Source organism: Salvelinus sp. IW2-2015, linkage group LG19, assembly GCF_002910315.2.
Source record: "Salvelinus sp. IW2-2015 linkage group LG19, ASM291031v2, whole genome shotgun sequence".
Classification (NCBI taxonomy): Eukaryota; Metazoa; Chordata; class Actinopteri; order Salmoniformes; family Salmonidae; genus Salvelinus; species Salvelinus sp. IW2-2015.
In genome coordinates this window covers 20,260,080-20,514,199 of record NC_036859.1, presented here as the reverse complement: position 1 = coordinate 20,514,199, position 254,120 = coordinate 20,260,080, and the positions used below count along the sequence as shown (strand labels likewise).

At 42.0% G+C, this 254,120-nt stretch overlaps 5 protein-coding genes across 10 annotated transcripts in view; 3 read left to right on the top strand and 2 right to left on the bottom strand.

The window, feature by feature from the left end:
- The first annotated feature begins 31,631 nt into the window (after nt 1–31,631).
- On the top strand, nt 31,632–64,679 carry LOC111978941 (cadherin-12). Its single transcript, XM_024009188.2, has 12 exons — nt 31,632–31,999; nt 38,194–38,461; nt 47,410–47,704; nt 49,008–49,127; nt 50,848–51,015; nt 51,387–51,574; nt 55,974–56,227; nt 58,810–58,946; nt 60,822–60,943; nt 61,090–61,204; nt 62,901–63,152; nt 63,921–64,679. The coding sequence occupies exons 2-12, from the start codon at nt 38,219–38,221 to the stop codon at nt 64,451–64,453; spliced, it is 2,427 nt and encodes an 808-aa protein (XP_023864956.1). The 5' UTR covers nt 31,632–31,999; nt 38,194–38,218; the 3' UTR covers nt 64,454–64,679.
- Nucleotides 64,680–70,457: 5,778 nt separating this feature from the next.
- Nucleotides 70,458–155,860, top strand: LOC111979790 (cadherin-18-like). Its single transcript, XM_024010495.2, has 12 exons — nt 70,458–70,769; nt 114,682–115,209; nt 129,164–129,458; nt 129,916–130,035; nt 137,637–137,804; nt 138,295–138,482; nt 139,005–139,258; nt 140,008–140,144; nt 146,591–146,712; nt 151,264–151,378; nt 153,178–153,441; nt 153,840–155,860. Exons 2-12 carry the CDS (start codon nt 114,976–114,978, stop codon nt 154,364–154,366), a joined length of 2,424 nt encoding a protein of 807 aa, XP_023866263.1. The 5' UTR covers nt 70,458–70,769; nt 114,682–114,975; the 3' UTR covers nt 154,367–155,860.
- Nucleotides 155,861–231,591: 75,731 nt separating this feature from the next.
- LOC139029321 (carbonic anhydrase-like) lies at nt 231,592–239,271 on the bottom strand. The gene is made up of 5 exons (XM_070449030.1): nt 239,119–239,271; nt 238,916–239,008; nt 238,731–238,793; nt 238,463–238,618; nt 231,592–235,021 (listed from the first exon to the last, which is right to left on the bottom strand). The coding sequence occupies exons 1-5, from the start codon at nt 239,269–239,271 to the stop codon at nt 234,902–234,904; spliced, it is 585 nt and encodes a 194-aa protein (XP_070305131.1). The 3' UTR covers nt 231,592–234,901.
- Nucleotides 239,272–240,258: 987 nt separating this feature from the next.
- On the bottom strand, nt 240,259–243,189 carry LOC111979343 (carbonic anhydrase-like). Of its 3 annotated transcripts, XM_024009814.2 has the most exons (7): nt 242,935–243,189; nt 242,613–242,627; nt 242,430–242,489; nt 240,942–241,060; nt 240,739–240,831; nt 240,554–240,616; nt 240,259–240,441 (listed from the first exon to the last, which is right to left on the bottom strand). In XM_024009814.2, exons 1-7 carry the CDS (start codon nt 242,966–242,968, stop codon nt 240,277–240,279), a joined length of 549 nt encoding a protein of 182 aa, XP_023865582.2. In that variant the 5' UTR covers nt 242,969–243,189; the 3' UTR covers nt 240,259–240,276. The 3 variants fall into 3 exon arrangements, with proteins under 3 accessions (XP_023865582.2, XP_023865583.2, XP_023865581.2); XM_024009815.2 differs by lacking the exon at nt 242,613–242,627 and having other exon boundaries at nt 240,260–240,441; XM_024009813.2 differs by having other exon boundaries at nt 240,261–240,441; nt 242,430–242,627; nt 242,935–243,141.
- LOC111979342 (disks large-associated protein 1-like) overlaps nt 243,188–254,120 on the top strand; it is a 141,320-nt gene continuing 130,387 nt past the window's right edge. For 3 of the 4 annotated variants that reach the window (XM_024009809.1, XM_070448870.1, XM_024009811.2), the window contains exon 1: nt 248,668–248,796. The gene's annotated coding sequence lies outside the window, so the exon portion shown is untranslated. Of the gene's footprint in view, nt 243,288–248,667; nt 248,797–254,120 lie in introns of those variants that run through there. The other variant, XM_024009810.2, reaches the window with a different exon arrangement.

Genomic DNA, 254,120 nt, shown 5'->3' with positions numbered 1-254,120 from the left:
CCATGAGAGAATAGTAAACTCACTTTACTAACAGCCATGAGAGAATAGTAAACTCACTTTACTAACAGCCATGAGAGAATAGTAAACTCACTTTACTAACAGCCATGAGGAACATTTTTGTTTAATAATAAAGACACTTTCCTAACATCAATGAGAGGAGAGTACTCACATTCTTTGTGTTTGTGAATGGAAGCACAACATCAACAGTCACAAGACTATTTCACATTGAAGATAATCAATAACGCAGAAGCTTCCATCAGACCAGTCTGCTGTAGCAGAAATGTTTCATTGCACTTTCAGACAGTATAAATTCCATATCGGCCTCACAATGAATCGCGCAACGATTCTTGTTTAAACGTGATTTATATGGGATTTCACAGGCTATCATTCATATATGGTATTTTAACCATGTTATAAAACAGGGAATAATCACAAGTAGAAACAGCAGTAAATTGAACTGTCAAAACAAAATATGGGAGGTAGTTTATCAGAGAGTACAATGTGACTATCAATGTTCCCTACTTGTCTGGACTTTGAATTTAGCTTTCCATTGAGCAGCAGGCTGTCGAGTGGCCAGGGCCTGATTGGTCTATTTTGATGGGAATGGTGTACCAGCAGGATTTTGATGGCACCAGGGCTTTCACCGACCACTTACTGCATGATTTCAATCAATCAGTGTTGCCAGTGCGCTACCCAGGTTGCTAGGATTTTACTCTGACTGCATGAGATCATTATGATTATGATAATCTTTGGGGAATGTCATGCTTGGAAATGTCAATTTTGAATGGTGTTTTTTTTATACCCTTTGTGGCCTTCATCTTCTCATATGTTCAAAATGTGGCAATTATTGCCTGCAACCGCAATTTGTGATAATTAGAGCCCGACCGATAAATCGGTTGACCGATATTGTCAGCCAATAGTAGCCTTTCACAGAAATATTTGTATCGGTCTTTATTCCACAGATAAAGCTCCAATATTATATACAGTGGGGAGAACAAGTATTTGATACACTGCTGATTTTGAAGGTTTTCCTACTTACAAAGCATGTAGAGGTCTGTAATTTTTAGTCATAGGTACACTTCAAACTGTGAGGAGACGGAATCTAAAACAAAAATCCAGAAAATCAAGCATTGTATTGATTTTAATAATAATTTGCATTTTTATTGCATGACAAAGTATCTTATAAATCAGAAAAGCAGAAACTTAATATTTGGTTACAGAAACCTGTTTTCATTTACAAAAGATCATACGTTTCCTGCTATTATGACCAGGTTTCACACACTTGCAGCAGGATTTTGCCCACTCCTCCATACATACCTTCTCCAGATCCTTCAGTTTCGTGGGCTGTCGCTGGGCAATACGACTTTCAGCTCCCTCCAAAGATTTTCTATTGGGTTCAGGTTGGAGACTGGCTAGGCCACTCCAGGACCTTGAGATGCTTCTTACGGAGCCACTCCTTAGTTGCCCTGGCTGTGTGTTTCGGGTCGTTGTCATGCTGGAAGATCCAGCCACGACCCATCTTCAATGCTCTTACTGAGGGAAGGAGGTTTTTGGCCAAGATCTCGCGATACATGGCCCCATCCATCCTCCCCTCAATACGGTGCAGTCGTCCTGTCCCCTTTGCGAAAAAGCATCCCCAAAGAATTATGTTTCCACCTCCATGCTTCACGGTTGGGAGGGTGTTCTTGGGGTTGTACTCAACCTTCTTCTTCCTCCAAACACGGCGAGTGGAGTTTAGACCAAAAAGCTCTATTTTTGTCTCATCAGACCACATGACCTTCTCCCATTCCTCCTCTGGATCATCCAGAATGTCAATTGGCAAACTTCAGACGGGCCTGGACATGCGCTGGCTTGAGCAGGGGGACCTTGCGTGCGCTGCAGGATTTCAATCCATGACAGCGTAGTGTGTTACTAATGGTTTTCTTTGAGACTGTGGTCCCAGCTCTCTTCAKGTCATTGACCAGGTCCTGCCGTGTAGTTCTGGGCTGATCCCTCACCTTCCTTATGATCATTGATGCCCCACGAGGTGAGATCTTGCATGGAGCCCCAGACCGAGGATGATTGACCGTCATCTTGAACATCTTCCATTTTCTAATAATTGCGCCAACAGTTGTTGCCTTCTCACCAAGCTGCTTGCCTATTGTCCTGTAGCCCATCCCAGCCTTGTGCAGGTCTACAATTTTATCCCTGATGTCCTTACACAGCTCTCTGGTCTTGGCCATTGTGGAGAGATTGGAGTCTGTTTGATTGAGTGTGTGTACAGGTGTCTTTTATACAGGTAACAAGTTCAAACAGGTGCAGTTAATACAGGTAATGAGTGGAGAACAGGAGGGCTTCTAAAAGAAAAACGAACAGGTCTGTGAGAGCCGGAATTCTTACTGGTTGGTAGGTGATCAAATACTTATGTCACGCAATAAAATGCAATTTAATTACTTAAAAATCATACAATGTGATTTTCTGGATTTTTGTTTTGGATTCCGTCTCTCACAGTTGAAGTGTACCTATGATAAAAATTACAGACCTCTACATGCTTTGTAAGTAGGAAAACCTTCAAAATCGGCAGTGTATCAAATACTTGTTCTCCCCACTGTACTTAGAATAAACAAATATGTATGCTCAATTGCAGTAATTTTTTTWAAATTGTCAATGGTTGCCTGAAGAGGGCGCTCTCCTGTTGCTCATTGAACATCATTCAGCCCGAGCTCAGAATGTGAGAGAGAGTAGGAATGGTGGTTTACATGAGTATCTTGCCACAGCCAGCTTATTTGAATAATGAAATAATCAAAAAAGCACTTCACCAAGAAAGCAGCCCTGTCCTCATCACATTCTCACGTACAGTGCCTTCAGAAAGGCATGACTTTTTCCACATTTTATTGTTTTACAGCCTGAATTTAAAATTGTGTCACTGATCTACACACAATACCCCATAATGTCAAAGTGGAATTATGTTTTTGGAAATCTTTATAAATTAATAGAAAATGTAAGCTGAAATGTTTTCAACCTTTTTTTTATGGCAAGCCTAAATAAGTTCAGGAGTAAATAATAATAATAATAAACATAAAAATGCATGGACTCACTCTGTGTGCAATAATAGTGTTCAAGCTATATATATATATTTCTTTTTTTTAAAGTATGCTTTTCACCTCTAAAAAACAATGTACCGGCAGATATATCAGTAACCGATTACTTTTGCCTCCCTAAAATTGGTATGGTATCGGACTCTCGTGATTATGAGGCTATAACGTATGACAAGATTACGTGTAGTTGTTACTTGTGCAACACATGGACACAATGAAATATGTGCACATTGTCGCATGGGCTTTTATGATGAGGGTTTTGTGAGCATACCAGACAATGTGTCCCTGCCAATCTCAGCCACACACACACACACCAGCGGAGTGTGGCTCCCTCCCTCACCTCTCCACATTGACAAAGCCGCCCACGTCCTGTAGAGTTCCTGCACAGCTCAGCTTGATGTTTCATCATGTGCCTTTTCCTTATGTGACATGTAGCATGGGAAGTCTGAGAAAGTAGAGGCAGGCTGACAGCGTGAATAAGGAGGGGGTGTGGTCCACACAATAATGTGGTGTTCCAAACAGAAAAACCTTTTATATTGTCATCGGTGATATGGTGGAGCATGTGAATTAACTGTTGAGCATGGGCACCATGGCTCAGCTGAATCTACCATACCAGAATATTATTAAAGCGGTCTATTTGTGAAACAAGAATTGAGAAATAAATTACTGCTACCATCACTGATACAAGGAGTAATAATCAAAAATAAATGTGTTTTCCAATAAAAACGTATTTTAGTTCCAATACTTTTTACTCATTTCAGAAAACATCATATTTGAGATGAGTGCACAATCTCCAAGAATACATGTTTTAGTCTTTGGAGTCTACTACATCCAGCCTTGCTACAGCAAATGAACACAGGCATTGTACTTGATGTACTCACTTTGAGCTGGCCAAACCCAGATCCAGAGTGAGAGATTGGAAAGCATTAACATTTAATTTGTGTTCCATCTGTTTCCTTGTCTCTGCTCCTGTACCGTTCATTCCCAGTGGGTCTGCCTCACTATAAAATTGTGCCAATTATGAGAGACCATGTAAGAACAACATTGGTGCATCCAGGAAAACATTAGGGAACAGGAAGAAAGAGAGGAAACTTCCATCAGAGCTTGACCAAGCTGAAACGCTAGACAAATGTCCTGAAGGGGTATTTTTCATTGGGATTGTTGGAGCTCAGCTCAGACAAACCGTACCATTCAGAATTCATGCTTTTGGGATGTTGATATACTTGGCTCCCAGTCCAATTATTTCTGCCTGACAATTGTGGCACCATTACCAAAGTCATCAGAAATAAAATGCCTAAAAGCAAAGCATAACAGTTTGTAATCATTGCCAAGATTATAGGCTTGTGCAAAAACAAGTGTTTGTCTTTTGACAGGGACATACAGGAAGGTGCCCATGTCCATTCATCTTTCATCTGCACTTTCAAACATAATGCTGTAGCTTCACAAAATGGTGGTACTGTGCATTCTGGTAACAATGACTGTGGCAACCTCTCAGAATGAAAAAAGCAATACATGTATTATTGTGGGTTGGCTACACATCACAACAAACCTACATACTGTCTGTTATCAAAATCATCTCTGGTTGTTGTATTGACAAGTAACACATAAATCATACACCACTGCATTTTTGAAAAATGAAAAGCATGTGAATGAGTGATGTAGGAGTGATGTAGACCACCACCATTCATCTTGCTAATTTAAAACATAATGAAAGCCAACAACTGTGTCTAGAAACTCATCCCAGCACTGCTGGCCACAGACAGAGGTATTGATCTACTCTTTGATCCAGCTCATATACTACATCAAAGTGCAGCTCAAAATGAAAAGAGAAAGAAATCATATTTGCCACCCCTTTCTCTACCTACGAAGCACAGAGCACTAGCAGACTCTGGTTATGCACCACACCATCACCTGACTATGCACCACACAGTCACCTGGTTATGCACCACATCGTCACCTGGCTATGCACCACACCGTCACCTGGTTATCCAGCCCAATAGAACAGAGAGCTACTGTAACACGTACACGACCATTACAATTACAGTTCTTTACTCATCCTACACAGACAGATGGTTTTAAATGAAAACAGTAACATTTTAGGGAATTATGTATGACCATACAGGCTATTTCTAACTACCATTTCCAGGAAATACTTTTGAAATCCAAGGCAGGTGTGTCGAAAGAAACAGGAGGTGAGAGGTAGGACTGTAGAATGCAGATGAGGAACGAGTCTTTAAAACAATTCACCTCCCGTGGTGATTGGCTGTGGGAAAATGATTACAGAAGTTGTCACAAAACTTTATTGACTCAGATTATGAACTTCATGACAAAATTTAATTATTTGATCAGATAGACTCTGGCAGTATATGTTATACTTGAATCGACAGCTGTGTTTTTGTTCTCTACGCTATAGTAGCTTCCCAGGAACAATATAGTAAATATACAGTGATAAGAAAATTCAAGTCTTTTTTGCATCCTAGTATTGCAGAAAATGTCATGGTGCTGGAGAGAGAGAGACAGAGAGACAGAGACAGAGATAAAGAGACACAGCAGAACAGAGGAGACAGAGACAGAGATAAAGCGAGACACAGAGAGACAGAGAGACAACAGAGATAAAGAGACACAGAGAGACGAGAGAGACAGAGACAGAAGATAAAGAGAGACGACAGAGAGAGACAGAGAGACAGAGAGAGACAGAGATAAAGAGACACAGAGAGACAGAGAGACAGAACAGAGATAAAGAGACACAGAGAACCGCAGAGACAGAGACAGAGATAAAGAGACACAGAGAGACGGAGAGACAGAGACAGAGATAAAGAGACACAGAGAGACGGAGAGACAGAGACAGAGATAAAGAGACACAGAGAGACAGAGAGACAGAGACAGAGATAAAGAGACACAGAGAGACGGAGAGACAGAGACAGAGATAAAGAGACACAGAGAGACGGAGAGACGGAGATTCACACTTCCAAAATAACTTCCAAGATGTCTCATGTCTGACAAACTTTTTTCATTTTTCATCCCGTTCATTGATCTCTGGTAATCAGGATATCAGGCAGGGAGGATCAAATCAAATCAAATTGTATACACATGGTTAGCAGATGTTATCGCGAGTGTAGCGAAATGCTTGTGCTTCTAGTTCCGACAGTGCAGCAATATCTAACAAGTAATCTAACAATTCCACAACAACTACATAATACACACAAATCTAAGTAAAGGAATGGAATAAGAATATGTACATATAAATATATGGATGAGCAATGACCGAGCGGCATAGGCAAGATGCAATAGATGGTATAAATACAGTATATGCATATGAGATGAGTAATGCAAGATATGTAACCATTATTAAAGTGATTTTATTATAGTGACTAGAGATCCATTTATTAAAATGGCCAATGATTTCAAGTCTGTATGTAGGCAGCAGCCACTGTCTTAGTGATGGCTGTTTAACAGTCTGATGGCCTTGAGATAGAAGCTGTTTTTCAGTCTCGCGTTCCCAGCTTTGATAAACCTATACTTGTCACGTTTGCTCCCGCTCTTCCCTCCCCCTGGCGCTTGAGGGCGCCAGGTTTCCCTGCATCACGCACTCCTACCATCCATCACGCACACTTGTCTTCCCTCGTCACGCGCATCAGCGTTATTGGACTCACCTGGACTCACTTATCACCTGTTAATTTCCTCCCCTATATTTGTCAGTTCCCCAGCTCTGTTCCCCGCTGCTGTATTGTATTGTTTTTGTCTTTAGTATTAGTTTGCTGACGCTGTTTCTGTCTCGTTCTATGTCCGTTATTAATTAAATGTTTCACTCCCCGTACCTGCTTCGTCTCCCTAGCGTCATCACGTGACAGAATGCAGCAGCCAACAAACGAAGCATCGAAGAGTACTTGCGTTCCGGTTGGTATGGTGGCATCGGCTCTGGGTCGCCACTGATGGAACCGGGGGTGCCTACTCAGCTCGTCGGGCTTCCACGCCCTAGCTGGCTCGAGAGGTTTCCTTGCTTCAGTTGGCTCAATTAGCGCCCATCCCACGTCGGGCCTCAGCCGGATCGTCAGTTCTTGTTCGCCCAGCCGTTCCAGGAGTTTTTTCGCCGATGGAACTGGGGGTGCCTAAGCCAGCCCGTTGGGCTATCACGCCCTGGCTGGTTTGAGAGGTTTCCTTGGCTCGGCGGCTTCCCATCCCACGTCACTCTCCACCGGATCATCGGGCTCCCTCTCTGCAGCGGGATCGACAGGTGTCTTGCCTCAGCCGGATCGTCAGGCTCCCATGCCTCAGCCGGCTCGCCAGGCTCTCACGCTCCTGCCGGTTCGTCGTGCTTCCACACCCAAACCGGCTTGCCCAGCGCCCATGTCTTGGCCGGTTCGCCCAGGTGTGACGCCGGGTGGCGCCCCAAGGGCGGTCTCTTATGGGGGGGTTGCTGTCGTGTCTGCTCCCGCTCTTCCCCCTGTGCCATCCATCACGCACACCTGCCTTCCCTCGTCACGCGCATCAGCGTTATTGGACTCACTTATCACCTGTTCATTTCCTCCCCTATATGTGTCAGTTCCCCAGCTCTGTTCCTCGCTGCTGCATTGTAATGTTTTTGTCTTTAGTATTAGTTTGCTGACGCTGTTCCTGTCTCGTTCTATGTCTGTTATTTATTAAATGTTTCACTCCCCATACCTGCTTCGTCTCTCGAGCGTCATCACATGTGACAATACTGACCTCGCCTCCTGGATGGTAGCGGTGTGAACAGGCAGTGGCTTGGGTGGTTGTTGTCCTTGATGATCTTTTTGGTCTTCCTGTGACATCGGGTGCTTACTGTAGGTGTCCTGGAGGGCAGGTAGTTTGGCACCAGTGATGCGTCGTGCAGACCGCTATCAAGATGTGCGTACTGGTAGCGAAGTCAGGTGCAGGAGAGCAGAGTTGTGAACAGGCGCACACTTTATTTAGGCAGGAGCAAACAGCAGACGAACGCAGCTGCGTAAAACCTCCAGCACAAACAGGCTAAAGCGCAAAACAGTCACAAATGCTAAATGTTTACAAAGAAACATACTACGTGGAATAGCCACGGTACAATGCAAACCAGCCTGGCGCGTCACATAAAACACGTAACACAAAACAATTTCACACAGACATGGAGGGGAACAGAGGAATAAATACATGCAGTGTGATTAGGGAATGAAAACCAGCTGTGCAGGGAACAAGACAAAACAAATGGAACAATGGAAAATGTAGCGGCGATGGCTAGAAAGCCGGTGACGTCGAACGCTGCCCGAACAAGGTGAGGAGCCAACTTCCACGGAAGTCGTGATAACCGCACCACCCTATGGAGAGCCCTGTGGTTATGGACGGTGCAGTTTCCGTATCAGGCGGTGATGCAGCCCGACAGGATATTCTCAATTGTGCATCTGTAAAATGTTTAAGGTGACAAGCAACATTTCTTCAGCCTCCTGAGGTTGAAGAGGTGCAGTTGCGCCTTCTTCACCACACTGTCTGTGTGGGTGGACCATTTCAGTTTGTCCGTGTTTGGCCGTCTGCTGTTTCCTGAAGTCCACAATCATCTCCTTTGTTTTGTTGATGTTGAGTGAGAGGTTGTCTTCCTGACACCACACTCCGAGAGCTCTCACCTCTTCTCTATAGGCTGTCTCGTCGATGTTGGTAATCAAGCCTACTGCTGTTGTGTCGTCTGCAAACTTGATGATTGAGTTGGAGGCGTGCATGGCCACACAGTCATGGATGAACAGGGAGTACAAGAGGTGGCTGAGCACTAACGCTTGTGGGGCCCCTGTGTTGAGGATCAGTGAAGTGGAGATGCTATTTCCTACCTTCACCACCTGGGGGCGGCCYGTCAGGAAGTCCAGGACCCAATTGCACAGGGCAGGGTTGTGACCCAGGGCCTCAAGCTTAATGATGAGCTTGGAGCGTACTATGGTGTTGAATGCTGAGCTGTAGTCAATGAACAGCATTCTTACTTAGGTATTTCTCTTGTCCAGGTGGGATAGGGTAGTGTGCAGTGTGATGGCGATTGCATTGTCTGTGGACCTATTGAGGCGGAATGCCATTTTAAGTGGGTCTAGGGTGACAGGTAAGTTGGAGGTGATTTGATCCTTGACTAGTCTCTCAAAACACTTCATGATGACAGAAGTGAGTGCTACGGGGCGATTTATTCAGTCATTTATTGCAGTTACTTTTGCCTTCTTGGGTACAGGAACAATGGTGACCACCTTGAAGCGTGTGGGGACATCAGACTTGGATAGGGAGAGATTGAATATGTCCGTAAACACACCAGCCAGCTGTGTGAGACACTTCAATGGGTCAGTCACTGCCTTTGTGTTAGAGATGTCAGGCTTACTCAGGGCTTTTACTGAGAACAGACCTAAATTTGCATCCCAAATGACACCCTATTCACTGCATAGTGCACTACTTCTGACCAGGGCCCATATAGGGAATAGGGTGCCATTTTGGACACAAGCCTAAGCTGAGCCACATTTATAATTAGTTGTGAGCATTGTAAATGTGCAGAGCTCTACGGACGATCCTAAGCTTCTCTCTGGGCCATGTGCCAGTGGATGGGAGGGGAGGGAGGAAGTAGCTGGTTATCAAAATCTTTACTGTGGGATAATGGCATCCACAAGACAATTAAAATATTATGTTTTTCGATCACATGGTTTGACTTAATACAATACAACAAAGCTAATTAGGAGTGACATACTGTTAAGTACTAGTAATTCTACGAGTACGATCATCATGAGTAATGCTATGAGTCTTTCTGAACTTTCACTGACAGCCTACTGTAGCCCAATCCTCCTTACTGTAAACTACAGTATACAGCCATAATTCACATGAGTACTATTCAGACGAGCAATCTCATATTTGTCATTATAGTTTTACAGACATCCATGCAGACAGACAGAAACAGACACACACACCCTCTCAGTGCTATTGTCACGTGTATTGACAACACAGATACAGTAAATCATGTCTGTAGTTGGCTATGAGTCACACTTTGACTCATGACAGAAGAGATCATCAGCAAAACAATTTGCTTTATAATGAGACAGCCGTCTTTGTCTATCATTATTCCTTGTTTTTAGGGGGGGGGTTAATGGGAAATGAATGTGTAGGTCACAAAGCTTTCTAAGTGAAACACAGCATCAACATCCATATCAAACACATTAGATTGTAGTATTGATGGAGCAGAGACAATCAACATCTATTTACGTCTAACATGTAAAACAAATGTTCGATACACCATGGCCGGCATGCACTTTGTGCCTTCCCTACAATGTCCATGGCATATTATCTACCAATCGTAATATGAATTGAAAGCCATCTACTTTATTTCCTATCTTCAGCTTCACAAATGACCTATGGACATTCTGAAGTGTGAGTGTTGGTATCCACCTGCCAATTGCTTACATTTTCTCTGATGACTAAGGCATTTATCTGATGCTAAATGTAATAAATTAAGGGAGTTGTTATATTTAAAGACACAGTGCAGTCAAAAACGTGTTTTCCTGTGTTTTATATACAGTATAATTCCACACCAAGAGCTTGGAATAATACTGTGAAATTGTGAAAATTATAATAATGCCCTGTTAGTGTAAGATCTGTTTGAAAAGACTGCCTGAAATGTCAGCCTGTTTTGGTGAGATGGAGTTTTGGCCTGCCTGGTGACATCACAAGGTAAAAATAGAGTTCCAAACATCTCTGCCAACAACAGCTAGTTTTCAGTTTTCCCCTCCCCACTCAGACTACTCCCAGACAGTACTACACTCTTAGAAAAAAGGGGTTCCCAAAGGGTTCTTCGGTTGTCCCCATAGGGGAACCTTTTTGGTTCCAAAAGGGTTCTACTTGGAACAAAAAGGGTTCTTCAAATGGTTCTCCTATGGGGAAAGCCGAAGAACCTTTATTTGTTCTAGATAGAGTGTAGCAAAATTCTTGCTTGAAAAATTGCTCTTTGCTAAGAATCAATTTTAGTTTAATTTTTTTACCATTTTAATTGAAAACAACCACAGTAAGGTACTCAATTGTTACCCAGAAATTATTTGCTATTGAGATAAAAATGGCTGCATTGGACCTTTAAGAACCACAGCGAGTTAGTGAGTCCTCCAGGAAGACAGACAATCTGCTTCAGTCTGTACTTTATGAGACTATTCATAAAGAGGATACAGTGTGGATATTTCAGATGTTGCTAGTTGTGACTGCCATCCAGAACGAGAGATCAGGGATGGATGAATGGTGGGTAGCATGCAGGAAAGGTCTGGGGCTCCACCAAGTGGCACCACCAGCCCCTCACACACTGGCAAATCTTTGTCATTCAATCTACCTTAAAGTGGGGAGGTGTGTAGTTGGCTACGTTTAACGATCGTTGAAGAATATGATGCATCTCTTATGATCGAAGTCTAATTTGTTTTAATTCTTTACAGTGGCTCTAACGTGGTTTTACACATTCAGAAGCATTTGATTCAGGGTTACTTTCAATAAAGCCACATGGGCGCCACCCAGAGGTTTAGAAATAAATGTCCTCTTTCTCATTTAGGTGTAACAGGCATGGTGAGCCATTCACTAACGAACACTAGGGCACAGAATAACATAGAAATAGGAACGTTACAAACACAGTATAAACCTCTCAAATTGGTTTTTCAGTGTGATGTTATTCACTGTACATATAGGGATTAAGTTCTGTCATGAAACTATACATACTAGGAAAACAACTACACAATAAGTCTTTCCCGATTTAAATAGTTGGCATGCAGTACATTGCATGAAGTATTAGATACTTTGCATTTAGTATTAAGTAAGCATTTCCTGATTCAGATATTTCTATATCATTCAATCAGATATATCAATATTGAATTCAACAGGTTGACAGTACTGGAAATGAGACCCTACAGGATAAGTAACCGACCTTTAACCATTTAAGCTTTCAATGTCAACTATCTATGTGATGAAAACTAATGTTAGGACAGTACCGTCAAGACTAATGGCAGTTCTGCACTCAATCGACAATCTGTCTGAGAGAATAATATGCTTTCAGTGATCATGTTAAAGGTTATCATCATGCCTCACTGAAGATATAAAACATGTCTCATCCTAGTGGGTCGGTATCATACAGTCAAGTGTCACAAGTCACACATTGGCCCAGCAGCAGTTTCTGCCTGGCAATTGGTTATTGCTCCATGCCTAAGGATGTGATGACATTGTTCAGTGTCACTTTGTGCACGTGGAATATCTACAGTGCATTTGGATAGCATTCAGACCCCTTGATATTTTCCACATTTTGTTACTTTGCAGTCTTACTCTAAAACTGATTAAGTCGTTTTTTTCATCTCATCAATCTACACACTATACACCATAATAGCAATGCAAAAACAGTTTTTAAAGAATTTTTTGCAAATTGATATATATAACATTTACATAAGTATTCAGACCTTTTACTCAGTTCTTGTTGAAGCACCTTTGGCAGCGATTACAGCCTCGACTCTTGGATATGACACTACAAGCTTGGCACACCTGTATTTGGGGAGTTTCCCCCATTCTTCTCTGCAGATCCTCTCAAACTCTGCCAGGTTGGATGTGGAGTGTCGCTGCGCAGCTATTTTCAGGTCTCTCCAGAGATATTAGATCGGTTTCAAGTCCGGGCTCTGGCTGGGCCACTCAAGAACATTCAGAGACTTGTCCCGAAGCCACTCCTGCGTTGTTTTGGCTGTGTGCTTAGGGTTGTTGTCCTGTTTGGAAGGTGAACCTTCGCCCCAGTCTGAGATCCTGAGGGTTCTGGAGCAGGTTTTCATCAAAGATCTTGCTGTACTTTTCTCCCTTCATCTTTCCCTCGATCCTGACTAGTCTCCCAGTCCCTGCAGCTGAAAAACATCCCCACAGCATGATGTTGCCATCACCATGCTTCACCATAGCGATGGTGCCAGGTTCCTCCAAATGTGACGATTGGCATTCAGGCCAAAGGCCTGAAGAGTTCAGTCTTGGTTTCATCAGAACAGAGAATCTTGTTTCACATGGTCTGAAAGTCTTTAGGAGCCTTTTCAAGCGAGCTGCCTTTTACTGAGGAGTGGTTTCCGTCTGGCCACTCTAGCATAAAGGCCTGATTGTTGGAGTGCTGCAGAGATGTTTGTCCTTCTGGAAGGTTCTCCCATCTCCACAGAGGAACTCTGGAGCTCTGTCAGAGTGACCATCAGGTTCTTGGTCACCTCCCTGACCAAGGCCCTTCTCCCCCGATTGCTCAGTTTGGCCGGGTGGCCAGCTCTAGGAAGAGTCTAGGTGGTTCCAAATTTCTTCCATTTAAAAATGATGGAGACCACTGTGTTCTTGGGGACCTTCAACGCTGCAAAAATGTTTTGGTACCCTTCCCTAGATCTGTGCCTCGACACAATCCTGCCTCAGAGCGCTACAGACAATTCCTTCGACCTCATGGCTTGATTTTTGCTCTGACATGCACGGTCAGCTATGGGACCATATATAGAAAGGGGAGTGCCTTTCCCAAAATAATGTCCAATAAATAGAATTTACCACAGGTTGACTCCAATCAAGTTTTGGAAACATGTCAAGGATGATCAATGGAAACAGGATGCTCCTGAGCTCAATTTCGAGTCTCAGAGCAAAGGGTCTGAATACTTGTGTAAATAAGGTATTTCAGTTTTTTTTACACATTTGCAAAAATGTATAAAACCTGTTTTTGCTTTGTCATTATTGGGTATTGTGTGTAGATTGATGAGGAAAAGCATTAGTTTAATCAATTTTAGAATAAGGCTGTAACATATCAAAATGTGGAAAAAGTCAAGGTCTGAATACTTTCCAAGTGCACTGTATCTTTAAAGTCAATGCTCAGTCGCAACTCACTGTGCTGTTGAAAACTTCAACCTGTTTCGTTGGCTTGTATTAAACCCTGTAACATATTTATAACAAATGAATGATTAACCTAATATATAAATCCAGTGATAAATCATATGTTATATCTGCTCTGGCTTACAAAGACAAGGGGGATAATTTATTCTGAACTCCCATGGACAGGTTTTTGGTATATGGTGATATGTTATTGTAAATGGTGGCAGGTTTTTGGTATATGGTGATATGTTATTGTAAATGGTGGCAGGTTTTTGGTATATGGTGATATGTTATTGTAAATAGTGGCAGGTTGTTGTACATGGTGACATGTTAGGGACAACGGCAGTTTTTCATATTTTATACTACCTTGACCAATTATTCGCTCATTCTGCCGAGCATATGAAAACCAGTACTCAGTAGTTAATTACCGTAATTTGCCTCTGCACTGTGTGGTGTGAATCCCCACCCATTAACTGTAGATGAGGGCCATTTGCAAATTATCCAGTGCGATTAATGTACTGCTCTATCCAAAGTAGCTGTATAACAACAGATGGCAGTGGAGGTCATGGAAGAACCATTAGTATGGATTCAGCAGAATGACAAAACGAGAGATAAATAGACTGTGTGCCTCTTCAAAGCTGTAAACACTGGCAGAACCACACAGCTGTCATCAAGGTCACAATCTGACTCTGACTGAGGTATTTCCACTATGTCTAGCAATGTACAGCATAATACATGTTAAGTCAGAATATTTTAAGACAGTACTTTTTTCTATATGTCACAAAAAACCTTGATGAAAAATAATTTTTTTGCTGATCAAAACATATGCCCACTGTCAGGTTCTCCCTAGGAGAGGTGGGTGTGGAGTCAGGCGCAGGAGAGAGCGAATTACAAGAAAGGGCGTTTAATTACAAGTCCAAAAGAACAGGAACAGGACCACAACAGTAGCCACAAAACGACAGGAACGCAGTCCAGAAAAAACACCTGTTTAACAGAACAAACCAAAACGCAACCCAAACAAATGACAGCTACACGAACAATCCCGCACAAACCCAAGAGGGTGGGGCGAGATTAAATACCCCACTAATAACCTAAACTAGAACCAGGTGAGCAACAAGACAGACAAAACCAAACAAAAAAGAAAAGGGATCGGTGGCAGCTAGTAGACCGGCGACGACAACCGCCGAGCGCCGCCCGAACAGGGAGAAGAGCCACCTTCGGGGGAAGTCGTGACACTCACGTTATAAAATGGCGTTATATTCATGCCTATTTGGTGAATCATACGTGAATTTCATAAGGGCTTGCGATTCGTGATCTGCGTAATAATACATAATGGTTGTCCATGCAGTTTGCATACTGTATAGCTGTCAGAAATCATAATCTTCCTGAATTGGTAAATACAAGTTGAGTCGAGCTGCATAGTGTTTTCTGAGTCTAGAACCCAGAGATAAAATACAGCCCTCCTGTTTTAAACTTCAAGTTTCTGTCCACACCTCCTCTTTCTACTCCAGCTCAGTTAAATGTTGCAGAGAGAGAGAGAGAGAGATGGACGTGGGTTATTCTGGAGTGAAGTAACAAGACTAACAGGAAAACTGTGTTCACACAGTTAGCCTTCCGCTGCATCAAACACCTCAGGTGAGATGACATTCATATGAAACTGACTTTTTATTATAATGAACTCATAATTCAACCAGTTACTGTAATTTCAAAGAAGACAATGATGCTTACATTTTGAGATTGTAAACACTACGTGACCATTTGAAATTCAGATCCATCCTAATTATGAAGGGAACATGCAGAGTCGTAGGCAGAAATTACCATGTGCCTGGGCCTGAGTAAAAGTGACTGGGACAACATTTTCCTAAAACAAATACGGCAAAAATACCCAGACATCAGTGGTGTAGTCGTTGTTCATGGAGAAGTGTATATATTCAAATTTTGCCAATAAATTCCCAAAAGGCCTGCCTGGCAAATAAAAGGCGCCCTTTGTGAAAACATGTATGAGAAGCAGATGTAGGCTACTCTGAATGACCTAAAATCATGACAATTCAAAATCCACCATGATATCCAGAAATAATAGGCCTAGAGCCTATGGCTGATATGTTAGGCTAAGGGACTAGATAACCGCAGAGGTAAGAAACGGAACTTTTATGGTGGTGCGTTACATGAGAACGGGATACTCGGGGAGTTCCTGCACTTCACAGCAGCTGAAGGCTTAGACGCTAGTCGCTGATGATTAATCTCTTATTGTGCATTTTGCTAAAGGAGATTTATGGGTTATAACTTTGCCACGTGATTTTTGTATGCCTAGGCTATTGTGTCTATAGGTGAAATTGTGATCGCTACCAGATCAAGTCAGGGTCCTGGTCTAAACCCATAGACTGTCTATAAAGCGCTTCTATCGAGAAGCTAAATAAATATGCTAAACTGTAGAACTCATGAGAAATTGGAATAGATGCACAATTCTCATTGTGAATGTGAATATCAGGAGTCAGAGAACAGAGCGAAGTGCGGAGCTGTCCGGATGTTGAAATCTTTTATTCAACTTTCGCGGGCTCAGCCAGCGCCGGCCAAGCCACATCGTGCCTGTCGTGCTGAATAATATAGACCTATTATATGGTACCCATACTGCTAAATATTTCACATGATTTGTGTTTGTGTAGGCTACTTTTTGCATAGTATCTCTTTTGGACTAAACAATTGATACAGTACGGCATATACCTCCAAGTGAGTATATGCAATGCCCACTGAAAAGAGGTGGGTATACAGTGCCTTCAGAAAGTATTCACACCCCTTGACTTTTTCCACATTTTGTTGTTTTAGAGCCTGAATTTAATTTACATTTACATTTTTACATTACATTTACATTTTGTCAATGGCCTACACACAATACCCCCTAACGTCAAAGTGGAATTATGTTTTTCACATTTTTTACAAATTAATAAAAAATGTTAAGCTGAAATGTCTTTAGATATATTAAATATTCAACCCCTTTGTTATGGCAAGCCTAAATAATTTCAGGAGTAAAAATGTGCTTAAAACAAGTCACATAATAAGTTGCATGGACTCTGTGTGCAATAATAGTGTTTAACATTATTGTAGAATAACTACCTCATCTTCGTACCCCACACATACAATTATCTTTAAAGGTCCCTCAGTCGAGCAGTGAATTTCAAACACTAATTCAACCACAAAGACCAGGGAGGTTTTCTAATGCCTCGCAAAGAAGAGCACCTATTGGTAAATGGTTAAAAAAACAGACATTGAATATCCCTATGATCATGGTAAAGTTATTCATTACAATTTGAAAGGTTTATCAATACACCCAGCCACTACAAAGATACAGGTATCCTACCTAACTCAGTTGCCAAAGAGGAAGGAAACCGCTCAGGCATTTCACAATCTGTTATGCTGGTGAATGAGGACCCAAAAGCGACTTAATAGAAACAGAGTCTTTATTCCAGTCTTAAACAAACAAAGAAACTCCTGGATAATATCATAGGTTAATCCAAAACAGGAAACTGAAATCCTCTCGTCAGTAGAGAGGAACGACTGGAGACGCGACCACAGACTGCAGGTCGCTTCAGGAAGGCACAGGCCGTAGCTGACATAGACACCTGCTCACACGCAGCATCTGTAGAAGGCAAAAACACGACAGGGCGGAACAAGGACACAGGACAGCAAACATCAAACAAGAATCCGACAAGGACAGAAGCGGAACACAGAGGGAGAAATAGGGACTCTAATCAGAGGGCAAAATAGGGGACAGGTGTGAAAGAGTAAATGAGGTCGTTAGGAGAATGAGAAACAGCTGGGAGCAGGAACGGAACGATAGAGAGAGAGAGCGGGAGAGGGAGAGAGGGAGGAGGGGAGAGAGAGGGATAGAAAGAGGGAAAGAACCTAATAAGACCAGCAGAGGGAAGCACAGGGACAAGACATGATGATCAAAGACAAAACATGACACAATCAGGCCAATGGTGACTTTAAAACAGTTACAGAGTTTAATGGCTGTGGTAGGAGAAAACTGAGGATGGATCAACAACATTTTCGTTACTCCACAATACTAACCTAATTGAGAAAAGAAGGAAGCCTTTACCCAATACAAATATTCCCAAACATGCATCCTGTTTCCAAAAAGCCACTCAATTAATACTGTCCCGAATACAAAGGGTTATGTTTGGGGCAAAACCAATACAAGACATTCCTGAGTACCACTCTGTCACGGATCCCTCCGGTACTGTTGCTCATCCCGTGCAACAGTTTCGGAGGTCTACGTCATCGGCCTCTAGGAACTGAACTGTGTCATTATGCACACCTGGTCTCCATATTCTTGGTCGTGTGAGTACCTGTGCTGTGTTGTTTTGGATTTTGTGCCACTTGTATTGTGCAGATGACTACGGGCTTCGTCCCGTGTGGAATCATTGTGTGGGTGTATGTTACGGGTCTCGTCCAGTGTATTTATTCGAGGTACTCCTCGCTCTTTTGTTTGGGTTCAACCCTGTGTTTGTATACGTGTTTGTTTGGTCTTTGTCCCCATGCCTTTACATGGCACGCTGTAATTTGGGTCAATAAAAAAAAAACATTACGCATTTCTGCACCTGTCTCCCGATCCTTTATACCAGCGTGACACACTCTCCATATTTTCGAGCATAGTGGTGGCTGCATCATATTATGGGTATGCTTATAATCATTAAGGACTGGGAAGTGTTTCAGGATAAAAAATAAAACCTGGTTCAGTCTGCTTTCCACTGGACACTGGGAGATGAATTCTCCTTTCAGCAGGACAATAACCTAAGGCCAAATCTACACTTGAGTGGCTTACAGTTTTGACCTGAATCTACTTGAAAATGTATGGCAAGACCTGAAAATGGTTGTCTAGCAATGATCAACAACAAATTTGACAGAGCTTGATGGATTTAAAAAAATGATGTGCAAATGTTGCACAATCCAGGTGTTGGAAGCTCTTAGAGACGTACCCAGAAAGACTCGTAATCGTAATCGTTACCAAAAGTACTTCTACAAAGTATTGACTTGAGGGGTGGGAATACTTACAGTACCAGTCAAAAGTTTGGACACACCTACTCATTCAAGGGTTTTTCTTTATTTAGACTATTTTCTACATTTTACAATAATAGTGAATACATCAAAACTATGAAATAACACATATGGAATCATGTAGTAACCAAAAAAGTGTTATTTGAGATTCTTCAAAGTAGCCTTGATGACACCTTTGCACAATCTTGGAATTCTCTCAACCAACTTTATGAGGAATGCTTTTCCAACAGTCTCGAAGGAGTTCCCACATATGCTGAGCCCTTGTTGGCTGCTTTTCCTTCACCCTGTGGTCCAGCTCATCCCAAACCCTCCAAAAAATGTAATGATAGGGTATGCTGTGATTGGAATAACATGCTGACTAGACCAGGCACGAGCGTGTGTGCGTCCACATGCGCCATCGCGCACATGTTGATTTTGTCCATCATCACCAGACACGATCAAGACACGCAGGTTGAAATATCAAAACGAACTCTGAACCAACTATATTAATTTGGAGACAGGTCGAAACACATTAAACATTCATGGCAATTTAAATGGCTAGCTTACTGTTGCTAGCTAATTTGTCCTGGGATATAAACATTGGGTTGTTATTTTACCTGAAATGCACAAGGTCCTCCGACAATGAATCAACAGATTAAAAGGTAAACCTAGTTTGTTTCTAGTAATCTCTCCTCCTTCAGTCTTCTTCTTTTTCTTCTTTGGACTTTATATGGCAGTTGTGTGGCGGAAGAAGCAGAATTAGTTAGGTAACATAGATGATTAAGATGTCTTATCTGCATAATATGCTTATATGATATGCTTGTTATTAAAATGTATCCCTTCGGACTCTGGTGTTGGCAGTTGCACTTCTTCCCTCAGCTGGGGCTCAGTCACCTGAGGCCCAGAGAGGGGAGAAGTTAGTCATGTCTTCCACATGTCTCTGGTGCTATGCAGAATATCAGAAAGAGAAGAGAACATTATCCTCATATGTAAATCTGTCTTTACCTATTCTAAACCATGTGAAGGGATGGCATGATTAATGGGGAACCACTTACTTGTCTCCACAATGTCTGTGCGCTAGTCACTCCCTCGTTTGGAGAGATTATGTCTGACCAAAGATGTGTGGGGTAGTGTCTGGAACCATTGTATGTCATCTCTGATGTTGCACCTATCCTGGAGTAGTGTATGACCTAGAGGCTCACTCCCCTCAGTGAGCTTGTCCAGGTGTGTGGTCAAGAAGGTGTTTTACTTGAGATGGGTGTATCTGGAGTTGACAATTGATTTATGCCATGGAATGAATTGGTGTTTCTGTGCTATGAAGTACCAGGAACAAGAGCTTCGTCTTAGTGGCCAGACTAAACAATAAGAATAGTCTTCATAGAAAATGCTATCTGGCTGCGGGATACTCCTTTCTCATATGCCAAGTGACCCATTCCATACATCTGTTGTTTGTCAAGAAGACTAAAAGTACGTATCTTTTCTATAAAAGATATTTGTATTCGTTGTATGTCAGAGCTACTTGCCACAACAGTTGGACGTTTTGAGCCGACCAGCCTTATCATTATAGAAACAATTGCTCTATGCTTTCCTTATTAATAAGTTTTGAATAAAGTAATATCCTGATTGGTGATTGACCTTGTCTCTCCTCATTGTTGATTAGAATTTCCACCACAGTTGGCAACCAATTTTAAGTGCATTACCACCACCAACTGGACTGGAGTGTGGACCTCAGTTCATCTTTCAATCACACACGTGGCTACGCAGGTGCTCATCGACACACAGTTTGGATTAAATTATTGAATAACATGTACGTGTACATTTATTTTGCATCTCTCACGCACGAGTGGTGTGGTCAGCATGCTAGGCTGAAATCATCATACATAGCGTAATATCACAGGGGGGTATGAATACAGTAGCTCACTTCAAATATACAGTAGGCCTACCAAGGCAGACATGAAAACATTAGGCGGAATCATAAATAAACAGTATTCAGGTTTACCTTTCTTGTATATTTCACGTATTACAGCACAAGGAGTAGACGCCTAGGCTTGGTGTTGGTGTTGAAGATGGAGATTATTTCATTATAGTCCGAAGAGTCACTGACTTCCCTTTCAAAGGACAACAGGGCTAGATTGTTGAGACGTGCAGTCAGCATTCAAGATCTGACGAACGTTGATGATTTGGCCTGTACTGTAGTGGAGACGTCTCTAAATACTATATGAAGTCATAAGAAGGGTGATGATGGCCCTTACTAGCCTATTGATGTTAGGGAAAATGTCCAGGCTGCAGCTGTCCAAAACTTCAATAAGGGACGGGAATTCCTGACCTCCCCCCACTTTCCGACGCAGTTTCTGAATAAATACAGATAATTCAGCATCCTCAACAGAGATATGATAGTGATCACATTGGGCCAACAGTGAGCGAGGCTGCAGACTCAAACAGCTCCTTTTGAGTATCTGGACTCATGAGTCTAGCGTTTTGGGGCAGCTGCTCTAGACGATTTAGAATTTTTGGATCATATTTGTGACTCGTTTCAAGAAACTAGGCGTATGTCGCGGGTCACTACTTCAAAGGAGAGCCATTTGAACGTAAGCTGAAAAAAAAACAGACTTGTATGCCATCTGTAAATAAGAACAAAACTGTTAAATTACGAGCCTAGTTGGTTTAGCCACAGAAAAAAACAGCAACCTTCCCGCTAGCCATGATTGGCTGAGATAATGAGTGGGCTGGACATGCCGAGAGATGAGTTTCGGATTGATCTGCCATGTAGCAAGCTTCTGTCTATTTGAGCTGGTCAGTATATGTATGTAATCCTGTCTAACGCTGCTTTAAAAAAAATGTATCGCGTAGTAGAACTGCATAAGTGTTGCTCTCCACTTTCTGGGGGACCGAATTTTGAAATCAGTGGAATTAGAGTATGATAGCTATGGAGATGGAGAAAACACCTGTCTCCGGATTACATCTTCAAACTAAGGGCAACCATGGCATCTGTGTGACAGGGAGAGGCTTAACAAAAGACTCCACTATGCAAGTAACAATTTCAATAGAATGTCACTGTGACGACTGTTGATAGACGCAGCTGGTAAATTCGCTCTGTCTATCTACTCTGATTTCAGAGCACGGGTAAGATAGTCTAGCTAGCTACATTTTCAGATATTACAAATTTCTAATTTTGACAGAAAGTCATTTTTATTTCAAGTTAGTGTACTGTTAGCTAGCTAGCTAATACTAGCTGGCTGGCTGACTAGCTAACGTAACGTGCATGATCTTATTGTTCGTATCTCAGAGCCATTGCTAGTTATAGCCTAATATTAGCTAGCTAAAATTGAACCTGGTTGGTTAGCCACCTGTAGATTCATGCAGGGTAGTAACGTCATGAGTTGGGATTATGGTTCAATGTCTATCTAGCTAGCTAACTACATGTCTTAACAAAAGACTCCACTATGCAAGTAACCATTTCAATAGAATGTCACTGCGACAACTGTTGATAAACATAGCTGGTAAATTCGCTCTGGCTATCTACACCAATTTCAGAGCACTCTCATCTGAGTGTGCCAAAGCACAGAATAACTGACGAATTTACGAACGCTCAACACCTGTTGAATATGGCCGGTGTCAGTAAACATTGGCAAACAAGCCTAAATTGTTGCCAGCAGCACAGTTGCACTCATCAACGCTCTGGATAACATAAAAACATCCTAACCAGCTCTGCTAGGGTGAGTAAAATGGTCAGTGAACGGTTCTCTCACGTTTGCCAGTTATCTTGAGTGCTTGACTGTTGTTGTTAGGACAGAACACTTGGATCAACCCTTAAAGAAATGGGTGGGCCTAAAGCTTAAGAGGGTGTGAACAAAGGGCCTAAAGCTTAAAGAGGGTGTGAACAATGCTGAATGGGTGTAGACAAAGAAGAGCTCTCCAATAGGTACCAAAATATTCAAAGGCCATTTTCTCAAATGTGAAGTTACAAGTTCATCAACTTTCAAAGCAGAATTACTTTTCCATCATTCCTCAAATGCAGTGTATGATATACCACTTTGTAGCTCTGTGTCTCTTCTTTTATCCAATGTAAAAAACACAATTTCAAATTTTGCAACATAAGACTGAATCAAGGTGGTTTGGATATACATTTGGATATAAATTTTTCAAAATCCCCAAAGTTGCACTTATTAATGGCCCCTTCACTCGCCCTATGTCGATGTAGTGCTATGTCCTGTTTAGCGCACAGCATAACAATGTCCAGAACCTCTTTTGCATCACGAAGGTGCTTCCAATCCTTATATCTGTCTCTAACAAATTAGCCTTCCATAGTGGCCTCTAGGAAATGTCTACACATTTTACAGAAAACAGCGTCCCCTGTATTCCAGCCAATAAAACTGTCCTTCCCACTTCCATGAGAAACACAGATTTTTCATTGATCACTTTAATTGGGCACACTCACATTTTTGGTTGTGTGTGTGGTTTGCCAACTGCAGACAAATCTGCAGGTGGATTTGTGATGACAAGCTCACCGTAACAAGGTAGGGCTTGAAGATGGCAACTTAGCTGGGCTGTGGAAGTTGAAGCAGTAGCCATGCTAGCCTCCTCATTGGCTAATGACTAGACAGATTGGACTCTGGGGTCTTCATTCTCCATCCGTGGCTTTTGAAAAAGCCCTTTGAACTTGGGTTTGCCAGAACTTGTGACTAGCTAGCTAGCACTATCTCGCATTAGCAAAGAATTGCAGAGGGTCAAAACAATTTGCCCACTGTTAGCTAGCTAGTAGTACTTGTGTGGGGAGGGTAGAGGTACCATATGATTGCTGGGTCTAATCCTGAATGCTGATTGGTTAAAACCGCATTCCAAGCGGAGTCTATTCCACAAGTTACCACCGGCTAAATCTATAACATTACAATGTATTTTTCCTCTGTTCCATCTGACAGCGCAATCCACTGTCTCATCAGCGCAGCCAGACACTTTATAAACTTGATCTCCACTCTAAAAAGCACGTAGACCTTATCTCACATTTCTTTTAGACTAACATGTAGTTTTTCACAGAGGATATTTGCAGCATTGTTTCAATATTCAAATTCGATCTGCAGCTGTCCCATAGTAATGAACGTGTCGGGAGTCAGGACGAGACAGACAGGCAGGCAGCATTTCTCAGCCAGTCGAAATCATGAATCAGCTGGCATCATTTGAAGGGATATATACAAATAAATGGCAATTGAAAAAGGGATAAATGAAACGAAGTGCAGCTAATTTCCAGTCTTTCCAGCTTCAGTTTGAAGTGATTGTGTTAGCTGTGTTGTTGGCTAGCTCCTCTGAACAACAGTGTCCTGACGAGCGAGCATATTTTCTATGCCAGGCAAAATTGTGCCTCGTTGGCTCATTTTTATGGATGTATCCAAATAAATGTCACTAGAAAACAGCTTAAACAAATGCAAATGCAGCTACTGTTGTTATTCTTTTTGACGTGACTGTAAGTTAGCCGTAGTTGGCTAGCTAGCAAGCAAGGGATAAGAACGTTGTCAGCCAGTATGGCAATGGAACATTTAGAACGAGTAACTGGGTCGCGTCCATAGATACAGAACAAAAAGACTGACCGACTGGGTCGCGTCTCTAGCATCCGAACCTATAGAACAAACGACCAGCTGGATTGGGTAGCAACCCAAGATTTGTGTTGGGACTATATCTTGTGGAAGATGAAATAGTATGAATTATTTCATAAAAATAATGTTTTTAATGAAAATACTGTATGTCAATCATTATTTAAATATGTTGATAACCCTTTGTATAAAAGTGATAATGCCCGAGAAGCCGGTGTTTGTAGGATATATTGGCACGTTTTGCCGGCCCTCGACTTTAATACAAAGTGTTAACAACACTCTGCCAATATATCCTCCAAATATCGGCTTCTGGGGCATTTACACTTAGATCCCTAGTACCTCCTACTGCATTTATCGGCATTTCTGATTAGTCAGGAGACAATGCAAACAACAAATTTATTTTTAAATATATGTTAAGCCATCCTGATTGGGTGTCCGAGTGTTCAATCTTCTGGCCCTGCTATGGCTTCAACTCTGGACCCATGTACTAGTAATCCATGAACTGTAGTAACCCAACTCATTATAGTAAATTAATGACAGTAACAGGTTGACATGTGGCTGGTAGGAATACAGTACAGTAGATCCCCTGAAAGCACTGCAGAGATCAACAGGGTTAACTGAAAGTCAATCCCCAAAGTTACAGCAGGCTTACTAAAGCAATACAACATTTTGAGATTATTCTAGGAATCAGGAGATATGGTTTTCCAGGTAATCCATTTGAACAGCTGAAAAACACTCACATATTTAACAAAATATATATTTTTATAGCCTAAACTGTATATTTGTTCATCTGAAAAACCTGACGATAAGTGCACTATACAGTAGGAATGTATAGGTCCATATGTTATACTAGAAAAACCACCCTTACCGTGTGACAAATGACTGAAGCAAGAGGCGACTGTATCAGCACAGCAGATACTATCTCTTGGAAAAAGCCCTCTGGACCTTATATGTGTAAAGTAAAGTTAATTGGGTATTTGTCAGGAGAAAGCTTTGTTTTGTTCATTCCACTAAGAAGAAACTGTGGGCTTCATGGAGAAAAAAGACAATTACTCTATAGAGTAATTGCATAGTCAATTATATTTCTGAATTACGACTAACTACAAAACAAATTGCTCTAGTCTATTTTTATGTGAACAAGCGAAAAAGCTTATGATTTGACCAGCTCAAAACATTGAACACTGGCTGACTATGATAGTACTGTATACAATGTGAGATATTGTATTGGTTTATTGAGGGAGGCATATTGGGGGGGGAAACGAATGAGAAAATACTATAGTATACTATGGTATAAATACTGTAGTATTACAATATTTATATATAGATGCACAGTAAGAGCCTACAAGGAGTTTTAAACAAGTAGTACATGTGTATGTTTTCAACTGAGAAACAAGCCCACTGAGATGTGAAACTTACCCTGACCTTGGTGGGTGTAGTGTCCATCATTATTTAATTACATGCGTAGCCTTTTCATACTCATGGGATTTTATGAATTCATCAATCAAATCTTACATTCTGAACCACCTTCCCTTTGGAGGAAATAGAATTTGTGGAGTCCATACCAATCTCCAGAGAGGGAAAATAAGTGCAAATGCATTTTACAACATAATTTTCTTTGTGCCTAAATATCCGCATGATGGAAGACAATCATAAGTCTTACCAGGTAGCTGGCCAGGGTGCAATGTTGCAGGAGCCTGATACCACACAATCCAGATACTGTACTGTTTATGCCCAAAAAGTATGTTCATTTCCATTTTGATGTCAGACTGGATGTGAAAATAATGCTTTGCATGTGTAGGGAATCCGTCTAAGCCCTTAAGAATATGCATAAATCCTCCACATATTTTAGCCGAACTAAAGCTTATTTTAGCTAGGAGAAACAACAAGTTTACACACATTCCATGTAATTACGTTAGGGAAGTTGCCGTCTGCTTCGTTGAGCACATTAGGGCTTGATTTGTGTCCACCCTGTCATGGTAGATTAACCACCCTGTTAGAGAGGGTGCTACTCTACTTAGTCATTAACCTGTTCTGACTGACCTTGCCAGGGGCTAGACCCTCTGAGGTCTCACTCTCATGTACAAGCTGAGGACATGCTTTGTTTATATGCAGCGCTTAGAAGCCACTATCCAGTCTCTTATAAGGATCAATAAGGATGATAATATCACTGACTACATTATACAGTATACTATAGATTATATAGTTAACAATAACATAACAATCCATTTTAGTAAATTTCTGACCTGGTAATATTATAGGTACTGTAGCCCATTAAATACGTTTTCTCCTGGGGGAAAAAAGGATGAAAAAGGATGATTAATCATTAGATTGAAATATTGCAATATTATTTTCGGAAGGATAACCAAATCAGTTTGTAGCCTATTCTCTGAGACCTCATTACAGTCTGTGGAAGTGAGAGACAGGACAAATTAAATGTGTGTGGCTGACCATGATTTAATTTGATAGCCATTGCAGAATGGCTCTTAGTATCTGATATGTCGCCCTCATTTGTGGTCAGCCAGAGGCACAGGGACTATGAATAGAATAGCCTGTTGGTTCGAACACGGACAGACCTGTATGAATCTAAGCCTCTGCTCTATAATATCATGCAGAATCTAAAAAAGGATTCTGCCCTCTATTCTCCTCTCATATTTTCATTTGTAATCTCGGAGGACATGTTCAGTACCTCTACACCTTTGAAGAACACAAGAGACCTTTCGGTTCTGTTTAAGTTTACAATGAAACGCTAGTGGAAGGATCCAATGAGACCAACATTCCAATGTATTCCAAGTGGTTGGGCAGAAACAACGTCAGGAAAAATCTTCTTCCCCCACAAGGACAATTTCTAACTCTTTTGACCTCAGGGGGAGGTACTGAATGGCCTAGACTACGTGCCATCACTTCCCAAGTAATACATGTAAAGCAGAGGAGGCTGGTGGGAGGAGCAATAGGAAGAAGGGCTCATTGCAATGACTGGAATGGATTTAATGGAACAGAGTCAAACATGTGGTTTCCATATGTTTGATGTGTTTGACACCGTTCCATTAATTCCATTCCAGCCATTACAATGAGCCTGTCGTCCTATAGCTCCCCCCACCAGCCTCCTCTGGTGTAAAGTAAAAATTGTCATGGCAAAACCAAGGTATAAGAGAATAGTGGGAACAGATTCAGCATTCTACTATTTCCATAATAGTCAGAATTGCACTATACTCTATAGGCTACTGCCTGGAAAACAATAGTGAAAGCTTTTACTGATCTGCCATCTTAGGTCAAAGGGAAGATGGAAAAACACATGGAGAAAAATCATAACAATGGGAACGGTTATTCTCCCAGGAAATACATAATAGTCACTTCCATATCCAGGAAATGCATAAAAACACACTCTGGATGCTCCTACCCTACTGCATGTTGGGGATTTAGTCTCTTCACACGTCAGAAGAGCTGAGAGACAATATGAGTTTAAAAACAGCCACATGGGCCAGTGCTCTCAGACCTCATTGTTTGTCAGACACGGCACATCGGCAACTGTAAAATTCAATTCCCTTGTGATTTCATGAAATCTCATAGCATCTTTGCACAATTCCTTTGTATTGCATTGGATTATCTTCACTTTAGTGACAGCCACCCCCCATCTGTCACAATGGCATGCAAATCCACAATTGGTACAGTAGGGGACATAAGCAGTTTACATTTTTTCGGGGCCTCTAAGCTTCTGCATTTCCTTAAGGCAAAGCAGCAAATCCTTTATCAGGCATCTGGAGCTACTTTAACCTGTAATGAGATGCCTGTTTTATTTGTTCTGACTGCAAAGTGTAACACGGAAAAGGAAATAAATTACCTGCATTATATGGTCACAGTGTGTGGTAGGGCTTATAAGCGGTACGGTAGCTTGTCACATCCCAAGGAGGGTGTGGGGAGTGTTTTGTAGCTACCTCAGTTTATCAGAACATATGATTCTTCCTATTCAGAATGCACCAACAGTACACAAATTCTTCATTAACAGGTTTTGGCAATGTAATTTCAAAATCTGCAAAAGTACAGTCACAACTTCTCCCACGGGTTGCTTGCCAGACCTGTCATATCTACAGTATCTTTCCACCCTCTCTGATTATCCTGTTTACAAATATCACACACACACACACACACACACACACCACCACACACACACACACACACACACACACACACACACACACACACACACAACACACACCACACACAACCACTATGACCACACACACACACACACACACACACACACACACACAACTCAGCCCACCATGTGTTAGGAGGATTAAATTGTGTTTCTCAGGGGGAACACCATGCCATCTGGACAGGGGTTGATCAGAGCAGGCAGGGGATTCACATTACTCCATGAACAACAATCAAATTAAGACCACGTTAGGAGAAAGGCAGAGGTTCAGACTCACAGAGAAACGCTATCATGCAATGTTATTATCAAAGTGTGCTACACACCACTACTACCAGTTGCTGTGGCTTAGTCTGTGGGGAGTTTTTAAAGGTCCAATGTAGCAGTTTTTATCTCAATATCAAATCATGTCTGGGAACAAATAAGTACCTTACTGTGATTATTTCTTTTTGACCATTTTAATTAGAAACAAAAATAGCTTCTTAGGAAATAGCCATTTCTGAAGTAAGAATTGTACTAGGACTGTCTGGCAGTGGTCAGAGTGAGGAGGGGGAAACTGAAAACTAGCTGTTATTGGCAGAAAGGTTTGGAACTCTCTTTCTTATTTATCTATTAACTAATTTACCGCCTGGTGATGTCACCAGGTAGGGAAAATCTCCATACCACTAAAACAGGCTGAAATTTCAGGTGGTATTTTCAAACAGCTCTTACACTAAAAGGGCATTATCATCACTTTCCCAATTTCACAGTATTATCCCAACCTCATAGTGTGGAAATACACTCATCTTACAGTTTATTAGGTACACCACCCCGTTCACGAAAATGGATCGCTCCAACAGACAGTGAGTCATGTGGCCGTGGCTTGCTGTATAAAGCAGGCAGAGGGGTCATTGAGGCATTCAGTTACTGTTCTACTGAACGTTAGAATGGGCAAAAGTGAGCGTTGTATGAACGTCAGTGCCAGGCGTGCCCGGATCCAGTATCTCAGAAACGGCTGCTCTCCTGGGCTTTTCACGCACGACAGTGTCAAGGGTTTACCGAGAATGGTGCGACAAACAAAAATCATCCAGTCAGYGGCAGTCCTGTGGGCGAAAACAGCACTTTGATGAGTGAGGTCAAAGGAGAATGGCAAGAGTCGTGCAAGCTAGCAGGCAGGCCTCAAACAGGCAATAACAGTGCAGCACAACAGTGGTGTTCAGAACGGCATCTCGGAACGCACAACTCGTTGATCCTTGACACGGATGGCCTATTGCAGCAGACGACCACACCGGGTTCGACTACTATGAGCTAAAAACAAGAAGAAGCAGCTCCAGTGGGCATGCAATCACCAATACTGGATAATTGAGGAGTGGGAAAACATTGCCTGGTCCGTCAAATCCGGGTCCCTGTTGCGTAATGCTGATAACAGAGTCAGGATTTGGCGTAAGCAGCATGAGTCCATGGACCCATCCTGCCTGGTACACAGTGGTGGCGGTGGTGTACTGGTGTGGGGAATGTTTTCAACGGACGTTTCCGACACCTTGTATAATCCATGCCCCAAAGAATTCGGGCTGTTCTGGAGGCAAAGGGGTGTCCGACCCGGTATTAGATGGGTGTACCTAATAAACTATCCGGTGAGTGTATATATAAAAGACAGAAACAATTGTTTTTTGACTGCAGTGGGCCTTTAAATTGGCTTAATGATGGACAAGACCATGTATTCCATTACTACTTCTGAGAGAGCAGGGAAAACATAATACCTTTGTCCGTCTGCGATGACACAAAGTACACAGATACCATGCCACTGGGAGAGCTGAACAGACCCCTTCAACCCTCTGACTACATCCCAAATGGCACCCTATTCCCTATATAGTGCACTGACTTTGACCAGAGTCATATGGGCCATGGTCAAAAGTACTGTACCACATTGGGAATAGGGTCCCATTTGGGACACACCCTGTGTGATCTGGTGGTCGTGTGCTCTGTCTTAATTGCTTCCCAGCCATGTATGCTAAAGTACTTTTGTTCCATTACTGTGGGAACTGAGCTAGGGTTTAAATCCCTTTTTTCTGTCAGCATCCTAACCCATAATCCACCCACATCACTCTCTCTCTAAACTGTAAACCATTTAAACTCTTGTTTGGGAGGCTCAGTATTCAAACAAAACATGACATTTAGCCCCTTCAGTGCATTTACAGTTTTATACAGTTCATGTCATTTTTGTGCTTTATTGACCAATTCTATTTTCATGGAATTACTTTGTTAAGTTGTTTTCATTACCCTGCTTACAATTGTTGCTACCTTAAACTCCGCTGTTGGGTAATCTCTTATTTTATCTTAGTGGCTGCTTGTCATGGGCTACAGTGTGTGAGATGACATGCCTTGCTGAGCCGTTTAGAAATGACACCATTTACAAACGACAGCATTTTTTTCATTATCTCTTCCCTGATTTTGGAGAAAACAGCTCTCAGAGAACCAACCAACGAATGAGAGGCCAGAGCTAGACAAGGAGGAAATGATGAGAGAAAAATGTGGAATCCAAAATAGGTCAGCTCATAATGAAGGACATCATACATCAAAAGCTATTTTAAAACATTGAGAACTGGAGCTTTTCTATAAAAAAATGGATAAAGTGCATTCATATGAGAGTTTCTCTAATCTATCAATTTCTGAAGACTAGAATATGTAACATTTCATTTCTTAACGAGCCTGTAGCCCACTTTAGTCACACACGCACACACGCACACGCACACACACATACACACACACCCCCTACATGACAGCTCCTCATCAACCCTTGTGTCAGTAATTGGGTCTTTACCATCAAAGTCTCATGGCTCTAGCAAGTTCCTCAAATTATGAACACAACAGAGCACATCACTGGCTGGCTCCAGCAGGGAGTGGGTTCCTCCCCTCTACTAATCCAGGAAACTAGAGGTGGGAGGACGATTCCAGACCAGCATGGGGACCTTATGGGATCGAGACTCTCTGACACCCACTTCAACTATATTCACAACACACGGAACAGGAGCGTATCAGAGTGCTGGGCTTGCAGCTTGGCTTGACGCTCTGTGCACTGCTGAGCACTCCTGAATACAATAGTACTACATACAGCTGATACTCAATCTCTCATTTTTCATCTCTCCTCCACACTCATCTGCTGCGAGATAGTGAGAAGAAAGAGTGTTGGAGAGAGCGAGAGAGCGAGAGAGAGAGAGAGAATGTGTTTGAAGGGCTGTAAGTCTGAATGTGTTTTTTGCTCGCAAGGGAGTTGCATTGCTTTTGCCATCAGACATTTGGATTAATCTGGTTTTAAAGCGCACCAGCCGGAGATTCTGGGAGAGACAGTCAAGGTACGTGTCACTGTTAGTGTCCTTAGTTGTTTTGTTGTTGTTTTTTTTAGGATAAAAAAAWTTCTTGGGCAACAGAGAAGTGGAGTAGTTATACCCACTGGGGTAGATGCTGAAGGTTGATGTTTAGTTTAAGAGAGTTCCAATTAATTTCACTGTTTCATTAAAATAACAATTGAACTAAATATTTTATCTTTACAAAGATAAGATATATAAAGTATTTATATGTGAAAGTATTTAAATAAGAAATTACCTTTACAGTAGCAAATCAATTCTGTCCATATCACTATAGGACATACAGCCTACTAACTCTATCTAGCCCACATGGAGTGTGCCTACATGGATTCATTTTGAGATTTATTGCATTTTAAGGGAAAACATGCAGCAGCTCAGTCAGTGGTATTGAGCTCAATGATCTGCACTGGATGAAATTGATGCAAATGGTGCAGGTATTCAAATAGAGTGCACTGAATTCCATATTAAGCTCTAAAGCTGGTATTCTCTCTGTGTATATTTAAATGGTAAACACAAATACAGATGTAAGATATTAATTTGAGCCATTTTGCTACAGCAGTAAAATAATCCAGCAGCAACAGGAAATGTACATTTTATTTGGATTATAATTAATCCACATGTCTGTAAGGTTGATACATTTTTTTTAAAGCCTTTTTAAACCTCAAATACACAAAAAGTTTTACATTTCCTGCAAAGGAAAGTTCTCCTGCAACAGGGTGATCAAAATAAGATCCTTCATCTGTATATGCAAAGAAAACAACTGCTTCAGTTCTCTTTCTGTTCTCTGCTGTTTTTAGCGCAGATTGACGTTTATTGTCATGAGTCTTGTCTTGGAGGCAGAACTGAGCGATTTCCCCTTAGATAGGCCAACTGCAAAGTCAAAATTGGCAATATTATAAAAATTCATGAAAACAAAAATGTGCTTTTTGGTCTTAATTTAAGATTAGAGTTAGTAAATATATATAGGGTTAGCAGTGTGGTTAAGATTAGGGTTAAGGTTATGTTTAAAATCCGATTTTATGACTTTGTGGCTATGCCAGCTAGCGACCACTCTGCAGAGCTGCCTCCAGAACAATCATGACGAAAAATGCTAACCTGAGTTTGTATCTTTTATCTTTACTTTCTATTTATTTGTATTTATTAAGGATCCCCATTAGCTGCTGCCAAGGCAACATCTACTCTTCCTGGGGTCAAGCAACATTAAAATCACAGGAGGTTGGTGGAACCTTAATTGGGGAGGACGGGCTCGTGGTAATTGCTGGAGCGGAATAGGTGGAATGGTATCAAATACATCAAGCACATGGTTTGATGCCATTCCAATTGCAACGTTCCAGACATTATTATGAGCCGTCCTCCCCTCAGCAGCCTCCACTGATTAAGATGTATGAACACACTGTGTGCCCAAGCATTGGTTCTTGCCTTCACTGCATTAATACAATATGAGAGTAGGCTACAATAGACCCTGCTAGCACATTTAGTTATTTGGAAGTTGTAGGAACGTAAGTTTATGGTTTCCCATTAATTCTGGGAACAAAGTGATATGTTTCCTGATCTGTAAAACTGAACATGTTCCCTGTTCTAGCAAACATATTTTTTTGTTACGTTGCAGGGAAGTTCTGAGGACGTTTTACTATGGTTCCCTGGAAGTTTTTCAGGGAGGTTTTATTAACATTCTGAGAACAGAAATTAACATTTTAACTGAATATTTCAATAATGCTAGCTTATTTTAGCTCCAAGCACAGACAGGACAATTCATTTGCTTATGCATTAATCATGCAAACAAATGTTTTATTGTGGCACGATATCAGTGAGATTCGAACGTATTATCTTTTATTTTCTCCCCATGGGATTAGTCCACTGCGCCACCAGGATCGAGCTAGCATCCTATGTTTATTTTACTCATACAAAGCTGCCCATTTCAAAGGAAACAAGCTCTCATTAGGATCAGGTGTGGCCAATTAGTGGGCGAGGCCAACACACCTGAACACACGTAACAAGATAGAGGATCGAGAGAGTTTTGTTGACGCTGAGAACAGAATGTATATGTTTTTAAATGACAATCTTAAAACGTTCTTTGAACGTTACTAATGTTTCTTGTGGTTTTATGGAACATTTTCTTAACGTTCTGAGAACATGACTTTAAATAGAACCATGAGGAAACCTGCAGAATCCAACATAATGGTTCAAGAACATTGTTTCATAACTTTCTCTGAACTATTTGAGAACATTCCCAATGTCAAACCAGTTGGAGAACGTTCCTAGAACATTATCAACATTGAAATTAAGTTTAACCATGTTTTAACTTTTAGGAAACGTTCTATTAAAGTAATGAAATACCAAGAAAATAATGTTTCTTCGTCAAGTTGCATAGATGTGCTGAGAATGTTCCAAAGCCAAGCAACTATCCTGCACCATTACCAGAAATTTGTTAGAAGGTTGTATGCAAAATAATCATAGGACAACCACTCTCTCACCAAGCTCTAAGAAACATATGGTTCTCGGAACGTTATGTGCTAGCTGGGGAATATCTGACTCTCCACTTTTCATTAAAAATATGTATTTATTGACTTTTTTGCAAAGGCCGGTTTTTAGCACAGACATCACCGACACATGATGTGTGCATTTCTTTATGACTTGCCTCAGCTCTATGCATACAGTATGTAATGGAGTTAATTGACTAACATGTCCACACAACATAAAGTTGGTCAAACCATAAAGATAATTGGCCATATTCTATAAAACATTGAACAGTCAGCAAAATCCCTAAATGATTATACAACTTGGGCATCAGAGCAGGTTTCGCGTTATAGGGAGATTGATGTGTGGATTTGCACCGGTTTCCACAATCCATGTAAATCAAGGAGTGCGTGTACAGGTATGCGTGTGTATGTGTGATATTTATTTAGGAACATACAGTACAGATTGTTTAATGTACCATAAGGGCACCTYAGACCATCCCTTCATGCCTCTGGTGATGTTTGTGCCTTTGGCCATGACTTAAAGATATGATTATGCTCAGAGGTTACTGTACAGTACATACAAGCCTGGGGTTCATATGTTGGTGCACTACCGCAAACACTGTTCGTCTAGGCTATGCTGGTTCATATTGGGTTCTACTTCATATGACAAACGGGCTCTTATGTAACAAAATTGCAGTCAAGCAAAACCATTTCCTTTGTCTCGGAATATTGATGCAGCAACAAAATTACATGAAATTGTGTTATACAGCACAAAGATGTCTCCTAGAAAAAAGCTATTGTGAGTAATAGTTTAAGCTTTGTAATTGTCTGCGTCCTTGTACGCCTGTCGTTGCAAACTTGATCTTCATTTTTATCTAAAAGTTTTAACACGTCTCAATGTAGAGAAAGGATGCACATACAAAAACTACAAGTCTGTTATTGCTTACTGTAGTTTTTGACATGTATTAAATTCAATATAGTTCAGCCAGCACAAAAATGTTGGCTTCTGCCTTTCTCAAGGGATGCTGTTGGATCTCTGAACACATCTCTCAACCAACAGTTCTGGAGACCTCAATCTAACTCAGTCTGACATTGTCTGGGAGTTTAAGGATAATTCTGTTGGATTAGGGGTGGCTTTCTGTTAAGTCACATGTTTGTGCAGTAAGGGGGTTGGTTGAGCCCTCGTTGGCCAGTATAAGAGCAGTGCAGGCTCCCGCAATACACAAACTAGTCTGTTCCCATAAGGCCTTCTGCTCTGAGGGCAGACACTACAGGACACATCTTACATTAACTGTAAAATAACTGATGACTGATAATGGCCTGCTGATTAGGACAAACAATAGTTTATAGGACAAAACAATAAAAAAGTCATATGGATGCAAGAACTATATTCAACAAGGTCATCCAACACATGTTATCAGTCAGTTTTTAAAAATGTAACCAGGCAAGTCAGTTAAGAGCATATTCTTATTTACAATGACGGCCTACCGGGATCAGTGGGTTAACTGCCTTGTTCAGGGGCAGAACGACAGATTTTTACCTTGTCAGCTCAGGGATTCCATCCAGCAACCTTTTGGTTACTGGCCCAACGCTCTAACGACTAGGATACATACCGCCCCAATTCTTTTGTTGTGGTCATCATTCGGTGACCACTAAACTTAGGAAACTGGGATATGGAATAGTCGAGTGCGACACGACACGAGGACATTTTGTTCAATGTTGGGATAAGAATGGCGGGGGTTTAGCCCTCAGAGAATACAGCAATGGATGCACAATAACCTGTCAACCAAGGAATGTAGCCTACCATCGCCTTTCAACAGACAACACAGGAAGAATGCATTCAGATTGGGACACAATGAAGGAGAGAAACTGTACTGTAAATTTGTATAAACCTGATGCTAAAAATAAACCGGTCTGTTGTAGCAGATTTGGAGGGGGAAGGATTGAAGTAAAGAGGGATGAGGGGCGGGATCAGTGAATGTGGGCCTACACAGTACCTATCATTCACATCTGTACTTTGTAGTCACCCTCATAGACATTTTACACTAGTGTTAGTTGTTTAAAGTGCAGTCTGCATGCAGACACTGCACTTTAAACAACTAACACTAGTGTAAAATGTCTATGAGGGTGACTACAAAGTACAGATGTAGGATTTTAATTTGAGCCAGTTTGCTACAGCAGGAAAATAATCCTGCAGCAATAGGAATTGTGAATTATTATGTGGATTATAACTCATGTATACTTTTTTGCAGGGTGGTTGATAAATTTTATGTTGGGGCAAATCAGGTCTGAATTTTTTTGTGGAAATTACAAACTTTAGAACCCTTTTTGAATACACCACACGTTTGCATTTCCTGCTGTGCAGGAAAATTCTCATCAACAAAAGAGTGGTACAGGACTTCTACTTGATTATGCAATGTGAAAAGTATTCTCTATTTTCTAGTATGCAGTTGTTGTTAGATATGCAGGAATGTCACATACTCCATCCAAAGTAAATTACAAATTCAAACCACTAACAGAGAACCTGAATCCTTGACATCTAGCTTTTGCACTGCTTCCTCCAAATCAAAATTGAAGTAAGCATATGCCGATTAAAACACCTGGTTTTCTGAGCAATCTTTTGAATTACTAAGACATGCGCAGATCAAATACACCGCGTAATCAGCGTTCCAGCGGTGTATTTGATCTGGGCATGTGCCAGCACCAGTAGTGCAAGGCATCATCTTACGCACGAGTGAAGTGAGTTCGGAAAGACTGAACATATGCATCATCTTACAAAATGTTTTTGCATACAAACTTTTTATGTCCGAACTCAGAATCAAATAGGTTTCGCAAAAATAACATGGCCACTGTGGTAGGAAGTTTATTTTGATTGCTGGTTTTCTGCATGAACAAAAGTTCCATCAGGTAGCCTGATTTCAGACGAGTCCATGTAAACAAGATGAAAAGGGAAATCATTCTTTTTGCGAAGCACGTAAACATTTTAAACAAACTTTTATGTTAATCTGACTATGCACAATAATTGTATTCTTGTGTGTATGTAATCGTGCTCAGGGAGTCTCTTTCTTTTATCTGATCTACCTTTCCTCTGTGTGTGCGACTGTGTTTGATGTTTGCTCCTGCTCCACTAAATTCACATTGCCTGACTTGCAGAGTTAAATGCACTCCTGAGGACCAATTTGCTCATGTTTCGTTTTCACTGAATCATGATCCGTAAAATCCCTCCAGTAAGATACTGTCAAGCTTGACTAGACAAACATATAAAGTGTATTATGACCTCAATTATGAAATAAATTGGAGTAGACACAGCCTGAACAGATTTTGTTAAACAATGTTGATGAGTTGCTGATCGGGCAGTTATGAGATAGGACTATTTGATGTACTGCTGCTTATAACAATGTATTGCAATGTATTATGTAGCCTCGTCCTAGGCTCTATTACCGCATAGACTGAGAGACAGGTTTGACAGAGAGAGTCGGTTGGTGGACGAGATTACTTTCCATGTTGCCTTGTAACTACTTTAACTGCAGTGTAAAGTAAGACCATGTCACTCCTCTTTCCACCAGCAGACTAAGGTCAATGAGGACTAGTTGAGTGAAAAAACAAAGATCCTGGAGGCAAATCTAACAATGTCACCACAACATCCCCCCAATCCCCTTCTACCTTGGGTCTACAACCCAGCTGATATTGTCTAACTCACAGTTTCTCACTGGAATTCAACAGAGATCCTCCACTGCCCAGATTGCCAATGATCACAAGGAACGGTCTCCTGCTGGTCTTTTGGTATCTCTTCGACAAAGGCTTCCTGGCACCCCTTCACTCTCCAACCCAAAGCAGGATGGGAAGAGAGCACCACCTGAGGGGCATGGCAGGACTGGGACTGAGGAGACATGGGGCATCAGGGGTTCAGAGGGTAAAGCGAGGATGGGTGTGGAACCAGTTCTTTGTACTGGAGGAATATATGGGATCTGAACCACAGTACGTTGGAAAGGTAAGGCACCATCATTTTAGGGTTCTGATTCTCTAAGACTGATCAATATACAGTTGAAGTCAGAAGTGTACATACACTTAGGTTGGAGTCATTAAAACTAGTTTTTCAACCACTCCAAAAATGTCTTGTTAATTAATAAACTATAGTTTTGGCAAGTCGGTTAGGACATCTACTTAGTGCATGACACAAGTCATTTTTCTAACAATTGTTTACAGACAGATTATTTCACTTATAATTCACTGTATCACAATTCCAGTGGGTCAGAAGTTTACATACACTAAGTTGACTGTGCCTTGAAACAGCTTGGAAGATTCCAGAAAATGATGTCATGTGTTTAGAAACTTCTGATAGGCTGACATTATTTGAGTCAATTGGAGGTAAACTTGTGGATGTATTTCAAGGCCTACTTTCAAACTCAGTGCCTCTTTGCTTGACGTCATGGGAAAATCAAAAGAAATCAGCCAAGAAAAAATTGTAGACCTCCACAAGTCTGGTTCATCCTTGGGAGCAATTTCCAAACGCCTGAAAGTACCATGTTCATCTGTACAAACAATAGTACACAAGTATAAACACCATGGGACCACGCAGCTGTCATACCGCTCAGGAAGGAGACACGTTCTGTCTCCTAGAGATGAACGTACTTTGGTGCGAAAAGGGCAAATCGATCCCAGAACACCAGCAAAGGTCCTTGTGAAGATGCTGGAGGAAACAGGTACAAAAGTATCTATATTCACAGTAAAACAAGTCATATATCGACATAACCTGAAAGGCCGCTCAGCAAGGTAGAAGCCACTGCTCCAAAACCACCATAAAAAAGCCAGACTACRGTTTGAAACTGCATATGGGTACAAAGATCGTACTTTTTGGAGAAATGTCCTCTGGTCTGATGAAACAAAAATAGAACTGTTTGGCCATAATGACCATCGTTATGTTAGGAGGAAAAAGGGAGCCTTGCAAGCCGAAGAACACCATCCCAACCGTGAAGTACAGGGATGGCAGCATCATGTTGTGGAGGTGCTTTGCTGCAGGAGGGACTGGTGCACTTCACAAAATAGATGGAATCATGAGGCAGGAAAATTATGTGGATATATTGAAGCAAAATCTCAAGAAATCAGTCAAGAAGTTAAAGCTTGGTCGCAAATGGGCCTTCCAAATGGACAATGACCACAAGCATACTTCCAAAGTTGTGGCAAAATGGCTTAAGGACAACAAAGTCAAGGTATTGGAGTGGCCATCACAAAGCCCTGACCTCAATCCTATAGAACATTTGTGGGCAGAACTGAAAAAGCATGTGCAAGCAAGGAGGCCTACAAACCTGACTCAGTAACACTAGCTCTGTCAGGAGGAATGGGCCAAAATTCACCCAACTTATTTTGGGAAGCTTGTGGAAGGCTACCCAAAACATTTGACCCAAGTTAAACAATTTAAAGGCAATGCTACCAAATACTAATTGAGTGTATGTAAACTTCTGACCCACTGGGAATGTGACGAAATAAATAAAAGCTGATATAAATCATTCTCTCTATTATTTTTCTGACATTTCATATTCTTAAAATAAAGTGGTGATCCTAACTGACCTAAGAAGGGGAATTTTATTAGGATTAAATGTCAGGAATTGTGAAAAACTGAGTTTAAATGTATTTGGCTAAGGTGTATGTAAACTTCCGACTTCAACTGTACACCTCTGTTTAACCTCTGCCTTCACTCCTCTGATGAGAGTTTGAGGTAAGAAATCAAATAGAAGAGGAGTTCAAACACTTGGGCATCTGTTCTTTAAGACTTAAAGAATATACCAATAAGCAGCACGACACATCACATCTAATTGCTTGGGCTGCTTGATCGGTTCTGGCTGTGACTTTTGCAATTTTCTCAGTATCATCAATAATTATCCACACACAAAGGAGGTTAAAGAGTGTTTTGTGCCATTCTAAATCAAATTTCAAGAGGCATTAAGAACCATCCTGGAATCTGGCACTTCCAGCTCAAATGGGATAATGTTTTAGATTGACTTGTCAGCTGCTGATGCCAAGGCAATCTACTACGGCCTTTCTCAGTACGCACGGTCCCGCTGGATGTGTTTCCGTTGGCTGAGAAAGGAGGGATGGGACACATTGTCAAACTGATGCTACCGCTCCTGCTTTAAAATTACTGAGTGATTCACTCCTCACAGTGTGTGTCCCCCAAATGGCACCCTATTTCCTACATAGCGCACTCCCTTAGACCAGGGCGGCCCATAGTGCTCAAGTCAAAAGCAGTGCACCATACATGGAAAAGGGTGCCATTTGGGACATACCCAGTTTCTGTGTTGAGAATGAGGACGACAGCATCGAGCCGTGCATGGCCAGCCCCGAGACCACAGATTAATCTGCTGCCAGTTAATAGGGGACAGTGTGAAGGATCAGGACCTTGATTATCACTGTGAGCTACATTTTTGGAAAGCTCAAATCTGGCTTGGAAACAGTGTGACTGCCAGGTCATTGGGAGAATCCTAATTGCATACTTCTCTTGCCTCGCCTTCTTCTCTAAAACCATTGGAGGAGAAGGTCAGAGGGGAGAGAGACCAATGGGTTTGAGAAGGATGCAAGACAAGAGGACGCAAGGAGTATGCAATTGAGATTCTCCCATGGATTCGCATTCAGCTAGGGAGCGCTGTCTAATAGCATCCAAAACTCTATGGAGGCATGTTATTGTATATAATGATAATTTGCACATGAAGACTTTTCTCAGCCATTGCTTTGGTTATTGTTTCTAAATATCACCTTTGAATTGAGATTTAGCGAGGCAATACTATTATTTATAAACAGATACAAAATTGACAACTTTACCAACAGGTAATGACTACATCTTTGCTGGCAAAACAGGAAAACAAGCATTTTCTTCCATGACACCTTTGTGTGAACATTTTAAAAAGAAAATGACTGCACCACTGTTCCACATTGCCGAAAGCTCCTCTGCTGGGTCTGTCCCCATGCATTATGCAACCGTAGAGGCAGACACAGACACAGCTGAGCAGCGGAGTGAAAGACCCACATTTAAACACCAGCTTACCTTATGCTCCTGGATCTAACATTCAGCAAGCTTTAGAGGAAGACAACTATGTGCAACTGTACTATGTACAATTAAACAATAAGTGTCTGGCCCCCATACTGAGCAAAGGCCATCTGCAAGGAAGACAGGGCTAGTGGGCTAGTCTGGTCTCAGCTAAAACACACTAAGCTTTTCTCTAGTCTAAATCACTGGGTTAAATTGTCTGTGGTGCTTATGATCATTATAGCATGCTGGTTGAGTCTCTCAAGGACAGCCACTTCTCAGGTTAAACTACAGCATTTTACTTCAGCTATCATATCATTTAGCATTTTGTATATGTATGCAGCGCCACTGGCCTCCATGACTAGGGGGCAACTTTCACTGGAGGTGGGGGCATGCCCCCCTCCCCCCCAACATTCTGAAATTGCATTTTTGTCCCCCCCCCCAGTTTTATAATTGGAATGTGATACAAAACAGGCAACCGTGTGCTTTAGGACCATGTGTACGCTTCCGAGCGGTCGGGTAGGCTGTTGGGAGTGTTTTTCCAAACGGATAAAAAAATTATAATAACTAAAGAAATATATGTCCCCCGCACTTCTAAAACAAAAGTTCCGCCCATGTCCATGACTATCCATTGCTGCAGGAGATGATAAACTGATCATCATTTGTTTTAATCATGAAAAGAGCACACCTCTCATGCCCTTTTGAAGGAGAATACATCACCCCCTTGCCCCCTATTCCTTTTTGCTGGATAACCTTTTACAATGACACATTCATTTATCTTACAGGTGCCCCTGTGCGTGACTTTCAGACACTCAAATAACCACATTATGCATCAGATTGTATGGATTCGGCTAAATATCAACACCACATTCTATTATATAACCGCGCTAATGGCCGACAGTTACTCCATCCCAACACTGATTTGTACTCAGGGCACAAGCTATTCCTCTGCATAAAAGCACTGGATGGATACTTTTAATAATTCTATTCAAATATGTATTTCCTCCTGATTTATTTCAAGCCAGACATTGTTCCTGTGGAGGTCTCATTGTTTTTACCACAAATGGCCTCAATTTTTGATTCACTTTAAAACTCATTATATCCAAACTCACTGTCAAAAAAATCGTGTTCCCCCTGCTGAATGCGTTAGGTACATCAGACAGTAAATGGACATAAAATAATGTGATGAGCAAATGTGTCTTGAGATTTCGCCCTCTGATTTAATTACATTCAATTCAGTGACTTTCTAAATAAACCATTCATCTCATGGAAAAGGTTTAATGGTCCCCTGCATACTGAAACTGAATCACAGTGGTTATGTCCTAAATGGCACTCTATTCCCTATATAGTGCATTACTTTTCAGAAGTAATGCTGTACATAGCGAAAAGAGTGGGGCATTTTATTGCTCTGTTGTTGTCGCTCATGGATTATATGCTACAGATGTAGGATCTTCATTAGCTACAGCAGGAAAATGATCCTGCAGCAACAGGACATGTGAATTATTATGTGGATTATAATTAACAGACATTGTTTGTAGGGGTTGATACATTTTTTGTTAGGGCAAACCAAGTCTGATATTTTAAAGTGGAAATTACAAACTTTAGATCCTTTTTAAACATCGAATACAGGTTGCATTTCCTTCTGTCAAGAGGTGACAGCAATTCTACTTGATTATGGAATACGACAAGTATTCTCTATTCTCTAGTATGCACTTGTTAAAAATGCAGGAATGTCACATACTCCATGCAATGTAAATTACAAAGTCAAAACGCTAACAGAGAACTTGAATCCTTAATCTAGCTTTAGCACTGCTTCCTGCAGTTTCCGTCAATCATATAAAATAAAATCAATGTTTGGACTTACAGTTGAAGTCTGAAGTTTACATACACCTTAGCCAAATACATTTAAACTCAGTTTTTCACAATTCCTGACATTTAATCTGAGTAAAATTCCCTGACTGATGACTTGAGATGTTGCTTCAATATATCCCCATAAATTTCCTCCCTCATGATGCCATCTATTTTGTGAAGTGCACCAGTCGCTCCTGCAGCAAAGCACCCTCACAACATGATGCTGCCACCCCCGTGCTTCACGGTTGGGATGGTGTTCTTCGGCTTGCAAGCCTCCCCCTTTTTCCTCCAAACATAATGATGGTCATTATGGCCAAACAGTTCTATTTTTGTTTCACCAAACCAGAGGACATTTCTCCAAAAAGTACGATCTTTGTCCCCATGTGCAGTTGCAAACCGTACTCTGGCTTTTTTATGGCAGTTTTGGAGCAGTGGCTTCTTCCTTGATGAGCGGCCTTTCATGTTATGTCGATATATGACTCGTTTTACTGTGGATATAGATACTTTTGTACCGGTTTCCTCCAGCATCTTCACATGGTCCTTTGCTGTTGTTCTGGGATTGATTTGCACTTTTCGCACCAAAGTACGTTCATCTCTAGTAGACAGAACGCGTCTCCTTCCTGAGCGATAAGACGGCTGCGTGGTTCCATGATGTGTAAACTTGCGTACTATTGTTTGTACAGATGAACATGGTACCTTCAGGCGTTTGGAAATTGCTCCCAAGGATGAACCAGACTTGTGGAGGTCTACAATTTTTTTTCTGAGGTCTTGGCTGATTTCTTTTGATTTTCCCATGACGTCAAGCAAAGAGGCACTGAGTTTGAAGGTAGGCCTTAAAATACATCCACAAGTACACCTCCAATTGACTCAAATAATGTCAATTAGCCTAACAGAAGCTTCTAAAGCCATGACATCATTTTCTGGAATCTTCCAAGCTGTTTAAAGGCACAGTCAACTTAGTGTATGTAAACTTCTGACCCACTGGAATTGTGATACAGTGAATTATAAGTGAAATAATCTGTCTGTAAACAATTGTTGGAAAAATGACTTGTGTCATGCACAAAGTAGATGTCCTAACTGACTTTCCAAAACTATGGTTTGTTAAGAAGAAGTTTGTGGAGTGGTTTAAAAACTGTGTATGTAAACTTCCGAATTCAACTGTATGTACTGGACACTGGCACTGTCACGTTCTGACCTTAGTTCTTTTGTTATTTCTTTGTTTTAGTACGGTCAGGGTGTGAGTTGGGTGGGTTATCTATGTTTGTTTTTCTATGTTGGGGTTTTTCGTTTGGCCTGATATGGTTCTCAATCAGAGGCAGGTGTTTGTCGTTGTCTCTGATTGGGAACCATATTTAGGGAGGTTGTTTTCTATTGTGTTTTGTGGGTGGTTATTTTCCGTGTCAGTGTTTGTTCCACACGGAAATGTTTCGGTTTGTATTTCACGTATCGTTTATTGTTTTGTTTCTGTGTTCGTTCGTTATTAAAGAAAATGAACACGTACTACGTGCTGCGCATTGGTCCTCCTCTCTTTCTCCCAACGAAGATCGTTACAGGCACAATACATTGCATCTTTCATGCTCCTTTACAATGAGTATATTTACATGCACACTAATAATAAAAAATTTAACTGATTATGGCAGTAGGCCAAGTACGTAAATACACTACATGACTAAAAGTATGTTGACACCTGCTCGTCGAACATCTCATTCCAAACTCATGGGCATTAATATGGAGTCGGTCCCCCCTTTGCTGTAATAACAGCCTCCACTCTTCTGGGAAGGCTTCGCACTAGATGTTGGAACATTGTTGCGGGGACTTGCTTCCATTCAGCCACAAGAACATTAATGAGGTCGGGCACTGATGTTAGGCGATTTGGCCTGGCTCGCAGTCGGCATTCCAATTCAGATAGGGTAGGGTTAGATAGGGGTGAGGTCAGGGCTAAGTGCTGGACATTCAAGTTTTTCCACACCGATGTTTTATCTCTGTATGGACCTCGCTTTGTGCACAGGGGCATTGTCATGCTGAAACAGGAAAGGGCCTTCCCCAAACTGTTGTCACAAAGTTGGAAGCACAAAAGGCGGGCAGAACAGGCCCCGATTAACATCAATGGGGCTGTAGTGGAGCGGGTCGAGAGTTTCAAGTTCCTTGGTGTCCACATCACCAACGAACTATCATGGTCCAAACATACCAAGACAGTCGTGAAGAGGGTACGACAAAACCTTTTCCTCCTCAGGAGACTGAAAAGATTTGTCATGGGTCTCCAGATCCTCAAAAGGTTCTACAGCTGCACCATCAAGAGCATCATGTCCGGTTGCATCACCGCCTGGTATGGCAACTGCTCGGCATCTGACCGTAAGGAGCTACAGAGGTTAGTGCGAACGACCCAATACATCACTGGGGCCAAGCTTCCTGCCATCCAGGACCTATATAATAGGCGGAAAGCCCATAAAATTGTCAGAGACTCCAGTCACCCAAGTCATAGACTGTCTTCTCTGCTACCGCATGGCAAGCGGTACCGGAGTGCCAAGTCTAGGACCAAAAGGCTCCTCAACAGCTTCTACCCTCAAGCCATAAAACTGCTGAACAATTCATAACATCGCCACCGGACAAATTACTGTGACCCCCCCTCCCTGTTGTACACTCGCTGTTTGTTACCTACTGTATGCATAGTCACTTTGCCCCCACCTACATGTACAGATTACCTCAACTAGCCTGTACCCCCACCCCCTTACTCTGTATTGGTGCCCCCTGTATACAGCCTCGTTATTGTTATTGTTATTGTGTTAATTTTATTATTACTTTTTATTTTAGTCTACTTGGTAAATATTTTCTTCTTCTGAACTGCACTGTTGGTTAAGGGCTTGTAAGTAAGCATTTCACTGTAAAGTCTACACTTTAGTACACTTTTGTATTCGGCGCATGTGACAAATAACATTTGATTTGAGAATCATCTAGAATGTCATTGTATGCTGTAGCGTTAAGATTTTCCTTCACTGGAACAAAGAGGCCTAGTCCAAACCATGAAAAACAGCCCTATACTATTATTTCTCCTCCACCAAACCTTACATTTGGCACCATGCATTCGGGCAGGTAGCGTTCTCCTGGATCCACCAAAGCCAGATGGTGAAGCGTGATACATCATTCCAGAGAATGTGTTTCCACTGCTCCATAGTCCAATGTCAGCGAGCTTTACACCACTCCAGCTGACGCTTGGCATTGCACATGGTGATCTTAGGCACATGGTGATCTTAGGCTTATGTGCGGCTGTTGGCCATGGAAACCCATTTCATGAAGCTCCCGGCGAACAGTTCTTGTGCTGACTTTGCTTCTAGAGTCAGTTGGGAACTCGGTAGTAAGTTGTTGCAACCGAGGACAGACAATTTTTACCTGCTACCCGCTTCAGCACTCGGCGGTCCCGTTCTGTTAGCTTGTGTGGCCTACCACTTCGCGGCTGAGCCGCTGTTGCTCCAGAATGTTTCCACTTCACAATAACAGCACTTACAGTTGACCAGGGCAGCTGTAGCAGGGCAGAMATTTGACAAACTGACTTGTTGGAAAGGTGGCATCCTACGTCTGTATGTAAAACCATCCAGCCAAGTAATGAATCCCTTAGTCTAGGCACAGGTCAACTAAAGGATGTATTTATTAACTCGAGGGAACTGTGCTCTGCCCCATTATGTATCTATCAATGGCACCACATGTTCTCAGCATTTTCATATGGTCAGTGACAGTTAAAAGGAAGGAGGAGGAGCAGGAAATAGACACAGCTCAGCAAGAAAACTCTGTCCCTCTATGCATCTTGTTGTCATCCATCAAACAAGCACAGTAATTACTAATGGTCTAATTATATCATGTCTAGGGGAGTAAAGTACCCTGAGATTCCTCACTTACTTGAATAACATAATGTTGTATAACAGCGGTACAACACAGTTGTGACATGGCTGAAATCAACTCATGGAGAAGGTTGGGGAAATGTGAATACAACTAAAGTCACATAAATAACTAGGCCTAGTACATATATACATACTTTGATTCATTGACAAATACAACATGTTTTCTCTATTAAGCTTCACACAGACCGGGACAGGGATGACAGTGAGGTGAAGTACACTCTCTCAGGAGAAGGAGCAGGCACCATCTTCACCATAGACCAGACGACGGGCGACATCCATGCCTTGATGGGTTTGGACAGAGAGGAGAAGTCTTACTACACATTACGAGCTCAGGCTATGGACATGCACACAGGCAGGCCTCTGGAGCCTGAGTCTGAATTCATCATAAAAGTTCAAGACATAAATGACAATGAACCAAAGTTTTTAGAGGGTCCATATACAGCCAGTGTCCCAGAGATGTCACCAGGAGGTAAGAAAGGCACCTATACTGTGTTTTTTGGCTTGTACAAATCCATATGGGGTAAAGCTACTATGACAATGTTGGACAGTGCGCTACACTATGATATTTGACAGGCATCCTTTAGGACTACTGTACAGGCCTAGTTATACTGTCTACGGTTTCATCTTCATAGAATCATATGATTGAGACCGGCATAGGTTGGTTTAATGTCATTGCAGGCAGGTGGCCTTGATGTTTTCTGTTGTAAATGTTTTTGCAGTTGAAGGGTATGAAGTACACTATTTGCCACAAAAACACACATTAAAAGCCAGCAACATTCATTCACAGTAAATTGCAGTGGACTCACCCAATGTTGGTCATCTCGAACAAACCGCACCATTTTCTAAGTACGTGCATCGCATGCTGAACATAATGAAATGAGCAGTTGTTTAAAGACCTACACTGGGCTGCAACCGGGGATGAATAACAAAAGTCAACTCAACAACATTGCTAACGATGTACTACTTTTAACTAGGCCTCAAATGACTCCCCTGATTTCATATAAAATCGAAGTAAGGCCTAAGTAGGTTCTCCTACCTTGATCACTGAGCACAGGTGGGGTACCAGGCTCTGCCCATAACCAGCTAAACCCAACAAAACGTTACACACAGGTATTTCACATTCGCGCCCCTATCGCCGCAAATACTGGCACACACAGGAAAATGCAACAGATGCATGACATGGAAGAATGAAAGAAACACATTCTAAGGAGCGAAATGGCTAAATGTTAGTATGACACAAAACAACACTGGCATTTCTGTAATAGTAGCAAACTGAAACCATGTAATTTAACGAAACACTGTGCTGTAAATTATTGGGTAAGATCTTAGAAAAGTGTCAATGATAAATACATTATTTAGCCTACAAGGTGAAATGAATAGACAAGGCCTACGCATTGATCTACATAAGAAGGTTAAATTCGGGATGGAGCGGCTAGGCCACTCCATCTGTCTGGTAAATACAATTACTTAAAGTTAATGGTAAGGTTTATAACACCATAATCTCTTAATTCTCATCAAGTTTAAACCATGTGAAAGCTTCAGATAACCAGCATTCATCCAAAAAGTCCAGCTAAATTGTCTTGCTTTGAATTACATCAGAAATCCTATAGTCTATGTAGGTTACATTGCATGTCAGAATGTGTCTAATTAGGTCATTACATTTTTCTTTAACTACAAAACCATACGAATATTCTTAAAACGTAATGCTTGAAGTCACAAAAAGAACAGTATTTCTAACAATTTCCTTCCCTTGGTCTCTGCCTGACACACAGGTACCTTTGTTATGCAGGTGACTGCCACAGATACTGACGACCCCTCCTATGGGAATAGTGCACGGATCGTCTACAGTATCCTACATGGACAGCCTTACTTTTCAGTCGACTCCAAAACTGGTGAGATCACAACACAGTTCAAATCAAGGCACAACCACAATGTCACATGGAGAGATTTGAAAACCAAATGTGTAACTGGCTTTTACAATGGCAAAATGTAAAGCTGTACCACTGGTGTTACCAAATTAAAACTCCAGGTTGCACAGCAATATAGAAAAATGTTCGACCAAATTGGTCACACTTTAGAGCCCTGACCACTGCAATATCTTATTTTGATGTGTTAGATTTTTGTAGATACACTACATGGCCAAAAGTATGGGGCACCGGTTCGTCGAACAATCATGGGCATTAATATGGAGTTGGTCCGCCCTTTGCTGYTATAACAGCCTCCACTCCTCTGGGAAGGCTTTCTACTAGATGTTGGAACACTGCTGTGGGGACTTGCTTCCATTCAGCCACAAGAGTATTAGTGAGGTCGGGCACTTATGTTGGGCGGTTAAACCTGGCTCGCAGTCGGCGTTCCAATTCAACCCAAAGGTGTTTGAAAGAGTTGAGGTCAGGGCTCTGTGCAGGCCTGTCAAATTCTTATTCACTGAGTGATTCATCACTCCAGGGAACGAGTTTCCACTGCTCCAGAGTACAATGGCGGCAAGCTTTACACCACTCCAGCCGATGCTTGGCATTGTGCATGGTAATCTTAGGCTTGTGTGTGGCTGCTTGGCCATGGAAACCAATTTCATGAAGCTCCCAATGAACAGTGCTTGTGCTGTTCATCATTCCAGAGGCAGTTTGGAACTCAGTAGTGAGTGTTGCAAAGAGGACAGACGATTTTTACGCGCTACGCGCTACAGCACTTGGCGGTCCCGTTCTGTGATCTTGTGTGGCCCGCTGAGCCGTTGTTGCTCCTAAATGTTTCCACTTCACAATAACAACACTTACAGTTTACCAGGGCAGCTCTAGCAGGGTAGAAATTTGACGAACTGACTTGTTTGGTAAGGTGGCATCCTATGACGGTGCCACTTTGAAAGTCACTGAGCTCTTCAGTAAGCCCATTCTACAGCTAATGTTTGTCTATGGAGATTGCATGGCTGTGTGCTCGGTTTTATACACCTGTCAGCAACGGGTGTGGCTGAAATAGACAAATGTACTAATTTGAAGGGGTGTCCACATACTTTTGTATATATAGTGTACCCTGAGATAGCCTTTTTTGCAGATAAAGTTGGACTGAGAGTATAGGGAAACACCCTGCTTGACAACACAGTGCAATTCCTTTACCTTTTTACTCATTGTCAGTGGCAACTTGTGACCCCGTTGTCCCTGTACAATGGACTGACTCCTGATCAAACGCTATTCACACATCTTCTATTCACTATTCACACATCTTCTACTCACTATTCACACATCTTCTACTCACTATTCACACATCTTCTATTCACTATTCACACATCTTCTATTCACTATTTACACATCTTCTACTCACTATTCACACATCTTCTATTCACTATTTACACATCTTCTACTCACTATTCACACATCTTCTATTCACCATTCACACATCTTCTATTCACTATTCACACAAACTCCACCTCTTCTTAATTCCTTCCAGTAACATCAAAGGGGATACGATATCTTATAGTCACAACTCATCTCTCTTCTACCTCTGCGTTCCCTCTCTCTCTGCCTCTCTCTCTCTGCCTCTCTCTCTCTCTCTCTCTCTTGTTTCTCTCCCTCCCTCACACACACTTACATCTTCCCTGTTTGTTTCTGTGACCTTGAACAGGGGTGATAAGGACTGCTTTACCCAACATGGACCGTGAAATGAAGGAGCTATACCAGGTCCTTATTCAGGCCAAGGATATGGGCGGGCAGCTGGGGGGACTGGCCGGAACAACCACCATCAACATCACCCTCAGCGACGTCAACGACAACCCCCCCAGGTTTTCAAAAAGTGTGCCACATTGCATTTAAATGACAACAGTTTTGTTTGCTGTTAGCCAATAAATCTAGTAAGTCTAACTAGTATGAAAGTTGAATGCCTGTGTAAATTGTGTGTGCTGAATGTCACCTTATATCTCTAGGCAATTTTATGTTAATCTAATGATTAATTAGTGTTAATTAGTGTAAATCAATTATAATGAGGTTATGCACTGTCTATACATAATCAATTGTTTAAAATGACCATAGAAGCGATAACTGCACAGAGGATAATGTGAGTCTGTTGTCCTTACTTAACACTACCGCCGGGACTTGACACATACAAGAATCAGCCAATGACAGATTGCATTTGAAACTTTCTTGTCCGTCTTTATTTTCCGGCAGGTATTCTCCACCTCAGGGTCCCAGAATCATCGTCTGTGGGCTCAGCAGTAGGGAAGTTCAGAGCTCATGACCTGGACACTGGGAAGAATGCGGAGGTGGAATATTCTATACTTCCTGGTGATGAAGGCAACATGTTTGACATCACCTCCAACGGGCACAGTCAGGAGGGAATCATAGTCCTTAGAAAGGTAGGAATTCACAACCCTTCACCAGTCACTTAATTTAACTTTCACCCTTTTTCTCTGTGATGAGGATACTGTAGGTCCAGAAATGATATCCATTGCACTAGGCTTTGGGACAGTTTCTCAATTTCCTTCCATGATAATTTCAGATCCTTTAGGATAGATCATGAGCAAAGCTGCTCACTTAGATAATTAAAATAATGGACTACTTGGGCCTTGGAATATGAATAGATCATTTCTGCATACCTCCTCTTATCACAGCTACAAACCACCATCAGAACCTAACCAGGAGGATGTATAGAGAACTTGATGATCCCTATTTTCTGGAAGTCTAAAAATGTTTTGTGATATTTTTTGCAGGAAAGTGCCCACCCACTGGGCACGGACGTCATGTCAATGTCTATTCCACATTGGTTCAACGTCACGTGGAAACAATGTTGAGTCAACCAGTCTGTGCCCAGTGGGCAATGTTTTTGGATTTAGCTGACATGAATAAATAAATGCCTCCGAGGCTAGGATCAGAAAACACACCTCCTGATGGGATGTGACAAGCAGGAACCCCTTTAGACATCCTCTTTACAGCAGCTCTTCTCTCTGTGACCCACAGACTTCCAAACTCTTTTCTTCACATAAATGGATAGTTGCACCAAAAGCTTTTGTACTGGGTTTGAGTGCACCTCTCGTTTGTTCTGGGATGATATTATTACTTGTTCACAGATGGCGTCTGTATCTTGCAGCTATGAGAGTTTCCTCGTAAATACTGTGTTTTCTGTATCTGGAGGACGTCCTTGGTTAGATAGAAGTTTCCCGAAGTGCCACTTGCATTTGTGTGACAATGAAACTTCAAAGCATTCGGCACTTTCTTGCAAATACATAGTGGGAATTATACTGTATATAAATGCCCCGTTGCCTTCTGAAATTGAAGTTATTACAGGGCCATCATTTTGTAGATCTTTGTATCACAGCCATCTGTCTTATTGCTCTGTCTATTGCTCCCACTCTCTAACTGTAAGACATCTACAAGGTCCTGACAAGTAGCCCAAAATGACAAAACATATACCTGACTTGTGTACATTTGCTAAAACAGCACCTGACCACCCACTGTGAAAGCCTAGGTGTCGGAGGAAAGTATAGAAAATTGCTGAGACAGGTTATTTTACTCCCGTCTCTGACTTAGGGAGGGCTCAGCCAAGGTTTGCCACAGTGTGATAAGAGGATTTGGAATAATGGGTTCAAGGGATAATCGGCTCCGTCAAAATAAAAGATTATAGTGAAATGGTAGGTAAACATTCTGTGGGATTTGAATGCCCTCTACATGTATTTATGTGTCAAGATATCGGGGTCTTTCTACATTGGACAGTTTGCTGGATTTAGTTTCGGTCTGAAAGCACAACCTAATCTAAGATATGCTTCAAGACTCCAGTAGTTATTATCTATAAGGTTCCAACCTGTATACGTTAGACTATCAACCTCTGATTGATTTGAGATAATATGATCTCTTTCCAACCTGAGCTCTGGTATATTACAAAAGTAGTTATTACCATGTGGATTATCAGTGAAATAAAAAAACTCTCCCCTCTCATTTTAAGTAGTAGGTTGAGGCGCTTTGCTATCCCATTGATCTCCTAGATGATGAGACAAGGGAGGTGAGTCAGGCACACAGGAGGCAAAGTGAAAACAGCAGGAGCTTCCTGGTAGAAATACTGTAATTGACACCTCTGTGCCGATGATAAGACATTTCACTAGGTTGCGGATTTGTGGTGGAAGGTAGAGTAGGAGGATATAGGCCCAAACTAACAAAGGGTGGGTTCAATTTCCAGATCATTCATATTTTCCCTGCTAATTTACATTTATGCAGTGTTGCAGGAATTATGTTCCCTGCATGTAACACTGAACGGTGCTTTTAGGATGGGATAGCACTCATGCTGTGGTGTCTGTTYTCCTGCATCACCGGCCCAGTCCTGTTGTCTGTCTGGTTGTTATCTAGTCAGCAGGGTGGCTGCCATTTTCACAGATGACCAGATGTTTGCATGCATGTGCCTCAGACAGGGACTGCTGTGTGTGTGTTGACAGTGAGGACTGTTTAGCTGTAAGCACAAACTAGGGACCCAGCTGAGATAATGTAAGACTGTAACATAGGGTTAGAAAGCTGTTCTCAAAGTCTCTTCCTGAAAATCTGTCAAAACCTAAGCACTCACTTTTCAAGTCTCAAATTGCCTTTACTTAATACCCATCCCGGATCCGGGATCCTCCTCATCAAAAAAGCTGACTAGCATAGCCTAGCCTAACGGGACAGGGATATCATATAATATAATTTTCATGAAATCACAAGTCCAATACAGCAAATGAAAGATAAACATCTTGTGAATCCAGCCATCATTTCCGATTTTTAAAATGTTTTACAGCGAAAACACAATATGTATTTCTATTAGCTAACCACAATAGCCAAACACACAACCGCATATTTTCACCATGTTTCCACCGCATAGGTAGCTTTCACAAAACCGACAAAATAGAGATAAAATTAGTCACTAACCAAGAAACAACTTCATCAGATGACAGTCTTATAACATGTTATACAATACATTTATGTTTTGTTCGAAAATGTGCATATTTGAGGTATAAATCATAGTTTTACATTGCAGCCACAATCACAAATAGCACCAAAGAAGCCAGAATAATTACAGAGAGCAACGTGAAATAAATACATGATAATAAATACTCATCATAAAACATTTATGAAAAATACATGGTGTAGAGCAAATGAAAGATAAACATCTTGTGAATCCAGCCAATATTTCTGATTTTTTAAGTGTTTTACAGCGAAAACACAATATATATTTCTATTAGCTCACTACAGTAGCCAAACACACAACGCAATTTACTCCCCGCAAAAATAGCTTGCACAAAACCGACAAAATAGAGATAAAATTAATCACTAACCTTGAACAAATTCATCAGATGACAGTCTTATAACATCATGTTATACAATACAATTATGTTTTGTTCGAAAATTTGCATATTTAGAGCTACAAATCCTGATTATACATTGTGAATACGTAGCATCGATTCACCAGAATTTTATTTTGGACACTCACCTAATCTGACCAAAGAACTCATCATAAACTTTACATAAAAATACTTGTTGTATGGCAAATGAAAGATACACTGGTTCTTAATGCAACCGCTGTGTTAGATTTTTTTAAAATAACTTTACCATAACATACAGCTTGCGTTATTGTGAGACAGCGCTCACCAAAACGGCGGAGAATAGGAGTCAACATTTTACACAGAAATACGAAATAACATCATAAATGTTTTCTTACTTTTGCTGAGCTTCCTTCAGAATGTTGTACAAGGAGAGCTTGGTCCAGAATAAATCGTTGTTTGGTTTTAGAATGYCCATTTCTTCTGTCGAATTCGCGCCACAATGCTAGCCAAGGTTGCTAACATTCCCATCCTCTCTTGACGCAAAGAACGGAAAACTCCAAAAGTCCCAATAAACGTTGAATAAACTGATAAAACTCGGTTGAAAAAACCTACGTTATGATGTTATTATCATATGTATCAAATMAAATCAGAGCCGGAGATATTCGGCGTGTAAACCGAACGCTTTTCAGAAGACAATGTCGGGCTCCGCCGCACACCTTCGAAGACAAAGAAAATTCCGGACCTGTCACTCCAAAAGCTCTTGTTCGGCCTCAGATCAAGCTAGACACCCCATTCCACCTTCCACTGCCTGTTGACATCTAGTGGAAGGCCTATGAAGTGCATGCATATCAATAAATAAAAGCCAGTTGAATAGGCAGGCCCTGAAACAGAGCCTCGTTTTCAGATTTTTCACTTCCTGTTTGGAAGTTTGCTGCAAAATGAGTTCTATTTTACTCATAGATATTATTCAAACAGTTTTAGAAACTTCTGAGTGTTTTCTATCCAATAGTAATAATAATATGCATATTGTATGATCTAGAAAAGAGTACGAAGCCGTTTCATTTGGGCACAATTTTTTCCAAAGTGAAAACAGCGCTCCCTATTGACAAGAAGTTCRCTGAGACACTGAAGAACATGAATCTGTTTTGGTAAAAGCACATGGAAACCAACCCTTTTGGTTCATTTTAGATKAATCAATCTTGGTTGGTGCAGTTAATGGTGACATTTCCATATCAAAGTGCTTGACTTCCGTGTCTGTTGAGCATACTAAACTGAACAGAGGTGTTAACAAACTGAACCAAGACAAGTATGTCCCCCTAAGCTTTGTACTTGACCATTGCACAGTATGTTCCATGTTCATGTAAAATGTTAGCTTTTTTGAAGGTGTTAATTCAATCATTCTATGTTGATTGATATTTCTGAGTAATAAATGCATTTTACTTTGATGATTACTCCTTCACTCATTATGTTTCAGCATCTCGACTACGAAAACAAAAAGTCGTACACCTTTAAAGTGGAGGCCTCCAACGCTCACCTGGACCCCCGGTTCCTCCACCTGGGCCCTTTCAAAGACACCGCCACAGTCAAGGTCAATGTGCTGGATGTGAACGAACCCCCTGTGTTCACTAAGACCTCTTACACCATAGATGTGTATGAGGATACTCCTGTGGGCACAATTATTGGATCAGTTACTGCCCAGGACCTAGACGCAAGCAGCAGTGCAGTTAGGTTCGTCATCATGCATACATTTATACATTGTATATACAGTACCAGTCAAAAGTTTGGACACACCTACGATTTTCTTTATTTTTACTATTTTCTAAGTTGTAGACTAATAGTGAAGACATCAAAACTATGAAATAACACATATGGAGTCATGTAGTAACCAAAAAAGTGTTAAACAAATCAAAATATATTTTAGATTTGAGATTCTTCAAAGTAGCCACCCTTTGCCTTGATGAAAGCTTTACACACTCTTGGCATTCTCTAATCCAGCTTCACCTGGAATTCTTTCCCAACAGTCTTGAATGAGTTCCCACATATGGTGAGCATATAATTCCTTCACTTTACGATTGGCTCATTCACCCCCCTCCTCTCCCCTGTAACTATTCCCCAGGTCGTTGCTGTAAATGAAAACATGTTCTCAGTCAACTTACCTGGTAAAATAACGGATAAATAAAAAATAAATAAATAAATAAAACTCTGCGGTCCAACTCATCCCAAACCATCTCAATTGAGTTGAGGTAAGGTGATTGTGGAGGCCAGGTCATCTGATGCAGCACTCCATCACTCTCCTTCTTGGTCAAATAGCCCTTACACAGCCTGGAGGTGTGTTGGGTCATTGTCCTGCTAAAAAACAAATGATAGTGCCACTAAGCGCAAACCAGATGGGATGGCGTATCTCTGCAGAATGCTGTGGTAGCCATGCTGATTAAGTGTGCCTTGAATTCTAATTAAATCACAGACAGTGTAACCAGCAAAGCACCCCCACACCATCACACCTCGTCCTCCATCCTTCACGATGGGAACCACACATGCGGAGCATCCGTTCACCTACCAATAATGGAACCAATAATCTCAAATTATGACTCAGCAGACCAAAGGACAGATTACCACTGGTCTAAYGTCCATTGCTCGTGTTTCTTGGCCCAAGGAAGTCTCTTCTTCTTATTGGTRTCCTATAATAGTGGTTTCTTTGCAGCAATTCGACCATGAAGACCTGATTCACGCGGTCTCCTCTGAACAGTTGATGTTGAGATGTGTCTGTTACTTGAACTCCGTGAAGCATTTATTTGGGCTGCAATCTAAGGTGCAGTTAACTCTAATGAACTTATCCTCTGCAGCAGAGGTAGCTCTAGGTCTTCCTTTCCTGTGGCGGTCCTCATGAGAGCCAGTTTCATCATAGCGCTTGATGGTTTTTGCGACTGCACTTGAAGAAACTTTCAAAGTTCTTCAAATTTTCCGGATTGACTGACCTTCATGTCTTAAAGTAATGATGGACTGTCATTTCTCTTTGCTTATTTGACCTGTTCTTGCCATAATATGGATTTGGTCTTTTACCAAATAGGGCTATCTTCTGTATACCACCCCTACCTTGTCACAACACAACTGATTGGCTCAAACGCATTAAGAAGAAAAGAAATTCCACAAATTAAGGCACACCTGTTAATTATAATGCATTCCAGGTGACTACCTCATGAAGCTGGTTGAGAGAATGCCAAGAGTGTACAAAGCTGTCATCCAAGCAAAGGGTGGCTACTTTGAAGTATCTCAATTATAAAATATATTTGGATTTGTTTAACCATTATTTAGTTACTACATGATTCCATATGTGTTATTTCATAGTTTTGATGTCTTCACTATTATTCTACAATGTAGAAAATAGTCAAAATAAAGATAAACCCTTGAATGAGTAGGTGTGTCCAAACTTTTGACTGGTACTGTATTTAATAAGTGGTATTTGCCTACTGTATGTTTACTTAAAGGTGAGATCCATCAAGGCTGGGGTTGAGAAATGGGTTCATCATGGGCTGAGTTACTTTACATTTGGGCACCTATCTCTGACATCTTAAACGGCAACAAAACCCAACTGTCGCTCTGCTCTTTAGAGGTATAAATGAACACTGACATCTACTATCACATTTGGCCTGTTGTTTGTCGTCATCYTTCACATGTTTTTCAAGTACAGTTGACTTCCACTCTGTTAGTGTTGAGAGCGGGAATGTGAGACGCAGGACATGTCTTGCACAAGACCATCAAAATACTTTGTAGCCCAGCTGTGTGTTTTTTGTTGTCTATGAATATTTCATGGCTTACTACAAATGGAAGAGGCAGTAATTCACCTTGCTTGAAAGGCAGTCTTCGTGATGGCTGCTTAATATTTTAGAGCATTACATTTGTCATCGTTCTTTTGGAATACGGAACACTTAAACGTACTAAAACGCTGATCAAAACACAACCAGGCTGCATCCCAAATTACATCCTATTCCCTATGTAGGGCACTTCTTTTGACCAGGCCCTGGGAATAGGGAATAGGATGACATTTGGGRAAAATCCTTAGTCTCTACATGAAAAGAAAAAGATAAATCTTCTGTGTAATGTTTGCTGTCATAGCCTTGGTCTTTATTTGATTGATCGTTCTGACATTTCTCCTTGGGGACCAATAAAATATGTATCTATCGCTATAGATCTATTACGTAGAAAAGGTATGGCAAAAATAGTTCAGCTGTAAGTCTTGATTGAGAGATGCCATGTGAGGTTGAAGGAATCACATGTATATGTTTATTATATGTTTTCTGCGTGTTTTGTAGGTACTCTATTGAGTGGAAGAGGCCTGTGGACAGCTGCTTTGACATTGATACTGTGGAAGGGACCATCTCCACCAACGAGATGTTGGACAGAGAGAGTAATAGGCAGCACAATATCTCTGTAGTGGCCACTAAAGTTAGTAAGTATTGGGACGAAGAGTTAATATGTATATAATATATATTAATATTAGAGGAGGCTGGTGGGAGGAGCTATAGGAGACAGGCTCACTGTAATGGCTGGACTGGAATTAATGGAACGGAGTCAAACACGTTGTTCCATGTGCTTGATGTGTTTGGTAACATTAATTTATTCAATTCCAGCCATTACAATGAGCCAGTCCTCCTATAACCCCTTCCACCAGCCTCCTCTGGTTAATATACAATGCATTTGGAAAGTAATTAGACCCTTGACTTTTCCACATTTCGTTACGCTACAGCCTTATTCTAAAATGGATTAAATATTCATTATTTCTCGTCAATCTACACACCCTTTTGCTATGAAACACGAAATTGAGCTCAGATGCATCCTGTTTCCATTGATCATCCTTGAGATGTTTCTACAACAAATTCAATTGATTGGACATGATTTGGAAAGACACACACCTGTCTATAGAAGGTCCCACAGTTGACAATGCATGTCAGAGCAAAAACCAAGCCATGAGGTTGAAGGAATTGTCCGTAGAGCTCAGAGACAGGATTGTGTCGAGGCACAGATCTGGGGAAGGGTACCAATAGATTTCTGAAGCATTGAAGGTCCCAAGAACACAGTGGCCTCCATCATTCTTAAATGGAAGAAGTTTGGAACCACCAAGACTCTTCCTAGAGCTGGCTGGCTGCCCGGCCAAACTGAGCAATCGGGGGAGAAGGGCCTTGCTAAGGGAGGTGACCAAGAACCCAATGGACACTCTGACAGAGCTCTAGAGTTCCTCTGTGGAGATGGGAGAACCTTCTAGAAGGACAACCATCTCTGCAGCACTCCACCAATCAAACTCCCCAAATACAGGTGTGCCAAATTTGTAGCATCATACCCAAGAAGACTTTAGGCTGTAATCGCTATCAAAGGTGCTTCAACAAAGTACTGAGTAAAGTGTCTAAATACTTATGTTAATGTGATATTTCAGTTTTTTACTTTTAATACATTTGCAAACATTTCTAAAAACGGTTTTTGCTTTGTCATTATGGGGTATTGTGTATAGATTGATGAGGAAAAACAACAATTTAATCAATTTCAGAATAAGGCTAAAACGTAACAAATGTGAAAAAAGGGGTCTGAATACTTTCCGAGTGCACTGTATATCCGCCTGCGGCCGTATTCACAAAGCCTCTCAGAGTAGAAGTGTTGATCTAAGATTTTTTTTTTAAATCCTTTTAAATCATCATGAACAAGAGGGGGGCCCTGATCCTAGATCAGTGCTTCTCTAAGACGCGTTGTTAATAACGGTCCTGGAGCAAATAACTTGGATGGAGTTTGCAGTAGTTCACCTACACACACAATGTTCCTTTCTTTTGGCACCATCTAGTGGAATTGACTTATACTCATAGTAATGCAGACTGACAGATTACATGAACTAATGCTATTTCTCCACTGAAAGGGCTGCTTTTCATATGGGAAGCTTTTCAATTGGAAAAAATAATTAGCATGATAAGCAAATCACCCAATACAATCAACACATATTATTAATATCTTATAATTTGTCTGTACTGCCATTTGTTTTTCTATTCTTTTTTTCAATTACTTTTAAGTGTTGTGTCATTTCATTGTCAATTTCATATTGATTGAATGAGGCATGCAATTCCAAATGCAAACAGATAGTGTCACTGTTGCATATTTTGTCAAGCTAGAATTAACATGTGCCCAATAAACCACAACACTGATTGTTTGAAAAAGCAGTTCAGACATGAGAAGAGAAAGGGCTTTTGCAATGCTCACTCATTTGTGATGCTCACTGAGGTCCACTATGTGCATGGTGTATTTATTATGTGTTGTATGATTACTGTTTTCTTTGATTCTGCAGACAACCCTCTCCTATCCAACAAGGTCACAGTCACAGTCAATGTGCTGGATGTCAACGAGTTCCCTCCGGAGCTTGCCGTTCCCTTTGACACTTTTGTCTGTGAAAATGCAGAAGTAGGCCAGGCAAGTACAATTCCACTGTGAGAAAGGCTGTGTGCGTGAGTGCGTGTGTATGCGCGTGCGTGTGTGAGAGAGAATGAAAGAGAATAATTGTGATAAATAGTTTCTCCACTTGGTTCTAAAGTTGAAAGCTCTTTGTGCTTTGCCAGGTAATTCAGACCATCAGTGCTACGGACAAGGATCTTCCCGCTGTTGGACAGAGGTTCTTCTTCAAGTCCCCTAGGGAAATCAGAAACAGGAATTTCACCGTGCGAGACTTTGGAAGTAAGCCATATTTTTTCCCTCCAGAAAAGAGATCAAGAGAGAGAGATCAAGAGAGAGATCAAGAGAGAGCGATCGAGAGAGAGAGAGAGATCGAGAGAATAGTTGTGGCACGTTCAATAAGGATTTTTTTGTAGAAAGGGTTTTTATACAATAATATTATACAGAGACTATCTATTATGATGCAGTGCCAGTGACTCACTGCAAATCTGTTTTCTTGATACTATCTCCCTACAATATCCACAAACAATTGGTATTGTTAAGAGTTTTTGTCACGACCCAGGGGATGTCAGGCACTGCAGCCCCCACAAGCCCCCCACCCCCCTAGGAAATGATCTCTAAAACAACMTTTTCTCTCAGCCTCATGGCAAAATGTGTAAAATAGCTTGACATTTTCTTTTTTCGAAACTGCACTACGCCACTAATACCAGGGTGCAAACGAGAGTGTTCAATCAGGCCCGCGTGTGGTTTGAGTAAAAAATAAAATGAACTCAGTATACTTTAAAATGACTAAAATCAAATTGAAACAAACAATTTGTAGATTGTGCCCAGCTCGCTAATAATCACCAGAATGAAAGCTAGACATAGAAAATTCCCAGAACGATGGATAGAGAACAATTCAGTTTCCAATTTTGATGTAGAGGAAATGCAACAAATTTTCAATGCGGCCCTCCGGACCTCACTGAAGACCGAATGCGGCCCCCAGGGCAAGATGAGTTTGACACCCCTGCCCTAGAGCCTTACCATCTCACCAACCTCTGTTCGTATTTTTCTAACACAATAACGCATAAATATCAGGCTTGATTCAGAGGGACAGCAGCGCTCATGGCAATTGCAGAAAACAGGCACAAGGTGTGCTTTAATGGCTCCTACTTGTCAAGTGAGATCTTTGTCCAGCCAGGCAGAGGGAAGGCTGTACAGAGTCAGTTCACAACCACTATCCTGGTGCTGGAGAGGAGAGGAGGCAGGGCACATCTCGACACTTCATCTCTGTATAGCCGTAAAAACGGCAGGCCTGTGTTTGTTTCTCAGAGCCTTGCATTGTGCTGCTGGCCCTATTTGTTTTCTGTTGTACATTCTAAGTACACACCTTCACCTTATTTCAAATAAGCTGAGAAGCAAAAGCGGTAAAAGTGACATTTCAGATACAATTCAACATCTCCCCTGAAGAAAAATTGGGCTTGATAAAGGTCGGGCTTAGACATCAGCAAATGCATGTAGCCCAAGACCGGCAGCGATGTAGATCTTTAGTACAGGTCCCTATATTCCTCCAGGAACGAAGAGCATTACATAAGAACTAAGGAAGTACTGCATGTATATGTACTCTGTTGCATTACAAGTGAACAATCTCTGATCTCATTTGGTTTTCAGACAACACTGCGGGGATCGTGACCAGACAGACGTATAGGATTTCAGTCAGATATTTAGAGTTAATCGTTAATGGACGTGTGGGGTTTCAGCCATGTTGGGTTAATGGTTGTCATTTGGTTTCCAGACAACACTGCGGGAATAGTGACCAGATGTCTAGGGTGCCAGGATGGATTTATTGATTGATTTGAGACATGTAGGGTTAATTATTGTGTCATTTGGTTTCCAGACAACACTGTGGGAATAGTGACCAGATGTCTAGGGTGCCAGGATGGATTTATTGATTGATTTGAGACATGTAGGGTTAATGATTGTGTCATTTGGTTTCCAGACAACACGGCGGGGATAGTGACCAAGCGTGTAGGGTTCCAGAGGCGGGTCCAGGAGTACTACGTGATACCTGTGGTGGTGGAGGATAATGGGTATCCAGCCCAGAGCAGCACCGGCACCCTCACTGTACGAGTGTGTGCCTGTGTGACTGACGGGTCACTCCTGTCCTGCATGGCAGAGGCAGTCTTCCTACCAATGGGCCTCAGCACCTGGGCAGTGATGGCCATTTTACTGTGCATGGTCATACTCCTGCGTAAGTCCTGTCTATCATTCAGACTGTGATCCTGGTGCAGAAGCAGAGTATTTCTGAACTTTTCATCTGACACCTTGAGAATGAGAGTAATAATGATTACCACAAGTATTAATTTCCTACTACAGTATAGACTCTGTAAATGCAATTAATCGAAATGTTAAACTGTCATTTTACACTAGGGGGAGCTGAAGTCCTAACATACAGTAACTTCATTAAATTGACGTTACAATTTGAAAAATGGCCCTTGAAACAGTCCCATAATCATAATCATACTTATAGGTCGATTTAGCTCACTTATCTTGGTCTGGCCACTCCCCCCCTACTTTTTCCTACTAAAGTATAATCTCTTGCTGTTGCATAACACAGTGAGCACTTCAGTAGTATGGAGTAGGCTGCTGTGCTGTAGTCTCTACTGTCTGCCATTGGGAAAGAGGAAAAGGGGAGGGAGAGGGAGATGAAAGCCAGGTGAAACAGCCTTTCATCCTGTCTCAGTACTACAATAGTGACAGATAGCATGTCAGAAATGGATCCCGGCTGGCCTCAGGCTGTGATTATTTTAAGTTCTCCTGCTAAAAAAAGAATGTCTGGAGAAATAAGGAAATTAGCTAATGGCTCCTAACACATGACATCCGACTGTCTCTCTTCCCATACCCTCCTACAGTACCTTGAAAGGCTCTTGAAATGCACGTCAATGTATATTTTCACTGCAGTACATCTATGTATGTAAAAGATAACACACTGTGTGTGCTTGGTTCTTTTATGCTGTAGCGATCTTTGCACTCTATGTCGGCCTGAGACGGCAGAAGAAGAGGGAGACGTTGATGTCATCCAAGGAGGACATCCGGGACAACGTGATCCACTACGATGACGAGGGGGGCGGCGAGGAGGACACCCACGCCTTCGACATGGGCACTCTGAGGAACACCAAAGCCATCAAGGAAAAAATGCTCCGCAGGGGCACAGGGTCAGAGGTCACCGCCCAAACTGAGATCAATGAGTCGACCCCCACCACAGAGGGCAGCGCGGACATTATCAGGGACTACATCCACCAGCGTCTCCAGGAGAACCACCTGGGTTTCTCTGCTCCGCCGTATGACTCACTGGTCACGTATGCCTACGAGGGGGATGGGTCGGTGGGCGAGTCGCTAAGCTCCATCGAGTCGTGGATGGCAGACGGTGGAGAAGACTTCAAATACCTCAGCGAGTGGGGGACGCCCTTTAAAACTGTAGCGGGGATATTAGATAAAGACAAAACAGATCTTCCCGTGGCGGAAGTGGAGGAGAGCCGAGAGTACCTGTGAGGACAAGAAAAGCAGAAAAGACTAATGTGTTATATTTATGTTAGATTTTTTTTAAAGACAATGGGAATAAAATCAAGCCTTTCAGTTCAGTTTTAATCATATTTTGTGATGGTTGTTTATTTAGAAGGCAGAACATTTGAAATGTTTTATTCAAATAAACTTGATAACCCTCTCAAAGTGCCTCAGGAACTGCTCTGTTTGTATGTAACTAAACATTTTTGTCCGAATAACCAGAATCTACAAAATATATTTCAAAAAAAGTATATTTAAAAGAGTCCCTCTCAACCATCCTCACATAGGCCAGCTGCACTCACACAATTGTGCTAAACTTGGCCTTTAGACAATAAACCTTCAAAAGCATGCAATTGTGAAAAACTCTTATCTTGGATTCTGATGACTTAGCTCGAATTGACGGTATTGCTAATCACAATAGGCAAATTGTTTCTATCGAAAAAAAGACCCAACCAATGGGACTTGTTTGTCTTGTGCATCAGTGAGGAGCTACACGTTTTCATTCCCTTCTATTCTTGTCAAATTAAATGTTAAGTGATTTTTAAATGTCAACTGCAGTGGCATCTTTTATTGTAATGCAATTTTTGCATTAATTATGTTAAAGACCATGAGGTTAAGACTCTATCTGGAGAAATACAAGCTTTCGACTTAACCACACACAAACTGCATTAAGCAGTCAGATGTTTACATCTCATACATTTACTTTACAGCAAGTCAGCAGGGTAAGCTCAGACAGTTTCAGTGCATTATTTGATTTGTTCATCTACAATATGTTTAACATTTTCAATGTAGGCCTATGTTGATCTACCTAAATGCATACATTAACAAAGAACATCATGTTTCCTTTTGAGTTTTGATTCATATCTCCTACGTTGTTATAATACTAAACACACACTCCTTGAGTAGCAAAGTGACAAACAGTTAATTGTTTTAGCGTGTGTTTTATTTGTTGAAGTAAGCAAATAGATTGTGAACCTACACTGAGTGTACAAAACATTTGGAACACCTTCCTAATATTAAGTTGCACCCTCTTAAGCCCTCAGAACAGCCTCAATTCGTCTGTGCATGGACTACAAGGTGTCGAAAGCGTTCCACTGGAGTGCTGACCCATGTTGACTCTAATGCTTCCCACAGTTGTGTCAAGTTGGCTGGATGTCCTTTGGGTGGTGGACCATTCTTGATACACAAAGGAAACTTGAGTGTGAAAAACCCAGCAGTGTTGCAGTTCTTGACACACTCAAACCTGTGTGCCTGGCACCTACTACCATACCCCGTTCAAAGGAACTTAAATCTTTTTTCTTGCCTATTCACCCTCTGAATGACACACGTACACAATCCATGTCTCAATTGTCTCAAGGCTTAAAAATCCTTCTTTAACCCATCTCCTCCCCATCTACACTGATTTGTGGATTTAACAAGTGACATCAATAAGGGATCATAGCTTTCACCTTGATTCACCTGGTCAGTCTATGTCATGGAAAAAGAAGGTGTTCCTAATGTTTTGTACACTCAGTTTATTGTCGCACTTTGAAGGTGACATAAAAAGATTTACGGTAATTCCTTTTTTATTGTACTGGTAAAAACAATATGGATGATTTGTAAGTGTGTGGCTCACCAAAAATCCAATATCCACACACAGCGTATTTATTCTACTCCCAGAGAGCAACATAACATACATGTTGACCCTAATCAACATGTCATCATACTAAATCATTGTTATGTTATTCCCATATACAGCAGTAACCCACAGCCCCCAGGCCAGAGGCACCCACACCTCTGGAAGTGAGAACATGGATGAAGACATCATCATCAGGCTGCTAAACTACCGATACCCCCCACTACACAATATTATGTTCCTTGCTCACATGCTGGGGCCTAAATTGGCCATTCTAATTCCGTGCAAAGACATTCATTGTAGCTTTTTAAGAAAATCTCTTTTTCCCCAACACTATACCACCAGCAGAGGTCTAGAATTACTTTGTTTTATTCAGGCAGTTGAAATTGCATTTTCTGAGGAATTCCCTTCTCCATGTTGAAATAGATAGATCATAAAAAGTTCCTCTTTGATGCATCCTCCAAGATGTTAATTACGTGTGTGCTTTCTTTCTCTTTCTCCACAAAACCACTTATTTTGTCCACTTGTTGGCAAGCTGTCATTTCCAATGCATAACGAGCACAACATCAGAATTCTTCTTTTAACTACGTAGCTCAATAAGAATAATTATGGAAAGCAGGGGCTGAATCTTGACATCTTAATGTCTCAGTTATCTTGTGAAGATGATTGTTGCATGTTGACTCCATTTATAGCTTTGAGATATAAGGTTAATTGGGGGGGAAATCTGTGTATCTCTTGGGGTTCCTACTTTTTCTTGGGGTTCCTACTTTTTAATACTTTAATACTGTCTGATACAATATCTGGAATACTGTAGCCTTAAATGAACAGTTGCATGAACAGTTGAACAGTTGCATAATGAACAGTTGCATAATGTCTTAGTGCTGTAAGTATTTTTTATTGTTAATGCTATTATAAACTGAAGAACCCTTCAATACTCCTTATTTTCAGAGATTTCATGTAATAATGATTCAGGTCAAATCCTGTTCCTCTACTCTATTAGATTTTTGAACAAAAATAATGACCCAGACAAGACATTGATTAAGTGCTTTTAGATTAGCATATGCTACAGTACACATACACAGTAGCCTATATCCCCATTAAAGTCCTTTCCCCATTCTTCTTCCCAAGTCAACTATATCATTTGTAGTTTTAGCTTCCAGGAGAAAGTAATGTACTTTGTCGAGACAAAAAAGGGCAAATGATAGAACCCCCTCAGTTTGAGAAACAGGATTTAGAAAATGTATTGCTGTGCCTTCTTTTGATTCGTTATGTATTCATGGAGGTAGCAGAGGAAGTCAGACCAAGCGAAAACAAACCGGAGACAGTCATAGTAATGTGTTTTACTCCTGCTGTTTCCAGCCACCTTTAGCTTGTTCATGGGTAAACAATTATGAAGAACGTGAGACGCATCAATGTTTGCATGGGCTTATTGTTATATTTGTCTAAATTTCTACATGACCTGAAGGCACACAGTGGGGAGTTACATTCTGTTTTGTATCAAAAAGTGAAGGATTTCAAGACTATATTCCCTAAGCAGGACTACAGTATTCCCTAAGGAAGGTGCCAGTCAGTCCCCTTCACACCCTTTGCATTTTAAATAGATTTTTCTAGATGCTCATATGCATCAATTTGGGCGGTCTCAATGGTATACATGCTGCTGGTTTTTTGGGGGTGGGGGGTGTGCCAAATTTCTCTGACAAACTCTGCCAAATTTCTAATTGGTGTAATGTAATCCAATCAGTACAGTAGCAGCAGCCTCATTTTGATTTTCTTGTTAAATTGAGTCCTATTACAGTTTTTTTATTCGCTTTGGTACAATTTTCACAAGTATGTGATGAATWWAAAAAAAAMTCTTAGTACAAATTGGTAACACTTGTAACGCAGCCAGTCTTACATTCAAAACCTTTAATTGTGCATTCATTTCGTTTRTAGACATCTTTCACCACACAACCTTTGATCCAACATATACGTTTAATGTGAAATATAATGAGTACATTGGTTTAATCACAAGTACACAACATAATGATATTTTATCTTTTCATTTTAAAAACCATTTAATCCAATAGCAAAACATGTTTCAAAATTGCCTTTTGAATGTAGTATGCTACAGTACTGTTAATTACAATACATCACACTGTTTTCACATTAGGCACCWCTCATAAAAAATGAGTGAACATCACATTTCCATAATTTCTATTCCAGGTGTGATCAAAGGTGTTATAATCTTTCACAGTGTAATCAAGTGAAAGAAATGAAAGAAACAATGTTTAGCAGCTACTAGTTTGCATCAGAATTGCAGTACATATCTTCATTGTTCATGCACCTGGAGAAAAGCCATGTCTGACATACAGTACCAGTCAAAAGTTTGGATATACCTACTCATTCAAGGGTTTTTCTTTATTTGTACTATTTTATACATTGTAGAATAATAATACAAATAAAGAAAAACCCTTGAATGAGTAGGTGTGTCTAAACTCATGACTGKAACTGTACATTATACTTTTATGTTTCTACTTTACAGACATACATTTTCATTAGGTACACTGAACAAAAATATAAACGCAACATGCGTTACAGTCCATTTAAGAAAACCAGTCTATTGAAATAAATAAATTAGGCCCTATCTATGGATTTAACATGATTGGTCATGTTTACCTTAAAAGAAAAGGTAGGGTGAGCCTCCCGAGTGGCACAGCGGTTTAAGGCACTGCATCACATTGCTTGAGGCGTCACTACAGACCCGAGATCGATGCCAGGGTGTGTCACAGCCGGCCATGACCGGGAGACCCATGAGGCAGCGCACAATTGGCCTAGCGTCGACCGGGTTAGGGGAGGGTTTGGCCGGGATTTCCTTGTCCCATCGTGCTCTATCAACTCCTTGTGGTGGGCCAGGAACCTGCAAGCTAACTACGGTCGCCATCTGGACAATATTTCCTCCGGCACATTGGTGCGGCTCTTGAYCTTCGCCTCTCCCGAGTCTGTAGGGGAGTTGCATCGATGGGACAACAATGTAACTACCAATTAGGGAGAAAAAGGGGCATTTTTAAATAAAAATTAAAGGTAGGTGCSCAGATCAGAAAACCAGTCAGTATGTGGTRTAACCACCATTTGCCTCATGCAGCGCGACACATCTCCTTTGCATAGAAGTGATCAGGCTTTTGACTTTGGCCRGTGGAATGTTGTCCCACTCCTCTTCAATGGCTATGCGAAGTTGCGGGAACTGGAGCACGCTGTCGTACACTTCGATCCAGGACATCCCAAACATGCTCAATGGGTGACTGGTGAGTATGCMGGCCATGGAATAACTGGAAAATGTTCAGCTTCCAGGAATTCTGTACAGATCCAGTACAGATCCTTGTAACATGGGGCCATGCAACATGAGGTGATGGCCGGGAAATGAAAGGAACGACAATGGACCTCAGGATCTCATCACGGTATCTCTGTGCATTTAAATTGTYCTTGATATAATGCAATTGTGTTTGTTGTCCGTAGCTTATGCTTACCCATACCATAACCCCACCACCACCATTGGGAACTCTGTTCACAACGTTGACACCAGCAAACCACCCACCCGCACATCACCATGTCTGCCATCTGCCCGGCACAGTTGAAACTGTGATTGTTGCCATTGTGTTGTGTGACAAAACTGAACATTTTAGAGTGGCTTTTTATTGTTCCCAGCACAAAGTGCACCTGTGTAAGGATCATGCTGTTTAATGGATTATCTTGGCAAAGGAGAAATGCTCACTAACATGGATGTAAAATAAGCTTTTTTTGTGTTTGGAAAATTGGACATATGGGACCAAAACTTTACATGTTGAGTTTATATTTTTSTTCAGTGTAGTTCTCAAAGTTTGTAGTAGACAAAGCAGTTTACATGTCAAATCTCTAGGTTTACCAAACGTTTAAGTGATCATCAATTAACAGCAGTCGGCTTAAGTAATAGTAAAATGTCTTTTAACAAAAGAGAAGAGAATCAAATCAAAAGAAATGTGAGCATTACATTGTGAAAGGMAATTACTTCATATGAACATGTATGGCAATGTGAAACATGTACAATATTTCTAGATGACTGTATGTTTTGTGTGTTGTACTTAGTCAACTGCCTTTTTGATGATCTGTTTTCAGTTTTGTACTGAGTTGTGACAATGTACCATATACTTGTGAAAATTGCACCAAAGCGATTAAAAAACTGTATTTTCCATCAGACCCAATTGATTACACAACAGTAGTGGGAGTGCAAGAGCACAGCAGAGTCTGAGTGTGTGTGTGCGTGCGTGTAAGAGAGAGGGGGGGGTAGAGAGAGGGACAGAGAGAGAAAAATAGAGCAATAGAGAGGAGAGAGGGGGGACCGAGAAAGAAAGAGAGTGAGAAAGAGGAGAACCAAGAGCAAGAGGGGGAGAGAGCAGACTGCCAGAGTCATGTGCTGTCATACTCTTCTTTTCCCCTGTATATTTAAACATTTTCTTGTAATGGACATTTTTTCCTTGGAGCTGTTCTCGACGGTGCTGAAATGAGGACAATGCACATCCCTAGGTCTCGTGGGTGACTGGAACTCTGGATTTGTTCATTCTTTATAGCATCCGGAATGCAGCGTGTGCATTGCATTCCTCTCTCTGCATGTGGTTTCTGTACCTGAGTCACGCGCCTTTGAGATGGAGCCATGAGATTTCAATGAAAGTGAAACAGGTAGGGCGGAACAGTCCTGAGATTTTYTAGTTGATAGAAAATGTTGTTTTCAGTTACTTTTAAAGAATGCTTTGTGTGTGACTGTCAAGAAAGCTATTTCCGGCTGAGGGAATTTTTACTCAGAAGGGATGGCTTTTTTGTGTTGTCTTATAAGAGACATTGAGAGGGGGRAAAATATGTTTTATYGTCACATACACCAGATAGGCATGGAATGTACAGAGGATGCGGTGGAGAAGACCGACAATAACATGTAAGAGAGGAATTCAGAAGAGGCAGTAAAAAGTATTTAAAAATGCTGTGTACAATGAAGGTCTTTAGTGATGAAGCAATTGAAGTGAAAACAGCCATTTACATGAACTGACAGACTAGCGAGGAGTACATCAAAAAGAAACATCAGAGGGTAAGGGCAGCTCACTTAATTCAGTTTCAGTTCGCATGGCTGGATAACTTCAAGGTTCTGAGGCTGTCGATAGGTGTGTGTGTGTGTGTGTGTGTGTGTGATGTGTGTGTGTGTGTGTGTGTGTGTGTGTGTGTGTGTGGTGTGGTGTGTGTGTGTGTGTGTGTGTGTGTGTGTGGTGTGTGTGTGTGTGTGTGCTTTTGCTTTTGTCGCACGAAGCTCCGTGCGACAGGAATGTCGTGTGTATTGGCAGGGTGGTGTACTACACACTTATGTATTTCATTATAATGTATGCATGTGTGCACCTTCATTCACAGTGTGAAAACACAAAATAATTGGTGAATATATATAGGCAACATTTAATTATGCTTACTTAGTTTCTCAGCGATATCCTGGAAATACTATACCTCAGAATAAAGTGTATCCTAAGTGTTAATGGTACAGCCAGGTATGGAGTGCTCCTCTGTCTGTTGAGGTTCTTAGAGTGGATGCACTAGCACTGACAGCTGCAGCTGGCTTGTGAATCGCTTTTCACACCGCATAAGGCAGTATACACAGAGAGGAAGAGACGAAGCGTGAGGATTTTTACTCTGCCCAAAATCTGTCCATGTTAAGCAGATCATTCATTGTTAAGCAAATGAGTCGTTTTTATATGGGGGGCAATAAGAGAGAGTTGAATTTAGTCAAGATAAARAAATATATTTATATTTTGATATGTGAGGCTTATTTGATCTAATGGAAGTTTCRTAATGATTAGGTTGTTACTAGTGTACTGATATAAGTAGAACACGCGACATCCCAGAAACCTATAAGAAAAAACACTTTATATCGGAGTTGTCCCTGTAGAAGTTCGAGACGTCTATGCATATTCATGAGTCTAGCATCTCACTCTCCATTGAATACAGGCGGTTGATGTCAACCCCYCTCATTGAATATTCAAAAAAGTATTCAAATAACAAGATGTATCCACCAGTTTGACAGCCCGCTGTTCCGCTCTGTGGACAATGAATCWCATTGTTATGGTAGAGACACAAGCATCTCGTCATTGTATCCAGTACCTCTGRTATACCTCAGACAGACAACAGGATCTCAAATCATATGTGGAGAATGTACTGTAGAATAATGCTGGGATATTACACCCTCTGTAATGTGGCCAAAAGTAGTGCACTTTATAAGGAATAGGGTGCCATTTGGGACGCAGTTTCATATAACAGTCCAACACCTACTCAAACCATCGAGTGATGATTCTCTGGCCTGACCTAACTGACTGTTGATGAAGTTGTCCACCATTAAAAGTGCTGTGGGTTTGATCTCATGTGGTTTTTATTTGACTTCAGTTGCAGCTTCTCAGCATGACAGCTTAAAGTGTAAATCTCCCTCTGACATCTGAGGAGGAACTCTACCAACTGACTGGCAGTCCAGAGAAATACCCACCATAATAAACTAGTTTAACACATTTTGGGAGATTAGCAGCTCAACAGCTTTCATCTCCCATCTTATCAGGTTTGGTTCAATCTTACCTTTTATCAGCTGTCTCTCAGTAAAGAGTCCCATCTTCTCTCCAGAACCCATCAAGCAGCTGTCTTTTTGTTAAAGGGTTTCTTTGGGATTTTGGCAATGAGGCTCTTTATCTACTTCCCCAGCTGAACTAGTGGATACAATAGTTATGTCTGTGTCCAGTATGAAGAAAGTTAGAGGTAGTTTCTAGCAGATACCCATAGACTTCCAGTCATTGCGCTAACGCTAGTTAGCATTGGCTCGCATAACTACCTCTAACTTCCTTCATACTGGACACAGAGAAATAAAAATGGCATCCACTAGTTCATCTGACTCTGGGGAAGTAGATAAAAGGATTCATTGCCAAAATCCCGAAGTATCCCTTAATGAACAGCAGCTGTTCTTTAAATATGTTTATAATGGGGACACTTCCACTGTCATTTAGCTCACAAAGTAGTTCAGAAGCTGTCTTCAGGAGAGGGTAGGCTAAGGCACAAACACAAACGTGGACATCTCAATATTGCAGTATGCTGATATGCAGACATCCATCTTTACAGCACTGTCTCATCAGGGTCTGCAGTTGAGTAATGACTATGTGTGATGAGGCTCAGACTGGCATTGTACTCAAGCCCCAAATCCTAATGACCAAAGGTAATTGCATTGGGGATAATTGCTAGACACATTCATAACACTTTCATGTTAACATCATGACGTGTGGATAATTGTCAGACTTATCAGTCATAACATGGAAGGTCTGCCATACAGTTGATAACTATTATGTGCTGTTATGGGATATGTTACCCAAATTGGAAGACCATTTTGATATTGACAGATACCAATATATGCAATTTTGTACTTAATATTATTTATCGTACTGCTGTAGTTGGTATATGACCTGTTACTTTGGCTGCCCTGTTTCTGTCCAGCTTTGGCAGCTCCACTGGCATTCCTATATAATATTAAGGCATGCTCTCCAGAGTATTCCAGGCAATAGTCCATCTGTAAACTACCCACCCAATTTACCTACCTCACCCCCCATACTGCTTTTATTTATTTACTTTTCTGCTCTTTTGCACACCAGTATCTCTTCTTGCACATGATCATCTGATGATTTATCACTCCAGTGTTAATCTGCTAAATTGTAATTATTCGATTTATTGCCTACCTCATGCCTTTTGCACACATTGTATATAGATTCTCTTTTTTTTTCTACCATGTTATTGACTTGTTTATTGTTTACTCCATGTGTAACTCTGTGTTGTCTGTTCACACTGCTATGCTTTATCTTGGCCAGGTCGCAGTTGCAAATGAGAACTTGTTCTCAACTAGCCTACCTGGTTAAATAAAGGTGAAATAAAAAATAAAAAAATTATGGCCTACCAGGAGTGTGCTCAGCAAAAGTAAAAATTTGCAGAGGTAACATTTACACAACAGACAATCCCAAACCGATCTGGTCATTTCAGCAACATTCCAAAATGGTGTTTATGTAACACACATTTCCCATTCCCTAGGATAAACCAACAGTAGTGTGGTCTAAGAATAGATACCGTGTGCAACTTGAATGCATAGTGCGTCATATTCGACTTGGATGTTTCAAGGAAAGCTTCATTGTCGAATTGTGTGTCGGTTACTAGCATGAAAATGCATGTGTATAGAGGTATACATGATTATATTCCATTCACATAGTCCCAAAACTATGACTTATCTTCCTATGGCACGTCTTGACACATCTAGTAGAATGATTTTTACTAGAATGATGTGGATTAGTACTCATGTTTTTAGACAGGTCTAACAAAACTAACACAGCCACCTATCAAACTCCAAAACAAACTCTAACAAAACCAAACAGACATCAGGTCATTCTGTGAGAACACATTGAGAATAGAGCAACAGGAAGAAAGAAAAGAAAACTCCCTTGCTTCAGCACCACTACACCCACAGCTTCCCAGGCACCCAGTCAGAATAACAACAGATTGATGCTGATGCCGCCTGCCAGTTGTCTGCTCTTTAGCCACTCTATCACTTACTCAGAAAGGCGCCCTGTCACTGAGAATGTCCACAGGAATATTTGATGGACCTATACCGGTGATCCCAGACAGCGATGGAAATGTGGCCACAGAAATAACAAGCTGATGAGATAGAAGACTGTCAAGTCTCTGTAAGGCTCCATTCCTCCATTCCTAATTTATCTGACACCCCAGTGTCAGAGGATGAGGGAATGTAGGGTGACAGGAAATTGGAAATAGTATAACAGTCCCCAAATGTTGAGAGCAGTTTGGTGGATTATTAAGGGTTATAAGTTGGTAGCTAGCTCCTGAGGAGAAACCTAGAGCGAGCACACTTTTATGTGCAAAGAGAAGTACAAAGCACATGAAGTTGAGTGAAGAAGAAAGAGAGGGAAGTTATGATGGGAACTCTATGTGATGTAAGTGGCTCACTCAACTGCTCAGAGTCAGTGGAGAAGAAAGAAACTTTAAAAGAAGTTTCCATCAAATGCCTAATGTCGTTTCCTAGTTTAGCTTGAACTAGAGAGAGAAATTATCTCAGACAACAACCTACCTCATGGGAAGGGTAAATTGGAACAATTTTAACATTACAATGACCTGTCAGATAGATTATGTTCCAAGATACTGTAGTAAATGTTTATCCAGAGATGTGTTAGTATGTTCACACAGGGAGAGGAAAATTAGTTACCCTCCTCTAAACTTTGTAGAGAATCAAATAGAGTTCCAAGATGTAATAATATATTGCCCTGCTCAATTTTGCCATTCAAATAACAGTTATTAGTGCTATACTATGAACTCAATATAGTAGATATGATTTTCTTGCTGCCCCCTATATCAGAGCTCAGCTTGTGCTTTCTTGAACCCCTGCATGCTTGAGCGTCCCAGGATGTTGACCTTGCAGTAGTTCTGGCCCACTAAAGTGACTGCCTCACCTAGATTAATGCCACCCCTTTTGTAATCTCAGTCACACACCACCACTACCACAGCCATGAAAATAAATGACTAGTATCAGTGCCCATTTGTCATCTTTGACTAATGCCCAACTGTGGAATTGCAATGTGACATTTATTCACAATTTCAAAAGATAAGAGAAGGCTACACCATGTGCATGCCCTCCTCTTCTAAATTGCCAGCTGCCTAGCTGCCTGGAAAGAAAGCACATTTCTGGATGGAAAATGAGCACGAGGGAAAGCTTTCATCACTAAACCCATTGTAATGCATTCATTTAAATTACTAAAGCCCTTGTCAAAGCTTAGACAAATAAGACATGAACCATGGTATGGATACACAGGCATATTGCATATAATAACCAAGGCCAGGAGTTTTTTGTGCTGACTATGAGATCAGGAAAACTATGGGCCATACAGTGCAAATATCACGTAGTATAGTTCCAATGTTCCATTTTGAAGATATTACACACACTCTCTCTTTTTATCATTTCTGTAACTTGTCTCGTCAAATTCAAATTATTTGAAATTGTGATATTTAAGTCAGTTAATGTAATTGATGTCTTCCTCTTAGGCAAAATACTCCCTGACACCATCTAACACTGATGCCGAATTAAGATATTGGATAATAGGACCTTGTCAGGTCCACTCATTTTAAAGGAATTACTGTCTCAAGGGCTTGGCTAAACCAGTTTGCATTAAACATTGATTTATTTGATGAGCGATCATGCTTTGTGATATGCTGATGTAGATGCCATACAGTATCCCCATACATTGAAAATGCTTTTAAAAAGGGCCTCCCAATAGTATAACCCTCTCATTCAATTATATTGTGGTCCCGTGTGGCTCAGTTGGTAGAGCATGGCGCTTGCAACGCCAGGGTTGTGGGTTCATTCCCCACGGGGGGACCAGGATGAAAATGTATGAACTTTCCAATTTGTAAGTCGCTCTGGATAAGAGCGTCAGCTAAATGACTTAAAATGTAATGTTCCACTTATAGCCTAACGCCTCATCATCGTGGATCAAATATTTTCTAGCATGACTAAAATCTGTGAATTCTTTGAAATAACTCATCCACCTGGTCAATTCATGTCAGTATGACAAAACGTTGAGGTGAGGGGAATTTAAGGACACCTTCCTAATATTGAGTGGCACACATACACAAAAACGTTTTAACTCTTTAACCTGTCTCCTCCCCTTAATCTACACTGACTGAAGTGGATTTAACAAGTGACATCAATAAGGGATCGTAGCTTTCAACTGGATTTACCTGGTCAGTCTGTCAATGAAAGAGCAGGTTTCCTTAATGTTTTGTACACTCAGTGTATGTTTTTCATAGGTGAAGGTAAAAATAAAAATCTCTGTATTTTCTTTGTACATCGTTGAATATTGGGAGTATCCATGAACAATTATGTTTGTTGAAGAGTATGTGTGTGTGCAAACACATTTATTCTCACGGCATAAAATGCTGTTTTTTGTCAGAGAAAAGCTATTTCTAAAACATTGTATACTATATTGATTCATTTCCTGTGACAAAAGTCACAATAAACATTAAACATTGTGACAACCAACAACGCACTGTGTGACATCCAACCCCGCGATTGGGCTAGTTGTCACAAGTGGACAGATTGTATTTCATGGCTTATAACGCCATGTTGGAATAAGATATGAGGATCAAAATGTTCCCAATTCCAACCCAGGACCTTGGTATTTCTCCTAATATTGAAAATAGTCTTGTAAGTTATACTGGTGCTGAGAAATACACACAAGAGTAAACAGTGTGACAACCAACCCCGGTCTCCCCTACAGTGTTACATAACTCAACCTGGGGCCCACCAACAGGGCCACTCATAATGTTGGCAGAGGTAAATAAATAAATGAGTCTGAAAAGATAAATCACCTCCCTAGCCTTTGAAGATGTGGGTGGATACCGGGCAAAGATGATGGATGGCATGGGAGTCAACTGTGAAGGTTTGATGACTTTGGGGCTCTGGTATGTAAACCTAGTTTTCCTCCCATAAGCCCTTTGTTATATCACATTCTCATCTCTTTGCTTTCTTCCACGATACTATGCGCAACCCTCCCTCCCCTTTATTTTTTTATGTGCCGGCACATTCGCTTTCATCTCAGTTAAAAATGCCCTATGGTCTGGAGGGGCTTCACGATCTTTGCTGCACATCACTCTTCCCTCCCTCCCATTCACTCTCAGTCTTATATTATTCATTAGGATTCCTTTAGGAGCAACACTCACCTTAAAGCATATTCAACCCTCTGCTTTGAGCTTGTTCCACCTTAGTCACTGATGCAGCAGATGTAGAGAGAGAGAGAGAGAGAGAGAGAGAGAGAGAGAGAGAGTGTGTGTTTAGTCAGCCAATCAGAAGCCCACTCCAGAGCTGCAGCAGACAAGTAAGGCAGCAACCTGGCGGATTGGGGAGATGACTCCACTGAGGTGGATTGGGAGCAGCAGTTGACAGATGGGGTGGGAAGCAAAATGAAGAGGGAGAGTCTGATCACAGCTCACTGTTCACACACCTTATCATCTGTTTGGAGAGGAAAGGTAAAGGGAAATTGTTCAGCACTTTCAATCCATCTCTGTTGTCATAGTCTTCACATCTGCTACTGTTTGTGCTTCTACTCCTGCTGCCTCTGCTGTTGGATCCTCTGAAGCTGCTTTTGCCTGTGGTGAGCACTGCTGCTGTGAATAAGTGCAAGTTAATTTGTTTTATTCACGCTGCTTTAGAGCCTCTCTATATGGCCAGGGGTGTGCTAAAGCAAGAGCCCTGACGCCACATTTTCAATGGTTTTATTGTTTGAGCTTTAATGAGCAGTGGTGTCCTTTATATTATCACCAAGGTATCTATCACATTACCATTGGACCTCTCCTAGCCACTCATTGCTCCAGCTCTAAGATGGAACTAAACAGGAGAGTGGAACCCTGTGGAAACAATTTCACTGCTCCATGATCAATTCACTGCAGTCTAGCAATTGACTATGTTAGTGCCTCAGAAGGTGTAGCTGGCTAAAGACCTGGAAAAGATGGTGGTTCTGCAAAAAATATCCACTTAACGTGTAGAGGAAGAATTGTAGTTTCTGCAAGTGCTGATTTGTATAGAATAAATAAGCGTGTATGTAAGCTGCTATTTTAAAATGCATTTGTCAGCTGCTGCTCATTACTTTATGATTAGAGAGATCCATGCTAAATGTATGTATAATTCCCTCCATTGAAAGGCCAAAGCAATTCTCCTGAGTTCCGTTTAATCTACAGGGGGGAGGTTTAAGACTCACTGGGACAGACCGTCTCTGCTAGCTAGATACCTCTTCACTAATGCTTTATGCAGTGGAGATGTCAATGTGCCAGACCCACGTCAATTCTTCCCTTGAGTCATTCTCTGGACTAATCCTGTAATGAGCATTCATTCTCACCCTCAGCTCCTGAGCCTTACTAAAACAAGGGGTGGTCTTTCTTCCTTTCCTCTCCCTCCAGTCTACACAGAGGGAAGAGGAAACCGGAAGCAAAGTCAAATTAGATTATTTGTGGGGAGCAAAAATCACCTGCTAGGTTTTGTAGATCTCAAACCCTGGGAGATGAGTTTTATGAAAGACATTTCTGGGTTAATAATCCCATTTGACCATCGTGGTGGATCCATGGTGGTCCCATAATGTTTTACTCCCACTATAACCAGTGACAGTATGTGTTGCTAGTAAAGATAGCGAATGCATTGTCTTCCAAAATCTCACAATGTCATTATTGCCAAGCAGGACATAGCATTTAAGAAAGTGTTTCTTGATGTGTTAGCAAATGGCCAATGAACAGAACATGACAGACCTTGGTCTTGAAGACCTACAGTATAAACTTCAAAATATAAAGCTGCAGTTACAGCAGGGGTGGGCAAACCTTTTGGCTCGAGGTCCTCATCAGGATTTTGAATGCCAGAGGGTCGCACAGATTGACCAATTTGTTTGTCAAAATCAATGATGATTGGGATCAGTGATGGATGGCATGAGTCAACTGAAGGTTTAATGACTTTGGGGCTCTAGCATGTAAACCTCTTTCCACCCATAAACCCTTTGTTGTATCACACAAATGTATCTGTTTGCTTCCACAATAGTAGGCGCAACACTTCCTAGCCTTTATGTTTTATGTCACATCACTCTTCCCTCACTCTTATATTATTTATTAGGATTCCTTTAGGAGCGACACTCGACTTAAAGCGAATTCAGCCCTCTGCGTTGAGTTTGTCCCTTATGCAGCTGATAGAGAGAGAAAAAAATAGATTGTGTGCGAGAGTAAAACATTTAAGGAAAATGCTGAGATGACTATGTGCCAATCAGGTTTTAAATGTCCCAGGCCACCACCCAGACAAGGTTTTTGTTGAAACGAAATGACTGTATTTAAAAGGATTTCAGGGCATTGTCATAGTATTCACAACAGTGTTACGGGATGTCTTAAAGCAGTACATCAGTTATCTTGAGGCATTAAAACAACTTACCGAGAAAGGTACTCTTGACTGGACATTCACATTATATTACATGGTGTCAGAAGCGGGATGACAGGCTCACATCCTACTAAGAAAGTAGACTCTGGCGAAGTTTGACCCACCGCAAAACTTTAGCTTTGATAAACCGACAGATGGAAAGGTTGGAAACAAGGTTATGAGATTCAGAACCGTGTCCAAGTTGGATCAGGAAGATGGTGATGTACAGGTCAGTTCCCTCATATTCCATGGGCAGCGAGGCAAAGAACATTTTCAAATCATTCATCTTTGCATCGGAGGATGAGAAAGAAGACTTTGAAATTGGCATGAGGAAATATGATGACTACTTTTTCCCCCACAAACAGGATGTTATTCAAGAACGTGCCTGTTTTTAATCAACGAGTACAGAGGCATTTATCAGAGCCCTTTACATGCTTTCAGAGTATTGTGACTGGTGCGAATAGAGATGAGCATATATTCGGGACCGGATTGTCGTGGGCATACTGGATAAAGGACCGTCTCACAAACTGCAGATCTCACGTTAGCAACTATTGTACAAGAAGTCTGTCAAAGGAAGTTAGCATGCAACTAAGCAGGCAGGGAGAAGCTGCGTGATGTGCAGGAGATCACAAGGGGGCACAAGAATGCAAAATGGCACATAAAATGGAATGAAAACAGAGATTTAAGGGACACAGAGCGTGCAGAAGGAAAATGCAACCCTGTGTTGGAAAATGCAACATAAAAAGCAGGAAAGATGTCCAGCTTTCAAGTCGACATGCAACAAGTGTCAGAAAACAGGATATTGGGAAAGAATGTGCCACAGAATATTACGACCAAGCATATTTTTTGGCATCCGTTAGCAATGCCGGTAGGAGTGATGACCAACGGACAGTGCAATTTCTCAGTGGTGCAACACCTGAAAAGGAAAAATGTACGCTGGAACAGACGCTAGTGTTATGTTTGAAGAGACATTTGATATGCTCATTCCAGCTGTCTACCATTACTCTGTGAAGTCCCAGGGGCCAGTTGAATTGTTTAGGGCAATTTCAAGTGACCACCACATACAAAGAAAAGCACTATTCCTTCCCAGTATGTCGTTCAGGGACCGTGTGTGAACAACTAACTCAGCCGGTCAACAGCAGCCGAGATTTGCCTGGTGAAACGCATCAAATAGGTTTATGACGCATTAGGAGAACATGGCTTACTCAACACTGAACCAGTGAAAATACAACAAAGAGAATAGTCATATGCAATGCACACAGCGCACACAGCGCACAGAATTTCAATATCACATATGCAGAAGGTGAAAGAGGAGTTGTGTAGAATGGAGGAAAATGACATTGTGGAGAAGGTGACAACCAAAAGATAGGTGTGCACCCATGGTGCCTGTCTTAAAGAAATATATATTTATTTTTACATTTTTTTACACCTTTATTTAATTAACCAGGTAGGCCAGTTGAGAACAAGTTCTCATTTACAACTGGGACCTGGCCAAGATTAAGCAAAGCAGTGTGACAAAAACAACAGTTACACAAACGAACGTAGAGTCAATAGCACAATATAAATATATATGTACAGTGTGTGCAAATGTAGAAGAGTAGGGAGGTAGGCAATAAATAGGCCAGAGGCGAAAATAATTACAATTCAGCATTAATACTGGAGTGATACATGTGCAGATGATGATGTACAAGTAGAGACACTGGGGTGCAAAAGAGCAAGAGGGTAAGTAATAATATGGGGATGAGGTAGTCAGGTGTGCTATTTACAGATTGGCTGTGTACAGGTAAAATGATCGTAAGCTGCTCTGACAGCTGATGCTTAAAGTTAGAGAGGTAGATATAAGACTCTAGCTTCAGAGGTTTTTTGCAATTTGGTCCAGTCATTGGCAGCAGAGAACTGGAAGGAAAGGCGGAAAAAGGAAGTGTTGGCTTTGGGGATGACCAGTGCAATATACCTGCTAGAGCGTGTGCTACGGGTAGGTGTTGCTATGGTGACCAGTGAGCTGAGATAAGGCGTGGCTTTACCTAGCAAAGACTTATAGATGACCCGGAGAAAGTGCGTTTGGCGAGGAATATGTAGTGAGGGCCAGCCAACGAGAGCATACAGGTCGCAGTAGTGGGTAATATATGGGGCTTTGGTGATAAAACAGATGGCACTGTGATAGACTAAATCAAGTTTTCTGAATAGAGTGTTGGGGCCTATTTTGTAAATAACATTGCCGAAGTCAAGGATCAGTAGCATAGTCAGTTTTACGAGGGTATGTTTGGTGGCATGAGTGAAGGAGGCTTTGTTGCAAAATAGGAAGCCGATTCTAGATTTAATTTTGGACTGGAGATGCTTAATGTGAGTCTGGAAAGAGTTTACAGTCTAACCAGACACCTACCTAAGCCAAATACATTTAAACTCAGTTTCACCGTTTCACATTTAATCCAAGTAAAAATTCCCTGTTTTAGGTCAGTTAGGATCACCACTTTATTTTAAGAACGTGAAATGTCAGAATAATAGTAGAGAGAATGATTAATTTCAGCTTTTATTTCTTTCATCACATTCCCAGTGGGTCAGAAGTTTATATACACTAAATTAGTATTTGGAACGCATTGCCTCTAAGTTGTTTAACTTGGGTCAAACGTTTAGGGTAGCCTTCCACAAGCTTCCCACAATAAATAAGTTGGGTGAATGTTGGCCAATTCCTCCTGATAGCGCTGGTGTAACTGAGTCAGGTTTGTAGGCCTCATTGCTCGCACATGCTTTTTCAGGTCTGCCCACAAATGTTCTATGGGATTGAGGTCAGGGCTTTGTGATGACCACTCGAATACCTTGACTTTGTTGTTCTTAAGCCATTTTGCCACATCTTTGAAAGTATGCTTGGGGTCATTGTTCATTTGGAAGACCCATTTGCGACCAAGCTTTAACTTCCTGACTGATGTCTTGAGATGTTGCTTCAATACATCCACATCATTTTCCTGCCTCATGATGCCATCTATTTTGTGAAGTGCACCAGTCCCTCCTGCAGCAAAGCACCCCCACAACATGATGCTGCCACCCCCTGCTTCACGGTTGGGATGGTGTTCTTCGGCTTGCAAGCATCCCCATTTTTCCACCAAAGATAACGGTGGTCATTATGGCCAAACAGTTCTATTTTTGTTTCATCAGACCAGAGGACATTTCTCCAAAAAGTATGATCTTTGTCCCCATGTGCAGTTGCAAACCGTAGTCTGGCTTTATGGCGGTTTTGGAGCAGTGGCTTCTTCGTTGCTGAGCGGCCTTTCAGGTTATGTCGATATAGGACTCGTTTTACTCTGGATATAGATACTTTTGTACCGGTTTCTTCCAGCTTCTTCACAAGGTCCTTTGCTGTTGTTCTGGGATTGATTTGCACTTTTCGCAACAAAGTACGTTCATCTCTAGTAGACAGAACGCATCTCTTTCCTGAGCGGTATGACGGCTGCGTGGTCCCATGGTGTTTATACTTGCGTACTATCGTTTGTACAGATGAACGTGGTACCTTCGGGCATTTGGAAATTGCTCTCAAGGATGAACCAGACCGGAGGTCTTGGCTGATTTCTTTTGATTTTCCCATGATGTCAGGCAAAGAGGCACTGAGTTTGAAGGTAGGCCTTGAAATACATCCACAGGTACACCTCCAATTGACTCAAATGATGACAATTAGCCTATCAGAAGCTTCTCAAGCCATGACATTATTTTCTGGAATTTTCCAAGCTGTTTAAAGGCACAGTCAACTTAGTGTATGTAAACGTCTGACCCACTAGAATTGTGGTACAGTGAATTATAAGTGAAATAATGTCTGTAAAAAATAGTTGGAAAAATTACTTGTGTCATGCATGAAGTAGATGTCCTATCCAACTTTCCAAAACTATAGCTTGTTAACAAGAAATTTGTGGTGTGGTTGAAAAATGAGTTTTAATGACTTCAACCTAAGTGTATGTAAACTTCCAACTTCAACTGTAGGTATTTGTAGTTGTCCACATATTCTAGGTCAGAACTGTCCAGAGTAGTGATGCTAGTTGGGCAGGAGCGTGCGGACAGCAATCGGTTGAAGAGCATGCTCGGAAGGAGTGTTGTATGGCGTTGAAGCTCGTTTGGAGGTTTGTTAGCACAGTGTCCAAAGAAGGGCCAGATGTATACAGAATGGTGTCGTCTGCGTGGATCAGAGAATCACCAGCAGCAAGAGCGACATCATTGATACATACAAAGAAAAGAGTCGGCCCGGGAATTGAACCCTGTGCCACCGTCATAGGGACTGCCAGAGGTCCGGACAACAGGCCCTCCGATTTGACACACTGAACTCTGTCTGAGAAGTAGTTGGTGAACCAGGCAAGGCAGTCATTTGAGAAACCAAGGCTGTTGAGTCTGCCAATAAGAATGCGATGATTGACAGAGTCGAAGGCCTTGGCCAGGTCGATGAAGACGGCTGCACAGTATTGTCTTTTATCGATGGCTGTTATATCATTTAGGACCTTGAGCATGGCTGAGGTGCACACATGACCAGCTCGGAAACCAGAGTGATGCTGGGGGCTGCAGGGCCTGGGTTAACCTCTACATCAGAGGAACAGAGGAGTAGGATAAGAGTACGGCTAAAGCCTAAAAGAACTGGTTGTCTAGAACAGAGAGTAAAAGGAGCAGGTTTCCGGGTCGCGGAAGAATAGATTCAAGGCAAATGTACAGACAAGGGTATGGTAGGAAGTGAGTACAGTGGAGGTAAGCCTAGGCATTGAGTGACGATGAGAGGTTTTGTCTCTAGAGGCCCCATTTAAGCCAGGTGCGGTCACTGCATGTGTGGGGGGTGGAACATAAGGGCTAGCTAAGGAATATTGAGCAGGGCTGGAGGGCCTCAGGGTGACGTCGCAACAGGAGAGCCTGATGAAACCCCCTCGAACATTTACGTTGGCAGACCAGTCGTGATGGATCGGCGGGGCTCTGTGTTGGCAGCAAAGGGTCCAGGCCAATTGACAGAAGAGGTATTGAAGCCCAGGAATTATCTGATGGATTTTGTTGGCTAGCCGGGAGATGGGCCTTGCTCGAGGCTAGCTTGTGCTTGCTTCGGGACAAAAGAGGTAATTGAAGCCCAGGAATTGCTTGATGGATCTCGCCGGGAGATGGGCCTAGTTCGAGGCTAGCTCCAGGCTAGCTTGTGCTTACTTTGGGACAGAGACGTTAGCCAGGAGTAGCCACTCGGATAGCAGCTAACTAGCGGTGATAATCCATAGTAAAAGTTCAGAGCTTGCAGTAGGAATCCGGAGATGTGGTAGAGAAAAGCAGTCCGATATGCTCTGGGTTGATATCGCGCTGTGCAGGCTGACAGGAGTTGATCGGGCTGAGGCTGGCAGATGTCCGAGTTAATGGTGATGACCGCTCGCAGTGGCTAACTGACTACTAGCTAGTTAGCTGGCTAGCTACTGAAAGGAGTTCCGGTTCTAAAGTGTAAACAATAGCAGATCCATACCACATTGGGTGAGGCAGGTTTCAGGAGAGTATGTTCAGTCCGTAGATGGAAAATTAGATTTAAAAATATGTAAGAAGAAAAAACGGTATATACAAGGGATGGGACAAGACAATCAAAACAGACATCCCACTGCTTCGCCATCTTGGAAGTTGGATGGGAAAGTGTGTATGTGTGGGTTTGAAAAAGATTAATGAAGCGATGAAAGAGAACGTATTCTCAACATTGGATGCAGCAAGTGGATTTTGACAAATACCCTACCCTGTGACAGAAAGTTGACAACCTTTATTACACCCTTTGGCAGGTACTATTTCCGCTGTCTTACGTTTGGGATCTCGAGCTCTCCAGAACACTTCCAAAGGAAAATGGAGACATTGCAAGGCCTTGAGGGAGTTGCCGTTTTTATGGATGACATTTTAGTATATGCGAATACCACGGAGGAGCACAACGAGTGACTAAATAGAGTCATGCAGAAGATTGAGTTAACCAAACTAAAGTTGAACAGAGAAGTGTGTCCTCAGGCAAACACGGCTACACTTCCTGGAACACACCTGGGGCGGCAGGTAGCCTAGTGTTTAAAGCATTGAACTAGTAACCGAAAGGTTGCAAGRTCGAATCCCCGAGCTGACAAGGTAAAAATCTGTCGTTCTGCCCCTGAACAAGGCAGTTAACCCACTGTCCTTAGGCCGTCATTGAAAATAAGAATTTGTTCTTAATTGACTTTCCTAGTTAAATAAAGGTTAAAAAAGGCAGCTTTCCCCAAGACCCACCAGAGAATGTGCAAGAGCTGAAGAGAGTTTTTGGGATGGTTAACTAGGGAAGTATATCCCCATCCTTTCCACAGTGGGTCAACCACTGCATGAGCTCCTAAGGTCAAAGACAGCTTCGACATGGGATCACGCACAGCAGGCAGCCATCCAGCTCTTCAAAGAACTGATGTTCTGAGGTTCTATGACAGCAACAGAGCCACCGAAGTCTCAGCAGATGCAAGCAGCTTTGGGCTTGGTGTTGTACTACTTCAGCTCCATTGAGAGGAGTGGAAGCCAGTGCGTACTGCCACAAGCAGCTCACGGAGGCAGAAACCAGATACACGCAGATTGAAAAAGAGTGCCTGGCGAGTGCTTGAGCCTGTGTGAAGTTCGAGAAACATCTGTACGGCCTGGATGACTTCAAGCTTGTGACAGACCACAAGCCCTTGGTCCCACTAATGAACAGCAAGACTTGGATAATGGAACTTTACGGTGCCAGAGACTACTCATGCAGCTTATGAGGTTCCAACCCACAGCGGAGTACGCGTCAGGCAACATTTTGGTTTTGACGGACACTGTAATGAATTCCGTTGACACTCACAGAAAATAAAAACAGACACACATACGGATGTGGAGTGTTACATCGCATCCATAATCAACATACCTGCTACACAGACACACACATGGAGAGCATCAGAGTTGCCACCGCAGCAGATGATAGAGATCAAGTACATCAGGTCAGGCTGTCCTGAACATGTGAGTAAAACCCCAGACAGTCAGTTTTTCCCAGTGAAAAGTGAACTATCAGTGTACAATGGTATGGTCACAAGGGGGAACCACATACTAGTACCACAGACAGCAAACATTCTTGATAGAATACACATTGGACATCAAGGTTGTGACTAAATGCAAAGAGAGGGCCAATGCCTCAGTAAGGGTCCAGGGATCTCAGGGATAAAGAAAAAGGTCCTGTCGTGTCAGTCTTGTTGTGAGCTTAGAAAGGCACAGCAAAAGGAGCCACTAATCTCAACGTCACTCCGTGACAGGCCATGGAAAATAATTGCTCTGGATATATGTGAGCATAACAAACAAAACTATCCGATAATCTCTGACTACTACTCAAGTTTCATCGAGATACTACACACGCCTACAACCACAGCACAGAGGTCGCCCTGAAGCTGAAAGGAACCTTTGAAAGGTATGGCATTGCAGATGAGGAGTTTGTGATAATGGGCCCCAATTCTCTAGTTCCGAGTTCCAAGAAATGGCAAAGCAGCTTGACTTTAAGCACATTACTTTTAGCCCACACAACCCTCAGGGTAACGGTCATGCAGAAATGGCAGTGCAGACCGCAAATAGGATTCTCTTGCAGAAAGATCCACTGGTTCCTCATGTGCTACAGGTCAACCCCATGCACAACAACGGGAGCGAGCCCTGCATAACTTCTCATCGGTAGAAAAATCAGAATGACACTTCCAACCTTGGAGAGAAACCTGGCACCTAAGTGGTCCAACAAAAAACACATCAGGCTAAAGGGTGCAGCAGAAAGAGGAAACAAGCCTTCTACTACAACCAGCGTCACAGGGCGAGACCATTACAGTTGCTACTGCCGGGAGAAACCATGCTTACTAAGCTCGATCACCAAAAGAGTGTACTACACCTGCAATGGTAACGGGTGAAAGCACCACACCCAGGTCTTACGTCATCGAGATGCAGGAAGGAGGAACACTACGTAACCGTCACCACCTCCAGGCAGTGCCTAACCCAACTAAAGGCATTACACCTGCCTCTCCTGAAAGAAAATAAAATGATGTACTGTCAGACAATGGTCAACAAGAGACCTTGAGTGACAGCACAGACTAGTGGTCAAGAACTGTTACTTAACAGGTATGGTAGGGTTAACAAACCAGTTGTCAGACTGTACTGTACCTGTAAAGAACAACTATAGAAACCAAGAGACATTGAAAAGAGAGGTCAATAAAACTGTTGGGGGGKGGKGKGGGGGGGGGGGGGAGTGGTGATGAAAAGAAAACGTACAGGTGAAATGTTGCATTGCTTTAGTGTTCTTTCAAAACCTTTACTRTAACATTGTTTCTGTTTATCGCTATTCTGAAGTATGTTTTTTTCATTATGGTTACACTAACTTGTAGAAGGTGTAAAAAGTAAAAAGTGTGTTAACGTTAAAGAGGGAATTGTCAGTATTGCACAACAGTGTTTTGGATTTTGTAGAGCAGCTTTGTTGAGGCATTCTGGTGAGGCATGCATTAAAATAACTTATCTAGAAAAGTACTGACTGGACATTCACATTATATTACAGGCAACACAACACAGAACCAGGCCAACAGATAATACAATCAAAACAGTCCATTTGTCCTGGTAGGCGGCATTGTAGTCGTGGCTCGGTACAGGTCCGTTTGGGCATTGTCACTGCTGCCCGACTGCCACACCAATGCTGAATTCGGCAGCCCGCCACTTCAATGGATACTGAACACACAGATGAGTGGAAGAGAGCAAGGGTAAGGAGTAGGCCATTCTCGCCTTATCATTCAGTCTCACTCATACGAGTAATCATTCGTCCCCATCTGGAAGTGACGTGCTTTGCAGCAGCGTCTCTGCGTCGTAGCACATCTTTCAGTCCAGGCGGCTGTAATGGTGGGAGAAGAGCTCCGTGGCAGCAGCTGCAGCTCTGTGGCAGTTGTGTTTCCACAGTAGTAGCTCCTTTGTAACTGAGCTCTCTGCTCCCTTTTCAGCAGTCCATTGCTCGTTAAAGTGATTGCACACAGGTGCGCCCGGCCAGGGTTAAGTCAGTCTCCAAGGAGACTAGACAARAAGGAGAAGTTAGTAAATAAATAAATTAGGGAAACACAAAGGAAGAGAAAAGGAAACCAAAAGCGATCACACATAGTACAATTAAGCACAATAGTTACTGCAATTCAAACTAAGAATATCACACAAAAAAGGTTGATTAAAATTCASAAATAATTGGTTGGCACCTCTGACATTTCCCTTCACTAAAATACACCTACAATTACTTTTGCTTAGGCCTAAAATACTGCTACCAGGCATCTAGAAACCTAAATCAAATCAAATACTGAATCAAATTTTATTTTACACATGCGCCGAATACAACTGGTGTAGACTTTATGTTTACGAGCCCTTCCCAACATTGCAGAGTTTAAAAATAAAATAAGTAAAATAAGAATAAAATGAAATACACAAGAATGAAGCTATATACAGAACAGGGAGTACCAGTACCAGATCAATGTGCAGAGGTAYGAGGTGTTTGAGGTAGATATGTACATGAAGGCAGGGTAAAGACATTAGGAATCAGGATAAATAATACAAGTAAAATAAAGAAAAAATAAAGAACAGAGTAGCAGCCGCAAATGAAAAGTGTGTAATGTGTATGTATGTGTGAGGTGCTGTCAAAAACAGGTTTCTTTGAGATCCCAGCCCGCCACACAGGTAAGATTATACAGGTTAAGTGTTTAATTAAACAATATTCGGTTCACACCATTCACACAAGCATTCACGCCAACCATTCGTCAGTTGCTCATCTGCCGCTGGTACGTTTGTTTGTTCATCGGTAGCCATTTGGCAGCCGTTCCTCATCATCCATTATCATCAAGCATCTGTGGCACCCAGMCCATGGTCCAGTCCTGTGCAGGTGACAGAGAGGTTAGAGGAAAGCATGCAGGGAGTAATTCTGAGCAGAGGGGGAGGAGTCTATAACAAATCAATTAAGATAACAAGGAAGAGAAACACAGCAAACCAAGGTAAATCATGCCACTGTAAATTCTCAAATACAAATGAAATACACACAGAAAGGGCTGGTATCCAATTTGGGGAAGATTTAAGGGTGAGCAACATCTGACATATGCATGTGTGATAGAGAGAGATGGAGAGAGAGAGAGCAGCGAGAGAGAGAGAGAGAGAGAGAGAGAGAGAGGAGAGAGAGAGAGAGAGAGAGAGAGAGAGCGAGCATCTGTGTGCGTCTCCATGCCTGTGTGTGTGTGTGTGTGTGTGTGTGTGTGTGGTGTGTGTGTGTGTGGTGTTGTGTGTGTGTGTGTGTGTGTGTGTGTGTGTGTGTGTGTGAGCCACAGTTTAGTCAGCCACTTACTGTAGAGCCACACCCCAGAGCTGCAGCAGGCAAATGAGGCAGCAACCTGGCGGATTGGGAGATGACACCACTGAGCAGCAGTAGACAGATGGGCGCCACTCTGCTGTTGGATCTTCTGAAGCTGCTTTTGTCTGCGGTGAGCACTGCTGCTGTGAAAAAGTGCGAGTTAATTTACGTTTTATTCACGCTACTTTAGAGCCTCTCTACACGTCCAGGGGAGTGCGAAAGCGAGAGCCCTGCCGCCACATGTTAAATGGTTTTATTGTTTGAGCTTTAATGAGCAGTGTTGTTCTTTTTATTATCACCAATGTACGTATCTATCARATTACAATTGGACCTCTCGTAGCCACTCATAGCTCCAGCTCTAAGATGGAACTAAACAGGAGACTGAAATMCTGTAGAAACAATTTCAGTTCACTGCAGTCTAGCAATTAGCTACTGTATGTTAGTGCCTCACTAGGTGTAGCTGGCTAAAGAACTGGAAAATAGGTGGTGTTTCTGCAAACAATGTCTACCTAATATGTAGAGGAAGAGCTGTAGTTTCTGCAAGTGCTGATTTGKATATAATTCTATTCTAAAATTTAATGCAGTGCATTTGTCAGCTGCTGCTCATTACTTTATGATTAGAGAGATCCATGCTAAATGTATGCATAATTCCCTCCATTTGAAATGCCAAAGCAATTCTCCTGAGTTCCATTTGATCCAGAGGGGGGAGGTTTAAAACTAAATGGGCTAGCTAGATACCTCTTCACTAATTCTTTATGCAGTGGGGATTTCAATGTGCCAGACTCACGTCAATCCCTCCCTTGAGTCATTCTCTGGCCACTGCTAATCCTATAATCAGTAATGAGCAATCATTYTCACCATCATCTCCCGAGCCTTACTAAAACACCACAAGGGGTGGTCTTTCCACTTTTCCTCTACCGGAAACAAAGTCACGTGAGATTCTTTGTGGAGAGCAAAAACCACCTGCTAGGTTTTGCAGATCTCAAACAGTCATGAAAAACATGTCTGGGCTAATCCCATTTGACCATTATGTGGGGAATTCATGGTGGTCCCATAATGTTTTACTCTCACTGTAACCTGCTACACTACATKACCAAAAGTATGTGGATACCTGTTTTTCAAACATCTCATTCCAAARACATGGCCATTAATATGGAGTTGGTCCCCCCTTTGCTGCTATAACAGCCTCCACTCTTCTTGGAAGGCTTTCCACTAGATGTTGGAACATTGCTGCTGGGACTTGCTTCCATTCAGCCACAAGAGCATTAGTGAGGTCGGGCACTGATGTTAAACGATTAGGCCTGGGTCGCAGTCGGCGTTACAATCCATCCYAAATGTGTTCGATAGAGTTGAGGTCAAGGCTCTGTCCACACCGATCTCGACAAACAATTTCTGTATGTACAGTACCTCGCTTTGTGCATTGGGGCATTGTCATGCTGAAACAGGAAATRGCCTTCTCCAAACTGTTGCCACAAAGCTGTAAGCACAGAATCATCTAGAATGGCATTATACGCTGTAGCGTTAAGATTTCCCTTTACTGGAACTAAGGGGCCTAGCCTGAACCATGAAAAACAGCCCCAGACCATTATTCCTTATCCACCAAACTTTACAGTTGCAACTATGCATTGGGGCAAGTAGCGTTCTCCTGGCATCCGCCAAACCCAGATTCGTTCATCGGACTGCCAGATGGTGAAGCGTTATTAATTAATCCAGAGAACATGTTTCCACTGCTCCACAGTCCAATGGTGGCGAGCTTTATAGCAATCTAGCCGACGCTTGGCATTGTGCATKGTGATCTTAGACTTGTGTTCGGCTGCTCGGCTATGGAAATCCATTTCATGAAGCTCCTGACGAACAGTTCTTGTGCTGATGTTGCTTCCAGAGGCAGTTTGGAACTCGGTAGTGAGTGTTGCAACCGAGGACTGATGAGTTGTACGTGCTTCAGCACCCGGCAGTCCCGTTCTTTGAGCATGTGTGGCCTACCACTTTACGGCTGAGCAGTTGCCGGTCCTAGACGTTTCCAATTCACAATAACAGCACTTACAGTTGACCGGGGAAGCTCTAGCAGGGCAGAAATTTGACAAACTGGCTTGTTGGAAAGGTGGCATCCTATGACGGTGCCATGTTGAAAGTCAGTGAGCTCTTCTGTGAGGCCATTCTACTGCCAATGTTTGTCTATGGAGATTACATGGCTGTGTGCTTGATTTTATACACCTGTCAGCAACCAGTGTGGCTGAAATAGCCGAAACCACTAATTTGAAGGGGTGTCCACATAATTTTGTATATATAGTGTATGTGTTGTCCGTAAAGATAGCTAATGCATTGTCTACATAAATGTCATTGTTGTCAAACACCAAGCAGGATGTAACATTTTAGAAATTGTGTCTTGGCTGAGTGCAGTTGTTAGCAGATTTGTTAGCAAATGGCCTGATGAACAGAACATGACAGACCTTGGTGTCGAAAAGACCTGTAGTATAGACTTCATAATATAAAATGTTAATGTGAATAAAGCTGCACTGACAGCAAGCGTGGGCAAACCTTTTGGCTCGAGGGCCTCATTAGGATTATGAAATTCAACGGTAGGGCTGGAACCGCCAAAACTTATCGGCACTCAATTCCATTGAGATGTGATGTAMATACTGTGGATTTGAGAAGTCTCAGCTAGCCTACTCCTGGACTTCCAGCAATGCAAGGGTCCAAGCTTGGTAGCATAGAAGTAGCACGTTGAGTTTATGTATGTGAGGTTTAAGACTAGCTATCTGGTCTATCCCCCAGTAGCCTAGTGTTGAGGGACATGCCCAAAGCTGTGTTAGCTAGTGACTTGATAGTGAAGTGTAAGGCCAGCGTTCTCAAAAGACATAGATACTGTAGTGCAGTGACCAGTAATTGAATTTCTCGAGCATAAATCTAACTGTATTGTGCTGGTTCGGCATAATGTAAATTCTAGTGTAAGATTACGTTGCATTCTAAAAGCACCATTTGCACAGGTTTCAAGCTAAAAGCTAATTTAGCCGGCAAGCAAGCTTGCTAGAGACAAGCTACAGCTTGGCTAAACTGTACAAAATGGCTAATTATGTAAAACAAGTTTTACCAACATGACTCCTAAACTTAGTGTAGGGGAGAAGGGGAGGCATATGCACGGGTCTAAGCTACAGTACCCAACTGGTCATAATGTAAGTCACGGCCTCAGATGTGGTCTCAAGGTCCACAAAGTTTTTCTCTCGAATTAGCATTATAATTAGCAACATTAAATACTTATCAATTGTTAATTTGTTGAGTGGCCCTCAACTACCCAGAACAAATAGTTGTAACACCCTTAACTTGTATTTCATACAGGGACAATCTATTTACCTTGGAAACATTGGATATTTGATTTATACGCTGATAGCCTGGAAGCATGTTTAGCTCTACCGTACAACACAGATGTGGGTGTTTTCATGGTATAAGTTATATATTTCCTTTGAAATTTACTATAKAGAGAGAACCTACAGAGCAATATCCACTATATCTCACTGACTGTTATTTAYAGCTACATGCATTTCTGCTGTCATTCTTAATAAATAAAACCATGTTGAGGGATGTAGCAATAGAGTGAATATCCTACGTGAACCTACTGCTTATAGCAATAATTTCCCATGGCTATAATCTCATAGAGCAAATGCTTCCTTGATGTCAGAAGATCTATGATCTATGATTGTGGATGTTGATAAACGTAAATAATCACATGAGAAAAGATTGTGGAGCAATTCAGGTGATACTGTGCCCATAATGAGCCCTTAAAACAACGCTGACTCTTGACGCATGAAGCCGCACACATAGAGAATTATTGATTGATATGTACATCAACCTAATGGTGTGCCAAGTTGAAATGAAATGTTTTCTGTAGTTAATGATTCGAAAATTAAAAGCTGTATCTACATAATTTATGAATGCAGTATTTGCTATACACAGATACTGTGATTTAAGTGCTTGGTATAGTACATTCAAGTAACAGTGGCGGTCGGTGCCATTTAAGACAAGGGAGGATGATCATTTTTCTAATGAGCATGGCCTCATTTCTACTATCATTTATATTCCATTCAACCAGCTCAATGTAACACAGATAGATTTAGGTTATTACATGATACTCTAATTTTCCCTATACCTATTATGAGGTTGCTACAACCTAGCCTATTAATGAAGTTTACAACGTAGGTGCACAGGTCGAGAGGAAAAATGTGAGTAATCAAGGTGACAGACRGTGACACATTCAATACCGCCGTACACACTCTTGCCTGCATCTAGCTTATCTAGGGTGTAATCATTACTCCAACAGTTGCAAACAAGTGTTTCTATTGTACAAATTCAGGTATGTTTATCCCCGTTTCATTCCCATTTGCTTCCGTTTAAGAAACGTTTTTCAACACAATCGGCTAAAATGTGAATACACCACTGATCACACCCAAACACAGTTAACTTTCATAGCAGCTACATACAAATAGCATGATCACTTTGCTTGTATAATTCCTTCTAGCATCTACACGTTCTCCTCCTCTCACCTTTTCCCTTCKCTTGTGGACTTCAATGCACAATGCATCAACTGTCTGTGACCAGGCAAAAATACCTTTCCAAACCTTCATATCATAACTGATAACCACTACACACAGCCTACATCGTTGTCACCATATTAGCTCACGTCATAGTCAACATAGCTACTAGAACTAGAACCTAGTTAGTAAACCCGCTACAATCATGCAGTACAGTGTACAGTCAGCAAGCAGTTTAGCAATTACACTGGCGGGCTCCGGTGGCATTAATTAAAACATAAACGTACCTTGACTTGGAAGAGTTCCAGTGACGGATAGCCATAGTCAGCCAGCTATAGCATCCCTTGCTGTTTGAGCCAGTTGTTTGAGTAGGCTAAACTAGCTCGCTGCAGTCACTAGCTAATTGAAAGTGAAAAAAATACAACAACATGTAGCTCTCTCTTTCTCTCTCGCTTGCTTCTTAATAATAAACTGTTAATCTATTATCTTTCTCTCTCTTTGAGTCAACTACTCACCACATGTTATGCACTGCAGTGCTAGCTAGCTGTAGCTTATGCTTTCAGTACTAGATTCATTCTCTGATCATTTGATTGGGTGGACAACATGTCAGTTCATTCTGCAAGTGCTCTGATAGGTTGGAGGATGTCCTCCGGAAGTTTTCATAATTACTGTGTAAGTCTATGGAAGGGGGTGAGAACCATGAGCCTCCTAGGTTTTGTATTGAAGTCAATGTACCCAGAGGAGGATGGATACTAGCTGTCATCCAGCTACACCATGGTGCTGTTGAGGCTACTATAAACCTTTATTGCATAACAGTGTGTATAAATCAATTATTTGGTTATGTGAATATACTTAGTATAGTTTTATCTTAMAAGGATAACTTTCTTAATGTTTCACTATTTTTATTTKTATTAAATTCATAGAGGAGAATGGTCCTCCCCTTCCTCCTCTGAGGAGCCTCCTCTGATGGAAAGGCACTATCACTGACCCACTAGTGCTCATTTCATGCTCATTGGATAAATTACGCTTAAAATGTAGCCTAATGTAAAGATAAGGCATGACTAGCAGAACTGTCAAATGTATTATTATAATTGCAGTAATTAAAACGAAGACAGCAGTCATTCATAACATGGACATTTTATAGACATGGACTGCTGCTGGTGTGTTTATTGGGAATGGGATCATGCATTTGTGAAGGCTAGGAATGTTATATAGCAGTGCACCCATACCTGCTTTTCACTCTTCACTTCCCATCACAGAGAAGTCCTAATTTGTATCTACAATACTATACTGGATGTATGGTGGGTGGGTGGGTGGTATTGTAGAAAAACATACAAACACTTAAGTAAAGCAGACCTGGGTTCAAATACATCTATATTTAGGTATTTGTTATTTAAATACTTATTTTCTGTCTATTTCAGTATTTTCAAATAATTTGGCAAAWCAGCTACTTCTATTTTCAAAAACGTCCTATAAATATCCAAAACGATTTTCAAAATACTTATTTCCAAATACAGATCTGGGTTCAAATGCATGGAGTATTTTAATATTTWAATATTTTCCAAGTTTATTTCCATATACATTCCAATATTCAACTACTCATAACCCTTCTTATCAATAGGGATTTCAGAGGTTAGGTTCGCCCATGGCGAATTACAATCTTGACGCTGTTTTAACGTTTAAAAACATCAATCATCGCTTGCTAAACGGTTTTTGAAACATATGCTGATATACCTCTTATATTTCATATCAGTGAGAAATAATCTTCCAAATGAAAAAGAGACACTATAAGTCCCCTGTTACGCTTACACACAGGTGTTTGGARCACGTTACATAACTAATTATCTAAGGTGGCCACTTATTTATTCCTTCTGTCTTCTGTAAACAAGCAGTGTAACATGGAGATATGGTCGTGTGGGAATACTAACCCTAACCCTATAAAGGTGTGTAGTCATTTAACCTTTTGAAAATGATTTCTCACTGATATGAAAGATACGTTCATTATGTTTCCAAAAACATTCCGCAAGTGATGYGTTTTAACATTCCGAACGAGCGTCGGGACTCAACAAAACTCCCCTGGCCAGAAGATACTATCGTCAATAGGCGCTAAAGGTAGTTAGTGTCTATGAATGAGTTAGTATTTTCAAAGATGAATATCCAAATACTTGCTAAGCCATAAATCATTTCAAAGGATGGTCACACAGTTAACTTTGCTTCTCAATCTGTTTTTATTTATCTTTGACATCTCCGAGTTGATGTGGCTTATTGCAATGCAGACAGAGAAACAAGGAAGACATAACAATAGCATCCTCAGACAAGCCTCTATGACGCCTCACATTAAACATTTATCACTTGCAAATTGTTTATTGTTGGATGGCTGGTACTCTGCTGACAGGTGGACTGATTTWTTTGGAAGGTTTTTGGAAATGCTTCAGAAAATAACAAAGTTGAGTTACCAATCAGGCCCGAAGAAAAGTGATAGATTGTAAATTACTGTTTTATATTACCGTTTTATATCTTTACTGTTTCATATCATTATGTCATCTTAGTATTAACAGACTGAAAGTAGTATTAGGTTTAAGCTCTTTGTGTATGGACTGTAGTGGACTGTAGGAATAATAATGTGTACTTCAAATAACTCAGTGTCTCCTGACTGATAAGAAGTCCTGAGATWTGAAAGGAGGAGCACGGAGAAATCCTGAGTGATGGAAAAGTACTGAAGTACATCTTTGTGGGAGGGAGGGGTGAGAGCTAAGGGTATACGTGGACACTGTGCTGTATTGAATGTATGCATTCAGCTGGTACATCTTCGCTGAGTAAACATTTGCAACTTCACTCTGAGTTTGGGCTCTTTTGAATGATAAATATGTTTATTGCATATTGAGGTATTGGTCTTATCAATTGGCGTCCCGAACCGGAATTCACACTTAAGGAACAGATTTTGGAGGACAATCGGTACTAGAAGAGGCTGGGCAAAAAATAAGGTAAGCTTGTTTGTTACCAATTCTGTTTCTTACCAATTCTTACCAACTGTATGCTCGTCCCTAATTTATGTGCTCTCTGTCACCCGGAGCTTCATGGCAAATGGTCCAGGAACACAAGGAAAGCACAAAGGACAATGCCCAAGGTCTAGTCTGCCCTTCCCCCTCTGAGGGGCCAAAATGTATCTCTCTTTTACAGTATTCAGAGGACTGACTATTGAGTAATAGAATAATGTTATAGTATCCATGTTTGGTATCTACCTGAATCTTGCTCAATGAGGATAACTCCGATGCTATCTGTATGGATGTCTGATCTCTGTGTTAATGTGTATCTGTACAGGGTGAACTCTAAATAACTCTATGCAAAGAGTTTTTATGGTCCTCTCAGAAATTCTGTCTAATTTACATTGGTCTCATCCCCACACAAGCTCTTAGATGCTGTGGCACCCTGTGGAGATTGGGCCTTGACGGTCAGGTTATGGTGTTTGGTTTTGGGTGGAAAGGTTACACCGTCAGATGCTATAAATGGAATTAAATGCCTTTGTTATTTCTCTTATCCTGTTTCCAGTCCATGGAGGAAGGTTGTATGATAAATTCTCATTTCCTAGGCCTCTAGGCCTAGTAGGCATTTCTTTGTTCATTCTTTGTCTTGTAAGTTAATATTGTACTGCAGTGGGCTAAATCAGGGTCACACAGAGTGTTTTTTTGGTGGTCTTAAACATATCTACTTTGAAACAAAATTATATACTTCACACTTAAAAACATAAGATACCTGTACCATGTCAGAATGTATTGGAATGTATTACATTTTGAGTTTGCATCCCAATATTATACGTTATATGTACTGAAGAAAAATATCAACGCAACATGTAATAATTTCTAAGATTTTACTGAGTTACAGTTCTTAAGGAAATCAGCCATTTGAAATGAATTCATTAGGCCCTAATCTATGGATTTCATTTGCCTCATGCAGTGCAACACATCTTGTCACGGATCCCTCTGGAACTTTCATTGTGTACACCTGGCCCCTATTCCCACTGATTGTATTTGTATATATGTGCCCTTTGTTCACCATGGTCTTGTCGATTATTGTTACAATGTCCGTTGGTGCGTGTGAGTACCTGTGCTGTGTGTTTTGGGCTTTCGTGCCCTTGTGGATTGCGCAGATGATTACGGGTCTCATCCCATGTGTTAATCATTGTCCGCGTGTGTATTTATTCGAGGTACTCCTCATTCTTTTGTTTGGGTTTCAACCTGTGTTTTGTGTACGTGTTTGTTCGGTCTTCGGTGTTTGTTCGGTCTTCGTCACCGTGCCTTTACACGGCACGCCGTAATTTGTGGCTTAATAAARAAAACTATTACGCATTCCTGCGCCTGTCTCCCGGAACTCTTCATGCCAACGTGACACATCTCCTCGCTTAGAGTTGATCAGGATGTTGATTGCGGCATTGTTACGTTCCCCAGTTTCTGTGTTGTAGTTTGTATTTGAGTGTGTGTGTGTGTGTTTCAGGAGATGGCTTCCTGAAATTCTCCCCAAGCAGCTGATTGGTCGGCCCCAATTGATAATTGGAGCGCTGACCCCGCCCCCTCGTCAGGAAACAGCTGTCTCTAATTACCATTGCCACCTGAAGCTATATAAAAGCCAGTGTTCTGTTCAGGAAGAGAGAGTTGATAGACAGGCTGAGATCATTGCTGGAAAATTTGATTGTGATATAGTGTTGGTTGTTTATCAGAAAGCGTTGGTATGTACTGTATTAGTTGTTGCTGGGTAGCAGCTTTGATATGTTCTGTGTTTGTTGCTTTGTCAGAGCTTCTTTAGTGGCCTGAGTTAGTTTACTCAGTTTTGTTGTGAAGTGGATTGTTTGTAATTCTGTTTTATTTGTTCCCAGGAGGGGAAGGCACCTAGGGAGTGCTTAGGCAAGAGGCCCGCGGGCATACATATACCCGTAGTATATTCACTGTCTAGGCACACTAGTAAACCTGGGTGGACCATCCTTGCATTTTGGTTAGGCACCAGGTGGTGCGAAGTTAGGTAAGAAGTGGGTAGGCAGGTTAGATAGGAGAGGGGAGCTTTGATATTTACTTTCTTTGCTTTGGTTCCGTCCAGCCCATATTACCGGTAAAGGAAATAAATCTTAGTAAACGGTCAATTCTGCCTTTTTGTCATCCTTTCTCACACTTACAGTCCATACCTCTTTCACTTGACGGGAGTTGAGTTGTAGCAGGGTGTTGCGTTCCCTCTTCTTAGAGGCGTGCGTAACAGGCATGTGAATATTGTCCAATCCTCTTCAATGGCTGTGGAAGGTGCGGGAACTGGAACACGATGTCGTATGCTTTGATCCAGAGCATCCCAAACATGCTCAATGGGTGACATGTCTGGTGAGTATACAGGCCATGGAAGAACTGGGACATTTTCAGCTTCCAGGAGTGTGAACAGATCCTTGCGACATGGCGCCATGCATTATCATGCTGAAACATGAGGTGATGGCGGTGGATGAATGGCACGACAATGGGCCTCAGGATCTCGTCATGTTATCTCTGTGCTTGGAAATTGCCATTGATAAAATGCTAGATTGTTCATTGTTCATAGCTTATACCTGCCCATACCATAACCTCACCATTGGGCACTCTGTTCACAACATTGACGTCAGCATGCCGCTCACCCACACGACACCATACACGTGGTCTGCAGTTGTGAAGCCGGTCGGATGTACAGCCAAATTCAAAAAATCTAAAAATAAAATGTTCTTTCTCACATGCGCTGAATACGTAGACCTTACTGTGACATGCTTACTTACAAGCCCTAAACAAACAATGCCAGTTTCAGAAAAAATAGCACAAAAAAAAAAAAAAAAAAATCACTAATAATTAAAGAGCAGCAGTAAAATAACAATAAGGAGGCTATATACAGGGGGCACCAGTACAGAGTCAATGTGCGGGGGCACCGATTAGTTGAGGTAATATGTACATGTAGAGTTATTAAAGTGACTATGCATAGATAATAACAGAAAGTAGCAGCAGCGTAAAAGAGGGGGGGCAATGCAAATAGTCTGGGTAGCCATTTGATTACTGTTCAGAAGTCTTATGGCTTGTGGGTAGAAGCTGTTTAGAAGCCTCTTGGACCTACTGTAGACTTGGCGCTCTGGTACCGCTTGCTGTGCGGTAGCAGAGAGAAAAGTCTATGACTAGGATAGCTGAATTTTTAGGGCCTTCTGACACCGCCTGGTATAGAGGACCTGGATGGCAGGAAGCTTGGCCCCAGTGATGTACTGAGCCGTACGCACTACCCTCTGTAGTGCCTTGCGGTCGCAGGCCGCAAGGCTCTCTCTGAGAATGGGGGCATGCTCGGTCCTCCTTTTCCTGTAGTCCACAATCATCTCCTTTGTCTTGATCATGTTGAGGGAGATGTTGTTGTCCTTGCACCACACGGTCAGGTCTCTGACCTCCTATAGGCTGTGTCATTGTTGTCGGTGATCAGGCCTACCACTGTTGTGTCATCAGTAAACTTAATGATGGTGTTGGTCATGCCTGGCCGTGCATTCATGAGTGAACAGGGAGTGCAGGAGGGGACTGAGCACTCACCCCTGAGGGGCCCCTGTGTTGAGGATCAGCGTGGCGGATGTGTTGTTACATACCCTTACCACTTGTGGTCGGCCCGTCAGGAAGTCCAGGATCCAGTTGCAGAGGGAGGTGTTTAGTCCCAGGGTCCTTAGCTTAGTGATAAGCTTTAAGGGCACTATGGTGTTGAACGCTGAGCTATAGTCAATGAAGCATTCTCACATAGGTGTTCCTTTTGTCCAGGTATGAAAAAAGGGCAGTGTGAAGTACAATAGAGATGCATCATCTGTGGATCTGTTGGGGCGGTGTGCAAATTGGAGTTGGTTTAGGGTTTCTGGGATAATGGTGTTGTGACCCAGGAACAGCCTTTCAAAGCACCTCATGGCTACAGACGTGAGTGCTACGGGTTGGTAGTCATTTAGGCAGGTTACCTTAGTGTTCTTGGGCACAGGGACTATGGTGGTCTGCTTGAAACATGTTGGTATTACAGACTCAGACAGGGAGAGATTGAAGATGTCCAAGAAGACACTTGCCAGTTGGTCAGCGAATGCTCGGGGTACACATCTTGGTAATCCGTCTGGCCCTGCGGCTTTGTGAATGTTGACCTGTTTAAAGATCTTACGTTGGAGACGGGTTATTGTTGAGAAAGGAACACTAAATTCTCTGGCAACAGCTCTTGTGGACATTCCTGCAGTCAGCCTGCCAATTGCACACTACCTCAACTTGAGACATCTGTGGTAGCGTTGTGTGACAACTGCACATTTTAGTGGCCTTTTATTGTCCCCGGCACAAGGTGCACCTGTGTAATGATCATGCTGCTTAATTAGCTTCTTGATATGCCACACCTGTCAGGTGGATGGATTATCTTGGCAAAGGAGAAATGATCACTAACAGGGATGTAAAGAAATGTGTGCACAACAYTTGAGAGAAATACCTTTTTGTGCATATGGAACATATTTTATTTCAGCTTATGAAACATGGGACCAACACTTTATATGTTGCATTTATATTTTTGCTCAGTGTACACCACAGAAGATTTTCAGCATTTTAGTTTTTTATAATGTTGATTAATTATGAAAAATATTTATAACATTCCTCCCATGAGGCCACTAGGTAATTTGACTGCTGGGAAGGGCGACCCTTCTATATGCCGAGAATAATTATTTGTTCATGTCTATATGGCCTTGTAACTAACTAATACACTTGAATTCCGTTCTCATGACCATCCTTTAATCTTAGTCAGCTAAACACATAATACTTGATTGCACATGGTTTACATAGTATAAATAGCAATATGCAAGAGACTATGTAGTCAGATAATTTATTTAATGGGCTAATTGCATCATCGGATGGGAGGTACAGTGGGGCAAAAAAGTATTTAGTCAGCCACCAATTGTGCAAGTTCTCCCACTTAAAATGATGAGAGAGGCCAGTAATTTTCATCATAGATACACTTCAACTATGACAGACAAAATGAGAAAAAAAATCCAGAAAATCACATTGTAGGATTTTTTATGAATTTATTTGCAAATTATGGTGGAAAATAAGTATTTTAAGTGGGAGAACTTGCACAATTGGTGGCTGACTAAATACTTTTTTGCCCCACTGTATATACAAAATATAATATGCACATATCAAATATAACTCCACTATAAACCCGTCGTGAGCCTTGAGACTGCTCAATCAAAGTATCTGCTAAGAGTGAAGTTTCAAATGTTTAAGCGAATTCAATATGGCCATTTAGGAAAATCACAGGTGTGTGTGACCGGTGGATGCATCATAAATATTTTGTCTTGCCCATTCTCCCTCTGAATGGCACACACACACAATYYATGTCTCAAGTGTCTCAAGGCTTAAAAATCCTTCTTTAACCTGTCTTCTCCCCTTCATATACACTGATTGAAGTGGATTTAACAGGTGACATCAAAAAGGATCATAGCTTTTACCTGGATTCACCTGGTCAGTCTATGTCATGGAAAGAGCAAGTGTTCCTAATATTTTCTTCACTCGGTGTAAATCCCTATATAAAAATGTAGCAGGTGGTTTTGGCATGTGCCGTTGTGGACGTGTGGGTGAAGTAGCCTGTTTATTTAGAACTTAACATCGTATGGTTCTGGAGTGGTTCTGGAGTRGGAATTGTATCTAACCGGAGGAGAAATTATTGTGCATATACAAATGATTCCTTAATTAATTAATCAAGAAACACAATTAGTGAGCGACTATCAAAGGATACACTATAAAACMAGCACAATATAACCCACAATTTGAAATGAAAGTATAATAGTTTTAGAAAAAGGAGTAAAGAATGTTCCAATTAATGAATATGATGGGAATGAGAGACATCGCGTAGATGTGGTGACTATTCAGTTCGTTGAACCTATACATTAAACCTTTGAGAAGTCGTTTTTTGAGAAACATTTTTTTGTTAGACAACAGTCATCAATTAAAACAACACACCACTTCACCCAAGAGTTAAAAGAGACTAAAACAAAATAGGAAACGATGCAGAAAGCTGCAAAGAGTAGTTCAATCGATACAATACATTTTAATTTGGTTAGCATTGGTATCTGGCTGATGTATTTTATAATTTGGGTACATAACATATTCATCTCAAAATTGTAGTGTCTTAGCTCGTATTACTTATTTATATAATAAGAAAGACTCTGAATACAAGAAATGGTACTGGAGCTTCACATTTTACTGGAATCAGTTAGAGCCAGAATAACATAGAACAACACTGCGCATGACCAAGGGTGCTCCATTCTTAAAGAGGACATCAGTAATTAACAGAACATAACAAAAATAATAGACATTAATGAGTGAGACGCAAACGGTGAATACCCAACGGAGACTGGTAATAAATGTATACAGTAAAACCTTTAGGGTTGACTAAAATACAAACGTGGCCTTCCAATAAGGAGAAAATAAAGGGGGGACAGTTGCCTCGCTGTGAATAGAAGTTATCATGTTTTGTCTGTAATTAAAACATCTTTGTTCACCTCGTAAAACAAGGGTGATAGTGATTGAGAGAGCTTTCATTTTGGGAAGAGTGGAAGAGTCTGAGTTGAAGGAACCAGACATGTAGACTAGTGAAAGTAACATAAAGAAAGTGTATTCTGAGTAGAAAGGAAGGACATGGAAAGTAAAATGGAAAGATTCATGGTATTGTAATGAGTATTGCCAGTATAGTTCATAATAGTATGTTACTAGTAGCTTTCAGCCAGCACTCTAATGATACAATATCTTAGCAATTTGAAGCTAAGGTTCTCAATACAAGGTCACATGATAAATACGAGTGTTGACATCATCTGCTCCTAAGTAAACAGAGGGATTGAGTTTAGGGACTGATAGTAAATCCGATCTCACCATTATTCCCCCACCCCAGCACATCTGGTGTTTGGGTTAAAGATAAGATGTGCCCTTTGTGTTGTGAACATAAACAGGCTATAATAGACAGTAGAAAAATTGAAACAGAGGTATGAATAATTGAATTTGAATTATTATTTCTCAAATTAGATAGAGTTGGAATAACACCAGTGATTTAAATAAGACAGTCATTTCATATAAAATAATATGTTCCTATTACGTGATACTTTATCCAAAATTGAAATGAAAGAGATCCAAATAAAAGGGCTGTGAAACAAAAAAGAGTGGGTTTAATAAAGGCTTCCTGGCAAGATGCAATAAGCTCGATTGGAAAATAGAGGAAGGTACTGTACATAGGCCGAGTAGTACCTAATACTGTATTTTTAGGACTGATTTTACATTTTTAGGACTGATTTTAAGATTTAACATAGGGAAAACTAACAAAATGTTTATTTTCTTTTCCAAGAAAGGATGGGGTGTCCCCTATCAAGAGTTTAACAATGACTATGTATCTCTCCCTTTGAAATACTTCCTGAAGCCTGCTGTCTTGTGAGAGCAGTTAGTGAAATTCTACAAGTGTAAAGGTACCCGAATCGGTCCGTTAAGGGAGCTCCCAAACTAAGAAAGGACATTTGTTCGTTTTTTGCCCCTACGTTTCATCCCCCCACCCACAACTGCATCCACACAACACACCAATCTACAAATAGGAATATTTGTTAGTAGTGTTAATACCATGTCTGATTTATTGTGCGTGGTCTTTTTATTTGGTTTTAGTAGGTTATTCACGGGTGAGAAAGGATGCACCTTAAAACTTCTTATGGCTGCAGGGGCAGTATTGAGTAGCTTGGATGAAAGGGGCCCAGAGGTGCCCATAGTAAACTGCCTGCTCCTCAGTCCCATTTGCTAATATATCATTATTCGTATCTGATAGAAAACACTCTGAAGTAAAGGCAAAAACCTGAGAAAAAATCCAAACAGGAAGTGGGAATTCTGAGGCTGGTCGGTTTTCAACCAAGATCCTATTGAATTCACAGTGAGAGATGGATGAGTTTGCACTTCCTACATATTCCACTAGATGTCCACAGTCTGTAGAACCTTGTCTGATGCCTCTACTGTGARGTGGGGCCGAAGGAGACAGGAATTAGTCAGGTCTATCATGACCTGACCATGCTCTGACCATGCGCGTTCACATGAGAGGGAGCAATGTTCCATCGCACATCTGAAGTCAATGTAATTCTCCGGTTGGAACGTTATTCAAGATTTATGTTAAAAACTTTCTAAAGATTGATTCAATACATCGTTTGACATGTTTCTACTGACTGTTACGGAACTTTTGGACATTTCGTCTGCTTTTAGTGAACGCGCATCCTGACGTTGGATTTGTTTACCAAACATGCAAACAAAATAGCTATTTGGACATAAATGATGGACATTACCGAACAAAATGAACATTTCTTGTGGAAGTGGGATTCCTGGGAGTGCATTCCGACGAAGATCAGCAAAGGTAAGTGAAGATTTATAATGCTTTTTATGAGTTTTGTTGACTGCACAATTTGGCGGGTAACTGTATGGCTTGCTTTTGTGGCTGAACGCTGTTTTCAGATTATTGAATATTGTGTTTTGCCGTAAAGCTTTTTGAAATCTGACACAGCGGTTGCATTAAGAACAAGTGTATCTTTAATTATATGTAAAACATGTATCTTTCATCAAAGTTTATGATGAGTATTTGATGTTAATTTGACGTGGCTCTGCAATTTCTCCGGTATTTTGGAGGCATTTCTGAACATGGGCCAATGTAAACTGAGGTTTTTTGTATATAATATTAACTTTATCGAACAAAACATATATGTATGTGTGTAACATGAAGTCCTATAAGTGTCATCTGATGAAGATCATCAAAGATTAGTGATTCATTTTATCTCGATTTTTTCTTTTGTGACTCCTGTCTTTGGCTGGAAAAATTACTGTGTTTGTCTGTGATTTTGCTGTGACCTAACATAATCGTTTGTGTGTGCTTTTGCTGAAAAGCTTATTTGAAATCGGACACTTTGGTGGGATTAACAACAAGATTACCTTTAAAATGGTATAAGATACATGTATGTTTGGGGAATTTTAATTATGAGATTTCTGTTTGAATTTGGCGCCTGCACTTTCACTGGCTGTTGTCATATCAATCAAAATCAATCAAATCAAATTTTATTAGTCACATACACATGGTTAGCAGATGTTAATGCGAGTGTAGCGAAATGCTTGTGCTTCTAGTTCCGACAATGCAGTAATAACCAACAGTAATCTAACCTAACAATTCCCACACTACCTTACACACACACACAAGTGTAAAGGGATAAAGAATATGTACATAAAGATATATGAATGAGTGGTGGTACAGAACGGCATGGCAGATGCAGTAGATGGTATAGAGTACGGTATATATAGTATGAGATGAGTACTGTAGGGTATGTAAACATAAAGTGGCATAGTTTAAAGTGGCTAGTGGTACATGTATTGCATAAAGATGGCAAGATGCAGTAGATGATATAGAGTAGCTATAATATAATATGGATGGGTAATGTAGGGTATGTAAACATTGTATTAAGATGTTCTAATAAAGTGTAGTGTACATTTTTACATAATTTCATCAATTCCCATTTTTAAAGGTGGCTGGAGTTGAGTCAGTATGTTGGCAGCGGCCGCTAAATGTTAGTGGTGCTGTTTAACAGTCTGATGGCCTTGAGATAGAAGCTGTTTTTCAGTCTCTCGGTCCCTGCTTTGATGCACCTGTACTGACCTCGCCTTCTGGATGATAGCGGGGTGAACAGGCAGTGGCTTGGGTGGTTGTTGTCCTTGATGATCTTTTGGCCTTCCTGTGATCGGGTGGTGTAGGTGTCCTGGAGGGCAGGTAGTTTGCCCTGGTGATGCGTTCTGCAGACCTCACTACCCTCTGGAGAGCCTTACGGTTGTGGGCGGAGCAGTTGCCGTACCAGGCGGTGATACAGCCCGACAGAATGCTTCCGATTGTGCATCTGTAGAAGTTTGTGAGTGCTTTTGGTGACAAGCCGAATTTCTTCAGCTCCTGAGGTTGAAGAGGCGCTGCTGCGCCTTCTTCAACGCTGTCTGTGTGGGTGGACCAATTCAGTTTGTCCGTGATGTGTAACCGAGGAACTTAAAACTTTCCACCTTCTCCACTACTGACCCGTCGATGTGGATAGGGGGGCTGCTCCTCTGCTGTTTCCTGAAGTCCACAATCATCCTTTGTTTTGTTGACGTTGAGTATGAGGTTATTTTCCTGAACACACACTCCGAGGCCCTCACCTCCTCCCTGTAGGCCGTCTCGTCGTTGTTGGTGATCAAGCCTACACTTGTAGTGTATCCGAACTTGATGATTGAGTTGGAGGCGATGCATGCCACTCAGTAGTCGTGGGTGGAACAGGGAAGTGGAGTACGAGGAGAGGGGCTCAGAACGCACCCTTGTGGGCCCCCAGTGTTGAGTCAGCGAGGTGGGTGAGATGTTGTTACCTACCTCACCACCTGGGGCGGCCCGTCAGGAAGTCCAGGACCAGTTGCACAGGGCGGGTCGAGACCAGGGTCTCGAGCTTGATCACGAGTTTGGAGGTACTAGTGGTGTTAAATGGCTGAGCTGTAATCGATGACAGCATTCTCACATGGGTATTCCTCTTGTCCAGATGGGTTAGGGCAGTGTGCAGTGTGGTTGCGATTGCGTCGTCTGTGGGACATATTGGGTCGGTAAGCAAATGTGAAGTGGGCTATAGGGTGTCTCGTAGGGTGGAGGTGATATGGTCCTTGCTAGTCTCTCAAAGCACTTCATGATGACGGAAGTGAGTGCTACGGGGCGGTAGTCGTTTAGCTCAGTTACCTTAGCTTCTTGGGAACAGGAACAATGGTGGCCTCTTGAAGCATGTGGGAACAGCAGACTGGGATAAGGATTGATTGAATATGTCGTAAACACACACCACCAGCTGGTCTGCGCATGCTCTGAGGACGCGGCTGGGAATGCCGTCTGGGCCTGCAGCCTTGCGGGGTACACGTTTAATGTTTTACTCACCTCGGCTGCAGTGAAGGAGAGCCGCAGGTTTTGGTAGGGGCCGTGTCAGTGGCACTGTATTGTCCTCAAAGCGGCAAAAAGTTGTTTAGCCTGTCTGGGAGCAAGACATCCTGGTCCTCGACGGGGCTGGTTTTCTTTTTGTAATCCGTGATTGACTGTAGACCCTGCCACATACCTCTTGTGTCTGAGCTGTTGAATTTCGACTCGATTTTGTCTCTGTACTGAGACTTAGCCTGTTTGTATGCCTTGCGGAGAGAATAGCTACACTGTTTTGTATTCGGTCATGCTTCGGTCACCTTGCCTGGTTAAAAGCAGTGGTTCGCGCTTTCAGTTTCACGCGAATGCTGCCGTCAATCCACGGTTTCTGGTTTGGGAATGTTTTTATCGTTGCTGTGGGTACGACATCGTCAATGCACTTCCTAATGAACTCGCTCACCGAATCAGCATATTCGTCAATATTGTTGTTGGACGCGATGCGGAACATATTCCAATCCGCGTGATCGAAGCAGTCTTGAAGCGTGGATTCAGATTGGTCGGACCAGCGTTGAACAGACCTGAGCGCGGGAGCTTGTTTGTTTGAGTTTTTGTTTGTAGGCTGGAATCAACAAAATGGAGTCGTGGTCAGCTTTTCCGAAAGGGGGGCGGGGAGGGCCTTATAAGCGTCGCGGAAATTAGTATAACAATGGTCTAGTGTTTTTCCAGCCCTGGTAGCACAATCGATATGCTGATAGAATTTAGGGAGTTTTTGTTTTTAGATTAGCCTTGTTAAAATCCCCAGCTACGATGAATGGCCTCAGGGTGTGTGGTTAGTTACAAAGAGTCAGATAAAGTTCGTTCAGGGCATCGATGTGTCTGCTTGGGGGAATGTATACGGTGTGATTATGATTGACGAGAATTCCCTTGGTAGATAATGCGGTCGACATTTGATTGTGAGGAGTTCTAGATCAGGTGAACAGAACGACTTGGTTCTTGTGTGTTGTTATGATGATCACACCACTTCTCGTTAATCATAAGGCATACCCCCCGCCCCTCTTCTTACCGGAAAGATGTTTGTTTCTGTCGGCGCGATGCATGAAAACCAGCTGGCTGCACCGACTCCGTTAGCGTCCTTGAGTTAGCCATGTTTCCGTGAGCAGAGCACGTTGCAAATCCCTGATGTCTCTCTGGAATGCTACCCGTGCTCGGATTTCATCAACCTTATTGTCAAGAGACTGGACATTGGCGAGTAGTATGCTAGGGAGTGGAGCGCGATGTGCCGTCTCCGAAGCCTGACCACGAGACCGCCACGTTTCCCCTTTTTCGGCGTCGCACAGGGTCGCGCTGGGATCAGATCCATTGTATTGTGTGGAAGGCAAAACACTGGATCCGTTTCGGGAAAGTCATATTCCTGTAGGAACGATGATGAGTTGACGTTAATCGTATATTCAGTAGTTCCTCCCGACTGTTTGTAATGAAACTAAGATTACCCGGGGTACCGATGTAAGAAATAACACGTAAAAAAAACAAAATACTGCATATTTTCCAAGGAACACGAAGCGAGGCAGCATCTCTTTTGGCGCCGGAAGTTTAAGCCTGGTTCCCGTTAACGGATTGCAGCCTCAAATCAAATGTATTTATATAGCCCTTCTTACATCAGCTGATATCTCAATGTGCTGTACAGAAACCCAGCCTAAAACCCCAAACAGCAAGCAATGCAGGTGTAGAAGCACGGTGGCTAGGAAAAACTCCTAGAAAGGCCAAAACACCTAGGAGAAAACCTAGAGAGGAACAGGCTATGAGGGTGGCCCAGTCCTCTTCTGGCTGTGCCGGGTGGAGATTATAACAGACATGGCCAAGATGTTCAAATGTTCATAAATGACCAGCATGGTCAAATAATATAATCACAGTAGTTGTCGGGGTGCAGCAAGTCAGCACCTCAGGAGTAAATGTCAGTTGGCTTTTCATAGCCGATCATTAAGAGTATCTCTACCGTCCTGCAGTCTCTAGAGAGTTGAAAACAGCAGATCTGGGACAGGTAGCACGTCCGGTGAACAGGTCAGGGTTCTGGAGCAGCACGACGGCCAGGTGGACTGGGAACAGCAAGGAGTCATCATGCCAGGTAGTCCTGAGGCATGGTCCTAGGGCTCAGGTCCTCCTCCGAGAGAGAGAGAAAGAGAGAATTAGAGAGAGCATACTTAAATTCACACAGGACACCGGATAAGACAGGAGAAGTACTCCAGATATAACAAACTGACCCTAGCCCCCCGACACATATACTACTGCAGCATAAATACTGGAGGCTGAGACAGGAGGGGTCAGGAGACACTGTGGCCCCATCCGATGATACCCCCGGACAGGGCCAAACAGGAAGGATATAACCCCACCCACTTTGCCAAATTACAACCCCCACACCACTAGAGGGATATCTTTTAAGTTTTAAGCCTCCAGTCCACCCTCTAATGAACCATCTAGTTTCCATAGCCAAGTCAACTCCCCATCATCCATCCTACCCCAAAGCCACTGGGTGAAATGTAAATATAATATGTACATGCTGATAATCATGAAGAAGTGTATTGCTGTTGTTGTTTTGTTTGTTTTGTTTACTGTCTTTGCTTCTCAACAGTCTGGGGTACTGTTGAGATTTCTCCCCAAGGGTGAGCCCTCTAAATCCCTGACTCTGTAACTCCCAGGTGAGATCGCCAAATATGATAGGGAAGTATAAGCCAACCTACAAAATGATTTCAAAGGTGTTTTAGTATTCTCTTTTGTATTAATAATGTTGGAAAATGTAATAATTAGTCATACAGTGAATAATCTGTCTTGAATTCTTGAATCAGAAATGCCCTTAACTGTTGTTCTGGTCTTTCTTCTCTCGAGGTTATGGCGACCCTGGATGGTATCTAGATGCATGGAAGGGATAATTTGACTGAAATCAGTGTGAGCTCCACCCCTTATAACCGGCTGAAGTAATGGCAGCAATGGCGTCCACTGCAGCCCTGTCCCTCAGCACTACTACCTGAGACCGAGCCAGCAACCTGTGTACAGCATTCAGTCATATATCAACTGCCTTTTCTATCAGGAGTGCGGCATGAGTCCCGAGACCGAGCAGGTGGAGTGAGCATGGAGAGAGATCACTTCTGAACTTCTCTCATGCTGCTGGGGCACTAATAAAAAACATGGGCGAGACAGAATTGACAGTAAAGGATGGTTGTGGTGGCTAAGGTGAGAGATTCGTCTGGTTGGGAAAATCTGAATATCCCCCAGATACTGGTTGGGACTACATCAAGGGCCACCCACTTTGACAGGCATGAGTTACATGTGTGCCATTGTGAGTATGAACTGTAAAGCTATCAGACGAAGAAAAGTAAGAGATACCAGAAGAATGAGTGCCTTGGGGGGGGGGGGGTCTCAACCTTGCCCTTAATTGATTTGGGATTGCCAAAATAGTTTATCTGGGGTATTGGGTTGATTGTGGGGGTCCTCACACTGGGAAATGTATAGTAATCTAGACTTTAAAAAATGCATTGATATACTGATACCACTCACGACAGTATAAGACAAGGACAAATGGGGACCATACTGAGAAAAAAGAATGCTAGAAATTTAACATTAATAAAGTTTATGTTAACGTTAGCAGGATAAATGTCTCCCTTTCTGTAAATGTATGTTCTGCCAGTGTCTGTTAAGGCTAAATCGAATGATAAACTCAACGTGAAGCACCCTTTCATGGGGTTCATCAATTTCGGCTGTGTGACAGTTAAATTAAGAACTGGGTCTACAGTATTTGGCTACATCTGTAGTTTTATTCAGTCATTCTCATCAATGGCTACGAGGTTGAATGTTTTGACAGAAGGGGGGAAGCAGGGACACGACCCAGTAGACTGGAGACCAGAGTGTCAAGTTAAAACAAGCGCTGTGCGAAGTCCCCACTCTGGGAATACCAGATGTATATAAGGAGATTGAGATGTTGTGCACGGGGATAAGGGACTGTCATTCTAAATTTGGGCTGGATAATTTAGCAATAGTTTTAATTCCTCTTTGGACAGGCAAGAAGGAGAGACAGAGCACTGCCCCTGAACGATTAAGAAATCACAAAGGGAGGGGCAGGTGCATTACTCACAACAGTATATGAGAGGTGTGAGAGAAACCTCTATCTAGTCTATTTGATTATTCCTTGAATTCCTTTATGGATGAAAAATGATTTCCTTATGAATTTATCAAGGGTTGAAGTTCTAATTCTGCGTGGGTAATTAATTATATTTGTTCTGATTTGTTTTATTATTCAGAGGTAATATTAAGTTATACTGCCAAGGGGGGTGTTATCATAGAATATGGGGTCATCTTGCAGGTGGTTTCTGAAATGGATTCAATCTTGGTAAGAATCCATTGAGTCTAAGTTAGGGAGGGTTTCCTCCAAGGTCGAGAGAGAAGGACCTGTTGAATACTCCAGCCTCTAACAAGCTACTTGTATCTGTTCTTATGTCAACAACACTGATGTAATGGTTAAGTTCGTCACCTGGAAGCTTAGCCAAGTATGGTCTACCAGTTTATTGAAACTCTACACAATTTGATTACTGTAACCAATTATCTCCAAGTCTTTCTTTTTTTTGCACGTGACTCAGAGTTTTGTGCTCGACACTCTCAACGCCACTACTCTCTACTCCTTTTTTTGTGAACAGATAAACATTTGACATACCTCCCGGAGGTCTGGGACCTTTGTGGAAGGGAGGTGGCGACAGCTAAGGGTGAAAGTGGACACTGCACTGTATAGAATGGATGTATTCAGCTGGTACATCTTTGCTGAATAAACATTTGAAACATCACTCAGAGTTTGGGCTCTTTTGTATGACAAATATGTTTACTGTATATTGAGATATTGGTCTTATCAAAAGGAAAGGAAAACACAAAATGCTTTGCTGCAGTGGAGGATGGTGGGAGGAGTTATAGGAGGCTGTAATGACTGTAATGGAATTAATGGAACGGTATCAAACACATTAAACATATGAAACCACATGTTTGATTCCATTACATTTATTCCATTCCAGCCATTACAATGAGCCTGTCCTCCTATAGCTCCTACCACCAGCCTCCACTGCTTTGCTGAGTAGCAGATGGATAACACGTCTTCTCACATGCCATGGCAATATCCTTTTTAAAAACAGTGATAGAAGGTGTTTTATTGTTTTCTCATAGAATATCCAAACAGAATTATTCAAAAGTGTTTTAAGTACAATATCGACAGAAACTGGAAGATAGAACCACAGCTATGCTTGTGTGAGGGTGTTTACCACGTGACAGATGATCTGTAACAGTGTAATAGATTGGGAGAATCACATGATCGAAAGCAGCTTATCATTGTGATAGACTCTGACAAAGAACGCACAAAAGAATGTCCCCAAAATGCTATTATGGCCTATGGAGATACAGTTATGGCTCTCCTGCTTTCATAAAACCATGTTAAATTGAATGTCTTTCAGTTGTGAGGTATGTCAGAGACGACTTAGCCTTTTGAGCTCAGACTCAGCAATGTCGTTTTGAATCCTCTGGTTTGCATCCGAAGCGGACGGAAATACTCAATTCATGCACACAGCGGAAATTGCATCTCAGAAATCAAGTCAAAATGACAGTTTTCATCAGGAAAGAACATTGTGCTTTTAAAAATGAGTCAACGTGTAATTTCAGAGTACCCGTTCCATCAAATTGCATCGGGGGATTTCACAGAAAGAAAAACATGACTCATTATCCGTGTTTCCTTAATGTTCTTTCTTCTTATCTTTCAAGGGGAAACAGCATGGCAACCTGCTCAGGCCAGACCACTGGTGAAATCTTCTGAGGATCCTCTTAGCAAATTAACAACCGGCATCTCTCCCCTCCGCCTCCATCCGACATGGAAATGGACCTTGGTTCTACTCCTTAATGGACAGACTGAAACAAACCATGGAATTTAAGAGAAACCTCTGGACTGGTCTTATCTACACCTAGTACTGTCTTCCTGTTGAGACGTCGTTGTGGCCTCGGGGTACGCTGTGTGCCTAAGGTACAGTGGAGGACTTAGAGAAGCATACGTTCTCTACCATGAGAATTCCTGCTACCACAGCCTGCCTCTACCCTTTGCTGATCTGCCTGTGCTTTATCCAGAAGAGCTATGGGACGTCCCAGCTCAGGCCCAACGTCAGAGCACCCAGTAACCAAACCAAACACCCAGACGGAGAGAGAGACGTGCACCACCGGCCCAAGAGGGGCTGGATATGGAACCAGTTCTTCGTTTTAGAGGAACACATTGGACCGGAAGCACAGCATGTTGGAAAGGTATGCTATTCATGTTCACCTTTAATGGCATTCTTTTGATGTGAGGTATTTGCATGCTGAGAAGAAAACAGTAGGCCTACATATTGCAGTCTGTAGGTGTTTTTGTATGATACAAAGTTGATGATTGTCACTGCACCTGGGGGTGCACAGTAACAGTCATTTGAGTGCAATTTTGTACGAGGTTATTTGAGCCGTACATTTACGAAGGTTTAGAGCACTTTTCTTTCTTTTGGAAAAGATTTTGAGCTAATTTTCAGCAAAAAAAACATATTTCTACTTTGTGATAAATAACCCAAATTGGTAAACCTATTATATGACGATACAACCTGAAGAAGGTATCTAAATAAATACATTTCTGTACAAATTTGAATGAAGAATACATTTTTGGGGATACATTTGATCAATTGTTTGTATGGTCATGGTCAGGATAATTCATTCTTATTGAATATGTAAACATGGCAACATTATGAGCTGAAAGCAGTGTTACCTAACTGCCTTATGATACAGCTTACCACAGGAACCACATATTTTGATATTGTATATTGTGTAGCAGAGGCTTCTTGAAATGCACAAGTTGTAGTGGGTGAACTAATCCACTGTGAAACTGACATTGTATGACATTGACACTACAGTATGTACCAAAGGTGAGGGTTAAAATGGTGCATGTGAGAGATGTGGGAAGTGAAAGGCTGGTAAGAGATGGCTCACACACACACATCCCCTGGGGGGGTTGAGTGCATGATTCACTCTCCTCAAAGATGCTGTGATAGTTGAGTTGTGTGTTCTTCTTCCACTAAGATGGCACCTCTCTTGGTATTGATTTGGCCATGAGGAAAACAACAGGTAACAGAGTATCAAGTAGCCATTTTCAACAGCACATAAGCCTACATTTATGAGCTTGATTCTTGTCGGCACACTAAGTATACAAAACATTAAGGCCACCTGTCCTTTCCATGACATAGACTGAACAGGTGAATCCAGGTGAAAGCTATTATCCCTTATTGAGGCCACTTGTTAAATCCACTTCAATCAGTGTAGATGAAGGGGAAGAGACAGGTTACCGAAGGATTTTTAAGCCTTGAGACAATTGACACATGCATTTTTCATGTGTGCCATTCAGAGGGTAAATATGCAAGACAAAAGTGCATATTTTATTTTATATTTTTTTATTTCACCTTTGTTTAACCAGGTAGGCCAGATGAGAACAAGTTCTCATTTACAACTGCGACCTGGCCAAGATAAAGCAAAGCAGTGCGACAAAAACAACAACACAGAGTTACAAATGGAATAAACAAACTGCTGAGATAAGGTAGGGCTTTACCTAGAAAAGACTTATAGATGACCTGGAGCCAGTGGGTTTGGTGATGAATATGAAGCGAGGGCCAGCCAACGAGAGCATACAGGTCACAGTGGTGGGTAGTATATGGGGCTTTGGTGACAAAACGAATGGCACTGTGATAGACTGCATCCAATTTGCTGAGTAGAGTGTTGGAGGTTATTTTGTAAATGACATCGCCGAAGTCAAGGATCGTTAGGATAGTCAGTTTTACGAGGGTATGTTTGGCAGCATGAATGAAGGATGCTTTGTTGCGAAATAGGAAGCCGATTCTAGATTTAATTTTGGATTGGAGATGCTTAATGTGAGTCTGGAAGGAGAGTTTACAGTCTAACCAGACACCTAGGTATTTGTAGTTGTCCACATATTCTAAGTCAGAACCGTCCAGAGTAGTGATGCTGGACAGGCGGGCAGGTGCGGGCAGCGATCAGTTGAAGTGCATGCATTTAGTTTTACTTGCATTTAAGAGCAGTTGGAGGCCACGGAAGGAGAGTTGTATGGCATTGAAGCTCATCTGGAGGTTAGTTAACACAGTGTCCAAAGAAGGGCACGAAGTATACAGAATGGTGTCGTCTGCGTAAAGATGGATCAGAGAATCACCAGCAGCAAGAGCGACATCATTGATGTATACAGAGAAAAGAGTCGGCCCGAGAATTGAACCTTGTGGCACCCTCATAGAGACTGCCAGAGGTCCGGACAACAGGCCCTTCGGTTTGACACACTGAACTCTGTCTGAGAAGTAGTTGGTGAACCAGGCGAGGCAGTCATTTGAGAAACCAAGGCTGTTGAGTCTGCCAATAAGAATGTGGTGATTGATAGAGTCGAAAGCTTTGGCCAGGTCGATGAAGACGGCTGCACAGTATTGTCTTTTATCGATGGCTGTTATGATATCGTTTAGGACCTTGGCTGAGGTGCACCCATGACCAGCTCGGAAACCAGATTGCATAGTGGAGAAGGTACGGTGGGATTCGAAATAGTCGGTGATCTGTTTATTATCTTGGCTTTTGAAGATTTTAGAAAGGCAGGACAGGATGGATATACATCTATAACAGTTTGGGTCTAAGGTGTCTCCCCCTTTGAAGAGGGGGATGACCGCGGCAGCTTTCCAATCTTTGGGATCTCAGCCGATACGAAAGAGAGGTTGAACAGGCTAGTAAGGGATTGCAACAATTGCGGTGGATAATTTTTGAAAGAGAGGTGCCAGATTGTCTAGCCCAGCTGATTTGTAGGGGTCCAGATTTTGCAACTCTTTCAGAACATCAGCTATCTGGATTTGGGTGAAGGAGAAATAGGGGAGGCATGGGCAAGTTGCTGTGGGGGGTGCAGGGCTGTTGACCGGGGTAGGGGTAGCCAGGTTGAAAGCATGGCCAGCTGTAGAAAAATGCTTATTGAAATTCTCAATTATCGTGGATTTATCGGTGGTGACAGTGTTTCCTAGCCTCAGTGCAGTGAGCAGCTGGGAGGAGGTGCTCTTATTCTCCATGGACTTTACAGTGTCCCAGAACTTTTTGGAGTTTGTGCTACACGATGCATATTTCTGTTTGAAAAAGCTAGCCTTTGCTTTCCTATCTGCCTGTGTATATTGGTTCCTATCTTCCCTGAAAGTTGCATATCGCGGGGGCTATTCGGTGCTAATGCAGAACGCCACAGGATGTTTTTGTGCTGGTCAAGGGCAGTCAGGTCTGAAGTGAACCAAGGGCTATATCTGTTCCTGGTTCTACACTTTTTAAATGGAGCATGCTTATTTAAAATGGTGAGGAAAGCAATTTTAAAGAATAACCAGGCATCCTCTACTGACGGAATGAGGTCAATATCCTTCCAGGATACCCGGGCCAGGTCGATTAGAAAGGCCTGCTCGCTGAAGTGTTTTAGGGAGCGTTTGACAGTGATGAGGGGTGGTCAATTGAYCGCAGACCAATTACGGACGCAGGCAATGAGGCAGCGATCTCTGAGATCCTGGTTGAAGACAGCAGAGGTGTATTTAGAGGGCAGGTTGGTCAGGATGATATCTAAGAGGGTGCCCGTGTTTACGGATTTGGCTTGTACCTGGTAGGTTCATTGATAATTTGTGTGAGATTGAGGGCATCTAGCTTAGATTGTAGGACGGCCGGGGTGTTAAGCATGTCCCAGTTTATGTCACCTAACAGCACGAACTCTGAAGATAGATTGGGAACGATCAATTCACATATGGTGTCCAGGGCACAGCTAGGGGCTGAAGGGGGTCTATAACTAGCAGCAACGGTGAGAGTCCTGTTTTTGGAAAGGTGGGTTTTTAGAAGCAGAAGCTTGAATTGTTTGGGCACAGACCTGGATAGTATGACAGAACTCTGCAGGCTATTTCTACAGTAGATTTCAACTTCGCCCCCCAGTTCTATCTTGACGGAAAATGTTGTAGTTGGGTATGGAAAGCTCAGGATTTTTGGTGGCCTTCCCAAGCCAGGATTCAGACACGGATAGGACAGTCGGGTTGTCAGGGTGTGCTAAAGAACTTAGGGAGGAGGCTTCTGATGTTAACATGCATGAAACCAAGGCTTTTACAGTTACAGAAGTCAACATATGAGAGCGCCTGGAGAATAGGAGTGGAGCTAGGCGCTGCAGGGCCTGGATTCGCCTCTACATCACCAGAGGAACAGAGGAGGAGTAGGATAAGGGTCCGACTAAAGGCTATAAGAACTAGTCGTCTAGTGCGTTCGGAACAGAGAGTAAAAGGTGCAGGTTTCTGGGCACGAAAGAATAGATTCAAGGCATATTGTACAGACAAGGGTATGGTAGGATGTAAGTACAGTGGAGATAAACCTAGGAATTGAGTGATGATGAGAGAGGTTTTGTCTCTAGAGATCATTTAATCCAGGTGAGGTCACCACATGTGTGGGAGGTGGAACAAAGGAGCTAGCTAAGAGCTTGCGGTAGGAATCCGGAGATGTGTAGAAAAAGCAGTCCGGTATGCTCTGGGTTGAATCGCACTGTGCAGACTGGCAGGAGGTGACTGGGCTAAGGTTAGCTGATGACCGCTAGTAGTGGCTAACTGACTACTAGCWAGTTAGCTGGCAAGCTTCTGTTGGGGTTCTAAAGTATTCAAAATAGCAGATCCATACCACATTGGGTGAGGCAGGTTGCTGGAGAGTATGTTGAAATTGAGGTTAAAAAATTTAAAAATATATCCGAAATATATACAAAGAAAAAATATATATATACATGGGACACGACAAGATAAAGACATCTGAACTGCTATGCCATCTTGGAAAATACTGAACAGGGTATGGTAGTAGGTGTCAGGCGCACCGATTTGGGCCTGACCTAGAAAACTGTGTTATACTTTTCACAGCTTCATATGTGTCAGCGTGATGAAAGGATGAAAAATGGCCACATGTATCTGAATTTTCTCAACTCTGCTCTGCTGTGACTAATTAGCTATACAACCTTCTCCTACATCACAGCTACTATATATACCTAGCTGTTCTCTGTATAGGCTAGACATGTACTGCACACTGAGTGTTGAAACTACACTTTCCTCTGATTTAGATAACAAGGTTACAGCCCCAGTCCACATACATCCCAACCTCTTATCAATCAATGGGATTGACGTGTAGAGGTGGTGTTGGTGCAGCGGAGGCCAGAGATGGTTGATATAGTAGCGCACTGTTAATACTACCAAGTCTCTCAGGCAGCAGTGCCATCACCTCTCACTACAATCTTAGAATAAATTGTTCCAAAAGGGTTATTCGGCTGTCCCCATAGGCAAACACTTTTTGGTTCCAGGTAAAACCCTTTTTGGTTCTAGATAGAACTCTTGGGTTCCATGTAGAAACCTCTGTGGAAAGCGTTCTACATGCAACCAAAAAGGGTTCTACCTGGAACCCAAAAGGGTTCTTCAAAGGGTTCTCCTATGGGGACAGCCGAAGAACCCTTATTGGTTCTAGATTGCACCTTTTTTCCAAGAGTGTAGAGTTAGACAGTATGATTAAATATCCCTTATCAGACCTCAGAGACAAATATTACATAAAATCTTTCACCCCGCTTCACTAATACCAAGACTGGGTATGAAACAATTATTGTCAGTGAGCTCTTGCTGCAGCATAAAAATTGACCTTTCCATCAGCGTGCCTCATGTAATTTGTGGTTAGCAGAGGGGGTAGATTCCTGATTTAATCAGTCGGCGGGTTCTTGGAGCGTAGTCAGTTTATCAGCCTCTGTACAAGCCTATACCAGTGAACTTGGCTCCATGGGAATTTATTAGTGGATAGCTGCCAGTGTATGGGAAGACAGTTTTGTGTCATTATTTAAGAGCATTCTAAATGGCATCATTGTGTAATTCAATCAAATCCTACAAAATAAATGTGTAGGCTATGCAGTTTTTGTTTGCAAACTAGGCTATTGCCGCCCTGTGCATACACACTTCTTATTCCAAAAACGCTTCTAAAACTGCTTCTAAAACTGGAAGTATCTACAGTATGCCTGTGAAAGTCTATAACTGGATGTAGTAGTGGAGGGATTTTAAAGTGAAATCTTGCAGTATAGCAACTGAGCCTATTTTTCCTCCCTGTAGATATAAACTCAGCAAAACAAGAAACATCCTCTCACTGTCAACTGCATTTATTTTCAGCAAACTTAACATGTGTAAAAATGTGTATGAACATAACAAGATTCAACAACTGAGACATAAACTGAACAAGTTCCACAGACATGTGACTAACAAAAATGTAATAATGTGTCCCTGAACAAAGGGGGGATCAAAATCAAAAGCAACTGTCAGTATCTGGTGTGGCCACCAGCTGCATTAAGTACTGCAGTGCATCTCCTCCTCATGGACTGCACCAGATTTGCCAGTTCTTGCTGTGAGATGTTACTCCACTCTTCCACCAAGGCACCTGCATGTTCCCAGACATTTCTTCGGGGGAATGGCCCTAGACCTCACCCTCCAATCCAACAGGTCCCAGATGTGCTCAATGGGATTGAGATCCGGGCTCTTCGCTGGCCATGGCAGAACACTGACGTTCCTGTCTTGCAGGAAATCACACACAGAATGAGCAGTATGGCTGGTGGCATTGCCATGCTGGAGGGTCATGTCAGGATGAGCCTGCAGGAAGGGTACCATATGAGGGAGGCGGATGTCTTCCCTGTAATCCATAGCATTGAGATTGCCTGCAATGACAACAAGCTCAGTCCGATGATGCTGTGACACACTTCCCCAGGCCATGACAGACCCTCCACCTCCAAATCGATCCCACTCCAGAGTACAGGCGTCGGTGTGACGCTCATTGCTTCGACGATAAACGCGAATCCAACCATCACCCCTGGTGAGAACCTGCCTTACAACAGGGCTACAAGCCCTCAATCCAGCCTCTCTCAGCCTATTGGGGACAGTCTGAGCACTGATGGAGGGATTGTGCATTCCTGGTGTATCTCGGGCAGTTGTTGTTGCCATCCTGTACCTGTCCTGCAGGTGTGATTTTCGAATGTACCGATCCTGTGCAGTGTTGTTACACGTGGTCTGCCACAGCGAGGACAGCTGTCCGCCCTGTCTCCCTGTAGCGCTGTCTTAGGTGTCTCACAGTACGGACATTGCAATTTATTGCCCTGGCCACATCTGCAGTCCTCATGCCTCATTGCAGCATGCCTAAGGCACATTGACACAGATGAGCAGGGACCCTGGACATCTTTATTTTGGTGTTTTTCAGAGTCAGTAGAAAGGCCTCTTTAGTGTCCTAAGTTTTCATAACTGTGAGCTTAATTGCCTACCGTCTGTAAGCTGTTAGTGTCTTAATGACCGTTCCACAGGTGCATGTTCATTAATTGTTTATGGTTCATTGAACAAGCAAGGAAACAGTGTTTAAACCCTTTACAATGAAGATCTGTGAGGTTATTTGTATTTTTACGAATTATCTTTGAAAGACAGGGTCCTGAAAAAGGGACGTTTCTTTTTTTGCTGAGTTTAGCATTTTCCCTTATGTGAAATTCTATGAAGTAAAGGCGTACAAGCACAATAACTCATTCTTTCACAAAGAGTGACAAAAAACTCACCATATGGAAAAAGTGGACAGCAGACACACAGGCTGCTTCCATATCGTGAAATCAGATCATGCTCTGCATCCATTCTGCAACCAGGCCCCTGGTGATATATTACCAAAGTGGATAGTTCCATATATTTATTTATCTGTTTGGGGTTTTCCGCCCACGGCTCTTTTTTATCCTTTCATCTCTTTGATAATGCAGGGCCTCGGGTAAGCATCAGTCATGAGCTGTACTCCCATTACCCTGCTAGTGAATAAAGGCACCATAGCGAAAGATAAATGAATGCTACTCTCTCACTGCAGGCAGCGTGTTCTGTGAGCGAGAGCAGTATTCTGGGCCAATGTAAATGCTTGCGCCAGCCCAACCTTCCTGAGAAAGCCAAGGTTATCATCACAGTAGTTCCACCAACTTCCACTGAATGATATCGGCCTTGGATTCTTGTGTACTGTATATTACACCTACTGCGTACTACGCAATAACATTTATTATTGTGTCGTAGCCTATTACACTGTGTTTTGGAGTGTCCTAAGAGGACAATAAAGTCCACTACTTAACGCACATGTTGTAAATTTGGTCCTTTATGTGTCTTGGACACCCTCCATATGATTCTGTAGCAAACAGGGTTGCTGCGTGTACCCTCTTCAGGCATGGGAGGCGGTGTGGAGGTGAACACTGTCTTTGCTAATTGCTCTCTGCTAAGGGATTACTCTCACTGCCAAGAATTAAGAGCAGCGTGTGTGTGTGTGTTTAACTATCCTTGTGGAGACCAGAGGGTTAGTTTTAGTGTTAGGGTTAGGAGCTTGGGTTAGGGTTAAGGTTAGATTTTCGGTTTAAAGTAAGGGTACGGGTTAGAGTTAGCTTTAGGGTTAGGGGTTAGCTAAAATAGGATTTTGAACGTGACTGAATTGTGTGTCCCCACAAGATGTGTGTGTGTGTGTGTGTGTGTGTGTGTGTGTGTGTGTGTGTGTGTGTGTGTGTGTGTGTGTGTGTGTGCGCGCGCGCGTGTGCGTGTGCGAGCTGGAGCGTGCGCGCGCGTGTCTGAAGGGTTGAAGGTGGAGGCAATAAAAACCATACACTGAGGAATGTATAATATACAGCTTTATGATTGTAACTGCCAACAGCTGCTGGCTTTGTTCTTCATTCAGGACATTTCCCCTCAGTGTCTGTAGAGAAAATAGCATTCTGCCAAAGAGCAAACACTTGCTTTCATAATAGGATAACTGACTTGGCTGGCCAGTTGTGTTGTTATACAATGATGCAAGCCAGCTCCAACAGCTTTGGTGCTGTCAAGCTTTTCTTTAATGGTTTGTTATCCATCATTCACTTTCATCCTTACAGAACCGCCCTCAGCATCAGCACCACAGCTGTCTGGAAACATGGAGGCTTGGGTGCATCCCAATAATCTCTCCTTCCTCCTGAGGTGTGCACTTGTTCACTACTCCCCCAAAATGTAAAAGCATTGGATTGGTGAAGGCATGGGCTAGAGGGAGTTTCCATAAACCAGCATTGTTTTTAAATGCATGAGGGCAACTGAATAACAAGTGATTATTGCGATTCAGCCCATGTTCTTAAGAAGTGGTGTATTGATATGAATGGAGAAGTCATACTCTGGTTGCTATATTTATGATATTCTATCAGATCCATTTTAAAGCTAATGGGGGTGTTTTACACCTCTCTCAAACGACCTTCCACGCCACTTGACTTGTTTAAGTGTTTGTAAAAAGCCATGTGCCAGGCACGCAGGCACAACCCTGAAATATTCAGACGACACGTCAACAAGGTACRACAGATTTAATTTGCAATGATGCAACTTGGTGTAGCACAACTAATCTGGATAGAGCTGGATTAACCCGTTTGTCTGTTCAGACATTGCATTGGCTTTGTTCTGCTAGGCTACGAAGGGGGATACATTAGTATCAAAATGTCAAGGCAGTTAGAAACACTGTTCTTCTTGTTCTTGTTTTCAACGTTTTACATCGGACTTGACACAGCATTTTTATATAGATCAGTATCATATGATACCCCAATGATTTAGCCTAGCTAAAAGAGTGTGGATTTTCTTTGCATAACATAGGCTGCATGTGATATGTCACAACAACAATGACGCATGATTCATTTATGTAACGATGTACGCTGCGAGTCGGGAAGCAAGTTCAGGGAGTGAATACATTTAATAAATGTAACACATACAGCGCACCGACTTGGAACAAAAACAGAAACAATGACGACTGGGGAAGAAACCAAAGGGAGTGACATATAAAGGGCAGGTAATCAACGAAGTGATGGAGTCCAGGTGAATGTCATTATGCTCCTAATGCTGGTGACAGGTGTGCGCCCTAACGAGCTGCCTGGTGACCTAGAGGCAGGAGAGCTGTATCAGCTGTACAGCAGAGACTTTCCCATTCAGGATTTGTATGAATTAGTAATGTCTACACAACAAACAGATTATTTTTTAACCTCTGAACACTAAAATAGCATGTAGTGATAGCGTTATGCAGCTATGTGAGATTTTTTTTAAAGAATTCTGCCAGTCTGCTTTTGATTTAAGTGAATACAAAAACCGTCGGGTACGCAGGCTACTTKTACACTAAGGGTGGGTTGCACCAACATGGATTAACTCTTAAACTGGGTTAAATCAAGGTTTATCTATTAATCTTGTTGCACCAAATGTTAAACCTAGTTTTAAATGAAGCCTAGTTAAATTAAAACGTTTCTCTAATCTAAATTTAGTTTTCACTTGATTAATTTTAAGCCTGTTGCTCAAAGAATGTAAAAAATATATATATACATTTATATTGGAGATTAATTCTAAACTGGCACTTGAGGTGGTTTAACTGATAAAATGGCAGCATATCTTCTGTGGAGAGACCAAAACGACAGAGTTCTTCAGAGAATAATTAGAGACAGGATGAATCCTGTTGAGTTTATGAAAATTAACTTATTATTAGTAGGCTATTTACGTGGCCCTTTTGTACAACAATTGAATTGGAGCTTATGATATGTCCAGCCATGGTACGAATGATGATGTTATGCAACATGCTGTAACGGGCCTGATAATGGTAACATTGTAGTGTAGTATCAATCAAATGTATTTATAAAGCCCTTCTTACATTAGCTGATGTCACAAAGTGCTGTACAGAAACCCAGCCTAAAACCCAAAACAGCAAGCAATGCAGGTGAAGAAAAGCACGGTGGCGGGAGAGAAAAACCCCTAGAAGGCCAAAACCTAGGAAGAACCTAGAGAGGAACCAGGCTATGAGGGGTGGCCAGTCCTCTTCTGCTGTGCCGGGTGGAGATCATAACAGAAACATGGTTAAGATGTTCAAATGTTCATAGATGACCAGCAGGGTCAAATAATAACAATCACAGTGGTTGTTATTATTTGGAACAGGTCAGCAACTCAGGAGTAAATGTCAGTTGGCTTTTCATAGCCGATCATATCAGAGTATCTCTACCGCTCCTGCTGTCTCTAGAGAGTTGAAAACAGCAGGTCAGAGAGAGAGAGAGAGAGAGAGAGAGAGAGAGAGAGAAGAGAGAAGAGAGAGAGAAGAGAAGAGAGAGAGAGAGAGAACGAGAGAGGAGAGAGAGAGAGAGAGAGAGAGAGAAGAAGAGAGACGAGAGAGAGGAGAGAGAAGAGAGAGAGAGGAGAGAGAGAGAGAGAGAGAGAGAGAGAGAGAGAGAGAGAGAGAGAGAGAGAGAGGAGAGAGGAGAGAGGAGAGAGAGAGAGAGAGAGAGAGAGAGAGAGAACTTAAATTCACACAGGACACTAATGACACAGGAGAAATACCAGATATTAACAGACTGACCCTATCCCCCTACACATAAACTACTGTAGCATAAAGACTGGAGGTTGAGACAGGAGGGTCGGGGGAGACACTTTGCCCTGTCCGGGGGTATCATCGGCAGCAAGATATAACCCCACCCACACAGCCCCACATCACTAGACACGGCCGAGTATAGCTCACAAAGATCTCCGCCACGGCAGGACCGGACAGGAAGATCACGTCAGTGGAAGACACCAGTAAGCAGTTACTCAGCCCTATATTAGTTAGAAGCAGAGAAACCCAGTGGAGAGAGGGGAACCGGCCAGGCAGAGACAGTAAGGGCTGTTCATTGCTCCAGTGCTTTCCGTTCACCTTCACACTCCTGGGCCAGACTACATCAATCATATGACCCACTGAAGAGATGAGTCTTTCAATAAGGACGAAAAGGTTGAGACGAGTCTACGTCTCTCCACATGGGTAGGCAGACCATTCCATAAAAATGGAGCTCTATAGGAGAAAGCCGCCTCCAGCTGTTTGCTTAGAAATTGTAGGGACAGTAAGAGCCTGTGTCTTTGACTGTTGCGTACGTGTAGGTATGTACGGCAGGACCAAATCGGAAAGATAGGTAGGAGCAAGCCCATGTAATGCTTTGTAGGTTAGCAGTAAAACCTTGAAATCAGCCCTTGCCTTAACAGGAAGCAAGTGTAGAGAGGCTAGCACTGGAGTAATATGATCAAATTAGCCTTAACGTTAGTTTGAACGTGCATTATAGGCATTGATATTTACCAGTTATTTATGCTTACTAAATATTGATGGGTCAAGTTGTCCGTTATCATCATAGTGGTTATGGAGAGGGGCAAACTGCTGGGGAATCATCTTGCATAACTTCTTGGTGATAGGAACAATTCCCTTGGACGGAGGCCCCCACCGGCTCCGGTCTTTAATAGCCTGTCTCTCCTCTGCCGCATCCTTTTTGGCTTTCACTGTAAAAAAAAAAATCCAGCTCGTTTTCATCCGATTTGGGTCTCTCTTCTCTTTAATCCGCATCGATCCATTACATTTGGTGCATAAAATGGCCCAGGTGTCTTCCTTCTTTTTGAAAGTCATGTTGTCTGTCTTCTTATCCTCCAGTACATTACTGAATTCCTCCATCAGCTCCGACAAGAGTTTTTTTCATAAGCGGAGAAATTTGAACTTATTTGACGTGCCATAGTGGACAAATAATAAAATGGCTAAATAACGTTAAGTAATGACAATAATAACTAATATTGTATGCTAGCTAGCTTGGTTTATAAACTAGCTAGCTACAGTAGATTACGTTAACTAACAAATTTGTTTTCTGTCTAGCACTGGCAAATAACAGATTTTATTTCAAATCAGCCAACCCATGAGAACCTTTCAAGATGGAGATGCAGTAATTCAAACATTACATTGCTATTATTTCATCAAGGAACAGCAACATTTGTGGCCTCATTTGTCAAGTAGGCTAGCTACTTTGTTTCAACTCACAAAATACTTCACATATTGGTGTAACATGTCACTAATCATAGTTTAACTGATCCAGATTCAAAATTAAGAGGTGCAACACATCTCTGATTAATTATAAACCTAGATTTACAAAACCTAGATTAATCCTAGATTAATTTAAACCATGTTGGTGCAACCCACCCTAACATTCTGTAGATTTATACAGCAGGTACAGTACTCCTCTGGTAAACTTATTTTAAAGTTATGGTTAAGTTACTACCATTAGAAATGCTCATGGAAAATAAGGGGCAATTTTTGTTCCTCTCCTGAAGTGACTGAACTAGAATCGACCTCAACTCCAGGGGTTGCAACCAAAATTATTTTCCAATCGTTTCATTCTGAACTATATATATTTTTTCCCGTTACACTGTTCCGACCAGCAGAATAAAGTTCTGAACCAGAACGAACCCCCAAAAAGTATGTGTTATATCGTTCCTTTCTGTTCCTCTTTTACCTGTAAAATCAAGTTTTTTACATTTAGCTTAATAAGTTACTTCACCAATCAGTGCAGACAGAGCAGGCAATCTAGTTGTTTACATGCATGATGGACTATGGCGCAAGATGCGACTGCAATTTTGCGGGTGGGGAGTGCGCAAGATAGGGTTGAGCACTGGGCATCTTGTTATGACATGCATTATCTGAAATAGGTTCACAGAATTATACCTAGAAATTTGAATGTCCTTTGAGCTAGCTAGCTAACAAGCTTGTGTGTGCAGAGCGGAATCAGAATTAATGAAGTCACAGGGGACACGTCTTACCTTTTTGTCGTTAATACATCCAACGAAATGCGATAACTATGCCTATAGTATCCTTAAACAGCATTGAAAAAGTTAATCCATTCTTCTGTAGCTAATAAATCATCTCCATCTTCTGAACCAAGCTTCTAAGATAGGTACGGTAGCCTATGCTTCGGAGGGGGAGGGGCAGGTAGCCTAACACACAGGCAAAGATTTTCTGCTTGCAGCAGGCAGACACTGGAATACATTTTTGAGTGACAGAGTGAGGACTTTGCATTAGAGCTTTGTTCCGATTTGTTGTGGGACTAGAAAAAAAATCTGTAATGTAAAATAACGCTATTAAACGGTTCCCATGCTTTTAAAATAATGGTTCTGTTCCGGAACAGTATGGATCATTTTCGTTCCAGGTTCCGTTTCTGTTCATTGAAAAATGTCCTTATTTTCCGGGTATTTGGTTCTGTTCCCTGAACCGGTTCCAACACATGGTCAACCATGGTGGTGAAATCCATGGGTATAGTTTTCTATGTTCAAATGAGTATTGTTATCTGTGTGTAAAATTTCTGTCATTTCCTTCCCAGCTGCACTCCAACTCAGACAAAGGAGACGGCTCCGTCAGATACTTGCTGACGGGAGAGGGCGCTGGCACTATATTCGTCATMAATGAGGTCACAGGGGACATCCATGCCAGCAAGAGCCTGGACCGGGAGAAAAAGGGCCACTATGTCTTACATGCCCAGGCCATCGATCGTTACACCAATAGATCTCTAGAGCCTGAGTCCGAATTCATTATCAAGGTYCAGGATGTCAACGACAATGCACCCAAGTTTCCAGATGGCCCATTTGCTGCTGCTGTTCCCGAGATGGCCGATGTTGGTAAGGCAGAATACTGACAACATATTTTTGAAATGCTGGGTGCACCTGGCTGGAGGGAGCTGGCTTTGTACCCTGACTGTGAGAGCAGTCACATCATTAGCTGGGTCATCAGTATTGCTACAGATCCCTACTGCATCCAGAGGCAGTCAGGCATTAATGTACAACTCTGTAAATGGATTTTGACAGTCCTGATAAATGGGTTTGGATTAATTGGGAGATAACAGATTTCGGCCTCACTTTATGCGATACAGAAACACTCTGTGGTATTTTTAGATTTGCACGTAGTTTTACTATAAAAAAAACATGACAATATAGTGAGTTGTGCTACATTATGCCATTGTAGTTTTGACAGTGATCATGGCACATTGTACTTGTACTGTCTGTGAGTTGGTGTGGTTGTAGTTAAATGGGTTTTGTGTGGAAATACAGTACTGATATAACCGTTCCTTCCATGCAGGCACATCAGTGTTTCAGCTCACAGCCACAGACGCAGACGACCCCACCTATGGGAACAGTGCCAAGATTGTGTATAGCATACTACAGGGACAGCCTTACTTCTCTGTAGATCCAAAAACCGGTGAGACGCCTGCCTTCTACTTAACATTCACTGCAATATAACGCTGCATGTGTGAATTGCTTCTGCCAAGTGAAAATAGCTTTGTTCTACAGTATATGTTTTATTAGATGTTGATTGTTGTAATCAGGCTGTTAAACTGTGAAAAGGGCCAAAGTGCCTCATGATGATGTTTAATGACACAGCTGATTACAGAGGCAATAAGCTCAAATTGGGTCTAGTTTTTGAGAAGGCTGCGGTACTATGTGTGTTCAATAAATTACACAGTCGAGGGAAAAAGACAGCAATAGTGTTCCTCGGTCTTAAAAAGAGATACCTGCCAACTGTTCTGTATTCTAGCGTTCTTAATCCCCCTCCCGCTCATTGTATAAAGGTTCTCAGACATCTTGTTCTTTGCTTTGAAGACATAAGAGAAATAAAAAAGCCTTGAATAACTTTGAAAAAACATCCACCCATGACAAAATACACAACATTACCAAAGGTATATGGACACCTGCTTGTCGAACATGTTATTCCAAAATCATGGGCATTAATATGGAGTTGGTCCCACCTTTGCTGCTATAACATCATCTAGGCTCTCCACTAGATGTTGAAACATTGCTGCGGGGACTTGCTTCCATTCAGCCACGAGAGGATTCGTGAGGTTGGGCGCTGATGCTGGGCGATTAGGCCTGACTTGCAGTTGGCATTCCAATTCACCCCAAATGTGTTCGATAGGGTTGAAGTCAGGGCTCTGTGCAGGCCAGTCAAGTTCTTCCACACCAATCTCAACAAACTATTTCTGTATGGACCTCACTTTGTGAACGGGGGCRTTGTCATGCTGAAACAGGAAAGGGCCTTCCCCAAACTGTTTGCAAAACGTTGGACGTACAGAATTGTCTAGAATGTCAGTGTATGCTTCAGTAAGACCATTCTACTGCCAATGTTTATCTATAGAGWTTGCATGGTTGTGTTCGTGATTGTATACACTAGTCAGCAACGGGTGTGGCTGAAATAGCCAAATCCACTAATTTGAAGGAGTGTCCACATAGTTTTGTATATAAACTGTGAGGATGCTTTTCAAAGGATTCCAGTCAATGTAATATTAAAACGTTTTATTTCACCTTTATTTTATCAGGTAGTCATACACACATCTAAATACAAATACGAAATGAAAGCAAAAATAAAACAAAGTCGTACAAACAAACACATTCATCAGTAATACGGTCCTCAATCAGCTTTCTGAATTGCCCTAGAGGCACCAAAACATCAAATTGAAGAACGATTTGAAGATTGTTCCACAAATACGGTGTAAAAAAAACTAAAAGCTGATTTACCTAACTTAGTAGAGACCAAAGGAATTTAATCCCTAAGACTGTGTAATAACAATAGTTAGATTACAAATTGCTAAATGTTTGTGTGTGTGTCTGTGTGCAGTACATCCTGATCCTGGGTCCCATGTGGCTCAGTTGGTAGTGAATTGCGCTTGCAACGAAGGGGTTGTGGGTTTGATTCACATKTGGGGCTAGTATGAAACGTTTATGCACTTACTACTTTAAGATGCTCTGGATAAGAGCATTTGCAAAATGACTAAAGTGTGTGTTACAGTGATATGCATACCTAAAGAGAACAAGGTATAAATATAGACATACGTTTTTTTCTTTGCTTCAACAGTCAATGTGTGTTGAGAAGGCAGAGTGAATCTGGCAGTGAGACTGTATTATATGCCATCTGTCAATACTCAAGATGATAGTCCTAGCCATGTTCCCGTCACATATGCCCAAGTGCTATTGACACACATCAACCCCATGTGCCATGAATGTAACCAAGCACTGGTAATACCACTATGATGGGTCTAGTTTTGTCATTGTATCATCTTAAAAGTATGTTTTATCGATGTCCATGTTGCACTGCTTAACTACTTCAGTGAGTGGTCCTGATTTGGTTTGAGGCATAGATGTGAAGTAGCCTGGCTGGATTGTGGCCATGCCAGCTGTAGTGCATCCTGGGCCATAGCCATGGCAATGCAAGCTGTTCCTGCCTCTCTCCAGCAGTTTATTGGGGCCCCATCAGCAGGAGACCCGGTCACTCAGCCCATAATCAGAGCAGAATCAGAGCTGCCTCTACACTACAATCATCTGTCTGTGATCAGGGAGTGAGGTGTTCAGCTCCTGACCAGTGATCATCACTCACATGCACAAAAGCACACATGCACACACGTACGTATGCATGTGCACACACACACACACACACACACACACACACACACACACACACACACACACACACACACACACACACACACACACACACACACACACACACACACACACACACACACATTTACAAAAATGCTTCCTTTTCAGACATAGCTAATCATAACCCGTACAAAAAGCAACATTTGGACGTAGTGAGCATGCAAATGAATCATGAAGCTTTTCTTATGTATAATCGACCCTTTTATAGCTGTAAAAAGCTAGATTGATTATGATAACAATCTGACCTGGATTAGGAGGTTGAATAAAAGGCCTGAGAGGATACGATACTAAAACAGTATGAACAGTTTACCTGTATCTTCCAATAGACAACAAACGTCTGGCAGGTAATATTGACTGGTGTAAATAAAGGACCCAGAAGAATATTTCATAATAAGACCTGCATTTAATGGCATTGATTACCCATCCCTGATCTGACTAACATAATTGCAGTAAGCTACCAGTGTTTCCACCATTATACTCCTGTTATATAGTTATATAGACAGCAGTGGTGGAAAAAGTATCCAATGGTCATACTTGAGTAAAACTATAGATGGCTTAATAGAAACTTACTCAAGTAGAAGTAAAAGTCACACAGTAAAATAATACTTGAGTAAAAGTATTTGGTTCTAAATATACTTAAGTATCAAAACTAAATGTAATTGCTAAAATATACTTAAGTATCAAAAGTAAAAGTAGAAGTAGAAGTATAAATAATTTCAAATTCCTTCTATTAAGCAAAGCAGGCCGCTCCATTTTCTTGTTTTGAAAATGTATGGATAGCCAGGGGCACACCCCAACACTCATCATTTACAAAATATGTTTTTGTGTTTAGTGAGTCCGCCAGATCAGAGACAGAAGGGATGACCATGTGCTGTATTGATAAGTGTGTGAATTGGACCATTTTCCTGTCCTGCTAAGCATTCAAAAAGTAATGAGTACTTTTGGGTGTCAGGTAAAATGTATGGAGTAAAAAGTACATTATTTTCTTTAAGAATGTAGTGAAGTAAAAATAAAAGTTGTCAAAAATATAAATAGTAAAATAAATTACAGATACCACAAAAAACWACTTTAGTAGTACTTCACACCACTGGTAGACAGTAAGGAGGACAGCAACTTTCCCGTTTGCCTTYTAAGTAGAATATGTTTTTTGTTTGTTTTCACGCAGTCAGGGGATACCGTCCATTCCACTGACTGAAAGGCTAACACGTGTATACATTTTAAAGTCAGCAGGGATTATCAACTTTAAATTTTTGATCAATTGAAGGAATTGCCTGCTGTCCTTTTGGATTTGATTGATATTTACATGTTCATAGTCAGTCTTCTCTAATAATATGTAGTTCATTCACCACCCACCCCCTCCAATGAAGCTAGCCATCTGGCAAAGCATTATAGCCAACATACTGAGCTACATTGATCTTTAAATAAATATCTCCAGAAGATGCTGTAAGGAACAATGGGCAAATGCCTGACAGTTTGTATGTAATATTACGTTATTTTATCAGATTGCACTAGAATACTTATTAGCAAATGTCAGCTTTGCATCAATCATTGGTATTGTTCTTACTGTATAATGAACAACATGCCTGAACTCTGAATTGCCTTGGCTAAATGAGCAGAGTAGGCATTGTCTACTCTTCAGAGGATCCAGAGGAGAAGAGACTTGTAGTTTGGTTRTGCCTCAGAGAGGCAAAGGGACTACAGTATTGGCTGTGCCTTTGAGAGTCCCTAGGTCCTGAGAGCTGAGGGAAAATGACTAGGGAATCCCAAGGTCAAAAGCAAACAGCACAACAACATGGCCCTAACAGCCTTTTATCCCTTGTCACAGTGGCACTACATTATTCCTAGTGATGGGGGTGGGGGATAAGCACATTTACATATCATAACAATATTTTAAATGATATATCGTATCATATCGTTTTGACAATATCGCAATATTATTTTTGCGCTAGTTGGCTGTACCTGCACCAAAACTTATTTTTCCTTCATAGCTTGTTCTCCATCTTATTTTTAATAGGGAGCCAGTTTGTTTTCAGCACTTTTATTTCCATGACTGATCAAAAGTCATTTTCTCGTGGCTCTCTCTTGTCCCTCTACAGCAGACATATGGCGAGCGATATGTTTGGACCATGGAATCGCATATAAACTCACAGTATTGTATTACAATAGATATCAAATTCTGAGAATCACAATACATATTGTATTGGCACCGAAGCGTTGGTCATATCATATCATGAGGTCCCTGGCAATTCCCAGCACTAATTGTTCCCATATAATGAGAATGGAAGCTGAACAAATTGGTTCTATGGTAATGCCTTAACCTGGACAGAATGAGAATGGAGCGAGACCGGAGTATAATCCATTTGCTGAATTCTGTTATTTGGTCGAGCTAAATTCAGTGTATTCATGTTCAGACAATTTTTTTCTTCTTCCACTGGCTGAATACCGAGAGGCTTTTAAGCATTATTGTGATTTTGGTCTGTTGACAGCTGAACTTACTTGTCCAGGCAGGTGGTTTGTGGCCACAATGTGTTTGGTGCAATCTCTATGACATTCTCTGGGGCGGAACACTTCTCTGTATTTATTTGTTCTGGCAGGTTGAGCTATCTGTTAGCATGTTTTTCTTTCTCTCATTTTCTCACCATTCATTCATTCATTCATTGATTCATTCATTTGTTCATTCATTCATTAAAGAACAGGAAGTCATTTGTTGAGCATTCAGCGACAGAGTATTTTAGTTTCTGAAAGGAAAACAACCCAGTGAATGGTTGCCCATAAGATACACCATAGCATTGGCAAGGTTTTCTAAAAACCTTTTTTATTTTTTTGTTACATTATACAGTAATTTAACTGTAGCCTTGGGAGGCTGTATTTCAGTGCCTTCATGGTTGTATAAGTATACTGATAAAAAGCATGAGCTGGCGCACACCCCAAAAACGCTGGTAGAGGTGCTGACTAACAGCGAGTAAACTGTATGCTATAGAAATAAATTATAGTGTGCGACTCTCTTTTACAAGCTCCCAGTAATTTATTGGGTAAACCACCAACATGGGCTCCTGAGTGGCGCAGCGGTCTAAGGCACTGCATCTCAGTGCTAGAGGCATCACTACAGACCCTGGTTTTTTTCCAGACTGTATCACAACCAGCCGTGATTGGTAGTCCAATAGGGCAGCGCACAATTGGCCCAGTATGGTTAGGGTTTGGCTGAGGTAGGCCGTCATTGTAAATAAGAATTTGTTTTTTACTGACTTACCTAGTTAAGTAAAACATGTAAATGTTTTGGCATCACTGTGCCTTCTTCAGGGTAATGTCATGAATGCTTGAACCAGGTTATGTAGACAAACAGTGCAATTAGTGCACCCAGTGAAATTATTAGGGGTGTGTCATTGCTACATTTTTTTTCCATTCTCATCATCATAGTAAGACAATCGTTTACAGCATGTTGAATATATTAGGCTATTGTTATCATACTGCTACATTGTTTCCATTTCATTTCATCTTTGTAACGTGATCTTTTGATTAAAGCGTAATGCATAATAAGCATCATCAACAATTATCATGCATTACGGTTGAACCAAAAGATTACATGTAACAAAGATGAAATGGAAACAATGAAATATGTAATATGTATATTAAATTAAATAATCGGTATGTAAATAATAATGTATGTTGATGCTATTACTATGTACAATATCTAATTATGTTGCAATATGATAACAATTGCCTAATATATTCAACATTCTGTATATGGTTGTCTTTTATCAGTTACATTGTTTTCATTCGCATCACCCTAATGACTATGACACACCCCTTACTATTGTCTACATAACCTGGTTCAAGCATTCATGACATTACCCTGAAGACGCCACAGTGATGCGGAAACGTTGGTGGTTTACCCAATAAATGACTGGGAGCTTGTCTATATTTATGTACTTGTAGGCTAACCTTGGTCTTTTGAAGTGTGGATACATAGGGTAAAAAGCAGACTGATGTAACCGCTACAGTATGTGAAGGACAATCAAATAAGTTATAAGGACTCTTCATACATTGGAGTGAAGCCATTTCACGCAGGTGCTCTAAAATGTTATCTCCTTTCTGTTCTGAGTAAACGTATCCTGCTCTTTGTCTGTTCATTGAATGTCACTGTACTCGTTGACAAGACATACTGTACTAATTATCTTGATAAACATATAGGGCACAGAACCAATATCTCCTGACTGGTTAATCAACACATTCATTGATTCAATGTGTGGGGGATGGGTTGACTCGTATTTTCAATTAAGGTTATCACATCTCAAAAAGCTTGGGAAATAACCTTCTTTGAGACGAGTCGTCTTACTGTAATCCATGTGATCCCAATAACTGACAAATGCCTGAGTGTTCCAGAATAACTAGTTAACCCCCACAGTGTGACACCAACCGCAGTTAACTATGGCATGTCAGACCCTGTGTTCTTCCGTTTAGTGGTGGTTGTTCCAGCCAATGTTCCACCGAGGACACCTTGCTTTCAGTACTGAGTGAGCTATGTCCTGGCTGTTTTCCCCTTGGCCTTCCTCTTGTACAGGTGCACAATGTACAGTATGGTCAATCTGTTCTCTTTTCCTTCTAGCCCTTGTTCAGTCTTCAGGGTAAGATTAGGGCAGATGGGATTCTCCTTGGTAACGCTGTGAAGCGAGTAATGCGGCATAGCAGTGCCTCTGGCCAGAGCACGGTGTTTAGGTGCGGGTCTAGCTGAAGGTAGAGGAGGTAGGAGAGGGGGGGGGGGGGCGAGAAGCTGATAGTTCAGAGAGGGGCAAGGCAAGCCAAGCTTCCTTATGTGTTAGCATATCAAATGGGGTAATGAACCAGCACAGGGGTGAAGCATGGGGATGGAGACATTAGGGGGTTTTGGCAAACATTGTATTAAAGCTGGTTGTAATTATGGCTGAATTTAGAAACCCTTTATGAATGATTTATTAACGTGAAGTGATACTCAATTTGAAGAAATCAATGTTCCTTCTCCTGTACAACAAGTTAGACTTTCTTTTCCTGCCTTCAACCTGAATGAAAGTGACCGGTATCTTATCCATCCAAGATTGGAATGATGCTGTTGAGGAAGAAAATCTCTGATTGTCCACGGCCGCTAGACCCTGGCTGTGACCCCACTATCCGAGAGGTGTCTCAGGGAGAGATGGGATATGCAAAAAAACGAATTTACAATTCRTACATGCGTATTCATACACGTGTGAAATAGGACAAATATAATTAGCTCCCACCAAATTATTATTATTGTTATTATCATCAATACATACAGTATCTACTCTAACAGACCATGTTTATTTATGGTTATTTGTGTGATATAATGAGCATTCTTGTCTTACCATTACCCAGGTGTCATCAGGACAGCCCTATCCAACATGGACAGAGAGGCCAGGGAACGGTACTCTGTGGTGGTCCAAGCCAAAGACATGGCCGGCTCGGTGGGTGGGTTGTCAGGCTCCACCACCATCAATGTCACACTGACAGACGTCAATGACAATCCTCCTAAATTCCCCCAGAGTATGTAGACTGACGTCTTACTGTTTGTTTTTCTRCTTCACTGTTTGTCCTTACAGATCGATTCTCTGCTGTAATAAAACACAATATTTATATAGCGCTATATCGAACGCTATATAGGAGTTTAAAACACAAAGATACTTGTACTGTGAGTAATGTACGGTATAAATAGAATCATAGAATCAGTGATTCTGTTGATGTGTAATGCACAGCCAAATGTTACTTTTAAAATCAACTTCTAAAGTTGTGGCCTATAATAGATGTTTTGCTAATGTGGGTGTGGCTATAAGTGATACAAACGTGATGTAGTGTGTAGATGATCATTGAATTGCAAGCAGGCAGGAAATGTGATTAATTAACCCATTTATTCACATTTACAGCTAGCTGGTATGCATAAGCAGTAGGCTAATTATTCCTCCATCTACTCATACATCTTTATCATACATGCTAAGATAATAACTTCTTGCTTATTCATGTGCTCATCCCATTAAAGAAAACTACCAGCTGTACGTTCCAGAGTCTGCTCAGATTGGAAAAGCTGTGGGTAAAATTAAAGCCAATGATGAAGATTTGGGCGTAAATGCAGAGATGAGGTACATCATAACCAATGCAGAGGGGAAGGCCGTGTTCTCCATCACGACAGACACTGACCAGAAAGAAGGCATCATATCACTAAGACTGGTACAGTGCAGTGCTGATGCTCACCTTCATTCCATCACAACAACAACACCTACGCTTATGATTCATGTAATAGTCCACTTTTTTAAAGATGGATATCAAATCATTTAAAAAATAGATATATATTTGTCACATGYGCTGAATACAACAGGTGTAGACCTTATTGTGAAATGCTTACTTACAGCCCTTAAACCAACAATGCCGTTTTAAGAAAATAGAGCTAAGAAAATGTTTACTAAATGAAAAGTAAAAAAACAAAAAAAACAATAAAATAACAATAACGAGGCTATATACAGGGAGTACCGGTACCGAGTCAATGTGCAGGGGTACAGGTTAGTTAAGGATATCCTGGGAAATCAGATATGGTAATTACATAATTGCCTAATAAATATGCCAGGAGGTAACCAAATGTTAAATACTATTAGTAAGTACCCATTGTTACCACGTACTTTCTCAAATACTAGCAGAAACGGGATAAAAAAGCACTACTTTGAAAAGAGGATTGCTTGCCGGTTTCYTCCGCAGCCTTTGAACTATGAGAAGAGGAAAGTCCACACGCTTCACATAGAAGGAGTGAACACACACCTGGACCCACGCTTCTCCCACCTGGGCGCCTTCAAAGACACCACCACCCTCCGGATCATCATTGGAGATGTGGATGAGCCGCCTGTCTTTTCCATAGACTATTACATCATGGATGTATACGAGAACTCCCCCGTGGGAACAGAGGTCGGCACTGTGACGGCTCAGGACCCTGACAGTACCAAAAGCCCTGTAAGGTAAATTACATGCATGTGGCTGACATTTTGTGGGCATTTAAAACACCATCACAAGAATCAAAGTGTAATGAACACGAGGGGAGACAGAGAGCTGGTTTCAAGCGCAGGGCACAGCAGGTGTTAATTGCAAAGGACCACAGGAGGAGGCAGGTAGCTGGGTCCAGGGGCAGGCAGAAGGTCTGTTGCCCTTACAGGCAGGGAAAATGCTAGTAACGTAGTCTAGGAGATCAGGCAATATGTAGATAACAGGAAATACAATAGGGAATAGGCGTCGTTAGTGAGGCAGGCAAAAACTATCATACACGGGAGGAGTACATCACGGGAAAAACATTGCTCCGAAAGATGTGTAACAAAACAAACAATACCTCCCAGTGATGGGGTGCAAAGAACTGAAGTAAATAGTGCGTGATAATGAAATCCAGGTGTGTGAACAGGTGATTAGAATTCAGGTGATTGGGATCTGGAGAGTGAGGGGATCTAGGTGTTTGAGAGTGTGGGCTGGAAAGTGAGCTGCGTTCAGGGGATCTAGGTGTTTGAGAGTGTGAGCTGGAAAGTGAGCTGCGTTCCGGGGATCTAGGTGTTTGAGGGTGTGAGTTGGAAGCTGACGTTACACAAAGCTTCTACCTATGCATGTTGAAAGTCAGATATGTTTTGAACGAGAGATTCAACAGCATCATCTGATTTTCAATTGAATTAAATTCAAATAACTTAATTCATTCCATTTTAATTGTTCCCTCTGCTACATGTAGGTATTTTATAGACCACAGTGAAGAGGAGCAGGTGTATTTCACCATTGGTTTGAATAACGGGGTGATCAAAACCACCCGGAGTCTGGACAGAGAGGATGTGGCCTGGCACAACATCACTGTGATGGCATCAGAGGTTGGTAAGTACCATAATACACAGAGGATCATCTTCCCTTATTTATCTTTCAAATAACGATGACTTTATCATGGCTTTCAAAATGGAGGATAGATATGCTCATGACCCTGCATGAATGCATTAACGATGTCACTTTAATAATATGTATCAGTATTAAACACATGGCTCACTAAAATGAACAGCCAGCAGTGGCTTCTGGGATTGATGCCGGGCCTGCATGTAACATCATAGTGTGATGCTGAAGGTGGTCGGGTCAATCAATTTTTCTTTTCCCTCTCTTTTTCCACTGATGCTTATCTAAGCAATTACCCTTTCCTTTACCCTTTTCCGCACAATACTGTTCAGCTAATGGACTGAACTAGCCATTGATAAATGTCAGCTGACACTGTGCTGATGATGTTAAGTCAACATAATTAATGGGAAAACCAGTCCGCACCTTTCTGGAGACTGGTGTATGTTAATGAGGGATTCATGACTTACATAAACACTATACATATAGTGCATAGTGTACAGTGCCTTCAAAAAAATATTCATACCCATTGACTTATTCCACATTTTGTTGTGTTACAGCCTGAATTCAAACTGGATTAAATATATTTTCTCTCACCCATCTACACACAATACCGCATAATGACAAAGTGAAAACATGGTTATAGAAATGTTTGCAAATTTATTAAAAATGAAGTACAGAAATTTACATAAGTATTCACACCCCTGAGTCAATACATGTTAGAATGACCTGTGGCAGTGATTACAGCTGTGAGTCTTTCTGGGTAAGTCTATAAGAGCTTTGCACACCTGGATTGTACAATATATGCACATTATTCTTTTAAAAATCCTTCAATCTCTGTCAAGTTGGTTGTTGATCATTGCTAGACAGCCATTTTCAAGTCTTGCCATAGATTTTCAAGCCGATATAAGTCAAAACCTTGTGTTTAAGGTTATATTACTTCTGGTGGCGGGCCGGCGCATGCACGCTGACTCGTGTCGCCAGTTGTATGGCGTTTCCTCCAACACATTGGTGTGGCTCACTTCCGGGTTAAGCGAGCAGTGTGTCAAGAAGCAGTGCGGCTTGGCAGGGTTGTGTTTCGGAGGACACAAGGCTCTCGACTTTCGCCTCTCCCGAGTCCGTACGGGCGCAGCGATGGGACAACTACCAATTGGATATCACGAAATTGGGGAGAAAAGGGGGGGRAAAGTACACAAAAATATATATGTTTTAATTGTTCTACTGCTGCACCATCAGGAGCATCTTGACCAGTTGCATCACCGCCTGGTATGGCAAGTGCTTGGCATCCGACCGTAAGGTGCTATAGAGGGTAGTGCGTACGGCCCAGTACGTCACTGGGGCCAACTTTCCTGTCATCCAGGACCTATCTACTAGGCGGTGTCAGAGGAAGGCCCAAATACTCCAGTCACCCAAGTCATAGACTGTTTTCTCTGCTACAGCATGGCAAGCGGTACCAGAGCGCCAAGTCTAGGTCCAAAAGGTTCCTAAAAACCTCTTTGGGTTAGACGTGCCGCTAGCGACCCACCTCGACAACATCCGGTGAAATTGCAGAGCACGAAATTCAAAATACAAAAATCGTAATATTAAACATTCATAAAATACAAGTGTCATACATCATTTAAAAGCTTATCTTCTTGTTAATCCAGCCGCTTTGTCAGATTTCTAAAGGCTTTACGGCGAAAGCATACCATACGATTATCTGAGGACAGCGCCCGCGTACAAAAAGCATTAAAAACATTTTTCAAACCAGCAGAGGCGTCACAAAAGTCAGAAATAGCGATAAAATAAATCACTTACCTTTGAAGATCTTAATCTGTTTGCAATCCCAAGGGTCCAAGCTACATAACAAATGGTAGTTTTGTTCGAAAAAGTCAGTTTAGTTGGCGCGCTTGATTCAGTAATCCACCTTTTCCACTCGTTCAAAATTCATACAAAGCAATCCTAAAAGTTACCAATAAACTTTGTCCAAACAAGTCAAACAACATTTCTAATCAATCATGAGGTACCCTAATATGTAGATAAATGATAAAATTTAAGACAGAGAATAGTGTGTTCAATACCGGAGMTAAATAACGAAGTGCGCGCCCTCATTCAAGCGCACCACAAGACTACAGTCAAAATGAGAGCCACCTTGAAAAACTACAAATTCTAGCTAAGTTTTCAAAAAACAAGCCTGAAACCCTTTCTAAAGACCGTTGACATCTATTGGAAGCCATAGGAACTGCAATCTGGGAGGATTCCCTTTGATTTTCCTGTAGACAGGCATTTCAATGGGTGGTCACCTCAACAACAAAAAAATTCTGGATGGATTCTCCTTGGGTTTTTACCTGTCATATTAGTTCTGTTATACTCACAGACATTATTTTTAACAGTTTTAGAAACTTCAGAGTGTTTTCTACCAATTATGCATATCCTAGCTTCTGGGCCTGAGTAACAGGCAGTTTACTTTGGGCATGTCAGTCATCYGAACTTCTGAATACTGCCCCCTATCCCTAACAGCTTCTACCCCCAAGCCATAAGATTGCTGAACAATTAATCAAATGGCCACCCGGACTATTTGCATTGAACCCCCCCCCCCACCCCCTTTGTTTTTACACTGCTGCTACTCACTGTTTATTATCAATGCGTAGTCACTTTACCCCTATCTACATGTACAAATTACCTCAACTAACCTGTACCCCCGCACATTGACTCAGTACCGATACCCCCTGTATATGGCCTCGTTATTGTTATTTTATTGTGTTACTTTACTTATTTTTACTTTAGTTAATTTAGTACATATTTTCTTAACTCTATTTTCTTAACTGCATTGTTGGTTAAGGGCTTTTAAGTAAGCATTTCACTGTAAAGTCTACACCTTTTGTATTCGGCACAAATAACATTTGATTTGATTTGATCCTCAAGGAACCCTTAAGTCTATGTGGTAGTGGATCAGATGTGTATATGTAATCCACAAGTGACAGAATGTGAAGTGGCAGTTGCAGGTTCTTATCCAATGATGAAAGGGAGTATAGTATAGTTAAGTGACATGGCGAACCTCAGGACACAGACAAACACGAGATATACCAATGGATGGAGGCTCAGTGGGAATGGAACCTTAATTGATGGAGAGATACTCTGACAAAAGAAGGATGAACATCACATGCGCTAAAAGTGCCTGACATGAACACTGGACAGAAATATATACAGTTGAAGTCGGAAGTTTACATACACTTAGGTTGGAGTCATTAAAAATCGTTTTTCAACCACCACAAATGTATTGTTAACAAACTATAGTTTTGGCAAGTCGGTTAGGACATCTACTTTGAGCATGACACAAGTAATTTTTCCAACAATTATTTACAGACAGATTATTTCACTTATAATTCACTGTATCACAATTCCAGTGGGTCAGAAGTTTACATACACTAAGTTGACTGTGCCTTTAAACAGCCAGAAAATAATGTCATGGCTTTAGAAGCTTCTGATTGACTAATTTACATATTTTGAGTCAATTGGAGGTGTACCTGTGGATGTATTGCAAGGCCTACCTTCAAACTCAGTGCCTCTTTGCTTGACATCATGGGAAAATCAAAAGAAATCAGCCAAGACCTCAGAAAAAGTCTGGTTCATCCTTTGGAGCAATTTCCAAACGCCTGAAGGTACCACATTCATATGTACAAACAATAGTACGCAAGCATAAACACCATGGGACCACGCAGACGTCATACCGCTCAGGAAGGAGACGCGTTCCGTCTCCTAGAGATGAACGAGTTTTGCTGTGAAAAGTGCAAATCAATCCCAGAACACCAGCAAAGGACCTTGTGAAGATGCTGGAGTAAACCGGGAAAAAAATATCTATATCCAGAGTAAAACGAGTCCTATATTGACATAACCTGAAAGGCCGCTCAGCAAGAAGGAAGCCACTGCTCCAAAACCGCCATTAAAAAGCCAGACTACGGTTTGCAATTGCAAGTAGCTTGTGGACAAAGATCGTACTTTTTGGTGAAATGTCCTCTGGTCTGATGAAACAAAAATAGAACTGTTTGGCCATAATGACCATCATTATGTTTGGAGGGAAAATGGGGAGGCTTGCAAGCCGAATAACACCATCCCGACCGTGAAGCACGTGGGTGGCAGCATCATGTTGTGGGGGTGCTTTGCTGCAGGAGGGACTGGTGCACTTCACAAAATAGATGGCATCATGAGGTAGGAAAATGATGTGGATATATTGAAGCAACATCTCAAGACATCAGTCAGGAAGTTAAAGCTTGCTCACAAATGGGTCTTCCAAATGGACAATGACAAAAGCATGGTTCCAAAGTTATGGCAAAATGGCTTAAGTAYAAYAAAGTCAAGGTATTGGAGTGGCCATCACAAAACTCTGACCTCAATCCTATAGAAAATGTGTGGGCAGAACTAAAAAAGCGTGTGAGAGCAAGGAGGAATGTGCCAAAATTCACCCAACGTATTCTGGGAAGCTTGTGGAAGGTTCCCCAAAACGTTTGACACAAGTCAAACAATTTAAAAGGCAATGCTACCAATTTCTAATTGAGTGTATGTAAACTTCTGACCCACTAGGAATGTGATGAAAGAAATAAAAGCTGAAATGAATCATTCTCTCTACTATTAATCTGACATTTCACATTCTTAAAATAAAGTGGTGATCCTAACTGACCTAAGACAGGGAATTTTTACTAGGATTAAATGTCAGGAATTGTGAAAAACTGAATTTAAATGTATTTGGCTAAGGCGTATGTAAACTTCCGACTTCAACTGTATATACAGTCCATTTGCAAAGTATTCAGACCTCTTCACTTTTTCCACATTTTGTTGCGTTACAGCCTTATTCTAAAATGTATTAAATATTATTTTTTTCTCATCAATCTACACACACTACCCCATAATGACAAAGCRAAAACAGATTTTTAGAAATGTTTGCAAATGTACAAAAAAAACACAACTGAAATACATGACTTATATCAGTATTCAGACCTTTTGCTATTAGAATTGAAGTTCAGATCAGGTACATCCTGTTTCCATTGATCATCCTTGAGATGTTTCTACAACTAGATTGGAGTCCACCTGTGGTAAATTCAATTGATTGGACATGATTTGGAAAGGCATACACCTGTCTATATAAGGTCCYACAGATGACAGTGCATGAGGTCTAAGGAATTCTCGGTAGCGATCCGAGAAAGGATTGTGTTGAGGCACAGATCTGGCGAAGGGTACCAAAAAATGTCTGCATTATTGAAGGTCACGAAGAACACAGTGGTCTCCATCATTCTTAAATGGAAGAAGTTTGGAACCACCAAGACTCTTCCTAGTGCTGGCCGCCCGGCCAAACTGAGCAATCAGGGGAGAAGAGCCTTGGTCAGGGAAGTGACCCGGTGGTCACTCTGACAAACACCTGGGTTATTCTGTGGAGATGGGAGAACCTTCTAGAAGGACAACTGTCACTGCAGCATTCCACCAATCAGGCCTTTATGGTAGTGGCCATACGGAAGCTACTCCTCAGTAAAAGGAAAATGACAGCTTGCTTGGAATTTGCACCTGAAAGACTCTCAGACCATGAGAAACAAGATTCTCTGGTCTGATGAAACCAAGATTGAAGTATTTGGCCTGAATGCCAAGTGTCATATCTGGAGGAAACCAGGCTTCGCTCATCACCTGGCCAATACCATTCCTACGGTGAAGCATGGTGGTGGCAGAATCATGCTGTGGGGATGTTTTTTTAGCGGCAGGGCCTGGGAGACTAGTCAGGATCAAGGGAAAGATGAACGAAGCAAAGTATAGAGAGATCCTTGATGAAAACCTGCTCCAGAGCGCTCAGGATCTCAGACTGGKGCGAAGTTTCACCTTCCCACAGGACAACGACCCTAAACACATAGACAAGACAACGCAGGAGTGGCTTCGGAACAAGTCTCAATGTCCCTCAGTAGCCCAGCCAAAGCCTGGACTTGAACCCAATCTAACCTCTGAAGAGACCTGAAAATAGCTGTGCAGCGACGCTCCCCATCYAACCTGACAGAGCTTGAGAGGATCTGTAGAGAAGAATGTGAGAAACTTCCCAAATACAGGTGTGCCCAGTTTGTAGCGTCATACCCAAGAAGGCTCGAGGCTGTAATCACTGCCAAAGATGCTTCAACAATGTACTGAGTAAATGGTCTGAATACTTATGTAAACGTAATATACGTTTTTTATTTTGAATACATTTGCAAAAAATGCTTCTTTTTTTTTGCTTTGTCATTATGAGGTATTGTGTGTAGATTGATGAGGGAAAACAACTATTTAATCCATTTTAGAATAAGGCTGTAACGTAACTATGGCTTGTGATGTGCTTTTTAGAATTGTTTTACATAGGGGGTTATTAGATGTGTTTAGTGTTTTATACATRCAGTAGCTATGCAATATAAAAGTGTTCTATTTAATTCAGTTCTTTTGTTTGTTATTTTCAGACAATCCAAGTCTCGTCAACCATGTTCCTATAACAATCCAGGTGTTGGATGTAAATGACAACGCTCCCTACATAGCAAGAGATGATGAGATCATTGTGTGTGAAACCTCCAGGGCAGGACAGGTGAGTATCTTTCATTAAACACACCTCCCTCCATCTTTTCAGCTCTTTTCCACTTTACTCCCCCTTTCTCTCCCACCTCTCCCGTGAGATCATATTCTCCCTTCTTCAACTGTTGTCTTTTAAAACCTCTTATCACAAACTCACATGCATGCAGTCACACACATTCTCCCACAGACATACACGCACAGACACACACACAGTACACACACATACCCTCTCTGCCTTTGTTGTGTGTTTGACACCATCAGGAATGGATTTATCTGTGGTGCTGCAGACTTTTGCAGCCTCTTGAACCCATAAATTATTCAGCATGTACCAATTTCTCCACAAGCAGATAGGAGCTGCATTAAGCGCAACAGAGCCAGATTGCAGAAAATGTTTATCATCTCGCATTCAAATTTGGCCCGTGTCCAGCAAACCACGACTGCTCAGATTCACATCGCAATAGCATTCTCTCTTCATATTTTTCCCCTTGAATGAAGATTACTAAACAGGCTGCAGCATATAATCAGTTAGCTGGCTGAAGGCGACAGATGATGCATGCTAAGATGTCGAGGCTCTTTTTCCGAAACTGCAACAAATTACATTAAATTAAAGTAACTTTCAGGAAATGTGGCTTGATGTATGGTAAATTATGCTGTTATGTTCATCGAAAGGAAGTAAATTATTATTTATTTGAGAACTATTTGTACTTTTTTAGGGACACACACAATCGTTGCCTCGACAGCTAATTCTGTATTTCCAAAGCTTAGTGTATTACTGTATCCTACAAAAAGTTCAGGAATGCTTCTTATAGACTGACAATGCTATAGCCAGGTGATTAACCACCAGGCAGTGTAAAGTACTTAAGTAAAAATACTTTAAAGTACTACTTATGTAGATTTTTGGGGGTATCTGTACTTTACTTTACAATTGATATTTTTGACAAGTTTTACTTTAACTTCACTACATTCCTAAAGAAAATAATGTACTTTTTACTCCATACATTTTCCCTGACACCCATAAGTACTCGTTACATGTTGAATGGTTAAGAGGACAGGAAAATGATCCATTTCACACACTTGTCAAGAGATCATCCCTGGTCATCCGTACTGCCTCTGATCTGGCGGATTCACCAAAAACAAATGCCCCATTTGTAAATTATGTGTTGGAATGTGCCCCTGACTATCCTTAAAATAAAAAAGGAATTTGAAATGATTTATACTTTTGATACTTATGTATATTTTTGAAATGACATTTACTTTTGATACTTGAAAAGTACTTTTAGACTTTTACTCAAGTATGGCAGTTGGGTACTTTTTCCACCACTGCCACCAGGGCCGTGCAGAGACCATTCAGAGGGCAGGTGCTTGAAATTTAAAAAAGGCTACAATTCATAACATACACTATATATATACAAAAGTATGTGGACACCCCTTCAAATTAGTAGATTTGGCTATTTCAGCCACACCCGTTGCTGGCAGGTGTATAAAATCAAGCACACTGCCATACCATCTCCATAGACAAACGTTAGCAGTATAATGGAATTAATGAAGAGCTCAATGACTTTCAACGTGGCACCGTCATAGGATTCCACCTTTCAACAAGTCAGTTAGTCAAATTTCGGCCCTGCTAGAGCTGCCTCGGGTCAACTGTAAGTGCTGTAATTGTGAAGTCGAAACTTCTAGAAGCAACAACGGCGAAGTGGTAGTTCACACAAGCTCACAGAACGGGACCCCCGAGTGCTGAAATGCGTAAAAAATTGTTTGTCCTTGGTTGCAACACTCACTACCAAGTTCCAAATTGCCTCTGGAAGCAACTTCAGCACAATAACTGTTCGTCGAGAGTTTAATTAAATTAGTTTCCATAGACGAGCAGCCGCACACAAGCCTAAGATCACGATGCGCAATGCCAAGCGTCGGCTGGAGTGGTGTAAAGCTCACCSCCATTGGACTCTGGAGCAGTGGCCTGCACAGAGCCCTGACCTCAACCCCATCGAACACCTTTGGGATGAATTGGAACGGCGACTACGAGCCAGGCCTAGTCACCCAAATTTAGTGCCTGACCTCACTAATGCTCTTGTGGCTGAATGGAAGCAAGTCCCTGCAGCAATATTCCAACATCTAATGGGAAGCCTTCCCAGAAGACTGAAGGCTGTTATAGCAGCAACGGGGGTACCAACTCCATAATAATGCCCATGATTTTGTAATGAGATGTTCGACGAGCAGGTGTCCACATATACGTATATACCACCACCCAAAAGGGCACTTGGCGAGTGGGAGGGCAAAGGGGCATGTGCTCAGTGTAACCGATGTGAAAAGGCTAGCTAGTTAGCGGTGGTGTGCGCTAATAGCATTTCAATCGGTGACGTCACTCGCTCTGAGACCTTGAAGTAGTTGTTCCCCTTGCTCTGCAAGGGCCGTGGCTTTTGTGGAGCGATGGGTAATGATGCTTCGAGGGTGGCTGTTGTCGATGTGTGCAGAGGGTCCCTGGTTGGAGCCCAGGTTGGGGCGAGGAGAGGGACGGAAGCAGTACTGTTACATCGGCACAGGTAGACTCCTATCTGTGCATGTACCTGGTAACCACTATAATTGGTGAATTGTCCATATGAGAGTTTTTCACTCAGGTCACCTGCTGACGGAAGCCAGTTTTTTTAATGAACTGACAATACATCAGGGACAATGCTGTTAGAGACACGTCATATGCCCTAGCTCAGATCTATACTCCTGCCTGGAAAAAGGCTGCATGTGGAACAATGGCACGTCCTAATGGAATGGCTAACAGAAAGGGAGGGAGGGAAAATACGTGTTCCAGTCAGATAATCTTTACTATGATACGAAAGTATATTGTGCATTGACTTACTTAACTTATTCCTATTATATTTAGCTGCTTGTGGAGCAGTACATAATGTACTATGTGTATGTGTGTATATATATATATACATATATATATATATAATATAATATACAGTACTAGTCAAAAAATTGGACACACCTACTCATTCCAGGGTTTTTCTTTATTTTTACTATTTTCTACATTGTARAATAATAGTGAAGACATCAAAACTATGAAATAACACATATGGAATCATGCAGTAACCAAAAGTGTTAAACAAATCAAAATATATTTTCTATTTGAGATTCTACAAAGTAGCCACCCTCTGCACAGCTTTGCACACTCTTGGCATTCTCTCAACCAGCTTCACCTGGAATGCTTTTCAAACAGTCTTGAAGGAGTTCCCACATATGCTGAGCACTTGTTGTCTGTTTTTCCTTCACTCTGCGGTCCAACTCATCCCAAACCATCTCAATTGGGTTGAGGTCGGGTGATTGTGGAGGCCAGGTCATGTGATGCAGCACTCTATCACTCTCCATCTTGGTCAAATACACAGCCTGGAGGTGTGTTGGGTCCTTGTTCCTGTTGAAAAACGAATGATAGTCCCGCTAAGCACAAACCAAATGGGATGGCGTATCGCTGCAGAATGCTGTTGCAGCCATGCTGGTTAAGTGTGCCTTGAATTCTAAATAAATCACAGACAGTGTCACCAGCAAAGCACCCCCACACAATCACACCTCCTCCTCCATGCTTCACAGTGGGAAGCACACATGCAGAGATCATCCGTTCACCTTTTCTGCATCTCACAAAAATCTCACATTTGGACTCATCAGACCAAAGAACAGATTTCCACTGGTCTAATGTCCATTGCTCATGTTTCTTGACCCAAGCAAGTCTCTTCTTATTATTGGTGTCCTTTAGTAGTGGTTTCTTTGCAGTAATTCGACCATGAAGGCCTGATTCACGCAGTCTCCTCTGAACAGTTGATGTTGGAATGTGTCTGTTACTTGAACTCTGTGGCTGGTAACTCTAATGAACTTATCCTCTGCAGCAGAGGTAACTCTGGGTTTTCCTTTCGTGTGGCGGTCTTCATGAGAGCCAGTTTCATCATAACTTTTGATGKTTTTTGCGACTGCACTTGAAGAAACTTTCAAAGTTCTTGAAATGTTCCGCATTGGCTGAACTTCATGTCATAAAGTAATGATGGACTGTCGTTTCTCTTTGCTTATTTGATATTTTCTTGCCATGATATGGACTTGGTCTTTTACCAAATAGGGTTATCTTCTGTGTACCACCCCTACCCTGTCACAACACACATCTGACTGGCTCAAACRCATTAAGAAGGAAAGAAATTCCACAAATTGTTAATTGAAATGCATTCCAGGTGACTACCTCATGAAGCTGGTTGAGAAAATGCCAAGAATGTGCAAAGCTGTCATCAAGGCAAAGGGAGACTATTTTGAAGAATCTCAAATATAAAATATATTTAGATTTTTTTAAACACTTTTTTTGGTTACAACATGATTCCATATGTGTTCTTTCATAGCTTTGATGTCTTTACTATACAATGTAGAAAATACTAAAAATAAAGAAAAACCCTTGAATGAATATGTGTGTCCAAACTTTTGACTGGTACTATATATAGATATATATACATACTGTACATACATACATATACACACACCCCCATTTCCCTCTCCCTCTCTTCCCCAAACACCTCTCCCTCTTCTCTGACAGGTAATCCAGACAGTGAGGCCATCAGACAAGGACAACTTTGCAAATGGACGATTCTCGTTTGCCCTGCCAATTGACCTTCCAGTCAATCCTAATTTCACCCTGAAGGATAACGAAGGTAGGCTGGCTATTGTGGCTTTGTGTGGCAATTTAAAAAATGTGCACAACATTTTGTTCAACCACCACCAGGGATTCTGGGTGTGGACAGATATTTGTGGCAGATACTCTGGAGTGGCATTACAAACACAAATATATCTAGTGGCGTTTGTTTTCTAACAGCCCCGTTTACACTTTCTCCTCCCTCGAGACATATTTTAATAATAAAGGGAAGGACCTGTAGGGGTGTTTCCTTGGTAACAGACAATCATTTTCCTCGTCCTKATTTTAGCTTAAGGCTAATTGGCTGAATTCAGAGAGAACACTGTTTTTTAATTTTTTTCCTTGTCTGAAAGCCCAATAGCTCCGTTGGCAGATCAGGGAAAATCTCGAGATTAAGGTAGACTTCCAAGACGGATGACAAAAACCTGTAAGATGCCAGACAGAGGCAGTGAGCTTTCACTGAGTTTTGTATCAGCGCTCTGTGCTCTTGGTGGTGGTGTAGCCTAACACTTAGCTTTTATCCCCTCCGACTGGCCCTGTTTTCCCTCAGGCGCTTGTTCAGTGAAACCACATTTCCACTGATGTGCATCATGACTATGTTTACACATACAGGAGCACCAGGTAGTACTCCTCAGCTAGAGCTAAAAGGAACACTGCTGCATCAGTGCACTGATTGGGTGGTAGTAGGATACTCTAGCTCCCTCAGGCTGTGGAATCTAGTAGATGTGGTTGTTATGTTTTGCTTTTGAAAGGTTTTGATTTCCAAAATTATTTAATATATAATCAGTGCCCTGGGGTTAGTCTGGATGATTTCCTGACGTTCACCAACTGATAGTCATGATTGATATTGCCAGAAATGCCTTGTGAATGCAGTAGAATTTTACAGACCTACAGCAGCTTACTCTCCAGGATGTGTTAGAGAGAAAGATAATAATCTATGATTTCCTCTGCTGTAATCATAATCATTTGGAGGAAGAAAGAAGCTGGGAGGTGGCTTTATATTCTATTGTCTCCCAAGTGGAGGATGAATGAGAGATATATTGGGTCTTTTTTGTTTACCTGTTTCCTCTCAGTGGGCGAGGAGGTACAGTAATGAATTTTGACTTGAAGCTTGTGGGCCAGCGCCCCTGCATGCCAATAGGAATCCTATGTAAATGAACGCTTCCTCCTATGCACCTTCCCATGGGCTCGCTCTGTTGGAATACATTTGTTGATATCCAGAAGGTTGGCCCCTCCTCCTCCCCCCACCCCTCTTTCCCTGTCTCTTACCATCCCAAGTGACATGCTTTATCATGGCTCTGTGCGCCTGGGGGAAAATGAATCTGTATTGTGAAGAGGAGGGCCGTGATTGTGCATACAAAAGCGTGGCTCTGGGCCGTGAAAATGAAAATCTGCTGGAGCCTCTCCAGAATGAGAAAAGCTATGGCAACAGCCGTGCTGGGCTGGATAGAATACTGTTGGCCGGTTTTAATAAAGCCTGAAGAGGCAGTCGCTATCTGTCCCCAGTCTATTCTAATAGATAGCAGTGGAAATGAGTGGGGAACTATGGGCATCCTCTGCAATGTTGGAGAACACTCCTCATATCTCAGGGCAAGTTATTTGTTGTACTGGTCTTCTGTTCTTGGTTGCATATGTTATTTCAGGGGGAAAAACAGGTCAGGGCAACATTCCTTTTAGATGGTTTATTTTGGAAAAGTGGATAWAATGATGAAAATACACTACATTTTGTAGTAATATTTGTATCAATACTTATAGGGACAATACAATACAATACAATTATACATCCAGTGTATTTTAAACTTTGTCATTCCGCTCCAGACAACACTGCTAGCATCGTGGCGCGGAGGCGTCAGTTCAGCCAATCGGAGCAGGATCTCTACCAACTCCCTGTGGTTGTGAGGGATGGAGGAGAGCCTGTCCTGAGCAGCACCTCCACCCTGAACCTCCGGGTGTGTGTCTGCCAGAGAGGAGGAGGTGGCAGCAGCAGGGTGAAGGCCTGCCGAGTCCCGGCCTTCCTCTCCACAGCAGGCCTGAGCAACGGAGCCTTCATCGCCATTTTGCTCTGCATCATCATCCTGCTGGGTAAGAGACAAGAGAGGGGGGGAGATGGCATGGTAGGGAAGAGAAGATGGGAGAGAAGGGGGGAAAGAGAAAGAAGGAGAGAGAGAGAAAGAGGGAGGGATAGAGATGGGGAGGGAAAGATATTCTTGCCTGTGTGTGTGTGTTTAGTCAGCCGCTTAGAGCCACACTCCAGAGCTGGGGGAGGGGGAGAGAGAGAGACCTTCTTGCCTTGAGGTAGAGATAATGAAAGGCTTCACACCAGCTGGAGGAGTAACTCTGGCTGATTTGTTTCCAGCAGCTAAGGCCACAATTCCACTCTCAAATCGATGCATTGGAGAATAGGGTGTGCATTTTGAGCCTGTAATGACATATTGTAAGTCGCTGTGGTCTTGTCCCCTCTCCTCTGTCCTGTACTGTAGCCATCGTGGTGCTATTTGTCATCCTGCGGAGCAAAAAGGGCAAGAAGGAGCCGTTAATCATCTCTGAGGAGGACGTCCGGGAGAACGTGGTCACCTACGACGACGAGGGAGGGGGCGAGGAGGACACAGAGGCATTTGACATCGCAGCACTGCGGAACCCCGCCGGGGCGGAATGGAGGAGGCTGCGGCGGGAGGTAAGGCCRGGGACGGAGGGTTGGCTGGTGGCCTGCGGGCCCCAGAGCCCGTCCCTGGTTCTGCTGGATACAGAGGATATGCACCATGTCATTAGACAGAAAGTGGTGGAAGCTGACAGGGACACCAGCGGGCCGCCCTATGACTCCCTCCAGACTTACTCGTACGAGGGCCGTGGTTCTCCCACGGGGTCGGTCAGCTCTCTGGGGCTGGCCCAGGTCCTGCCCCCTGAACTCAGCTACAGTGATCTGGAGGACTGGGAGCCGGAGGGTCACACACTGTCCAGACTGTTCGAGATAGAACTCTCTGAGACAGAACAGACCATAGCCCCGTAAAACATCTCTCCTCTTCAATCCCGTTAAAGGTTAACCTAACAATACAGAGCTAATTTGAGTTATACAACTTGTTTCGTTGTGGAATTGACTGTCATTTTACACTGGGCTCTGACAAGTGAAGTGGGGGAAAGTATTAACATTTTTGGAGAAAAACGAACCCCAAAAATCATGAAGTTGTTTAAAAAAGGAAACTATTTTCCCTAGTGTATATTTTTATTGATAAATAAAGTTCAATGATTCCGGATAAGTGAATTAATATGCAAGTTATGTGTCATGATGTATAATGTGTCCGGTTCCATAGGAGTTGTCTCCTTAGTACCATTGCGATAAGTCTCTGTGTCAGTATTCATAAAGTATCTCAGAGTACGAGTACTGATATATGATCAGGGAGGTCCCCTCAGTCCATATTATCATGATCATTATGATCTAAAAGGAAAACTGATCTTAAATCAGCACTCCTACTCTGAGACGCTTTGTGAATATGGGCCCTACAACAGTAACCAACAGTCTTTCAACTCTTTCTTTAGTTAACCAATCTAAATGTGTACAGCTCCCCAAAACTACATCAGAGGACCAGAGCAACTTTTAATTGGGAAACAACACCATTCTATGAATGATAATTGGATCCAAATGCTTTGGTGTGCAGCTTTTTATCACTTCCCGGGGATTTATAAATCAGCTGTGAAAAGGTCTTGTTTCCCGCTCAGTCTTGATCAATTCCCAGGAGAGCCCAGCTCCATACAAAAAGCAACAATAAATCATTCCTTAATGTCTTTAATAAAAGCAGGCGATGAGGGGACTCCTATTTGAATTACTGGGCTATTTTTACAATACAATATTAATCATGGTTTCATGTTCTTATAAAACAGGAATAATGATAATCAAGTAAGATCTTATCCATTAACTCACACTATTTCTTATATATCATATTGAAATGATAATGTGTCATGACACTACTTCCATTTCATTGAATATGATAATACAGCTAAACAGCCCATAAGACTATTCCACATCCACCTACAATAATACACAATATGCTGCATTGCAAACATTCCTACTGTGCTGCTTATTCACAGCAAGATAATTAAGGGAGATTTGTGTGTACTTACTCCTTTGAAAACAACTGTGACCCCCCCCCAAGAAAAGAATAATTCTGTTGCCATAATGGTTGTTAGATTATGAATAATGCATTACTATATAATTGCATTCTATCTGAGAAGGATGTTTAAAGGTTATGGAGGGTAAATAGCATCTCTGCGGCCTCCACAAATGTGATTACTTGTCCAGTTCCTTTTACCCATAAAAGGAAACCCACCAGATGAACTGTTATGACAATTTTGCTTTAAGGTTGTCGGATCATCAAAGAGCTGATGATAAAAGGAGAATCCTGGTCAATCCCAGGTAATACATTCTAATACAGTATAGATTCCTGTATCTTAGCGTTAGATGATTCTATATACTGTACTTCCTCATGAATTAAAGGGTCTGTCATCAGTTGCTACATCAATTTTTGGACTTATAAAGTAATGTACCCAATGATTCTTGAAGAATATACACTACACAAACAAAAGTATGTGGACGCTTGCTCGTCAAACATCTCATTCCAAAACCAAAATCATGGGCATTAATATGGAGTTGGTCCCCCTTTGCTGCGATAACAGCCTCCACTCTTCTGGGAAGGCTTTCCACTAGATGTTGGAACATTGCTCCGGGGACTTGCTTCCATTCAGCCACGAGCGTTAGTGAGGTCGGGCACTGATGTTGGGCGATTAGCACTGGCTCGCAGTCGGCATTCTAATTCATCCCAAAGGTGTCCCTGCCATACTACAGCTTTGGTGGCTGTATGCATAAGATCCAATGAGTAGAATAGTAGCCATTTTTTAATAGACCTACTGTTAAAGGGATAGTTCGCCAAAAACTACAAAAAATCATATTGGTTTCCTAACCCTGTAAGCAGTCTATGGATAAGGTATGACAGCAATCCATGCTTTGGTTTAGTTTCACTGTCACTGTTTCTGCATGCTAATGTTTTAGCATTTGTGGCACAAATCCCATTCAAGTCATGGTACTGATAATAGCGTTTTTCGCACATCATTTTCAAATCATCTATAAGTGACTTTGTTGAGCTTCACAGTCAATTTTCTGATTATGTGATTATTAAAACGTTAGCATGTGGAAACAGTGCCAGGGAAACTAAACCAAAGCATGGATTGCTTTCATACCTTGTCCATAGACTTACAGGGTAAAATCTTAAACCAAAACAAATGTTTAGCTTGATAAAGGCAAGGTGTTATAAATCATGAAAAAAATTATTCTGCATGGAACACAACTTGCCATTGTTGCCACAAGCTTAAAATAGTCAGGGTTTCTGAGTTTGTTCACCTGGGGGATTTTAGAAATGTATACTACTTTACAGCCCTTGTCACTTTAMCTCCCTCTCTATCATAAGACTAGCTGCTGTTGCTCCTGAATCCTGTCTTTCTTTCAGACAGCACAGAATACTGTAGCTACACGCTCTCCTATTGTGCAAATGGATTAGACACACGTTTAACTACAAAAGTAGACCATGGACGAATGCAGAATGTCACATGCATGTATTTCATTTGATCCACCTCTGCATAAGTAGTTGGGGGAATCAAACAGTGATGAGCTGTTCTACTACATAGACCAAGGCTGGAGTGCTGTAATTTCCCATGCTGACTGACAGCTACAGCGGTACTGGAGCTAAGGCAAAGACATTCTCCATGCTTCTGTTAGACATGACGGCTGGTATTAGAAATAGTAACCTACATAATTGTCTGTCACTATTGGCATTTGGATGAGAGGCAAATACTATCCTTCTCTGTCATTACTTACAGGGATGGTTACGGCCTCTTGGGGATGTTGTTTTTGCCATAATTCTGTTGAACAACTAACAGAACCACCTACTGAAAAGATACTTGTATAGTATATCTGATTATTATTCATGAACATTTACATTTAAAATGACCATGGGTTTCCACAATCTGCTAAGGTACACTTACTTGGAATGGTGGTGTTCCTAACCAAATACAGTGGTGGAAACAAATCATTCACAAAAATTGAATAATTGTGTCTGGCCCACCATTCCAAAAACAATATGTTGCTGTTGCATGTTGACTCTGCCATGCCATCAGTCATCAGCGAGGTAATTCATCTGAGGATTGTTTGTATTCCAACCGTCATACTCAATCTGTGAACTCCATTCATCAACACCCACTTTCCTTTCCCCATCATATGGAATACCCCGAGGTGGGCTGTTTTGAAGCACAAATGAACCTCATATGGTCTTAACAAGTTTGACATCATAGTAAACCTTTGCATAACTCCTCACACGCTGTGCGGAGGAAAACATCTATTGATACCAAAACACCATCTGTGTGGGAAGTATGTTTCTGCATACTGCACAGTGCACATTGTTTCAATGATCAAACTAGAAGGTACAGAACTCTAGAAAATATTACGAGCCACTAAGATGTACTGTACAGGATGTGTGCAATTTTATCTCACATGATTAAATCTCCATATTTCTGCAGCAAAGTGTGCAGCCAGGTAAAATATTAGTGCTATTGCTCCAATGAAATCTAGGCGAGGCCAATAGTTCAAATTATCTGCACCAGTGGAGGCTCCTCAGAAGAGGAAGAGGGGGACCATCCTCCTCAGTGAATTTCTGAAAAATAAAAATAGTGAAACATTTAGAAAAGTGTTCCTTTCTAGATAAAACTATACTAAACATATTCACATCACCAAATAATTGATTAAAACACACTGTTTTGCAATGAAGGTCTACAGTAGCCTAAACAGCACTGTAGGTTAGAGCCATGTTGTAGCCGGAGAACAGATACCTTCTGTYCTCCTCTGGGTACATTGACTTCAATACAAAACCTAGGAGGCTCTTGGTTCTCACCTACTTCCATAGACTTATAGAGTAATTATTTCTTCCGGAGGATGTCCTCCAACCTATCAGAGCTCTTGCAGCATGAACTGACATGTTGACCACCCAATCAAAGGATTGGAGAAGGATTCTAGTACGGAAAGCATAAGCTACAGCTGGCTAGCACTGCAGAGCTTAAAATGTGGTGGGTAGTTGACTCAGAGAGAAAGACAATAGTTTGAACAGTTTTTAACAAATTAATTTCTTCAAAAATTAAGATAAAGCAAGAGAGAGAGAGCTATATTTTGTTGTATTCTTTTTCCACTTTCACTTACATAGCTAGCAAATGCAGATAGCTAGTTTAGCCTACTCAAAGACCTGGTTCAAACAGAGCGGGATGCTATGTTACCTAGCTAGCTATGGCTATCCAACACTGGAATTCTTCCAAGTCAAGGTAAGCTTTTGGTTGTATTAATTTATTGCCACCGGACCCACTGGTGTAACTGCTTGCTGACTGTACACTGTACTGCATGATTGTAGTGGGTTTACTAATGCGTTAGTTATAGTAGTTATGTTGACTATGACGTTAGCTAGTATGGTGACAAAGATAAAGTCTGTGTGTAGCGGTTAGCAGTTATCATATGAAGGTTTGGCTTGGATTTTTTTTCTGCCTGGTCACATACAGCTGATGTCCACAAGCGAATTGAAACGGTGAGAGGAGGCGAGTGCTTAGATGTGATTTATACAATGATCAAAGGGATCATGCTGTTTAAGTGGCTGCTATGAAAGTGAACTGTGTTTGCATGTGATCAGTAACGTATTCATTCCACTGATTCTGTAGAAAAACGTTTCTTAAACAGAAGCAAACGGAACAAAACGGGGATAAACATAACTGAATATGTCAAATAGAAACTCTACTTTGCAACTTTTGGACTAATGATTACACCCTAGATCAGCTAAATGCAGGCAAGCGTGTGCAAGGCGGTATTTAATGTCTGTCACCTTGATTACTCAAATTTCTCACGACCTGTACACCTACGTTGTAAACTTTTATTCATAGGCTAGGTTGTAGCAACCTTATGATGGGTATTGTGAAAAATTATTGTATCATGTACTGTAGTAGCCTAAATCTATCGATGTTACATTGAGCTGGTTGAATAGAATATGAATGACAGTCATCCAATATGCTGCAATAGAAATAAGGCCATCATCGTCCTCCCTCATCTTAAACGGCAGCGACAGCCACTGATCTGCACATTGTTGATGTGTATGGGGCTCAGGGACCAGACCAAGACAGAGGGCGTAGGTAGAAGTAGCCGTCTCTGAGAGGGCTTTGGCTCTTTGATATGGAAGCTTGTGCAGGGTATCCTGCTGCTTGGCCTTGAAGACAGACAGACACAGGTGCATCGTGGCTGTCTGGGGGAGGAATTAGAAGGATTACTCTCTGGCATGTCTCCACAGCAGGGGACAGGGGGGAGGGAGGGAAGAATGGCAGGCACAGAAGCAAGTCAGGTGGTTCAGACAGGATGGAGATGGAGTCTCTGATGAAGACTGACGCTAGGACAGGAAGACAGCACCAGACCAGCTCCAATGCATGGGGATACCTCACAGTAGCAATAGCATCCAGGTACAGGGTGGTCTGATGGCCAAAGGTTAAAGTAGGATTGTGGGTTCGATTCCTGCTGGGGCCAACCATATGGAAAATGTATGCATGCATGACTTTAAGTTGCTTTGGATAAAAGCATCTTCTAAATGGCACATATTATTATAAATGATGATATTATATAGAGTATGTCATCCTAATGGATATCAGGACTATTCTGCGAGTTCTACCTTTACATAGTGTACACGGCTCTAGTCTAAACAATGTATAAACAAAAAATAACACATTAATTATTTTAGTACAGGATTATGACAGCTCTAAGTCTATTGTATATCTGACACAAAAGAAGATGGGAGAAAAAGATAAGATTTGTGCAAAAATTATCATCTTAGTTTTTTGAAATGTCAAAACGTGATTCAAGGATTCCATTTCATGACCTGTTTTTTTTATATATTGTACAGTGAAGTCAAGGACAAATAACATAATGGCACTGGAAACTGAGTGGCAACAACTTCAAAGAAAATGTCAAAGGAATCGATTGGGAACCGAAGGATGAGACGCAATGAAGCAACGTAATTGATTTCATTATCATGGAAGCGTGTAGTTTACACTTTCTTGAAGCACAACTTTCAGTCTCTCTCTCTCTCTCTTCACCACTGTAACTTCCTGAAAGTTGATGAAAGCAACCTAGACTTTACCAAACCAATTTTGACAGGTGGTATGAAATAAGATATTTTGTCGTCTTTTTTTATGCTATATGTTAGAAACGTTTATCTTTAAACATTTTATATTTTTCTCTGTCTTATGTCTGATAAGGACCGGTGGGTCTCCTGATGGAGCAAGAAGGGTCTGAATCAACCAAATGATGAACTAAACTAACTGCATTAAGAACAATTTTGACAAGTTCTTAATTATGGATGGCAATGGAAAGTATTGCCGTGACATTTCAAAGAGTGGACCACTTTTGTACATGATTAACATTTCCTCTAGGAAAAAAGAAAAGAAAAAGCTTTTCCATTAGTATGAACAATTTCCTCCTTGACCAACTTATGCACGTCAGGGTGGCTTTCAAGCGCCAGTTGTTCCATTCGAGCCTGCCATGACCACCTTCAATGTCTCTGGAGACACTGAAAAAACACTATATGGAGCAATTTTCACATTAAAGTCTCAAATGCTTAACTGTTGTAGCCTATGTACTTTCATGTTCCACTTATGAGAAAACGTCTAAGTGTGTGCACTTATAGGCTCTGAAGCAGTCCAAAGATTGTATAATGGCAATTTTGATTTGACCTCATTTTAATCTTCTGTTATAAACAGCACATGTTTAACATCATAAAAAAACACGATTCCCCATTTCAGGTTAAAGGGATACTTCAGGATTTTGGCAATGATGCCCTTTATCTACTTCCCCAGAGTCAGATGGACTGGTTGATAGCATTTGTATGTCTCTGTGTCCAGTATGAAGGAAGTTGGACGTAGTTTCACAAGCCAATGCAACTAGCAGATACCCATAGACCTCCAGTCATTTCGTTAACGCTAGTTAGCAATTGCGCTAGCGCTAGTTGGCAAAAATGTATTCAGCAGTTCATCCCCGTGCATCCCGCAAAGGCRGAGGTGTTGCTAACATTTACGATAGCAAATTTCAATTTACAAAAAGAAAAATTACGTTTTTGTCTTTTGAGCTTCTAGTCATGAAATCTATGCAGCCTACTCAATCACTTTTTATAGCTACTGTTTTACAGGCCTCCTGGGCCATATACAGCGTTCCTCACTGAGTTCCCTGAATTCCAATCGGACCTTGTAGTCATAGCAGAATATTCTAATTTTGGTGATTTTAATATTCACATGGAAAAGTCCACAGACCCACTCCAAAAGGCTTTCGGAGCCATCATCGACTCAGTGGGTTTTTGTCCAACATGTCTCCGGACCTACTCACTGTCACAGTCATACTCTGGACCTAGTTTGTCCCATGGAATAAATGTTGTAGATTTAATGTTTTTCCTCATAATCCTGGACTATCGGACCACCATTTTATTACGTTTGCAATCGCCAACAAATAATCTGCTCAGACCCCAACCAAGGAGCATCAAAAGTCGTGCTATAAATTCTCAGACAACMCAAAGATTCCTTGATGCCCTTCCAGACTCCCTCTGCCTACSCAAGGACGTCAGAGGACAAAAATCAGTTAACCACCTAACTGAGGAACTCAATTTAACMTTGYGCAATACCCTAGATGCAGTTGCACCCCTAAAAACTAAAAACATTTGTCATAAGAAACTAGCTCCCTGGTATACAGAAAATACCCGGGCTCTGAAGCAAGCTTCCAGAAAATTGGAACGGAAATGGCGCCACACCAAACTGGAAGTCTTCCGACTAGCTTGGAAAGACTGTACTGTGCAGTATCGAAGAGCCCTCACTGCTGCTCGATCATCCTATTTTTCCAACTTAATTGAGGAAAATAAGAACAATCCGAAATTTCTTTTTGATACTGTCACAAAGCTAACTAAAAAGCAGCATTCCCCAAGTGAGGATGGCTTTCACTTCAGCAGTTATAAATTCATGAACTTCTTTGAGGAAAAGATCATGATCATTAGAAAGCAAATTACGGACTCCTCTTTAAATCTGCGTATTCCTCCAAAGCTCAGCTGTCCTGAGTCTGCACAACTCTGCCAGGACCTAGGATCAAGAGAGACACTCAAGGGTTTTAGTACTTTATCTCTTGACACAATGATGAAAATAATCATGGCCTCTAAACCTTCAAGCTGCATACTGGACCCTATTCCAACTAAACTACTGAAAGAGCTGCTTCCTGTGCTTGGCCCTCCTATGTTGAACATAATAAACGGCTCTCTATCCACCGGATCTGTACCAAACTCACTAAAAGTGGCAGTAATAAAGCCTCTCTTGAAAAAGCCAAACCTTGACGCAGAAAATATAAAAAACTATCGGCCTATATCGAATCTTCCATTCCTCTCAAAAAAAWTTGAAAAAGCTGTTGCGTAGCAACTCACTGCCTTCCTGAAGACAAACAATGTATACGAAATGCTTCAGTCTGGTTTTAGACCCCATCATAGCACTGAGACTGCACTTTTAATGGCATCAGACTGAGGCTCTGCATCTGTCCTCGTGCTCCTAGACCTTAGTGCTGCCTTTGATACCATCGATCACCACATTCTTTTGGAGAGATTGGAAACCCAAATTGGTCTACACGGACAAGTTCTGGCCTGGTTTAGATCTTATCTGTCGGAAAGATATCAGTTTGTCTCTGTGAATGGTTTGTCCTCTGACAAATCAACTGTACATTTCGGTGTCCCTCAAGGTTCCGTTTTAGGACCACTATTGTTTTCACTATATATTTTACCTCTTGGTGATGTCATTCGAAAACATAATGTTAACTTTCACTGCTATGCTGATGACACACAGCTGTACATTTCARTGAAACATGATGAAGCCCCAAAATTGCCCTCGCTAGAAGCCTGTGTTTCAGACATAAGGAAGTGGATGGCTGCAAACTTTATCCTTTTTAACTCGGACAAAACAGAGATGCTTGTTCTAGGTCCCAAGAAACAAAGAGATCTTCTATTGAATCTGACAATGAATCTTGATGGTTGTAAAGTCGTCTCAAATAAAACTGTGAAGGACCTCGGCGTTACTCTGGACCCTGATCTCTCTTTTGACAGCATATCAAGACTGTTTCAAGGACAGCTTTTTTCCATCTACGTAACATTTGCAAAAATCTGAAACTTTCTGTCTAAAAAATTGATGCAGAAAAATTAATCCACTGCTTTGTTACTTATGGTTAGACTACTGCAATGCTCTACTTTCCAGCTACCGGATAAAGCACTAAATGAAATTCAGTTAGTGCTAAATACGGCTGCTAGAATCCTGATTAGAACCAAAAACATTTGATCATATTACTCCAGTGCTAGGCCTCCCTACACTGGCTTCCTGTTAAGGCAAGGGCTGATTTCAAGGTGTTACTGCTAACCTACAAAGCATTTACATTGGGCTTGCTCCTACCTATCTTTCCGATTTGGTCTGCCGTACCATACCTACACGTATGCTACGGTCACAAGACGCAGGCCCCTCTAATTGTCCCCTACGAATTTCTAAGCAAAACAGCTGGAGGCAGGGCTTCTTCCTATAGAGCTCCATTTTATGGAATGGTCGCCTACGCATGTGAGAGATGCAGACTGTCTTCAGCTTTTAAGTCTTTACTGAAGACTCATCTCTTCAGTGGGTCATATGATTGAGTGTATGTCTGGCCCAGGGTGTGAAGGTGAACGGAAAGGCTCTGGAGCAACGAACCGCCCTTGCTGTCTCTGCCTGGCCGGTTCCCCTCTCTCCACTGGGATTCTCGCCTCTAACCTATTAACAGGGGCTGAGTCACTGGCTTACTGGTGCTCTCCATGCCGTTCCCTAGGAGGGGTGCGTCACTTGAGTGGGTTGAGTCACTGACGTGGTCTTCCTGTCTGGGTGGCGCCCCCCTTGGTTGTGCCGTGGCGGAGATCTTTGTGGGGCTATACCGGCCTTGTCTCAGGATAGTAGTTGGTGGTGTGAAGATATCCCTCTAAGTGGTGTGAGGGCTGTGCTTTTGGCAAAGGGGGTGGGGTTAATCCTTCCTGTTTGGCCCTGTCCGGGTATCATCGGATGGGGCCACAGTGTCTCTCTGACCCCTCCTGTCTCAGCCTCCAGTATTATTGCTGCAGTAGTTATGTTTCGGGGGCTAGGGTCAGTTTGTTATATCTGGATACTTCTCCTGTCTTATCCGGTGTCCTGTGTGAATTTAAGTATGCTCTCTCTAATTCTCTCTTTCTTTCAGGACCTGAGCCCTAGGACCATGCTCAGGACTACCTGGCATGATGACTCCTTGCTGTCCCAGTCCAACCTAGCCGTCTGCTGCTCCAGTTTCAACTCTGTCTGCCTGCGGCTATGGAACCCTGACCTGTTCACCGGACGTGCTACCTGTCCCCAGACCTGCTGTTTTCAACTTCTCTAGAGACAGCAGAGCGGTAGAGATACTCTTAATGATCGGCTATGAAAAAGCCAACTGACATTACTCCTGGGTGCTGACTTGCTGCACCCTCGACAACGTACTGTGATTAGTGTATTATTTACCATGCTGGTCATTTATGAACATTTGAACACCTTGGTCATGTTCTGTTATAATCTCCACCCGGCACAGCCAGAAGAGGACTGGCCACCCCTCATAGCCTGCTTCCTYTCTAGGTTTCTTCCTAGGTTTTGGCCTTTCTAGGGAGTTTTTCCTAGCCACCGTGCTTCTACACCTGCATTTCTTGCTGTTTGGGGTTTTAGGCTGAGTTTCTGTACAGCACTTTGAGATATCAGCTGATGTTAGAAGGGCTATATAAATACATTTGATTTGATTTGATCTAACTCTGGGGAAGTAGATAAAGTTTCTCATTGCCAAAATCCCAAAGTATCCTTTTAAATAAAAGTGCACATTAAGTGCCAAATAAAGTAATAGGGTTGACTGTAACAGGGTTGACAATTTTATCTTAAATCAGCCATGAATCTCCTTCTGACAAGGGGAATGGAAGCTTGATATATGCAACAGGGAGTGGCAGTTAGTTTCACCATATTAAAACGAGAGTTCAGTTCACTTAACAGGGTAACAGGGTTGACCTTAAAATGAGGGATAGACGTAAATGAATCACATGAAATAAATTATTATCTTCAGAAATTACTTTGTCAAAGCAACAAAATAACTAGAGCTTTACAATTATGGTGAAAACTTGGAGAAATGTTGGGGTTAATTGGGTAAAAATCTTCCTAGAAGTCACAGGGTTTCCGAAGGTGGGTCAAAACGCTGAATTTTGACACTTTAGCAATCCTTTATTCAAATAAAAAAATCTGATTTTATAAAATTTTACATGTGGTCTATATTAAAGGGCACKTCGGGGAATATAACAGGCTTTTAAAATTCAATATTGGTGTACTGTACAATTTCTACATGAAACATCAAAGGGGCGCAAAAGGCACTCATTTCATGGAACGACATATAAATTACGTTTTTTAAATGTACAGTGAGCAGATTTCATGAATGACTGGATCCAGCAGTAACTCTTCCAAACTGTATAGGCTATTATGAACTCTAGCATTTCCTGCTCCTCCTCTGCTACTTACAGTATCCTACATATAGGTTAAGCTCAGAATCTGCAGGGTGGAGGTATTGTTTGATACTGCTGAGATGAGAATGCATTAAATACTGCAGAAAGAGACGTTTCTGAGTGCTAAGCCGAACTGGAGGTGTCTGCATTGCACTGGCCCACACATGCTGCTGAGCTGTAGCAGACTGTGTGGTGGTAGTATCATGTAATCATTCAGACTTTATTTCACAAGGTTTAGAAGTGGATAGAATGTAAATTCATGAAACCTAATTATGCAGTTGTGATCTTACACTTTCAATGTAAGCAACTTCCACAAGAAACRTTTAAATAATTGCACAATATAGCCATTGGAGAGAGAATATGGGCTTAGGATTTGATGGATGGGTGTAGTGCAGACAGTGGTGGAAAAAGTACTCAATTGTCATACTTCAGTAAAAGTAAAGATCCCTTAATAGAAAATTCCTCAAGTAAAAGTGAAATTCAACCAGTAAAATACTACTTGAGTAAAAATCTAAAAGTATCTGGTTTCAAATGTAGGTAGAGTGGTGGGAAAAGTACTCAACTGTCATACTTGAGCAGAATTACAAAGTAAAGGTAAATGCTATACATCAAATTCCTTATATTAAGCAAACCACACAGCACGTAATTCTTGTAAACACTCCAACACTCAGGCATAATTTACTATCACTGTATTTGTGTTTAGTGAGCACTACGGATCAAAGGCAGTAGGGATGACAATGCGTTATATTGATACAGAGTTCCCCCTGCTGGTGGTTGGGTTATGGTATGGGCAGGCATAAGCTACGGACAATGAACACAATTCCATTTTATCAATGGAAATTTGAATGCACAAATACTGTAACAAAATCCTGAGACCCATTGTTGTGCCATTCATCAAACGCCATCACCTCATGTTTCAGCTTGATAATGCACAACCCCATGTCTCAGGGATCTGTTCACAATTCCTGGAAGCTGAACATTTCCCAGTTCTTGCATGGCCTACATACTCACCAAACATGTCACCCATTGAGCATGATTGGGATGCTCTGGATCGACGTGTATTTCAGCGTGTTCCAGTTCCCGCCAATATCCACAACTTCGCACAGCCATTGAAGAGCAGTGCAAAATATTTCACATGCCACAATCAACAGTCTGATCAACTCTACACAAAGGAGATGTTGCATGAGACAAATGCTGACTTGTTTTCTGATCCACGCCCCTAACTTCTTTTAAGACATCTGTGACCAACCAATGCATATCTGTATTCTCAGTCATGTGAAATCCATAGATTATTTCCTAATATGAACTGTAATTTAGTAAAATATTTGAAATTTTTGAACTTTGCGTTCATATTTTTGTTCAGTATAGTAAAGGAAAGGAGAGATTCCCCCAAAAAACGACTTAAGTGGTACTTTAAAGTATTTTTACTTACAGTTGAAGTTGGATGTTTACATACACCTTAGCCAAATACATTTAAACTCAGTTTTTAACAATTCCTGACATTTAATTCTAGTAAAACTTCCCTGTCTTAGGTCAGTTAGGATCACCACTTTCTTTTAAGAATGTGAAATGTCAGAATAATAGTAGAGATAATGATTTATTTCAGCTTTTATTTATTTATTCACATTCCCAGGGGGTCAGAAGTTTACATACACTCAATTAGTATTTGGTACTTGGGTCAAACGTTTCGGGTAGCCTTCCACAAGCTTCCCAGAATAAGTTGGGTGAATTTTGGCCCATTCGTCCTGACAGAGCTGGTGTAACTGAGTCAGGTTTGTAGGCCTACTTGCTCGCATATGCTTTTTCAGTTCTGCCCACAAATTTTCTATACGATTGAGATCAGAGCTTTGTGATTCCCACTCCAATAACTGGACTTTGTTGTCCGTAAGCCATTTTACCAAAACTTTGGAAGTATGCTTGGGGTCATTGTCCATTTGGAACACCCATTTGCGACCAAGCTTTAACTTCCTGACTGATGACTTGAGATGTTGCTTCAATACATCCACATAATTTTCCTCCCTCATGATTCAATCTATTTTGTGAAGTGCACCAGTCCCTCCTGCAGCAAAGCACCCCCACAACATGATGCTGCCACCCCCGTGCTTCACGGTTGRGATGGTGTTCTTCTGCTTGCAAGCCTCCCCCTTTTTCATCCAAACATAAGGATGGTCATTATGGGCAAACAGTTCTATTTTTGTTTCATCAGACCAGAGGACATTTCTCCAAAAAGTATGATCTTCGTCCCCATGTGCAGTAGTCTGGCTTTTTCATGGCGGTTTTGGAGCTGTGGCTTCTTCCTTTCTGAGCGGCCTTTCAGGTTGTCGATATAGGACTCGTTTTACTGTGGATATAGATACTTTTGTACCGGTTTCCTCCAGCATCTTCACATGGTCCATTGCTGTTGTTCTGGGATTGATTTGTACTTTTCGCACCAAAGTACGTTCATCTCTAGGAGACAGAACACGTCTCCTTCCTGAGCGGTTTGACGGCTGCGTGGTCCCATGGTGTTTACGCTTGCGTACTATTGTTTGTACAGATGACTGTGGTACCTTCAGGTGTTTGGAAATTGCTCCCAAGGATGAACCAGACTTGTGGAGGTCTACAAAAGGTCTTGGCTGATTTCTTTTGATTTGCCCATGATGTGAAGCAAAGAGGCACTGATTTTGAAGGTAGGCCTTGAAATACATCCACAGGTACACCTCCAGTTGACTCAAATTATGTTAATTAGCCTATGACATCATTTTCTGGAATTTTCCAAGCTGTTTAAAAGGCACAGTCAACTTAGTATATGTAAACTTCTGACCCACTGGAATTGTGATACAGTGAATTAAGTTAAATAATCTGTCTGTAAACAATTGTTGGAAAAATGACTTGTGTCATGTACAAAGTAGATGTTCTAACCGACTTGCCAAGAAATTTGTGGAGTGGTTGAAAATTGGGTTTTAATGACTCCAACCTAAGTGTATGTAAACTTCCACATTTTCAGTTATACAACTGACGATTGTTTATTTTTGATTAAAACTTTTGATGATGGGTGTACTGTTGCTTCATGTGTTGTATGCTTGTGCTTACTGTGATTGTCACCCTGATATTGGCTACTAGGTAGCTACTTCCCATGCCATTGCAGGACACTAGTGTTTGTCAAGTGGGAGAGAAGGGAACTGTGTCCCGGTTTTGTTGCCATCTTGCCATTCATGCCCTCCACATTGAGTAATAGACTGTATGTATGTATCAAGGTGACATCTAGATGGCTATCAATATTAGTGATTTTCTGTGTAGGCTCTTATCCTAATTGAAATAAAATCATGTGAGAGAAAAAAAATTGCCAGCGACATGATCATGATACCCAGTAGGAAGCAAGCACAACACCGGAGTACTGGTTGCCGGCTTACTATCGACTCAGTAGTGCAGCCCAATAAACCACGCAAAACTGTCTTGAGTGGCAACAAATCTGCCCAATTAGCTGATTTGCTTTCCATATACACACTCCTTTCTACACACCCACTCTTCACGGTATTGAGCTGCAGCTACCCATACCTGCTTTAAGCGGGACAACTGTCAGGCGAGTGTTGTGCGCTACCTCCRGAGGTAGCGGTTGAGAAGTAGCAAGTCAGCAAGTTTACATTTGAATAATGTGTGTAGCTGACAATATTTTTACGAAAAGTATAGCAAGTGTGAAGAGGCTATAAGACATCTTTGGGGGATTGTACTGATGTTAAAGTGTTACAGTTTTGACAATTGCTTACACATGATTTCAGAAACTATGGCACCTTTTCTCTAGACTCAACTCACAAAACACACACACAACACGCAAAACGTGACACATCTCTTGCAAAACCAAACACTTCATTCAAAACTATTTTATATCTTCTCAATTTTGTTTTTTCATCAAAACTCTACACACAAACCATCAAATGATTAGCTCTTATACACGCCAACTACACACGGATGTGACAAATGTAAAACACTACTATCTTGTGTCTTTTGCATGTTCAGTGTGCAGTGGAGTCCACGGCAGTTTGTCAGAGCACTCACACGTACATGTACTGTACACTACCATTCAAAAGTNACAAAGTAGATGTTCTAACCGACTTGCCAAGAAATTTGTGGAGTGGTTGAAAATTGGGTTTTAATGACTCCAACCTAAGTGTATGTAAACTTCCAACTTCAACTGTAAGTATTTTGCACCACTGAGTGCAGATTTTGCATAGCCTAAATTCCCCATTGACTGCACCATTTCTTCCTCAAATGTAAGCATCTCTTTCTGACATCCCACCTTTCAAGACATTATTTTTTATCCATGAAACATTTAGGATGAAGTCTTGATATCAGTGATTAACTTTTAAGAATGTCTAAGTTACATTTTAATTATTTTCAGCATGTTCTCAGACAGAAGCTCCATTAGGCCTCATGTAGGCATAATTAAATTCCATAGCAGATTCTGTGACTGGGAAATGAGACTATCATCACACTCAGCTATCTGTCTCAATGGCAATGACTAATTATTGGGTCACCAATAGCCCTAATGGACAACTAAAGAAAGTGTCACATCAGGGTTATTTCCTGGTGGCAAAGTCATATGACTAGTGGGGTTCTGTGTAAATTTTGGAGCAAGGCAGTTTTTCACCCTGACTGAATATCTAGGAATAGAATTGGATTATACTATACAGATAATCAGAGGCTAAAAGCCACCACACAGATTCCGTCATCAAACATAAAACACAAACTGCTCTTTTAACTTTTGCTGTTCTAATGTGAATTAGCCTAGCAGGAGGAAAATATTGGAATATGCTGACTGCCCCCGATCCATCCACTATCTTGCAGTTTGTCACAGCTAGCTTATAGCAGTAAAAAATAACTGTAATCTATTTACAGTAACACTGTATAGATGTAGTATCTAAATAGCACATTATCCAAACAAGTTGTCACATGGGAGCCTTCAGACTAGCATATTTTCTTCACTCAAAGTCGCCATAAATTCAAAGCACACGCATACTTGACACTACTGGACTGCACATGAGACCCGAATGCAGTGTTCTCATCTGAACTGAAAATTCGATCCTGGTCCGACCCAAGCCCGGTGAGCTGAAGTGATGTGGATGCCAAAGAACTTGAAGCTCTCAACCTGCTCCACTACAGCCCCGTTGAGGAGAATGGGGCGTGCTCGGTCCTCCTTTTCCAGTAGTCCACAATCATCTCCTTTGTCTTGATCACGTTGAGGTTGTTGTCCTTGCACCACACAGTCAGGTCTCTGACCTCCTCCATATAGGCTGTCTCATTGTTGTCGGTGATCAGGCCTACCACTGTTGTGTCATCGGCAAACTTAATGATGGTGTTGGAGTCGTGCCTGGCCGTGCAGTCATGAGTGAACAGGGAGTATGTGAAGGGACTGAGTACGCTCCCCTGAGGGGCCCCCATGTTGAGGATCAGCGTGGTGGATGTGTTGTTAATTACCCTTAACACCTGTGGGTGGCCCGTCAGGAAGTCCAGGATCCAGCTGCAGAGGGAGGTGTTAGTCCCAGGGTTCTTAGCTTAGTGATGAGCTTTGAGAGCACTATGGTGTTGAATACTGAGCTGTAGTCAAGGAATAGCATTCTCACATAGGTGTTCTTTTTGTCCAGGTGTGAAAGGGCAGTGTGGAGTGCAATAGAGATTGCATCATCTGTGGATCTGTTGGGGCGGTGTGCAAATTGGAGTGGGTCTAGGGTTTCTGGGATAATGGTGTTGATGTGAGCCATGACCAGCCTTTAAAAGCACTTCATGGCTACAGACTTGAGTGTTACGGGTCGGTAGTCATTTAGGCAGGTTACCTTAGTGTTCTTGGGCACAGGGACTATGGTGGTCTGCTTGAAACATGTTGGTATTACAGACTCAGACAGGGAGAGGTTGAAAATGTCAGTGAAGACACTTGACAGTTGGTCAGCGCATGATCGGAGTACACGTCCTGGTAATCCGTCTGGCCCTGCGGCCTTGTGAATGTTGACCTGTTTAAAAGTCTTACTTATGTCGGCTGTGGAGAGCGTGATCACACAGTCGTCCGGAACAGCCGATGCTCTAATGCATGTTTCAGTGTTACGTGCCTCGAAACAACCTATGTCTTGTTATTATTGCATCGGTTGCTCTATAACCTATCAGTTCATATGCCTTGACACTGTGATATATAGGCCTAAGGCCGAGAAAATAAATAGACACAGTGGCAAAATAAATTCAACCACACATTTGTGACTCGTTTCAGGAAACTAGGCATATGTCGCACGTCAATACTTCACAGGAGCGGCATTTGAATGTAATTTCTTTTTCTTTTTCAAAATGCATTTTTGGGCAGAAATGCCTTCTGGAATATGTGAACTTTCATGTGCCTTAATAACAAACTTGTTTTCCATCCATAAATACGAATACAATTCTTAAATTACGAGACTAGTTGGTTTAGCCATGGTAAAAGACAGGAACTTTCCCGCTAGCCATGACTGGCTGAGATAATGGATGGGCTGGATATGCCGGGAGATGAGTTTGGATTGGTCTGCCATGTAGCATGCCGCTGTCTATAAAGTGAGCTCTTCAGTATGTGTTGACAGTCCTTTCTACCGCAAGATTAAAGTTAGCCATTGAGAACTACAAAAGTTTTGCTGCTTTTCTCAACAACATTGATGCCCTGAATTGAACAGGCGCTATCGACAGATAAGTTGGAAAAAGTGTTGGGCTACTTTCTGCACATGCCACGGTCAGTGTGAACCGGAGTGAATTGACATAATGCTGAGTTAAATGGTTCCAGTCTGCAGTGACGCGTTCATCCATGTATACGAGTAACAGTCTAGCTACATTTTCAGATATATGTTTCTAATTTTGTCAGAAAATAGTTTTATTGCAAGTTAAAGCCTACTGTTAGTTAACTAGCAAATGTTGGCTTGCTGGCTCGCTAGCTAACGTTACGTGTATGATCTGTGTAGTAATATTATTTGGATCAGAAATCCATTTGCATTGCAAGTTATAGCCTAATGTTAGCTAGCTAACATTGAACCTAGTTTGTTAGCTTTAGCTACCTGCAGATTCATACTACAGCTACTGTATGACAATGTTTGTATTCGTAGTAGTATGAGTTGGGATTAGGTAGCTAGCTACATGTCTAAACAAAAGACTCCACCCCACATTACATGACCCATCAAATTAGCCAGGCGTGTCTGGGGGGTGATTATGGCAATCTATTGAATTTCATGAATATGTGTACATGTCTAGACAATAGTGACCCATCCACTTAGCTAGATGTGGCTTGTGGGTGGTTATAGCATTTCCTTCACATGATCCATCAATTTAGACAAGTGTGTTGGGTAAGTGTCATCTAATAATGATAAAATATTTGTAAAATCTGGACACTTTCTGTTTTTGATATTGCTACTATGCAAGTAACCACTTCACTGTATTGTTTACACCTTCTGTATCCTGTGCATGTGACAAATAAACTACATTTTATTTGATACAGGGTGTGTTTACCGCATTGCCTCACATGTGAGTCCTTAAAGAGATGGGTGTGGCTAATGCTTAAGAGGGTGTGAACGATGAAGAATGGGTGTAGACAAAGAAGAGCTCCCCAGTAGGCATACCAAAACATTCAAGGGCCATTTTCTCAAAAATTCTTCATCAACTGCAGTGTATGATAAAGACTTTCCTAGCTCTGAGTCTCTACTTTTATCCAACGTAATGAACACAATTTCAAATGTTGCTATATAAGACCGAATCGAGGCGGTCGGTTACATTTGTTTCATTACAAAACCAGAGAGCAATCTCTGTCCGGTGAAGTCCACCAGACATATTGCATGTAAACAAACATTTGTACATGACTCACAGCATGGTCAAGCAAGTTAATGTTTCATGCGGTAAAATTTTCAGACTACTAAACCAGTATTGATTTGGAACCATGGAGAGTTACCGCAAGTCGCAAAGAAAACAGGAGCTGCCTCCACAATTCGAGCACCATTACAACTTCAACATTTCAACATCATCTAATCACCTATGCTTAGTCTAATACAGTGAGAACTAAAACGATTTAGTTCAATCAACGTAAGCTAAATATGATGTGGCTGTCCATGGTACTGATTTCTGTGTGTGTGCGTGTGTGTATATGTGTGTGCATGTTTGTGTGTGTGTGCGTGCGGGAAAGTAGAAAAACATGTTGATTCACCCTACATGTAGAGAAACACCAATGACATCCTCCTCTTTCATGTTTCTAAACGGTGACTGTCATGCAGTACACACTTAGTTTTTGTTGTCCTAGGCTACCTGGCTAAAATACTTGCCTGCTAGCCTAACTTCTTTTCATGGGCAGTAATTAACATCAACTAATTAACATTAGCACACTACATCTAGCTACATGCAGAACTTCCATCCTCTCAGGCCAGGGGCACAATGTATGAATTCATGGTTGGATCAGAATCGCTGTTATAATCATTCGTCAGTATGGAGAATTAAGAAAAACCACAAGTCCAAATCCCTATGTCCATCCATGGCTAATTTAGGAAAGGGACGCTTTTAGCTAGCCACCACGGGACAACAATACATAGAGATGCAATAATTCAAGTTTTTTTGGCTTGTGATGTGATTGGTCTGAAGCCAAATCCAAACTGGCTTTTTTTGGTGCGCCAGGACCATTCACAGCTGAGCTCACTCAGTTTTGCTCAATGCTGGCTATTTAATTAAATTAATTTTTTATCAAGGGAGACCAAACACTCACTGGCTTCCCTTGCATTCAATGCTACGGGTGTCAACAATGTATACTCTTTCAGACCAGACAGCATCAGATAGATATGCTACACATACTGGGACAGGGGGGCGCAATTTTGTTCACTCAGATGCTTTCTCTGGTGATATATATTCAGCCTCTTGCAAACTGAAAGACATTTATGAAACACAGGGAGACGAAAGATACATTATTTTGTATGTTTGTAAAAACAATTATTGTTCAATTTTTTGGGGAAGCCTGGCTTCCCTTGACAGCCATGAATACACACTACTGCTAAAAACATTACAACAAACCATGCTTAATTTTTATCAATACCATGCACATCATTATGATACATGTGGTAAAAGCAAATTGGACTGAAAACGTGTGTATACTGTAAGTATAAATCACAGCAGAGTTCCTATTAGCTGTATTATATAGAAACCCATATCCCTCGACAAATGTTTTTTTAAATGCCTCTTGAATTCAGTTTATATTAAAACTTTGGGAATAGGTTATCTACGCTACATAGGCCCTTTAAATCCAAAAGTATTGACTGGAATGAATCAATCAACACAATAGTAATGATATACTGTATGAAAATCTTTTTAATTACTGATGCAGAGGCCTACAAAATGCAACCTTGCATGAAGTGAGCTCAGCACTGTTAGTTTTATTGTCCAATTGCAGTTGTTGTCTCTGTCTGTGTAAAGGTTTTATTTGTTTTCATCCTTCCTAGGGCCAGGAGGTTTTCCGGGATAAAAAAATAACAACATATGACCTGAATAGAAAAATGATCTGGTCCCATCATAGGTCTGGTCTATATCATAAGCTACAACTATGGTCCGCAAGAAAACCTCTGGTCCACAGGAAAACAATCCCCCCGGTCCCCCCACACTGGGACCTGTGGTACCACCTCTCAAATCACTACACAATGTTACAAATGTAATTTTTGATACATTTTTGTATCCTATTTGTATGATCTACATGAAATAAAATAAATGGGGCTCAGTGCAGCCGGTGTGGGAAGATAACTCAATCTGTTACAAAAAGGCCATACAAGCGATGACATTCACTAATATAAACCTTTCTGTAATATAATCACATAGTTTACACATACCTGGACCTTTGACAAATAAATCTCAGTGTGACAAGGAATCCCATGGACTGTTTTGTCAACAAACTTAATGTATTCCAAACACTGGTGGTAACCAGATGATTCCAATATTTTAGGTAGCCTAGTAAATGATGCCAGGCTCTGGTACTGTATGTTCTATTGCGAACTGTCTGGGACTTATTGCTGTTTGCCTGTTTACTACTCAAAGATATTTTACTTATTGAAGTCAAAGACGAAATGTGTAACGGTTTTCTTCCTGGGATGAAGGAGAGGACCAAAACGCAGCGCGGCTAGTGTTCAACATGATTTAATAAAGAATATAATTAGAACACTACAAACAACAAAACAAGAAATGTGAAAACCGAAACAGTCCTATCTGGTACAGAAGACAACCACCCACAATCCCCAACACAAAACAAGCCACCTATATATGATTCTCAATCAGGGACAACGATTGACAGCTGCCTCTGATTGAGAACCATATTAGGCTGAACACAGAAACAGACAAACTAGACACACAACATAGAATGCACACCCGCTCAACGTTTGACGCAACCTAAAAAAGCAACCACATAAGAACTATGGTCAGGACGTGACAGTACCCCCATCCTGAGGTGCGGACTCCGAACGCACCCTAAATCTCAAGGGGAGGGTCTGGGTGGGCATCTGTACGCGGTGGCGGCTCCGGCGCAGGACGAGGACACCACTCCACCATTGTCTTTGTACCCCTCCTTAGCGTCCTTTGAGTGGCGACCCTCGCCCCGACCTCTGGTCTAGGAACCTTTCACAAAGGTCCCCCCTAGATAGAGGAGACAGCCTCAGGACAGAGAGGTAGCTCAGGACAGAGAGGTAGCTCAGGAACAGAGAGGCAGCTCCGGACAGAGAGGCAGCTCGGACAGAGAGGCAGCTCGGACTGGAAGGGCAGCTCCGGACTAATGGCAGCTCATGACTGGAGGGCAGCTCATGACTGGAGGACAGCTCATGACTGGCGGCAGCTCATGACTGGCGGCGCAGCTCATGACTGGAAGGCAGCTCATGACTGGAAGGCAGCTCATGACTGGAAGGCAGCTCATGACTGGAAGGCAGCTCATGACTGGCGGGCAGCTCATGACTGGCGGGCAGCTCATGACTGGAAGGCGGCTCTGGCGGCTCCTAACTGGCTGGCGGCTCTGGCGGCTCTGACTGACGGACGGCTCCGGCGGCCCTGGACGGCTCGGCGTTGCTGACGGCGGCTCGGGGCTCCTGACTGACGGACGGCTCTCGGCGGCTCCTGACTGACGGACGGCTCCGGCGGCTCTCTGACTGACGAACGGCTCCAGCGGCTCCTGACTGACGAACGGCTCTGACAGCTCGGGACAGACGGGCGGCTCTGACGGCTCGGGACAGACGGCGGCTCTGACGGCGCTTGGCAGACGGATGGCTCAGATGGCGCTGGGCAGACGGATGGCTCAGACGGGCTGGGCAGACGGATGGCTCAGATGGCGCTGGAGCAGACGGATGGCTCAGATGGCGCTGGGCAGACGGATGGCTCAGATGGCGCTGGGCAACGGTGGCTCAGATGGCGCTGGGCAGACGGATGTCGATGCGCTGGCAGACAGCCGACTCTGACTGCTGGAGGCACAGTAGGCCTGGTGCGTGGTGCCGGAACTGGTGGTACCGGACTGGGACACGCACCTCAAGGCTAGTGCGGGGAGCAGGAACAGGGCACACTGGACTCTCAAAGCGCACTATAGGCCTGGTGCGTGGTACGGCACTGGTGTACCGGGCTGAGGGCACGCACCTCAGGGGCGAGTGCGGGGAGAAGGAACAGTGCGTACAGGGCTCTGGATACGCACAGGAGGCTTGGTGCGTGGTGCCGGAACTGGAGGTACTGGGCTGGAGACACGCACCACAGGAAGAGTGCGTGAGGAGGAACAGGGCTCTGGAGACGCACTGGAAGCCTGGTGCGTGGTGTAGGCACTGGTGGTACTGGGCTGGGCGGAAGGTGGCGCCGGATATACCGGACCGTGCAGGCGTACTGGCTCCTTGAGCACTGAGCCTGCCCAACCTTACCTGGTTAAATGCTCCCGTAGCCCGACCAATGCAGGGAGGTGGAATAACCCGCACTGGGCTGTGTAGGCGAACCGGGACACCATTCGTAAGGCTGGTGCATGTACACCGGCCCGAGGAGACGTACTGGAGGCCAGATAAGTTGAGCCGGCTTCATGGCACTTGGCTCAATGCTCAATCTAGCCCGCCCAGTGCGGGAGGTGGAATAACCCGCACCGGGCTATGCACACGTACAGGAGACACCGTGCGCTCTTCCGCATAAACAGGTGTCTGCCCGTACTCCCGCTCTCCACACTACCCTTTAGCCCCCCCAATAAATTTTTGGGTGAGCCTCTCGGGCTTCCAGCCGCTCTGCTTGCTAGCGCCTGATAATGCGCCTCTCCGCTTTCGCTGCCTCCAGCTCCGCTTTGGGGCGGCGACACTCCTCTGGCTCTGCCCAGGGTCCTTTACCGTCTAGGATTTCCTCCCATGTCCATTCTCCCTGGTACGCTGCTGCTGTCGCTGCTGCCCGTTTCCACGCTGCTTGGCCGGGTTAGGTGGGTGGTTCTGTAACGGTTTTCTTCCTGGGATGAAGGAGAGGACCAAAACGCAGCGCGGCTAGTGTTCAACATGATTTATAAAGAATATAATTAAACACTACAAACAACAAACAAGAATGTGAAAACCGAAACAGTCCTATCTGGTGCAGAACACAAAGACAGAAGCAACCACCCACAATCCCAAACACAAAACAGCCTTGTCTGTTTCTGTGTTCAGCCTAATATGGTTCTCAATCAGAGGCAGCTGTCAATCGTTGTCCCTGATTGAGAATCATATATAGGATATGATTCTCAATCAGGGACAACGATTGACAGTGCTCTGATTGAGAACCATATAGGCTGAACACAGAAACAGACAAACTAGACACACAACATAGAATGCCACTCAGCTCACGTCCTGACCAACACTAAAACAAGCAACACACATAGAACTTATGGTCAGGACGTGACAAAATGAGTTGCAATACACTGATCTCAAATATATTTGCATAACTAGAATACACAGAACCACGGCGGACCCATCTAAATGAGAGGCCGAAATAACGTAGTGGTCATGTGGAAAGGAGTGGGTGTGTCGAAAGGAAAGTAGTGGGTGTGTCAAAGTATTCTGCTATATGTTAGACAGTTTGATTGAGCTGTGTTTCTTTTCTTCAGTTTCTTACCATGCACTACCGTACATTGAGCCACTGTATCGCAAGAGTTTGGACTTCTGTTTTAAGCAAAGGTGAGTCTGAGTCGTATTTCACTGTTCGTTTTACACAAATAATTGTACATTTTCAGTTATACAACTGACGATTGTTTATTTTTGATTAAAACTTTTGATGATGGTGTACTGTTGCTTCATGTGTTGTATGCTTGTGCTTACTGTGATTGTCACCCCTGATATTGGCTACTAGGTAGCTACTTCCCATGCATTGCAGGACACTAGTGTTTGTCAAGTGGGAGAGAAGGGAACTGTGTCCCGGTTTTGTTGCCATCTTGCCATTCATGCCCTCCACATTGAGTAATAGACTGTATGTATGTATCAAGGTGACATCTAGATGGCTATAAATATTAGTGATTTTCTGTGTAGGCTCTTATCCTAATTGAAATAAAATCATGTGAGAGAAAAAAAATTGCCAGCGACATGATCATGATACCCAGTAGGAAGCAAGCACAACACCGGAGTACTGGTTGCCGGTTACTATCGACTCAGTAGTGCAGCCCAATAAACCACGCAAAACTGTCTTGAGTGGCAACAAATCTGCCCAATTAGCTGATTTGCTTTCCATATACACACTCCTTTCTACACACCACTCTTCACGGTATTGAGCTGCAGCTACCCATACCTGCTTTAAGCGGGACAACTGTCAGGCGAGTGTTGTGCGCTACCTCCGAGGTAGCGGTTGAGAAGTAGCAAGTCAGCAAGTTTACATTTGAATAATGTGTGTAGCTGACAATATTTTTACGAAAAGTATAGCAAGTGTGAAGAGGCTATAAACATCTTTGGGGGATTGTACTGATGTTAAAGTGTTACAGTTTTGACAATTGCTTACACATGATTTCAGAAACTATGGCACCTTTTCTCTAGACTCAACTCACAAAACACACACACACGCAAACCGTGACACATCTTTTGCAAAACCAAACACTTCATTCAAAACTATTTTATATCTCCTCAAATTTTGTTTTTTCATCAAACTCTACACACACAACATCAAATGATTAGCTCTTATCACACGCCAACTACACACGGATGTGACAAATGTAAAACACTACTATCTTGTGTCTTTTGCATGTTCAGTGTGCAGTGGAGTCCACGGCAGTTTGTCAGAGCACTCACACGTACATGTACTGTACACTACCATTCAAAAGTTTGGAGTCACTTAGAAATGTCCTTGTTTTTTTAAAGAAAAGCAAATTTTTTGTCCATTAAAATAACATCGAATTGATCAGAAATACCGTGTAGACATTGTTAATGTTGTAAATGACTATTGTAGCTGGAAACGGCTGATTGTTAATGGAATATCTACATAGGCGTACAGAGGCCCATTATCAGCAACCATCACTCCTGTGTTCCAATGGCACGTTGTGTTAGCTAATAAAAGTGTATTATTTTAAAAGGCTAATTGATCATTAGAAAACCCTTTTGCAATTATGTTAGCACTGCTGAAAACTGTTGATCTGATTAAAGAAGCAATAAAACTGGCCTTCTTTGGACTAGTTGAGTATCTGGAGCATCAGCATTTGTGGGTTTGATTACAGGCTCAAAATGGCCAGAAACAAAGAACTTTCTTCTGAAACTCATCAGTCTATTCTTGTTCTGAGAAATGAAGGTTTTCCATACAAGAAACTGAAGATCTCGCACAATGCTGTGTACTACTCCCTAGACCTGTTTCATCCGGATTCGGTTGCCCTGTAATACACGATCCAATGTAGACAAACCCACCTGGTAAATGTTATTGAATATTGTGTTGTCTGCAATTATGTGGTTCTGGATTTCTCGTAGTCCAATGGTATTGTTTGCCACCACCATGTTCCAATAGCGGTCTCTGTTCTGGCGTGAACAGCCGGTGTCTTCCACCATTCCACCGTCTCTCAGTTCTGCAGAAGATCCACAAATATGATTGGTTACAGTAAGCTAAAATAATATATTCTCTTTCAATATGAAAACACATTACTGTAACATTGGCCAACAATCACTGAGTAACATAGGCTCCACTGATATGTCGGACTGCAGTATACATACATAAAGAGCATAGTGTAGATGGTAGGTAACTTAGCGGTTGTCATTTCTGAATGTACGGATGATAGATGCAACCGTGTTGCGGCTCAGGTTGGGCTGAACTCTCTGCCCAGCCTCCCTCATACTCAATCCAGGGTGAGCACATGGTTAACCAATGTGGCCCTGATCTCATCTGAGACAACTGTCCTTCCTCGTCCTCGTCCTCCTCTTTCTCCTCTTCCTTTCACTCCTTCACCTCTAGCTCTTGCTTCACCATTGACTTCCATTTTCCTCCAGAACAGGAGAGCTCATCTGGGGATTTTTATAGCGCTAAAGCTCTGATTTCTAAGTGAACAATTCAGCAACTAGTGTTCACACCTGTGAGGAGTGGGTGTTGCCAATTAGTGTATAGAGCTTGGCATTGTGATTGGCGTTGCTTTCCAAAGGGACTAAAGATATTTTAATTTTGACGTGCCTAATGTAGAGAACTGTGTGTAGTGTTTTGCAAAAAGTGTGATATAGAATTGAAAACTGAGTGTAAAGCAGGAATTGTACTTGCAATTTTGCGGACTTGGTTTAGGGATTTGGTACATGAGTTTCAGGTTTCGGTGATTGTGTATCAAGTTCATATTTTTGTGTGTAAACAATTGGGTAAAACTGTATATTACTGAATGTTGTGTTGTCAGTGATGATGTGGTGTTGCAGTTGTTGTAAACGTATGCTGTTGTTTGAAATGACCATATTCACTATGTGTTGTTCCTGCTCTGCTGTGAACAGCTGGTACCTGTTCTCATTTCGAAATGTCCGGATGACACTTGCTGCAGTGTATCGGCTCAAGTTAAGCTGGACCCTCTGCCCAGCCTCCCTGAAACTCAAACCATGGTCAGCCAAAGTGGCCCGGATCTCATCTGTGATTGTTCTCCTTCCTCCTCTTCCTTGTCCCACTCCTCGTCCTCTTCCCCCTCCTCGTCCTCATCCTTGTCCGCCTCCTCTTTCTCCTCCTCCTCCTCCTTGTCCTCATCCCCCTCTTACTCTCACTCCTCTTTCTCTAACTCTCTCTCCAAAATTGGCCTACATTGTTGTCCAAACCAAGAAAGCCAACCTGAAGCCTATTTATAGTGCTCAAGCTCTGATTTCTAAGTGAAGAAATTAGCTATACGTGTTTCCACACGTGAGCACTGGGTGTAGGTAATCRCTAAATGAGTGTGGCATTTGGAATGGCAGTGTTTCCCAAACGAAACACAAGACCTGTTAGTTTTGAATGATTTGTCTAATGTAGAGAACTGTGTTTAGTGTTTTGCAGAAAGTGTGTTTTACACTTGCAAACTGAGTGTTAAGCAGATAATGTGCTTGCATTTTTGCAGACTTGGTCTGAAGATTAGGTACATGAGTTAATGGTTTCACTGAGTGTGCCTCAAGTACCACTTTTAGTGTGTAAGTGATTGTAAAAAACTTTGAGTCCTAACACCTGATTCAATCACCTAGATGGATCAGCCGAGCTTAGTTCAACCTGGCTCACCGAATTCTAAACCTTATCTACGTCCAGCAGCAGGCCACCACACTATGTTCTCAGGGTGGCTCAGAGGGAGAGGAAACAGGTTTACTATGAATGGAACGGAGACAACAGATTGGAATATATTGTGTTTGCATAATGTATTGTATTGAATCAGCAAAATGGTTGTATATGTAATTGATTCATTTTGAGAAACTGAAATGGTTTTCTGAAAATTAGAAATTAAATGCTAAGGGTTAGTTAAATATATTATTTACTCCATTAACACATGTGTAAAACGAAATTATATCACTAATGATGTCACCAATTCTCTACTATGTAAAACTATGTGCTATTAATATATGTGAAAACATGATCACCTATTGAGTTGTGTCACTGCCAAATCAGTCTGTCTGTCACATTACCATCTCATGACACATACTGTCACCAACACAAGTGAGAGATGTACTGTATTAATTATATAGAGGGTTGCCAGGTGACGTATGACGCCTCCTGGCGGCCATGTTGGAAAACACCGCATCCATTCTTCCGACAACAACAACAGATGAGTGGCTACCCCAAACAGTGCCTAAAATGACTGGATTCATCACCATGGTCAATCTCTGTGCAGTATTTGGCTGCTCTAACAAGGCAGGAAAGGCAAAATGAAAAAAAAGTCAGATTCCCGTGATCATGAAACACCAAGGAGATATGAATCAAGAAGTGTCAGAAAAGCGAAGAAATCTTCTTGCCAGTCAAGTCCTGAACCCAGACAGCTGTCAGTACAGGGGCTGCTCCAATCATTGAATCACTGTCTGATCGATTTAGAGTTTAGTTTAGCTGTTAACACTTGGTTAGCATAACAGCTAACAACAAGACTACAATGCATTCGTAAAGTATTCAGACCCCTTGACCTTTTCCACATTTGTTACGTTACAGCCTTACTATAAAAATTWATTAAAACATTTTTTTAGCAATCTACACACAATGCCACATAATGACAGAGTGAAAACAGGTTTTTAGAAATGTTTGCAAATGTATTACAGATAAAAAACAGAAATACCTTATTTACATAAGTATTCAGATCCTTTACTATGAGACTCGAAATTTAATTCAGGTGCATCCGGTTTCAATTGACCATTCGTGAGATGTTTCAACAACTTGATTTGAGTCCACTTGTGGTATATTCAATCGAGTGGACATGATTTGGAAAGGAACACACCTGACTATATAAGATCCCACAGATGACAGTGCATGTCAAAACAAAAACCAAGCCATGAGGTCAAAGGAATTGTCCGTAGAGCTCTGAGACAGGAAGGGTACCAAAAAATGTCTGCAGCATTGAAGGTCCCCAAGAACACATMTTTCTTAAATGGAAGAAGTTTGGAACCAGCAAGACACTTCCTAGAGCTGGCCACCTGGCCAAACTGAGAAATCGGGGGAGAAAGGCCTTAGTCAGGGAGGTGACCAAGGACCCGATGGTCACTCTGACAGTGCTCCAGAGTTTATCTGTGGAGATGGGAGAACCTTCCAGAAGGACAACCATCTCTGCAGCACTCCACCAATCAGGCCTTAATGGTAGAGTGGCCAGACGGAAGCCACTCCTCAGTAAAAGGCAAATGACAGCCCGCTTGAGTTTGCCAAAAGGCACCTAAAGGACTCTCAGACCATGAGAAACAAGATTCTCTGGTCTGATGAAACCAAGATTATACACTTTGACCTGAATGCCAAGCGTCACGTCTGGAGGAAACCAGGCACCGCTCATCACCTGGCCAATACCATCAATACGGTGAAGCACAGTGGTGGCAGCATCATGCTGTGGGGATGTTTTTCAGTGGCAGGGACTGGAAGACTAGTCAGCATCGAGGGGAAGATGAACGAAGCAAAGTACATAGAGATCATTGATGAAAACCAGAGCGCTCAGGACCTTAGACTGGGGCGAAGGTTCACCTTCCAACAGGACAACGACCCTAAGCACACAGCCAAGACAACGCATGAGTGGCTTCGTGGCACGTCTCTGAATGTTTTTTAGTGGCCCAGCCAGAGACCGGACTTGAATCTGATTGAACATCTCTGGCGATACCTTAAAATAGCTGTGCAGCAACGCTCCCCATCCAACCTGACAGAGCTTAAGAGGATCTGCAAAGAAGAATGGGAAAACACCCCAAATACAGGTSTGCCAAGCTTGTAGTGTTATATCCAAGAAGACTCAAGCCTGTAATCGCTGCCAAAGATGCTTCAACAAAGTACTGAGGAAAGGGTCTGAATACTTATGTAAATGTTATATTTCGTTTTTTTGTATTTTTATATATATTTGAAAAAATGTCTAAAAACCTGTTTTTGGTAAAACATAAGACACTTCAGTTTTTAATGTCACGTTGGTTGGATAGTCTTGATCTTACATAATCCATTTTGTTTTCCAATGATTGCACATTGGCCAATAGAACGGATGGTAGTGGAGTTTACTCCCTCGCCTACGAATTCTCAGAAGGCAGCCCGACCTCCGCCCCCTTTTTCTCCTTCTTTTCTTCAAGCAAATGTTGGGGATTTGGGCCCGTTCCCGAGAAAGCAGTATATCCTTCGCGTCGGACTCGTTAAAGAAAAAATCTTTGTCCAGTTCCAGGTGAGTAATCGCTGTTCTGATATCCAGAAGTTATTTTCGGTCATAAGAGACGGTAGCAGCAACATTATGTGCAAAATAAGTTTWAAAAAATAAKTTACAAACAACGCGAAAAAAAAACGAACAAAATAGCACAGTTGGTTAGGAGCCTGTAAAACAGCAGCCATTCTGACAGCATTTACCACTCTGAATTTACAAATACATTTCCTTTTAAGATTTGTCTCTGGTCATGAAACAACAATACAGGCTGGATGTCTAAACAAAGTCAAATTTCAATGTCAATGACAACCATTCTAGAACTGAGTTATCACTCATTGAAGTCTGGTATCCTGGGTAATCTGGTTAATGATTATATAATTGATTAACCCCTTTTAATGCTATTATGCTCATCCTTGAAACATGCCATAAGGTCTGAAATAGACACCAAAKTTCATCTACTGTACAAAGAAATACCTAGGCTAAGTAAAAACAAAATATTTTTTTATCGACTGCTCTGCAAACTAGCTAGCTAAAATGGCTAGCTAAGACAGAGAAAGGGGATGCAAATTCATGGATTGGGCACAGAAGGTCTCTGGGCACAAAGGTCTCTTATCGCGCTGGTGAACGGTAGCTGACAGTGTCGGCTAGAGATGAGGTGCAGGAGCTGCCTGCAAGAATTCGTCTTCCTTAGGTTTTCTCTGTTGCTAATTAGCATTTTGAATTTTGCGAGTAAATCAAGGCGAATATATTCGTGTTCGAGAGAGAATTACATTGCTATCAAAATTTCAAGCTAGGGTAAGCCTACATGAAACACAGACTTTATATGAAGTAGTTTCAGATGCAAAAACTTACTTTGAAAAAAGGATTGGAACCATTACCGGGTTTCACCGCTAGGTTTTCTGGGTATTATGATGTGTCCACTGTGCCGCTCTATAGAGCAGTGGTTTCCAAACTATGGGCCACGCCCCCGAGGAGTCRGCAGGAACTCAGTCCGGCTTTCAACTTATTCCTGAAAGTTGTAATAGTAAAATACACAAGGTGCAATTTTTTTTATTGGGTATATCATCAGCAGTTTTCTACTTGTCATGTCAGTCATTGCAGACCTTAGAGAGCTATTTATGATTTGTAAGAAATGTCCAGATCAACTAGCCCGTGTCAGCTAACATTTTCTCACTAGGTTTTTTGCCCATTGATTTAGTTGTAATGTTTGAGTCACTTACATGCTGTATTGCATCAACACACTTATGACATGGCAAAATGTATAGAATTACAGGAAACAAGCATTAAACCTGCAATATGTTCTCTCCACCAACAAGATGGGTGTGAACAGTTTGTGTCATGGACAGTGCTTGTGGATATAGAAATAGACATGGCGCCCACGCTCGCAGGGGGGTGGCGTGGGATGTTCCCTGATGCCAGAAGGGGGGTCTGAGTGAAAAGGTTTGGGAACCCCTGTATTAGTATTTCTTCTCAACCACCACTCAGATCAGTTCCTACCCCGTGTACATACTTAGGCAGAAAGATTACACCATCTAGTGGCATGACAGGAGAAACTGCAGTTTTTATTATTATTATTTTATTGCATATGAGTCTCATGCTTCTGTAACATTGTGCATGGCACATATACTGTGTGACATACAATGGTTGGGTGTGGAATCTCCTGACAGCTATTGGCAGTGATCTGTTGGAAATCGTGTTCTACCCCTCACATTTTACAGCGATCCAGAGAATCCAAGCATATCTACTGACGTTGTTGACCCTCTCACACTGTGCAAGGACAACTATCCGAATACTTGTGCCTGAAGTGTAAAGATTTCACCTAGATCGCACCATCAGACAATTTATGGGGAGAAAATACAGTGAGAGGTGATAAATTAGTCAGTGGCAGGCCTAGAGACCAGAGGTGTCCCTCTCAGCTCAGATCATGTTTAACTTTTAGTCTCCTGCCTAGTAATTAAAGTCCATCAACCATGAAATTGACAAGTGTGGGAATCTGTTCTCCCCTGTGAGGCATATGGCGTTATGCCAGTTCTACATTCATTCCACTCTTGTAGAATAGAGCAATGGCGCTGTGTGATAGTCTAATCAGTCTAAATCAACCCAAATCAAAGATATGAGTGGGTGAATAGTGAATACATTAAAATGGTATGGATTAGTGAATTATGCATACATTTAGTATAAGATTACTACATGAAACAACACATTAACATACAGTACCTGTCAAAAGTTGGACACACCTACTAATTGCAGGATTTTTCTTTATTTTTACTATTTTCTACATTGTAGAATAATAGTGAAGACATCAGCACTATGAAATAACACATATGGAATCATGTAGTGATCATAACAGTGTTAAACAAATCTAAATATATTTTATATTTGAGATTCATCAAAGTAGCCACCCTTTGCCTTGATGACAGCTTTGCACACTCTTGGCATTTTCTCAACCAGCTTCATAAGGTATTCACCTGGAATGCATTTCAAAGTTAATTTGTGGAATTTCTTTCCTTCTTAATGTGTTTGAGCCAATCAGTTGTGTTTTGACAAGGTAGGGGTGGTATACAGAATATAGCCCTATTTGGTAATAGACCAAGTCCATATTATGGCAAGAACAGCTCAAATAAGCAAAGAGAAACTACAGTCCATCATTACTTTAAGACATGAAGGTCAGACAATGCAGAACATTTCAAGAACTTTGAACGCTTCTTCAAGTGCAGTCGCAAAAACCATCRAGCACTGTGATGGCTCTCATGAGGACCGGCACAGGAAATGAGGACCCAGAGTTACCTCTGCCGCAGAGGATAAGTTCATTAAAATTACCAGCCTCAGAAATTGTAGCCCAAATAAATGCTTCACAGAGTTCAAGTAACAGACACATCTCAACATCAACTGTTCAGAGGAGACTGTGTGAATCAGCCCTTCATGGTTGAGTAAAGAAACCACTACTACTAAAAGACACCAATAAGAAGAAGAGACTTGCTTGGCCAAGAAACACAAGCAATGGACATTAGACCGGTGGAAATCTGTCCTTTGGTCTGATGAGTCCAAATTGTTGATTTTTGGTTACAACCGCCGTGTCTTTGTGAGACGCAGAGTAGGTGAACAGATGATCACCCCAACCCCAACCTCAACCCAATTGAGATGGTTTGGGATGAGCGAACAAGTGCTCAGCATATGTGGGAACTCCTTCAAGACTGTTGGAAAAGCATTCCCAGTGAAGCGTGACTAGGCAAGTCAGTTAAGAACAAATTCTTATTTACAACACCAGCCTACCRGGGAACAGTGGATTAACTGCCTTGTTCAGAGACAGATTTTTACCTTGTCAGCCCAGGGACTTGATCCAGCAACCTTTCAGTAACTGGCCCAACACTCTAACCACTAGGCTACCTATCACCCCTTAAACTGCTGAGAGAATGCCAAGAGTTTGCAAAGCTATCATCATGGCAAAGGGTGCCTACTTAGAAGAATCTCAAGTATAACATCTATTTTGATTTGTTTAACACTTCTTTGGTTACTACATGATTCCATATGTGTTATTTTATAGTTTTGATGTCTTCACTTGTGGCAGCCGGCAGGGAGAGGTGGGGGGAGTGGTGATTGAGGGGAGATATCTGGCAGTCTGTTGGCTCCACCCCCAGGCCTTATATGGACTTCCTGCCCCAACGAGGCAAGACTAACTCGTTAAGCAAGGGAGGGTTTGGGGATAGAAGGGGTAAGCAGCCTGCACAACAGGGCAGAGCAAGAGAGAAATTGAGCAATTGAGCAATTACAAGTTGTGACCTGGACTGTCGGACTAACCCCCTGTGTACCGGACCGGATTGGCTGAGAGCCTGAGTGTGAGGATTACTCCTGGGAAAAGGAACGTACAAAGAGAACGGCTTGTGGACTATGAGGTGATTGGTGAATTCCCCCTTTCCCCGTGTACAAAAATCCCTAATAAACTTCCCCTTAGCATTCTATTTGTGCTACTAGTGCCTGTTTTGTTATTGAACTTGGTGATGTGGAAACCCCACACCTTTGATCCTGCTACACACTTATTCTACAATGTAGAAATAGTACAAATAAAGAAAAACCCTTGAATGAGTAGGTGTGTCCAAACTTTTTACTGGTAGTGTATATACAGTATATTTTGCTGTATTTCCTGCTTATTATTTGGCCTATACACGAACTTCAACAAACAGGTATGAACAAGGCCCGTCCGACTCAATTCAAAGACATTACGTGTAATTGTATCATTATGATAATGTGCAAATAATTTACTTCAGGCAGTGGGTTGGAAACAACGCTCCTGTTTTGGAGTTCTGGTATCCTGCGGCCTGTTCCACAGAACTCTTATACATAGGACCAATAGTTTTTCTGATCATGAAACCTGATCAGGAAAAACTCCTTATAATTGCAGAAAGCCAAACTCTGTCAGAATTTAACCACAAGAGGACACTGGAGGGCTTCATAGTGATTTATACACGCTCCTAATGCCAGTGCACAAAGTGGCCACAAGATGGGGACATTAGATATAATAAAAAAGTAAACAGGAAATGGGTGACTCAGTCCAAAAAGTTTGATAACATTAGGCTAATGTAGTGTAAAACTATAAAAGATAGTTTATCTAAATCATCCATGCCCTCAACACAGATGGTAAGTCGTGCAATAGGCCTATGTATGGACAAAACATCTACATCTCATAGTCTTGGACTGGATTGTAGGCCTACTCACAATTGATCAAAACCCTATCGATAGACCAATATCATCAATGACAAGATAGACTGTGGATGGACAATGGACAATGTTTTGGTGTTTCAGTACAATATGGCATGTAAATTGTGTGTTATGCATTGGTTTATTTTAACACTGCTCTCACCTTGAAGTCTGGCATCTTGTGATATCTTAATCTTTGTGCACTGTTCACAAATATTAACGCAACATGCAACACATTCAAAGATTTTACTGAGYTACAGTTTATATGAGGAAATCTGTCAATTTAAATAAATTCATTAGGCCGGCCCTAATCTATGGATTTCATATGACTGGATTTSAAACGGGACAGTTTTATCTCCATCTTTACGTTCAAAGACTCCTCCTATCCACTCTTATTGACTCATGTAGCTGCTTCACTTGATGTATTTTTGTCTCTACCTTTTTGCTGTTGCTGTTGTCTGTGCCTAACAATATTTGTACCATGTTTATGCTATTACCATGTTGTGCTGGTGCCATGTTGTGTTGCTACTGTGTTGTTGTCATGTTGTGTTGCTACCATGCTTTGTTGTCATGTGTTACTGCTATGTTGTGTTGTTGTCTTAGGTCTCTCTTCATGTATTGTTGTGGTGTCTCTTGTCATGTGTGTTTTGTCCTACATTTTTATTTGTCATCCCAGCCCCTGTCCTCTTGGTAGGCCGTCATTATAAATAAGAATTTCTTCTTAATTGACTTGCCTAGTTAAATAAAAATAACTAAATAAAGATGCTCTACAGACTATTAACATTTCAACTATCTATTGACCCTTACCCTAGCCCTAGCCCTAACTCTAACCTTAACCCTTACGCTAACCCTAATCCTTATTCTAAACCTGATCCTAACTGTAACATTAGCAAGCAGTTGCTTATCAACAGATAGTTTGTTGATAGTAAGTTGATAGAGAATCTACAGATGGATGATCCGGACTATCCAAATAAAGTGTGACCCTTTGAAATGATGGATTTATGTTCATTTGAATGTGGTTAAAATTCATGGAAATTGTATGAAGGTAGTATGATAAACAAAATCAAATGTAAATTTACATCAGGTTTTTGACATTTTTATGTTTACTCGCCTTAAATTAATTGTGAAAGCATGTGTGCTATGTGGCAGGTGGTGTGCGTGTCTTTTACTTTGTGTTCCCTTAGAAGAGATATCATGGAATGAAGAGGACATGAGTGCATTTTCTTAGACTAGCCTACAAGTCAAACAGACTCTTTGTTCTTTGCGCCTTTTACACTCAAACGTAAAACAGCTAACATGTCTGACGATTTATTTTTTACATAAGACATTTTCTCTGTCTCTATTTTCATTCATTTACATCTCTAGTAGTAGACAATAGCTTTCCTACTTCTGAGACCTACCTGCAGCTCGAACAGCTTCAGCTTTAACTTCATGTTAGAGGCTGATTATGTGATATGTAGATTAATCTCTTTTACCTTTTGGACTCTCGAGATTCATTTCACTGTGAGAAACCCTGAAAGACATCTGCTTTAGATACAGCATAATTACAGTACATTCTATTCTAGATTACACCTACTCCTATATGGGCTCTGACCTCTCACAATGATTGAGGTTCTTCCTGTTTTCTATACAGTATTTTGGCTCCCATGGTAAGGAGGTGCTTATAGTGCAAGGCTTTCATAACAGTATATATTTCCGACGTCGTAAAAGTTACAGATCACACTACTGGGTCTAGGGCATAGTTGAGATCAATGGTAAACCGTCAACTGCTGATCTGGAACAACAGTAAAGTTATTGACTACACATTGTTTTAGCTGGAGTACTTAATCTCTGGACAGCCAAGGGAATGTGTTTCCCACACAGGGCAATTACAGTATGATCACACAGATATTACTGGGCTTCTAAGAGTGAGTCCCATGTTATGTAATGGCCTCCAATTTAGAACTTATGTTGATGAAACAGAACTATTACCAGATATGCTGCTTCTTCATCTTTTTCTGCATGGATGGATCACTTGATGTGAAAGATAATTCACTGTACCACTCTTTTCCACGTTTTGTCTGTGTACATACAGTACAGTAGCATATCATCTTCCCAACCAGTGGATTGAGTGGATTGACTTCTTGTATTAACATTGGTTGATTTATTGTCATTACCCGCTAATGTCATCACTTTCACAAATACTCAGAGCAGTTGATGATCTCCCCAAGGTTGTAGGGATTGCCTCGACTAACCTAATTAGTCTCACAATGAATCTCTGTATGAACAACTAGGATTGATATGTTAGTATGGTTTATTGTGCATGTTGGAACTAGCCCAGTAAACATTTATACTGGGAAGAGGCAATGTGTTAAATTCGGTAAAGGTTGTTGATAGTAGAAATTATATAATGTAAAGATTATAGAATAGAAAATAATATAGAGTATAATAGAATGTTGAAGCCAATTGAGTTCTATAGAGAGGAGCATTATGGGTGACCATTGGCCAGAGGCAGTAAATCACAAGAAGTGTCCAGCTGCAGAGACTCAGAGAACTGTTTGTGCCTGGTGATCTGGTGAGCGGCCTAACCAGGAACACATGTGTACCCTGCCCACTACCTAACCACTAGCCCACCCCCTCACCAGGTACACACTGCAGCCTCCACCAACAGTCCAATTTCCTGTGCAATCATAAGAGGATAAAGGTTTAAAGGACAATATATACTGAACAAATATATAAACACAACATGTAAAGTGTTGGTCCCATGTTTCATGAGCTGAAATAAAAGATCCCAGAAATGTTCCATTCGCACAAAAAGCTTATTTCTCAATGTTTTGCCCAAATTTGTTTACATCTCTGTTAGTGAGCATTTCTCCTTTGCCAAGATAATCCATCCACCAGACAGGTGTAGCATATCAAGGAGCTGATTAAACAGCATGATCATTACACAGGTGCACCTTGTGCTGGGGACAATAAAAGGCCACTCTAAAATGTGCCATTTGAGAAAAAAATCKGAGATTATGCTACAGGACTGCTTTTCTAGAGGTGACTAGAATATGTTCAGAGTCTCCGCCGATAACATCAAGCTAACCACCTCAGTCACCGGCTTCATAAGGAAATGCATTGGCGATGTTGTCCCCACTGTGAAGGTTCACTGCTTCCCCAATCAAAAGCCCTGAATTAACACAGAGGTTGGAGCTGAAATAAAGGACAGKGCTACCGCACACAGGGCTATCGCAGACAACCCTGAGGTTACGGCTGAGGACAGGAACAAGAACAAGAAGTCCTGCTACGACCTCTGCAGAGTCATCAAATGAGCAAAAGGACAATATAGGAMTATGGAATATTACACAGGTTTCGCCACCCACCGCATGTGGCAGGGGCTACAGACCATTACGGATTACAAAGGAAGAATACTGGCCGTGATCTGCCATACGATGCTTCCAGACGAATTCAATGCATTTTTGGCAGGCTTCAACAATAACAACATCGTACCGTGTGTAAGGGCCCCACACCCACCCAGAGGACTGGTTAATCTTACTCTCCGAGCCCTACGTGAGTAAGGTCTTTAATTAACCAGGTCAACGTTTGCAAGGCCGCGGGGCCAGACAGTATTCTAGGGCACGTTCTCAGAGCATGCACAGATCATCTGGCAGGCATATTCACGCTGCTCTACCTTGTTTATGGCGCCGGAGAGGATGGCTGTTGTTTTATTGGTTCTTAAACCAACCGTGCTATTTTGTTTGTTTTTTCGCATTGTTTGTAACTTATTTTGTACAAAATGTTAACTGCTACCGTCTCTATTGACCGAAAAGAGCTTCTGGAAATCAGATCATCGATTACTCACCTTGAATTGGACAAATAACCTTTCTTTAATGAGTCGGACGAATGGGATTTACTCCAAACACCCGAACAGGCCCTCATCCCCGTAATTCGCAGGAGAAAGTGACTGAGATTTTGCGGAAGGAGATCATTGTGAGGATCAGGCGACGAGTGGCTAATCTGCCTTTGAAATCCATACTGCTAGCCAACATACAATCTCTGGAAGATAAATGGGACRAACTAAAAGCACGTATATCCTACCAACAGGACATTAATAAAAACTGTAATATCTTATGTTTCACTGAGCCATGGCTGAACRACGACATTAATAACATACAGCTGGTGGGTTATACACTGTATCGGCAGGATAGAACAGCAGCCTCTGGTAAGACAAGGGGTGGCGGTCTATATATATTTGTAAACAACAGCTGGTGCACGATATCAAAGGAAGTCTCAAGGTCTTGCTCGCCTGAGGTAAAGTATCTCATGATAAGCTGTAGACCACACTATCTACTATCTGTATTTTTCTTAGCTGTCTTACATACCACCACAGACCGATGCTGGCACTAAGACCGCACTCAATAAGCTGTATACYGCCATGAGCAAACAGGAAACCGCTCGTCCAGAGGTGGCATTCCTAGTGGCCGGGGACTTTAAYGCAGGGAAACATTTCTATCAGCATGTTAAATGTGCAACCAGAGGAAAAAAACTCTAGACCACCTTTACTCCACACACAGAGACATGTGCAAAGGTCTCCCTCACCCTCCATTTGGCAAATCTGACCATAATTCTCTCCTCCTGATTCCTGCTTACAAGCTAAAATGTAAAACTTCTTATGGGCAGGTGGGACGGTAGCGTCGACAACATCCGGTGAAATTGCAGAGCGCGAAATTCAAAATACAGAAATACTCATAATAAACATTCATAAAACATACAAGTGTTATACATCGGCTTAAAGATKAACTTCTTGTTAATCCAGCCGCTGTGTAAGATTTCAAAAAGGCTTTACGGCGAAAGCATACCATGCGATTATCTGAGGACAGCGCCCCGCTTACAAAAGCATACAAACATTTTCCTGCCAAGTAGATTAGTCATAAAAGTCAGAAATAGCGATAAAATCACTTACCTTTGATGATCTTCAAATGGTTGCACTCACAAGACTCCATGTTACACAATAAATGTTTGTTTTGTTCGATAAAGTCCCTCTTTATAACCAAAAAACTGTTGCCGCATTTTGTTCAGTAATCCACTGGCTCAAAGGCAGACAACAGGCAGACGAATAGATCCAGAAAGTACCGGTAAAGTTAGTCGAAACATGTCAAACRATGTTTTTTATTAATCCTCAGGTTGTCTATTGTCTTTATAATCGATAATATTTCAACCGGACAACAGCGTATTCAATACAAAAGAACGGAGGGCGCTCTCCCGGTCGCACGCGCAAAAAGCTCTGGTTCATTCGACCGACCACTCAGATAATGTTGTCATTTTTCAGAATAAAAGCCTGAAACAATGTCTAAAGACTGTTGACATCTAGTGGAAGCCATAGGAACTGCAATCTAGGTCCCATCCATTTATATGGTGGATAGGCTTTCAATGGAAAAACACTCAATTTAAAAAAATGCCACTTCCTGGATAGATTTTCCTCAGGTTTTCACCTGTTAAACTCACAGACATTATTTTAACAGTTTTGGAAAATTTRGAGTGTTTTCTATTCAATACTACCATACATATGCATATCCTAGCTTCTGGGCCTGAGTAACAGTCAGTTTACATTGGGCACCTCATTCATCCAAAATTCAAAATACTGCCCCCTACCCAAGAGAGGTTTTAAGCAAGAAGCTCCAGTGACTCACTCAATAAAAAAGTGGTCAGATGAAGCAGATGCTAAACTACAGGACTGTTTTGCTAGCACAGACTGGAATATGTTCCGCGATTCTTCCGATGGCATTGAGGAGTACACCACATCAGTCACTGGCTTCATCAATACGGTCATCGATGACATCGTCCCCACAGTGACTGTACGTACATACCCCAACCAGAAGCCATGGATTACAGGCAACATCCGCACTGAGCTAAAAAGTGTAGAGCTGCCGCTTTCAAGGAGCAAGACTCTAACCTGGAAGCTAATAAGAAATCCCCCTATGCCCTCCAACGAACCATCAAAAAAGCAAAGCGTCAATACAGGCCTAAGATCGAATCGTACTAYACCGGCTCCGACAGGGCTTATAAACTATTACAGGCTCCAAAGGGAAGCACAGCCGAGAGCTGCCCAGTCAAACGAGCCCACCAGACGAGCTAAATAATTTCTATGCTCGCTTCGAGGCAAGTAACACTGAAACATGCATGAGAGCATCAACTGTTTCCCGAATGACTGTGTGATCACACTCTCTGCAGCCGATGTGAGTAAGACCTTTAAACAGGTCAACATTCACAAGGCCGCAGGGCCAGACGGACTACCAGGACGTGTACTCCGATCATGTGCTGACCAACTGGCAAGTGTTTCACTGACATTCAAAAAATCTCCCTGTCCGAGTCTGTAATACCAACATGTTTTAAGCAGACCACCATAGTCCATGTGCCAAAGAACACTAAGGTAACCTGCCTAAATAACTACCGACCCGTAGCACTCACGTTTGTAGCCATGAAGAGCTTTGAAAGGCTGGTCATGGCTCACATCAACATCATTATCCCAGAAACCCTAGACTCACTCCAATTTGCACACTGCCCCAACAGATCCACAGATGATGCAATCTCTATTGCACACTGCCCTTTCACACCTGGACAAAAGGAACACCTATGTGAGAATGCTACTCATTGACTACAGCTCAGTGTAGTACCCTCAAAGATCATCACTAAGCTAAGGACCCTGGGCCTAAACACCTCCCTCTGCAACTGGATTCTGGACTTCCTGATGGGCCTCCCCCAGGTGGTAAGGGTAGGTAACAACACATCCGCCACGCTGATCCTCAACACGGGGGCCCCTCAGGGGTGCGTGCTCAGTCCCTTCCTGCACTCCCTGTTCACTCATGACTGCACGGCCAGGCACAACTCCAACACCATCATTAAGTTTGCCGATGACACAACACAATGACCTGATCACCAACAATGACGAGACAGCCTATAGGGAGAAGGTCAGAGACCTGACTGTGTGGTGCAAGGACAACAACCTCTCCCTCAACGTGATCAAGACAAAGGAGATGATTGTGGACGAGAGCATCCTGACGGGTTACATCACTGCCTGGTGTGGCAACCGCTCGGCCTCCAACCGCAAGGCACTACAGAGGGCAGTGCGTACGGCCCAGTACATCACCGGGGCCAAGCTTCCTGCCATCCAGGACCTCTATACCAGGCGGTGTCAAATTGTCGAAGACTCCAGCCACCCTAGTCATAGACTGTTCTCTCTGCTACTGCACGGCAAGCGGTACCGGAGCGCCTAGTCTAGGTCCAAGAGGTTTCTAACCTCAATTACCTCGACTAACCGGTGCCCTCGCACATTGACTCTGTACCGGTACCCCCTGTATATAGCCTCGCTATTGTTATTTTACTGCTGCTCTTTAATTATTTGTTACTTTTACTTCATACCTTTCTAGGTATTTTCTTAAAACTGCATTGTTGGTTAAGGGCTTGTAAGTAAGCATTTCACTGTAAGGTCTACACCAATTACATTTGGCGCATTTGACAAATAARAATGTATTTGATTTAACAGCACTATCAAGAAGGCAGGTCCTACAGGCCCTAGTTTTGTCGTACCTGAACTACTGTTCAGTCGTGTGGTCAGGTGCCACAAAAAGGGACTCAGGAAAATTGCAATTGTCTCAGAACAGGGCAGCACGGCTGGCCCTTGGATGTACACAGAGAGCTAATAATATGCATGTCAAWCTCTCCTGGCTCAAAGTGGAGTAGAGATTGACTTCATCACTACTTGTATTTATGAGAGGTATTGACATGTTGAATGCACCGAGCTGTCTGTTTGAACTACTGGCAAACAGCTCGGACACCCATGCATACCCCACAAGACAAGCCAAAAGAGTTCTCTTCACAGTCCCCAAGTCCAGAACAGACTATGGGAGGCGCACAGTACAACATAGAGTCATGACTACATGGAACTCTTCCMCCTCAAGTCATTGATGCAAGCAATAAAAGAGGAGCCAAGATGATTTGGATGGACTCTGTCATTCCTGTAGAGTATCTTCTGTTTCCAGAAGGTGTCAAAGTACAAATAAAAGTGACTCCAGCAGAGCTACAGTAGTCTTTTAGCCAGATGTGTAATGCCAGAAGTCTGCTGAATCTTTCACACCAGCGGCCCAACGATGGTACTGGACCCCAACACACACACAACATGCATACATATTTACACTGACGCTACACAAATGCACACACACATACAATCATCATTTACATTGCTGCTACTCGTTTTATCATATATCCTGATGCCTAGTAACCTTATCCCTATACATACAGTATCTACTTCTATCACTCCAGTATCCCTGCACATTGTAAATATTTTCTTGTGTGTTTTTGTTCTACCTTATGTTATGTTTAGTACTACATTGATATTGATTGCCCCATTGGGTTTGGAGCTTGCAAGAAAGGCATTTCACTGCACTTGTGCACGTGACATTAAAAACTTGAAAAACCATGTGTAAAAATAGTGCAAAATCCATAGGCTGTTTGTGACCAACTGTACTCTTCAAGTCTTGCTACCCTGGTCTTCTTCACCCAGTATCTTTAGTTGGCAACCAGATCCAATGTGTCTGTGAGTGATAATCATATTGAATACTTGCATGGTGCACTGCATGAAGATCTAATACATGCTGTGGAAATGTTAGTACTATATTGTCTAGTGCTATAGTCCCAGTTAACTGCTGTACTGGTATAGCTATTTAAGTCATGCCCTTTAACTGGTCAATGGTGCATAGGCTCATCTGTAATCCAGGTCACAGGCATGCCTCTGGAGAACTCCTGACACATATCCCAGGATAGATGTGATAAAATTGATAGAAATTAACATATACATTCATAAAAATCTAAGAAGTAAAACAAATAAAAAAATGTGGGATGCATGCCAGCATAGCCACTATACAACACAACACTAAACAATACATTCATTCCACTATAACGGTTACAAATGGTGCCCACAAACTGTTAGGTCCTACATAAAGCTGTCCCAACAACAGAGTCCCAACAGCAGTCCCAATACCTTACCACTGCTACACCTGGCTATCAGCGGAGCCTTGACTGGCAGCGAAACAGTTCATTCAGCCTCATTTACTGACTTWAAAAAAAACATAGCTGATATGGCTGACTTGCTTAAAACAAATGTGATTTCTACTGACAATTGAGATGTACAAAATATGGCATAGGGGACGACAAGCAGATAAGAGACCATACGTAATTTTGATTAAGACATTAATGAGCGAGCTAGGATGGACGTGGTCAATAGAACTATTTGTTCAGCACTTTTGAAATGTACAGCAACAGAATTCAGAACATGAGCCATTCTTAGTGTTCTCCCTGTACACCAAGTCAGAACCGTAGGATAAATAAAGGGGGCTTATAAGCAGACAATGAAAGCTCTTACAATATTCAATGATTACATTTCTCAAAAACAGGTTATAGGCTACATGTGCACCACCAAGTCAGAACAGTAGGTGAAATTAAGAGATGAAAATAGACCAAATTATTAGGGTGAGGCACATGGGCTACTAACACCTTACAATACAACATACAATTAGTATTACTTTCTTAGCTACAGTATACATATCTCCCTGGCATATTACATAATTTATGCTGCAGCATACAAGACATTTTTGGACTCCCCTTGTTGTGCTGTGCTTACTTGAACAGGAGGGTAGCGCTGCAGTCCTTCATGGGCAAATTTTGTCATCAAACTTTTTCATCAAAGTCTGGCAATCTTTGGATTTATGGTGCTTTCAAGACAACTGACAACTCGAAAAGAAAGTTGAATCATGATGACGTCAGTGATCTTCAGGTCGTAGCTCTAGAAAGAGGCCTGAGTTCCGAATTTACACTTCTGAGTTGGATGAAAGTTCAAAACGTATTTTCCCAGTCATAGCTCGTTTTTCCCGAGTTCCCAGTTGTCTTGAACTCACTAAAGTCAGATTTTACAGTTCCGAGTTAACAGTTGTTTTGAGCGTGACAAAAATCATGCTTCATTGACAGCATGGTCAATGTTGAGCGTTTATCATTTTAAACTAGGAATAGAGACCCTTAATCTTAGACCTGGGACCACACAGCCACTCCACTGAATAGCAGGCTACTGATTGCTTTGCAATGSTTGCAGTTAGCCACTGATTCCTTCCAAACCACTCATTGTTGAATTTGCGATTTCCAACTTGTTGTGTAATGTTTATGTCCAATGGCCGTGGAGCACCGATACGTATCTGGRGAGTTTCTCCCATTCTTCTTTGCAGATCCTCTCAAGCTCTGTCAGGTTGGATGGGGAGCGTCGCTGCACAGCTATTTTCAGGTCTCTCCAGAGATGTTYAATCAGGTTCAAGTCCGGGTTCTGGCTTGGCCACTCAAGGACATTCCGAGACTTGTCCYGAAGCCACTCCTTGAGTTGTCTTGGCTGTGTGTTTAGGATTATTGTCTTGTTGGAAGGTGAACCTTCGCCCCAGTCTGAGGTCCTGAGAGCAGGTTTTCATCATGGATCTCTCTGTACTTTGCTCTGTTCATCTTTCCCTCGATCCTGACTAGTCTCCCAGTCTCTGCTGCTGAAAAACTGCAACCACCATGTTTCACCGATGGTATTGGCCAGGTGATGACCGGTGCCTGGCCTTCAGGCCAAAGAGTTCAATCTTGGTATCATCAGACCGGAGAATCTTGTTTCTCATGGTCTGAGAGTCCTTTAGGTGCCTTTGGCAAACTTCAGGTGGACTGTCATGTGCCTTTTACTGAGGAGTGGCTTCCGTCTGGCCACTTTACCATAAAGGCCTGATTTGTGGAGTGCTGCAGAGATTGTTGTCCTTCTGGAAGTTTCTCCCATCTCCACAGAGGAACTCTGGGGCTCTGCCAGAGTGACCATCGTGTTCTTGGTCGCCTCCCTGACCAAGGCCCTTCTCCCTTGACTGCCCAGTTTGGCCGGGTGGCCAGCTCTAGGAAGAGTATTGGTGGTTCCAAACATCTGCCATTTAAGAATGATGGAAGCCGATGTGTTGTTGGGGAACTTCAATGCTGCAAACCTTTTTTGGTACCCTTCCCCAGATGTGTGCCTAAACACAATCCTGTCTCGGAGCTCTAAGGACAATTCCTTCGACCTCATGGCTTGGTTTTTGTTTTGACATGCACTGTCAACTGTGGGACCTTATATAGACATATGTGTACCTATCAATATATGACATATGTGTACATGTCCTATCAATTTAATTTACCACAGGTGGACTCCAATCAAGTTGTAGAAACATCTCAAAGATGATCAATGGAATGCAGTCGAGCTCAATTTCGAGTCTCATAGCAAAGGGTCTGAATACTTATGTAAATAAGGTATCTGTTTTTAATTTTTAATAAATGTGCAAACATTTCTGAAAACCTGTTTTCGCTTTGTCATTATGGGGTATTGTGTGTAGATTGATGAGGGACTACAAATCGTTTTAATCCGTTTTAAAATAAGTCTGTAACGTAATAAAATGTGGGAAAAATGAATGGGAATAAATATTTTCCAAGTGCACTGTATCTACACTGAGTGTACAAAACATTAGGAACACCTTCCATGACAGACTAACCAGGTGAATCCAGGTGAAAGCTGAAAGCTACAAAATATTTAAGTGCCTTTGAACAGGGTATGGTAGTAGGTGCCAGGCGCACCAGTTTGAGTGTGTCAACAACTGCAACACTGCTGGGTTTTTCTAGCTCACAGTTTGCCTTATGTATCAAGACTGGTCCATCACCCAAAGGACATCCAGCCAACTTGACACAACTGTGGTAAGCATTGGGCCAGCATCCCTGTGGAATGCTTTCGACACCTTGTGGAGTCCATGCCCTGATGAATTGAGGCTGTTTTGAGGGCAAAAGAGGGTGCCACTCAATATTAGGAAGGTGTTCCTAATGTTTTGAACACTCAGCGTATATTGGTCCGAACAATTATTAGTGTGGCTTGCGAAATCAGCCAGACTTTAAAATAGCCTTTGCTGAGTCCCCAACAACCGTCTGTTCCGATTTGCAGAGGAAATGGAAAGAGAGTCTGTGACTCAACTACCACTTTTGGACGTTAACAAGGCGACACACCATCTTAACTCCTCCTCCACATTTACTGGATTGGTTGAACAGTGCAGAAAATAACCTCCCCCTGACATTTTTTTTTCTCCATCAAGACCAGTATGTAGTGAATATAGTTTCACGCATTTCTTTTACGCCTGCAAAGTTAGGTTACACTTTAAGTTATGTATCTTTTTTTTCTGACTTTTTCTTAATGTGGTTTGCAGCCACACTTGAAATATTTACAACTTATTTCTTACCTATTAGGTGTGCTTGCTGAAACCAAAGCATAACGCTAGATATTTTTACATACTCATTAATGTACTTGCTGAAGGCAAGACCACTCTAGATTTATTACATACTGTTATTATTGATATGCTTGCTGAAGCCAAGACATCAGATTTCTTAGGTGTGCTTGCTGAAAGCAAAGCAAAACTTTAGATTTCTTACATAATAAGGTTTCTTCTTCTTCCACTCTCTGGTGCTTAAAACCTCTCTAGGGTACGTGAGACGTTAGCGTCCCACCTCTTCAACAGCCAGTGAAACTGCTGGGCGCCAAATTCAAATACAGAAATACTCATTATAAAAATTCAGAAAACAAAACATATTTTACATAAGAAGTTAAACTTTAAACCTGTGAATCCAACCACGGTGTCAGATTTTAAAAATGCTTTACGGCGAAAGCATACCTTACAATTATTTGATGTTTATATTCAACCCTCAGGTTGTTTTTAGCCTAAATAATCGATAATATTTCAACCGTACAATAACGTCGTCAATATAAAAGGTAAACAAGAAAGGCACTCTCTCGGTCACGCGCATGAAAAAGCTCTGTGACACACACATTCAGACTGCTCTTACTTCCTCATTTTTCAGAATACAAGCCATAAACAATTTCTAAAGACTGTTGACATCTAGTGGAAGGCATAGGAACTGCAATTTGAGTCCTAAGTCAATGGATACTGTAATGGCATTGAATAGAAAACTACAAAACCAACAAAAAAAACKACTTCCCGAATGGATTTCTCTCAGGTTTTCGCCTGCCAAATCAGTTCTGTTATACTCACAGACACTATTTTAACAGTTTTGGAAACTTTAGAGTGTTTTCTATCCAAATCTACCAGTTATATGCATATCATATCTTCTGGGCCCGAGAAACAGGCAGTTTAATTTTGGGCATGCTTTTCATCCAAAATTCCGAATGCTGCCCCCTACCCTAGAGAAGTTAAACAATTTAAGCTATTAACACAAGACCACCTAGTGCAGACTGACCCAACTTAGATGGCTTGAGAAAATATTTTTGATAGCATTATAATTTTGTACTGCAGCGCTCCTCTGGGCCGTACCCCTCCCAGTCCACCAGGTACTGGAGCTGACCCCCACAACATCGGGAGTCCAGGAGGGACCTGACRTCATAGRCGGGGGTCCCATTGATGTCCATGGGAGGCGGAGAGGTGTCGCGGGGGACAGCACCTGCCAGGGGAACAGGAACCACCGACCTCAGGAGGGAAACATGAAAAGAKGGTGAGATCCGGTAGTTGGTGGGGTATTGTAATCGATATTCTACCTAGTTGCCCCTCCAGAGGACCTTTAAACCAGGGACTCAGCTTTCAGCAGGGCAGGCAGAGCTGGAGGTTCCTGGTAGAAAGCCAGACGCGATCACCAGGATGGAACATGGGAGCCTCACTGCCGTGGCGGTCCGTCTGCTCCTTCTGGCGGCGGACGGCGGTGCTGGAGCTTCACATGGGCAGTATTCTAACCCTCCTCTGCATGCCGGAACCACTCCTCCACCGCAGGGGCTTCAGTCTGGCTCGTGGTCCACGGGGCCAGGACCGGCTGATTTCGCACAGGGAAAGAGCCGGGCCCACTCCCCCTGCCGGTCCTGGCAGTGAGTCCTTTGGAACTCCCCAGCTCCTCTCCACCTTCTCTCCCACTTGCTTTTGGATTTCAGTAAAGAAATCTATGTACAGATGGGACCAAGGCCGCTGAGGCATGGGATAGGGAAAGAGTTTTCCCAGCTGGRGCATGCCGGGAAGATTTGGTTTGGGCACATACGGCGCAGGAGTTGACAGAAGGCGATGTCCCGCGCCAAGATGGGCCACCAGTACTTTGCGGCGATGGATGGAATGGTGCGGGTGATACCTGGGTGTCCAGCGACAAGGGATTTGTGTGCCCAGGTCAACAGCCGATCCCATACCCCTGTGGGGACGTAGGTGCGTAAGGAGAGCAGGTAGCAGGCTCGGGTACCCTCTCTAGAGCCTGTTGGATGTCCACATCTACGTCCCAAAGCACGGGGGCAACGATTCTGGAGGGCGGAATGATGGGCGCACTCAGGACAGAAGCCCTTCCCGAATCATGGAGATGGGACAGGGCATCTGCTTTGATGTTCTTTGAACCTGGGCGATATAACAGGGTAAAGTTGAATCTAGTGAAGAAAAGGGCCCACCTTGCTTGGCGCGGGTTCAGCCGCCTCGCCATCTGTATGTACTCCAGGATCCGATGGTCGGTGAGGATGAGAAATGGGTCCTTGGCGCCCTCCAGCCAGTGTCTCCATTCCTCTAATGCCAACTTCACTGCCAGGAGCTCCCAGTCGCTGACGTCAATGTTCCTCTCTGCAGGAAACTGTTTTTTGACTAGTAGGCACATGGATACAATTTCTGTGGGTTACCTTGGCATTGGGACAGGATGGGCCCCACGCCCATTTCTGAGGCGTTCACCTCCACCACGAAGGGCAACGTAGGATCTGGGTGTTTCATCAAAGGGGGGAGGTGAAACACCCCTTCAGTAGGTGGAAGGCCTCATCAGCTGCAGGACTACACACCAACTTACGGGGACTGCCCTTGAGAGAGGAGAGGCAATGGAGTTTATGTTTTTAATGAAGCAGCGATAGAAGAAGTTGGCAAACCCCCCAAAAACGTTGTAGCCCCGTTATAGTAGTTGTAACTGGCCATGACCTGACTGCCTCAACCTTCCTTTTATCCATTATTACTCCCTGCGGTCTGATCCGGTATCCCAAAAAGGAGATAGTGACCTGATGGAACTGGCACCTCTCCGCTTTCACATACAGGCGGTTCTCCAGGAGGCATCCCAGGACTACTCAGATGTGAGCAATGTGATCCTACATTCATTCCCCTCCCGGATGAGGATCAGATTGTAGGTACTCCGCAGGTCCAGTTTAGTAAAAAAACGGGCCCTGCGGAGCTGTTCGATAGTGGACGGCACCAATGGAAGAGGGAAGCGGGACTTGGTGGSGATGGAATTGAGGCCTCTGTAATAGATGCACGGACGTAGACTTCCATCCTTCTTGGCCATAAAGAAGAAGCSTGCCGACGCAGGGGAGGTTGATGAGCAGATGGAACCCAGTTGGAGAGCCTCCTTGATGTACTCCACAATGGCTTCAGTTTAAACCACCGACAGAGGGTAGGCGCAGAGCCTGCAAGTAGGTCGATGGCAAAGTCCCAGGGGCAATGAGGAGGGAGTGGTGGGGTCATGAAGTAGGAAACACGGGAGGCCGAGGATGACTTTGTGGTGCGGTGATGCTGAGGAAGGGAAGGCTTTCTTGGTGCATGGGTCCCACAGTGAGGGTGAGTGGCGCTGTGTGTGATTGTGCCGGATCCCACTGGTTGATTATCCAGGGCTTGGACTAGGAAGAGGAGAGGAGTGCAGGTATGAGATGATGTTCAGGGAGGAGGCAAGGGCCTGGTCGATGAAATTCCCTGGGGCACCAGAGTCCACTAGGGCTGTAGAGAACACATGAGGAACTGCCAGCCAGTGAAATGGAAACCAGGAATGGTTTGGTGAAAGCAATGCTGATGGAATACACGCCTACCCTGGAATACGGATAATCATGTGGCCGCCCCTCTGCCCCTGTGGATCCCGGGTTGGGATGCACCRAATACCGCTGAAGCTGGTGCCTCTCCTGGCCGCAATAGGAACAGAGCTCCAGCTGTCTCCGGCAACGCCGCTCTGCCACGGGGAGGTTTGTGGCCCCTACCTCCATGGGTTTAGGCTCTGCCTTAGGACGGCCAAAGGAGGAGGGCGAGAGGCGAGGTGGACGGCGGTGCTCCCGAAGACGGTTGTCCAGATGGATAGCAATCGCGATGAGCGTGTCCAAGGAAAGGTTGTCGTTCCGACAAGCCAACTCCGTCTGGACCCTGTGGTGGTTCATTTCTTTACTATCAAATGAGGAGACAAACTTATCACACAAGTCAGAGTTATACTYAAACTAAATCTTTATTCACTTATTAATAAGGGAGCAGGTCAATACAACACACATACTACATCAAGTGAATCGATTAAGTGATCTACGTTAATGATGGCTGGTCGACGAATCACCCTCAGATGATTCGTTGAGAGCCCTGAGACAAAAGTTTAAAGGTCTTTTATAGCCAAGATACACCCCAGKCTACATGACAAACAGATGTATGGAATGGGTCACAAGGTTAAGATTAGTATGAAAGATACTTATAATTCACAGCAAACTCATTGGGTAGAGACCAGGGGCTGGCCCTGGAGTTCTCTCTCCCCGGTATCTTATAGAACAGAAAAATGTACTTATGCTCTGGAATGCGGTATCACTCAAAGACATCGTAAATCTTCCAGAGGCCCATCCTCAGTAGAACACACACAGATGAGCGTTCTAACAACCCCTTATTCTGTTGCATAAAGCTATTTGATGCAATAACAGCATTATAACATAATCTTGTAATTTCTGTTCTGATGCAGTCCACTTCAGGAATAGGGTGCGGAGCGCCGGCTCATACCATCCACTGGAGGCCTGGGCACCCTGACCGGAGTTGGAGTAGTCGCTCACCTCCCTCTCCGCCCTCCGGGGGATGGTCGAAGACCTCCCTGGACAGGGCCATGAACTTCTCATAGGAACTAGAGGTCGACCGATTAATGGAAGGGCCTATTAATTAGGGCCGATTTCAAGTTTTCATAACAGTCGGAAATCGGCATTTTTGGACACCGATTGTGGACGATTTAAAAATAAAATATATACAGTATATATTTTTTTTTACCTTTTATTTAACTAGGCAAGTCAGTTTAAGAACAAGTTCTTATTTTCAATGACTGCCTAGGAACGGTGGGTTAACTGCTTTGTTCAGGGGCAGAACGACAGATTTTTACCTTGTCAGCTTGGGTATTCAATCTTGCAACCTTCCGGTTAGTAACCACCTGCCTTACATTGCACTCCACGAGGAGCCTGCGAGTAAGTTGCTAGTTAGCATTAAACTTATCTTATAAAAAACAATCAATTTGAACCACATGGTTGATGATAATACTAGTTTATCTAGCGTGTCCTGCGTTGCATATAATAGATGCGGTGCGCATTCGCGAAAAAGTACTTTGTTGCTCCAATGTGTACCTAACCATAAACATCAATGCCTTTCTTTAAAATCAATACACAAGTATATATTTTTAAACCTGCATATTTAGTTAATATTGCCTGCTAACATGAATTTCTTTAAACTAGGGAAATTGTCATTTTTCTTGCGTTCCGTTCAAGCAGTCAGGGTATATGCAGCAGTTTGGGCCGTCTGGCTCGTTGCGAACTGTGTGAAGACCATTTCTTCCTAACAAAGACCGTAATTAATTTGCCAGAATTGTACATAATTATGACATAACATTGAAGGTTGTACAATGTAACAGCAATATGTAGACTTAGGGATGCCACCCGTTAGATAAGATACGGAACGGTTCCGTATTTCACTGAAGAATAAACGTTTTGTTTTCGAAATGATAGTTTCCGGATTTGACCATAATAATGACCTAAGGCTCGTATTTCTGTGTGTTATTATGTTATAATTAAGTCTATGATTTGATAGAGCAGTCTGACTGAGCGGTGGTAGGCAGCAGCAGGCTCGTAAGCATTCATACAAACAGCACTTTCCTCCGTTTGCCAGCAGCACTTCGCAATGCTTCAAGCATTGCACTGTTTATGACTTCAAGCCTATCAAATCCCGAGATTAGGCTGGTGTAACCAATGTGAAATGGCTCGGTAGTTAGCGGGGTGCGCGCTAATAGCGTTTCAATCGGTGATGTCCCTCGCTCTGAGACCTTGAAGTAGCTGTTCCCCTTGCTCTGCAAGAGCCGCGGCTTTTGTGGAGTGATGGGTAACGATGCTTCGAGGGTGGCTGTTGTCGATGTGTTCCTGGTTCGAGCACAGGTAGGGGCGAGGAGAGGGACGGAAGCTATACTGTTACACTGGCAATACTAAAGTGCCGATAAGAACATCCAATAGTCAAAGGTATATGAAATACAAATGGTATAGAGAGAAATAGTCCTATAATTCCTATAATAACTACAACCTAAAACTTCTTACCTGGGAATATTGAAGACTCATGTTAAAAGGAACCACCAGCTTTCATATGTTCTCTTGTTCTGAGCAACGAACTTGAAACGTTAGTGCAATATGTGCCATGTAAAAAAGCTTTCTCTCTTCTCCAACACTGTTTTTGCATTATTTAAACCAAATTGAACATGTTTCATAATTTATTTGAGGCTAAATTGATTTTATTGATGTATTATATWAAAATAAAAGTGTTCGTTCAGTATTATTGTAATCATTATTACAAATAAAATATATATATATTTTTTTTTAATCGGCATCGGCTTTTTTTGGTCCTCGAATAATCGGTATCGGTGTTGAAAAATCATAATCGGTCGACCTCTAATAGGAACCCAGCTTTTCCGCTCCTCTCTCTGACGGCCATAGCCCACTCCAACGCCCACCCTGTCAGCAGGGAAATTACCGTGGCAACCTTGGACCTCTCGGTGGTGGGGCTCCTATCTGACCGGCGACGTTGAGCGCTGGAGTGGGAGTAGGCGTGACACAGTGGTAGCTATTTCAATTGGTTCTGCTCCTTGGCCAATTAAGCTATGAAACCAACTTTAAAACATTCAGGCTATCCTAGCTTCAAATTCTTTGAAATCTTTATCAACTATAACCTTTTATGGCTAGCGGAACGTTTCGACAACATCCGGTGAAATTGCAGAGTGCGAAATTCAAAATAAATTTGAAATATTTTACTCTCATACAATCACAAGTGCAATACACCAAAATAAAGCTTAATGCAACTGCTGTGTCAGATTTCAAAAAAACTTTACGGAAAAATAAACCATGCAACAATCTGAGACGGAGCTCAGAACAATAGCCAAATTAGCCGCCATGTTGGACTCAACAGAAACCAGAAAATACATGATAAATGTTTCCTTACCTTTGATGAACTTCATCAGAATGCAGTCCTAGGAATCCCAGGTCCACAATAAATGCTTGATTTGTTCGAYAATGTCCGTTATTTATGTCCAATTAGCTACTTTCGAATTGTTTACCAAACGCCCTAAACAAAGTCTCAAAGCACGTCCACTATAACGTGACGAAATGTCCAAAAGTTCCGTTACAGTCAGTAGAAACATGTCAAACGATGTACTGAATCAATCTTTAGAATGTTGTTAACATACATCTTGAATAACGTTCCAACCGGAGAATTACATCGACTTCAATTGACCGATGGAACGGAGCTCCCTCTCACATGAATGCGCCAGTTCAATGCGTGGGCACCTCATGGAAGTGATTGCTCATTCCTGTCTCCTTCGGCCCCCCTTCACATTAGAGTCATCAGACAAAGTTCTATTGACTGTTGACATCTAGTGGAAGCCGTAGGAAGTGAAAACCCATCCATATCTCTCTGTATTTTCAATTAGAGCTTGGTTGAAAATCTGGAACCCCCAGAAAATATCCAAACAGGAAGTGGAACTTCTCAGGTTTTTGCCTGCCATATGAGTTCTGTTATACTCACAGACATAATTCAAACAGTTTTAGAAACTTCAGAGTGTTTTCTATCCAATACTAATAATAATATGCATAAATTAGCAACTATGACATAGGAGCAGGCCATTTACTCTGGGCACCTTTCATCCAAGCTACTCAATACTGCCCCTTCAGCCATAAGAAGTTACAAGCGGATAAAATTAAAGTGGAGCGAGCGCCAGGTCACGCGCCCCAAACACAACAGTACACTAGACTCGACACTCAGTCTGAACAGCCATACTTCTTCATTACTCAAAAGAAAAACAACCAATTTCTAAAGACTGTTGACATCTAGTGGAAGCCCTAGGAACTGCAACCAGATGCCTCAGAAATCTAGATTCTCATAGAAAACACCGTCACCTCAACAGCAAAACATTTCCTGGATGGTTTGTCCTCGGGGTTTCGCCTGCCAAATAAGTTCTGTTGCTCACAGGCATAATTTTAACAGTTCTAGAAACTTTAGAGTTTTTTCTATCCAAATCTACCAATTATATGCATATCCTGGCTTCTGGGCCTGAGTAGCAGGCAGTTTACTTTGGGCACGCTTTTCATCCGGACGTGAAAATACCACCCCCTATCCCAAACAGGATAACTACAGTGAATTCAGAAAGTATTCAGACCCCCTTGACTTTTTCCACATTTAATTACATTATAGCCTTGTTCTAAAATTGCTTAAATCGTTTTTTCCCCCTCAATCTACACCCAATATCGCATTAAATATTTTTGATGGCATTTATACTTTTGAATTTTATTTATCTCCAGTGCACTTCTAAAAATCAAAATGTCTAAATGCATCTCCTCTTTCACCGTTTAAGCTATCAACACCAATCCAATGTTGAGACGTTCAGACTGGCCCAATTTAGATTGCTTGCATTCAGATATTCTATATTTTTTGAATTATAASCATTTGAAATTGGCATAAATTAATATGGGTTTGAATAAGAACCAAGGGAATACAGTGGTAGCTATATACAATGAAAAACAATTAAAACCAACTTTAAAATGTTCAGGCTATCCAGGCTATAGGCTATTTTTAACTATACACATTTTGCATCAATTGGAATAACACTTTATGGATTCAATGCCAACCATTTTAAGCTACAAATATTAAAACAAATGTTGTATAAATTATTGTATAATTTTGTATTGTTGGTATTGTATAATTAATAATAATTGTATAAATTATAACTATTGACATTTGCATAAATTGGCATAAAATAACCCAACAACAATAATAATAACTTTTGAACCGGTCAAGCTTGTCACGTTCATGATGAGAGACGGACCAAGGCGCAGCGTGATTTTATAAATTCCATTTTTTTTTATTCATGGTGAAACTTCCAACAAAACAATGAACAAATAACGAAACATGACTTACGTGGTGCAACAAGCACATGCACAAACAATATCCCACAACCCAGGTGGGAAAAATKGAGAACTTCAGTATGATCCCCAATTAGAGACAACGATAATCAGCTGCCTCTAATTGGGAATCACACCAACATAGAAATAGGAAAACTAGAACACCCSCCTAGTCACGCCCTGACCTACAACACCATAGAGAACCAAGGGCTCTCTATGATCAGGGCGTGACAAAGCTAGAGACACCAAACCAACTTTCACATATTCAGGCTATCAACTTATTTCACAACCAGAGATACTTCAAGACAAACTAGCAAGCACACCACATTTCCTTTAGGAAATATACTTTTTTAGTATTATGATTACTTTTCCTACAATTTTGAGGGGGTTTGCTACTCCTCTTGAATTGTTTAAGCTTCAACATCGAACCAATTTGAAAGGTGCAGACTGACCCAACTTAGATTGCTTGTATACAGCTTTTAGATACTATTTATACTTTATTTYACATTTGCATAAAAGCTCCATATACTTTAATGTTGAATTGGTAAAGAATGTGCACCCTATTCTCTCTGTTTAAGCTATCAATTCCAAACTAAGGTTGTAATGTACAGAATGACTCAACTTAGATTGCTTGCATACAGCTTGTTGATACTATGTATACCTTTTAAACTATAACAATTTGAAATGTTTCAAATTAACATTGGTTTGAATGAGAACCATAGGAGTACAGTGGTAGCAATCAAACAATACATCTGTTTTAGACTCCGCATCAGCTACTTTCTGTCAGGACCTGGTGTGAGAAACAGTCACTAATAGTCGGCAGAACCCAGAAGATGAGGCAGACACAGCAGTACTAGAGACGGTGGTTTAATCAAGGTAAAAGATCTTCAGGCAAAAAATATAAATCCACAACGTCAAAAGTAATGCCAAGAGAAAAAATTAATATCCTCCAAGATACAATGAAAATCCACAAAGTGGTAAGAACAGCAGGGAAAAACAAACCTCAAAAGAATAATCAAAAATAAACAAGAACAAAACCAGAGTACCTCAGGAAAATCCAACTAGAGAAATATATGTTCACAGCATGGCTGGGGCTGGGTGCTAACATACAAACACAGAGCAAAGAACTAAGGAACACTAAGGGTTTAAATACCAACAAGGAAACGAGGCACAGGTGCAAATAATAACTAGAACAAGGGAAAAAACAAAAGGTTCAAAAAGRCGCAATGGGGGCATCTAGTGACCAAAACCAAATGGCCAAATCCTGACACTTTCTTTAAGCTTTAAACTTCCTTTAAACTTCCCACTGTTAACTGCCATGAAACTTTCAGAATTATCAAATTATTCTAACACTAGTTATGCCACATAGTTCACTCCAACCCACTCCAACCCCACACTCACTAAACACTCTACAATAGCTACCCCACTTACCATAGCTAACCCATATGATTATTTGATTATAGTCCTACCTATCTACACCAGTATCTATTACTATTGCAGTATACTGATACGACGTCTACTACTATTATGCTTACTTCTACCATAGTCAATATTACTACTACTGAACACCTTCTTTGCCCGCTTGAGGCTAACACAGTGCCTCTGACACAGACCGCTCCCCAGGACTCCTTGGCCAATGTAAGAAAGGCATTTCTTAACCCTCGCAATGCTGCCGGCCCAGATGGCATCCCTAGCCGCGTCCTCAGAGCATGCGCAGGCCAGCTGGCGGGAGTGTTTACAGACATATTCAATCTCTCCCTATCCCAGTCTGCTAACCCCACTTGCTTCAAGATGTCCACCATTGTTCCTGTACCCAAGAAAGCGAAAGGGACTGAACTAAATGACTTTCGCCCCGTAGCACTCACTCATGTCCTCATGAAGGGCTTTGAGAGGCTAGTTAAGGATCATATCACCTCCACCTTACCTGACACCCTAGACCCACTGCAATTCGCATACCATCCCAATAGATCCAATGGATGTTTCAATCGTCATCACACTGCACACTGCCCTATCCCATCTGGTCAAGAGGAATACCAACAGTTGAAGTCGGAAGTTTACATACACTTAGGTTGGAGTCATTAAAACTCATTCTTCAACCACTCCACAAATTTCTTGTTAACAAACTATAGTTTTGGCAAGTCAGTTGGGACATCTACTTTGTGCATGACACAAGTTTTTTTCCAACAGTTGTTTACAGATTATTTCACTTATAATTCACTGTATCACAATTCCAGTGGGTCAGAAGTTTACATACACTAAGTTGMCTGTGCCTTTAAACAGCTTAGAAAATTCCAGAAAATGATGTCATGGCTTTAGAAGCTTGTGATAGGCTAATTGACATAATTTGAGTCAATTGGAGGTGTACCTGTGGATAAATGTCAAGGCCTACCTTCAAACTCAGTGCCTCTTTGCTTGACATCATGGGAAAATCAAAAGAAATCAGCCAAGACCTTTCGTAGACCTCCCCAAGTCTGGTTCATCCTTGGGAGCAATTTCCAAACTCCTGAAGGTACCATGTTAATCTGTACAAACAATAGTGCGCAAGTATAAACACCATGGGACCACGCAGCCGTCAAACCGCTCAGGAAGGAGACGCGTTCAGTTTCCTAGAGATTAACGTACTTTGGTGCGAAAAGGGCAAATCAATCCCAGAACAACAGCAAAGGACCTTGTGAAGATGCTGGAGGAAACCGGTACAAAAGTATCTATGTCCACAGTAAAACGAGTCGGCCGCTCAGCAAGGTAGAAGGCCGCTCAGCAAGGTAGAAGCCACTGCTCCAAAACCGCCATAAAAAAGCCAGACTACGGTTTGCAACTGCACATCAAATCAAATCAAATGTATTTATAAAGCCCTTCTTACATCAGCTGATATCTCAAAGTGCTGTACAGAAACCCAGCCTAAAACCCCAAACAGCAAGCAATGGTGGCTCGGAAAAACTACACAGAAAGGCCAGAACCTAGGAAGAAACCTAGAGAGGAACCAGGCTATGAGGGGTGGCCAGTCCTCTTCTGGGGACAAAGATCATACTTTTTGGAGAAATATCCTCTGGTCTGATGAAACAAATATAGAACTGTTTGGCCATAATGACCATTGTTACGTTTGGAGGAAAAAGGGGRAGGCTTGCAAGCCGAAGAACACCATCCAAACCGTGAAGCACGGGGGTTGCAGCATCATCTTGTGAGGGTGCTTTGCTGCAGGAGGGACTGGTGCACTTCACAAAATAGATGGTATCATGAGGGAGGAAAATTATGTGGATGTATTGAAGCAAAATCTCAAGTCATCAGTCAGGAAGTTAAAGCTTGGTCGCAAATTGGTCTTCCAAATGGACAATGACACCAAGCATACTTCCAAAGTTGTGGCAAAATGGCGTAAGGAGTGGCCATCACAAAGCCCTGACCTCAATCCTATAGAAAATGTGTGGGCAGACCTGAAAAAGCGTGTGGAGCAAGGAGGCCTACAAACCTGACTCAGTTACACCAGCTCTGTCAGGAGGAATGGGCCAAAATTCACCCAACTTATTGTGGGAAGCTTGTGGAAGGCTACCWAAACGTTTGACCCAAGTTAAACAATTTAAAGTTAAAATGTAAACTTCTGACCCACTGGGAATGTGATGAAAGAAATGAAAGCTGAAATAAATCATTCTCTCTACTATTATTCTGACATTTCACATTCTTAAAAGAAAGTGGTGATCCTAACTGACCTACATCAGGGAATGTTACTKGGATTAAATGTCAGGAATTGTGAAAAACTGAGTTTAAATCTATTTGGCTGAGGTGTATATAAACTTCTGATTTCAATATAAACTCAGCAAAAAAAGAAACGTTGTCTCACTGTCAACTGCGTTTATTTTCAGCAAACTTAACATGTATGAACATAACAAGATTCAACAACTGAGACATAAACTGAACAACTGTATATAAGAATGCTGTTCATTGACTACAGCTCAGCCTTCAATACCATAGTACCCTCCAAGCTCATCATTAAGCCCGGTAACTGAACCCCGCCCTGTGCAACTGKGTCCTGGACTTCCTGACGGGCCGCCCCCAAGGGGGTAAAGGTAGGCAACAACACCTCCACTACGCTGATCCTCAACACAGGGGCCCCACTAAGGGTGCACTCTCAGCCGCCTCCTGTACTCCGTGTTTACCCATGACTGCGTGGCCACGCAACCCGAGCCACAGCCTGTTCACCCCACTACCATCCAGAAGGAGAAGTCAGTACAGGTGCATCAAAGCTGGGACCGAGAGACTGAAAAACAGCTTCTATCTCAAGGCCATCAGACTGTTAGATAGCCATTACTAGCCAGCCTCCACCCAGTACCCTGCCCTGAACTTAGTCACTGTCACAAGCCGGCTACCACCCAGTGACTCATCCCCGCACCTTAGAGGCTGATCCCTTATGTTCATAGATATGGAACACTGGTAACTTGAATAATGGGACGCTGGTCACTGTATAATGTTTAAATACTGTTTTACCCATTTCATATGTATATACTGTGTTCTAGTCAAGGCAATTATATTCAGCTATTGCTGTACATATACTATTCTATCCACATATTCTTCAGATATACTACATATTCTGTCCACATACTGTCCATAATGTCTATACATCCCACCTTATATCCACACTTGTTATGTTACAGCTTTATTCTAAAATATTTTCCAGTTTCCGGTTCTGTTCCCTGAACCAGTTCCAAACCCTGGTCACTGCTACACTGGTCTCAATTTTTGAACAAAACTTTTTTACCCTCACTTCCCTATTTGATTTTGGCAGAATGCAAATGGAAATCATTACTACAAAACTTAAACATTTTGAGATCTTGAAAACATATTCTATGGCTTATGATGCTGTAGTACTCTGTAGAAATGTATTTTTCAATGTCTGCTTACACAAAATATATTGCTGTGTGTACATGAGGTTTCATAACCAAAATATGTTTTACTGAAACAGAGACATAGATGTTGTCATCAAAGAAAAACCAGTGTGCTTATGACTGTTGTTATAGACTGGATGTTAACATTTTTACATACCGTGTTAGCAAAGGCGAAGGATAAAATGATATTAAGATCTACAGTTGTGTCTGAAATTATTGGATCCCTTGATAAAGATARGCAAAAAAGACTGTATGAAATAAATAATTCAAATACCGATGCTCCAAAAATGTAGCAATTATATTATTTTATACCAATATAATTGCGCAGAGAAATTGATTTTGTTCAAGAAGTAATACAAAAAATTGCAACAAGATAGGGGTCAAAATTATTGGATCCCCTGTTTTCAATACACCATCACCCTCCCCTTGTCAGGATAACAACACTGAGCCTTTTTCTAAAATGTTATATTAGATTGGAGAACACATTAGGAGGATCTTAGACCATTCCTTCATACATAATCTTTCCAGATCCTTGATATCCTTCATATGTGATTATGGGCTGTTCTCTTCAATTCCGGAGACTGAGATGGCCATTGCAAATTTTTGATTTTGGGGTCAATTAAACATTTGGTCACATATTAGTATAAAATAAAATATAAAAAAAAATGTTTTGAACATACAGTTGAAGTCAGAAGTTTACATACACCTTAGCCAAATAAATTTAAACTCAGTTTATCACAATTCCTGACATTTAATCCTAGTAAAAATTACCTGTCTTAGATCAGTTAGGATCACCACTTTCTTTTAAGAATGTGAAATGTCAGAATAATAGTAGAGAGAATGATTTATTTCAGCTTTTATTTATTTCATCACATTCCCAGTGGGTCAGAAGTTTACATATACAAAATTAGTATTTGGTAGCATTGCCTTTAAATTGTTTAACTTGGGTCAAACGTTTCGGGTAGCCTTCCACAAGCTTCCCACAATAAGTTGGGTGAATTTTGGCCCATTCCTCCTGACAGAGCTGGTGTAACTGAGTCAGGTTTGTAGGCCTCCTTGCTCGCACACACTTTTTCAGTTCTGCCCACACATTTTCTATAGGATTGAGGTCAGGGCTTTGTGATGGCCACTCCAATACCTTGACTTTGTTGTCCTTAAGCCATTTTGCCACAACTTTGGAAGTATGCTTGTGGTCATTGTCCATTTGGAAGACCCATTTGTGACCAAGCTTTAACTTCCTGACTGATGTCTTGAGATTTTGCTTCAATATATCCACATAAATTCCTCCCTCATGATGCCATCTATTTTGTGAAGTGCACCAGTCCCTCCTGCAGCAAAGCACCCCCACAACATGATGCTGCCACCCCCGTGCTTCACGGTTGGGATGCTGTTCTTCGACTTGCAAGCCTCCCCCTTTTTCTTCCTAACATAACGATTGTCATTATGGCCAAACAGTTCTATTTTTGTTTCATSAGACCAGAGGACATTTCTCCAAAAAGTACGATCTTTGTCCCCATATGCAGTTGCAAACCGTAGTCGGGCTTTTTTATGGTGGTTTTGGAGCAGTGGCTTCTACCTTGCTGAGCGGCCTTTCAGGTTATGTCGATATAGGACTCGTTTTACTGTGGATATAGATACTTTTGTACCTGTTTCCTCCAGCATCTTCACAGGGACCTTTGCTGGTGTTCTGGGATTGATTTGCCCTTTTCGCACCAAAGTACGTTCATCTCTAGGAGACTGAACGTGTCTCCTTCCTGAGCGCTATGACAACTGCGTGGTCCCATGGTGTTTATACTTTTGTACTATTGTTTGTACAGATGAACATGGTACTTTCAGGCGTTTGGAAATTGCTCCCAAGGATGAACCAGACTTGTGGAGGTCTACAATTGTTTTTCTGAGGTCTTGGCTGATTTCTTTTGATTTTCCCATGATGTCAAGCAAAGAGGCACTGAGTTTGAAAGCAGGCCTTGAAATACATCCACAAGTACACCTCCAATTGACTCAAATGATATCATTTAGCCTATCAGAATCTTCTAAAGCCATGACATCATTTTCTGGAATTTTCCAAGCTGTTTAATGGCACAGTCAACTTAGTGTATGTAAACTTCTGACCCACTGTAATTGTGATACAGTGAATTATAAGTGAAATAATATGTCTGTAAACAATTTTTGCAAAAATGACTTGTGTCATGCACAAAGTAGATGTCCTAACCGACTTKCCAAAACTATAGTTTGTTAACAAGAATTTTGTGGAGTGGTTGAAAAATGAGTTTTAATGACTCCAACCTAAGTGTATGTAAACTTCTGACTTCAGCTGTACAATATACCTTCGTATTTGTATTATTTATTTTACAGTCTTTTTGGTTCATCTTTATCAAGGGATCCAATAATTCCGGCCCTCATTGTACCCTGTTTATATTGGTTCCTAGTACTAGCTGCACAGTAATACGAACAAATGAGACACTAAGTTTTAATTGACGAAATCCACTAAAATGCATCTGAAGTTGACTATGTAAAACTGTTCATGCAATCTCCATACCTGGCCAAGGGGTGTGTTCTTGCCTGGAGCTGTGAAACTGGTCATGCAATCTCCACACCTATCATAGGGTGTGTTCTTGCCTTGAGCTGTGAAACTGGTCATGCGACTTCCATACCTGATCTAGATTATGTTCTTTGAAATTGTCATGGCCTGCCAGAACTGTACCTATCATGTACTGAGAAGGGTCTGTGGGAAAATATTTCATATTTTCATATTTCAGCCAAGTAAAATGACAGCAGACAAAAAAATATGAAGTAATGTATTAATTCAAAGGCATTTAATGCATTGCAAAATGCAAATATCAACATTTATTTGTATCTATACAATATACCTGCACCAATTTAGAGCATATGAAATCTTTCTCTACTTCGCTGCTTTTCAAATCAGAACAGGAATATATTCTACCAATCAAACGGTGCAGCTGTTTTAGAACCAGATAACTGCTTTTCTTCCTAACTTCATGAAACAGCTGCCGTTTTGATCACTTTCCCAACAAGTTAGACAAAAACTTAAGCCCCGTTTTCACTTGCACTTAAAATTTGAGCTGGGTCAAGTGAAACCCGAGCCAGCACAGCCCAGTTTCACAACATGGCGCCAGCTCGATTAGAATTCGGGTTGGTGACACCGTTACTATGCAACCACCAAGCTGATCACTGCCGGATGCTGACACAATGTTTAGCTAGCTCTGTCAGGTTGGATGGGGAGCGTCGCTGCAAAGCTATTTTCAGGTCTCTCCAGAGATGTTCGATTGGGTTCAAGTCCGGGCTCTGGCTTGGCCACTCAAGGACATTCAGAGACTTGTCCCGAAACTACTCCTGTGTTGTCTTGGCTGTGTGCTTAGGGTTGTTGTCCTGTTGGAAGGTGAACCTTTGTCCCAGTCTGCAGTCCTGAGCGCTCTGGAGCAGGTTTTTATCAAGGATCTCTCTACTTTGCTCCGTACATCTTTGCCTTGATCTTGACGAATCTCCCAGTCCCTGCTTCTGAAAAACATCCGCTCATCATGATGCTGCCAACACCATGCTTGACCGTAGGGATGGTTTGAGGTTTCCTCCAGGCGTGACGCTTATCATTCAGGCCAAAAAGTTCAATCTTGGTTTCATTAGACCAGATATTCTTGTTTCTCATGGTCAGAGTCTTTTGGTGCCTTTTGGTAAACTCCAAGCAGGCTGCCATGTGCCTTTTACTGAGTAGTGGCTTCCGTCTGGCCACTCTACCATAAAGGCCTGATTGGTGGAGTGCTGTAGAGATGGTTGTCCTTCTGGAAGGTTCTCCCATCTCCACAGAGGAACTCTATAGCTCTGTCAAAGTGACCATCGGGTTCTTGGTCACCTCCCTGACCAGATCTGTGCCTCGACACAATCCTGTCTCGGAGCTCTACGGACAATTCCTTCGACTTCATTCCTTGGTTTTTGCTATGACATGCACTTTCAACTGTGGGACCTTATATAGACAGGTGTGTTCCTTTCCAAATCATGGCCAATCAATTGAATTTACCACAGATGGACTCCATCAAGTTGTACAAACATCTCAAGGATGATCAATGGAAACAGGATGCGCCTGAGTTCAATTTCAAGTCTCATAACAAAGTGTCTGAATACCTATGTAAATCAGGTATTTTTTGTATTTTTTTAATATAAATGTGCAAAAATGTCTAAAAACCCRTTTTTGCTTTGTCATTATGGGGTATTGTGTGTAGATTGTTGAGACATGTTTTAATCCTTTTTAGAATGAGGTTGTAATGTAAACAAACTGTCGAAGTCGAGGGGTCTGAATACTTTCCGATGGCACTGTATACAATGAAACACAGATAAATGACATAAACAATAATAACATGCTTTGCAGCACCTTAAGTGAAATTTTTGGCAAAAAGGCAACCTCAACTGCAACATTCATTGAATCATATCAAATAAAATAAAATGTTATTGTCACATGCACCGAATACAACAGGTATTTCACCTTACAGTGAAATGCTTACTTTCAAGCCCTTAACCAACAATGCAGTTTTAAGAGTATTTGTTAAAGTATTTACTCAAATAAAATTTTGTCAAAAATAAATAAAAAATGTAAATAGAAAAAAGAAAATAGAAAAATAACTAATAATTAAAGGGCAACAATAAAATAACAGAAGCAAGGCTATATACAGGAGGGACCGGTACAGAGTCAATATGCGAGGTCACAGGTTAGTCGAGGTAATTGAGGTAATATGTACATGTAAGTAGAGGTAAAGTGACTATGCAAATAGTCCGGGTAGCCATTTGATTAGCTGTTCATGAGTCTTACGGCTTGGGGGTAGAAGCTGTTAAGAAGCCTATTGGACCTAGACTTGGAGCTCCGGAACCGCATACCATGCGCTAGCAGAGAGAACCATTTTAGGGCCTTCCTCTGACACCGCCTGGTATAGAGGTCCTGGGTGGCAGGAAGCTTGGCTCCAGTGATGTACTGGGCCGTACGCACTACCCTCTGTAGTGCCTTGCGGTCGGAGGCCAAGCAGTTACCATACCAGGTGGTTATGCAACCAGTCAGGAAGCTCTCAATGGTGCAGCTGTAGAACCTTTTGAGGATCTGAGGACCCATGCCAATTCTTTTCAGTCTCCTGAGGGGGAATAGGCGTTGTTGTGCCCTCGTCACGACTGGCTTGGTGGGTTTGGACCATGATAGTTCGTTGGTGATGTGGACTTGAAGCTCTCAACCTGCTCCATTACAGCCCCTGTCAATGAGAATGCGGGCGTGCTCGGTCCTCCTTTCCTGTAGTCCACAATCATCTCCTTAGTCTTGATCACATTGAGGGAGAGGTTGTTATCCTGGCACCACACKGCCAGGTCTCTGACCTCCTCCCTTTCGGCTGCCTCATCGTTGTCGGTGATCAGGCCTACCACTGATGTGTTGTCTGCAAAATTAATGATGGTGTTGGAGTCGTGTTTGGGCATGCAGTCATGGGTGAACAGGGAGAACAGGAGGGGACTGAGCACGCACCCCTGAGGGGCCCCCGTGTTGAGGATCAGCATGGCAGATGTGTTCTTACCTACACCTACCACCTGGGGGCAGCCCGTCAGGAAGTCCAGGATCCAGTTGCAGAGGGAGGTGTTCTAGAGGTTTTTTTCCTTTGGTTGCACATGTAAAATGCTGGTAGAAATTACGTAAAACAGATTTACGTTTCCCTGCATTAAGTCCCCGGCCACTCTCTGAATGAGAATTTCTTGTTTGCTTATGGCCTTATACAGCTCATTGAATGCGGTCTTAGTGCCAGCATCAGTTTGTGGTGGTAAACAGACAGCTATGAAAAATATAAATGAAAACTCTCTTGGTAAATAGTGTGGTCTACAGCTTATCATGAGATTCTCTACCTTAAGCGAGAAAAACCTTGAGACTTCCTTATTATTCGATTTCGTTCACCATCTGTTATTTACAAATAGACACAGACCGCCACCCCGTCTTACCGGAGGCAGCTGTTCTATCTTGCCGATGCACCGTAAACCCAGCCAGCTGTATGTTATCCATCTCGTCGTTAAACCATGACTCGGTGAAACGTAAGATATTACAATTTTTAAATGTCCCGTTGGTAGGATAGTCTTGATCGGAGCTCATCCATTTTATTATCCAGTGATTGCACGTTGGCTAATAGGACTGATGTTAGAAGCGGATTACGCATGCTCCCTCGGATCCTTACAAGGCACCCCGACCTACGTCCCATATATATCCGTCTCTTCTTCATGCGAATGACGGGGATTTTGGGCCTTTACGTGTGTCTGAAGTAAATCCTTTGCGTCCGAATCCTTAAAGAATTAATCTTTGTCCAGTACGAGGTGAGTAATCGCTGTCCTGATATCCAGAAGCTCTTTTCGGTCATAATGAGACCGTGCAGAAACATTATGTACAAAATAAGTTACAATAACACAAAAAAACACACAATACACAATTGGTTAGAGCCTGTAAAACGCAGCCATCTCCTCCAGCGCCATCTCTATGGCTCATTCGTCAAAAAACCCACTGATATTGCCAATTACTGTAATGATTTTTTCATTTGCAAGATTCAAATCAAATCAAATCAAATTTATTAGTCACATACACATGGTTAGCAGATGTTAATGCGAGTGTAGCGAAATGCTTGTGCTTCTAGTTCCGACAATGCAGTAATAACCAACAAGTAATCTAACCTAACAATTCCACAACTACTACCCTATACACACACACAAGTGTAAAGGGACAAAAATATGTACACAAAGATATATGATGATGGTGGTACAGAACGGCATAGCAAGATGCAGCAGATGGTATAGAGTACGGTATATACATATGAATGAGTACTGTAGGGTATTAAACATAAAGTGCATAGTTTAAAGTGGCTAGTGGTACATGTATTACATAAAATGCAAGATGCAGTAGATGATAGAGTACAGCATATACATATGAGGGTATTGTAGGTATGTAAACATTATATTAAGTGGCATTGTTTAAAGTGGCTAGTGGTACATTTTACATAATTTCCATCAATTCCCATTTTTAAAGTGGCTGGAGTTGAGTCAGTATGTTGGCAGCGGCCGCTAAATGTTAGTGGTGGCTGTTTAACAGTCTGATGGCCTTGAGATAGAAGCTGTTTTTCAGTCTCTCGGTCCCTGCTTTGATGCACCTGTACTGACCTCGCCTTCTGGATGATAGCGGGGTGAACAGGCAGTGGCTTGGTGGTTGTTGTCCTTGATGATCTTTATGGCCTTCCTGTGACATCGGTGTGTGTGGTCCTGGAGGGCAGGTAGTTTGCCCCCGGTGATGCATTCTGCAGACCTCACTACCCTCTGGAGAGCCTTACGGTTGTGGGCGGAGCAGTTGCCGTACCAGGCGGTGATACAGCCCGACAGGATTCTCTCGATTGTGCATCTGTAGAAGTTTGTGAGTGCTTTTGGTGACAAACCGAATTTCTTCACCTCCTGAGGTTGAAGAGCGCGTGCTGCGCCTTCTTCACCACGCTGTCTGTGTGGGTGGACCAATTCAGTTTGTCCGTGATGTGTACACCGAGGAACTTAAAACTTTCCACCTTCTCCACTACTGACCCGTCGATTGTGGATAGGGGGTGCTCCCTCTGCTGTTTCCTGAAGTCCACAATCATCTCCTTTGTTTTGTTGACGTTGAGTGTGAGGTTATTTTCCTGACACCACACTCCGAGGGCCCTCACCTCCCTCCTGTAGCCGTCTCGTCGTTGTTGGTAATCAAGCCTACCACTGTATGTCATCCGCAAACTTGATGATTGAGTTGAGGCGTGCATGACCACGCAGTCTGGTGTAACAGGGAGTACAGGAGAGGCTCAGAACGCACCCTTGTGGGGCCCCAGTGTTGAGGATCAGCGGTGGAGATGTTTACCTACCCTCACCACCTGGGGCGGCCCGTCAGGAAGTCCAGGACCCAGTTGCACAGGGCGGTCGAGACCCAGGGTCTCGAGCTTGATGACGAGTTGGAGGGTACTATGGTGTTAAATGCTGAGCTGTAATCGATGAACAGCATTCTCACATGGGTATTCCTCTTGTCCAGATGGGTTAGGGCAGTGTGCAGTGTGGTTGCGATTGCGTCGTCTGTGGACTATTGGGTGGAAGCAAATTGGAGTGGTCTAGGTGTCCGGTAGGGTGGAGGTGATATGGTCCTTGACTAGTCTCTCAAAGCACTTCATGATGACGGAAGTGAGTGCTACGGGGCGGTAGTCGTTTAGCTCAGTTACCTTAGCTTTCTTGGGAACAAGAACAATGGTGGCCCTCTTGAAGCATGTGGGAACAGCAGACTGGGATAAGAGTTGATTGAATATGTCCGTAAACACACCAGCCAGCTGGTCTGCGCATGCTCTGAGGACGCGGCTGGGAATTCCGTCTGGGCCTGCAGCCTTGCGAGGGTTAACACGTTTTAAGTGTTTACTCACCTCGCTGCAGTGAAGGAGAGCCCGCAGGTTTTGGTAGGGGGCCGTGTCAGTGGCACTGTATTGTCCTCAAAGCGGGCAAAAAAGTTGTTTAGCCTGTCTGGGAGCAAGACATCCTGGTCCGCGACGGGGCTGGTTTTCTTTTTTGTAATCCGTGATTGACTGTAGACCCTCCACATACCTCTTGTGTCTGAGCTGTTGAATTGCGACTCGATTTTGTCTCTGTACTGGACTTAGCCTGTTTGATTGCCTTGCGAGAGAAATAGCTACACTGTTTGTATTCGGTCATGCTTCCGGTCACCTTGCCCTGGTTAAAAGCAGTGGTTCGCGCTTTCAGTTTCACGCGAATGCTGCCGTCAATCCACTTTTCTGTTTGGGAATGTTTTAATCGTTGCTGTGGGTACGACATCGTCAATGCACTTCCTAATGAACTCGCTCACCGAATCAGCATATTCGTCAATATTGTTGATTAGCAAATTTAGGCATGACATGCCAGCAACAAACGCTGATGCTACACATCCAAGTATAACTGATTAAATGATGAAAGACAAGCATTGTAATTTTGGATTCCATAAAATGTGGAAGAAGTGAAAAAAATGTGTCTATCAACAATGACAAGCCACCGGGGTCTGAGGATAATAGCGGATGATATTGCCACTCCTATTTGCCATGCCTTTAATCTAAGCCTACTARAAAGTGTGTGCCCTCAGGACTAGAGGGAAAGAAAAGTAATTCCGCTTCCTAAGAATAGTAAAGCCCCCTTTACTGGCTTAAACAGCCGACCAATCAGCCTGTTACCAACCCTTAGTAAACCTTTTGGGAAAAGTGTGTTTGACCAGATGCAATGCTATTTTACTGTAAACAAATTGACATCAGACTTTCAGCACACTTATAGGGAAGGACATTCAACAAATACGGCACTTACACAAATTACTGATGATTGGCTGAGAGAAATTGTGGGAGCTGTTTCGTTAGACTTCAGTGCAGCTTTTGAGATTATCGATCATAGTCTGCTGATGGAAAAACGTGTGTGTTATGGCTTTATACCCCCTGCAATATTGTGGATAAAGAGTTACCTGTCTAACAGAACACAGAGGGTGTTCTTTAACCTTTTCACGTTTGAGTTCCAAATGTCTCTAACGGTTGCCACAGCGTGAGTTTTTTTATGTGTATGATGTCAGAATGCACTCACTGTTCCAAAATGTGATTGTTACTCAACACGACAGTTAACCTGCGCTGCCCTCAAACCAAGGAACTCTGCCTGCTAATTATCTATAGGCTCTGTTTCAACTTGTCCATTTAACATTTTTTTTGAACAACTAACGTATTTTCTAACGACAGTTTGAATTGAGGTGTGATCCGCCTCCTCATTTCACTGTTGCGGACAATTTATGTTTGAGGCTTTACTGAGCCGGACATACTTCTCTCTTCAACGAGAGACCAAGCACTTCCCCAGTGTTTCCCCAGATCAAGTATGAAGACATTGCACATCTCTAGTCAGAACTTGCACAAACATTTTTTTATTTTCTGTATATCATGTTGTTTCTACTGTAGCATACTGTACGTATGTATGGAGCATAATGTATTTCAAATCAAATTGTATTGGTCACATACATATGGTTAGCAGATGTTATTGCAAGTGTAGTGAAATGCTTGTGCTTCTAGTTCCGACAGTGCAGTAATTTCTGACAAGTAATCTAATCTAGTAATCTAACAATTCCACAACAACTACCTAATACACACAAATCTAAGTATAGGGATGGAGTAAGAATATATACATATAAATATATGGATGAGCAATGACAGAGCGGCATAGTCAAGATGCAATAGATGTTATAAAATACAGTATGAGATGAGTAATGCAAGATACATAAACACTATTAAAGTGGCACTATTAAAGTGACTAGTGATCAATTTATTAAAGTGGCCAATGATTTCAAGTCTGTATGTAGGCAGCAGTCTCACTGTRTTAGTGATGGCTGTTTAAGTCTGATGGCCTTTAGATAGAAGCTGATTTTCAGTCTCGGTCCCAGCTTTGATGCACCTGTACTAACCTCGCCTTCTGGATGGTAGTGGGGTGAACAGGCAGTGGCTCGGGTGGTTGTTGTCCTTGATGATCTTTTTGGTCTTCCTGTGACAGCGGGTGCTGCAGGTGTCCTGGAGGGCAGGTAGTTTGCCGCCAGTGATGCATTGTGCAGACCGCACCACCCTCTGGAGAGCCTTGCAGTTGTGGGCAGTGCAGTGTACTTACCAGGTGGTGATACTGGCCGACAGGATGCTCTCAATTGTGCATCTGTAAAAGTTTGTGAGGGTTTTAGGTGACAAGACAAATTTATTCAGCCTCCTGAGGTTGAAGAGGTGCTGTTGCGCCTTCTTCACCACACTGTCTGTGTTGGTGGACCATTTCAGTTTGTCTGTGATGTGTACACCGAGGAACTTAAAACTTTCCACCTKCTCCACTGCTTTCCCGTCGATGTGGATAGGTGGGTGCTCCCTCTGCTGTTTCCTGACATCCACGATCATTTACTGCTTTATTCACGTTTTCAAGTACTGGTGCCAAATCATGCATTCCGATTCTTGCATAGATTGTAATCTTTTCTGAGATTGTACTGATTATGATGAGCTATTGCTGAGCTATTTTCCAGCTATGTGTGGTGCCATGTTTGTTGACATCATACAATGCATTCTGGTTGTCATGTAAGTGTCTGTCAGACCAAAGATGTTATAACAAGGGATAGTTCACTCGACTGACATATGKTGCTTTCAAGACAACTGGGAACTGTGAAAAATACGAGGCCAAATCATGACTACATGACTACTCCTCCTCTGTTCCTCTGGTGATGTAGAGTTAAATCCAGGCCCTGCAGTGCCTAGCTCCACTCCTATTCCCCAGGCGCTCTCTTTTGATGACTTCTGTAACCGTAATAGCCTTGTTTTCATGCATGTTAACATTAGAAGCCTCCTCCCTAAGTTTGTTTTATTCACTGCTTTAGCACACTCTGCCAACCCGGATGTTTTAGCCGTGTCTGAATCCTGGCTTAGGAAGACCACCAAAAATTCTGACATTTTCATCCCTAACTACAACATTTTCAGACAAGATAGAATGGCCAAAGGGGGCGGTGTTGCAATCTACTGCAAAGATAGCCTGCAGAGTTCTGTCCTACTATCCAGGTCTGTTCCCAAACAATTTGAACTTCTACTTTTAAAAATCCACCTCTCTAAAAACAAGTCTCTCACCATTGCCGCCTGCTATAGACCACCCTCTGCCCCCAGCTGTGCTTTGGACACCATATGTGAACTGATTGCCCCCCATCTATCTTCAGAGCTCGTGCTGCTAGGCGACCTAAACTGGAACATGCTTAACACCCCAGCCATCCTACAATCTAAGCTTGATTCCCTCCATCTCACACAAATTATCAATGAACCTACCAGGTACCACCCCAAAGTGCCCGTAAACATGGGCGCCCTCATAGATATCATCCTAACCACCTTGCCCTCTAAATACACCTCTGCTGTTTTCAACCAAGATCTCAGCGATCACTGCCTCATTGCCGGCATCCATAATGGGTCAGCGGTCAAACGACCTCCACTCATCACTGTCAAACGCTCCCTGAAACACTTCAGCGAGCAGGCCTTTCTAATCGACCTGGCCGGGGTATCCTGGAAGGATATTGATCTCATCCCGTCAGTAGAGGATGCCTGGTTATTTTTTTTAAATGCCTTCCTCACCATCTTAAATAAGCATGCCCCATTCAAGAAATTTAGAACCAGGAACAGATATAGCCCTTGGTTCTCTCCAGACCTGACTGCCCTTAACCAACACAAAAACATCTATGCGTGTTGCATTAGCACTTCGAACGCCCCCCGCTGTATATGCAACTTTTTCCGAAGGAAGCTAGAAACCAATATACACGGCAGTTAGAAAAGCCAAGGCCTAGCTTATTCAACCAGACATTTGCCGTCCGTGCAACACAAAACCCAAAAAAGTTCTGGGACAGGTAAAGTCATGCGAGAATAAGAACATCTCTCCCACCAGCCCACTGCCACTGAAGAATCGGAAACACTGTCACCGACCGACAAACCTCCACTATTATATTGAGAATTTCAAATAAGCCATTTTTACTGACGGCTCTGGCCCCCATGGGGGGCCCCCCTTTTCCCCCCCCCACCCTGGGGGCCCCCCCCTACCCCCCCTAAACACCCCGGTCACAGCACTGCACCCCACAGCTACTCGCCCAAGCTTTCCCATTTCTCCTCTCAAGATCCACACTGATTGTTCTGAAAGAGCTGCAAAATTGGACCCCTACAAATCAGCCAGCTAGATAACTGGACCCTTTCTTTCTAAAATGATCTGCTTGAAATTTGTTTTGCCACCCCTAATTCTAGCTGTTCAAAGCCTCTCTTTCGTCGTCGTCTGAGATTTCCCAACGATTGGAAATCAGCTGCAGTCCATCCCCTCTTCAAAAGGGGGGGACACTCTTGACTCAACTGACTACAGGGTCGAAGAGGCTTCTAGAGGTCTTCGAAAGCACGTCAACAAGACAGATTACGCCATTTCGAATCCACCATACCTTCTCTCGCTATGCAATCTGGTTTCAGAGCTGTCAAGTGGGTGCACCTCAGCCACTGCTCCAGGTCTAAAAACGATATCTTAAGCCGCCATCGAATAAGAACAATACTTGTGCAGGTATTCATTTGACCTGGGCCTAAGGTTGTCGACTCTGTCAATTCATCCTAATCTCATCGACGACTCGACAGCCTTGCTTTCTTCAAATGATGCTCGCCTGTTCACAAACTACTTTCTGATAGAGTTCCGTGTGTCAAATCAGGAGCATCTGTTGCTCCGTGCCTCTGGGCAAATCTTATGGGGGTCCAAGGGTTTCAATCTTGGACCGCTCTACTTTCTCTGTAATACAGTCAATGATGTCGCTCTTGCTGCTGTGGTCGCTTGATCCACCTCTACGCAGACGACACATTCTGTAATACGTCTGGCCCTTCTTTGGACTACTGTGTAACAACCGCTCCAGGCGAGCCTCAATGCCATATCAAATCTCTTCCGTGGCCTCACTTGCTCTGAAATACAAGTAACAACTAATGATGCTCTTCAACGAATCGCTGCCTGCACTGCCGGCTGTCAACATCACTACTCTGGACGGCTCTGACTTTAGCATATGTGGACACTACAAATACCTAGGTGTTGGTTAGACTGTAAACTTTCCTTCAAGCTCAACATCAACAGTCTCCAATCCAAAGTTAAGATCAGAATTGGCTTTCCTATTCCGCAAACAAAGCATCTTTCACTTCATGCTGCCAAACAACCCTTGTAAATCTGACATCCTACCCAACTCGACTTCGGTGATGTCATTACAAAATAGCCTCCAATACCCCACTAAATAAATGTGGATGCTAGTCTATCACAGTGCCTCCATTTTGTCACAAAGCCCCATATACTACCCCACACTGCGACCTGTAACACTCTCGTGGCTGGCCCTCGCCTTCTTACTCGTTCGCCAGAACCACTGGCTCTCAGGTCGACTACAAGAGCCTGCTAGGTAAAGTCCCCTTATCTCAGCTCGCTGGTCACGCATAGCAGCACCCACCTGTTAGCACGCAGCTCCACAAGGTATATTCTCTCTTGTCACCCCCGGAAAACCAATTCTTAATCCTTTGGACCCAGCCTCGGTCCAGTTTCTCCATGCTCCAACTAGACTGGACTACGAACCGTTTACAAAAAGTCTCGTGAAACTGGAAGACACTTATCTCCTCCACTAGGCTTTAAACACCAGCTGTCAGGACGCAGCTACATAGATTACTGCACCTGTAATGACCTATCTATATATACTTTATGCCCAATAATACTAGCCGTGCGTAATTCCGTAGCCTGTATTTATCTTATTGGATATTGTTTGCTCGCTTTGCCACCCATTATGTTCTATCTCTACTTTGCATCATTCTTCTCACGTGCAAATTGCAACCCTTCATGCTTTTTACCGTTGCTATATTGTAGTTTACTTCCGCCATCGCATGGCCTTTTTGCCTTACGGCTCCCTTATTCACGTACTGCGTCACATTGTATATAGACTTATTTTTCTACTGTATTATTGACTGTATGTTTGTTTTACTCCATGTGTAACTCTGTGTTGTTGTATGTGTCGAACTGCTTTATCTTGGCCAGGTCGCAATTGTAAATGAGAACGTGTTCTCAACTTGCCTACCTGGTTAAATAAAGGTGAAATAAAAATAAATAAATAAAATAAATGACGTCAGTGAACTTCAGGTCAGAAGGTCGGAGCTCTATAAAGAGGACCAAGTTCCCGAGCTGGAATTCCGAGTTGGATGACCGTTCAAAACGATTTTGCCCATTCAGAGCTCATTTTTCCCCGAGTTGCAGTTGTCTTGAACCCGGCATCAGATTGTGGCTATGGTACCTCAGGGTTGCCAGCTCAGACCCCCCCTTCCAAGGGGTTTTATTTTTATTTAGCGTATAAACTTCTCCTGTGTTTGCCCCCCATTTTATTGATAAATCCCCCATCATAGTAATATTTCCTGCATCACATCCCTCCACGATACCTCCCTCCATTTCTATCCCCACAAACCCCCCTAAAATGGTTTCATCCCTGTTTAACTTTCACACTACGGTTAGGCTAGGCAGTAGGCTTGTATTTGGTGTGATGATCTGTGAGGGGATAACATTATAATTGCTTTGTGATTTGTCAAAAATTGTAAATTACTTGTCATGTCATGTGCTCCGGTTCTTGTGTACACTGTAACAAGTACATTGAAGATTTGTAATATGCTGAAAAGTGGACAAATTAAGTTAATATTTTCAGGCAATGGGCGCAGCCATCTTTATTTGCGTCTTATAGTGAATGGCATTCTGGGATTTGGGAGTTTCACTTGTCAAACATAAACAAACATAGCTACCATCATAAAGAATTTAGCTGCTGTTAGCTTAGCTGACACCCATCTCTTTTCTAAACCATATTACATTTCTCCCTTGTGCTCACCAGAGATGTGGTAAATTGTAAACAAGTCTAGCTGTTAGGTCGCTAACTGTTTTGTTTTTTGTTAGCACAACCTGTTATTTAGACTGGTTTATGGAATGAGTTTAGCTGTGGATATGTTCTGTGTGATATTTGGATGATGATGTTCGCATTTATCTTTTTCAATAAAAGGTGAAATTGATTAATAAAGTTGTGAAGACCTTTATTTCCCAGCAGTACAAAACATTGTTTAGATGCTTTTCAGAAAACAATGCTGTTTAGACAAGTTTGTTTCATCATATGTTCTGTTACTACTGTTCCAATCACATATTTGTGATGGTATGCTGCAGGGACCAGTCAACAATGATCACAAATATGTGATTGTACATGGCAAAGGGTTAATGGAAGCCTCTCCAACATAATCCAGGTAGAATCAGGAATTCCTCAGGGCAGCGGTCAACCCCTTACTTTTTTCAATCTTTACTAATGACATGTGACTGGCTTTGAGTAAAGCCAGTGTGTCTATGTATGTGGATGACTCAACACATCAGCTACTACAGCGAGTTAAATCACTGCAACTTAAAAAAGAGCTGCAGTTAGTTTCAGAATGGGTGGCAAGGAATAACTTAGTCCTAAATATTTCAAAATCTAAAGCATTGTATTTGGGACAAATAATTTGCGAAACCATAAACCTCAACTAAATAGTGTAATAAACAATGTGGAAATTGAGTAAGTAACCCTAGATTGTAAACTGTCATGGTCAAAACATGTTGATACAACAGTAGCTAAGATGGGAGAAGTCTGTCCATAATAAAGTGCTGCTCTGCCTTAACGACACTATCAACAAGGCAGTCCCTAATTTTGTCGCACTTTTCAGTCGTGTAGTCAGGTGCCACAAAGAGAGAAAATTACAATTGGCTCAGAAAAGGGCAGCACGCCTTGCCCGTATATATACATGGATAGCTAACACTAATAATATGCATGTAAACTCTCATGACTCAAAGTGGAGGAGAGATTGACTTCATCACTGCTTGTTTTTGTAAGAAGTGTTAACATGCTGAATGCACCGCGGTGTCTGTTTAAACTACTAGCAGATAGCTCGGACACCCATGCATACCCCACAAGACATGCCAGCAAGTCTCTTCACAATCTCCAAGTCAAGAACAGACTATGGGGGGGTGCACAGGACTATGGGAGGTGCACAGTACTACATAGTGCCATTGCTACATGGAACTCTATTCCACATCAGGTAACTGATGCAAGCAGTAGAATCAGATAAAAAAAAAACATTTAAAGATACAAATACATCTGATGGAACAGCGGGGACTGTGAAGAGACACACACACAGGCACAGATACTCATAAGGCACACACACACACATGTACACATGGATGTTGTATTGTAAATATGTGATAGTGGAGTAGTGGCCTGAAGGAACACGCTAAATGTATTGGGTAAAGTGTTAAGAAATGTCATATTTAAAATGCTATATATCTGCCTTAATGTTGCAAGACCCCAGGAGTGTGGGGATCCTTAAATAATACAAATAGACAACTACAATGAGTGCACAAAACATTAAGAACACCTTCCCCCTTTTGCCCTCAGAACAGTCAATTCGTTGGGGCATTGAGGTGGACTATGTTGACTTCAATGCTTCCCACAGTTGTGTCAAGTTGGCTGGTGGACCATTATTGATACACATGGGAAACTGTTGAGTGTGAAAAACTCAGTGTTGCAGTTAACACACTCAAATCGGTGCACCTGGCACCTACTACCATACCCCGTTCAAAGGCACTTTAATATTTTGTCTTGCTTATTCACCCTCTGAATGGCACAAATACACAATCCATGTCTCAATTGTCTCAAGGCTTAAAAATCCTTCTTTAACATGTCTCCTCCCTTTCATCTACACTGATTGAAGTGGATTTAACAGGTGACATCAATAAGGGATCATAGCTTTCACCTGGTCAGTCTATGTCATGGAAAGAGCAGGTTTTGTATATGCAGTGTATATTGGTCCASACAATCTATATACCAAAAATTATTCTGATCATTTGATTGTATTCACATGACTTAATTCTTGAAATGTGTAAAAAACAGTAACCCCATGTGTCCAAATACTAAATATAGTACTATTCAGAAATGGCTGTACGTCACAAACAACTTAGTTGAATCATATATTAGGCATATTTGGGTTTAGAACAGGTCAAAGAACAATACTATATGCTTTTCAACATAGATATGCTGAAGTCATTTTAATTATTTTTTWAAACATTTTCTCAAAATCCCAACTTTGATTGACACTGGAAGTACGATAATCTTAACATTTCAATGTGGCCTGTCTAAAYACTTTTACTAACTATGTTGACACCAAAATCCAAGCATTTACACCAAAAGTAATTTGCTCTGAGGCGCATTTTGATATTGTACAAGGATGTGAATGGGTTAATCACAAAGACATATTTAATTGGAGTGACCGTTGTTTGTACCACACAACGTGATTGATTAACTTGTCCTGAACCACAGAGGTGGAGAATTCATAGGTCAATAGTTCCTTGYTAAGGGCACATGACTGCAAAATAGGTCTTCTGTCTATACTTAAAAGGAAGATGTCTGATTATCAACAGTGGGGTCTCTGTTTCCCTAGCTGGGTAAGGCTGATCCCACACAGCCAAAGGGCAACTGACATTTCTGTAGTGTGGTAATTCAATATACCCCAAAAAATGTGCAAAGCTTTCCAACAGATGTGTCATTCCATAAACATTGAGTTTATAAAAGGTTACCGATATTAACAACACAGGATTTCATTATAGTGGATGGGACTTGGATGACATAATGACACCTCACACAACATTTTCTTTCACTCATGATTTTAAGACAACGATAATGCACTGGGGTGACGGTAGGTAGAGAGGTAAGTTATGAGTACAAAAATATATATATAAAACTTAAATTGCATCTCTTATTTTTGGCATGGACCTGTAATCTAAAGCGACAAAATCAAACAATACATTGATGACGATGTGAGGATACAATACAAAAATGGAAAGTGTTTAAGGATTCATTCAAGATTCCATCTCTTGCATAGCAACTGTTTGTGCTTATTGAGAGTAGAGAAGAAGAAAAAAGCCCTGTAGTATTATACCATTAAAGGCCTCTATCTCTGACTGACTGACTGACTGTCATCTGTTATTGCAGGGGCAGGCAAGCAGCTAAATGACATTAATCTGGGGTGATCCTGAGGCTGATCGTCAGGGATTACAGGAGGGGCTGGCAGGCCATGGGTATAAAGTACAGGAGCTGCTGTCCATCCATACCAGCGCATGAATCTCATCTGCACTGGCTCTTGTTATTAAATTGCATTGGTTTAGGTTTACATGTTCTATTTTGTAGTATTTACTGATCGTTTTGTCAATGGGGTTAACAATTAGCAGATTCTGACACCAATGCATGTGCTAAAATGGCACACGATGTATATATAACCTGGGGAAGATGGATGGCGTGACACGTGGTTGTTTACTTGAAGGACCGGCGGACCTTGCGTCCCTTGAGAGGCTGAGTGGGTCTGTAGTTGTCCTGCATGCAGCAATGTGCCTCTCCGTCCCCACTGAACTTCAAGCTGCGGAATTTACCCATCTGTCAAGCGCGAGAGAGGGAAAGGGAGATACAATGGTTAGAATCAGAATGTCAACACTGCGGCCTTTGACTCATGCTAAAGTGGTTGCTGTGGCTTACTGCTCTCCAAAAACGATTTCCTATATTTAGATCATATAATCCCTAAAACAATACCAAATTAGTACCAATAGAGGTCTAACTGATCACAATGTAGAGTGAAGTTTTGAGAATAAAGAGTGGAGAATAGAACAGTATGCGCAATGACACCAGCGTGCAGCAGGGGAACCCCTCTCTGGTGGAGAGTTCACCTAAACCTCACGTGGCAAACCATGTGGGTCTCGTATTGGCCTGCAAAGCCATGTAAATTTGGCATTAGCGCAAACCCCACAATTGGAATCAAAGTAATCATCGACGTACAGCCATAAGCAAGTAAGCATAGAGTGTACATTCAGGTTACTATAAGAATGAAAATGTTTTCACTAAATTGATATTATTATGCATACCATGACAATGACCGGCTGCAGAGTCTATACAGTCTCATTTCCTAGTAAAAGTTCAAAATGTAGGTGTACAGTATCAATTGACACACTGTTCAACTTGTTCTCATTTACAGTGAAAAGTGAAATCACCAAAAACTTCTGAAAGTGCATTAATTTTCTTTGTTCTGTAGTCTCACACTCTTTAGTCATGGGTCCTAGACCATCCTACTGTATGTAGGTGAAAGGCTTTTTGCAACACAACATTGCATCAATACTCTGTCAGAACTGTAAAACTCTCTCCACCCAGGTTATTGCTGCCTTGCACTACACCTTAACTTTACCTCAGCAATGCATATGGCTGAATGTAGCCCTCCCTAAATCGACACTATCTTCATGATGACATATGTGAGACRATGCTTTTGACTGCAGCTTTTTGACCTTTCAGTAAACAAGTCTCCTTGGGGACCCATTTAAATGCCAGCTGGTGAAATTGGACTTCGGGATTTGATATCCCCRAGGCTCAGCATGGAGCTTCAATAATAAATCAAATCAAAGTTTATTGGTGGCGTATACAGTTTAGCAGATTTTATAGCGGATGCAACGAAATGCTTGTGTTACTAGCTCCTAACAGTGCAGCAAAAATGTCAAACATGTACACAAATAATAATCAAAAACTAGAAATAAGAAATCCCAAAGAAATCAGAATTAATTCAGTTAACAACCCAAATAACACTATCAGTAATCCAAATACAATCTATACATATATACACCAATAACATATACTAAGCAGTAGATACTGTACATTACAATGGGTTATGTCAAGAATACAGTGTATAAATAAACAGTATAACAATGTGCAATGTACAAGTAGTAGGTATATTAGAATTAACTATCAAGAATACAGTATACAGTGCCTTTAAAGTATTCAGGCCCCTTGTTTATTTTCAGAATTTGTTACTTTACAGTAAAATGGATTAAATAAATAAAAAYCCTCAGCAATCTACACACAATACACCATAATTACAAAGCAAAAACAGTTTTTTTGAAATGCATGAACATTTGTTACATAAGCATCCAGACTTACATAAGCATCCAGACCCTTTTCTATGAGACTCGAAATTGAGCTCAGGTACATCCTGTTTCCATTGATCCTCCTTGAGATGTTTCTACAGGTGGATTGGTGTCCACCTGTGTTAAATTAAATTAATTGAACATGATTTGGAAAGGCACACACCTGTCTATATAAGGTTCCACAGTTGACAGTGCATGTCAGAACAAAAACCAAGCCATGAGGTTGAAGGAATCGTCCGTAGAGCTCCAAGACAGGATTGTGTCATGCCACAGATCTGGGGAAGGGTACCAAATAAATCTGCAGCATTAAATGTCCCCAATGACACAGCGGCTTCCATTCCTAAATGGAAGAAGTTTGGAACCACRAAGACTTTTCCTAGAGCTGGCCCCCCTGCCAATCGGGGGAGAAGGGCCTTGGTCAGGGAGGTGACTCTGACAGAGCTCTAGAGTTCCTCTGTGAAGATGGGAGAGCCTTCCAGAAGGACAACCATCTCTTCAGAACTCCACCAATCAGGCCTTTATGGTAGAGTGGCCAGATGGAAGCCACTTCTCAGTAAAAAAGGCACATGACAGCCCGCTTGGAGTTTGCCAAAAGGTACCTAAAGACTCTCAGACCATGAGAAACAAGATTCTCTGGTCTGATGAAACCAAGTTTGAACTCTTTGGCCTGAATGCCAAGCATCACGTCTGGAGGAAACCTGGCACCATCCCTATGGTGAAGCGTGGTGGCAWCATCATGCTGTGAGGATGTTTTTCAGTGGCAGGGACTGGGAGACTAGTCAGGATCGAGGCAAAGATGTACGGAGCTCCTTGATGAAAACCTGCTCCAGAGCGCTCAGGATCTCAGACTGGGAGCGAAGGTTCACCTTCCAACAAGACAATGACCCTAAGCACACACCCAAGACAATGCAGTAGTKGCTTCAGGACAAGTCTCTGAATTTCCTTGAGTGGCCCAGTCAAAGCCTGGACTTGAACCCGATCAAACATCTCTGGAGAGACTTGAAAATAGCTGTGCAGCGACGCTCCCCATCCAACCTGACAGAGCTTGAGAGGATCTGCAGAGAAGAATGGGAGAAACTCCCCAAATACAGGTGTGCCAAGCTTGTAGCGTCATACCTAAAAACTTGCTGCTGTAATCGCTGCCAAAGGTACTTTAACAAAGTACTGCGTAAAGGGTCTTAATACTTATAAAACTGTGAAAAATCACATTTACATTTGAAATAAATTAACATTTCTAGACCCGTTTTTGCTTTGCCATTATGGGGTATTGTGTGTAGATTAAGGGGGGGRRACAATTTAATCCATTTTAGAAAAAGGATGTAACGTAACAAAATGTGGAAAAAGTTAAGRGGTCTGAATACTTTCCGAAGGCACTGTATGAATACACATTGTGAAAAACAGTATAAAAGAAACGGTCCACTCTTTAATGTCTAATAATTGGGGAGGTGTCTGCTGTGTACAGTAGCTATGTACTGTTGCAGATATGTTTCATCATAGGAACACAGATTGTCTTTATAAATTATCTACAGACAGACTTCGGACGTTCTAAGACCGCATGGAGCAACAAATACTTTTTTAGCCCATGATACAGGGAAAGAACATACCTTTACTACACATGCTTGGTATATTAATATGGGTGTAGGCTACTTTCATAGAAGTGGTGGGCTACTCAAATGATACTGGCAGGAGTTACTAAATAAGCACTATGGGCCACCCCGATAATGTAATCTAAAGTGAAAGTCCATTAAGTGAATGGCTAAACTTCTCTGACTATAAAAACTAGAGTACTTCTAACCTTGCGGGGGCTGTGTGGCAGGGTGTGCTACACCAGTGCTGACCTTGGTCAATGAATTGGGGCTGAACTGATGAAGTTGATTAGTGACAATGAAGGTGCTGTGTAAAATTATTGTACCTGGGTTATGCTGACACTGACTGATTCCTTCAGGACAATCCAGGTGACACTCTCCAGAAGAGGGGGAGTGGTCAAGGAGCCATTGTATGTCCAGTAGTCCAGTGAGTCAGGCAGCAGAGTTTTGGGGTCAAAGTTGGAAAACGTAGTTTGCTTACCCTACAGAAGACACAAATTGTGATTTATACATGTTTAAACAAAGACTTACTTCAAAATTCCCATCCAATTCCCACTACAGCGTAATTTCAGTAGTAGTCAGTTTTGATTTCACCTTTGATTTGATGGCCTCCAGAGCATCCAGAACCTTTTGTAGTCTGGGGTTTGCAGCACCAATCTATAGGAAACAAGAATTCACAGTCAAACAAGGGAATCAGGCTACTTTTAGAATTAAATCACAAGGAAGCATAAATAGTATATGAACTAATTCTAAACATTTAAGTTGTATTAGATCTGTACCTTCAGAAACACTCCAACTACAGCAAGACCATCGGGATGGCTAGCAGCTTCACCAAAGCTGAGGTACTTGGTGTTCCAGTGCACCAGATGGAGCTTTACAAACAGAAAGAAGATGTCAGGTTTAGCTCAGGTAGCCAATCAAAATACTGATCTGAAGCCATACAGCTTGTCCTGTTGTAAAATCTAGGTCTTGAACTGCCTACCTCGCATGGGAACTTGATTCCATTGACGGTGTGCTCAGAGCCCCTGTAATCACTGGCTCCCCAGTGGAAGTGGAACTGCTTCAGCCTGTATGTGCCGGTGATGGGGCCTCCGGTCAGTGCTGCGAGCAGGAACGCACGGACACACACAAACATACACGCACACAGTTTTAANGCTTCAGGACAAGTCTCTGAATTTCCTTGAGTGGCCCAGTCAAAGCCTGGACTTGAACCCGATCAAACATCTCTGGAGAGACTTGAAAATAGCTGTGCAGCGACGCTCCCCATCCAACCTGACAGAGCTTGAGAGGATCTGCAGAGAAGAATGGGAGAAACTCCCCAAATACAGGTGTGCCAAGCTTGTAGCGTCATACCTAAAAACTTGCTGCTGTAATCGCTGCCAAAGGTACTTTAACAAAGTACTGCGTAAAGGGTCTTAATACTTATAAAACTGTGAAAAATCACATTTACATTTGAAATAAATTAACATTTCTAGACCCGTTTTTGCTTTGCCATTATGGGGTATTGTGTGTAGATTAAGGGGGGGRRACAATTTAATCCATTTTAGAAAAAGGATGTAACGTAACAAAATGTGGAAAAAGTTAAGRGGTCTGAATACTTTCCGAAGGCACTGTATGAATACACATTGTGAAAAACAGTATAAAAGAAACGGTCCACTCTTTAATGTCTAATAATTGGGGAGGTGTCTGCTGTGTACAGTAGCTATGTACTGTTGCAGATATGTTTCATCATAGGAACACAGATTGTCTTTATAAATTATCTACAGACAGACTTCGGACGTTCTAAGACCGCATGGAGCAACAAATACTTTTTTAGCCCATGATACAGGGAAAGAACATACCTTTACTACACATGCTTGGTATATTAATATGGGTGTAGGCTACTTTCATAGAAGTGGTGGGCTACTCAAATGATACTGGCAGGAGTTACTAAATAAGCACTATGGGCCACCCCGATAATGTCATCTAAAGTGAAAGTCCATTAAGTGAATGGCTAAACTTCTCTGACTATAAAAACTAGAGTACTTCTAACCTTGCGGGGGCTGTGTGGCAGGGTGTGCTACACCAGTGCTGACCTTGGTCAATGAATTGGGGCTGAACTGATGAAGTTGATTAGTGACAATGAAGGTGCTGTGTAAAATTATTGTACCTGGGTTATGCTGACACTGACTGATTCCTTCAGGACAATCCAGGTGACACTCTCCAGAAGAGGGGGAGTGGTCAAGGAGCCATTGTATGTCCAGTAGTCCAGTGAGTCAGGCAGCAGAGTTTTGGGGTCAAAGTTGGAAAACGTAGTTTGCTTACCCTACAGAAGACACACATTTTGATTGATACATGTTTAAACAAAGACTTACTTCAAAATTCCCATCCAATTCCCACTACAGCGTAATTTCAGTAGTAGTCAGTTTTGATTTCACCTTTGATTTGATGGCCTCCAGAGCATCCAGAACCTTTTGTAGTCTGGGGTTTGCAGCACCAATCTATAGGAAACAAGAATTCACAGTCAAACAAGGGAATCAGGCTACTTTTAGAATTAAATCACAAGGAAGCATAAATAGTATATGAACTAATTCTAAACATTTAAGTTGTATTAGATCTGTACCTTCAGAAACACTCCAACTACAGCAAGACCATCGGGATGGCTAGCAGCTTCACCAAAGCTGAGGTACTTGGTGTTCCAGTGCACCAGATGGAGCTTTACAAACAGAAAGAAGATGTCAGGTTTAGCTCAGGTAGCCAATCAAAATACTGATCTGAAGCCATACAGCTTGTCCTGTTGTAAAATCTAGGTCTTGAACTGCCTACCTCGCATGGGAACTTGATTCCATTGACGGTGTGCTCAGAGCCCCTGTAATCACTGGCTCCCCAGTGGAAGTGGAACTGCTTCAGCCTGTATGTGCCGGTGATGGGGCCTCCGGTCAGTGCTGCGAGCAGGAACGCACGGACACACACAAACATACACGCACACAGTTTTAATGTTGCTCTTCAAAATATCCAAAGTGTCCAAATGCAGGCAAATGACAGATGATTACTAGTCATCTACTACAGTTACAGGCTGTTGCATTTGAATTGATTTAAGGCAGGTATTCCTCAGGGGTACGMCATAATAAAAATGTGATTCACATTTTTTTTATTCACATTTTTAAAAAACAGTCAATTTATATTTTCCAACGGGGCTATACATTTGGGTAAGTTTTTTTCCCCCTCGCCTGAGTAGCCTCGTTTCACTGCCAAAAATAAACTTAAACCATCTAGTGTTCAGCGAAATAACACAATGTCAAATACAGGTAACCTAGTCAAATAATKAACATCCGATCACATTAACCGTTACTCCCTCGCGGGAATTCCACTAACGGTCCGCATGTAGCCATTTGCTCGAAAATGGATAAATGGTAAAAAAAATAAAAATAATTATGCCCGCGTCCATAGAGACACATACCAGCTCTACTGGTAGTACTGCTACTACCAGCAGTACTACACCTGCCGACGACCCAAGTTGTTCTGCTTCCATGAGCACATCCAATGCTAGCATCAGGAATTCTACATTTGTTTTTAGCCCAGCTAGCATGGACACTGACAGTTGTGAATCTGATGCAGCCGAAGAGCTACTGTCCCCTTACCCGGGAAAGCACCGAACAACAGACAGGGACGTTGGACCATCGAAGAGGCACACATATGATGAGAACTACATTGATTTGGGGTTCACTTATATTGGGAGTAGTGCTTTTCCTCAGCCACAGTGTGTTATATGTGCAAAAGTACTATCTCCCTAACAACTCAAAAGGAACACGTTGGGAAGCAATACCGCAATATGCTTACTTCATAGATGATTATCCTGATCGTAAAATACACTACTATAAAATAAACGATAAGGTTGGGTAGGAAACGTTCATTTTGAACAATCTAGTCTGCAGACAGGTGTGCTTGCTTCCCGGCACCAYGTCAATAGACAACAACCCGACAACTAGCGTCTTTTCAAACACCTGCCTGCTCTCAAGTCACCTATCAATATTATCTACTGTACAGCAGCCTATATGCACAATGGACAAAGACGGCGCATCCAGAAGKTAATTCACCACCGTGTTTGATATTTGTTTGACACACAGCCACTGAGTTAATATGTAACCAGTTTGCAGCAACCCTCATTCTCTTGTTGCCCCTTACCTTACTGAATCCCCACCTCAGAACCCATCAGAATGTAACTTGTATAGAAAATGAAGGTCATATTTTGTGAAGTGAGAAACGGAGATAATCATGTAATGTATATAATTACATATGGATTCTAAGGCTTACTTGAACTGTCAGTATCATCCACAAAGCCCACTTGGAAGGAATGGCCATTGTTCAGAATGTCTGTGGAGTTGGATGGGTCATAGTTCAGTTTGAGAGGCTCCAGGGCAGAATCGTAGGATGCTTGGCCACAAATAATATTAATAGGAGACTGCCTGGGCCCATTAGCAATGGGGAAGTGCTTACACCACTTGGCAGGTCCTATGGTAGAAAAAACAGGACAAAGACAAAACAGAGGAAATATCATTCACTCTATTCTAAACAGTCCAATTGTGTTCTCACAGATACAATCATAAACGTATCATAACCTAACAATATTGGGCTAATTATTTATTTACAGTAACACACCAGAAAATATTAACACGTATTTACTGCAGTTATTTATTTATTTTCAGATAAGAAATGCATAGAGCTACTCTTTCATGCAACTGTTGCAATTAAGTTTCAACTAGTAGTTTGCAAAAGCTCAAAAAGTGCAGTCAGCGTCAGATGATACTGAATGCCTCACCGTCAGATGGTCCGTAACCCCAGCAATGAGACATGATTATTGACGTCTGCTCCTACGCAAATATAATCCCTTTCAAATGGTTAGACCTCGATGCAAGGATCCAATTTGTGATACCCTTGAACAACAGGTGTCAGGGTTTAGGCTATATAGACTTCCCCTTGTATCAGTTGTCCTGTACCTCAAGTGGGTGGATTTAGTCTCGTTATCTTTTGGCGTCATCAAAGCAGGTGTTCAAGCAGAATCAATACATGAACCGCATCACACCACGTTCCTTTGGTCCCATTCACTGTGGAGCGCGTTGCTCTATCAGTCGACCTTGTCTCAGATGGTGAGAAAGAAGGAGAACCTGTTGAGTGAGTGCATTCCAGACAATGTTGTCTTGCCAAAAGCTTTGCTGTTAGTAAATTACACACACATTTAACGTGTAGTTCCTTCAGCATGGTGTCCTCTGAGAGGGTTTTATAGTGCTATCCTGAAAATAGATGTTTCTTCTGTTAGCGAGGCATGCCAGTTTCACTGACCTTGAGCTCTTCTACGTAGTCTCAGCCACTAGTAGAAGACTTAGCCTGTCGCATGTGAGATGTGAAAAGAGCAGAATCGATCAGACGGAAAACAAGTCTGCAAATCAAACTGCAATGCATTTTATATTTTATATGAACTGCCGATGTCCCTTTGAAGTCGGCGTCCTGTCAGCGTAAAAACCTAATATTATACGCGCAATAGACTCTTCCTCTCCAGCGCTTAAAGGGACAAATACAATAGGACGTCAGTCACCAGTAGTAGGCCTACAGGTAATTAGACTTGGCACAATATTTGGCCAGATGTGCATAAATAATTTGGAAAAACTTGTTTTTATGCGCCTACCAGTTTATTAGTCACTTTATAACATAGGTTAAAAAAATGTCATTTGGAGTGAGTTGACTGATATGAAACAAGTGCAAATGAATTATACATTCCATTTTGTTGATAATGTGACGCATAGTTTTTGGTAATTCAAAATATTCCTTTTAAAATGCTTTTTTCAGGATTTGTGTATTTTAATTTAAAAGGACATTTTGCTTTATGCCAAGTCCAAGAAAATGTCATATGCATTTGCTTCCATCTACTGGTACAATGACGTATCACAGACATTGGCTGTCGCATATGTCTACTCTCTTCTTAGCAATGACTACAACATGTGGCAATTGCTGGGTATCGCTTCTTGACATAATTCCTACCAAACTTTAACAAGGTGACGCAGGTGAGTTAAATAATAATGAATAGGCTATATGCGATACAGTTTGGGATCTAACCAGTGTGCAGTAAGCATATAGGTTGGAGATGTACATTTATTTTCATGAGTTTTCTATACCAGAAAAATTCTAAACCGACAATGCGGAAACGTTGATTAGAAATAAATCATTTCACTCATTTTTATAATATCCCATTCTCTTGTGGTGAATGTAAATTAGCATATTTATCATATGACACAATCACACACATGTGCCAGTTCTTTATTTAGAAACACATTGATCTGTTTTATGTAAGCCCTGATTGGATCCCCATATTTGACAGTTGCTTCTCAACATGTACTGTAGCTAGTCTTTTATATCGTTTTTGGCACTGACACACATACTCAATGCCAACACATCCCTTTGTGCATTTTGACTTGCAAAGGCTGGATGAGATGATCCATAATTAACACAGTACAGAATATCTTGGAAGTAGGAAGTATAATATCTGCTTTAAGATTATATAATTTAAATTATGCTTCAGCATCCTTTGAACTATTTATTTTTTTGCCACAATTTTTTTCACTGCAAAATGCACATACACACACTTGTTAGGGTGCGGCATAGTTTGTGTCAGCAATTATAGATATTTTAATTGTACAATATCAGTATGATATATATATATTGTCAAGTCATATTAGGGCAAATCATACTGTGACTCATCTTATTTAGACACATCTTGTTAGATACACAAAGAAACAAAAAGGCATGCTTGATGCCCAACCTTCCATCCAAAGAATGCCAGAAATAGTCAAAAGTTGTGTAGAAACATTTACATAGAGAGGCTCTCCTCTGTAGTTAGTTGTACTTGTATTGATATGGCCACACACGTCAGCCCTCCAGTTGAGTAAGTGGCCTAAAGATGATCAGTACTATTACGAGACCTTAGGACTATAAGGTTCTATCTGCATTTCTGTCCAAACAGAGTTATTGACAGCCTTCTGTTCAATGTTCTCTACCTATATAGTACTCTAAATACCTCAGTTCATGTTGAGGTCAAAAGAATACAATTTAAAAAATTGCTCACCATTCAAACCAATGAGGGTTCGGAACTTTGAAGCCAATTATCTCAATCGTCTTTTTGCACATAGAACCTTATAGTCCCAAGCTCTCGCAAAGTCTCAGTGAAAAGGACTCATTAAGCCCACAGAAAGAAGGGCTTGATTTGTCATTTCTACCTATAAACTATTAGCAAGGGACCAAATGACAATGACTAATTGGGTCTATAGTGGGAGAGAGGATGGGGTAGTGTCATGTAGAAATCAGAGTACTAAAATTAGATTTACAGATGATTGGGGACCTTTCAACAAAGATCTCACTACTCAGGAGCCCATTGATGGTGTAGACAACATTGTTAGGGTAGAATATAAATAAATTGGCATCTGGTACAGAGAGTAAACCTAAAACATCTGCAAGGAATTATTTAATAGTGAGTGTTTATTGTATTTCTTGTAAAAAAATGCAGCCATCTGAGATCTTACTTAGACTAAATGAGGCTTTTTACAATTGAAGCAAATCAAACATATTTATCGTGATTTTATCCATTCAGCTTTTTTTTCTTACCAAAATACATCTCATCCTACGAACAAAATCAATACGGAGGAATCTCAGCTCTGAAAGGGTGTGATTTAGCCTCTTTTCATGGCACAGATGTGTGTTTTTGTCCCCAGTTCAGAYGGAATAGTAAGCCTGCGTATGGGAACAAATGGCACTAACGCAAGGATCTTCTGACGTGATCTCATTTGGCCCATTCATTTCTCTACGATATTTGATTCCTACGCCGATTTCTCTGACCGACAGGAAATGGCATCAGCAGTCTGACAAGACAGAACAGTTTGACCTTTACAGACAACGAACTGGAATGCTTTTCCTCACATTTTTATGTTTCTATACACTTATAAAATAAATACATCCATGTCATTGTTTTTGATCAGGAAATTTTTAGATCTAGAGTATACTATAGCCTAAATRGTCAGTTCATACAAAATGAATGCCAACCTCTCCAAAAAGCAAGATTTAATTTCACTCTCTTCAGTCCCAAACTTAAAAACTTTGTTATATCATCTTCACTAACTAATTTGTTGTCGTTTCTCACAGTTTTGATTTATCAGCAGAATTCAGTGGCGGACTAAATTGCAGTTGTCATGGGTTTTCTTCATGTCCCCCTCTGTTTATAGTGACAGCATGATAGCTAATGAGCCACAGTTGTGGACAAGCCCACTCTGTTTTCAAAGCAGATGCCAGTCCCCATTTGATCTCCACTGAATAACCTCTCTGCATGCACCTATTACCTCACAGGATGGGAGAATCTCTTATTGTCTAGTGCTTTGATAGGTCAGCATGTTGAGCTGTGTGAGTGTATAGTTACAGTATGTGATGTTTCTTTATAAAAATGTCAATGTGTGAGAGACACTGTGTACAAAACAGCTCTTTCGATGACAGACTGACCAGGTGAATCCAGGTGAAAGCTAGGATCCCTTATGGATGCCACCTGTTAAATCCACCTCAATCATTGTAGAAGAAGGAGAGGAGACAGGTTAAAGAAGGATTTTTAAGCTTTAAGACAATTGAGACATGGAGTGTTATGTGTGCCATTCAGATGGTGAATGGACAAGAAAGAATAGTGCTTTTGAACGGGTTATGGTAGCAGGTGCCAGGCGCACCGGTTTGAGTGTGTCAAGAATTGCAAACCTGCTGTTTTTTTTCCCGTTAAACAGTTTCCTGTGTGTATCAAGAATGGTCCACCARCCAAAGGACATCCACTTGACACAACTATGGGAAGCATTTGAGTCAACATCGGCCAGCATCCCTGTGGAATGCTTTCGACACCTTGTAGAGTCCATTCCCCGRCGAATTGAGGCTGTACTGAAGGCAAAAGGTGGTGCGGCTCAATATTAAGGTGTTCTTAATGTTTTGTACACTCAGTGTATGAAACCGGTAAAGCTATAGCACACATTGGACATAAACAGTAAAGATTGTTTGTATGATACTATTATGGTAAGTAGTTCACTACTATCAAAACTGTAGAATTTTAGGCAGGGGGCTGGAGGACACTGAGTTTTGTAGTCCTGAAAATAATCCCTCAGCATTTCACTTTAACATGTAAAGCATTGCTTTCAATCATGCAATCATTGCCACATTAGTTACTAACACAGCTACACTGTGTGTGAGATAATAATTAGAAAATTGGGCACACTAAATGTTGTATTTTATTTTCTAAGGGCCCCTAACACACAATACACTGCCCCTCTCTTTACACATTGCTGAGATAAAAACAAACTTACATGGATCAGTATTACTGGCAATGGATGGGAACAATCTGCTGTTGCTTTTTAGGGATTATATTGGACACAACTCTAGGAAATGCTGTATAATTAGGCTATTAATAGCCCACAGTCAATTTCCTTTGTTAGGTCTGTAATGTAGTGTACGTTATGCCATAATCCAGTCCGTCTTTTCATAGTGTGTGATTCCAGTTCCATGTTTTAAAGTAGCCAGCGGGCAGGAGGGATATGCCATGTGAACTATGTAATGCCAGCATACTTCTGAGTAAAGTTCAACTAAAGTATATGAACGCCCCGACCTCAGTTCTTATCAACATAAGTCATCTAAATAACTGGATGTTACAAGGTCTAGATGTATGTTTACATAAATCTGTTCGGCACAGGTATTCATATCTCTGACAAATGTATATATATTTTTTAAACCTTTTTTTAAATCACCACAAATATAATACACTGAGTGTATAAAACATTAGGAACATCTGAAGAGGTGGATATAGGTTAGAGAAGGATTTTCAAGCCTTGATGGATTGCCTATGTGTGCCGTTCAGAGGGTGAATGGGTAAGACAAAGGATTTAAGTGCCTTTGAACGGGATATGGTAATAGGTGCCAGGCACGCCGGATTGTGTCAAGAACTGCAACGCTGCAGGGTTTTTCATGCTCAACAGTTTCCCGTGTGTATCAAGAATGGTCCACCACCCAAAGGACATCCAGCCAACTTGAAACAAATGTGGGAAGCAATTCAGTCAACATGGGCTAGCATCCCTGTGGGTAGCTTTCGACACCTTATAGTCCATGCCCCGACGGTTTGAGGCTGTTTTGAGGGCAAAAGGGGTTGCAACTCAATATTAGGAAGGTGTTCTTAATGTGTTGTACACTCAGTGTATATGTTTTGTTGAAAATATGATAGAGCAATTCATTGTTGTGAAGTCAGTTCTATGTTTGGTGGCAATTGTCTCTTATGTGCTGAAGGAAAACATTTTTATAAATAATTCATAATTATACTCTATATTACCTACGCAATTGTCTCCATCGCAACAGCTTAGCAGCCAAAAACAATTAATTGTCCCTAGTCCATCCGCCAYGCCGGGTCTTAGTGGCATCTTGATTTCTGCTGTGTGGGTTTTCCTCCTCTATGCGTTGCATCAACAGAGCGAGCTGTAAGGTGCATGGAGCAGAGGCTCGTGCGGTTTGATACCTATACTGTCCACCACCAGTCGCTTCTATTATTTCTCATAAACGGTTGTTTCATTTAGGATTTATCGAATATCGTTCCACTCATGAATTTTGACTTGAGAATACACTGAAGGTAAGCTCTCAATATTTTTCCGATATGTTGCATGTTTTCCTGCATACAAATAGCAARTGGTTGATTTGATAAATATACTGATGGTGAGGAATGGACCACATTAGCCTACTATCTACCTTCTTTGACAAYTGTTTGTTGGACGAAAGGCATTATTTTAAAATAGGCTACATTGTAATCACCAACACGATGGTTGTATCACACACACTTATCACGCAATGAAATTCCACAATTGTAGCGCCGATACAGCAGCCCACATCCGTTGCACACAGCAGCGCAACATATGAAGCATGATGAAGACAGCAGGAGCCAAGCCTGCTGCTCCTACACATGCCGTGAATAGTCTGTGCGCTGTTTGAGTTAAAGCTATTGATGAATGCATGCACATTTTCTGACAGTATTCTGTTATTTTCTCGTCTTGGAATGCAGTGCATGCTGTGTCTATAGCTCGTGAATCATTTAACTGTTCAATAAGTGTTTGGAAACAAGTTTTTGCTATTTGCATAGTTGAACATGAGTGTTTTGATCAAACGACACTTTCTTCCTATTAGTATATCAAATAGCCTACTAATCAGGGGACAAATTGTAGTATTTCATAGATGTATACTGTTGCTCTAAAGTATTGCTTCAAGTCATGGACAGAGATGGGCGTTATCATTCTCACAGAGAGAAGACTAGAGAGAAGACATCAGTGTTGCAGATGTATCTATGTAACTAAGCAGGTATTGCCAGGGTTTCCCCTCCTAAATATTATTAATACCTACATCAGATAGCACTTTTTTTAGGGTCTTCCTCTGACATTGAGGTCCTCGATGGCAGGAAGCTCGGCCCCAGTGATGTACTGGGCTGTACACACTGCCCTCTGTAGCGTCTTCCTGTCGGATGCCAAGTAGTTGCCATACCAAGCGGTGATGCAGCCAGTCAAGATGCTCTCAAGGGTAGAGCTGTATAACTTTTTGAGGATCTGTGGGCCCATGCCGAATATTTTCAGCCTCCTGAAGGGGGAAGAGCTGTTGTCGTGCTCTCTTCACGACTGCGTTTGTGTGTGTGGACCATGATAATTCCTTAGTGATGTGGACAATGAGGAACTTGAAGCTCTGGATCTGCTCCACTACAGCCCTGTCGATGTGGATGGGGGTGTGCTCAGCCCTCTGTTTCCTGTAGTCCACGATCATCTCCTTTGTCTTGCTGACATTGAGGGAGAGGTTGTTGTCCTGGCACCATACTGCCAGGTCTCTGACCTCCTCCCTGTAGGCTGTCTCATTGTCGTCGGTGATCCAGCCTACAGCCTCTTTGGCTTCCTGCCATCCAGGACCTATATACAAGGCGTTGTCAGAGGAAGGCCCCAAAAATGTTCATAGTCTCCAGTCACCCAAGTCATAGACTTTTCTCTCTGCTACCGCATGGCAGCAGTACCGGAGCGCCAAGTCTAGGTCCAAAAGGCTCGTATTTCTGTTCAAAATGTTGTATCAATACTGCCCAAATGTGCCTAATTTGTTTATTAATACATTTTCATGTTCAAAATTGTGCACTCTCCTCAAACAATAGCATGGTATTATTTCACTGTAATAGCTACTGTAAATTGGACGGTGGAGCTAGATTAACAAGAATTTAAGCTTTCTGACAATATTAGATATGTCTATGTCCTGGGAAATGTTCTTGTTACTTTCAACGTCATGAGGGATCTGTGTCCCGTCCACCGGACGGTTGAGCTAACGTAAGCTAATGCGATTAGCATGAGGTTGTAAGTAACAAGAACATTTCCCAGGACACCATAGCAGCACCCACCCGTAGCACGCGCTCCAGCAGGTATATTTCACTGGTCATCCCCAAAGCAAACTCCTTCTTTGGCTGCCTTTCCTTCCAGTTCTCTGCTGCCAATGACTGGAACGAATTGCAAAAATCACTGAAGCTGGAGAGACATATCTCCCTCACTAGCTTTAAGCACCAGCTGTCAGAGCAGCTTACCGATCATTGCACCCGTACACAGCCCATCTGTAAATAGCCCACCCAACTACCTCATCCCCATATTGTTATTTWTTTTTTTGCTCCTTTGCACCCCAGTATCTCTACTTGCACATCTATCACGCCAGTGTTTATTGCTAAATTGTAACTTTTTCGCAATTATGGCCTATTTATTGCCTTACCTCCCTAATCTTACTATATTTGCACAAACTGTATATAGATTTTTCTATTGTGTTATTGACTGTTTGTTTATCCCATGTGTAACTCTGTGTTGTTTGTGTCGCACTGCTTTGCTTTATCTTGGCCAGGTCGCAGTTGTAAATGAGAACGTGTTCTCAACTGGCCTACCTGTTAAATAAAGGTGAAATAAAAAAAATAAAAATAAAAATTGGCTACGGAGAGTGTGATCACTAGGCTGGACCTTTAAACAGGTATTGATCATACCAGGGAGGTGTTCAGTCCCAGGGCTATGAGCTTAATGACCAGCTTGGAAGGGACTATGGTGTTGAAAGTTGAGCTGTAGTCATTTAATAGCATTCTCATATAGGTATTCATGTTGTCAAGATGTGATTGGGCAGTATGCAGTGCTGTGGCAATTGTCCGTGGATCTGTTGGGGTGCAATGCAAATTGAAGTGGGTCCAGGGTGTCGGGCAACCAGAGTGTCAGGTAAGGTGGAGCTGATTTGGTCCTTGACCAGCCTCTCAAGTCACTTCATGATGACAGAAGTGAGTGCTACAGAGCGATAGCTGTTTAGGCAAGTTTCCTTTGTTTGGTTGGGTACAAGGACAATGATGGACAACTTGAAACATGTGGAGATTACAGAATGAGATAGGGACAGGTTGAATATGTTTATAAATACTCCAGCCATACCATCTGGGCCGGCTGCTTTGAAAGTATTCTCAGACTTAAGTCTTACTCACGTCGTCCACAGAGAAAGAGAGCACACTGCAGCGTGGATTCTCATAGGAGGATCAATGTTTTCCTTGGAGCAAGCGTAAAAAGGATTTAGCTCGTCTGGGACTGAGGTATTGGTGTTCGCCACATATCTGGGTTTCCCTTTATACAGTAGTCCTTGCAACATGTCTTGCATCATTGAATTGCGATTCCATTTTGTCCCTGTACTGTGTTTTTGCGTCTGATTGATTTTGTTGCCATTTACCCACGGGTTGTGGTTGGGATATGTACGATATGATACAGTTGAAGTCGGAAGTTTACATACACTTAGGTTGGAGTCATTAAAACTCGTTTTTCAACCACTCCACAATTTTCTTGTTAACAAACTATAGTTTTGGCAAGTCGGTTAGGACAACTACTTTGTGCATGACGCAAGTAATTTTTCCAACAATTGTTTACAGACAGATCATTTCACTTATAATTCACTGTATCACAATTCTAGTGGGTCAGAAGTTTACATACACTAAGTTGACTGTACCTTTAAACAGCTTGGAAAAYTCCAGAAAATGATGTCTTTAGAAGCTTCTGATAGGCTAATTGACATCATTTGAGTCAATTGGAGGTGTACCTTTGGATGTATTTCAAGGCCTACCTTCAAACTCAGTGCGTCCTTGCTTGACATCATGGGAAAATCAAAAGAAATCAGCCAAGACCTCAGAAAAAAAWTTGTAGACCTCCACAAGTCTGGTTCATCCTTGGGAGCAATTTCCAAATGCATGAAAGTACCACGTTCATCTGTACAAACAATAGTACGCAAGTATAAACACCATGGGACCACGCAGCCGTCATACCACTTAGGAAGGAGATGTGTTCTRTCTCCTAGAGATGAACAYACTTTGGTGCGAAAAGTGCAAATCAATCCCAGAACAATGGCAGAACAATGGCAAAGGACCTTGTGAAGATGCTGGAGGAAACAGGTACAAAAGTATCTATGTCCACAGTAAAACGAGTCCTATAAATCGACATAACCTGAAAGGCTGCTCAGCAAGGAAGAAGCCACTTCTCTGAAACCGCCACAAAAAAAGCCAGATCGTACTTTTTGGAGAAATGTCCTCTGGTCTGATGAAACAAAAATAGAACCGTTTGGCCATGATGACCATCCTTATGTTTGGAGGAAAAAGGGGGATGCTTGCAAGCCGAAGAACACCATCCCAACCGTGACGCACGGGGGTGGCAGCATCATGTTGTGCGGGTGCTTTTGCTGCAGGAGGGACTGGTGCGCTTCACAAAATAGATGGCATCATGAGGCAGGAAAATTATGTGGCTATATTGAAGCAACATCTCAAGACATCAGTCARGAAGTTAAAGCTTGGTTGCAAATGGGTCTTCCAAATTGACAATGACCCCAAGGTATTGGAGTGGCAATTACAAAGCCCTGACCTCAATCCTATAGAAAATGTGTGGTCAGAACTGAAAAAGCTTGTGCGAGACAAGGGGGACTACAAACCTGACTCGGTTACACCAGCTCTGTCATGAGGAATGGGACAAAATTCACCCAACTTATTGTGGGAAGCTTAAAGGCAATGCTACCAAATACTAATTGAGTGTATGTAAACTTCTGACCCACTGGGAATGTGATGAAAGAAATGAAAGCTGAAATTAATCTTCTCAACTGTTATTCTGACATTTCACATTCTTAAAAGAAAGTGGTGATCCTAACTGACCTAAGACAGGGAGTTTTTACTATGATTAAATGTCAGGAATTGTGAAACTGAGTTTAAATGTATTTGGCTAAGGTGTATGTAAATTTCCGATTTCAACTGTATGTACAATAAACTCAGCAAAAAAAGAAACGTCTTCACTGTCAACTGCGTTTATTTTCAAACTTAACATGTGTAAATATTTGTGTGACCATTAACAAGATTCAACAACTGAGACATAAACTGATCAAGTTCCACAGACATGTGACTAACAGAAATGGAATAATGTGTCCCTGAACAAAGGGGGGTCAAAATCAAAAGCAACTGTCAGTATCGGTGTGGCCACCAGCTGCATTAAGTACAGAAGTCAATCTCCTCCTCATGGACTGCACCAGATTGCCAGTTCTTGCTGTGAGATGTTACTCCACTCTTCCACCAAGGCACCTGCATGTTCCCAGACATTTCGGGGGAATGGCCCTAGACCTCACCCTCACTCACAGGTCCAGATGTGCTCCATGGGATTGAGATCCGGGCTCTTCGCTGGCCATGGCAGAACACTGACATTCCTGTCTTGCAGTAAATCACGCACAGAACGAGCACTATGGCTGGTGGCATTGTCATGCTGGAGGGTCATGTCAGGATGAGCCTGCAGGAAGAGTACACATGAGGGAGAGGATGTCTTCCCTGTAACGCACAGAATTGAGATTGCCTGCAACAACAACAAGCCAGTCCGATAATGCTGTGACACATCGCCCAGACCAAACCTC

Coding starts and splice junctions, on each gene's coding strand:
- LOC111978941 (XM_024009188.2), top strand. CDS start 38,219: ATGATCACAAGGAACGGTCTCCTGCTGGTCTTTTGGTATCTCTTCGAC. Junction 47,705..49,007: donor CCCAGAGATGTCACCAGGAG/GTAAGAAAGGCA, acceptor CCTGACACACAG/GTACCTTTGTTATGCAGGTG. Junction 58,947..60,821: donor TGTAGTGGCCACTAAAGTTA/GTAAGTATTGGG, acceptor TTGATTCTGCAG/ACAACCCTCTCCTATCCAAC.
- LOC139029321 (XM_070449030.1), bottom strand. CDS start 239,271: ATGTTTGTGTGTGTCCGTGCGTTCCTGCTCGCAGCACTGACCGGAGGC. Junction 239,009..239,118: donor GAATCAAGTTCCCATGCGAG/GTAGGCAGTTCA, acceptor CTGTTTGTAAAG/CTCCATCTGGTGCACTGGAA. Junction 238,619..238,730: donor TGGAGGCCATCAAATCAAAG/GTGAAATCAAAA, acceptor TGTCTTCTGTAG/GGTAAGCAAACTACGTTTTC.
- LOC111979343 (XM_024009813.2), bottom strand. CDS start 242,968: ATGTCTCATTGCTGGGGTTACGGACCATCTGACG. Junction 241,061..242,429: donor GGATGATACTGACAGTTCAA/GTAAGCCTTAGA, acceptor TCCTGCTCGCAG/CACTGACCGGAGGCCCCATC. Junction 240,617..240,738: donor TAGTTGGAGTGTTTCTGAAG/GTACAGATCTAA, acceptor TGTTTCCTATAG/ATTGGTGCTGCAAACCCCAG.